The 288,358-nt window shown below is 43.4% G+C and overlaps 2 protein-coding genes and 1 long non-coding RNA gene across 11 annotated transcripts; 1 reads left to right on the forward strand and 2 right to left on the reverse strand.

Moving 5' to 3' along the window:
- Positions 1 to 20,819: 20,819 nt before the first annotated feature.
- Positions 20,820 to 178,500, reverse strand: LOC114839439. Of its 2 annotated transcripts, XR_003781894.1 has the most exons (5): positions 178,248 to 178,500; positions 170,963 to 171,050; positions 168,121 to 168,218; positions 146,744 to 146,847; positions 20,820 to 20,870 (listed from the first exon to the last, which is right to left on the reverse strand). It is a non-coding gene; the product is annotated as an uncharacterized LOC114839439 (long non-coding RNA). The 2 variants fall into 2 exon arrangements; XR_003781895.1 differs by lacking the exon at positions 168,121 to 168,218.
- A 1,157-nt stretch (positions 178,501 to 179,657) lies between these two features.
- fancl (FA complementation group L) lies at positions 179,658 to 212,724 on the forward strand. 4 transcript variants are annotated; one of them, XM_010904167.4, is made up of 14 exons: positions 179,658 to 179,966; positions 180,169 to 180,227; positions 181,657 to 181,717; positions 182,213 to 182,269; positions 182,395 to 182,492; positions 194,669 to 194,765; positions 195,621 to 195,689; positions 202,459 to 202,609; positions 204,690 to 204,773; positions 210,242 to 210,287; positions 211,082 to 211,163; positions 211,987 to 212,103; positions 212,253 to 212,324; positions 212,633 to 212,724. In XM_010904167.4, exons 1-14 carry the CDS (start codon positions 179,880 to 179,882, stop codon positions 212,672 to 212,674), a joined length of 1,122 nt encoding a protein of 373 aa, XP_010902469.2. In that variant the 5' UTR covers positions 179,658 to 179,879; the 3' UTR covers positions 212,675 to 212,724. The 4 variants fall into 4 exon arrangements, with proteins under 4 accessions (XP_010902469.2, XP_010902468.2, XP_010902470.2 ...); XM_010904166.4 differs by lacking the exon at positions 212,633 to 212,724 and having other exon boundaries at positions 212,253 to 212,392; XM_010904168.4 differs by lacking the exon at positions 212,633 to 212,724 and having other exon boundaries at positions 204,711 to 204,773; positions 212,253 to 212,392.
- Positions 212,191 to 230,029, reverse strand: vrk2 (VRK serine/threonine kinase 2). 5 transcript variants are annotated; one of them, XM_010904169.5, is made up of 14 exons: positions 229,923 to 230,029; positions 229,134 to 229,264; positions 228,845 to 228,900; positions 227,478 to 227,547; positions 226,608 to 226,695; positions 221,554 to 221,662; positions 221,357 to 221,449; positions 221,073 to 221,205; positions 217,447 to 217,567; positions 217,298 to 217,356; positions 216,771 to 216,931; positions 214,666 to 214,815; positions 214,278 to 214,433; positions 212,191 to 214,026 (listed from the first exon to the last, which is right to left on the reverse strand). In XM_010904169.5, the coding sequence occupies exons 2-14, from the start codon at positions 229,258 to 229,260 to the stop codon at positions 213,634 to 213,636; spliced, it is 1,716 nt and encodes a 571-aa protein (XP_010902471.2). In that variant the 5' UTR covers positions 229,261 to 229,264; positions 229,923 to 230,029; the 3' UTR covers positions 212,191 to 213,633. The 5 variants fall into 5 exon arrangements, with proteins under 5 accessions (XP_010902471.2, XP_019903058.2, XP_019903057.2 ...); XM_020047499.3 differs by having other exon boundaries at positions 214,281 to 214,433; positions 226,608 to 226,690; positions 228,813 to 228,900; XM_020047498.3 differs by having other exon boundaries at positions 226,608 to 226,690; positions 228,813 to 228,900.
- Positions 230,030 to 288,358: the final 58,329 nt, after the last annotated feature.

Below are 288,358 nucleotides of genomic sequence, written 5' to 3' on the forward strand. Positions count from 1 at the left end.
ACATGACTCTATTCAGTACCGGTATGTTGTAAGGCTGGGAAAACTTTCTGAAGAGCTGACTTAAAGGTCAGTTACGGGAGCTAGCAGGAATAGGGAAAATGCTAGTGATGTGAGTGTAGTCGAGTGTAATTGAAATGAAATCAGTTAAATTGTGTAGAGCTAGGAACCTTTGTCTTCATCAGGCTAGGTGAGAGACGAAGAGACACACTGTGTGAAACATAAAGATACCAAAAACACACTAGTTAAGGTGTTACTTCGACCCTCTCACTTACCATAAATATGCTAACAAGAGTCCTCTCTTTTCACAGTTCCATGTAAATAATCAGCGGATTTGAAAAAGAAAAAAAGCGAGAGAGGATAGGGAAAGAGGAATAGAGAAAGAGTGTGAGAGACAGGGGGAAGGAGACAGGGAGAGAGGCAGGCGGAGAGAAAGATGGAGGGGGATTCAGAGTGCGATAATAACTTTGGTGGCTAAAACGGGGAAATGGTTAGGGAGAGACGAAAACACAAACGTGTACATACACACGCACGTACACACACGACCGCACACGCACCACACCCTATCCAGACACGGTTGAGCCATGCAGCCCCCCCTCCGCCCCCTGCAGAGTCAGCTGGCGATTGGGATGGCAGCGCCCAGAGAGGGTTAGTAATAGGCCTGTTGGAGCAGGGATTGTGGGCCCAGGTAGACACCCCTCCACCGAGTCTCTGTGGGCAGCGCCAGGACAGCCAAGGTGGTAATGGTGTAAATAAGTCAAATGAAACGGAGTGTGAATTACTTCTCCATGATGTCTGATGGGCTAGAGGGGACCGCTGTGAGGCTGACCGGGGGTCCCGTCTGATAGCTGCGGTGGGGGGCTCGTCTGAGAGGGTGTTTAATACAGGTGCCGAAGAAAGGGAGTTTTGGGGGAGAGTTATGGCTCTCATGCAGCATGAGATGGCCACATTACCTTGAAACACGCACACGTACACACAGAATCACACGTATTAATAAATGATAATGACTCAGATCTGAATCCTCCCAAATCTCCTTTAACCAAAGAAAAGGTGCTAATGGGTGCTAATGTCAATGGGTTCAATTGGGTTTGGGCCCATTTGGGCTGTACATTTCAGGTACTCTTTGTTGAACAGTAGCTTTGTAGAAAAGCTGTGCCTGGTAACATAATTGTTGGTTGGAGAAAGAAGAACCTGGCGATTGGGTTAAATTTCTGTTTTAGCTAAGCAGCTGAATTAATAAGATGGGGAGTTATTATTTGCTATTTGATGTGATTGGGAGACTTAAGAATATAGCTTTGCTTTGTATGGGTTCTTTGTACAGGGAGTCCTCTTCCTGCAGTCTTTGTAGCTACAATCTAGCCTTTTAAAAGTTGATATGAGGGAATTCCCCACTATCTTTGGATTATAATTTAGCGGCTCATCTGAATGTCCTGCTTAACGTAATGGGTGCGTCGTTATCTCAAACAAACTGCATTAAACTGAATAACTTACACACTGGAATCCTTACACAGCAAAACACAACTAGTTGCTAGCTACCTACTGTAGCACGGCCGCCATGGTTAGTTGCTAGAGAGTGATAAGGGAGGACATAACCGAATACTAACCCCACAAACACTGTGCAGGCAAATTCCATCGCCTTTCAGGTGACCCCTGAGCTAAACTGTGAGAAGAATTTGAACCCTGATATCGTAATGACACAGCTAACTGTGAGACTGGGACTTGAACGCTGCACCATTCAGACACGTTTTGGCATAAGAACGTGAATAAGAAAATGTGTTCGTTTAAATTTGTCAGTCACATACGACACATGCAGAACCCCACCAACTAAGGTACATTTGAAGAAACTTGGGTAAGTAATAGATCCGGCCATAGAGGTCTTGCATTTACTAAATTACACAGATTGGACTAAGGGGGCGCTATAGTAATCAACTGAAATTTACCGTAAGTTATCAAGTTTTGATTCCCAGTGAGGAGGAAGAAGTGATACTTTTTCCATGTTCTTTGTTTATTATTTTCTTGCTCATCAATCCATGCAACATCAGTTGTGATAATTGTCACTAACTGCCTCACGGTCTTTGTGTGGTGGACCCATCATTTGCGAGGGACGACGTTTTTACTGTTGCATGTATAGAAAATGTGTGTGTTTCTGGTTTGATTGTCACCAACCTGTCTCTACTTACTGTTCTTGTGTGGCCAACTGGCACAGTGCCAGGGAAGTTCATGACTTGGCAAGGGATGCATGCCTCGGCAGCCTATTTGTTCCATCCTTTTTATGAGGGGTGTTCATAGTTTTTTTTTGGAAATGCTAATGTTCATGCAAATGATGTGGTCATTTTGACAAACCTGTTAATTGCAGGCAATTATTTTCTAGAATTGCTTTACAAATGATTTGAGAATGTTTCTAGGCTTTGGTGCTAGGTTACGGGTCTTTCTGAGATGCCCTACTCCATATTCATATTAATGTAGAATATAGCTCCACCTTTTTGATACACACATGTCAGTTATTTCCTGGCAACTGTTTTCATATATGTATTATTTTGTATTAAAAAATCTCCCCATTTAACACAGAAAAATCAATATGTTGCAGTGTATCTGAATTCACTTCTTATACCACCTTGTATGTACATCGTCAGCAGAAGCAGTCTTATACTGTAGATCATAGAACTGCAATCTCTATAACAACCACTACAACAATGTCAATGCAGAGCCCTGGTTGAAAACACACTAAACTCAGGCTGCCAAGCTTCAAAGACAAAGACTTGGTCATTCCCATTCAGCAGGAATGCTCCTGTTCAGTCGACTCCCGGGTGAACCTCTGGAACGCTCCCATTCAGTCGACTCCCAGGTGAACCTCTGGAACGCTCCCGTTCAGTCGACTCCCGGGTGAACCACTGGAACGCTCCCATTCAGTCGACTCCCAGGTGAACCTCTGGAACGCTCCCGTTCAGTCGACTCCCGGGTGAACCACTGTAACGCTCCCGTTCAGTCGACTCCCAGGTGAACCACTGGAATGCTCACGTTCAGTCAACTCCAGGGTGAACAACAGGAACGCTCTCGTTCAGTCTAATCCAGGGTGAACAACTGGAACGCTCCTGTTCAGTCGACTCCAGGGTGAATCAAGGTGATTTTAAGGTTCTACTCTTAACCTATAAATCAATACATGGACATGCTCCTACTTACCTTGCTGAAATGATCCAGCCATACATACCTACACGTAACCTACGATCGCAAGATGCAGGCCTTTTAATTGTACCTACAATTTCTAAACAAACAGCTGGCGGCAGGGCCTTTTCTCATAGAGCTCCACTACTGTGGAATGATCTGCCAATTAAGGTTAGAAATGCAAACTCAGTGCAAACTTTCAAGTGTCTACTAAAAACTCATCTCTACAGCACGGTTTATAATTAGGTGTAGCCTGGCCCAAGGGCGTGAAGGTGACCAGTAGGCTTGATACTGTCCAACCTTGCTGTCTTGCCAGGTGGGCTCTCGTCACCACTGGGATGCCCTCCCTCCAATGCCTTTCGGGGGAAGAGTCACTGACTTGTTGTTGACTCTCTGTTGCGCACTTGTGCAATTGGGCTGTACGCTGCTGGCAATACTCTGCCCTCATTCAGGGGGGTTGCGGTTGGTGGGTGTCCCTTTGGTTGATGCCTGGCATTGTGGGTGGATTGATTTACTGCCGGTTGGGCCCTGTCCGGGTCCTCCCCCAGGTAGGGCCACAGTGTCGCCGGACCCCCCGTCTCAGTTCCAAGGTGTTACGCTGCTATATTATTGTGCTGGGGGATATGAGGAATGCACTTCTAACTTTTCTCAGTTTCCTCCAGTTTTAAATTTTAGGAGGAGGTGAGGTCCTGGTCCACACCTGCGGATTACCTGGTTTGGGGGGCCCGTTGCTGTCCCTGTCCTTGTCCACCTGGTCATACTTCTAAAATCAAATAGCCTCTGGATTTAGCCCAGAGAAAAGTATTAATTATTCCAATCGGACTCTTAATATCTCATCCGGCACAGCCAGAAGAGGACTGGTCACCCCTCTGAGCCTGGGTCCTCTCTAGGTTTCTTCCTAAAATTCAGCCTTCTTAGGGAGTTTTTCCTAGCCACTGAAATTCAACACTACTGTTGTTTGCTTCTGGGGTTTAAGGCTGGGTGTCTCTGTAAAGCACTTTGTGACAACTGCTGTTGTAAAAAGGGCTTTATAAATGAATTTGATTGATTGATTGAACAACTGGAACGCTCCTGTTCAGTCTAATCCAGGGTGAACCACTGGAACGCTCCCGTTCAGTCTAATCCAAGGTGAACCACTGGAACGCTTCCGTTCAGTCGAATCCCGGGTGAACCACTGGAACGCTCCCGTTCAGTCGACTCCCGGGTGAACCACTGGAGCAATCTCCCATTCAGTCTAATCCACGGTGAAGCACTGGAACGCTCCCATTCAGTCTAATCCAAGGTGAACCACTGGAACGCTCCCGTTCAGTCGACTCCCGGGTGAACCACTGCAACGCTCCCGTTCAGTCTAATCCAAGGTGAACCACTGGAACGCTCCCGTTCAGGTGACACCCGGGTGAACCACTGGAAAGCTCCCATTCAGTCGTCTCCCAGGTGAACCACTGGAACGTTCCCGTTCAGTCGACTCCAGGGTGAACAACAGAAACGCTCCCGTTCACTCTAATCCAAGGGGGAACCACAGGAACACTCCCGTTCAGTTGACTCCCAGGTGAACCACTGGAACGTTCCCGTTCAGTCGACTCCAGGGTGAACAACAGAAACGCTCCCGTTCACTCTAATCCAGGGGGAACCACAGGAACAGTCCCATTCAGTTGACTCCCAGGTGAACCACTGGAACGTTCCCGTTCAGTCGACTCCAGGGTGAACAACAGAAACGCTCCCGTTCACTCTAATCCAGGGGGAACCACAGGAACACTCCCGTTCAGTTGACTCCCGGGTGAACCACTGGAGCAATCTCCCGTTCAGTCTAATCCACGGTGAAGCACTGGAACGCTCCCATTCAGTCTAATCCAAGGTGAACCACTGGAACGCTCCCGTTCAGTCGACTCCCGGGTGAACCACTGCAACGCTCCCGTTCAGTCTAATCCAAGGTGAACCACTGGAACGCTCCCGTTCAGGTGACACCCGGGTGAACCACTGGAAAGCTCCCATTCAGTCGTCTCCCAGGTGAACCACTGGAACGTTCCCGTTCAGTCGACTCCAGGGTGAACAACAGAAACGCTCCCGTTCACTCTAATCCAAGGGGGAACCACAGGAACACTCCCGTTCAGTTGACTCCCAGGTGAACCACTGGAACGTTCCCGTTCAGTCGACTCCAGGGTGAACAACAGAAACGCTCCCGTTCACTCTAATCCAGGGGGAACCACAGGAACAGTCCCGTTCAGTTGACTCCCAGGTGAACCACTGGAACGTTCCCGTTCAGTCGACTCCAGGGTGAACAACAGAAACGCTCCCGTTCACTCTAATCCAGGGGGAACCACAGGAACACTCCCGTTCAGTTGACTCCCAGGTGAACCACTGGAACGCTCCCATTCAGTCGACTCCAGGGTGAACCACTGGATGCTGAACAAAGACTTCAGTGACAGTCATAGTCCCTGGTGTGAATAGACTCCACTTATCATTTCAAAGGCGCAAAACATCCTTTGCTTGCTGACTCATACCTATGGACAGGGTTTGTGCACTTGCAAAACAAAACTGAAAAAGTTGCTAAAATCCTAACAGCTAAAATACAGGCTGTTATCCGTATGCACTGTTTTCTGATGGCTAAAGAGTGGGTTTGGAGTTTGTGATCTTGTCCTGACCTTCTTCTTCATCCATAATGCACTGCCAGTATATAAACTGCTATGAAAGTTTAATAGAGAAAAACTCCTCTGCTTGTCTTGCTGTGGCAATGCTGTGACAGGCTAATCTTTAATCACGACTCTGGCGGAGGGAAAAGATGTCAGTGAACGTTTCTGGAAACGATGCTGTGATCTTCTAAAAAGCCTGCACCTGGACGATGAGCTGGCAACTCTCTCCATATCCCACCCACCTCTATCTCCCTTTCTCTGTCTGTCTGTCTTCAAATAGGAATTATTCTAAGCTATTTCTCTCTCACGCGCTCTCACTCTCTCTCTCAAAAAAGTGGCTAGACTGAATCCCAGAGGTGACAAAAAAGATGTTGTGCTGCTCTTGAGCAAGACAGTTAACTCTAATTGCTCACAGGGAGCCCAATTTGGCTGCCCCCTGCACCTCTCTAATTCAGAGTGCTAAACTTAAAGGCAGAAATGTTATTACATTGACCTTTTGTAGAACAACTAAAATAATTCTAGTGTCTCTATATGTTCAAAAGTTTGGGGTCACTTAAAAATGTCATTTATTTTTAAAAAGCAATTTTTTTGTCCATCAGAATAACATACAATTGATCAGAAATACAATGTAGACATTGTTAATGTTGTAAATTACTATTGTAACTGGAAATTGCAGATTATACCGTACAAAGGTGTACAGAGGCGCATTTTCAGCAACCATCACTTTTGTGTTCCAATGGCATGTTATGTTTGCTAATACAAGTTCATTATTTTAAAAGGCTAATTCATCATTAGAAAAACCTTTTGCGATTATGTTAGCACAGCCGAAAACGTTTGTGCTGATTAAAGAAGAAATACAACTTGCCTTCTTAAGATTAGTTCAGAATCAAATAACGCTCTTATAATGTTCATGAAGGCTATTTCGTGTGAGAAATTGCCAAGAAACTGAAAATCTCATACAACGCTGTGTACTACTCCCTTCACAGAACAGCGCAAACTAGTTCTAACCAGAACAGAAAGAGGAGTGGGAGGCCCCAGTACACTACTGAGCAAGAGGACATATATTTTTGAGAAACAGGTCCTCAACTGGCAGCTTCATAAAATAGTACCCATAAAACACCAGACTCAATGTCAAAATTGAAGGGGTGACTCCGATATGCTGGCCGAAAACAAGGACATTTCTAAGTGACCCAAACTTACACTACAGTTCAAAAGTTAGGGGTCACCTAGAAATGATAAATATATATAAATATGTATACCATCCCACTTCTCTCAGTCATCTAAGACGAGAAAGGCCCCGGTCCGTATGGGAGTCATTCCCTGTCTCCACAACACGACTGACCTTGTTAGCCGAGTCAGCTTCCCCTACCTGACTGCCTAAGTAGCTTATAGTTGTTCCATGCTGATGGACTCCACAGTACAGCACAGCTGGAAGAGACAGCAGAGAAACATATGCAAGAACAGGACACAGTACCTCTGAGCAGCTGGATATATATATATATATATATACGTAGCACACAGATATTCTAATATGGCAGTATATCACTATATCAGTTATATACCCCACCAACTCTATCAGCATGTCTTTCACCCTGTCTTTACGGCCACGGAACACCCTGGAAGTTTCACAACTTCTAAATACACCTCGGCAGCGGAGCTTTCTGAACGCTAAATATGTTTCTTTGTTTGGGGGGGGCGGGTTTGCTTGGATTGCAAATAAGTCTTGTTGCATGCAGGTACATCCTGAAGATATGAGTGCCACAGATCCCCAATGACATGAGTCTGGTCTCTGTGTCTGGGGATGTCTATTGAATGCAGATGAATGAAGACGGGACACAGCGCCAAGAGAAGACAGGCCTGCAGACATGCATCCATTTACCGCTGAGATTAAAAAATTCCTATAGCATAGGTGACTCCTATTATACCTACACACAATCACATCAATCACTTGCACTAAAACTGTCAATGCCACAGTTGACTGGAAAAGTCGAAAACACCAGCCAGGCCACACATACTAGTGGAAAAGCATTGCTTTTTGTCGCTAATGTTTCCACCACCACTGAAGTTGCCATTCAGTCTCATCTGAAATTACACTTGTCTGGCATTGTATCAGTGTGTGTCACTTCAGCTTTTACCACCAAAATACTGTGCAATATCTCTGCTTAATGGTGATTGAAATATGGGTAACGTCTGTCAAGGCAACCACTTAATGTCAACATGTCAGAGGTAGCAGGGGGGAACTAAGTCCAAAACTACTGGACTGTCAAATCACACGCCGTGGGGAACCGATTTCTGTGGATCTGCTTGCAATAAAAAGAATCGGGGTGGTTTTGACAGGGATTTCATATGGCATCGCTCATGTCTCCGAAATTAATCCCGCCGCAAAATTATGGCTTCTTTTCATCCCAAAGTCCCATTTCCATGGTTACACTATCGAAGCTTGTGAGAGGAGAGAGAGAGAGTGAAGCACAAGAGAAAGGATGGACAGGCTGGCTTTGATTCTCTTAACGTTTCAACTTGGATGAAAAAAGCGGAATCTAATCTTAACAAAGAGCAAATTACATTTTACTGGGTTTCTATTGTTGTTTGAAACAGAGGGTGAAAAAAGCTGAACCGACAAAGAGACTCATAATTGTTAAGGCATTTTAATTAACTATGTTTTTCCTTTCTGAGACTGTGGGTGGTGGTGGAGTCAGCAAGAAAGATGACCAGCTTGGCTGAACAAGAGCAGCATCCCGAAGGTACTGAGCACTAGATGGTTTGAGCTGCTTGTAAAACATTTTTAAAAATGAAAACCTGGCTACATCTGGCTATACTGTTCAAGACTAAAACTGGACTGATCCTAAACTGAAGACTTGTCTCCCTCCCACCACATAGTCACTGTTGGTTTTAGCCTGAGGTCTGGTAAAGCTAACCATCTTCATATACCTTATGCAGTAATGCCTGAAGAGAAAAACCACAGCGATCCTATGTGTTGGGACTTTTCCAAAATTCCCTTGAATGTGAGGTTTTACAGTCTTACCATAAGAACACAGTTGAAAAACCACTGACGGTTGGTAGGTCAGTAAAGTTTTTGTTTGACCGCTGGCTGAACGCCTGAACGTTGGGTTTTCCAGTGGATGCTGACCTCTCACACCACAGACATCCCTGGCCACCAGACCGCGGGACATTCCAGCCACCCAGGAGAGAGTGACCAGGGGACCAGACAATTTAACGTATGGAACAACGTTACTTTGTGAGAAAAGCAAAAGTGCATCCCATCCTTAAATGACCTTGAACAAGGCACTGGCGTTGATGTGTGCCCTCTGAAATGAGTTGGATTGTGTGTAAGAGTGCAGCAATAACATGGATCCCACTGTAGATCCAGGTCCAAATCTCCAGTCTGCAGCTTATCAATGTTGGGCTCAGTTGTACTCTGGTGACCCACGAGGTGGCTGTGGAAGAGAGGGGAAACAGGAAGAATGGAAGGCCAGGAGGGAGGGGGGACTAATCTCTGAAAGAGCACATGCAAATGCAATCCAACCTTGACCCCTCCCCCCATAAAGCATGCGTGCACATGTACAAAGACACGCAGCACACACACACACACACACACACGCACACACACACATTCACACATATACACGCAATCCCAGTCCTACATGCATGTGTGAATATGTAGCTCGGATTTCAAATGAGGTCTAGGTAATGGGAGGTTGAAGAGCTGCGAACAATTTGATTTATTTCCTCTGTCTGTCTCCCTGTCCGTCTCTCTGTCTTTCTCTCTGGGGCAGCTGTGGTGGTTTTGCGGTAGCCTTCTTCCTATATGCATGCCCCATTGTGCTCGGGCTGCTTTGTTGTGCCTCTGGCCGATGCCGTCCCTCTTCGGCTCGGACAATGGCTGCGCGCTGACGCTGGACACGGCGGTCGTGTTCCATTTGCTCACGTGCATTATCTCCCAATCCCCCAACCCTTTGGTCCCCACAGCCAGCCCTGTCACCTCGCCTTGAATAGAGTGTAAAACCATTATGAAGGGGAAACACTGACAGGGGAGGAGGCCGGGAGGAAGGGGGAGACAGGGGTGAGAGAGAGGCACAGCTGAATGTTGGGGGGGGTGATAGAGAGGAAGAAGAGGGGGAGACACGTTCCTCCATCCTGGGTTGGGGACCGGGTGTGATGCATACTAATGACATCATTACAACCGCACGCTCTCCCAGATCATGTTTACTCTGTTGTGGTTCTCACCTTCCACCTCCCCTCGCCCAATCTCCAACCTTCGTTTTCTCCCCTCCTTTTTTCACCCCTTCAAGTTCTCCCCTTTGGAGAAGTATGTAAATAGCAGAAGGGGGCTAATTTCTGTGTATTTGGCCTAAACGCCGGCCTCTGTAGTTGTTGGTGAGACTCCCAATGCCGGCGCTGTGTGTGTGGGTGGCGCTCCTCTCTGCAAAGCCTCTTTTTTTTTTCCATGGCATTGAACTTGACCTGGAGTGAACCTTCTATAATGACTGAATTGAAAACATCTCCCATTGGAATGCAGTGAGGAGATACCAGCTACGCCCGTTGCTGCTGTTTTTTTTTCTTATATATATTTTTTTTGTTGTTGATGAATTAAAGGGCCAGCATCAATATTTCCCTAAAATGCAAACATATACAGGCACAGGCCCACTCATGCACACACGCACTACACACACACACACACACACACACACACACACACACACACACACACACACACACACACACACACACACACACACACACACACACACACACACACACACACACACACACACACATTCAGTGATTTAATGGGAAGGAGAAGCCAATAAGAAACACTAAGTAGTGATGAAGCCATGGAGTGGGAGCTGTTACTCAGTCTGCTTGATCCATTATCAATGTACTGTATGTCCAACGCAAACACCACACAAAATCCTAATATAGGTTAGCAAGGTTTATTACATTTCTGGGCTTGGGTCTGTTCCAATTACTTATGTAATGTATAAAAAATACATTGAAGTATGCGTTGGTAATTTTTTATGTTTGTGTGGTTAAAGAATGTCACTATAGAAGTTGTTTAAAAAAGTTTCTATTGGGATTCTACGATTTGCTGACCAAAATAGCAGACGCCATTAACAGCAGCTTTCCAAATCATAAAACAATGGGGGTTAGGATTTTTTGGGTGCTCATTATCACCATGGATATGCTTTTGAAGAGTTTATTAAAACACACTGGTCTTGAGTGGTTGGTTTTGGTGTTTTCATGGGTTTGAATGGATAGAAGTGAATTGCATTGGTGTTTTTGTTGAGGTGGTGTGTGTGTGACTTGGAAGACTGTCTGGAAGCTCGGCGCTGTGTGGCGTGAAGCCCTATTTGATCTTAATCCTGATCTAGCATCCCTTGACGGTGTCACAATTCATCACTTACAGCAATGACACACACACACGCACACACACACACACACACACACAGAGTAGGGGGAGGGGCCAGCAACATAACCCCTGAGGGAGCTCATGAATAATAAGCAGGGTTGGAGAGTGGTCCAGCCTGAGTTCTTCCCTCCCCCCTGCCCATTCCCCTTGTAACCTGGGTCCTCCGTTGCCCTGAAGCCCCTCCTTCTCCAACCCTCCCATGTTTATGCATGGCCCTGTTTCATACATCTCCTCCACATCATTCCTCCTGTTGTCCCGGGAACTGATGACACGGGCTGCATTAAGAATGATGACCCACACACAGATTACAGTGCCGTCTAAACAGCACACACACACACACACGCACACACATAGAGAACAACACACACACACATCCGGATACACACACACACACAAACACACACTCGTATGAATAGGTCCTGTCTGTAAACTATACCCCAGGGTGTCAGTCCTACCCCCTTGTTACCCCACCACCAGACACGGCTGGCCACTCAAAACAACCCGCTAAGCGACCGGCTCGGACTAAAACACCCATTTAATACATGGAGTTGAAACAATGGAACGGATGAATCCATGTTGCAGCGTGTGGCATTATGCACACAATCAGATGGGAGGTAATGGAATGTGATGGCATGTTGGGGTAGTGTGTTTGGCGTAGGAACTGGGGGCAGGAGACGTGTGTGAAACTGTACGTGTGGTCTCGAACGGAGACGATTTGTTTGTGTCTTATCATAAATATCAAACGATTTCTCCTCCTTCCGCCCTCTTTTCCTTCTCTCCCTCCCTCTCTCACACTTTCTCTTTTACTCTCTTACTCTCTCTCGGTCTCTCTCTTATTCTGTCACTCAACTTTATTATAAAGCTCTCCTGTCGTTTGTAGTTGGAGAGAGAGAACTATGTGAGACTACTTTTTAATGTCTTTCGTCTTCTTTTTCAAAGATCTGACTGCTCAAAAAAAAGAATCCATAATGTATATCATGGACAAGTGAAAAACAAAACATTCTGAATAATTAATTGCCAACAATGCATATGTATAAACATTTCCATTTCAAATAGATATCAAGTTTTAAGATACAATTTCTCCCTTCAAATATTCAATTATTTATAACACTGTCTGATCAACAACTTCAGAGAAATGTCTCATGTCACGATCAAATCTTAATGTGAATATATATATATATATATATATATATATATATATATATAAACTTTAGTCCTCCAATACGTCCTAGTTTACAAAAGGTATAGGAAGTCATCATGAGCAGGTGACATTAAAAGAGTTTCCATGGAATTAAAATGATGGGTGCCAGCAATATTTACCAGACACTGTCTTTCCAACTACCACCAAAGTTACTGTGACACTGTCTTTCCAACTACCACCAACACAGTTACTGTGACACTGTCTTTCCAACTACCACCAACACAGTTACTTTAACATTGTCTTTCCAACTTCCACCAACACAGTAACTGTAACACGGTTTTTCCAAATACTACCAACACAGTTACTGTAACACTCTCTTTCCATCTACCACCAACACAGTAACTGTAACACTGTTTTTCCAAATACTACCAACACCGTTACTGTAACACTGTCTTTCCTACTTCATCCTTCTCTACCAACCTTGATACTTTAATCTTAACATTTGTCTCTACTAATTGTATCTCTGATTCCCTCTCTTTCACTGTAAACTCTCCTTTTTCAGCTCTCTTGCCTATTACCTCCGTATTTGTATTCACTCGCTGGTCTCTTGCTCCGACTTTGTTTACCCTCTACCTGCCTGTATCTACTCTCCTTTATCTGGGAAAGTTCTTGTCCGACCCCCAAACCCAGCACTAACATACACACACCCACATACACACACACACACACACAAAACAGAGCTGGCCAGCATTTGGGCTGCAAAAATTATTGTGTCTGGGCCTTTCGGATCTGGTTTTGTCTGGACTTGCCAGTTCTATTTCTGTGTCTGGGGCTGCTTGGTACTGGTTCTGGACCTGTTTGGTTCTGAACCTGTGAATGTGTTAAAAAAAATTGCTTTGGCAGAACCAGACACACTCTTCAGAGCACAATGACCCACACAGAGGTTTGGTTATCATATTCCCCAACCACTGCCAGACACACACGTCTGTTGGCACACACACACACACACACACACACACACACACACACAAACTGGCATAGAGTATATACACACACAAACACTGGAGCTGGACACAGACACACACACACATTTTAGGGGTTCTACACAGGCCTAGGGATATAATATTTCACCCAGAAAGGCTTGGGCTGTGGAGAACACATTTTAAGTGGGTTTAGTCAGTGTGAATGTGGGATGGGGGAAAGGCCCTGACTTGGCACAGTGCTCAGTGCTACAACTGTGCCTTCTACTGGCCGCTGACTAGAACTATATCCCAGGTCATGGGAGGGAGGGGGGTCCCGACCTAAACACCCCGACCCCTGTCTACCCACCAGGGATCCAACACACAGGATAAAAGCAGGACATGGATACCTATTACACAAATTCATGACAGGAAAAAAATCTAATGGAATAATACAGAATGTGCATAGACGACTGACCCAAATAAGTGTAGGATGTTTGGGTTGAATTCCATAGATATGTCCTTCAGGTGAAAGAGGTTTGGCATACCTTAGATTCGTTTTTTTGTTTGATCAAATAATTGTGTTAATGTGGCCGTAACCCAGTCACCAAGAAAAATGGGTTGCAACAGGTCTAAAAAAGCCTAAAAACATTTTGGGCAATTTCACCAAATAACCTCTGGAAATCAACAAAGCACAGCTGCAATACATCTTAAAAGATCTCTGGAAAAAAATGTAAATGCTTCACTCTTCTCTGCTCTCATTGCCCAACGATAATAATAATAATAATATTCATTGTTATAATGTGAGAATAACAGAGGGAGAGATACAGGGATACAGTTGTGTTCATAAGTTTGCATACCCTGGCAGAAATTGTGACATTTTGGCATTGATTTAGAAAATATGACTGATCACGCAAAAAAAAACAACTGTCTTTTATTTAAGGATAGTGATCATATTAACCCATTTAATATCACATAGTTGTTTGGCTTCTTTTAAAATCAAAATGATAACAGAAATCACCCAAATGGCTCTGATCAAAAGTTGACATACCCTTGAATGTTTGGCCTTGTTACAGACACACAAGGAGACACACACAGGTAAAAATGGCAATTTACAGTGAATTTCCCACACCTGTGGCTTTTTAAATTGCGATTAGTGTCTGTGTATAAATAGTCAATGAGTTTGTTAGCTCTCATGTGGATGCACTGAGCAGGCTAGATACTGAGCCATGGGGAGCAGAAAATAACTGTCAAAAGACCTGCGTAACAAGGAAATGGAACTTTATAAAGGAACTTTATGAAAAGATATCCAAATACTTGCAAATGCCAGTTCAATCACTTATTAAAAAGTGGAAAATTCAGGGATCTATTCAGCCAAAACTGCCAGAAGAATTGTTGGGATACAAAGAAAACCCCACAAGTAACCTCAGGAGAAATACAGGCTGCTCTGGAAAAACACAGTGTGGTTGTTTCAAGGGGCACAATACGATGATACTTGAACAAAAATTTGATGTATGGTCGAGTTGACAGAAAGAAGCCTTTACTGCAAAAACGCCAAAACAAAGCCTGGTTACAAACTGCAAAAATGCCACAACAAAGCTTGGTTACAATATGCCCAACAACACCTTGACACACCTCACAGTTTCTGGCACACTGTCATTTGAAATGATAAGACCACAATAGAGATTTATGGTCAAAACCATAAGCACTATGTTTGGAGAGGGGTCAACAAGGCCAATAGTGAACAGAATACCATCCTCACTGGGAAGCATGGTGGTGGCTCACTGATGTTTTGGAGGTGTGTGAGCTCTAAAGGCATGGGGAATCATGTGAACATTGATGGCAAGATGAATGTGGCATGTTATCAGAAAATACTTGTAGACACTTTGCATTCTTCTGCACGAAAGCTGCGCATGGGACACACTTGGACTTTTCAGCACGACAATGACCCAAAGCACAAGGCCAGGTTGACCCTCCAGTGGCCACAGAAGAAAAAGTTGAAGGTTCTGGAGTGGCCACCACAGGCTCCTGACCTTAATGATCATCGAACCACTCTTGGGAGATCTCAAACATGCGGTTCATGCAAGACAACCAAAGACTTTGCATGACCTGGACGCATTTTGCCAAGACGAATGGGCAGCTATACCACCTGCAAGAATTCAGGGCCTCATAGACAACTTTACAAAAGACTGCATGCTGTCATAGATGCTAAAGGGGGAAATACACAGTATTAAGAACTAAGTGTATGCAGAATTTTGGACAGGGGTCAGTTGACCTACAGCTGAATGTGATTCACCTAAGAAATACAATACTTGTGCTTTCCCTGCTCACTCATGTTTTCTTTACAAATGGTACATATATTACCAATATTACCAAGGGTATGCAAACTTTTGAGCATACCTGTGTGTATATATATATATATATATATATATATATATATATATATATATATTTGAGAGAACAACAGTGGTATAAATAGAGCATGAGAGAGAGGATTGCAAGTGATTATACCCTGCTTCTAATATGTCACTATTAATTACCACCTCCCTCCTACCACCTGTAACACACACACAAATCTCTGTCAGCCTGTAGTGTATCCAATCTTGTTAGCCACATTAGCTAACCCCCATGCTAGTTCAGCAGCCCCATTCAAAAGCATTTGGGTCTTGGTTCTCCTCACGCTGTGACTGGAATAGCTTAGCAATTTGCCCTGGCAAAAAACAGCATTTTGATCTTAATGAATGGCAAATGGCTGTCATTAAAAGTGGTAGGGATTATGTGGGGGTGCTGTGGGTGTAGTGGGGGCAGTTTGGGTTCTTTGGCTGTCTTGGAGGGCCTGGCTCTGATCCTTCATTAAAGCCCTCACAGCAGGCCACCTTCACAGGACCCTCAACGAGATGGCCCACGTTTAAAAGCCATTTTCATAAATCTACACACATATTTTCAGACTGTGTAATGACAGTTATATGAGGCGACTGGCCGCTGTGTGTGTGTGTGTGTGTGTGTGTGTAAGAAAGAGACAGCAAGCAAGAAAGAGATGTTTTTATCTGTGGTTTATGTGGCGGTCCTCCTCGTTAGAAACCAGACACGTCCTGCAAGCCTCATTCTGATGGCAAGCTACCTAATCTGTGAGCGCATGTGTGTATGTGTATGTGTGTGTGTAGGTGTGTGCGTTTGCTAATGACCAGCATGTGCTAATTACTGTCTCTGTATATTGAAGTCTCTCTCTGTGCTCGTAGTCTGTCTATTCTACCCACCCAATCAGCAAGCTCCATTGACATCCTTAATGCCATTAAATTGGGCCTGGTGATTGGCTACACTGAGAGAAGAACAGAGATGGAGAGATCCCCATCCAGTGACAGCTGGCCACACAACTAATGGACCTTTGGTGTGTGTGTGTGTGTGTGTGTGTTCCTGATTTACTATCTTAGTGAGGCTATGTCAGTAAAACAAGTACAATCATGCATTTGGCTGATCCTCACTTTGAAAAGAAGCTTAATCTGACTTGAGGTTAAGTTTAGAGTTAGTATTTGAATTAGAGTTAGATTTTGGAGGATGTATGTGCGTCCAGCTTGTTTTGATATTGACATGCCACCAACACATATGAACTCATCCCAGAGTCCATGCCAACATGCATGAACTCATCCCTGAGTATAACTAGGCCCTGCCAAGAACAGCAAACAATGTCAGGCACCAACGGAATCACTGAATGAAAAGTGATTACTTCTGTATCCATATATGATTATTAAGATATCATGTGCTAGTGTAGGTTTCTGATAAGAGATTGCATCTCTGTGAGAAAAACCTTGATCTTTATAAGTTATCATTGTAGATTAACTTCCCCTTTACACAGAGTGCATTTTTTGATTATTACTATTAAGTAAGTAAATGTAGGGCATAGATGCTGTGCAGAACTGATCACGTTTGACCTGGCCCAATGTAAGATTGCTCCTTAAATATATGCTTTGCCTTGGTATATTACAACACTAAGAAATTAGGATACAAATAAATGTATTGAAATCACTCCTCAATATTATGGAGTTAGCATCATCCTATCCCCAGAAAATTTGTATGAAATGCTTTCATATCTAGAAGCACGCTGTGAGCATGGATTTAGACATATGGCTCGTCTCTTTCTTGTTTTCATTCAACGTTGATGAAAGTCAGCCATGTTGTTGTTTGTACAGGAATCAGTCCTCCTGTTGGGCTTATATTGAATTCCAAACTGAAGAAGAAGAAGACAAAACATCCTCTATCTACTTTTCTCCTTTTCATCATGAAACATATTTATCTGCATGAGAGAATGACAATATGCAATGTACACACTCAACAAATAGACATCGACACAGACTGAAAGATAATATATATTGGGTGAATAAGGAAGCAGGGGATGACATTTCTTACATCCACATGCATAAACACATCCACACAAACACACATGCATGCATAAATGTGTCCCCCCAATCTGAGCCCAGACCCCCAGCCGGTGAGAGGTGCTGTGGCTAAAGCTATCCGAAGGGAAATTAGCCAGCACTTAGCTCCACACATGCACAGCAGCCTCAGCTGGGAGTCCAGGCCATGAGATCCAAGCATGGAGACATGAAAGACACAGTACTGCCTCAGAGCATACAGAGAGAGAGAACTGCACAGCACCGCATCCTCGCTAAGGGAGATATTAAGTGTGTGTGTTTGTGTGTGGGAGAGTAGGTTTCATTGAGTGTGTGTGTGTGTGTGTGTGTGTGTGTGTGCGTGCGCGCGGGTGTTCTCTATAGAAGGCCGTTCCTTTTTCTTCCATTTTTGACTATTATTATTTTTTTTTTACAAAATGTCCAACAACAACATCAAATATCTGGAGGAATGGGAGACGTGGAAAACCCACAACATGGTGAACAGATGCTTCAAAGAGCCCACTTCTCACCCTTTGACTAACGTCCCGAGGACATGCACACACTCACCCAGCACATGTCCCCTAGGAGTCAGGAGGTCACCACTAACACAAGCTCTGGGTGTGCCGGCAACATGGCCTCTCTGCCCAGGAGAGGAGGCAGCCACGGAGAAGATGAGGGCTGCTGCCTGGCTGTAGAACGGCCAGTATTTCACAACTTATATGTAGCACCTCGGAATGTTCAGTGTTTGCGTGTGTGTGCGGAAGTGTGCGCGCGTTTGTTCCTCTAGCTGTACACGCTGCGTATGCGTATGTGTTCTCATCCTTGTGGCCGTGCACTAATTCTGTGTTTATCAACTCTTTATTACGGCCGCATCATCATTTACAATGGAACCATCTGTTCATTACCTAACCTGTACATGTGGCAAATTGCTTTTACAGGGAGCCAGCCAGCACAGGGACACTGAAAACCAGAGCACAGAACAGACACCCGCAACGGACCTTTTACGAAGGCTGTTACTCCAAAATCAGATTCAGAGAATGAAATATTTTAGGGGGGATCCAATAATTAGCCAGGGCTTGTTTGAGTACGTGCAAGGCGAATGGTGAATTGAAAACACAGGGCTTTGTAGAAATCCTATTGAGTGGAAGCGTTTAATGGCTACCTACAGCTGTGGAGTAAAAAAGAAATATCACATCTGGCTACAGATTTTCATTTATCTGCTTTGGTTCTAAATTAACGGCCCAGCACTCTGCAATAGGGAAACCAGTGTGAAGCAAAAAGAAGGAGAATTCCTATCTTGTTTCTCACATTTAGCATATTACCTTCTGTAGCGCACAAAAAGGGGGGGGGGGGGGGGGGGGGGGGGGCGGGAGTCCAAGATGCCAGACAAAACACTTGATTCAAGACAATAAAGACAGCCTGCTGCTTAGAAGCAATGTGTCACACGGCCATGAATCATGTGACGGCGACGGACGTCTGAAAGGTACGTATACAATTAGACTAAAGGGAAGCCGTGCAAACAGGCCAATCAGAGGGGTACAGAGGGGCTGCGGGGAGGTACGCCGGAACCCGTCCCGTATACTCCCCGATCGGTCTGATAGGACACTGCGACGGGCGGCGTGACACGTCGGCACTGATCTGAGGCTGTCAGGACACATCGAGACGCCCGGTGCCATCCCTCAACCTGAAGGCTGACATTATTCTCCATCTTTCCGGGGGGGAAGCGGGTTGTGGGGGTGGGGGGGGGGGCATAAGATCTTTGACATTCATGGATGCGCGGCCCTCCCGGGGCTCTACGTGACAGCGCGGCGAGGAGCGGTGCCATCACCACCAGCCCCCCTGAATCAGTGGTCACCAGCGTGCCCGGGGGGGGCCGACGGGGCGCCAGCGTGAGGGGGGGGGGGGGCGAGATGTGATGGCTGCGCGTCATAATCTTCGTCGGAGAGACGTTTCACGCGCACACACACACACACACATACACGCAACAGCGTGTTCCTAGGGACAAACACGAATACGGACACAAACACTGGCAAGCGACACACCTGCATCTGAGGAGATCTGAAACCCAAATCACATATCCATGCTCCCAACAGAGCGACATACATACGAGCGCTATTGTTTTAAAATATACATAACGACCCCTGGCCCTGCATTAGAGTGCTCTCCCTGTATATGGTGGATTTACCGTAGTCTGATCCCGCCTACAACTCTCAAGTGGGTGAACTCGATATACCCCTGGCCAATAACATGCTGCGCAACTCGCCTCAGCCACATGCACTGAGCGGTGATTGACGACCGCGGCTTTCCATATGCCGTTTCAGCCCTCGTGTTTAGACGCCGGGCTCCGACGAGGCCTTATTAGGTCTGGGAGACCCTCTGTAGCGAGAGTGTGTCCCACGGGGACTGCCAGGCTCTGCGTCTGTCTGAGGCCCTGTCTTTGTATGCTAAGGAGCCCGCCTCACGTCTCCGTATGCACAAGGCGTCGCCGAGCGCCACTACTCTTTAACGCTGGGCTGTGAACTCGCAGGCCTCTCTCTGGGGGCGCGGGGGGGCAGTCGCCAGGGACCGGGCGGTGTGGGGAGGAGGTTGTAAGGTGTATGGGGTGTTCTGTGATTCGGTGCGCCTGTAGAGTTGGTGGTGTGTGGTGACGACAGCTTTGACTCTAGTGGGGAGAACACAAACAAGGTCCCTGTGGATCAGGGAGAGAGAGAGGGGAGATGAGACACACTACCCCTTCATCACCCCGTCTGTCTTTCACACACACACACACACAGTCCCACACACACACAAACATACACACACAAACATACAGACACATGCACCCACACAGACAAACATACACACACACACAAACACACGCACACACACAATCATACACACACACATACACAAACACGCCCACCCACATACACACGCAAGCATACACACAAACATACACACTTACACACACTCTTCTTAGCTGTTGCATATATCTTTCTGGCTACTGCTAGCCAGTCATAGCCATCTGGTTCATGTAACCTGCTCAAGACTTGTTGGTGTGTGTGGTGTGTGTTTGTGAGTGAGAGATAGATCGAGAGATAAGGGGAAAGAGAGCAAGGGAGGTAGGATTCCAGTGCACATTCGACCTCAGATGCTTTATTATACCTGTACTCTCTCTCTCCAGGGATTGTCCTCCAGTATCATCATCTGAAACAGACGGACAGAAAAGGGAAGATAGAAAAAGAAAGAGAGGGGAGAGATATTGACAGAGAGAGAGAGAGAGAGAGAGAGGTTAATAACTAGAGAGGAGGACTGGACTCCTACACTATGTGACTGAACATGTTTTCATGGGGGACCATAAACATAACTGTCCCTGTGCTGTAAGGAACATCCAATGATCCAGACATATATAGTATGTAAAATACATTTATTAGTACATTTATTTTGATTATTGATAGACCGATTGGTCCATATTTCACTATCACGGTAATAAAAAATAAAAAACTATAACCTACATGGTTTATTTGTGGATTTATTAAAGTAAAAAAGATACAAAAGCGTTTGTGGTGAATAGTGGTTGGAATAGGAATGTGGGATTGTGGGTTAAGAGCCGAACGTTAAAACAGAGTTGTGTTTATGTTCATGACACAACTCTATGTCCACATAGAGTAATGAAATATGGGCATCAGCTGGAGCTAAAGAAACCCAATATGTGTTTTCCCTTCCTTCCAAAATGGCTGTTGACCCAGATGAAATAAAACTTTGACTCAGAAGCTAATCAAAAAGTTGGCCCGGTCAGATACTGGGGAAAGGGGATATTCATCTCAGCATTAGCATGAGAAAGGGGATATGGTGGATGGACAAGAGAGGAAAGGAGAGGTCGTTTTTCTGCCATCTTAACTGAGCTGGCCTACCCAAGCCAAGGGAAAAATAAACCCAGGAGAATGAGGCTTATTTCTGACTGGTGGCCAGTCAGGGGATAAGAATGTAAAGTAGCTGTGTGTGTTTGCCTCTCATTTGAATACTGTATGCATGTGAGGAAAGCGATTGCAACCTAAACCTGTTTACGTTCCTCCTGTCTCAGGTGTGTGTGTGTGTGTGTTGAAAAAATATGTGTGGGGGCTGACTTTGTTCCAATCAGGCAGGGAGAGAGAGACAGACCGGGCTGTTATTCTGAAGAGGCTGATACACGGACAAGGCACAAATCCTGTTAGCCCAAAACTGCACTGGCTTTTGGGTTGCAGCTTAAGGCAGCCATTGTGGCTCGTCTTAAAGATTTTCTCTGATGCTTTTCTGCTGGGCTCTAATGTAAATAAATGACCCCACCGGACCAATGATGCAGAAAGTGAGGGAGGGGATTAGACCGCAGGGTTTGGCACTTTATACACAAGGCCAGTCTGAAACGCAAGAATACATTTCAAGCAGAGGACAGGAATAAGAGAATTCAGAACAGGAAGGATTGTTTGTGTCTGCAAGTACGATATCCACAATGATTCCAGCCCAGGCAGATAAGTCATATGGAGACGCAGTGAAGAGAGGAAGAGGAAGGTGGACAGGCGAGGCAGAACTGTGCCTCCATCAAGGGCAGCTGCAGTCACTTCCTCAGCTCGCTGGGAGAAGACAGACATGAACGTCAAACATGAGGGTGTCACCAAGCTGTCGCCATACGAAAGATTATTCATAACAGAAATTAGCATAAACCTGTATGTATGCCTATTAAAATTCAGCAAGAAACTCAACGTCCATATGTATATATTTTCATGGATTCCGTAGGTTGGATGAAACTGTATAGATATATTTAATGCACACAGTTAGCGATAAAGAACAACAACAAGAATTTCAAGATAAGGAGAGAATTTGGTCAAGAGTTTTCGGTTAAACAACTTGATGAGATAAAGGGTGTACTATTTGGGTTGTTGTCTCACTACATAATTATGAGTGACTGGAGGTGTTTTCAGACACAAGAATGTATCACAGCAGTATTTTTTACATTTTGAGCCGGGAAAGTTCAACCGATGACGTTACTGGTTGACTGAGCCTGCTGTGTGATCAAAAAATAAGTCATGTTTTGTAGCAATTATTGTGGCCTGTGTTTTCTGATTACTCTAGTACCCTAGTGGAGGGAGATATGGTTATCCTTGTTCAATAGAAATTGGACCTTCAACAATGCTCCTATTGGCCACCAACGTGGTTTCAGGACACACAAGGATGGAATTAAAGGTTTTACAGTTTCAGAAGCCTGCTAGGTAGCTTCCCTTTTTGAGACTGAGAAAAAATTACTGCTTCTGATGATCAGTATAAATCGCAGTAAAACCACTATGGGGTCACTATACATTTGGGAAATTGTGGTTTGCTTCCAACAAGGAAATGTAGATGGCTGTTTCTACAAGTGAAATGGGAAATTAACAGGAAAGGGTTAAAGTTTAGAAAAGGACAACATAGCTGATGTAATAACTGATTTGCCTTTTGTCCAACATGTTTTAGAATGTTTTAGAATGTATTACAACTTTCATACATTGGACTTTTGTCCAGTGGAATGGGATTCGGTGGTTCGGTTTTTTCTCATAATCCTGGAATATTGGACCACCGTCCTATTTAGTTTACACATCACACCAAGTAACCCCTTTAATCCCGTTTTGCTCGACATGTTCATTGAAATGGTAATGATCTCTAAACCCATCAGCTGTCTACTGGACCCTGTTCCAACTAAACTACTTAAGAAACTACTTCCTGTGCTTGGTCCACCTACAGAATGTTGAACATAATAATTGCTCCCTGTCTTCCACTAAAAGTGGTAGAAATAAAGGCTTGAAAGGCAGAAAGAAAGAAAATCTTAAACAATTATAGGCAAATATTGAATGCTCTAAAAAATTACATTAGGAAAAGATGTTTCCCACTATCTCAAAGACATCCTAAGACAAATACTACTTAGGAAATATCAGACCCCATCATAGAACTGAGACTGCACTCAAGAAGTTGGAAGTTATCTTTCAATGGTATCAGACAAAGGTTCTGCATCCATCCTATTGTTTATGGACCTTAGTGCTGGCTTCATCTACAGCACCGGAAAAAATGAAGAGACCACTGCACCATTTTGTTTCATTTCCAAAATAGTAGAAAAGTAAGATTTTGAGTGAGGAACAGAAGGGTTAAAATCAAGAGACCACTGCAAATTGAACACTTCTGTTCCTCACTCAAAACTTTCGTTTTCTACTTTTTTGGAAAGGAAAGAAAAAGGTGCAGTGGTCTCATCATTTTTCCAGAGCTGTAAACTGATCAGTGCCTTCTTTTGGAGAGATTGGAAACCCATGTTGGGCTTCGCAGGCATGTTCTTGCCTGATTTAGATCCTATTAATCCGAATCAGCTGGTATGTGTGGATGAACTGTCCTCTGAAACATCTAAGGTATGTTTTGGTGTTCCTCAATACTCTTTTGGGACCACTATTGTTTAAACTATTTAGGCTGTCTTAGTGATGTTATCCGGAATCACAATGTCAATTTTCACTGCTATGTAGATGAAACAGTTGTATATTTTGATCGAACCCGGATAAGCCCAAAGATTATCGGCCTGGAAAGCTTAGGTATTTGGAAGTGTATGGCAGAAAATATTTTGCTTTAAAAAAATGAAATACACATTTTTAGACCAAAGAAACAAAGAGATTTGTTGTCAGATTTCACAGTGGATCTTGACGGTTGTATGGTCCCATCCCAAAAAAGTGTGTAAGACCTCAGTGTTACCCTCGACCCTGCACTCAGTTTTGATGAAGATATAAAATACATTTTAAGAGAGGCTTTTTCCATCTTCGAAACATTGCTAATTCTTTAGTTACAGCAAGATAAGAGTATTGCAATGCTCTTCTCTACGGTTCCCCTGATAAGTGAATAAATCAACTTCAGTAAGTGCCAAACAGAGCTGCTACAATCTTAACTATATACACACACACTCACCTAAAGGATTACTAGGAACACCTGTTCAATTTCTCATTAATGCAATTATCTAATCAACCAATCACATGGCAGTTGCTTCAATGCATTTAGGGGTGTGGTCCTGGTCAAGACAATCTCCTGAACTCCAAACTGAATGTCAGAATGGGAAAGAAAGGTGATTTAAGCAATTTTGAGCGTGGCATGGTTGTTGGTGCCAGACGGGCCGGTCTGAGTATTTCACAATCTGCTCAGTTACTGGGATTTTCACGCACAACCATTTCTAGGGTTTACAAAGAATGGTGTGAAAAGGGAAAAACATCCAGTATGCGGCAGTCCTGTGGGCGAAAATGCCTTGTTGATGCTAGAGGTCAGAGGAGAAAGGGCCAACTGATTCAAGCTGATAGAAGAGCAACTTTGACTGAAATAACCACTCGTTACAACCGAGGTATGCAGCAAAGTATTTGTGAAGCCACAACACGCACAACCTTGAGGCGGATGGGCTACAACAGCAGAAGACCCCACCGGGTACCACTCATCTCCACTACAAATAGGAAAAAGAGGCTACAATTTGCACGAGCTCACCTAAATTGGACAGCTGAAGACTGGAAGAATGTTGCCTGGTCTGATGAGTCTCGATTTCTGTTGAGACATTCAGATGGTATAGTCAGAATTTGGCGTAAACACAATGAGAACATGCATCCATCATGCCTTGTTACCACTGTGCAGGCTGGTGGTGGTGGTGGTGTAATGGTGTGGGGGATGTTTTCTTGGCACACTTTAGGCCCCTTAGTGCAAATTGGGCATCATTTAAATGCCACGGCCTACCTGAGCATTGTTTCTGACCATGTCCATCCCTTTATGACCACCATGTACCCATCCTCTGATGGCTACTTCCAGCAGGATAATGCACCATGTCACAAAGCTCTAATAATTTCAAATTGGTTTCTTGAACATGACAATGAGTTCACTGTACTGAAATGGCCCTCACAGTCACCAGATCTCAACCCAATAGAGCATCTTTGGGATGTGGTGGAACGGGAGCTTCGTGCCCTGGATGTGCATCCCACAAATCTCCATCAACTGCAAGATGCTATCCTATCAATATGGGCCAACATTTCTAAAGAATGCTTTCAGCACCTTGTTGAATCAATGCCACGTAGAAATAAGGCAGTTCTGAAGGCATAAGGGGGTCAAACACAGTATTAGTATGGTGTTCCTAATAATCCTTTAGGTGAGTGTATATATACATATATACCTATATGTACGCTAAGATCACAAGATGCATGCCTCCTTATTGTACCTCAAATTTCTAAACAAAGGGATTTTCCCCATAGAGCTTCACTACTGTGGAATGATTTACCATTTAAAGTGAGAGACAAAGACTCAGTCTCAACCTTTAAGTGTCTCCTGAAGACTTCTCTTTAGGAAGGTCTATGATTAAGTTTAGTATGGCCCAGGGGTGTAAAGGTGAACAGAAAGGCACTGAGGTCTTTGCCTGGTGGGCTCTCATCTCCACTGGGATGTCCCCTCTCCAATGCCATTCGGAGTCGAATTGTCTGGCTTACCCTTGTACCCCCTTGCTGTGTGATGGGAGTAAACTTCATGGGCTATAATCAGCCCTGTCTCAGGGTGATTTGCAGTTGGTTTGGTGGTCTGGTGCTTGGCAAAGATTGGCGAAATGCATGGCATTATTTCCGGCCTGGCTGGCCACGTCCAGGGTAATATTCGGACAAGGCTACAGTGTCTCCAGATCCACTCCTGTCTCCATCCCTACTTTGACGCTGCAATAGTTTATGGCAGTGGACTAGGGCCTTTCTATCCTGTCTCAGTCCCAATTTATTACGTTGCATTTGTTTTGTTTGCACAGCCAGACGAGGGAAGACACCCCCTTGTCCAGCATTTTTCTGGGTTTCTTCCTAGGTTCCAACCCTACTAGGGAGTTCTTCCAAGCCACGGTGCATCAATTTTTTGTTGTGGTTTACTCTGTGGGGTTTTAGGCTGGGTCTCTGTATAAGCACTTAAACAACTGCTCATGTAAAAAGGGCTATAAAAACAGTTTTTGGTTGATATGAAATGTTAATACCATATTATATATGCGTCTTTATATATATATATATATATATATATATATATACATGCAGTACAGTATATACAAGTAAACAGAACAGCGGAAACATTTCCCTTTAAGTCAAGATTAAAAGTATCTCATTGCATTTGTACAGGTATATTTGATTTGTTTAAAATCTAAGCCAGTTATTATGAATTTATGAATCAAGACTTTAGAAAGGCAGACCTTGATAAGTAGATTTTCCTGTAATTACATAGCTAAGTTTGTGAAATGTCTGGAACATGGGCTAATCATCGTGCCCAAGACACCAGTGGGATGTCAGTGATATGAAACAAAGCTGGACATGATTGAACATTAGTGATAAAACCCTAAGGCTTTACTGGCAGAATCAAGCCATGATAGGTAAGATGTCCCTTCTTTTTTTCAATAGCTAATTTGAATATGTATGACACTACGAATGCAGGGGTTTTTTTTTAAAGAAAAAAGGAAAATACCCTTGCCTCAAAGATGACTTGTATCCTGGAAGAAAGAAGGTACAGTAATAACCAAACTGTCAAAGCCACTCAAAAAGAACAAAAGACTGGATGGCAATAAGTATCTATCATATCTAGTGCTCCACAATAAAAAGTCACAGATGAGAAGGCAACACATGCCTAATGATGGGAGGTGTCATCAGCCACTTTCTTCAAAGTGTTTCCTTCACAATGGCAAAAAACAAACGAGGCAGAAGGAGATAAAGCATTGATGAGGCCTCCGCAGCTCCATAAAGGTAAACATGTATGTTGTCTCCTCTCTGGTGAGGAGGGAACGCTAATAGTGATAATTTAATATACTGTTTGTGTGTATGCGAGTGTGTGAGTGAGACAGAGAAAGAGAAAAGCATATAGAGTATTTATTTGACATCAATATCCACTGAATTGCCTCTGCTTTTAAAGAAATGAATCTTCAACGGCATCCTACACATTAGTAGCACTATGGGGGCAGACGTAATGACATCATATTGTGCCTAAAGACTCCCTGTGATTGCTGGGGTTGTGGTCTTCCCTAAGTCAAATATGTAAACAGATAAATCCTGGTCTGGGGATTCCATGGATATAAAGGAAATGGCTCAGCTAACACAGAGTTGGTCAAATTGTAACCAAAGCATATTCATATTACAGTTGATATGGGATGATGTGCTCGAAGCCACCAACAGAGTGAATTTCTGAGTCAAATAGGGAGTGACATAAAATAATACCAGATGGCCAATCAGTAGACAGCTACGTCTGATGTTACCGTGGGAACCAACGGGCACCCTGTCAGAACTGTGGTGTTATATGTTCTGTTGAATGGCTCTTCCAAAGACCTGCAAAGCCGCGCTAGATCCCCTGACCTGTGAATGAAATGTGTTGGCTCCAGCAGCCTGTCAGGTCTTCATCCCCCCTCCGCAACATTCAAATTAGTTTCACACGACCCTCCCCTTGCACTTGAAAAACATTGTGTTTATAAACATGGATATTAACTTTACTACTTCAGCATGGTTTTGTGGCACAGTCGGTGCCACTTAGAGCTACGGATTGAAAGTGAGTGTTTGTCATCCACCATGGACAAGCTCAGTCTCCTGTCAACCTTATTAAGATTTGCTGGTGGGAAATATTAATGCTATGGTACAGTGGATATAAAAAGTATACACACCCCTGTGAAAATACCAGATTTTTGTGATGTAAAAGAATGAGACAAAAATAAAAACCTTACAATAACCTTAAGTGTGCACACACTCTTATAACTGGGGGTGTGGCTGAGTTCAGAATTAACCAATCACATTAAACTCATGTTAAATAGAAGTCATTACACACTTGCCATCATTTAAAGTGACTCTGATTAATCACAAATAAAGTTCAGCTGTCCTAGTAGGATTTTCCTGACATTTTCTTAGTTTCATCTCAGAGCAAAAGCATTAGATATACCATGGGACACAGTGAAGACAGTCATAATCAAGTGGAGAAAATATGGCACAACAGAGACATTACCTAGAACTGGACGTCCCTCCTAAATTTATGAAAAGATGAGAAGAAAACTGGTCAGTGACGCTTCCAAGAGGCCTACAGCAACATTTAAGGAACTGCAGGAATTTATGGCAAGTATTGGAATTCTTCATATGAATGGGCTATGGGCTATGGGTTAGGGTCTTACAAACACAGCATCATGTTTTTGGGATGTTTTTCAGCTGGAACTGGGGCCTTAGTCAGGGTGGAGGGAATTATAAACAGTTCCAAATATCAGGCAATTTTGGCACAAAACCTTCAGGTCCGTTAGAAAGCTGAAGATGAAGTTCACCTTTCAGCACGACAACGACCCAAAGCACACATCCAAATCCACAAAAGCATTGCTTCACCAGAAGAAGATTAACGTTTTGGAAAGGCCCAGCCAGAGCCCAGACCTGAATACAATTGAACATCTGTGAGGTGATCTGAAGAGGGCTGTGCACAGGAGATGTCATCGCAATCTGACAGATTTGGAAGAGAAGAGTAGGGCAAATATTGCCACGTCAAGATGTGCCATGCTAATAGACATGGTCAGAAACAATGCTCAGGTAGGCCGTGGCATTTAAACGATGCCCAGTTGGCACTAAGGGGCCTAAAGTGTGCCAAGAAAACATCCCCCACACCATTACACCACCACCACCAGCCTGCACAGTGGTAACAAGGCATGATGGATCCATGTTCTCATTCTGTTTACGCCAAATTCTGACTCTACCATCTGAATGTCTCAACAGAAATCCAGACTCATCAGACCAGGCAACATTCTTCCAGTCTTCAACTGTCCTATTTTGGTGAGCTTGTGCAAATTGTAGCCTCTTTTTCCTATTTGTAGTGGAGATGAGTGGTACCCGGTGGGGTCTTCTGCTGTTGTAGCCCATCCGCCTCAAGGTTGTGCGTGTTGTGGCTTCACAAATGCTTTGCTGCATACCTCGGTTGTAACGAGTGGTTATTTCAGTCAAACAACCATGCCACACTCAAAATTGCTTAAATCACCTTTCTTTCCCATTCTGACATTCAGTTTGGAGTTCAGGAGATTGTCTTGACCAGGACCACACCCCTAAATGCATTGAAGCAACTGCCATGTGATTGGTTGATTAGATAATTGCATTAATGAGAAATTGAACAGGTGTTCCTGATAATCCTTTAGGTGAGTGTATATTCCAAATGCTATTAAATAAATTCAACGCATTCCAACATCTGTGTCAACGCACCAACCAAATAAGCTACACATAACTGAATAACAATGATTAACTTCAGTTTCGTAGTATGCATTTACAGCTCCACAATGTAATGAATATATACAGAACATACATTGGTGGATTCAGACTAAGTGTAACTTTAACAACCCCAAACGGGCGATTGAAAAAAAAAAACATTTGATACAGTAAATAGCCAATAATGTTTGACAAATATAATGTTGGATAATTAACATCTAAAGAATCTGTGGACATACTCGATGCACAGCCTGTCCCAATCAAATGGCCAGTGCCTGTTTCACATCGCAATCCATGCAGAGGCAGAAAGCTTTTTAAAATATGTATTCAGAAACCTATTTAAAACCTGATAATGTCATCTGCTTTTATGAGGCATGGTTTGTTTTAGTACACTGCTAATATCCAACCAGAAATTAGGGAGTTAGAGTCAAGTATTGTCACCATTTATGAAATTGAGCAAAAGTGAATGCAAAATTAAACAACAGAAACAATTAGTTATATTTTGGGCTCAAACATAAGGCATGCATTTTTATTTCAACACACTAATCTCTCAAACACAAAACATTGTATTAAGCAGTACGATTTTCCTGCAAAACATATGGTTCAAAAGGGTTGGCACCCTTGAAGAATATTTAAAAAATAAATCCAAACAAAGAGATGTCCGGTACAAAATGTTACGCTTTAGAATTGGTCTCAGTCTCTACAGAATCCGTATTGATTCCATTCAGTTGTTCCTGTTTCCCTGGGGTATAAGCAGGGTTGAAAATGAGAGGGGACTGGAGGGGTCCGAGACCCTCTATAAGCCTATTTAGAACCCTCATAATATATATTATATTTATATTTTGTGGGGGCCACAAAAATGTATTTCGACACTCATTAAAATCATCAATAATGATTGTGAAAGTTATCGGTCTTCAAGGACACTATATAATTTGCAGCAATAATTTATTTATTCGCTGGCCTGAGGCAGCGGTCTTGGTAGCCTGGATAAGTGAGTCCGGTTGCCCAGCAATTCCTATTCAGCTTTACAGGTGGTTGTCATGCTTCACACACACACAGAGCTAAAGGTGGAAAACCGCACATACAGTTAACCTGACAGCTTTCTGACTGAAAATGACTACAATCAATGAAAGAAAATCCTGTAAGTACATGAAGTGATTGATATTAGCAATATTAGCTGATCCTCTATCAAATGTTGCATTTACTAGATACCCAACATTATGTTTAGAAGAGTAATTTGCCAATGTTACCTGCTAGCTATAATAGCTGGGCGGTATTGAAGCCAAATTAGCTGCTGCTAGCATGAGGATATACAGTTCTGTTCAAAAGTTTGCATGCTCTTGGAGAATTGGTAATATATGTACCATTTGTAAAGAAAACATGAGTGAGCAGGCAAAACATGTTTATGATTTCTTATGGGATTAAAACAAAACATGGCAACAAAGTTTTTTACTGACCCCTGTTCAAAAGTCTGCATACCTTTAGTTCTTAATACTGTGTGTTGCCCCCTTTATCATCAATGACAGCGTGTAGTCTTTTGTAATAGTTGTCTATGAGGCCCTGAATTCTTGCAGGTGGTATAGCTGCCCATTTGACTTGGCAAAATGCCTCCAGGTCATGCAAAGTCTTTGGTCGTCTTGCATGGACCGTACTTATGAGATCTCCCAAGAGTGGCTCGATGATATTAAGGTCAGGAGACTGTGATGGCCACTCCAGAACCTTCACCTTTTTCTGCTGTAACCACTGGAGGGTTAACTTGGCCTTGTGCTTAGGGTCATTGTCATGCTGAAAAGTCAAAGTGTGTCCCATGCGCAGCTTTCGTGCAGAAGAATGCAAATTGGCAAGAATTGCATTCATCTTGCCATCAATTTTCACAAGATTCTCTGTTCCTTTTGTCACGTCCTCCCTCCCTTGAGGTGCCGTGTTTTGGTTTCTCTAGGTTGTCGGGGCAACGCATTAGGGGGCGTGGCGTCACTCCTTGGAGTAGAGCCGGTGCCAGCTGTTCCCTAATACCTATTATACACCTGTTCCCGCTTGGCTCATCACCGGCTGTAAATCTGAGGAGCCCTGACGACCCGTCCCTACCGGATCGTTGATCCACATTCGTATGTGTTACGGCTCATTACGAAATCCTGAAATACGCCTTGCTATTCGATCTAAACTATCTTGTCTCCCTGTGACTATAGGAATCTTCCTGACGACCATCATCAACTTGTGTACCGTCCTCCTGCCCGTCCACTACTACTCTGCCTACTCCCTGCCTGTACCTCTGCCGCCAGCCCGTGTACCGACCTCCTGCCCGCCCACTACTACTCTGCCTACTCCCTGCCTGTACCTCTGCCGTCAGCCCGTGTTATCACCTCCTGCCCGCCCACTACTACTCTGGCTACTCCCTGCCTGTACCTCTGCCGTCAGCCCGTGTACCAACCTCCTGCCCGCCCACTACTACTCTGCCTACTACCTGCCTGTGCCTCCGCCACCAGCCCGTGTACCGAACCCTCTGCTTGCCCACAACTATCCTGCACCTGCTCCTGCCCTCGAACCTACCCCTTTCCTTCCCCAATCTTCCCCTCTCATATTAAACTCATTTTTGCACTTCACTCATCCGGTCTGCATTTGGGTTCATTGCTGACAGAACGATCCGGCCATCATGAACCCAGCGGATCTGGATGCCGTCCGTCAGGCCGTGTCGATGCAGGGCACCTTGTTAGGACATCACAGCACCTCGCTTCAGGAGATAATGACTGGACTGCAAAACCTGTCTAACAGCGTGACGGCCATCCAGGAGCGACTCAACACACCCGCCGAGCCCCAGGCTTCTGCTTCAGCGCCCGCACCAGAACCCCTGGCACCAGAGGCTGTTCCATACCCTGAGAGATATGACGGGGATATGGAACTCTGTCGTTTCTTCCTCTTGCAATGCAGCCTCGTATTCGACCAACAACCCTGCACCTATTCCACAGAGAAGTCCAAGATCGCCTATGTGATAGGCTTACTCCGAGGCGACGCACTGAAATGGGCGTCAGCCATCTGGGAACGACAGAGCCCGTACACCCAGACCTAAAGCGACTTCACAAACGAGATTAGGAAAGTGTTTGACCACCCAGTCCGTGACTGGGATGCATCCAAACGGTTGTTCGCTCTCCACCAGGGTGTCCGCAGCGTGGCGGAGTACGTGGTTGAATTCCGTATGCTGGCGGAGGAAAGCGGATGGAATGGAGAAGCACTACAAGCGGGGTTCTACAACGGCCTCAGCGAACAACTGAAGGATGAACTCCTCTCATATCCCGAGACCATGGGATTAGATGACACCATTTCCCTGGCCATGCAGGTGGACAATCGGATCAGGGAACGGAGGAGAGAAAGAAAGCGGGGCGGTCGTCCCATGCAACCACCCTCCAGACACCCCGAAGGGGAGGGGCGTTATTGCCCACCAGCAGTCCCGGGCACGGAGAGGGAGGCGAAGCCGGCTGAACCCAAACCAAAGCAGGTGGGGCACTACCATATCGACAAAGAAGAACAACAGCAAAGGAGAGACAGCAAAAGCTGCCTGTACTGCAGTCGTTTGGGACATTATCTCGCCACCAAACTGATGGGCTCGCTAGACATAGGAGGCGTCCAAGCGAGCCACAAGACCAACGACCTCCCAGACCCCCAACCACGCACACTGTTCCACACAACCCTTACTGTCGGTGGCCACACGTGCCAATACCAGGCCCTGATCGATTTCGGTGCTGACGACAGCTTCATCGACGCCACATTGGTGGAACAGCTGGGGTTATCGACTGTCCGTTTGGAGGAGGCCATCGACGCAATCACCTTGGATGGCTGGTTGTTGGCACGGGTTACGCACAGGACCAGGCCTGTGCGTCTCTGGTTATCTGGTAACCATCATGAAGACATTGGGTTCCTCGTCATCCGCTCACCCCGGTTCCCCATAATCCTGGGGCACAACTGGCTGGTTCGGCAAAACCCGACTATCAATTGGAGGGCAGGGAAGGTGACCTCCTGGGGCACGGCGTGCTACTCCGAATGCCTCTGGTTGGCTTGTTCCCCGTCAAAGCGTCCGCCGGTGAAAGACGCACAGCCCCCTGACCTGTCCCGGGTTCCCACGGAGTACCACAACTTAAGCAAAGTATTCAGCAAACAGGCTCTCTCTCTTCCCCCTCACCGACCCTATGATTGTGCTATTGAGCTACTGCCTGGCGTCACCTACCCTCGGGGGCTTCTGTACAGAATTTCCAAGGCTGAAAGGGAGGCGCAGGAAAAATACATCAGGGAGTCCCTGGAGGCCGGGCTCATCGGTCCCTCCTCATCCCCCTTGGGCGCAGGGTTCTTTTTCGTGGGCAAGAAGGATGAGGGCCTCAGGCCTTGCATTGACTACAGAGGGCTGAATAACATCACTCTTAGGAACAAATACCCCTTGCCTCTTATGAACACTGCCTACGACCTGCTCCAAGAGGCAGTATTCACCAAATTGGACCTGCGTAACGCCTACCATTTGGTCAGGATCAGGGAGGGGAATGAATGGTTGACCCGTCCTGGCAATTCGTGGTTCAGGTAGACGCTTCGGACGTGGGGGCGGGAGCTGTCCTATCCCAACTAACAGCTGAGGCCGGTAAGCTTCACCCCTGTGCCTTTTTGTCTCGTCGGCTATCCCCTGCAGAAGCTAATTACGACGTGGGCAATCGGGAGCTGCTCGCCGTTAAGCTCGCCTTGGAGGAGTGGCGGCACTGGTTGGAGGGGGCGGAACACCCGTTTGTGGTATGGACGGACCACAAAAACCTGGAATACGTGAGAACGGCAAAACGCCTCAATTCCCGTCAAGCCAGGTGGGCTTTGTTCTTTGAACATTTTAATTTCACACTGTCCTACAGGCCCGGCTCCTGGAATGTGAAGCCTGACGCTCTGTCTCGCGCATTCGCTGAAGAGAGGGAGGACGCCGGTGTTCCGATCGACACCATTGTGCCCGAGGAACGCTTCATCGGGGCCGTGCTTTGGAAGGTGGAGGAGGAGGTGCTGGTTGCTCTCCGAAACGACCCGGGTCCGGGCAAGCAGTCCTCCTGACCGTCTTTTTGTCCCTGAAGCCGTATGTCCGACGGTGCTGCAATGGGCACACGCCTCTTGGCTGACCTGTCACCCCGGTATGGCACGGACCATGTCCTTCCTTAGACGGAGATTCTGGTGGCCCTCGATGGGAAAGGACACTCAGCAGTACGTTGCCGCATGTTCCACGTGTTCACGGAATAAGGGCTCCAACAGGTCCAGCGCGGGCCTCCTGCGTCCCCTGCCCACTCCTCGTCATCCCTGGTCACACCTGGCGCTGGACTTTGTCACTGGCCTTCTGGCCTCTGAGGGTAATACAGTCATGCTCACTGTCGTTGACCGTTTCAGTAAGTTCACCCACTTCCTTCCTCTGCCTAAACTCCCCACAGCCAAGGAGACCGCGGCCCTGCTCGTCCAGGAGGTCTTCCGCGTCCACGGGTTGCCATGCGATGTCGTCTCCGATCGGGGTCCCCAGTTCACCTCTGCCATTTGGAAAGCCTTCTGCACCGCAATCGGAGCCACGGTCAGCCTGTCTTCCGGGTTCCACCCCCAGACCAACGGTCAAGCCGAACGGGCGAACCAGAAGCTGGAAACTGCGTTGCGTTGTCTGGTCTCATCCAACCCGACCACCTGGGCAGCCCAGTTGCCGTGGGTGGAATATGCCCACAACACTCTTCCTACGGTCGCCACAGGTATGTCCCCCTTCCAGTGTCTTTATGGGTATCAGCCGCCCCTGTTTCCCTCCGAAGAGAAGGACCTGGCCGTTCCATCCGTCCAGCACCACATACGCCGCTGCCACCGGACCTGGCATAGGGCCCCGGCGGCGCTTCTTCGTGCGGCAGGTCAGTACCAACGGAATGCCAACCGCCATCGCGTCCCAGCACCCGCCTACACCGTGGGCGATAAGGTATAGCTCTCCACCAAGAACCTGCCTCTGAAGACTGACTTCCTAGAAATTGTCCCCCAGATACAATGGCCCCTTCGTGGTTGGCAAGGTCATCAACCCCGTGGTGGTTAGGCTCAAGTTGCCTCGGTCCCTCAGGGTCCATCCTGCGTTTCACGTGTCCTGATTGAAGCCGCTCCTCCTCAGCCCTCTGCTGCCTCCTCCTCCTGGTCCCCCCCCCCCCCCTCGGTGGGTCGGTGGGGGTCCTGTCTACACGGTGCGCCGGATCCTGGATGCCCGCCGGCAGGGGCGGGGCTACCAGTACCTCGTTGACTGGGAGGGGTATGGGCTGGAGGAACGGTGTTGGTTGCCTCGGAGCCAGATCCTGGACCCCAGGTTGCTGCGTGCCTTTTACCTGCGCCACACTTGTGCGCCAGGTGGTCCGCCCGGGGGCGTCTGTCGGCGTGGGGTACGGTCACGTCCTCCCTCCCTTGAGGTGCCGTGTTTTGGTTTCTCTAGGTTGTCGGGGCAACGCATTAGGGGGCGTGGCGTCACTCCTTAGAGTAGAGCCGGTGCCAGCTGTTCCCTATTACCTATCACACACCTGTTCCCGCTTGGCTCATCACCAGCTGTATATCTGAGGAGCCCTGACGACCCGTCCCTGCCGGATCGTTGATCCACATTCGTATGTGTTACGGCTCATTACGAAATCCTGAAATACGCCTTGCTATTCGATCTAAACTATCTTGTCTCTCTGTGACTATAGGAATCTTCTTGACGACCCTCATCAGCTCGTGTACCGACCTCCTGCCCGTCCACTACTACTCTGCCTACTCCCTGCCTGTACCTCTGCCACCAGCCCGTGTACCGACCTCCTGCCTGCCCACTACTACTCTGCCTACTCCCTGCCTGTACCTCTGCCGCCAGCCCGTGTACCGACCTTCTGCCCGTCCACTACTACTCTGCCTACTACCTGCCTGTGCCTCCGCCACCAGCCCGTGTACCGAACCCTCTGCTTGCCCACGACTATCCTGCACCTGCTTCTGCCCTCAAACCTACCCCTCTCCTTCCCCTCTCCTATTAAACTAATTTTTGCACTTCACTCATCTGGTCTGCATTTGGGTTCCTTTCAGTGCTAACACCATTAGAGCTCACGCACCCCCAAAACATTAGTGAGCCACCACAATGCTTCACAGTGAGGATGGTATTCTGTTCACTATAGGCCTTGTTGACCCCTCTCCAAACATAGCACTTATGGTTGTGACCATAAAGCTATGTTTTGGTCTCGAATTACAGTGTGCCAGAAGCTGTGAGGCGTGTCAAGGTGTTGTCGGGCATACTGTAACCAGGCTTTTTTGTGGCACTGCCTCAGTAAAGGCTTCTTTCTGGCAACTCGATCATGCAGCTCATTTTTGTTCAAGTATCGTCGTATTGTGCTCCTTGAAACAACCACACCATGTTTTTCCAGAGCATCCTATATTTCTCCTGAGGTTACCTGTGGGTTTCTCTTTGTATCCCGAACAATTCATCTGGCAGTTTTGGCTGCAATCTTTCTTGGTCTACCTGACCTTGATCAAGAGATCCCTGAATCCACTTCTTAATAAGTGATTGAGCAGTACTAACTGGCATTTGCAAGGCTTTGGATATCTTTTTATTTCCTTTAACATCTTTAAGAAGTTCCATTGCCTTGTCAAGCAGGTCTTTTGACAGTTCATTTCTGCTCCCCATGGCTCAGTATCTAGTCTGCTCAGTACATCCACAATCTCATTGACTGTTCATACACAGACATAAATTGCAATTTAAAAAGCCACAGGTGTTTGAAATTCACCTTTCACTGCCATTTTTACCTGTGTATGTCACCTTGTGTGTCTGTAACAAGGCCATAAATTCAAGAGTATGTAAACTTTCAGGGCCATTTGGGTGATTTCTGTTATCATTATGATTTAAAAAGGAGCCAAACAACTATGTGATAATAAATGGGTTCATATGATCACTATCCTTAATTTGTTTTGCATGATCAGTCATATTTTCAAAATCAATGCCAAAATGTCACAATTTCTGCCAGGGTACGCAAACGTACTGTAATAAGTCAAAACCTGGTTACCTCTGGAGATTGAGACTTGGCCATGTAAAGACCTTTCAACAAGACAATGACACCAAACATATATCAAAATAAACATTGAAATGGTTGCTGAACCATAAAATAAGGGGTTTGACAATGGCCAGCTCAGTCTTCAGATGTCAATCCGATTGAAAACCTGTGGTCTGAATTTGAAGAGGGCAATCCACAAGGGCAAACCTAAGACTATCAAGGAACTTGAAATGTGCTACATGGAGGATTGGTCCAAGATCCCTCCAAAAGTGTGAGCCAACCTTGTCAAAGTTTGCCGGAAGAGACTCAGTGCTATTAGCCACTCCAAGGGAGGCTTCTTGAAATATTTATTGTAGGGGTGTCAATAATATTAAAATCTATACTTTTGGAAAAAGATCATACTACTCATTGAAATGTTTTGTGTTTGAGAAATAACTTCATTGTAATGAAAGTACACTCACCTAAAGGATTATTAGGAACACCTGTTCAATTTCTCATTAATGCAATTATCTAATCAACCAATCACATGGCAGTTGCTTCAATGCATTTAGGGGTGTGGTCCTGGTCAAGACAATCTCCTGAACTCCAAACTGAATGTCAGAATGGGAAAGAAAGGTGATTTAAGCAATTTTGAGCGTGGCATGGTTGTTGGTGCCAGGCGGGCCGGTCTGAGTATTTCACAATCTGCTCAGTTACTGGGATTTTCACGCACAACCTTTTCTAGGGTTTACAAAGAATGGTTTGAAAAGGGAAAAACATCCAGTATGCGGCAGTCCTGTGGGCGAAAATGCCTTGTTGATGCTAGAGGTCAGAGGAGAATGGGCCAACTGATTCAAGCTGATAGAAGAGCAACTTTGACTGAAATAACCACTCGTTACAACCGAAGTATGCAGCAAAGCATTTGTGAAGCCACAACACGCACAACCTTGAGGCGGATGGGCTACAACAGCAGAAGACCCCACCAGGTACCACTCATCTCCACTACAAATAGGAAAAAGAGGCTACAATTTGCACGAGCTCACCAAAACTGGACAGTTGAAGACTGGAAGAATGTTGCCTGGTCTGATGAGTCTGGATTTCTGTTGAGACATTCAGATGGTAGAGTCAGAATTTGGTGTGAACACAATGAGAACATGGATCCATCATGCCTCGTTACCACTGTGCAGGCTGGTGGTGGTGGTGTAATGGTGTGGGGGATGTTTTCTTGGCACACTTTAGGCTCCTTAGTGCCAATTGGGCATTGTTTAAATGCCACGGCCTACCTGAGCATTGTTTCTGACCATGTCCATCCCTTTATGACCACCATGTACCCATCCCCTGATGGCTACTTCCAGCAGGATAATGCACCATGTCATGGTGTCATTTCAAATTGGTTTCTTGAACATGACAATGAGTTCACTGTACTGAAATGGCCCCCACAGTCACCAGATCTCAACCCAATAGAGCATCTTTGGGATGTGACGGAACGGGAGCTTCGTGCCCTGGATGTGCATCCCACAAATCTCCATCAACTGCAAGATGCCATCCTATCAATATGGGCCAACATTTCTAAAGGATGCTTTCAGCACCTTGTTGAATCAATGCCATGTAGAATTAAGGCAATTCTGAAGGCAAAAGGGGGTCAAACACAGTATTAGTATGGTGTTCCTATTATACAGAGTTTATAAAGTGAAGAAAACGAAACGCCCATTTGCCCCCACATTTCAAACCCGCCCCATGCTAAAGAATGGCTCAAATGTGGCTGAAAGTAGACGCTGCTTCTCCCTAATCCTTTAGGTGAGTGTATGTTTGAGAACAAAATATGACAAAATCTGAGGGTCAACCTTTTAAAGTGTTTTTTTAAACTTCTAAAATACATTTTCTGCTATTTCAATCCTGCAATCCACACACTTTCTCTCTGCCTGCCTGTAGCAGATTGGGAAGAGTGTGTCTGGCAGAATGTATCCCAAAAAGACCTCAGTAATTTACTTTAAAATCCTGTTTACCCACAGGTAAAACTGCTGATAATGGGCTGATAAATGTTAGTATTTGACACAAACATCATGGGTGAAGTAATCATTTGAACAATTATCATAATGTTTTTAACTTGAAACCAAAACAAAACTATTAAAGCAGCACTGAGATTTAAACAAACAACTCAGTTCTGAGCTCTTCGCTGTGTCCAGTGATCCTGCCGAAACCAATTAATTTCAATCAATCCTATACATAAAGAATGAATCAGTTGCATGTCCAGAAGGTCAGAGGGAACAACAGAGGAAAGATAAAATAGGCTATGTGGACATACTGTAGTATTGTTGAACTGTTGTGGTTAGAGTGAAGAAAGTAAACTATTGAAATCAAATAAATCAACAATATAGCACAGTCTGAACCATTTTTTTCCAGCTAAATCAGAATTCGGATAGCTAAGCGACCCTGTGCTTAAATAAGATTAAGCTGATGAACAACATTTCTCTTTTACAAGGGTGTCCAAAATGTCAGGGTCAATGTATCTCTACATATCCGTATGTCCGACCCTTTTGTGAAAAACACTGTCCGACTAAAAGACTCCCTTCATACACCAAGGGACAGGTCGACACACGTGTGCTCGTTTTTGTTCTTCTCCTAGGGTATCAAAATGTTGAGTGTTGTGTGTATCATAGTGAAGATCTTGACATATAGGTCGCTGGTAGCACCGTTCCAGTCACAATCTAGTTCACAGTGTTTCCAGTAGACTAAAGCTTCCCACTATATATTTTTCTGTAAGCTGACCACGCACCCACAGACCGACACAGACAGACACACAGGCCGACCCACAGACCGACACAGACAGACACACAGACGGACACACAGACGGACACACAGACGGACACACAGACCGACACAGACGGACACACAGACGGAGACACGGACGGACACACAGACGGAGACACAGGCCGACACACAGACCGACACACAGACAGACACACAGACCGACACACAGACCGACACAGACGGAGACAACAGACGGAGACACAGACCGACACACAGACCGACACAGACGGACACAGACGGAGACACAGACGGAGACACAGGCCGACACACAGACCGACACACAGACCGACACACAGACCGACACAGACTGACACACAGACGGAGACAACAGACCGACACACAGACCGACACACAGACCGACACACAGACCGACACAGACGGACACAGACGGAGACACAGGCCGACACACAGACAGACACACAGACCGACACATACTGACACACAGACGGAGACACAGACGGACACACAGACGGAGACACAGGCCGACACACAGACCGACACACAGACAGACACACAGACCGACACACAGACCGACACACAGACCGACACACAGACACACAGACCGACACAGACGGACACACAGACGGAGACACAGACGGAGACACAGGCCGACACACAGACGGAGACACAGACCGACACACAGACCGACACACACAGACCGACACAGATGGACACACAGGCCGACACACAAACAGACACACAGACCGACACACAGACCGACACACAGACCGACACACAGACACACATACCGACACAGACGGACACACAGACGGAGACACAGACAGACACACAGACAGACACACAGACCCGACACACAGACAGACACACAGACCAACACACAGACCGACACACAGACCGACACACAGACCAACACACAGACCGACACACAGACCGACACACAGACTGACACACAGATGGAAACACAGACGGAGACACAGACGGAGACACACAGACCGACACACAGACCGAGACACACAGACCGACACACAGACAGACACACATACCGACACACAGACGGAGACACAGACGGAGACACAGACAGACACACAGACCGACACACAGACCGACACACAGACCGACACACAGACGGAGACACAGAAGGAGACACACAGACAGACACACAGGCCGACACACAGACGGACACACAGACCGACACACAGACCTGACACACAGACAGACACACAGACCAACACACAGACCGACACACAGACCGACACACAGACCGACACACAGATGGAAACACAGACGGAGACACAGACGGAGACACACAGACCGACACACAGACCGAGACACACAGACCGACACACAGACAGACACACATACCGACACACAGACGGAGACACAGACGGAGACACAGACAGACACACAGACCGACACACAGACAGACACACAGACGGACACACAGACCGACACACAGACCGACACACAGACCGACACACAGAAGGAGACACACAGACAGACACACAGAACGACACACAGACGGACACACAGACGGACACACAGACCGACACACAGACAGACAGAGACCGACACACAGACACACACTAGAAATAAGGATCCTCCTCACTTTTTAAACAAATTCCTGTAGTTGACTTTAAGTTGATAACATTGGACATCCCCTGGTAGCAAGTAGAACTGCATATACTACGTTCACATTGTCAGGAATGTCCCCTAAATGACCTGTAAATAGTTGTTCTGAAGTCAGAATGGTTACATGGTTATATGTTATGTTGTTACATGATTACTTGTTACATGTTACACGCTACATGTTTTATGGGTATTGGCAAATATTCTGCTTCTAACAGTTACTATGAACCCCCCCCCCCTCTCTCTCTCACACACACACACACACACACACACACACGAACACAGAGGAAATTGCTCTACACACAGAGATATTGCCAGTCTGTGTTTGCTCATGATTCTGAAATGACAAAACTTACACTAGAGGGTTCCATTAGCAGTAATTGGACAGAGTTCAGATTAATATATGCCCTGCCATTAAGCCAATGGACTGCTTTAACCTCCGCCGGCTGCTGGTTCCCAGGTAGAATCATACACATCATGCCGATTTCACTGATCCACTCATTAGAATGCATTACCTGTTATCTGACTTAGACTATTACTATGTGGGAACTATAAAACATTTGCATTGCGACGGTTATCTTAGCCTTAGACTATTTCCTTTAACCCTTTGAGTATAGGATGCTGTCCTTTGTTAAGCAATCTGAATAATTCTACTTGGTGTCATAAAAAAAAAAAAGGTCTACTAATTCAATCCTATGGGACTATGTCATTCTGAAATAAAACACAGAGAGCAGTTGTCAAAAAAACTCCCACCTCAAAGGTTGAATATGCCAAAAGGTTGTTCTCAGAACATTAAAGCAGCTCAGCAGTCCTTCTATCTGGTTTTATTCATTCAGCCCTCATCGGGATTCTCCACATATTACATGACGCTCTAATACCTGCTGCTCTTCCCAGTAGGATTATACAGAGTTTATAAAGTGAAGAAAACGAAACGCCCACTTGCCCCCACATTTCAAACCCGCCCCATGCTAAAGAATGGCTCAAATGTGGCTGAAAGTAGACGCTGCTTCTCCCTAAATTGGGGGGTCATGGGAGGGCACGTCAGTAATGCGAAGAACCACTTCAAAACCTTCGCCTCTCCTTTCTCTGGGCTCCCGTCTCCTTCCTCCTTCTTTTTCATTGGAGAGAAATCTCTTTCAACTAGAGAGGGCTTAGGACAACTGCAGAGTTTGACATAATTATCTGTCGCTTGGCTTTAATCACTCTTCCCTCGAACTCCTCAGTGCACATTATCTGACACCAAACACAGACGCTCTCCTGCCTGAAACAGGCCAATTTACCCTCCAAAGCCTGCTCCGAGAGCCAAGCATCAGACAGCCAGGGGGAGGGGGGTGAAATAGTGAGAGAGAAAGAGAGATAGATGGATTAAGTTAGAGAGAGAGGACAGTGTGCCCAGTAGTTGTTTTTTTTTTCTTTCACATTTTGACAGGAAGTAGATTCCTTATTTAGACACTTACAAACAGGCTGTTTTCAAGCTAAGAAAGCAAGCCAAAAGGCTATACTAAAGAACATTTAAAAAAGATCCTGTCAAGATACAGGATGAGTGATTGTTTTACCGAAAACATTCAAAGAGACCTCATTTTAATTAGTGTCTAAAGCTTTAAAAGACAGTACACGAAAGGAGGTTTTGAATTTGAGATGATACTTCCTTGCTGCCTTTTTGTTATTTTCATTTGAATGAGTTTCAAAGATGAAAATGGGAAATGATCATAGTTATAACAGGTGCATTGCATGTCATATACTTTTAAAAATGCGTTGAGTGTTGTTTTAAAGCAGCTCTTCATCTCGTTGCGGGTGAATTTGATTCAGTGCCAATGCAATCAACCCAGCAAATGAAAAAAAAAGGAGGATTAAGGTTCTGCATTATATGTGTGGTCACCCCACGTCCGTCCCCCCCGCCCCCCCCCCCCCCCCCCCCCACCCCGCCTCCTCTTATGGATCGGAGCGGGAGAGAGACGTGGCACTTCAAAGCGGAGAGACACCATGCACACACTTACTAATGCGGTCCCAAGATGCAGCCACTCCAACCCAGGATCTTTGATGCTGCCACTGACGGCCCGTTGTTAAAAAGGAGCCATCAGCAGATATGAGAGGATGATAGTCTCTCAGGGTAATAAACTGCGAGCTTGGGCCAGCAATACCGCACCAGCAGGCACACAGGATCAAATCACTTCCAAAACAACCCATCCCTACCACAGTATCATATCACTAAGGTAACATCACGTTGCTACCATTGATCATTGATACCAAAACATCAAATCATTACATAATATCACATCAATACTATAACATCATATCACTAGTTTGGCATTTCGGTCCTACCGTAACATCACATCACTAACATAATACCGCATTGCTACCATGGCATCACATCCATCCCATGACATCACATTACTGACTTCAAATCATTACCATAACATCACATCATTACCATATCATCAACTTTATACCTTGACTTGTTAACTAAGCCTTTGCAGTGTGTTATGTATTAGCCCAGTTGACTATTGAAATACACTCACCTAAAGGATTATTAAGAACACCTGTTCAACTTCTCATTAATGCAATTATCTAATCAACCAATCACATGGCAGTTGCTTCAATGCATTTAGGGGTGTGGTCCTGGTCAAGACAATCTCCTGAACTCCAAACTGAATGTCAGAATGGGAAAGAAAGGTGATTTAAGCAATTTTGACCGTGGCATGGTTGTTGGTGCCAGACGGGCCGGTCTGAGTATTTCACAATCTGCTCAGTTACTGGGATTTTCACACACAACCATTTCTAGGGTTTACAAAGAATGGTGTGAAAAGGGAAAAACATCCAGTATGCGGCAGTCCTGTGGGCGAAAATGCCTTGTTGATGCTAGAGGTCAGAGGAGAATGGGCCGACTGATTCAAGCTGATAGAAGAGCAACTTTGACTGAAATAACCACTCGTTACAACCGAGGTATGCAGCAAAGCATTTGTGAAGCCACAACACGCACAACCTTGAGGCGGATGGGCTACAACAGCAGAAGACCCCACCGGGTACCATTCATCTCCACTACAAATAGGAAAAAGAGGCTACAATTTGCACAAGCTCACCAAAATTGGACAGTTGAAGACTGGAAAAATGTTGCCTGGTCTGATGACTCTCGATTTCTGTTGAGACATTCAGATGGTATAGTCAGAATTTGGCATAAACACAATGAGAACATGGATCCATCATGCCTCGTTACTACTGTGCAGGCTGGTGGTGGTGGTGTAATGGTGTGGGGGATGTTTTCTTGGCACACTTTAGGCCCCTTGGTGCCGATTGGGCATCGTTTAAATGCCACAGCCTACCTGAGCATTGTTTCTGACCATGTCCATCCCTTTATGACCACCATGTACTCATCATCTGATGGCTACTTCCAGCAGGATAATGCACCATGTCATGTTGTCATTTCAAATTGGTTTCTTGAACATGACAATGAGTTCACTCTACTGAAATGGCCCCCACAGTCACCAGATCTCAACCCAATAGAGCATCTTTGGGATGTGGTGGAACGGGAGCTTCGTGCCCTGGATGTGCATCCCACAAATCTCCATCAACTGCAAGATGCTATCCTATCAATAAGGGCCAATATTTCTAAAGAATGCTTTCAGCACCTTGTTGAATCAATGCCACATAGAATTAAGGCAGTTCTGAAGGCGAAAGGGGGTCAAACACAGTATTAGTATGGTGTTCCTAATAATCCTTTAGGTGAGTGTGAAATCATACCCTAGCCAAAATGTTGTTACATTCTTACTTCACCACCTGTTTTTCTTTCTTTACAATGGAAGGCATATCAAAGCAATAGTTTTGTTAAATTGAAAACATTATAATGACATTTCTGGGGAGGGGGGTAGCAGTCCAAAACAAAGACAAAGAAGTAGAACAAGTGAGAAAGGGAGAGGTGACTGAGTGTGACAAATGCAGGACTCACAGCAGCAGTGACCGCTCTGCTCCTCGTCCACTCCTCACTCTGAGTGTTTCAAGGCAGGCCTGGCACACAGCGTCTCGCATGGTCTAAAATGAGTAGGCCAGGGGTACCTTCAGGCCAGCACCCCTCTCCCACCAGAGCAGCCTGGCCCTCCCCACACTTCACTCCTACTTTCTGGGCAAGTCAGGGAGCCACTGGGGCGTAGGCTCTGGAACTCCAGAGTTGTACCCACACACCCCTGGGAGGTGAGGGGAGGTGACCCCTCCTGGCTCCAACTGTCAGCTAGCAGCAGAGGAGAGGAGAGGGGGATGACACAGCCAGAGAGAGAGGGGAGACAGAGAGCCAGCGAGGAGCAGAAAAGGAGAGATAGATGACAAGGGGTTAGGTGTGAAGTGTCCAGGGACACATTTGTCCAGCAGCTTGGTGTGGAGATTCTTCACTGAGTGGAGAGTGGTTCTACTAAGATCACACTTAGCAGACTCTGACTTTTTTGTATCTTCTTCTGCATGGTAATTACACACAGACTTAATTTCACAGCCACACAAGCGCACACACACACACACACACACACACACAACGCACACACACATACAACACACACAACACACACAATCTTTCTCTCTCTCTTTGAATATAGACAGACTAATCCAGTTGAACAAATGCTGTGATATTCTTACACTGCCAAACTTTCTTCCCAATCATATGAGATCCATCGCAAGTATCAGAAGCATTTGTTTCCCAGTTGGACATTTCAGTTTAATTACACTAGAAGTTTAAATCAAAAGTGGGAGAGTTGTTTAACCTTCTGAAACCGGAGATCACTACAGTCTGTTTTTGACATCAACAACCATATCAAAAATGTCTAAGGTAGATAGTCTGACCATTCAGATGAAGCATTACCAATGTAGCTAACTTTTAACTTCATCAATGTTAGCAAACCTACTATAAAATTTTTATGAAGCCCTTTTCACAGCCGTTTGACAGGTCCTGGTTAGGGTGCCTCTAGGCATCTCTATGTGCACTATTGTTGCATTATCCCCAGTCAGAGGAAGCTGCTCCCTTTTGCTTCTGATTGGGGATCCTATTTACTGTAGGTTGCCATGTTTTCCCTTAGTTATTGGTCATTGTCTTGAGTTGGCTGTCTATCTTGCTTCTCTTCAGTTCGTGGTCGTACTCTCCTTGTTGTTTTTCTGTTAATTTACTTGGGGGATAAACATTAAAAGGATGTTCCCTAACTCTGTGCCTCATGTCCTGCCTCACCTGCACTGTGACATAGATGTCACAAAGTGCCTGTACAGATACCCAGTCTGAAACCCCAAAGAGCAATCAACAACAAGAAACTGATGCACAATGGCTTGGAAAAAATCCCTGTTAGGGTCAGAACCCCTGAAAAAAGCTAGAGCCAGACTCTGAGGGGTGGCCATCCTTGGATATTATACCGGTATATTACCTTTTTGGGCCACATCAATTATTGTCCATATTCAGATGTGGGTAGGCTGTGTGCAGAGTCTTTAGGCATAATCTAGATTTGCAGCACAACCAGGTGGACAAGGACAGGGATAACCAGGTAGTCTGTGATCAGGGACAACCAGGTGGTCTATGGGCAGGGACAACTAGGTGGACAAGGACAGGGACAACCAGGTGGTCTATGAGACGGGACAACCAGGTGATCCCTGATCAGGGACAACCAGGTGATCTATGGGCAGGGACAACCAGGTGGTCTATGGGCAGGGACAACCAGGTGATCCCTGATCAGGGACAACCAGGTGATCTATGGGCAGGGACAACCAGGTGGTCTATGGGCAGGGACAACCAGGTGGTCTATGGGCAGGGACAACCAGGTGATCCCTGGGCAGGGACAACCAGGTGATCCCTGGGCAGGGATAACCAGGTGATTCCTGTGCAGGGACAACCAGGTGATCCCTGATCAGGGACAACCAGGTGATCTATGGGCAGGGACAACCAGGTGGTCTATGGGCAGGGACAACCAGGTGGTCTATGGGCAGGGACAACCAGGTGATCCCTGGGCAGGGACAACCAGGTGATCCCTGGGCAGGGACAACCAGGTGATCCCTGGGCAGGGATAACCAGGTGATTCCTGGGCAGGGACAACCAGGTGGTCTATGGGCAGGTACAACCAGGTGGTCTATGGGCAGGTACAACCAGGTGGTCTATGGGCAGGGACAACTAGGTGGTCTATGGGCAGGGACAACCAGGTGATCCCTGGGCAGGGACAACCAGGTGATCCCTGGGCAGGGACAACCAGGTGATCCCTGGGCAGGGATAACCAGGTGATTCCTGGGCAGGGACAACCAGGTGGTCTATGGGCAGGTACAACCAGGTGGTCTATGGGCAGGTACAACCAGGTGGTCTATGGGCAGGGACAACTAGGTGGTCTATGGGCAGGGACAGCAGGAATTATCAGGCAGAAACACAACCGGACATAATATAATATTATACTGGAAATGTAATACATCAAGCTAGCTTCAAGCTAATATTGGTTTAAGAACTGCTTCAACACCAAAAGCACTTGAGCACAATTCATGTTGAACTTAGCACTTCCCAGATCATATTTAGAGAGTAAAGCATGTGAAGTCAAACAAAGAACTTGAAACCCAAACTGCCACCATAGAGACATTTTGGCAAACGTCACAATCTACAGGTCAAAGCCACCAAAGAAAACAACATTACTGATATTGTCAAGAGAAGTCACTATTCATTTCACAAAGTCTTAACACACTTCACTTTGAAAATGTAAGTTAATGAAAGAACAAAATGTGACATTCACTGGAGACATTTAATAGCAATAATTACACTCACATGTCCTTCAACATAAGGCAAGGCAAAGTTAAACACCTATCTCTAATCCATTCCACATATCCCAAATAATACATCCACTATCAAGCTATGACTTTTAGCTATGCCTTTTGGTCATTTTCAGCCCCTAACACTATAGAGTGAGAGAAAAACACACCCCAACACACAGGATGCATGCTCCAATCAACACTGGGCAAGTCAACACTTAAAACGACAACTGCCGTCTTATACGACATACGTACCCTTTCAGATAAAGGAAAGAGCAGCGGTTTGAGAGTGACTGAGTGTGTTTTAACATTTTATCGGGTGTGTGATTGTGTGTACGTGTGTGTGTGTGTGTGTGTGTGGGTATGTGTGTGTGGCAGCCACGCTGGCCAGCGGCGAGGCCCATTATTGAGCTGTTGAGAACCTCAGCGGCTGATAAATTCAAACTCTTTGTGTAATTGTCTCTCGCATCTGAATACAAATCCCAGCCCTTATGATTCATCATATTTATTTTTTTATTTCCTCTGGCAACATCTTTTATTAGTTGTGCACTCAGCGGCGAGATTTAATTTCTGCGGGAGGGAACAACAGCGGTGGTTGATGATTATTATTGAGAATGTGATACTACAGTGGCAGAAATAAAATCTATAGTGCATTAAAGTGACAGATTAGGAGGGGCGGAGGGTTCATTTACAAGTGTTAAGACATCACAGCTAATGCCCTAGAACAACCCTTTTCTTTTCTCTCAGTGCATGGCTGCGTGTGTGTGTGTGTGTGTGTGTGTGTATGTGTGTGTGATCACAGTGGGGGCCTCTGTCTGAGGCATTTAGGCTGCAAGCATATCTGTAGGTTTGTTTGTGTGAATGTGTTTGTGTGTGCGTGCGTGTGCTTAGGCTTTTGAGGTTGGATGCGTGAAAGAGGGGTTTACACTTAGCTTAGAACGCAAGCCCTGTCCACTCACTAAAATGCATACAGCTCCATCCTAAACTTCAGAAGCATCAAATGTGCAAGACAAGGGGAATAATAGACAACAATTAAGGTATTATGATACATTATTCAGACATGTTATGTTTTCATTGAACACATTTGGGGTGAATGGAATTGGCACCCTTGTACTTTATTCAAAATACGCACCATTTCTTGAAAACTTTTGGTATCCACATGTGTGTTTCTTTGGTTTGCAGTTGCATAACACCAAAACAAATATGAATAATTCATTAATCTTAGCTTATTCCACATATAAATCCTAAAATGGTCAGGACAATATTATCGGCACCTATTAGAAGTAGTTAGAAATAATTGCAATTCACTTAGACTCTTACATTTGTGGTGCCATGAAAAACAACCCAGTTTGAATACAGAAAAGGTTTGAGTCACTGTGCGTGAGAGTATTCTTAGGCTATCCAAGCATGGACAATCTCAAGGTTACAAGTCCAGACCGAGATGTTCCTGTTTCCACCGTACACATTGTTATGAATAGGTTTAAGGCCCATGTCACTGTAGACAACCCACCAGGACGTGGCCACAGGACAACAACCTGATCACAGCGGAGGACCGTTCTCATGGTGGAGGAAGCAACTTTGATCAACAGACGCACAGGTTTAAGCTGTTGCTGAGAGACACAATTTTTTTTTGCAATTTGCCAAAACCCGCCTGAACATGCAACAGCTCATGTCTGGTCAAAGACCTTCCAGCAGGGCAATGATAATAGACACACTTCAAAAAGCACCCAGGAATAATTCAGCTGCCAGAAAAGAGGTACAGGAATCAAACCCATATGAAGCACTTGAATGCAGCTATTTTAGCCAAAGGTTGTGCTACCAAATAGTCTAAGGTTTTAATAATTTAGTCAACGCCATTTCTGTTTATTTTCTGATTTAAAAGGATATATAAAAGACCAAAGACTTATTTTCAGAGACGGAGAAGAACAGGGGTACAAATCTTTTTTGACAATTTCTGTAATATATTGTTAACATTAATATTAGTAACATGATTAGTAGTGGTATTAGTAGGAGGAACAGGAGCAGCTGTTGTAGGTAAGTAAATAGCAGAAATAGTATAATAAATCAGAGGTAATGAAGGCGTACATATTTCATGATTTTGTACTGACCGTTGATGGGAATTGAACACTGTCATTAGAGCTGTGATCATAAGTTTGCATACCCTCTCATAAATTGTGACATTTTGGCATTCATTTTGATAGTATGACTGATCAGGCAAAACAAATTAAGGACAGTGATCATATGAAGCCATTTATTATCACAAAGTTGTTTGGCCCCTTTTTAAATCATAATGATAACAGAAATCACCCAAATGGCCCTGAAAGTTTACATAATCTTGAATGTTTGGCCTTGTTACAGACACACAAGGTGACACACATAGGTGAATTAAAGGAGAATTTCTGTGGCTTTTCAAATTGCAATTAGTGTCTGTGTATAAATAGTCAATGAGTTTGTTAGCTCTCACGTGGATGCACTGAGCAGGCTAGATACTGAGCCATGGGGAGCAGAAAAGAACTGTCAAAAGACCTGCGTAACTAGGTAATGGAACTTGATGGAACTAGGTATGAAAATCCAAAGCCTTGCAAATGCCAGTCAGTACTGTTCAATCATGTATTAAGAAGTGGAAACTTCAGGGATCTCTTGATACCAAGCCAAGGTCAAGTAGACCAAGAAATAATTGTTCGGGATACAAAGAAAAACCCACAGATAACCTCAGGAGAAATACAGGCTGCGTGGTTGACGGTGTGGAAAAGACGGTGTGGTTGTTTCAAGGAGCACAATATGACAAAACTTGAACAAAAATGAGCTGCATGGTCGAGTTGCCAGAAAGAAGCCTTTACAGTGCCAATGCCACAAAAAAGCCTGGTTACAATATGCCTGTCAACACCTTGACACGCCTCACAGCTTCTGGCACACTGTAATTTGGAGTGACGAGACCAAAATAGAGCTTTATGGTCACAACCATAAGCACTATTTTTGGAGAGGGGTCAACAAGGCCTATAGTGAACAGAATACCATCCTCACTGTGAAGTATGGTGGTTGCTCACTGATGTTTTGAACAGGGGTCAGTTAATTTTTTTCTTTGTTGCCATGTCTTGTTTTATGATTGTGCCATTCTGTTATGACCTACAGTTGAATGTTAATAAAAGACATGCGTTTTGCCTGCTCACTCATGCACTCAAACTTAACATATATTAACAATACTCAAAGGATATGAAAACTTTTGAGCACAACTTTACATCAGTATGGCCTAACCAGGTAAGCTACATGGTCTCTATGGCCTGTCTAACATGGTATACATGTGAGACCTGCAACAATCACACACAGAAAAAAATGTTTTACAGAATTACAGAATTGCATTAATTGTTTATGATCCATTTTCATTAATTAGTTTAGAATCTCTGTGGGCCGGAACCGAACTGTCATAAAACGTTACTAATGTTTGAGTTTGTATTACCTTTATTTTTGTATGCTTGTCCACTCTCCAAATGATCCAGGCATCCAAACAGTACACTAAGCACTTGCAATTCAATTAATGGAATGAGTTATGTGTTCCAAAAAAACATATTTATTATTAGGGCAATCCCTTAGAGCTTTGAATGGGACATTGAAATGTGTAGGGTTCTGTCTTTTGGATGGAATGTTAAACGTGTGTCCTGACACTCAGTGGTCACTAAAGATCCTTATCATAAGAGTAGTGGTGTTACCCAATCATGGCTACATTTCCAATCAGGCCCTCATACCAACATGGCCACTTTATCATCCCCATCTTCAAAGTGGCCTTTTCATCCCCTCTCATCATCCCACATAAATACATACACATACATACATACATATATGTTCTTCCGCTTCATCCGGGGCCGGGTCGCGGGGGCAGCAGTCTAAGCAGAGATGCCCAGACTTCCCTCTCCACAGACACTTCCTCCAGCTCTTCCGGGGGGACACCGAGGCATTCCCAGGCCAGCCGGGAGACATAGTCCCTCCAGCGTGTCCTAGGTCTTCCCCGGGGTCTCCTCCCGGTGGGATGGGACCGGAACACCTTCCCAGGAAGGCGTTCCGGAGGCATCCGAAACAGATGCCCAAGCCACCTCAGCTGACCCCTCTCGATGTGGAGGAGCAGCGGCTCTACTCTGAGCTCCTCCCGGGTGATCGCCCAGTCACCCTGCGGAGAAAGCTCATTTTGGCCGCCTGTATCCAGGATTTTGTCCTTTCGGTCATGACCCAAAGCTCATGAACATAGGTGAGAGTAGGAACGTAGATTGACTGGTAAATTGAGAGCTTCCTCTTGCGGCTCAGCTCTTTCTTCACCACGACAGACCGATACATCGACCGCATTACTGCAGAAGCTGCACCGATCTGTCTGTCAATCTCCCGTTCCATCCTTCCCTCACTCGTGAACAAGGCATCCCAGTGCATGCTGAAGGTCCTGGTTTGAAGGGGCCAACACGACAACATCATCCACAAAGAGCAGAGACGAAATTGTGTGGTCCCCAAACCTGACACCCTCCGGCCCCTGGCTGCGCCTAGAAATTCTGTCCAAAACATTTACGAACAGAACCGGCGACAAAGGGCAGCCCTGCCGGAGTACAACATGCACAGGGAACAAGTCTGACATACAGCTGGCAATGTGGACCAAGCTCCTGCTTCGGTCGTACAGGGACCTAACAGCCCTTAGCAAAGGACCCAGGACCCCATATTCCCGAAGCACCCTCCACAGGATGCCGTGAGGGACACAGTCGAATGCCTTTTCCAAATCCACAAAACACATGTGGACTGGTTGGGCAAACTCCCATGAACCCTCCAGCACCCCATAGAGGGTATAGAGCTGGTCCAGTGTTCCACGGCCCGGACGAAAACCACACTGTTCCTCCTGAATCCGAGGTTCTACTATCGGCCGTATTCTCCTCTCCAGTACCCTGGCATAGACTTTCCCGGGGAGGCTGAGAAGTGTGAACCCCTGTAGTTGGAAGACACCCTCTGGTCCCCCTTCTTAAAAAGAGGGATCACCACCCCGGTCTGCCATCCCAGAGGCATCTGATGTTGCACAGGCGTGTCAACCAAGACAGCCCCACAACATCCAGAGACTTGAGGTACTCAGGGCGGATCTCATCCACCCCCGGTGCCTTGCCACCGAGGAGTTTCTTGACCACCTCTGTGACTTCAGCCCGGGTGATGGACGAGTCCACCTCTGAGCCCTCATCCTCTGCTTCCTTAATGGAAGACGTGACGGCGGGATTGAGGAGATCCTCAAAGTACTCCTTCCACCGCCCGACGACATCCCCAGTTGAGGTCAACAGCTGTCCACCTCTACTGTAAACAGCGTTGGTATGGCACTGTTTCCCTCTCCTGAGGCGCCGGACGGTTTGCCAGAATCTCTTCAAGGCCAGCCGATAGTCCTTCTCCATGGCCTCACCGAACTCCTCCCAGGCCCGAGTTTTTGCCTCCACAACCACCCGGGCTGCAGTCCGCTTGGCCTGCCGGTACACGTAAGCTGCCTCAGGTGTCCCACAAGCCAACCAGGCCTGATAGGACTCCTTCTTCAGCTTGACGGCACCCCTTACTTTCGGTGTCCACCACCGGGTTCGGGGGTTTCCGCCTCGACAGGCACCGGACAGCCACAGCTCCGAGCGGCCGCTTCGACAATGGCGGTGGAGAACATGGTCCACTCGGACTCAATATCTCCAGCCTCGCTCGGGATCCAGTCGAAGCTCTGCCGGAGGTGGGAGTTAAAGATCTCTCTGACAGGAGACTCGGCCAGACGTTCCCAGCAGACCCTTACAGTACGCTTGGGTCTGCCAAGTCTGTCCAGCTTCCTCCCCCACCATCGGATCGAACTCACCACCAGCTGGTGATCAGTTGACAGCTCCGCCCCTCTCTTCACCCGAGTGTCCAAGACATACGGCCGCAGGTCAGATGAAACGACAACAAAGTCGATCATCGACCTACGGCCTAAGGTGTCCTGGTGCCACGTGCACTGATGGACACCCTTATGCTTGAACATGGTGTTCGTTATGGACAAACTGTGACTAGCACAGAAGTCCAATAACTGAACACCGCTCGGGTTCAGATCAGGGGGGGCGTTCCTCCCAATCACGCCCCTCCAGGTGTCACTGTCGTTGCCCATGTGGGCGTTGAAGTCCCCCAGTAGAACGATAGAGTCCCCAGTCAGAGCACTTTCCAGCACCCCTCCCAGAGACTCCAAGAAGGTTGGGTACTCTGCACTGCGGTTTGGCCCGTAGGCACAAACAACAGTGAGAGACCTATCCCTGACCCGTAGGCGCAGGGAAACGACCCTCTCGTTCACCGGGGTAAACTCCAGCACATGGCGGCAGAGCTGGGGAGCAATAAGCAAACCCACACCAGCCCGCCGCCTCTCACCATGGGCAACTCCAGAGTGGTGAAGAGTCCATCCCCTCTCAAGGAGTGTGGTTCCAGAGCCCAAGCGGTGCGTAGAGGTGATCCCGACTATCCCAAACCCCGCCAACGAGGTGACGTTCCACGTCCCTAGAGCTAGTTTCCGTGTCCAGGGATCGGGTTGTCGAGGCCCCTGCCTTCGACTGCTGCCCGATCCTCTCCGCACCGACCCCTTATGGTCCCTCCTGTAGGTGGTGATCCCACAGGAAGGCGGCCCCAAGTCGCTTGTTCGGGCTGAGCCCGGCCGGGCCCCATGGGGAAAGGCCCGGCCACCAGGCGCTCGCATACGAGCCCCAACCCTGGGCCTGGCTCCAGGGTGGGGCCCCGGCTGCGCCATACCGGGCGACGTCACGGTGCTCGAAATGTAACTCATCATTAAAGGGTTTTGAACCGCTCTTAGTCTGACCCGTCGCCTAGGACCTGTTTGCCTTGGGAGACCCGACCAGGGGCATATAGCCCCAGACAACATAGCTCCTAGGGTCACGCGGATACTCAAACCCCCCCACCACGTTAAGGTGGCAGTTCATGGAAGGGCATCCCACATAAAGTTACATGAATAATAATAATCATATTTGTAAAGCACAGAAGGCGCTAAATGTATGCAATCAATGATAAGTTAACTGTATATTTAAATAAGACCAGAACAGTTGAAGCCTTAACTGACGATCACACAGTTGGAGCAGTGTGACCATCAGTTTCTATTTCTCTGTTTCTCGACCGGTTATTTCCCACCTCAGCAAAATGCTTGTGTTCTCCTTAACTCACACTGCATTTGATGGCATACCGCATGATTCAATCAAAATAAATTGGCCATATATTTGCAGTGGTAACACTGGTTGTATCTACCACGAAATATCGTGCCTTACTGCTTAAGTACACCACAATATTCAATAGTAATCACTATGATTGAGTGACAACAACATGTAGTGTAGCATTCTACAGTATACTACAACATCCTCCAGTTTTACACATCAAGAAGAGATACTACAAAAAAAGAATATTATTCTACAGTAACTACACTCTACCACAGTATACTTAAATCTCCTGACACCCTGTGTCCGCATATGTTATAGGCTTCCTGCACCATGTACTTCATTCTGCTTAATGTAAACCTATTGTCCTTATTAGAGGACAGTTGTCTGCGCCTTGCTTATATATTATACTTATAAGGTCCTACTAATCCCAAATTGCTAAGATAAATTAAAAATGCATACATTATCAAAGCTCAGGTCTTAGGAGGATAGAACACTAATGTATCACACAGTAACCTATAGTACTTTTTCTCCCAGAGATAGTATTCTACCATAGTGGTAGTGGTAGAGTAACTTGTAGCAGTAAATGCCCAAAAACTAAATGGTAATTTGAAGTCTCCTGCTGTTTAGTCTGACCTACATTGAAAATGATGACAATGGACAGAAATGAATCATTTACATGTCCATCTTCTAGAATGAATGACTAACAATAGGGATACAAGCAGAAAAGATCAAATTAACTCTAATGATATAATGGCTCATCTCTTTATAGCTGACATGTTGAGTCATTTTCCAACCAGTCACATTGCATTGATTTTCATCAAGAGAGAAACTTGATCCCCGTTCTATCCTTTTTAACCCGCTCCCTTCTGCATGATGCCCACAGATATGGATGTCTGCTGTGTGATTTCAAAGAGTTTGGAGCTAATCAGAACCATGCAGACGAACAATCACTATCCAAAATGGCCGCTTGAAAGGACGGATGAGAGAGAGGAAGAGTAGAGAAAGGGAACGAAGGGAAAAGTGGGGGAGAGAGAAAGACATAGAGAGAGTTCATTTGACAAAGTATACCACCACCAGAACAGTCAATATGAAACATTGAGAAATGTCTATACAACAATGCAAGAGAATACACACTTCGGTTGATTTAAATCATTATATCCTAATTTCTCTATTGGCGAATCTTACGGGGAAGCAACCATTAAAACATTGCCTGAGATTGAGAGCAGTGGTCAGGAGAAATGACCAGGAGTGTAAGAATTACAGAGGAACGTGCCCTCAACATACAGATCTGTTTCTATCTACAGTAATGGATCCAATAATAATGGATGTTTACATTTTAAACAATGTCAATAAGAAAGCTTCCATGTTTGACATTATTGGGTTGAAATGCTAGGACACACAAGAATTCTATGTAACTGCCTTGGAGATGTCAGATATACAGGGAACTTAATATTTTAGGCCGGTAGACTCCCTGTGCCCGTTCCGTTCTTCATTTTCACTCCTCTGTGAGAACCGTCAGCATATATCAGTGGCACAATGACACCGTATCTGCAATCATCCCAGATATAATTGTGCAATCTGAGATTATATTTCTTTAACAGCGCTGGAGCCCCGCTCCTCGACAGACACATCCAGAACCAAATCAAATCCCAGGGTCAGCACGGCTTTTGGAGAACTCCCTTAGATAAAGTCTTGTTCCGCAAATCTGCTCAATATATTAGAGTTGATTCAGTGGGGACAGTGTAGAAGATATGATACATTAATCCAGGCTATTTCAATCTCAGAGGCTAGGACTGTAAAATTGGTATGCTGCATATCTAATTTCCTCTCCTTTTTTGGTCCACCTGATTCATGCTCCCCTCGGAGGTGCGGCGCAGTGCTATTGTGGACCCCATGGTGCATTAACAACAGCCTGCATCGCCTCTCACATCTGATCTCACTAAATCACACAATATGGCGGAGGGGGGAAGAGAGGGGGGAGCTTGGAGGGAGGGGGGTGGGGGGTGGCAACCTGGAAGAAAGGGGGGAGTCTGAGCGAGTCTGAGCTGACTGCCAATGTCTGAGGGATGACTCGCGAACACTCACGCACTCACACACACACACACACACACACACAACACACAACACGGACTCTCATTTCTGTTAATGTCCGTTCCATGTCGACCGAGGTTTAGTTGACCGATGTCACAGAACTGAAGGGGCATCCATTTCACATATCTCTGCAGCCAACACCTCGTTTCAATTACATTCACCAGGAGAAATATATAAATAAAGAGCTGCTATAATCAGAAATCAGTATGTGAGCCCCACTGTCCCCAAAGAGCGTGGCACACATAGTCCTTTGTGCAATTGTCATTTCTGTCACTAGAAAGCCATGCAGGCTCCGAGGTCACAGAGCTCAGGCCTCATCAGTGGGGCTAATTTGATTGTGGCGGAACAATGGTAGCGTAGCCTAGCCTAGCCCTGCCCCATAGAGGAGCATACTAATGCTAGCCTATCCTAGCGTAGCCCTGCCCCATGGAGGAGCATACTAATGTCAGTGTAGCCTTGTGCAGCCCCGCTGCACCAAAGTGCATACTAATTATAGCCGCTGCCCTTCATCCTGACCTTGGCGGGTCACTTAGCAGTGTGATCAGTCCCTGACTTCTAATAAAGCCACTTTAACAGGGTGGGCCCCAGGGGCACACAGTCTTCTCTCTCTATCTTCCTCTATCTCTAGCTCGCCTTTTCCGTCTCCCTCTCTTACTCAGCCTTAGAATATGCAGTAGACTTCCAACTAGCAGGACAAATAGCCTGGTGGCTTGCAGACATATCCAGAACTGTTTATGTTGCAAACCCACGGTGTAAACTCATGGGACAGTTCCAGAGCTAACAACTTGCTCACTTAACCATTGGAGTACCAATAACGTCTAAATAACTAGTATATACATCTAGCAACAAATTATTATTTTACATTAAGCAAGTTTTCCTTCTCTTTGCATCACCTTTACCTAGGGACCAGATCTTTCTTGTGTTCTGTGATGACCAACAAAGACTGTCCTAATTTGAAATGCAGCCTTTTGGTCATGCAGTCTCTACAAACCAATACCATGTTTTAATATGATATTCTAAATTGTTTAAAGGTAGAACAGCCGGTTTATAAATAAGTGATAAGGCAAAAGCGGGTGATGCCATACTTGTGTTATTCACTCTCTCATACACCTGGTGGCTTGCATCCTGAATGCTGATTGGCTGACAGACGTGGTATATGAGACCACGGGTATAACATCGCATTGATTCTTACTGCTCTAACTGCGTTGCTAACTGCTTTATAAGCGCAATAAGAAATCTCAGGGTTTGTGATATATTGCACATGTACCACAGTTAAGCACTGTGTCCAGGCACTCTGTGACAAATCGTGCATAAGAACAGCGATATTGGCCAGCTAGGTACCACACCGCCTTATGCCTTATAGCATACAGCTGTCAGCCAATCAGCATTCAGGATTCAAACCACCCAGTTTATAAGAGACTGTATACCACAAGAATTACAAACGATTCATCAACATGTACTTAGTTTGTTAGTTTATATTAGCAACAAGGCACCTTAGGGTTTTGTGGCATGTGGCCAATTTACCACAGCTAATGGTACCATGTACTCCGCGTTGCGTTATGTCTACGAGCAAGCCATAGTCATGGCTTATTGATGAAATGTACTTCCAGGCAGTACATTACCAAACAATCCAGCATTTGGCTTATGTTACTTCTAGAGGGGGATGAAAACACACAAAAAAACATTATATTTCCATACCTCTTTCAAGCTTTCGTATCATCAGTTGGCTGTAGTTCAGACTCAACCGAAACCAGATGTGGCCCATTATGGGGTAATATAAAGCATAATGGCCATCTTGGTGATTGCTAAGGCAAACGTATTTTGGTCAGATCTAATTTATTGGATGTATATGGGACTGAAATACAATCATGTGGTGAAAATATGGATTTTATGATCAGGTGGCTGAAATTATACTGGACAATGGAGCCAAAGACTCACTAAAACATACTCAAGGAAACCCGTCATCTCACATATGTAATTAGTATTTTTTTTTTATTACTTAAAAGAACTTTGCTCAGACATTGCTGGGAACAATGTTCATTCAGATTTGGGTGAGGCTTGTTTTTGTATGCGAGATGAGTATCTCTCTCTCTTTCTCTCTCCCTCTCTCTCAGGTACAGTAGCGGCAGGGGGTGGGAGGGATAATTCCCTGCTGTTTGTGTCCCTCCAGGGGGCTGGGGAGATGAAGAGGCAGAAAGAGAGCTGTCTCTTTATGCTAGACTCTTTGGCTCTAACGACCACTGGAAGTACAGTAACGAGGCAGATTTCTGAATGATGCCTCTTTTCCCTCCCTGTCTCTGCTCTTGAATGGGGCCAGGGGTGAACCGTCACTGTCAGTAAATGTGTCCTGATGAATTCACTGTGATTGGAGGTACCTTTGACATGGTTTGATTGCGGCTACTATATGAGTTATAATTGTGCAGGAGGTTGGAGGTTCATTAAGATGGCAACTCCGTTTCAGCTTGTCACTTATTGAGTTGATGTGTATTCATGACATAAGCCATGCGGCATAAGATGCCAGAATTTACCAATGACGCCATGAAAACACGCATGTGCACCCACAGACACACACACACACCCACACACACACAGCACTGTGGTACTTTCCTAGACTGAACCTCACTGTACCAGCCCATTCGAAATCTGAGACATTTTCACGGCTAGCATAACTGGAGCACATCCCTTCAGCTTAATATTGTGTCCATTCTAATCGGTTAAAGTCATTTATAATAGCCGATGCCCCCTTGCAACAGGTGTGTTAGTGAACCATTCCAGCAGCCTTTAACGATTCACGACACTGTTCACCAGTCTTGATGCTCTGACCAAGACCACGGCGGATTGGCTGGACCTGCCTCACAGTGCAGCCCCATTAGTCCACAAGAGTCATCAACAGCTGGATTAAACTGCCTTTCACGCCTCGTCCAGGGCACATCCATAGCAGCCCCCCCCTCTCTCTTCAGCTCTCTGAGCCTGCGCCAAGCCCTCCTCTCTGGGCCACAGCAAGCTAGCCAGGCAGCCTCTCCGGAGGGAGCTCCGGAGCTCGGCATTAGCAGCCCCTCAGCCTCAGCTGTTGTAGATGTTATTCAAATTAACAGGGGATTAAGCCATCATCTCGCCTTGTAATACAGCCTGAATGGGAATTCCAATATGGACGCCGGGAAGAAAAAAAACCCAGCTATGGCGTTTAGCTGCTCAGTAAATTACTCTTGACCCACAGGACGGGGGAGTCTATCGGCACGGCAACCGCCTGCCAATTACAACAGCTCAGGCCTGCCAAAACTTTTATTGGGAGGGAGGAGGGGTGGTGGGGTGTGGGGGTGGATGAGGGGAAGGTTGTCTCGGAGAAGGATGGGGGTCTCCATTTTTAACCACATTACACATATTACATTTAGTGGGAAATGGAATGTGTTTGCGTTAGCCTGAATATTGACATAATTATGATGGGAGTTTGGTGGAGCTTGAAAACGAAAATAGAGCCTACGCTTTCTGGTGAACCGTATCCTCCCTGGTTATGTATTGTTACAAATACTGCATTAATTTCCATTATTAGCTCATTTTGGAGTATACTTTTTTTTTTAATAGGAAATTTGTCGAAATATGTATAGGTTTAATTCACCCAGAAAAGCACCAGGAAATATTTGTATATGTTTGATGTGTTTCTCAATTAAATAAATAAAATAAAAAATAAGCATATCCCTCAGTCTACAGAAGCCAATAACAGTAGTTATTGCATCAATATCAAATGTTTAGTGGAGTGCCATGTGGAAAACATTGACACATACTGTATGTTTTACAGTTACCACATGGTCAACTACTTAAAACAGTCTGCCTGGCAATACTTCCATTGTCTAGCAGCACTCTTTCTTGAAATATGTCATTCCTTTGTTGAGGCATTTGGCACCCATTAAAACCTTGATTCATTAGCCTATGAATGTCCAACCCCCTCTTGGCATACCCTACTGTAGATGTAATCCTCATAGTTGTGGCATCTTGGCACACTCCTGTCTGGCATAGAAGATGAGTGTTTGCACCAAGCCCCTCGCCCATAGCCAGGCACCAAGATTGACGCAACCTGACGAAACTAACAGAAAACACGAAGCAAGTCCAGAAAATAAGATGGCGATCCACTTCCTGTACTATATATGGTGTTCCGCCGTGACCTGGAATGCGCTCATGATAAACAGTGTGATTGTGTGCTGGTTCAGAGCGCCACAGCTTCGTCCAGCTGCTGCAGTGTAAACATGTGATGCACAGCGAAGGACGTCATCCTGTGAGACGTCGAAAACACTGAGATGCTGCCTTGGAGTTTAGACCAGTTTTGACCGCAAACACCAGTGATGAGAACGCAGCCTTTAGGTTTTATGCAAACAGACAGAGAAAGAGAGAGAGAGAGAGAGAGAGAGATTGTTGTAGGGTGGTGGCAGGTGCTGGGTTTATGCAGTGAAGGATGTGCTGATGAGCACAGGGACTGTACTCAGCTGATCACCTGGCATTGGACAGCAGGAAGACACAAGCAGAGACCCACACTGTGCCAGTGGGCCATACTGTATATGTAAAACCATCGTTTTCTGCTCAGTGAAGCAGCAGGAGATTGATATGAACATTAAACAGTAGGAAACCTATGATTCCTACTCATTGTCTTCCATACTCTCTTTATCGCTTATTGTGCTGTATACATTGCGATGTGTGTTTGTGTGTGTACTGATTGTACTGTATATTTTACAGTGTGTGCGTATACTGATTGTACTGTATACTTGCAGTGTGTGTGTGTACTGATTGTACTGTATACTAGCAGTATGTGTGTGTGTACTGATTGTACTGTATACTTGCAGTGTGTGTGTGTACTGATTGTACTGTATACTTGCAGTGTATGTGTGTGTGTGTGTGTGTTTTGTACTGACTGTACTGTATATGTTACAGTCTGTGCGTGTGAATGTGTTTTGTACTGACTGTACTGTATATGTTACAGTGTGTGCATGTGTATGTATGCATTTTGTACTGACTGTACTATATATGTTACAGTGAGTGCGTGTGTATGTGTTTTGTACTGACTGTACTGTATATGTTACAGTGTGTGCATGTGTATGTATGCATTTTGTACTGACTGTACTATATATGTTACAGTGAGTGCGTGTGTATGTGTTTTGTACTGACTGTACTGTATATGTTACAGTGTGTGCATGTGTAGTGTGTGCGTGTGTATGTATGTGTTTTGTACTGACAGGGATGGTGGGCCAGTGGAAACAACCCTTACTCCAAATGTTCAAAGGTCGAATCCAGGGAGACGCTTTAATCCTAACCATAACCATGATTTATGCAGTATGATGCCTAACCTAATTCCAAACCTTAACCCTGACCTCTGTACTGTGATGCCTAAACTAATTCCGAACCTTAACCCTGACCTCTGTACTGTGATGCCTAACCTAATTCCAAACCCTAACCCTGACCTCTGTACTGTGATGCTTAACCTAATTCCGAACCTTAACCCTGACCTCTGTACTGTGATGCCTAACCTAATTCCAAACCCTAACCCTGACCTCTGTACTGTGATGCTTAACCTAATTCCGAACCTTAACCCTGACCTCTGTACTGTGATGCCTAACCTAATTCCGAACCTTAACCCTGACCTCTGTACTGTGATGCCTAACCTAATTCCGAACCTTAACCCTGACCTCTGTACTGTGATGGCTAACCTTAATCCTAATCCTGAACTCAGTACTATGATGCCTAACCTTGACCCTGACCTCAGCATTGTGTAGCCTAACCTTAATCCTAATCCTGAACTCAGTCTTGTGATGCTTAACCTTAAACCTGACCTCTGTACTATGACGCCTAACATTAAACTTAAATCAAATGTATAACATATGTTGTTGTAAATTCGTAACATATTATCAATTTTAGTAGTACATTGTAATGTAGCCTAAAATAACATAAAATACAATATGAATTTGTTTACCATAGATTTACATACATACTATGTTATGTATTTCCAAGAAACCATGTAGTTTAAGGTTCAAGCACAGGCCTACCTACATGTCTACCTACTGTTTATATCCATGTATCTATATTTTTATCTATCCATACCATATCTATTTCTCTCTCTATCTCTGCACACACAAACATCCACATGTTCCTAGAATACCCACCACATATTCATTTGCATAACAATCTCCAGTTGTTTTTCTGGCTAGATGGAATTCACAGCATGGCGTCAGAGCAGTGAGAGAGAGGTCATTGCGATGTATACCAGAGGAGAAAGGCTGCAGCCACACACACACACACACACACACACACACATAAACACACAAACACACACACTTGCTTTCTCAGTGCAACACCCATACCCCTGTTACATTTACTAGAACTCTCTAAATCAAATTATTCTAGTATTAATAATACCGTCAATAACAATATGAAGCATTTCTCACCATGCAATCATAATAACAACAGACTTATCCCATGCACCTCTGTTCAGTTAGGATGTAGTCAGTAGTGCTGTGTGTGTGTGTGTGAGTGTGGTGTGTGTGTGGCGTGTGCTATCATTACTATGTAAATGGGTCCCTGCCGTTGTGGAGTGTGATGGCTGGAGTCTGTTTCTCTAATGAGAGAATGAGAGGAGCAGAAGCTCTGCCAAGCCTCACAGTGACTCCATGTGGCTGTCGCCTAACCAGGCACACACACCAGCACACGCAAACACACAAACCTACACAATCCCACAAACACGAACGCTAGCATACACCCTAAAACATACACCCTAAAACAGACACACATAAAAGAGACAGGGATGTATGCAGACATTAACAGATGGACTTACCGACAAACACTCGGAAACCAGATGCAGATTGCATTAAAACTGAAAATACATCTGTAAACCCCAATTTGCTAAAATTACTAAAAACCTTTAATAACACCTATATAAACAGTACTGTGCAAAAGTCTTAGGCACCTGAAAGAACTAAAGTAAGTGTTTATTTGTAAAATATACATATATTATTCATGCATTCATATATGTATGTATAGACTCACCTAAAGGATTATTAGGAACACCATACTAACATTGTGTTTGACCCCCTTTTGCCTTCAGAAATGCCTTAATTCTACGTGGCATTCATTCAACAAGGTGCTGAAAGCATTCTTTAGAAATGTTGGCCCATATTTATAGGATAGCATCTTGCAGTTGATGCAGATTTGTGGGATGCACATCCAGGGCACGAAGCTCCCGTTCCACCACATCCCAAAGATGCTCTATTGGGTTGAGATCTGGTGACTGTGGGGGCCATTTCAGTACAGTGAACTCATTGTCATGTTCAAGAAACCAATTTGAAATGATTAGAGCTTTGTGACATGGTGCATTATCCTGCTGGAAGTAGCCATCAGAGGATGGGTACATGATGGTCATAAAGGGTCAGAAACAATGCTCAGGTAGGCCGTGGCATTTAAACAATGCCCAATTGGCACTAAGGGGCCTAAAGTGTGCCAAGAAAACATCCCCCACACCATTACACCACCACCACCAGCCTGCACAGTGGTAACAAGGCATGATGGATCCATGTTCTCATTGTGTTTACGCCAAATTCTGACTCTACCATCTGAATGTCTCAACAGAAATCCAGACTCATCAGACCAGGCAACATTCTACCAGCCTTCAACTGTCCAATGGTGAGCTCGTGCAAATTGTAGCCTCTTTTTCTTATTTGTAGTGGAGATGAGTGGTACCCGGTGGGGTCTTCTGCTGTTGTAGCCCAACCGCCTCAAGGTTGTGCGTGTTGTGGCTAGAAAAAAGCCCTTCATCAATGAGAAGCAAAGAAGAGCCAGGCTGAAGTTTGGAAAAGACCATAAGGATTGGACCGTAGAGGAATGGAGTAAGGTCATCTTCTCTGACGAGTCAAATTTTCAGCTTTGCCCAACACCTGGTCGTCTAATGGTTAGACGGAGACCTGGAGAGGCCTATAAGCCACATTGACTCGCACCCACTGTGAAATTTTGTGGAGGATAGGTGATGATCTGAGGATGCTTCAGCAAGGCTGGAGTCGGGCAGATTTGTCTTAGTGAAGGACGCATGAATCAAGCCAAGTACAAGGTTATCCTGGAAGAACACCTGCTTCCTTCTGCTCTGACAATGTTCCCCAACTATGTTTTTCCAGCAGAACAATGCTCCATGCTACACAGCCTGGTCAATCAAGGTGTGGATGGAGGACCACCAGATCAAGACCCTGTCATGGCCAGCCCAATCTCCAGACCTGAACCCCATTGAAAACCTCAGGAATAAAAGTCAAGAGGAAGATGGATGGTAACACACCAACAAACAAAGCATACTTGCATTTTGGTGCCAGGTGTGGCATAAAGTCACCGAACAGCAATGTGACATTCTGGTGGAGAGCATGCCTAATAACGCATGACAATTATGATAAAAAATCTGGGTAATTCCACTAAATATTGATTTCTGAACTCTTCCTAAGTAAAAACATTAGCATTTTGTTGTTGAAAAATGAATAAGAATTTGTTTTCTTTGCATTATTTGAGGTCTGAAAACAATGCATATTTTTAGGTTATTTTGACCAGTTATTTTCTACAAATAAATATTCTAAATGACAAAAAATGTATTTGGAATTTGTGGTAATGTTGTCAGTAGTTTATAGAACAAAACCAAACTGTTCATTTTACACAAACACATACCTATGAATAGTAAAACCAGAGAAACCAGAGAAACTGAAACTCAACAAACTTTCAACAATCTTTAAATAAACTATCGGTTGATGAACAACTGCTTGCTAAGGTTAAGGTTATGTTTAGAATAAGGTGTACTGTAAGGGTTACGGTAAGGGATAGAATAAATGTTAGGGTTAGGATATAGGTATGGGTTAGGGTAGTGGTTCCCAACCACAGTCCTCAAGTACCCCCAACAGTACACATTTTCCATGTAGCCCCAGACAAGCACAGCTGATTCAACTTGTCAACTAATTATCAGGCTCTCATTGAGTTGTATTGGGTGTGCTTCTCCGGGGCTACAACAAAAAGGTGTGCTGTTGGGGGTACTCGAGGACCGGAGTTGGAAACCACTGGTTTAGGGTTAGATAGTTACTTAAAATGTTATAGATCTGTAGAGCATCTACAGGCACACTTTCAAGACACTAAAAATAAAGTTACTACTCAATATAAATGGCCTTATTTCAACTTTCAGGTGCCTATAACTTTTGCACAGTACTGTTTATAAGGAAAACGGACAAAAAAATGACATTATATATATAAGGCAAATTTAGTGTGGGGGGGGGGTGTCTGGCTATACCCTAGGACAGTATCCTAAAAGTCATGGTTAACAGGCCACATCAGACCTCCTAGTAGGGTAGAAAAATGCTGGTAACTTTGCCAAAATGTCCTCCTATTTTTGAAAATTTTCAAAAAATACGCAAATACGAGCAATTTACTAGAATTTTGCAACCTTAACTAAACGTCACATTATGTTGTTTAAAGAGTAATTAGAATTTTATTGAGAGGATGCAGCCTATATCTAAATGGCAGAAATAATAGCCTGCAGCTATCTATGTCTAACAGTAGGAACACAAACTGACCGTCCATTTATGCAAGCCTTTTATACAGAAAATTAAACACATGTAAGACAACGACATTTGATGTAAATAATGATTTAGTGCTCTTTTTCTTGTAATGCATACATAGGCTAAGGAATCATACATCAAAATGAACATAACTACATAATGTCATTGAAACGCAACTTGTTTTGCCCCAGTGCCATGTTTGTAGAATGTGCCATTTCTGATACCACTACAGGCTCACCCGTACTGAAATTTCTTTTCAATATGTACAACAATTTAATTAAATGTACAATATAGAGAAAGTTAACCATTGTTTTGTAACTTTTTCTGTAGTAAAAAAAAAATATATTTTGATGTTGCTGGGTTATATATTTTTATAAAACTATTCATCATTTAGAAGCAAAATAAAATGTATAACGTGACCTGTATAACCTGCCTTCCCAAAACGTGAATCTCGGAATTAGTCTGCAAAGTGTGTAAGCCATATAACGATAACCTTAGTTAAAATGGATAACTGTTTAACTGGATAAACATGATCAACATGATACAGATGTTTAATCATTATCCATATAAATAAATGCATTTAGTGGTGACAGGAACATTTTATTTCAGAGGCATTTAGAATTAGATTAATATTTAGAAAAATATTAACTAGACATAATAGGTTAGTGGTAGGAGAAATTCTGTTCTGTTTGGTTTGTGCATTCTTGAACGTAGCCTGTTCTGTTTGTTTTTCTTTCCTTTGTTCTTGCACACAGCCTGTCCTTGTCATTACTGCTTTCACCTGTGTCTTGATTGCCCCCTCGTTATGTCTCTATATAAGTTCGTTCTGCCCTAGTGTGTTTTGACAGTCATTGTTGCGTGTTATGGTTGTCATGTAGCGTCAAGCTGATTTTGGAAATAAATACCCGTTTTTTCCACCAGCCCGTGTCCTGCAACCTCCTCGGATCGTGACAGAATGACTGACCCTCAACAAAGGAGACAGCAGAGGTGGACGGCAGGGGAACTCCCCAGATGGCTGGATTCTGACTGAGGAGGAGGACCCCAACCGTCACCCACTGGAGGGCTGGCTCCAACGCCAGCTGTCTACCTAGAGTCCTGTCCAGCCGGTCTGCTGCTGCAAGCCCTGTTCCACAGCCTCTTCCCTATCGTATGGACAGGTCAGGCAGTGAGCTGGCCATCCGTCGAACCCAACCCACTCTGTGTCCTTTTGCCGCTCCCAGCCTTGCTCCGCGGCTGTCCGCCACCCAGAGTCCAGTGTCCACCCCAAATAATTTCCTGGGTGAGGCTAGGGGGCTCCCAGAGGACTCACTGCCGCCCCCACCACATCAGTGGTTGGAGGAGGGGTTCCTGCTACCGGCCCTGGAGGGGTGGGACTAGGAGCCCCTGTCCCTGCTTCTAGTTGCAGTGCAGAGGCAGGGCTGCTGCCTCTTCCTGGTTCTGAGGCAGGGTCGCCGCCTCTTCCTGGTTCCGAGGCGGGGATGCAGTCTCCTCCTCCGGGGGCAGGGGCAAAATATGTATGTACAGTTGAGATGAAGAAACACAAAGCAACGAGGCTCTGAACATAACTTCAGAAGTGAATGCAATCACTGTTCCTCGTTCATGCACAGCTAGGTAGTTAAGGTAATACTTAAGACCCAATGTTATAGTAATAAATGCTTTTAGCAAGCCAGTGAATGTTAGCCATTACGAGCCCCCACCATCGGGCTACCTACCTGAATGGAAGGTGGTAAATTCACCTCTCTGATTTCCTGTCTACCATGATATCTGTATAAAACAGTCCTGGTCCTATCAATGGAGTAAGCATTTCTATGTATGAACCACAAAAGTTCATCCGGCCCGCAATTAGAAGGGATGAATGTTGTTGTCCGTGGCTGATTTCGATCTGTGGTTTTCTATGTGTCAGAGTGTCTTTAAACTTTACACTATTTAAAAAGTGTGAATGCAACTTCAACTTCAGCTATTACATTTTTGCTGAAATAACATGGGCAACAGAACATTTAATACAGAACGTATTAAGAGTACTTTTATACAAAGATTACTGTAGATGGCTAGCTAATATCTGTACTGTACCTATAATGAAAACAATGACTCCAATCACTCCATGGCTGGTTTGTTTCTTTAGAAAATAATAACAATATACTTATACACATAATGCAATTATTATTTTAAATACATGAGATTCATGTTATAACAGAGTGGATATATAGTTGTGTGATGGCTGAAAAATAGTGGATCAATATTTCTGAGAGACTAAAATTGGAACGTGTGAGAGGGAAATTGAACTGGGGTCAAAATACTGAAGCAAGGGGATGTTCCCACAAAAACACAGGGCTTGCTGGAAGTCAGTCCATCTCTGTATAGTCTCCAAATGTAACTTGTATCACAAACATTACATTTTTGCTAAAATAACATGGGCAATAGAACATTTATTAAAAGAACTAAAGTGTACTTTTGTACAAAGATCACTGTAGATGGTTGTCCATACAATAACAGTTGAATAGCTAACCACTACACTATGTGAAGTATGAGGAAATCGAAAACATTGGTTGAATTCCAAATCGCATACTACAAGTACGCACTTCGTGGATGCTGGTGAAGTACGTACTGTCTTGTACATGGTAAGCTAGTATGCCAGTATTGGGGCCGGTTGAAACATACTAACTCATCAGAAAAAGAATCTCGTATTAACAAACATTTTGTCACGCATAAACAATGTCATCTTCCGACAACTACTAAAGGCACGCGACACTGCTTTCAGATCCGGCGATGCGGAGGCCTATAGCTCATCCAGGGCCAACCTGAAAAGGGGCATCAAGATGGCTAAAAATAACCACAAAATGCAAATTGAGGAGCACTTCAATAATTACTCCGAACCCTGACGCATGTGGCAGGGCTTCCAAGTCATCACAGACTAACCACCAAAGAACCCTACCCCCACAGCCAGCGACGTCTCCTTCACCGACGAGTTAAACAAGTTCTACGCCCGCTTCGACAGGGACAACAAAGAGCCAGCCATTAAAGCTGAACTCCCCCCAGATGACCCCCCAGACTATCTACCGCAGATGTGTGGTCTGCACTGAGCAGGGTGAATGCACGCAAGGCTGCTGGTCCTGATGGCATCCCCGGGGGTGTACTCAGAGCATGTGCTGGGCAGCTGGCCAAGGTCTTTACTTGTAAGGATCTAGTAAGGATCCAATACTGGATCCTTACTAGTTTGCCTACCGGTCAAAGAGGTCTAAAGAGGGCGTTATCTACACAGCTTTTCACTCTGCCTTGACCCACCTGGACAAAACCAACACCTATGTGAGAATGCTATTCATAGACTTTAGCTCAGCATTCAACAAAGTCCATCTTTCTGCAACTGGACTTTGGACCCCAGTCTGTCAGGTTAGACAACTTCACCTCCTCCACCTTGATCCTGAACACTGGTGTTCTACAAGGCTATGTGGCGGGCCCCCTCCTGTACTCCTTCTTCACTCACGACTGAGTTCCTGTACACAGTTCCAACACCATATTCAAGTTCGCTGACGACACCATGGTGGTAGGGCTGATCAGTGACAATGTCGAGCCTACTGGGAGGAGGTCAAGTGCCTGGCAGTATGTTGCGCTGACAACAACTTGGCCCTCAATGCAAAGAGAATTAAAGAGCTCATTGTGGATTACAGAAGTCTAAAGGCTGCAGTCACACCCCAGTTCTCATCGATGGTACTAAGGTAGAGCGTGTGTCCAGCTTCAAATTCCTGGGTGTCCACATCTCCGAGGACCTCTCCTAGACCCTAAATACCTCAACCCTAGTCCAAAAGGCGCAGCAGAACCTGTCCTTTTTGAGAAGGCTGTCTTGACTTGTCTTCCCAGATCCTTGTGAACTCCTACCGCTGAGAAATTCAGAGCACATTGACGAAAAGTGGCACAGTGGGGTTTGGTGCTTCGTGGTCGACCGGAGGGGCCCTACAAAGGGTGAAAACCGCCCAGAACATCACTGGTGCCCAGGTGGCAGCCACCTTCAGCGCAACATCATCAGAGACCCTTCACACCCATGCCACAAACTGTTTGCCCTCCTACCATCAGGCAGGCGTTACAGATCTCTTCATTCCCTCACCCGCAGGCTCGGGAACAGCTTCTTCCCATCTACTGTAAACATGCTGAAATCTGTGACCCATCACCAACCATACCCACCCACTACTTAGTAGTGCCTCTCTGGGACCTGGTTGCGCTACTCCCTTGTACTACTTGTCTACCGGGGAACCCCATTGTTGCTATTCATACAGTTCAGTTGCACATGACACCTTGCACCTTAAATGTGCCTGTACTGCAAATTTAGAATTGCCATTGTACTTGATTTAATGTTTTGTAATAATGTTACATGCACATCTCTCCCTCAGAACCTCATTGCTGCTTTCTCCGCATTTCAGCGTACAGACTACCTTACACTACCAACTTGCCTGATTGCACAGTCAGAATTGTCATTTGTACATGCATTTGCCTCATCACACAACTATTCATTCCCACTTGCACACACATACAGTTAGGTCTGGAAATATTTGGACATTGACACAAGTGTCTCTCTGTTGTGTCTCTGTATGCCACCACAATGGATTTTTAAATAAAATGTGATGCAATGCAGACTTTGCAGACTTTCAGCTTTAATTCAAGGGGTTGAACAATAATAATGTATGACATTTTTAGGAATTGCAACCATTTTCATGCACAGTCCCCTTATTTCAGGGACTCAAATGTTTTTTTATTATATTTTGTCGAGAATTCTTTGTAGGCAATGATTGCCTGAAGTCTGGAACGCATGGACATCACCAAACGCTGGGTTTCCTCCTATGTGATTCTTTGCCAGGCCTTTACTGCAGCTTTCTTCAGTTATTGTTTGTTCATGGGTATTTCTGCCATATGTTTTGTCTTCAGCAAGTGAAATGCATGCTCGATCGGGTTGACATCAGGCGATTGACTCGGCCATTGCAGAATATTCCACTTCTTTGCCTTACAAAACACCTGGGCTGCTTTTGCAGTATGTTTTGGGTCATTGTCCATCTGTAAAGTGAAGCACCATCCAATCAACTTTGCTGAATTTGGGAGAATCTGAGCAGACAATATATCCCTATACACTTCAGAATTCATCCGGCTGCTTCTGTCTTCTGTCATATCATCAATAAACACGAGTGACCCAGTGCCATTCAGCCATGCATGGCCATGCCATCACATTGTCTGCATCGTGTTTTACAGATGATGTGGTATGCTTCAGATCATGAGCCGTCCAAGCCTTCTCAATACTATTTTTCTTCCCATCATTCTGGTACAGGTTGAACTTAGTTTCATCTGTCTAAAGAATGCTGTTCCAGAACGGGGCTGGGTATTTTAGATGGTTTTTTTGGCAAAGTCTATCTGGCCTATCTATTCTATTCTTCTTATGAATGGTTTGCTCCTGAACCCTCTGTTTTTGCTCTTGTGAAGTCTTCTCTTTATGGTAGACTTGGATAATGATATGCCTACCTCCTGGAGAGTGTTTTTCACTGGGCTGGATGTTGTGAATTTTTCTTCACCATGGAAAGGATCCTATGATCATCCACCACTGTTGTCCTCTGTGGACGTCCAAACCTTTTTGTGTTGCAGAGCTCACCAGTGCGTTCTCAGAATGTACCAAAATGTTAATGGCCACTCCAAATGTTCCTGCTATCCCTTTGATGGATTTTTCTTTGCAGCCTAAGGATGGCCTGTTATACTTGCATTGAGAGTTCCTTTAACTGCATATTGTGGGTTCACAGCAACAGGTTCCAAATGCAAATGCCACACCTGGAATCAACAGATCATCAACATTTATCAGAACTTTTAACTGCTTAATTGATGGAGAAATAACGAAGGAATAGCCCACACCTGTCGTTGAAACAACTATTTAGTCAATTATCAAATTGCTTTTGGTCCCTTAAAAGAGGGGGCAACATATTCAAGAGATGTAATTCCTGAACCCTTCCTCCAATTTGGTCCACATTAATTATCTAAGTGTCACTTGAATATATTTTGGTGTACAGCCAAAATAACAAAACTTTAGTCAGTGTCCAATTATTTCCGGATCTATCTGAATACTTAATATGCACATACATATACTTAACATATACTCACATTTGTAAATTTTCTCCCCTATTTCCTTCATTGCTCATTCAGAATTGTAATTTTGCACTGTATTTGCCTTCGTTACACATCTATACATTCCACTTCGAAAATCCATCAGAATTTGTCGCAATATAACCATAAACAGTTTTACTTTAGGCTTACAATAATGCAGCTACTGAAGCCAGCCAAGTTGTAGGCATAATTTTTTTTTTCTATCCAGAACAAATCCTAATGCATTTATTTGTTTTGTGATATTTCATCTTGTTGGTTAGTTCCTTTCATGGCACAAAAACACTTGTTTTTCTTTAATTTGTGAATGACATTGATACATCAATATATCAATATAGGTGAAGATAACTGACTTTTTTATCAAGTGAAAAGACGAGAGAATCGTGGAAACCTCTCCTCTATTACTGCACAAGGGGTTTGTGGTCTATATTACCCCAAAAAGCACACACAGATGCGTACTTCAAAAATCCACCAGAAACAGTCGGAATATAACCATAAACCATACATTTTAGGACTGAAACTTGTAGCTAGCCTAGTCTTTGTCTATCCTGAACAAATCTAATGCATGCTTTGTTCTGTCTGTGGCAAGGATCGAACACCGGTCGCCTACATGGCAGTCAAAGTCTCTAACCCAATACGCTATTTAACAACTGTGGTCAGTCAGTCAATTAGTTAACCTATGTCCTTCCCTCCCTCTCTCTCCCGGACCTCCTCTGTCTCTCTCTCACTCTCCATGACCCTCGCTGTCTCTCTCTGTCTCCCCATGACCTTCACTCACTCTCTCCATGACCCTGTCTGTCTGTCTCTCTCTCACTCTCCATGACCCTCGCTGTCTCTCTGTCCATGATCCTCTCTGTCTCTCTCCCTGACCATTCTCTCTCTTTTTCCCTCTCAATGGGATGTATCCAGATGTATCATTTCCATTACAATTGAATGAAATCCAGCAGACAGAGGGGCGACCCAGAGGTGGCAGAGACACACAGGAGATTCAAACCTTCTCCTCGTTGCTCCTCCAAAACCCCCAGTGGGACATATGAAAGACGCATGCAGCCTCCAGAGAACAAGCAGAGAATGTGTTTTCCTCCATCTCTCTCCTTCCTGGGTTTCCAATATCTCCCATCTTTTCAGTTCTGTCGCTTCTTCACTTGTGTCCTTTTTCCACTCTCTTTCTCCCTCAGCGTGTCTGTCCCTGTGCATTGTATCAATGCCTCAAAAGGAAATATTGATCTTATGGGGGCAGAAGAGCTACAGCCATGCAAGTTTCCACAGAACCATGTAAGTTCCTACATAGTCTTCTACTAGGGCTCTATCATGGGAATGGTGAATGGCGTTGTCTAACAAGGCCAAGTACATAGGTTTGGCCAGTTGTCAGAAATCCTACAGTACATTAAATCAAAATCGATGTACTTGTCCTTGATCAACGCCATTCAACGTGCCTACGACACAGACCCAAAGGTTGAAGTGAATAGAGGAACTTGCGTGGCTTTGTGGAAACTTCCACGGCTCCAGCTCTGGGGATTCACTTTACCACATCATCAACATGTCCCTTTAAGGCTGTGATCACAGAGAGAGCCTTGACATAGCTTGCCTCTGATTGTACACATTCTTGTATACATTATATACATGCAATTGTGTACATACGTTTGTGTTCTCCTGGCGGTGCCATTGTAGGTAAATGGGTCCGGGGAAGGCACTCAGCAGTCAGTTCACAGACGTGTGTGAGACAGATAATTGGCAACATGACCTTCCCTCGCTTGGTTAAACTGTTGCTACTAAATAAAAAATATTGATTAGGACCGCATTCTGGCAGTAAGAGAAAAGTGTTTCAGATTGAATAAAATGGCATTTAATAATAATGTGGGCCGTGAAGGTGTGCGCGTGTGTGTGTGTTTGCATTATGTTTAAAGAATGTATGTGTAGTGCATTTTAATGTCTCAGTGTGTGGGCTCAATAGACATTTAAAAGTTTTCCAAACCACTGGCATTGAACCATATTAAGTATATATTACAACAGTTCCTTATCCTAAGGCTAGTTTGGAACAATACAAACGTAAGCTTTGTCTACCAAGAACAGAAATGGTCATTGTCATGTAAATCTGAAATGAAGACGTTCATTGTCAGTATGTTGAATCTCATGTACAGCGTAGCCTAGAGACTCAACATATAGTACACCCAACTGTATCTACAGCTGAGGACAGCAACTCATCTCTTCACTTGCTTTGCATTCTGCCAGAGCATCCAAAGCCCGCTCCACAGGAACAAACTATAATTATTATTTAATCAGCTGAGCTGCTGCCCACAAAGCATTAAATTGTTAGTTAACATTCCTTATAAATAGGCCTTATTAATCTGAGCAGGGACAGCCTTGTCCAGGGCTAATAGGCAGTGGTGGTATAGTACATTTAAACAGCAGGATTAGTGTACCTACTGTATAATGGCTAAGATATATCTCCTTGTGCGCTGTCCAGGGAGCCAACATTAGGGGGACACTTTAAACTAAATTACAAAGAGGTTATTATACAGCAACTACAAGGGAATTACTATTGTACAATACATGAAGACATATTGTACATTCCAAGGCCTTCGTGGGCAGGGCATGAAAAACCAACACTGACACCTCTATTTTAACAACACAAGCAGTGGGAAGTCGTTCAACCGGCAGTTGCCCTATAAGTTTGACGGAGTGTCCAAAATAATTTTGCTATCATTTGTAGTGGTGGTGTTTCACAACCAGAGACAGTGGTGCTGACGTTGACCTGAAAGGGCTGGCTTTTGATGCATGAATAAAATGTAAGTGTCCAAGGCTTTATCATTGGTCCATCTTATTATAGCCACACCTATGGATACATCACTACCGTTCTATCAAGACAATTTACAGATGGCCTGTAGTTAAGTCCACAATGGCAACACATTTGTTTTATTCCAAGTTGCGCATTTCACATTTGGATGATATGTTCATAATACAAATTCATGTTTACAATAAGAATTACATGCACCTGTTATCCCATTTGCAGACTTTCGTACAAGAACAAATTATTCTTATATAAATTAGTAGGCCTGATTGGGTAGCATCCAGCATTTAGGTATTATAACTCAATCCCTCCCTATTCCCTACCTCAGCTCTTCGTTCAGCCAGGTAGGTTTCGAGCATTGCCTGAAGCAGCGTGGCCTTGTAGCGAATGCGAGTTTCATCTGTAAGCTAGTGGAGTGAGAGGAGGGTGTGACTGAGATACAGCAAGTGCAGGCACAAAGACTGGATCAGATCTCCAACCAGTTAAAACCACTGTCTGAGTTGAGTCTCACTGCAGTCCCTCCCTCAGGTGAGATTTTTGGGGGATTTACTATGCTAGAGGTTTTTATACAGTAAACATACCTAGCCAGTATAGCATATATTATTATGTAGTTGTTCATCCAAAAAGTACACCAAGTTTAGCCTTTAGGACTACATCAACTGTGCCTCAAAAACACAGTAGTTAAAAGGGGCACTGTGTAGATTCCTCCGTCATTTCCTCTTGTCCTTCTGTTATGAAATGAGACTGAAATAGTATTAGTGGGTCCACATAGAAAATGAGCATGTTTATGGTGGAAGGGGGGGGGGGGGGGTAGCAGTATGGGTGTCTGAAGTGAGTTTTTGCCTGTCTAGGATAGACAATTCAATGAGGAATATCTGAGGCACTTAGAAGATTTTTTATATTGTAATATTTCAAATATTAAAGTAAAACATTCCGGCTGATGTCTTCTGATAATGTATTCTTGTAGATTATACATCAATCTTACAAAATAACATTTTAATTATGTAACTGACCAAATTACACCAATACATGTGTTTTCCTTGGTATTACTTTAATTTCAGCAAAATGACATAATCAAAAAGCATATAGTAAAATATGTTATAATTAGACAGGACATAACTACAGGCCATCTGTAAACAGTCCTGAAAGAATTGTAGTGATTTGTCTGTAGGTGGCATTATAATAAGCACTTCATTTTTACAAATAGAGCTTTGATATTTGAGTTTACAAAGAAAGACGAGGCAACTAACAGAGTTCCAAAGAGGCCAAACAGTCAGTGCCCAAATTGCAGGTCCATCGGTCAAAATCACTGCAAAAGGATTCAATATGTCAAGGGAACTGTCTCAGAAATCATAACAACACATTTTTAACATGGACAAATCACATCAGCAAAGAGGAACAGTGGTCGCAAGTCGAAAATGACCAGCAAGTATATAGGGACACTTAACAGGACAGTGGCTCAATGCCCCAAAAGTACTGAATCAGGACCTCTGTGACCCAGTCTCAACAAAACAATTACGTTGTGAGTGTCACAAAGCTGGAATTTATGGCAATGGGAAACTGCTTGTATGCAAGGCCAACACATAAAGACATGACTTTGTCGAAGGTGCAAAAAACCTGGAACCCTGAGCAATTGAAAATAATAATATGGTCAAATGAGTAATCTTTCATTGTATTTCCTACAATCGAACAGGTTTACGTTTGGGGAAAGAAAGCAACACTGTGCCCTCATGATGTTCCAATATTCCAGGATGCCCCATATACACTGCCAAACATTTCAATTCAAGAGTGATTTTATTAACTCCAGGATGACGTCCAAAAACATTTCAAGGCTCTCGTTTCCGGTGTGACCACCTGGTGGCGGATGGCTAGCCTCATGACCGCTGTTTGGCAGATCTGAGTACCCACCACACTATTGAGGTGCTCAGCGACGCTCCAGGTTGCATCACCTGTGCCTCCCTCCCCATGGAGACAAGGTGTCATCGTTGGTGCTTCTATCTGGACGTCACCTGCCCCGACGGCGCTGTCTCCATCAGAGCCTCGGATTCCAACGCCTCGACAGGCGACCAGTCTGAGGGTGGCGACTCTGAAGTCAGCGATTACAGTGGGATCGTGTGGCGGGCAGCGACTTGTTTTGAGGAATCCTCTTCCCTGCACTCCTCTGGTGCGTGGGTTGAGTCTGCGACATTTACACCCAACCTCAGATGGTGACGGAACCTCCAGCCCCTGCTGCGCCTTGGTTGGAGAGCAATGTAGAGGGCTTTGGGACGCCCCCGTTCAGCTGCAGACCCCAGTGAAAGGGTTCCTCCATTTCACACATGTGGATTGCAGGCAGAGGGTGTCTGTGTCTGTGGGTATCCCTCGGCTGGAAGCCCCCCTAGCAGCAGTAGGCGACCAAGAAGTAATCTCAGCGGGGACTGGGGAATCTCTCAATTTGCCGCAAAGGCTTCCTCTCTGGGCGCCCGAGTTTCGCTTTCCAGGCTGTCCGCTGACCACTCCTCCATGTTCCCAGACGAGGTTGAGGAGGCGGCGAAGACGGCGGGGGCCATTTTGCGGCTCACTCAAGCCTCCACGGTCTGTGCCGTGAGACACCCTGAGACACCCTGAAGGACACGGAGAACGGAGGCTTTTTTTGAAGCGGCTGTATCGAAGGTAGTCGCTCACCACGGGAAAGAGGAGGAGAGGAAAACTCTCCCCCTAGTGCAGCATGGGTTAACCACGAGCAGAGCTCAACTCACAGAACTGTTACATAACTCCAGTAACTACCGTTTCTGAACCACAATGTGTAATTGACAACATGACCTGGTGGCGTCGGTTAACATCACAAGCCTCATTCCTAGTGCTCCTCTGTCCAGCCAAAGCCAACTCCCTCAATATCAGTGCTACTTTAGGCCATGTTATTCTCCACAGTACAATAAGCATATAATTGCATTAATATTGTAGTCCGATAATCCACACAGTTCTTGTTTGTTATATTTTACCAGTTAATAATGACAACATTGTCAATATTACAACATTCAGTAATATTATAAGACTCTTACGGCAGATGATATGTGATATGGTGTGGAATCAGTCATGATTCTTATGAGTTCTTACTGTCTGATTTGAAGGCTGCAAAAGTGAAGAATCCTAAATCGACTCCTAACCAAAGCCTTACACACTATGCACTTGTGTAACAGATTGAGAGGTGTTAGACATACAGCACTAACTCCACCTTACCTTCCCATAAGCCAGATTTCAATTACAAAACAAATCCCCAGTGCATAGTGAGTAGGTCTGAAAAGAAGAGAGTGGAGAGTAGAAAGTAAGAAGCGATTAGGTCGCTTCTTCTAATGGCGTGATTAAAGAGCAATGGATTTGTGCAATTGGTTGCTGTAGTTCAGTGTTTGTTTTTTTTGCTGAAATTGCAGAAATGTCCAGATTGTCATCCATACCTATAGTATAACACCTTATTAAAAATCTAATTAAGACCACACTCGACTAAATTGATTAATACATTTTCATACTGGAGAAAAGGAGAGCATACAGCTATTGTGAACAATCAATAACAGTATTGCATGTTATTGGTACTGGGACTACTTATCAGCAGCTGCTCATTGATAATCTTTAGGTTTTCATCTATTCATATTCATGCAGAAAAAAGACATATTGTCCCAAACTATATAATCGTAATATTTCTATGTTTATTGATAAGGAAGAGAAAGGCAGACATAAAGTCCAATGTCACATTCTTACCAACAATACCACCCCAAATAAATATCTAATTAGATATGTACTACAGGTCACCGATAATACAGTAAAGTTCATCCTTAATAAAATACTGATTCTTTACATGACCAATTCAGTGCTTGTCTGATAGCGACCTGTCCTCTTTTGTGATTTTTGTTTGTTTTGCCTAAACCTCCCTAAATTAGTGTTGGGCTGTCTGTCAAAGTGTGTACCTCTTTCACTTATGGACAGTCACATAGATCAAAACAGGGATAAATACAAAGGACTTGAACAACAGGTCCTTGAGAAGCTTCACCGACACTCAACCTGACACATGCCTCACCTGAACCCGGAAAAACAACAGCACAAAAACAACCACTCCCATATGTCCAGCACCCCAAAATAAATAAAGAAATTGATGAGGTCTCGTTATAAGTCTATAGATCCATAATAACGGGAGAGAAGACGACCTCCCATGTGTATTAATTTGGCTTTAAGAGTGTTCCCCCAGTGCTAGGCCCGGGGCTTTTAATAGAGATTCTCTTGGCGGTGATTGTCGGTCATTACCCTGCCATAGGGAGAGAGGCAGTACGGAGAGGAGACTTAATGGCCGACGGAGAGGGGAGACGTAAACGATAGGGACGGTTTCCTCCACTCCCTCCCCCGTTCTCACTAGGCTTTTATGATTATTCCATTTGCGCTGCGTTTGTTTAAACTCCCATCAGAATCAAAAGGGTGGCAATCTTCTTAATCAAGCCTACTTTATTAAAACATTAGCTGGCTCTATTAACAGGTCACAGCGCGACAGCAAAGACGGGGGAGCGTGTGTGACGGGTGCCGGAGCCCTCAAAAGAAAAACGTGCCCTTGTCGTTTGAGAAAAAATATGAAGCTAATGCGGCGTCCTGTTCATCCCCTCTCCTGCCACCTTCCTCTTATCATGGTTTCTCTGCGACTGGTGACAAGAGTCACGAGGCCTCTATTTACTTCACTGTCAACTAACGCCGGCTGGTAGCTAACAAAGACGACTAAGCACCCAAGCTACTTATTCCTATTGATGTACAACGCTGACAAGTAAATTAAATTTACCTTTGGAAATGGTTCTATTAGTGCTTTTATTAGGTTAATTAGAGAACCTCAGGGGACTCGTTGAATGGGGGAGATGGGAGATTAATTCAGGGTTCTCCTGTGATAGCCAAGGACTAACAGACTGACAGAGAATACCCAGTACAGCTATTCTCATGCACACGTACCACACGGGCACACACACACACACACACACACACGTCTGCCCACCGGGGGAGTGTGTTACGGACTGTGGCCAGCCAGGGAGGAGTCCCCAGTTAAAAGCCTTATTGATTGGGATGAAGGTATTTTCAAAGAGGCAGATTGCTCATCAGGCTGGAATAGCATGCTCCTCAGATGTGACGCCTTTCCAGACCGGCCCAGGGGCCCATCGACCAAGGCAGCATTGGGGAGGGTTTGTTGGCGTGTCATTCTTCTCCTCCGTGATCACACTTAAGTCCAGACCATTGATTGGTTAGGGGGCACACACCTGTACAAGCCCGGGTAACTGTGAACTCCTGTCACCACGACTCATGATGCACAGACGCAGAATCACAGTACGTTCATGACACACCCTCTGAGATCGGCATTTCCTTCCCGGGTATTTCAGGGGATAAATTATCACATTGGTTAACGTGTTGTTTTATCATGACTGCCTTCGTTTTTCTAGTTCAGGTCAATCTGTTACCTTCTCATCGTCCCTGTCCTCTCTCTCAAACCAGTCTCTCTCATCACTGCCTGACTCTCTCCAGCCAAGGTCTCTCACTTCCCTGTCCTCTTCCTTTCAATTCATTCCTATCTTCATCTCATTCCCCTCTTTCCTTGCCTATCTCTCTGTCCACAAACTCCTCCGGAGCCCAGACGAAGTTATTCCAGAGGCCAAGGAAGCTGAGATAACACGATAACCCAGACAAGACAATCAGAACACTCACACATGCACAAATCAAATATATTGATGTAGCAGGCCTCTGTGAAGAGTAACACTGGGATAGAGTTTGAAGGTTAAGAGTTGTCCAAGGTAGGCAGTAATAAAATAAATAAAAGTGGACTTTATCAGTGAGCGATGCACTCCAGCACCCACCGGCTCTGCTTTCGCCTCACAGAGATACCAGCACTCTTAATAATTGATTATAATTGATTTCAACCCGGCCCTGACCCAGGCCAGGACACAAAGGCAGTGTCGTCCGAGCCTGTTTGTGTTTCGACAGTGTGTGTGTGTGTGTGAGTCAGGGAGAAAAGAGGGCAGTGCACATCTTTAAAAGCTCCAGACGTGTTCCTGAGATAAAATATTTAGGCAGCTGAAGCCTTGACCTCCCCATGCTTGCCGGCTCCCAGTTAGAATTGATTTCTGACAAGGCAACTGGGACGCCATTACAACAAAATGCACTAAAGCCGGCCGTGTGTACCCTCTGACACTCTCGCCAGCTTAACCCCCTCGCCACAGCCCTGTGTGTGTGTGTGTGTGTGAGTGTGTGAACGTGTGTATTGGTGTCTGTGGGTCCAGTGACATGGACAAATCCCCAAATCCTCCTCTCTAGGCGACAACTCCCTCTTTCCCTGGCTTTCCTCTCCAGCTTCTTAAACAGGAAATAAAACCAAAGACGGTAAGCTCACGTACATTCCGAACATCAGGCCAAAACTCCAATCACGTTTACACACAGGGACCTGGACAGTAACCAATGGTACAGCTAACAGCTGGTCTACGAAGGCGTGCACCATCAACAGGACAAACAGGACGGGCGTTTCGGATTGACGCACCACTGCACTCTCCGCTCACGTCAATGAAGGTCCCATATTTTACTGTTAGCATAACAGGAATCACCGCAAGACAAAGGGCTGAACAATAGGCTTAACACGGCCTTGAAATGTACAGCAAAATCGTTGAAACGCTGTCTCCAGGAAGGGCCACTCGGCGCTGCTGCATAGTATCAAGGGCCGTGCGCACACGCAGAGAGAAGCCGAGACCAAAAGACAGACACGAACACAGACGGAAGCACGGAGAGACAGACAGGTTAGGTAAACTGCTTGATAGCACTATTGATCGACCAAAATGCACTCCGGGTAAACAGTTGAATAAATGTCCCCCGAAGCACAGAGTGTTGTACAGATGTAGTTGTACTGTCCTGTACCATATCTATCAGTGTCATCCTCTACCGTATATGTTTGAAGACCGATGTCAGAGCAAGCTATCACTGCAACGCCAAGACCAGGGAGAAAAGGTAGACAAACAAAATGCACACAGCATTTTTCATGAATCTTTTTTATCCACATTAAAAGGGAACTGGTAATGATTTCAAACAACAACAACAAGACCTGTCGTTAACTAAACTGAATACCATAGCATGACGCGGACGACCGCGCCGTTTAGCCTGCGCAGACTGTGTCCTGTACAGGAGGTTAATCACAGTGTGCTTAATGTGAGAGGGGATGACTTGTTCTCTGCTGACAGTGACACAAATAACAATAAGAGCATTTTAATCCCAAGAGAGCAGGCCTGGCTGCTGCGGTTTCCATGGCGCCCCAGACGGGCTTAACCTGGTTGGGGGGGGTCTGACCCGGTCCATTCTGGTCAGTGAACATGAGAACAGCGGCGTTTCTAATGGTCAGCCGTTTCAGGTCGATTAAAGTACATTTCAAATAAATTGTGGCCACTGTTCACCTGAACCTATGAATCAGCAATGATTATCCATGTCGTTGGATCACAGGGTAGATATGCCATTAATTCAAAACCATAGTCTGAGGCCAAACTTTTGCACACCAATTACTTGTAAGATGCGCTCTACAAATGTCAGCCACGATCTCCATCGTGAACTAGTTCCACTACGCCAATTCGACATTCCATTATACAGACGATTTTTGCCAGAATATTCTCAAACCATAGGAGGCGACATAGAGACTACCTGATGTTTTAAAGCACAGCTGGCCTCCCCTTTACGTAACATATGAGGCAAGGTGTGTGTGTCTGTGTGTTTCTGTGTGTGTGTGTGTGTGTGGGGGGGGGGTCGGCCCAGCAGGCTGGATGCACTGTGGTGATGTCAGCACGTCTATAACCCTGTAATTAATCACAGTACCACGGTACACCTCCACGTGTCTGGGCTGGGTCAAACTGGCCCGTTTAAAGAAGCTAGGGACCAGGAATACAGCCGGGGGGAGTCCTGCGAGGGGGGGCCTTAGTGAGTTTGTTGTGTTAGACTAACCCCCTGATCCAAATGGGGCTAAAGCTGGGGGCCACAGCTGTACCACACACACAAAGACACACACACACACACACAGACACCCACGGCCACATCAGATCCTGGCAGAACTGTCCCAGGAGAAGGGGTAGGAGTTGTTCAGGGGTGGAGAATTAGGACACAGGAAGGTGTGAGTAGTAGTGGTGGTAGTTGTCAAATAAAGTGACAGTAGAATGTTCATAAGCATGTGACCACGGTGACCTTGATCCTGACATACAGTGACCCCAGTGGTGGAGAGTGGGGAAAGCCCCGAACTGAGGGACCAGTTAACAACTTAAAGCCACACTGTGCTGTTTTGACCATCATTTTGTTTAATAATCCTAAACCATCTACCGACTGTGGGTTTGAAAGAACATTTGAAATGTCGAAAAAAAAGTCTGCCTGTTCTGGGCAGCACTCTCTTGCCTTTTCTCTTTTTTCTTTTTATCTTCCTTGCATAAGTACTTTTCTATATCTGTCTATCTCTCTCTGTCTGTCTCCCCTGTCTCCCTCTGTGTCCCTCCGTCTCCCTCTGTGTCCCTCCGTCTCCCTCTGTGTCCCTCCGTCTCCCTCTGTGTCCCTCCGTCTCCCTCTGTGTCCCTATGTCTCCCTCTGTGTCCCTCCGTCTCCCTCTGTGTCCCTCCGTCTCCCTCTGTGTCCCTCTGTGTCCCTATGTCTCCCTCTGTGTCCCTCCATCTCCCTCTGTGTCCCTATGTCTCCCTCTGTGTCCCTCCATCTCCCTCTGTGTCCCTATGTCTCCCTCTGTGTCCCTCCGTCTCCCTCTGTGTCCCTCCGTCTCCCTCTGTGTCCCTCTGTGTCCCTATGTCTCCCTCTGTGTCCCTCCATCTCCCTCCGTCTCCCTCTGTGTCCCTCCATCTCCCTCTGTGTCCCTCCGTCTCCCTCTGTGTCCCTCCATCTCCCTCTGTGTCCCTATGTCTCCCTCTGTGTCCCTCCATCTCCCTCTGTGTCCCTCTATGTCCCTCTGTGTCCCTCTGTGTCCCTATGTCTCCCTCTATGTCCCTCTGTGTCCCTCTGTGTCCCTCTATGTCCCTATGTCTCCCTCTATGTCCCTCTGTGTCCCTCTGTGTCCCTCCATCTCCCTCTGTGTCCCTATGTCTCCCTCTGTGTCCCTCCATCTCCCTCTGTGTCCCTCCATCTCCCTCCGTCTCCCTCTATGTCCCTCTGTGTCCCTCTGTGTCCCTATGTCTCCCTCTATGTCCCTCTGTGTCCCTCTGTGTCCCTCTATGTCCCGATGTCTCCCTCTATGTCCCTCTGTGTCCCTCTGCGTCCCTCCGTCTCCCTCTGCGTCCCTCCGTCTCCCTACGTCTCCCTCTCTGTCCCTCTGTGTCCCTCTATGTCCCTCTGTCTCCCTATGTGTCCCTATTTCTCCCTCTATGTCCCTCTATGTCCCTCTGTCTCCCTCTGTGTCCCTCCATCTCACTCTGTGTCCCTCCATCTCCCTCCGTCTCCCTCCATCTCCCTCTGTGTCCCTTTGTGTCCTTCCGTCTCCCTCTGTGTCCCTCCATCTCCCTCTAAGTCCCTCCATCTCCCTCTGTGTCCCTATGTCTCCCTCTGTGTCCCTCTGTGTCCCTCCGTCTCCCTCTGTGTCCTTTTGTCTCCCTCTGTGTCCCTCTGTCTCCCTCCGTCTCTCTGCCTCCCTCTGCCTCCCTTTGCCTCGCTCTGTCTCTCTGACTCCATGCCTCCTGCCTGCATTCCCTCAGCTAATCTCAAATGGTTCAATGTTGTTCAATTAGATTCCAGTTGACATGCATTGGAAGTAGGCAGTCCTCTCCGTAATTCAGCCCTCTTTATAGCCAATCTATTTTTTAATAAAGGTTCTGAAGAAAACATTAAAGTATTGATCTTTATTTATCGATCTGGCAGAAAGCATAGTTAAAGCTGACACAAATCAATCAAAATAAATTTAAAATGATGATAGGCGAATAGTAGGAGCAAGGGAGGTGCTGGGAGCGTAATTAGAGATCTGGCGAGTGGCAACCCAAGGCAATATGAGACAGTAATAAACAGGTTGAAACTCTGTTTAGCGGACCCAGATTAGAAATTTGTTTTGTATTAAATGAAGCGACTGGGAGCCAAGGTTAATGAAAGGGCATAGCACTTTAGGCCATGAGTAATCCACAGAAACCTTGCTGTACAACGAATAAGACTAATGGCCAGCCCTGCCCCGCCTACATGGTCACACACGGCGTAGACACTACACGCACATCACCAGGGACAAACCCGGCTCACCAAAAAACAATGGCTATTCATTTGAGAGGGTGAGACAGAGATAGAGATGGATAGAGAATATTATGAGGTCCATTCTGGCCTCTCCCAGGTCTTTAAACAATGCAGAGTGCATTAGAGGATTTTAATCTTAGTAATGATGTCCACCCTGGGGATCGGACAGAGGGCAGTGATTGTGCAGGTGTAGCGGGGCTTAACTCCGTCTGGAGGTCTGCGCTGGTCTGGTGTGTACAGTACGCCGACACTGTCCTTGGCCGGCATCCATATCCACAGTCACATGCTCTGCTTTTATCTCATAAGAGATGCTGTTTCAAAAACCGGCACCATGTTGACACAGAGGATGACGGCTGGTTAAGGGCGAAGGTGATATGAGGCCATGTTGCTGACAGTTGGTATGGTTTTAAATCTGTTGTCCAGATTCGGCCGGGAAGCTACACTTGCCAAAAGTACAGATTGAAGCCTGGTATCACGATCAATGGAATGTAGAGTTTGTACTAATACAAGTCGTACCAGACAGTACAGCACAGAGGACTGTGCGTAACAAAGCAGTCTCTGATTGGACAAGACACTTCTATGAGAAAAGCAATGTTTCAGCACAACCTTTGTGTTTTAAAAAGCAGTCTGTGTGGAGTTCTAGGCATTGAACGGAATTAACAAATACAAGCTCATCAAGATTCTTGATAGATAACACAAGAAGGCAATCTCCCCAAACATCAAAGTGGACAGAAATAAACTGAGCATTTAATTATGACACATACAAACTGACCATACCCAACAACCATCCTGTCCAACTCAACGACCACACTAACATACCCAACAACCATGCAGTCAAACTCAACTACCACACCAACATACCCAATAACCATGCAGTCAAACTCAAATACCACACTAACACCCAACAACCATCCTGTCCAACTCAAATATCACAGTAACATACCTGTCACGGCTGGGTGTAGTGGAGTGTGTCAAGAACTTGGAGCCAAACGCAGGGAGGCGATAAACAAAACTGTATTCTCAAAAATATAATAATACAACAAAGGCACGCTATACACGGCGATAAAACGCTCAAACGAACGTGCCTCTCTCCACAATATAAAGACATAGAACAATACCACACAAAGACACCCAGAAACACAGGAACTAATATAGGCAACCTAATGAGGGAATGGACACCAGGTGTGTGCAATAACAAGACAGGACAGTGCCGTGGGAGGAGGAGCGGCGTGGCTAGAGGACCGGCGACGACGCGCGCCGAATACCACGTCGGGGGGGATGGCGCGCGTCCTCCACGCGCGTCCTCGTTACAGTACCCCCCCCTCGACGCGCGGCTCCCGCAGCGCGCCCCCGCCGGCCCCGAGGCCGACCCGGAGGACGCCGCGCAGGACGATCAGGGCGCCGACGATGGAAGTCAGTGAGGAGCTCAGGATCAAGAATGTCCACCGCCGGCACCCAGCAACGCTCCTCCGGGCCGTACCCCTCCCACTCCACCAGGTACTGCAGGCCCCTCCCCCGGCGCCTCGAGTCGATGATGGAACGGACAGAGTACGCCGGGCCCCCCTCGATGTCCAGAGGGGGCGGAGGGACCTCCCGCACCTCAGACTGCTGGAGGGGACCAGCCACCACCGGCCTGAGGAGAGACACATGGAACGAGGCATTAATCCTGTAATCAGGGGGAAGTTGTAATTTATAAGTTACCTCGTTCACTCTCCCCAGGACTTTGAACGGCCCTACAAACCGCGGGCCCAGCTTCCGGCAGGGCAGGCGGAGAGGGAGGTTCCGGGTCGAGAGCCAGACCCGGTTGCCCACAGCGTAGACCGGGGTGTCGTTACGCCGGCGGTCAGCAGCGGACTTCTGGCGAACCCCGGCGCGCCGGATGTGTCGATGGGCCACGGACCAGGTGTCCTCGGCGCGCCGGAACCAGTCGTCCACCGCCGGAACCCCAGACTCGGGCTGGCTCTGCCAGGGTACCAAGACCGGCTGGTACCCCAGGACACACTGAAAGGGAGTCAAGGACGTGGAGGAGTGGCGGAGTGAATTCTGAGCATACTCTGCCCAGGGCAGGAACTCCGCCCACTCCCCCGGCCGATCCTGGCAATAGGACCGCAGGAACCTCCCCAGGTCTTGGTTCACACGCTCCACCTGCCCATTGGCTTCGGGGTGGAACCCGGAGGTGAGGCTGACCGAGACCCCCAACCGGCCCATAAAGGCCTTCCAGACCCGGGACGTGAACTGAGGGCCCCGGTCAGAAACAATGTCCTCCGGCACCCCGTAGTGCCGGAAGACATGGGTGAATAGAGCCTCTGCGGTCTGCAGAGCCGTAGGGAGACCAGGGAGGGGAAGGAACCGGCAGGCCTTTGAAAACCGATCCACAACAACCAGGACCGTGGTATTGCCTAGAGAGGGGGGAAGATCGGTCAGAAAATCAATGGACAAGTGAGACCATGGTCGTTGTGGAACGGGCAAAGGATGTAACTTACCCGCCGGAAGGTGTCTAGGTGCCTTACACTGAGCGCACACCGAACAGGAGGACACGTACGCCCTCACATCCTTAGCCAGACCGGGCCACCAGTACTTATCGGTAAGGCAGCGCACAGTACGGTCTATGCCTGGGTGACCCGTGGAAGGGGACGTGTGGGCCCAGTAAATGAGACGGTCACGGACGTCCAGCGGGACGTACTGACGACCCGCAGGACACCCAGGAGGCCCAGGATCGCCACGCAACGCTCGCTGAATGTCCGCGTCCACGTCCCACACAACCGGCGCCACAATGCACGAGGCGGGCAGAATCGGTGTATCATCTACCCGCCTTTCACCCGCGTCGCACAACCGAGACAGCGCGTCTGCCTTGGCGTTTTTTGTACCCGGAACGTATGAAAGAGTGAAATCGAACCGGGCAAAAAACAACGCCCACCTGGCCTGGCGAGGGTTCAGTCTCCTCGCCGCCCGGATGTACTCCAGGTTACGGTGGTCGGTCCAGACTACAAACGGGTGTCTCGCTCCCTCGAGCCAATGTCTCCAAACAGTCAAGGCGTTAAACACAGCCAACAGCTCCCTGTCACCGACGCCATAGTTGCGCTCTGCCTCACTGAGCTTTCGCGAGTAAAAAGCACAGGGGCGACGCTTAGGAGGGGTACCTGATAGTTGGGACAACACAGCACCTATCCCAACCTCAGAGGCATCCACCTCCACTATGAACGGCAGTGACGGATCGGGGTGAGCCAGAACCGGGGCAGAGGTGAACATTCTCTTAAGGGTGCGAAATGCGACGTCTGCCTCGGTCGTCCAGGTGATCCGGCTCGGCCCACCCTTCAACAAGGAAGTAATAGGAGCTGCCACCTTGCCGAAGCCCCGTATAAACCTACGGTAGAAATTGGCAAACCCAATAAATCGCTGCACCGCCTTAACCGTGGTGGGAACGGGCCAATTACGCACGGCTGACACGCGATCGACCTCCATTTCCACCCCACCGGCGGAAATCCGAAACCCGAGGAAGGAGACGGCTCGCTGGAAAAACGCGCACTTCTCTGCTTTAGCGTACAGGCCATGCTCCAACAGCCGCTTCAGCACCCTGCGAACGAGAGACACATGCTCAGCACGCGTAGTGGAATACACGAGGATGTCGTCAATGTAAACCACAACTCCGCGCCCCAGCATGTCCCTAAACACGTCGTTCACAAAGGACTGAAACACTGCCGGGGCATTCATCAACCCATACGGCATCACCAGGTATTCGTAGTGACCCGTGGTGGTGCTGAAGGCAGTTTTCCACTCGTCTCCCTCTCGGATTCTCACCAAATTGTACGCACTCCGGAGGTCCAGTTTCGTGAAGAAGCGCGCCCCATGCATTGACTCAATATATTGGGAAATCAGGGGGATAGGATATGAGTACCGGATCGTCAGTTTGTTTAACGCCCTGTAGTCAATGCAGGGACGCAAACCCCCATCCTTCTTCCTCACAAAAAAGAAACTCGAGGAGGCGGGCGAGGTGGAACGGCGGATCTGCCCCTGCCGCAGGGATTCGGCCACATAGGTCTCCATCGCTGCGGTTTCTGCCTGCGACAGGGGATACACATGACAATAAGGCGGCACAGCATCTCCCTTTAGGTCTATAGCACAATCCCCGGACCGATGTGGTGGCAAACGACTAGCCATGGTCTTCGAAAAGACCAGCGCTAAATCGGCATATTCCGGGGGAATGTGCACTGCGGAGACACTGTCTGGACTTTCCACCGAGGTCGCACCAACGGAAACACCTAGACACCTCTCCTGACACCCCTGAGACCACCCTGTCAACACTCTCTGCGACCAGGAAATAGTTGGGTTGTGTCCCGACAACCATGGAAGACCCAGCACCACAGGGAAAGCAGGAGAGTGAATAACATGAAACTCAATCTGTTCGGTATGGGCGTGCTGTACGGTCATCGTGATAGGGACTGTGACGTGCTCAACGAGACCAGTGCCGGTGTAGTGGTGTCAGGCTTCCTCCGCTCGACCCTCTCTCGCTGGAAACAGTGGGAGGCAGAGTGTCCCTTCCTCCCACAAAAGGAACACTCCCTAGACCGCGCCGTCTCCCTTCGTGCGGCGCCTCCCACTTCCATGGGTTCAGGTCCGGCGACGGGGTGTACCGGAGGGGGCTGATCATTCCCGGTGCGTCCGCGGGTGGCTAGCAGATTGTCCAGCCGGATCGCCATGTCGACGAGCTGGTCGAAGGTCAACATGGCGTCCCGGCAAGCCAGCTCCCTACGGACGTCGGACCGTAAGTGGCACCGGAAATGATCAATAAGTGCCCTGTCGTTCCAGCCCGACCCCGCCGCCAGGGTCCTGAACTCCAGGGCGAAGGCCTGTACGCTCCTTGTCCCCTGCCTCAGGTGCACGAGACGCTCGCCGACCTCCCTGCCGTCGGGCGGGTGATCGAACACGGCCCGGAAGAGGCCGACGAACGCCCCGTAATGGGCCAACTCCGGCCCGTTAGTGGACCAAACGGAGTTGGCCCAGTCTAACGCCTTGCCCCTCAGGCAGGAGACAAGGGCCGAGACCTTCTCCCTATCCCCCGGGTGAGGGCTGAGGGAGGCGAAATATAGCTCCAACTGGAGCAAAAACCCAGAGCACTGGGCTGCGTCTCCGCTGAATCCCTGAGGAAGGCTCAGCTGAATGGTCCTTCTCTGCGACGGTGGAGACGATGGCAGGGACACTTCGGCCGGGTTGAGTGTTGGTGGTGGTTGCTGCTCAGGTGGCAGCCTCGCCTCCAACCGCCGCATAGCCTGGACCATCTCGGTCATGGCCTCCCCCAGGGACGCAATCATGCTGCCATGGTGGTGGAGCAGGTCACTCCCCGCTGACTCCATGGTGGTGTGGTATTCTGTCACGGCTGGGTGTAGTGGAGTGTGTCAAGAACTTGGAGCCAAACGCAGGGAGGCGATAAACAAAACTGTATTCTCAAAAATATAATAATACAACAAAGGCACGCTATACACGGCGATAAAACGCTCAAACGAACGTGCCTCTCTCCACAATATAAAGACATAGAACAATACCACACAAAGACACCCAGAAACACAGGAACTAATATAGGCAACCTAATGAGGGAATGGACACCAGGTGTGTGCAATAACAAGACAGGACAGTGCCGTGGGAGGAGGAGCGGCGTGGCTAGAGGACCGGCGACGACGCACGCCGAATACCACGTCGGGGGGGATGGCGCGCGTCCTCCACGCGCGTCCTCGTTACAATACCCAATAACCATGCAGTCAAATTCAAATACCACACTAACATACCCAACAACCATCATGTCCAACTCAAATACCACAGTAACAGTAACAACTACCACTCCATAATATCATACCTAACAATCATACTAGTATACTCAACTACCGTATTATTATATTCAACTATCATACAACTGTTTCCCAAAACGTTTGGACCCTGCCAAAAATGCAAAATAACAGAATGCAATGATGTGCAATGATATTATGTGCGTGATCCCAAAGCAGGCAGCGGCGTTTCTGGATCTTGTTTACATATGGTTTCTTTGCATGGTAGAGTTTAAACTTGACGATGGTTTTCGGAAGTGTTCCTGAGCCCATGCAGTGATTTCCACTACAGAATTGTGTCTGTTTTTAATGCAGTGAGGGCCCAAAGATCACGCCTATCCAATATTGGTTTTCGGCCTTGTCCCTTGCATTCAGAGATTCTCTGAATCTTTTAATGATATTATACTATGTAGATTATGAGATGCCCAAACCCCAAGCCATTTGTCATTGAGAAACGCCTTAAATTGTTGCAATATTTTCTTTCACAGAGTGGTGAACCCCTCCCAATATTTACTTCTAAAAGACCCATCCTCTATGGGATGCTCTTTCTATACACAATCATGTTATTGACCTATTGTCAATTAACCAAATTAGTTGTGAGATGTTCCACCAGGTTGTTTTTTTACCATTACACAACTGTTCCAGTCTTTTGTTGCCCCTGTCCCAGATTTTTCAAAATGTGTTGCTGGCTAATTCAAAGTGGGCATATCTTTTTCAAGGAACAATAACATTACTCAATTTCAACAGATGATAGGATGTGTCTGTACAATTTTCTATTGAATACAGGGTTTCAATGATTTGCACATAATTGCATTCAGTTTTTTTTACATTTTACACAGCGTCCCAATATTTTTTGTAACGGGTTGTCCTATACTAACATACTCAACTATCATACTACCATACAAACAATGTACATCTACCATACTAACATAACCAACTACCATACCAAACTAACATAATACTACACTCATCTTCCACACTATTGTACTATTGAACTTTTATACCCACCTAAAGTATTATCAAACCTAACTACTCTCTATTGTAGGTCAATGTCTCTTCCTGTGGTTGTTTACTTCAACCCCTTGTACCCAAACTTAAAAGTGAAGTATGTCCACATCTATGTCTTTAAAAAATCTGTTTCTATGCCAAGAACAAGTGCTGAGCCATTTTAGACCAGCCGAGATATTAATGAGTTTACAAGGACCTTCCCGGTCTAATTATGTCGAGCAACTGCAGTATCTTACTGGGGCATAGTTCCCAGGGGAGTACACAAATCTACCAGGCAAGCAAAACTACTCCCCTACTTTTGACAAAACACTACATGCAGATACAAATAACACCAAGCATCCTTCATTACCATAGCCGTGAGGAGATTCATTTACCACCCCAAGTTTAACCTGACAAACCCTTGGCTTGTGAGTTCAGATGATCCCTGTTAGCATGAATGAACACAGAGAGACGAGAACATATAGGGCTCATAAAAACGGAACACTTCCTACAAACTTTAAGTGATATTTCCATGGCAGACTTACATTAATTTACTTTTAGAGACAAAGAGTGTAAGAGATTACTATTGTAATGAACTGTTCTTTATTATACTCATTGCGTTGTTATGTATTTACCGAAAAATACTATAAAACCACACTATGGCAATATCCGCATTGTTCATGCCTATAAGACAATCTGAATTAAAATTTCTGGCAGCCAATAAACTAAATGAAGATGAATAGAGACTCAGTTTCAGCTCTTTACCAATGTCAATACTAGTCCATTCCACTGAAGTTGTCCTCTGGATGATCAAAATGGCTGTTCCTCCACCTCCAAAATGTATGCAAATAAGCTGGGATCCATTACACATCCAGAGATTAGTATGGCCAGAGAAGAGCAAGGCCCACTCACACTCAAAGCAAGCCTCTAACTGGATGTACGCGCAGATGCACAGACAAACACACACACATACACACAGTCCCCACTCACTAATATAAAAATAAGGCACTTGACTCTGCAGTGGTGGCAGTGACACATCACTTTGTAGAGGTGATGGAGTATAATGGCCTTTTAAATTTTTATTCACAGAGAGAAAGAGAGAGGGAGAGATTAGCTTGGCCTTGTATCTCTTAATATCTCCAATGCTACGGCAATGCTTCGGCAACACCAAACAAACCATCCAAGAGAACATCACTCAGCCTTGGGCCAGCACATAACTCCTCCATTTTAAATATTTGATCGTGTCGGAAATGCAGAAAACCAGACCAAGGGACAGAGGGAGGGGCAGATAGGAAGATGGAGGGATAAGGGGATGAAGACAGAGGAAAGCAACAGTGTGAAGCGCCTGTGAGGTCAGCACTGGCCGTTGCAGTGTTTTCACTGGGACTCAATAATAGATGTTTTAAAGCTGAAGTGCAGCCTCAGGGTCTAACCCTGCGTTTCATTAGAAGCCCCAGACTAGCATCACAGCCAGGACTCAGCTAGTGACAGCATTTACATACAGTATTAAACAAAGGACACAGGGCAAGGATAACATAATTGCAAAGAGACATCATTGTAATCTAATGGTATAATAAAATAGATTATAAACCGGGGTGGTTCCAATTCTGAAAGCTGATTGGCTGATAGCCATGGTGTATGAATCTGTATAACACGGGTTTGACATCACATCACTTTTTACTGCTCTAATTATGTTTGTAACTGGTTTATAAGAGGTTCATGGTATATCACCCTTTTACCACAGCTAAGAGCTGTGTCCAGGCACTCCATTATGTGTGGTGCATAAGAATAACTTTTAACCATGTTATAGTGGCCATATAACACACCCTCTTGTGCCTTATTGCCTGAATAAAACACAGTATAGTGTTCAAGAGGGAGTACAGTAGAGGGGATTTTGTAGTAGATTGTAGACTAGATTGTGGAGTAGAGTAGATCGTAAAGTCGTTTGTGAAGTGGATTATAGAGCAGAATAGATTGGAGTGGATTGTAAAGTAGACTGTAGAGTACATTTCAGATTAGCGTGTAGAATAGATTGTAGATTGTAAAGTAGATTGTAGAATACATTGTAAAGTAGATCGTAGAGTAGTTTGCTAAGTAGATTGTAGATAAGATCCTAGAGTAGGACCTGAATGAGATACCACAGTTCAGATGATAGATCTGCTGAGATTAGTCCTGTAGGACAATGTTGTTTCCGGTTTTAAGGAGCTGGAGTCAGAAGGAGGGTTCTCGTGTAGGACAGACCATCCAACGCATAATGTCTCAAAGGTCTGTGCCATATCCCAACCCCCCTTCTATGCATATGGGTCAGAGTAAAAACCTCAGGTACACTAGATTTATATTATTTTTAAACTGAAATAAGCAATTTTCCAGTGTAAATGACAAAAGTCCACATTTGGATTTATAACAAATAATTGCTTCTCTCTATGTCTAATAGTTGTAATTTGGCGGTTACCTTTCATAATCCCAGTCTAGCTAGTTGAGTCTTCCAACCAATGCAGGGAGTGTTGGGCCCAAAAAATGAATGCATTGAGCCTAAAGATCAAAATACCAAAACGACTTCAGTAGGCAAGCTCTCAGTTACACCCAACAGACACCAGTCAATTGTGTTTTCTAAATATGGCAAACACAGTAACCGAGCAATCAATCAATCAAATGTATTTATAAAGCCCTTTTTACAACAGCAGTTGTCACAAAGTGCTTTACAGAGACACCCGGCCTTAAACCCCAAGGAGCAAACAACAGTAGTGTTGGATTTCAGCAAGCAGTTGGATCTTGTGGGGTGGTTCCCAATCACACCGGCATGATCAGAAGTTTAACAGACAGCGGAGTAGCAAGATGAACCAACCAAACAAGGCCACTACTGGCATCAGCCTCCAGTAGGAAGAAATCCCAGTCCCACCAGTTGATCAGGTACAGACATGCTGGCAAAATAAATAAAGGGCAGGAGGTCCTTACTAAAACGATCAGTAAATTAAAGATTGGGAAAAACTTTTAAATCAGTATGGTGTCAACTCCAGATTTAGCCCACATACTACTTTCATCATGCACTATAGTAAGTCACCAGAACTCAGCATGGAAGTGAGTCTTTTCTGATTTATTTTCCTATTACTAGCCACATAGTGCCTTTTGTATTTCAGTTTAAGGGGAGATAACATAAACAACTAAAGACATCCATGTTACAATGATGCAACACCTACCCACACCCTCAACTTGGTGAGGGTTAAATATGGTTAACTGTCACCTTGAGACTAAGGAATCCTTCACCTTCCCGACGAATAGTTATTGCAGGGTTACAGATAAATGTGAATAAGCATATTGAGACTCTTTCAAACACAAGGTGGTTAGCCCAAGCAACTAGGGTGCTGTGTCTGAACTATTCCAAGGAGTGTCTGAAGAAAACAGCTGATGACCATAATCAGCATTTAAGTCTTCGGAATGAAGTCAGGGTGCTAAACAAGAAAATGCAGAAACTCAAGATTGCTGAAATAACATACAGAACACAAGCAATACACTGCAGGCAGTTGAACTGGACTTATGCAGCGCTGTTCATTTGGTTAGATCATTGAGTGATTATGTGGCAGGCTTATGGGATCAATATGACAGCTTTGAGACAGTAGCTAAAAGCATGACCTGAGCTGTCTAACAACTTTACCAAGTGGACATTGCAACAGGAAAAAAAATACAGAAAAAAGCAAGACAGAGTGTCAGCTGGCAGGCCCTGATATGTTTACTATTGTGATTGACATGCTGCTGGCCGAACCGGATCGGAGAAATCACTTTTACAAGACTGTTCAGAAAAGTATTTTATTTTATTTTTTTACATCTTTCCTCCATCATTCCTCAAGGGCTATTTTCATCTGCGGAGGGGGCGGAGGGGCTTTGTGGATGAACTAGTTCAATTTAGGGACTTATCCGTAACGGGGAATGTAACTCATCCGTCAGGGCACTACTGAAACGGATAAATATTTGAAGTACTAAGAATTTCCCAATGTTCACACTACGCATATTCTTATTTTTGCCGGTGGGCAACGCTAGCGCAGAGTGGGCTTTTGTTAACCGACAATGCATCAGGAAAGAATGAGGCACTTAACCTAGACGTCCCTCGGAAGCGACAGACTTCATGGATTAGATTAGCAATGTAATCAAAGACTTCTCAGCTAAAATACATTTATTTAAATGTGCGCTCTGTTTGATGGATGGTTGTGCTGTCTGGCTGTCCACAGTGCTGAAAAGACAGTACACACTGCACCGGCTAATGGCCTAGATATAGTCTGTGTCCACTCTCCCACAGACGATACGACTGTTGCTTGCTCTGTTGGTCAGATGAGTGTAAATGGACCTGATCCTGACAGATACCATGGGTAATAGACCTCCGTTTATCTAGGTGTGGGAGTTAACTTAGCGGCTACCCATGCTGTTGGGATGAAAAAACTTTTGAAGAGAAATCTGATTTTACTTAGTGTTGGTGGTCGGCGTGGGGGGACCTGTAGCCCAGTGGACTGTAACTAGGCTGAATCACAACTGTTTATTCATATGAACCGGAGAGTAGAGGTCAGAAATTGACACGTGTAGAAAGTTTCATGCAGAGACACCAACTTGGACGTGGTTACACACTCACACAGACTGTTTATGGCAACATTAAAGGGACATGAATACCAGTCGCCACCAAACAGAATTCATCATGCACAAACACACAGACTTAGCTGTCTGTTCACAACAGGGAAGCCAAAGGATAGCCCATGGCCACAAACTTGTCATCTTGACAGTGTCAAAACACCATATTCCCAAGACCACTATAATGTACCACCAAAATCCTATAAGGCACCAACTGCTACCAGAATGCCAACACGACTATCCTGTATTTTACAAAAGCATGAAAAACATGGATAATCAGCACATTTAGTGAATTACAACTTTGGAAAAGAGGGGTATATTCTGTACAACATGATAGCAATACGGCATCCAGGCTTTGTTCTGTCTGATTGACCCCGTGCTGTATAGTGTGGTACAGTCAGCATTTGGTTGTTGAATGCCAGTGATAGACATCACACTCCTATTCATCCCTTGCTCCATCTGGCTCCTGCAGTAGTCTCAGTCAAGGTAGCATCTGCCAAGTATCAGTAGTGACTAGCGACAAGGGCTGTATACTGTACTGTCCTACTGCACTGGCTTCTGTAGATATATGGACAAACGGTAATACTGTTCTCAACTTAAAGCTATACAAGAGGGGTGAGGTGAATGACTATCCAGTGTCATGCTCCAGAAATCCTCCTAGAACTTTTCGTGTAGCAAATGCACTTCGTTACAGTTGTCAACTAGTACCATGTCAGGTTTTTCAGTTAGCACCCAACCGTGCTAGAAATCCCATTTTGTACAATTCTTTTGCTGATAACGTAACACCCTATATGTTTCTTAAAGTAATTCTCTGCTTACGAGGCATTCCTACAACGCGATTTGTAAAAGTTTGTTGTCGCTAACGTAATGTCATGCAAAACTCATTTAGATAGTTTGTCTCTGCTAGCGTAGCGTCATGCTAAAGACTCCATTTAGCCAGGACGGCCACCCTATAACCCACTCTGCAGGGGGGCCCACATTAAAGGTAATAGCTCCCACATTTTAGCTCTCCTTCGTTTCATTCTCCCATCTCTCGCTAATGAACTTGCAGGGAATTACCACATCTCAATACGCCACATTTTTTATGATTCTATTTGTTTATCCGTCTCCGCCTTCCTCCTCTTTCTCTTCACCGGGCGTGGGTCTTTAATTTTATTGGCCAGCGTTAGTGGCGGACGGGTATTAGGCATTCGTGAGCGGAGCCCGTTTTGAGATTAGCCGATTAGGTTGTTCATCACTCAGAGACCCCCGCCGAGCCCACACTATCAGGGTGCTGGCCAAATCACAACATCTCTGGAAGGCATTCCACTATAATTGAATGCACAATAATTTCCCCATTAATACATCCCTCATATCACAGCTTATGCATGAAATGTCCACATTATCTGTTGCGTTTCGTTAATGTCATGGCTCCTCTCAAGTAAATGTAGTAGACAGTTGAATGGGGGAGAGAGTCAGCGAGTGACTGAGCCAGGCGGTGTGGGAGTAGGGAAGAGGTTACCAGTAGCCTTTCCGTTTCTTGTATAACTCTTTCGTGTATTGGGGAATGCCGGAGAAAATTAAAGGAAATCGATCACGTGGAGCGTTGCCGGGGCGGGTTGCGGTGACAGTTGCCAGGCCAACAGTAACTCATGTAAATGGCTGATGGCTGACTGGCACTCTGAGGAGATCATGTGTTATTTTCTTTTGTGGGAGAGATTTATATATTCCTTGCGAGAGATGTATTTATTTACTGAAGTGTTAATTAATGTAGTACATCTTGGGACACAAGGATACATTTCATTAGAAGAGACCCCTCTGATGTACTGGGCCATGACAGCTGTACAGCCAACCTGGGCGTCCCGTTTTCTCTCACCTAAGGTGTGTTATATATTCATATACATACACACACGCATGCGCTTGTGCATATGCACATACAGTATGCGTGCACACACACACAAGCCCTTGCAAGCGCACACCTTCAGCCTCAAGCGTGTAAACTGATAGTGTCTTCAGGTTGGATGGATTGCCATTATGACTGGGATGTGCTCACACTCATCAGACTGCTACTGACGCTCTGTGATAATTGCTCTGAGTAATGTTCCAAGAATAGACTTCCCGTCAGGTGAAATAGCCAAGCCAAGTGAGTGTGTGTGTGCGTGTGTGTTTGTGTGTGTGTTATTGCAAAAGTGGTGTGCACATGCATTTGTGTGCGAGTGTGTGTGTGTGTATACAGCACAGTGCACGGAAGTGTGTGAATACAAAGCCAGTCTAAAGCTGTGCAGGATTGAGCTGAGGATATTAAAAGCTTTTGTTAAGTGTATTAAGAAAGATCTCTGCTACGGAGGAGGCATAACAATTTGTTTTAATCGCTTTGGTGCTATTTTCGCAAGTATGTGGTACATCTTCATAACTCTTAGTACAAAACTCAAAACAGATCATCAAAAAGGGCATTGTTTCAAAACTCTAAGCAAATGTTGGACCTGATTAAGTAAAATAGTGAACAAATTGCGCTCGAAAATCTACTTCTGTGTACGCACAGTTGTCCTTGCTTTATCTATATGATTTTATAGAGTTATGTCGTATTGTGACGCAACGGCATGTGGGCAATGTGACGGTAATCCGACACCCAAGTCAATACCTTTGATTCCGTTTCCCGGACCATTTCGTAGTTATGCTGACACAACAAGGAATTTGTCAGTACATCCGACGCTCAAATCAATACATTTGATTCCGTTTGCCAGACCTCTTCATAGTTATTCTGACTAAACAAGGAATTCGTCCACTTGATTATATACTGTAGGCCTACGATGTTATTTAACACATTCATTTATTAGTATTCATTCACATTCATTAAAAAGCACAATATTTTCTTTGTCATTCTTGAAACATATCCCAATGAGGAAACAGTAAATGTACGCTGCTATAGGAACGTATAGTAACCTCTTTTTCAAACGCAAACGTCACGTAGACAAGGTGGATTTGTTCACGCTTACAAAATGTTTTGACTTATGTGTTCACTGGATAACTTTCAGTGATGTTCCCATCAGCATATATGGTGATAAATGCGCAAGATGTCAAAACATTTTCATAATCTAAAAGGCTACAATTCTGGAGCTGTGGTACTTCCTGCTCGTAAATTTCCTCTTTTTTGTTTATTTGATTTTAACATCAGCAGATAGCTAACTAACCAACTTACTTTATTTATTGCTCATCGTTGAAACAAACAAATCACTCAATCATTTAAAAGTCGTTTTAACTCAAGCAGAGCCTCTGTGTGTAGGTTATATAAAGCTATCAATCAATAATCAATACATGGAATTAACTACCGCATCCTGCATCCAGGATTGATATATTTATCATTTGATCACACATACAACAAATCTTTCCTTTTGTCACCAAACTTGCAGATGATGAGTGCCGCCAATAATTTCACTTTACAGTATCTCTCCTGACTACAACACACAATTCCAATAATCATTGGCAAAGTTAAGGCACTTCAATTTCTGAGTTGGGCTCAGTAAAGGTTTCTTTTGGGCAACCCTTCCAAAGAGCTTGGTGACAGGGAGTTGGTGTCGAACAGTTTATTTTAAGACATCATATCCCGTATTTGATACACTGCTGATTTTCCAGTTTTTCCTACCTACAAAGCATGTAGAGGTCTGTCATTTTTATCATAGGTACACTTCAACTGTCAGAGACAGAATCTGAAACAAAAATCCAGAAAATCACATTGTATGATTTTTAAATAATTAATTTGCATTTTATTGCATGACATAAGTATTTGATACATCAGAAAAGCAGAAATTAATATTTAGCTATATTTTTGTTTTAGATTTTGTTTTAGACAGTTGAAGTATGATAAAAATGACAGACTTCTACATGCTTTGTAAGTGGGAAAACCTGCAAAATCAGCAGTGTATCAAATACTTGTTCTCCCCACTGTAACCATGACGAAAAAGGTTTTCTCAGGTAGCATGAACAATAACGTTTCAATGGCAACCTCTGGGCAAAGTCTCAAGACAAGGGCTTGTTGCAAACTAGAGTCTGCTAGCATGGTGTCTTTATTAAAATTGATTACATCACACCTGGGTTGTGATATCTGAACAATGCATTTATTTATTGTGAAATTTACATAATTAATGATCACTGATCATTGATGTGTCACCAAAAATGGAAACAAACTGGAAATGTGATGTTCACTTAATTTTAACGGGTATTGAAAGTGTACTGCCTAGCAAAAAAACTGTCCGGGTTACTGTTAACAAATAAATAAATATTGCACGTTCAGGCGGAAATTTTAAAACATGTATGTTGAATAGTTTTGCTATTAATTAGTAAAACAGATCAATGTAAACTATCCATTGATATTGTGTTTGGATATTAAACCAGTGTATTGACAGGTTTTGAGGGTAAGACTGGTTGCGTTAACAAGTCCACTTCAGAGTTTTGTACAAAGGGTTCTGAACATGAATCACACGTAGTACCAAAGTACAAGCAAAGAAGTCTATTTATATAGAAAAAGTCATACAATATAGAACTGTGGATTCGCTGATGCTCTCTGACATAGTGTGTGTGTGTGTGTATATACTTGCATGCATATTATTAAAACAAGGTAGTTGTGTGTTCAGAAATGAGCTCCTTTGATGACAGACCTATTCAATGGAATCTAAGATACACAGACTGAAGGCCAATGCCTACTAAAACACAGGTTTATCAAATCATTACTGGCTGATGCTCTTTGAAAATATTGATTTGTAATGAAAAATATTAAAAGTGTGTGTGCGTGCGCGTGTGTGTGTGTGATTCTGAACAATGTGTAATGACAATGACATTATGTGCTTGGCTTCTCAGTCAGTTTCTCTGATGAGTGTCTTCACCTAACTGTAAATGCAGTTCCCTACAACCATATAAAAAAGGAAAGAAAATTATGTCCCAACGGTTGCTAATTATTGTTGCAATTCTGAAAGCATTTTGTTCCTGTTGCCTTCTTATCTCTGTCCCTGGGACATTGAGAAATATGTATCTAAATATAAACAAATCAAAGTAGCATGGCCTATTCTCCATTGCTGTAAAGCATCATTTCCAATTCTAGATATTAATGGGTCAATTAAAAAATATGTAAAATCAGTACATTGATTTCCACTTGCATAAAAGAATGATGAAAAGGACAGGGGAAACATGATGCATAGTGCCAGTGTGTGTATGTGAGTGTGTGTGTTTGGGTAGGGGAGCATGTGTGTATGCGTGCATGCATGTGTGTATCCATGTTCAGGCCAGTCCTCTTCATCGATGAAAACACCAGCCCCTTCTACGGATGACACTCGGAATGCATTATAACCATTAATGAAAAAGTTAATGGGGCATTTTCTTACATATCAATTTACATTTTTACAATTTGGGTCCACAAATGATGTCTGCCGAGCCAGTCCAGTCTTTTTTTTTTTTGCTCTGGGAAATAGTTCTAATGTGTTTTATGGACATCAAATGTTGTGAACAATGATGCGTCGGTGGAATGCAAATCAGATGACAGTTGATAGGCGCTGATCAACAGTGCCTGCAGAAGAGCTTTTTCACACACAGAATTGTGTGAAACGGCGAGATAGCACATCTCCACCGCCACGGCCCTGCACACATAAAGTAGGTTTACACACACACACACACACACATATACAAACACACATACAACGCATAAGCACACAGTTGTGTTTCATTACTACGCATAAGGCCACCCCCTGCTTTACAATGGGTTCTCTGATCTGAGTACCTTCCTGCTCATCACTGTGATCTCACACTCTCAGCTAGAACAGACTCTTTATCTCCATAGCTTTGTTTTTCTCACATTACTCTAAGTCCTTTCTCAAACCTCAGTCTGGCAGTGAACCAAGCTACTAGACAACCAGTTTGTATGAAGAGGTCTTGGTAGCTCAGTGTCTGTAAGTATCGAATTTGCTTTATGATCAGTACTCCCGTTATATTGGAGTGTGCTAATCAAACACACACACACACACACCTGATGTCTTTCAAATCAACCACACACCTCTCACAACCTGATCTAGTGATGCCCACACGACAGCATTATTTTCTTATACACTAAAAAGGAAATATAATAATTTTCACAGTGGGACGTCCATTTCCAAGCACGGCTGAGAATCAGTGATGGTGAAGCCATTTTGTCCTCCCCCCACCCCCTCCCCTGGATAGAGGGCAGAGATATTCAGCTTTCAGGGTGTCAGTTTAAATGGAGCAACCATTTGCATGAGACGCATAAACACATTGATACACACACGCTGAGTACGTTTAATCAGATGCTCCTCTCACCCGGGGCTTTGCGTGATGGTGTCGGTACTTCCATAGGAGAGATGGGTTCTGACCGATTCTGAATGAGGACTAATAAGGCTGAATAAGTTTAGTCCAAAACTTGAGTCCAAATAGAATAATCCATTCTAAATGTTTTCATTATTGCAGATCCTCCAAGGATATCGGCTGATTTAATTTGCAGTGGATCTGAGGACTGGAAAGTAACAACTTCTTCACATCTCTGATAGTATATCAAGGCAGCATAAGTTACTCGATGAGAGTGTGATACTTGGAACGCCAGGGTTGTGTGTTCAATTCCCATGGGAGGTGTTGGTGGGGGTGGGGCAGTTCGAAAAACGACGGAAATGCATGCTCTCACTGCTGTAAGTCACTCTGGATAAGAGCATCTCCTAATTTACTTAAATGTAAATGTATTGTGACATTCTCACTTTCATTACTTCAAATCGCTACCTGTTCTCTACTGTGGTCCTGGGAACCACATACATCATTATACTCAACAACGGCTAACAAAATCACTCACAGTTTTCACTCCTGTTTTCCTTTTTTTCTCCCTTTCTCACCCTTTTCACGATCTCATTAACCCGCTCTCTTTAAGCCATCCTCTCTACTCCTCTCTTCCTTTTTTCCCTCTCTTCCCCGCTACCAGTGAGTGCTAAGTGCAATGGGCAATAACACAGCAAGGTGTTAGCGAGTTAGCGCTGCTCACTATGTTAATATCATTAATCAATAGAGCCCAGATTGGGCAGTGATTCGGAGGATCCAAGGGTCCCAGTGGTGCACAGGAATTGTTTTCGTCTCCACTAAGAACCTCATCTGCCCCAAGATGTCCAATCTAATGATGGACAGAGACGTTTTTCCAGCAAATTTCATGGGGCATGATGATCCAAAGATAATAGGTTTTCAGCCCCAATGACAATCCAATTACCATGCCAATCAAAGCCGACGGCATGCCGTGTAATTGTTAGATCTGGCTGTCAGTTTAAAACACTAACATGGCTTTAGTCCAATTAATTGTTTTTTAAAGAAGGGTCAATCTACACTTAGCTTTGATCGTGAGGTAAGTCCACCAATCTAACTATACATACTGGCTCTCAAACAGAAATAGTGTCAATCTAATCATTTGATGGTGTCTCCAGTTGTATCACATAATAGTAGAACAATTTAAATATTTAATCAGTTTATTATGATTTTAGTATTATTAGTATTATTTTTAGAATGGGTATATGTTGCTCTAACATTCAGAAAAATTTCTTTCAATAACAGAGCACCCCCTGCCAATGTCTGTCCTGTCCTTGTATGAGATGAATATAAAGTGTCATAGAGCGCTATAGAGATCTCACGCTGAAACACACATGCATTAAAGTATTTACAAAAACACATACGTACACTGGTGCACACACACACACACACACACACAGAAACCAACAAACAAAATGCAGCATCAATAACACAAATGATTAAACATTCATGGCCTTTTCAGAGGAACATCTGGTCTATGTGGAGCGGTAGCCTGAGGGACTGGGCCAATCAAGAGGATTTCTCCCAGAGAAGCTCAAGAAAGCAATAAGACAGTGAAAAGACAGCAGGAGATTCACACACACACACACACATACACAGACTCACACAGACAACCAACTATGGTAAACACAATCAGAGAAGCTACGCACAACCATTAACGGATACAGACACAAACACAGAGTTGGAACACGTCTGAGTGGTACGTGACTTTCCCCACTGCAGCCACGCTAAGCCCCTCATCTCAGGTGGGGTCAGTGTGTAGTTTCTTTGGTGTCCTTCATAATTGGAGACTAGTTCTACAATTTGGAGTCTAATTTGATTCCTAGAGAGGCAAATAATTGGCTAATGTTGAACGTGAATCAATCAAATAATAGAGGGAAGATAAAAAAAAAACAGCAGAGCTGTGCACCACAAGGCCTGGATTTCATTAGCCCTGATCTAGAGAGACTAGGTATTCTGGGTTGGAGCAAGGAAGTCAAGCATACTCTTTCAGGGCACCCTCTACACACCTTTCCCCACGACACTAACACACAAACACACACACACACACACGCACATACACACACACACACAAACACACTGGACCAAAAGGACCTCCCCTTCTGCTGAGATAACATCTGTCTCCACATTAAGAAGGAATATCATACATGTGATTATAAGGTTTGCGATATGCAGCTCTAGAGGACTAAGCCCAACTCACCAGAGACGGCCCACAATGTACTACTCAGTTCAAACCTCTACGCCAAGGCCAAATTCCAACACCAGTCCTGGTCTCATAGTAGCTCAATGGTTGATTAGAACTAGATGCTGGTTAACTTTGCTACATAACATAGGCTATTTCAAAACAACACTGATATCATAATTGATCACTACCATGATTTTATTTGTAAATGTTTCCCCGCATCCTCATCTCTAAACCCTGAATGATTGAGTTAGGCCCTCAAGGAGCCACACAGCTCGGTGGCACAGTCCTATGAATTATATCAATTCGTAAAGTTGCTCGTGTCCAGATTTCATTAGCTGCACATTAGCAGCCTTTTATGTTTATTGCCGACGTGACATAATCTATAAATAACGGCTTAGCGAGCTCGGACGCTCGGCTGGACATTGGGCTTTAATGGCTGGGAGATTCATCATCAATACTGACAATGGGTAATAGCAAGCCCTGGGTCAATGGCTGCAAATTATAGCAGCGCAATTACATCCCATAATTCCTGTGGGTCCAGGGCACAGGGCGGTACTGGGGACGTTCGTAACGGTGGTGTAAATTATTCAAATTTGAATGTTCCTAAAATACGTTCAAACAACCGTTTTGCAGTACCTCGCAGATCACATTCACCTTGCAATTTGCCAGCTACAGGATGTGAACACCCTTATTCTCACGTTAACACCATGTCGGATGACCAACCTGAGAAGCCATTTCCAATCATTTCTCAGCTTAAATTGTATTGTCATGTAGGCAATAATGCGTCAAATCAATCATGCCGCTTTATTTGGGCTTGGCACAATGAAGCCCTCTGAATAAATGGCTTTGGAGAGGATCATGTGACATCCATGTTGTGTTTGTGTTTTTTCTGACGCTTACAGAAGAGCTCAAGGATTGTGTCATAGAAGATAAGTGAGGAGGGCCAAATCACCCACCCCCCCCACAACACACACACACAAATACACACACACGCACATAGTGAGGAACAGGACACGAGGGGCCAGCATTGATGTGATTAACTCCATATCGTTGAGCGGTTGCCCAAGAATTAACAGCTTTGCAGGGAGATTCACCCACACCCCAAGCTCCTGTCCCTTGCTTTCTAAATATTAGTCTAATCGCAAATACCTAGGCCTTGTGGAGCTTCCAGGGAGAGATGGAGAGAGAGAGACAGATAGAGAGAGAGAGGAAAAGAGAGAGAGGGGAAGAGAGGAGGGAGAGATAAGCCAAGAGGCTAAGCTAACAGAAATTAATAACCTTGATGGAGATCTGCCTGTTTAACATAATTTCACTGGAAAAGTACCCAGACCCTCAAATTATACTCTTTATCTTGATTATTTCCAACAATGGGAAATAACATTGTTCTATTTACTACTTAACCTTTGGCGGCTCAGTCTGTCGCCATCCAAATAAACCAGTCGCATTACCACAACTGTGTGTGTGTGTGAATGTGTGTGTTTCAAAATCCACTGAAGTGAAAAGGTAGAAGCGTACAAACACACATGTGCGCGTGCTTGCACTCACACAGGCGCGCGCGCGCACACACACACACACACACACACTTTCATATAAAATAGCTCATCAGAGGCATTTGCACCCAGAAGCCTTTCCCAGAGTTCCAGGTAGAGGATCGAGGGAGTGTTAACTGGCATGGTAACCAACGGTAACCAACCACATGGGACTTGGCATTCCGCCGGGCTCACCTCAAGAACAGCTGGCTGTTAAACGGCCAGGCACGGAGACATAAATAAAGGAAGGAATTAAAACAAGAGCACTAATGACCGTGTTGGAGTTTAGCTTCCCCCATCCATGCACCTCTGATAGATAAGATACACACACACCTGCCGAAGTTCATTCAAGAAGGAACATTTACCCTGATTGCGGAGTGTTTAAGTGTACACGTTTGTGTGTGTGTGTGGTGTGGTGTGTGAGTCGGTTTGTGATTCTCTGCCACTGGTTCCCCATGGCACACAGTGTCCAAACTGATTCAACATGGGGGAAAGGAGACCGGAGGAAAGAGAGCGGAAGAGGTCAAGAGGAAAAGATTATCTAAAAGTTAATGACTGCCGTGAATAGAGGGGATCTACCTGTGTCCATTTCCACTGTGAAATTACTATGATTTTCCCCTAATCTACATCAGCTTCTTCTTCCTCGTGTTGCTTCATTTATTTCTCACTGGAATATGAACATGAACTGGGGCAAGGCAGCCTAACTTAGTAATTGTCCAATTGCACAGTCCTGTCTACCATGGGAAAAAGGCATTTACAGGGCATACTAACTGATTTGTACGAAATATTATGAGTATTTGTACTGTAGGGTACCTAACAGAAAAGACATGAGAAATAATGTCATGTGAATGTGTTTAACCATGCCGGTGCTTTTTGAACATCCACCATTGTTTTGGTTCTTTATTATACAGACGGAATGCAAAAGATTCATGTAATTATGTTCTTGTGCTTCTGTTAATCCCTTCTAAATTGTCCCCATGTGGATAAACAGCATTGTGGTGTAATGTATCGAATATCAGTTACACCATTCACCATGACTACACGATCCATCTCCAAATCATCATTTTTCTTTCTTTGTGATTGGCTGGAGGATCGCCTAGGGAATACATAGCAATTCCTTTGCAAATTTCTCTATATTTCACACTAATGTCCATATGTTTCCATTTAGGCCATATTTCTGGCTCTGTTTGATAAAAGAGAGTTGATGTAATTACATCTGCATTACGATGTGGATGAATTAGTCACTGATTAAAAGAACAACCGACTTTTCTACTAATTTTTATTTAATTAAGAAATAAGTTGCTGCAGTTACAATATAATTTTCTAAACTACTAAAAAGTGCTTTAAAGAAAGTTTCAGTATCTATCAGACAAAACAACACTATGGTTGTAACGTATATCTGCCTAAATCAACGGAATGTAACTCCATCATCACTTAATATAAACCAAGACCAACTGATTAATAGGGTACATCTCCATCTAAAAGCTATTGTCCTTCTTTCTAAGACAAGCAAAGCTATTAAGAGAGACATGAATTAACACTAATGTTATTTATTCTTTATCAAACCGAGAAGTATTGGAGTGAGAAACACCCAGGTGAAAATGACCTAAAATGTCAATTAACAAACTATCATTAGGTTTGCTATTCAAATTACCATTAGTTACCATTCAAATTATCGTTGGTCTCACAGTTGAATTATTATTATTTTTTTTCTTTTTCTTTTTGTGTGATAGTCTGACATCTCTCCCTTTAGACTAGTACGGAGTGATTTTTGAGGTATTATATTCATGAGGGGTTTCAGTAATTGGATTAAATTGGTTCCAGAATGTAGCAATTTATATTATAATATCCCATTACTTCTAATACTGTTCTTAATTAATTAGGCTTTTTTTTTTTCTCCTGATGTGTGTAAGTTGGTTCGTGAGGAGACCAGTTGGAGTTGTTATAGTGCTTCTGGTGTACTGGTATCTGGTGTACTCATGTCACAGTAACATTACAAGTGCACACTTTCAGTTGTCCCTACTCGTTAATGAACACTGGTATTGGTCTGCATGTGGAGCTAAGTCAGGGTTGGAAAGTTCTTAAAGCATACAGTCAAATTTCAGTTCAGGTCCATGTCATCTCATACCACGCCAGAAACACGTGGGAAAGATTGTGTATATCACTGGAGCTGTGTGAGCATGTGTGTTTCATTGGAAATGGTTGGTAGAAGTAGCGAGTGGGTGGGTGGGCGGAATGAGCAGACCCAAATAAGGTAGGTTCACTACAAATACTATCATCATCCTCACCTGTCATCCCTCATCTCCTTTGAATAATTTGCTTTTAATATGTGAAAATAATAATCCTTTGTCCATAACAAATTAATAACATTTCATTACAATTTTCATATGCAAATATTTTAATCAAGTAAACGAAAAAAAAAAAAAGCGACGGTGCTATTTGAAGCCTGCAGGCTAAAAGTGGATGCTTTGTGTGGGTGGGTGTAGGAGAGTGTGTGTTCGCAGTCCGCAGCTGTATGGCACATCCAAAGTGAACTGGATGCGGAAGTTGGTGTGTGTGTGTGTGCATGTTTAGCATGCAGAGAAAATATTGACGGATCAAAGAGCAACAAAGGTAAGATTCTCCAACCAACATTCTTGGAAGGAAACATAGTCGCTAAATATAAAAATAAGTTGGACAATGTGTGACTGTATACAGTAATTATTTTGTTTTCAGACGTGGCTCCCATGAATAATTACCTATAGCTGTTACCCTACAGCCATCTAACAAGCTGTCACCTCAAACACACTCTCAATATTTAATAAAGCTGCACAACGATGCTGCCGCTGATGTAAGAAGAATGGAGGATGACACCAGAACAAAGGCTGCATCTCTTTTATCCCTGGTGACTGGCTGTCTAATGACACATGATCCTGCATTGCAAAAAGTAAGGTGTTAAGGCTTGACCCGGAGCTCACCATTGCAAACACAATACATCGATCTTGACTCAGTTAATCGAAGCAGCCAATTTAAATTCCAATACAGAAATTGAAAACTGAATGAAAAAGGGGAATACACCTAAACACCCAGTGTCTTCAAGTGGCGTCATGTCTACACGTCCTTCCAACGGCCCAGAACATCAGACATAACGCATTAAGCTCGGTTCAGCATACAGTGGGGAGAACAAGTATTTGATACACTGACGATTTTGCAGGTTTTCCTACTTAAAAAGCATGTAGAGGTCTGTAATTTTTATCATAGTTACACTTCAACTGTGAGAGACAGAATCTAAAAATAAATCCATAATTGTATGATAAAGTATTTGATCACCTACCAACCAGTAAGAATTCCGGCTCTCACAGACCTGTTAGTTTTTCTTTAAGAAGCCCTCCTGTTCTCCACTCATTACCTGTATTAACCTGCACCTGTTTGTACTTGTTATCCTGTATAAAAGACACCTGTCCACACACTCAATCAAACAGACTCCAATCTCTCCACAATGGCCAAGACCAGAGAGCTGTGTAAGGACATCAGGGATAAAATTGTAGACCTGCACAAGGCTGGGATGGGCTACAGGTCTGGGGCTCCATGCAAGATCTCACCTCGTGGGGCATCAATGATCATGAAGAAAGTGAGGGATCAGCCCAGAACTACACGGCAGGACCTGGTCAATGACCTGAAGAGAGCTGGGACCACAGTCTCAAAGAAAACCATTAGTAAAACACTATGCCGTCATGGATAAAATCCTGCAGCGCGCGCAAGGTCCCCCTGCGCATGTCCAGGCCTGTCTGACGTTGGCCAATGACCATCTGGATGATCCAGAGGAGGAATGGGAGAAGGTCATGTGGTCTGATGAGACAAAAATAGAGCTTTTTGGTATTTTTGGTTCCGCCATGTTTGGAGGAAGAAGAAGGATGAGTACAACCCCAAGAACACCATCCCAACCGTGAAGCATGGAGGTGGAAACATCATTCTTTGGGGATGCTTTTCTGCAAAGGGGACAGGACGACTGCACTGTATTGAGGGGAGGATGGATGGAGCCATGTATCACGAGATCTTGGCCAACAACCTCTTTCCCTCAGTAAGAGCATTGAAGATGGGTCATGGCTGGGTCTTCCAGCATTACAACCACCCAAAATGCACAGCCAGAGCAACTAAAGAGTGGCTCCGTAAGAAGCATCTCAAGGTCCTGGAGTGGCCTAGCCAGTCTATAGACCTGAACTGAATAGAAAATCTTTGGAGGGAGCTGAAAGTCTGTATTGCCCAGCGAGAGCCCCGAAAACTGAAAGATCTGGAGAAGGTCTGTATGGATGAGTGGGAAAAAATCCCTGCTGTAGTGTGTGCAAACCTGGTCAAGAACTACAGGAAACATATGATCTCTGTAATTGCAGACAAAGGTTTCTGTACCAAATATTAAGTTCTGCGTTTCTGATGTATCAAATAATTATGTCATGCAATAAAATGCAAATTAATTATTTTAAAATCATACAATGTGATTTTCTGGATTTTTGTTTTAGATTCCGTCACTCACAGTGGAAGAGTACCTATGATAAAAATGACAGTCTCCTACATGCTTTGTAAGTGGGAAAACCTGCAAAATCGGCAGTGTATCAAATACTTGTTCTCCCCACTGTAGGTGGACATACAGTAGCTCCTCCATCGCTGGGTTTTTAAGCCACCAGGGGGACTCTGACTGTCCGGTCGTCCACAATCCACGTGGCATAACTGTGTGAATGTGTTCTGGAACAATATGCGACACGCAAAGCCACAGCAGCAGACGTCAACTGCAGTCAATAGAGTAAGCATATGAGAAGAATAAACCAACGATCGAGTCGCAATGTTTTCAGAATGTTAGCAGTGTTAATGCCAGATAACGCCAGATAACATGTTCAACGTACAGAACATGTCCCTCCGCAGTTAGCTGTGGTCTGAGAAAAGGTTCAATATTCACAGAGACTTGTCATGTTTCGCCATGAATAATTCGCGCCTGTTGTCTGGGCTTTGTGTGATCGCTCGTCCACCAGATCTAGTGGTGTGAGGTTTTCACAGCGGAGTTGACTAGCCACTCAGGAACATGACACAAAGATTCTGAAAGCATGGCCGGCGGCAACGAGACAACACATTGGAGGCAGAGGGGACAATAACATTAAAACTTCAATATTTCTTATTTTTTCTTTCTCTTTATCCATATTTAGCTCTCATCTTCACGCTCCCTCTGTCTCTCTCTCTCTCTCTCTCCTCACCTGTTCATCAACTCTGTCGTTTGCCATATGGACCAGAGTCAGTGAGACTAAACATTGCCATATCCATCAGCGATGGGTCATTATGGGATGATTTTTTTGTCCGCCCGGGTCGCGATAGCAGCTGTAACCTGTGTTTATTTCTAAAGGTACAGTTAAACATCTGCCATATCTATTACAATAATCTAAAGAGAACTCGCTCCTAGCTATACAGGGCAGAAGGAATTACTTCCTGTACATTTGACATCTTAGACCATTTTTGGGGTGGGGAAAATAACCTAGCGTTGCCTTAACAAAGCTTTATCTGTGATAGCAATGGAGAGGGAGAAATGTAATTCAACATTACATGAGGTCAGACACTCACACTTATTGCCATGACATAACCGAGACGTGGTAGGAATTAAAATTCCATCATGTCAATTAAATAGCATGAAATGCACCAGACCCAAAGAACATGAGTGGAAATGGATGAGACAGTTTATTTACCATGGAATACTGTATAAAACAATAGATCAGTGTGGTGTATGAAAGGAAGACTTCAGCATCGCTGTTTGGCAAGGCATTATGGTCCGAATTATAATTATTAGGTGTGTTCCATATACGGTTAAAAGCAAAAAAAAGCAAATGGATAATCACTTCCCTATCTTGATCCTCCATGTATTACCCATGACCACCTAGCAATTTATCAGTCTCCGAATTCGGGAGTAACATGGTTTTACGTAGGATTTTTCACTTTAGAGGATTTCGTTTTTTAGTTTTCATCCACAGACATTACGACATTACGCAGACATACAGTGTTGTCTTCTGACTCTACGTTTGGGCACAGTTAAGATTTACACATACTGTAGGAAAATGAGTCTCAGCTTGACGCGCTCCTGCAAAACACGACGTAAAGACAATGAGTAAAGAGCCCAAGATGCTTAATGAGAAAGAGGCACCCCTCATGGTGCCAGCCTCATATGCTTTCAACTTCTGCTGCTCAATAGTAGAGTCATAAAAAAATGTCTTATTCCATCTTCAGCTGCCTTGGCTCCCACCCTCCCCTCCACATTCATCACATTCATTTGATATTCAGAAATAAATGTACCAGAAAAAGAATAATGTGCCTCCTGTACGAGAATGTTCATTACCGATACATTTACATGGCGTTTGGGTTTAAAAATGGACAAATCATAAGCTTTTTCTTTCTTCCACAATTGTGAAGAAAGTGGCATTCCTCATAATACAGCAACTATCAGTCAAAAAAGATTAATAGTAGTGTCTTCTCTCTCTCTGTCACCCATCAATCGACAAAGAGAATTTGGTCATCAGCTACTGGCTATAGTATTCACAAGAGGTAGGCCTATCTTTCTAACATTGCACCATAATACTGTCTATGACACATCGTAACTCCATCATCCAAGAGACATAAAAAAAGGGAATACCTTGGAAAAAAAAGTCCTTTGTATATCACGTTGAAGTATTACATAACTGTATTCTAATTCTTGGCTTAGCAATTACATTTAATATAATATCAATAAATCCACCTCCGCAGTAAAACGCCTCCTTCTTCTGTATGTATGAAAGTACAGAGAGGTAGCAGGATGATCAGATTCAATCTGGAGGCTATCATGTAAATAGCCACCCATCTTGGGAAGGCGGTATGCAAAACAGCCCTCTCCCCTGTGTCAGGAACCGTGGAACAACGAGATTAATGGAATCCTAAAAGTGGGAATTACTGCCCTTATCCGGCACGGCCTTCAGAGGAGAGGCGGTACGAGCCCTGGGGGAATCTGCATACAAAGCCATTGGGCTGGTTGAAAACATGCTAAGCTCTGCGTACTGAGGTGAGAGGTAATTTCCTTTGATTTTCAGGGATGTATTACCACATGTATCTATTACCCCACTGGATTGAGCCACATGTGTGAATTATGCGCACACACGCATGCGCACACACACACACACACACACAGACACACACACACATACAACGAACATGCATGCAAATACATGAAATGTGCTGACTATTTCCGTAGTTGTAAGGCAGCGGAGACAAGATCATTTGAATTTAGTTCTATTCATCTAAGAGGGATTCAACGTTAGCTCGCCAGTTAGCCGATGGCCCACTTTACAGCACAGACACAAGGAACGCTTATGCTAAGGATAACCTGCCCACAACACTACTGCTAACGATAATATGCCCACAGTACTGATGCTAACGATAACCTGCCCTCAGCACTACTTGTAACAATAATATGCCCACAGTACTGATGCTAATGATAACCTGCCCTCAGCACTACTTGTAACGATAATATGCCCACAGTACTGATGCTAACGATAACCTGCCCTCAGCACTACTTGTAACAATAATATGCCCACAGTACTGATGCTAATGATAACCTGCCCTCAGCACTACTTGTAACGATAACCTGCCCACAGTACTGATGCTAACGATAACCTGCACACAGCACTACAGTTAACAATAAACTGCCCACAGTACTGATGCTAACGATAACCTGCCCACAGTACTGATGCTAACGATAACTTGCCCACAGTACCGATGCTAACGATAACCTTCCCACAGTACCGATGCTAATGATAAACTGCCCACAGTACCGATGGTAATGATAACTTGCCCACAGTACTGGTGCTAATGATAACCTGCCCACAGTACCGATGCTAATGATAACCTGCCCACAGTACCGATGCTAATGATAACCTGCCCACAGTACCGATGCTAATGATAACCTGCCCACAAAACAAGCAAGTGAACACAATGAACAAGAGCAAACTTTGTAAGAACGACACCGCCACAATGACGTAGGAATAGAAACAATGTCTTCCCAATCCTTCCCGATACTAGCAAATGAACTGCCATATTATGTATAGCATATGTCATGATTACACAGAGAAATCTTTGAGACCACTCTTGGAAAGGTGAGCTGTTTGATATTGATCGGCTTCTTTGTGCCAGTGTCTGTCTGTGTACCATAGCAAACATAAAGGTACAGCTTGTCTTGTGAACACTTCCCGGGTAAAAGGTCTGTCCACTTCTTTCAAAGTGAGGTAAGGCAAATGAATCATCCCACCCTACACAAGCCTGCAAACACACCACGCACATGTACGCAAGGACACAGACAAACACTCTCACACGGCCGTAACCTAAAAGCAACATGCGACAGGTAAGAGACAGGTCCAGACTCAGACGCACCATTTCAAATGCCATGTAATAGTTTTGTTCAAATAGAATCCCCCCAACCCCCCCACCCCCCCCACTAGCACCACCGCCACCTCTTTACTATTCATTGAGATCCAATCATGTGCTTGGCACTCCTCCAGTCCCGCTCGCCGAAATTTGAATAATACATGACCTGCCCTCTCGGTGACATCACAATGGTGAAGCAGTCCGACAAGGGATGAATCTCTTCATATATACACTCAGCTGCTCACAATCGACACCGTCAACAATTTATCAGCGGGACCCAGCTAGCAACTGTTGCCAGCCTCTGAGAAGTACACCGCCGGTGTGCACGTCTTTTTGTAGCGTGTGTGCGAGAAAGTGCGCATGTTTACGTGCGAGTCTGTTTGTGCGAGTGCGCGCGTGATCCAGTCCGAGCATCTGGCTCTTCACTGCTCCCCGACATTAGTGCAGACAGGAGAATCAGTGGACTACTGAATGCAATTATAGCGTGCAGGACAGACAATAAAGATTGATAGCGCTTTTGCCTTTTATCACACACCAAACATAGCGCGGGTTAGGGCCCAGAGCCTTGAGCTGCCTGCATTCTAATAATGATTGAAACTATTCAGCCACGAGAGACGTACTGTAGGTACACGTGAATAAAGGGGCTAAAAAGGAGGAGGGGGGTTATTTCACATACGACGGGGCGTGCCGTACAGCATCATGACGCTGGGAGGGTTACAGGCCAACGAGAGAGAGAGAGAGAAAGAGAGAGAGAGAAAGAGAGAGAGAGAGAGAGAGAGAGAGAGAGAGAGGGGCCATAGCTCAGCTGGCACCTGTTCCTTGATAATGATAAATGTTTACACTACATCGATCATGTTTTTCCACCTCTGTTTTTATTTTGGGGGGGGGGGGGGGGTGGGGGGGGCAGTATGAATGATTAAGAGATGTGGGAGTCAGCATGCATATTTAAAAGAGCCATAAGATAATGAATGTCTCAGTCAACAAGGCCCCAAGCAAATGTGTAGACCTACTGAACACAACTTTTAACTGGCCACCACTAAAGGGATATTTTATCCAAAAGTCATATTTCGGTGACAGTCTCCTTACCCCGAGTAGGTCCTTCAGGCACATACACTCACCTAAAGGATTATTATGAACACAATATTAATACTGTGTTTGACCCCCTTTCGCCTTCAGAACTGCCTTAATTCTACGTGGCATTGATTCAACAAGGTGCTGAAAGCATTCTTTAGAAATGTTGGCCCATATTGATAGGATAGCATCTTGCAGTTGATGGAGATTTGTGGGATGCACATCCAGGGCACGAAGCTCCCGTTCCACCACATCCCAAAAATGCTCTATTGGGTTTAGATCTGGTGACTGTGGGGGCCATTTCTGTACAGTGAACTCATTGTCATGTTTAAGAAACCAATTTGAAATGATTCAAGCTTTGTGACATGGTGCAGTTTCCTGCTGGAAGTAGCCATCAGAGGATGCGTACATGGTGGTCATAAAGGGATGGACATGGTCAGAAACAATGCTCAGGTAGGCCGTGGCATTTAAACAATGCCCAATTGGCACTAAGGGGCCTAAATTGTGCCAAGAAAACATCCCCCACACCATTACACCACCACCACCAGCCTGCACAGTGGTAACAAAGCATGATGGATCCATGTTCTAATTGTGTTTACGCCAAATTCTGACTCTGGAGACTACCATCTGAATGTCTCAACAGAAATCGAGACTCATCAGACCAGGCAACATTCTTCCAGTCTTCAACCGTCCAATTTTGGTGAGCTCGTGCTAATTGTATCCCCTTTTTCCTATTTGTAGTGGAGATGAGTGGTACCCGGTGGGGTCTTCAGCTGTTGTAGCTCATCCGCCTCAAGGTTGTGCGTGTTGTGGCTTCACAAATGCTTTGCTGCATACCTCGGTTGTAACGAGTGGTTATTTCAGTCAAAGTTGCTCTTCTATCAGCTTGAATCAGTCGGCCCATTCTCCTCTGACCTCTAGCATCAACAAGGCATTTTCGCCCACAGGACTGCCGCATACTGGATGTTTTTCCCTTTTCACACCATTCTTTGTAAACCCTAGAAATGGTTGTATGTGAAAACCCCAGTAACTGAGCAGATTGTGAAATAATCAGACCGGCCCGTCTGGCACCAACAACATGCCACACTCAAAATTGCTTAAATCACCTTTCTTTCCCATTCTGACATTCAGTTTGGAGTTCAGGAGATTGTCTTGACCAGGACCACACCCCTAAATGCATTGAAGCAACTGCCATGTGATTGGTTGATTAGATAATGGCATTAATGAGAAATTGAACAGGTGTTCCTAATAATCCTTTAGGTGAGTGTAGATCAATCCATTATTCAGTTCTGTCTCAGTCAGTAATTAGCGTTATTAGCATCGTACAAATTAATGAATGTAAAATGTACGTACCCCTATCGCAAAGCTACATTGCAAGTGGAAAACTGCTCTAAAACAAACCAGACTAAAACAAGTAGTGTTGTTTACCTCAAAGGACATGCCAATTTTGTAAATAAAGTATACATTTTCATGGTATAATTCTCATTTCCAATAAACGGGGTACTTTTGTAGTACTTCAGTTTTGTTCACAATTGTATCAATCCATGTGTTTGTTCGAGAAGAGCAAGTGTATACACAGTAAACAAAAGTTACTAGAAAGCAAGTTACCTATTTCGTCTTTGATATTCACCTCGGACAGTCAAAACTATATTTGCTTGAGAGAAAAACGAAAATACCTATAGAATATGTTTGACTCTGAATATGAGCAGAAAGAAAACGTTTTGGGGCGATATAGCCTTACTTGATTTAACCATAATACACAGATAATGAATTTACCAAATAGAAGCTTGGAGAGCAGCTAAAGGGGGGCAATTGTGAACATGTTAATCCGCAACCCTTGCCCAGTATATCTGTAAGCAATGTGTATATGTGTATTATATAGTACTTGTGTATTATAACATAGCAATCGGAAGTATTAATTACAATCTATCTTGTCTCCACGGGTTGAACTGGGTAACTTGATGGAATTGCATTTACCTTTAGTGATCTTCTAAGTAAACGTGGGTTAGGATCCTCATTATTAAAATATTTCTGCAAAAATGTTATGTCTCGTTGGCGAATTTGCTCCATTGGTTCTCCAACAATACGACTCGGGAGAGGCAGGGGTATTGTCCCAATTGCAGAGCGGGTAGCATTTAATTAACTCAACATCCACAAGCAGGCAAACAAGCAGGCAGAAGTCAACATCGATACTTACAAAGGAAATCCAGAAGTTCATCAAATGCACCGAATAACACAGCGTCATCCTGCACAATTAAATTATTGTGACATTACACATGGCATCTATGTGGTAAGAATTAAGAAATATATGAAGCAAATATATACCAAAAAATATAGTAATAATATACATAAGTTTAAACTAGCAGCAATTTTGAAAAGCTAGGCGAAGCAATCTATCTTTACATAGTTTGCTCAGGTTAAAGTTCACTCTCATCAGTGTATAGTTTAAAAAAATCTATGATACAGTGACAGATTAGTGAATCTAGTGTTTTGGAGTTATTTTCTGCTTGCAATGCAGCTTTGCAATAAAGGTACGAAACGTATCTATTAATCAATTTGGGCAATGCTAGTAACGATAATTACAGACTGACAGAGCTGAATGTCGGATTATTTGAAATAAATACTCTATGGGCCTTCTGGAATATCTTTTGGTGAGTGAACTTTGAGAAAAACATACATTTTGGACAAAATATCCCTTTAAGACACTGTGTAGAATGGCTATAGAGAAGTAAATCAAGTATGCTTAGTGAGTTAACAATGGAAAGGAAATAAAGGCTTACATGTACAATACTTCCATTCATTGTGCTAATGCTTGTAGCAATTGCCTTTGCAAACTCTAAACTCTTTGTCTTTTTAGGACTTAAAAATGGTCACCATTAAAAAGATATCTACGAGTTCAACTGAAAAAGGAAATTTTTTGCCAAAATCTCCCAGTATGTTTCTGAAGTTATCCAAAAGGACTTTCACAAGGTGACAATACCTTACAGTGTATCAGAGAGAGCCCATCACAGCACTGCAGTAAGGTATGGTGTCAAGAGAGGAGAGGATAGGGGAAAAGATGAGTGGAGGGGAGTTGAGAAGAGGAGAACTGAAGAAGAGAGGAGGTGAGGGGAGAGGAGCACAGAGGAGAGGATTAAAGGAGGAGAGAGGACTGGAGAGGAGACAGAAGTGAAGAGGAGGGACGATGAGGTGAGAGAACAGGAGGGGGGAGAGGAGGGGACACAACATGAGCGGAGGACAGACGGAGTGGAGGAGAGAGCAGAGGAAAAGGGAAGAGGATGGGATGAGTGACAGGATGATTGTTGTATTATGTGGTTGACTGGTCCCAGCCCTATAAGACATGGACATACATGGAAAGCTTTCTCCGGATTGTTCTGCATGGTGATTACTGCATTCCCATTATGTTATGTTATTTAAATCCTGTATTCCAGAGCTGTCACGTCACTGGGTCAGTTTGGATACCTGTTGTTCTTTGACAGCATCTCATTCATCTTTATTTAATCACCACATTTTCACATTGGAAACAAATAATGATACTGGAAAAAACGGGAACAACACAAAATACAGTAAATGCATGCTAAATATGCAGAAGTTCGGCCTGTGTGTCCCTCACTACTACAGGCAGACAAATGGAGTGTGTGTGACAAATGTGAGGATATTTGCATGCATGCCACAGACACACACGGTAACCCACGCCCACATCCTTCACACAAATCCTTCACACACATCCTTCCCCCTTCAGCCAACAGGGTGGTGAGATCATCGTGTTCACAGCTTTTACCTTTCTCTCCCTCTTTTTTCTCTTTCTCTCTCCCCTTGGGTGAGGGACTGTTACCCCTACAATGAATCAGGTTCACCCTCATTTCACTCACTGAGCATCAGGTTTACCTGAGTCCTATTCTCCTTGAAGTGCAGACTTGCTCAAACTCCCTCCTTACCGTATTGTAATTGTCTCTGAATGGTGTACCACCAAAATTCGACACGTATGGCTCCAATACAAATATTGATACACTGTGTTATCGCCTGTTCCACTTTCTCCAGCAGTAGGTTTGGCTTTTAGACTGATGGTAAGCCCTTCCTCTGATAGCTGGGCTATTTTCATCCTCTTACACCAATGATAAAAGGTTGGTCATAATCCAATGATAATTTGTTTGCCATGTTTACTCCCAGGCACAACCCACCAGAAACAGTTAATGACAGAAACCTAATCTGTCCGATAAGGCAAACCGGCGGTCACTTTTCTGTTTACCTTGCATACAAGGTATTAGCATATGGAAGGGTCCCAAGTTAATTCTTCGGAAAATATTGACATATCAAAAAGGACAGAGTTGGTAAATCATTTTACAGTACACTGTACCACACACTTTTCGGCGCGCACACACACATAGACACATGAACGAAACCCAGCCTGCGTGTCCCTAACCCCTTCCACCTAAGACACACTCGCAAAAGTAGCTAGCGAGGGGCATCGATGGACTGATAAGGATTCCAGACAGCCATATAAATGGAGGGAGGGGGGGGGGGTATTTTAGTAGCAAACATGTAAAATTCCTTCATTATTTGACAAACCCTGTCTGCTGCGGTTGTGAGCTTCCGTTCAGATGCTTATCTGAAATGTCAAAAAGAATTAGGTAGATAGCTGTCTTTGTGAACAGGGACCAGCAGCCCTGGCGCATTGTGCCAGGGCGTGTGGAGATAACAGCGGACACTCACACTTTCTCCCCACACTGGATTTGCTCCACATCTAAAGGAGCTAATTCCCAGCTAATATGAATATGCCATTTTCGGGCTGAAAGAATTACGGCTCCCTGAACTGTGCGTCACTTTTTACCTTCGCCACGACAAAAATGCCACATTAATGTCAGACGAGATGTAACGATTTAGATTGGGGAGATTGTCCCATGTCAGTGGCACATCCATCGTCTGGACTGGTTGATTACAGTTGGAACATCAGAGGCCCTAACTGAAGATAAGGAGTGTAGTGTTAAAAAGGGTGGCCCATTAGGAATTAAGGGACGAGACAGTTATGGCAAAGTGGTCTCCCCTGTTATCTAAAGGGAGTCAGCTCAGCCAGTTTGCATAGGGCAGAGATAATCTGAGTCCATTTAGATGAATCAATGGAAAGATAGCAAGTACAGTAAATAAAATAAGACTGGTTGAACTCCAGACATCGGAGTTTGTGTGTGCGTGTGTGTGTGTGTGTGTGTAGTTTTCACATGCATCGTGCACATTCTTCATTCCCCTTAAATGCAGCACACCGTATTTCTATCGAACACAACATCCAGCCGAGGTCAAAGACACATGATAGCACCAGCTGTCCATCCTAAAGAGGACAAAAAAGAAGGAAAAAGTCCTCGCTCCATTCTAAGGGTCATTAATTATACAGCAGGGTTATTTAGCATACTTCCTGCCCCCTTCACACCATTGTCAGCAGTTAACAGGTTCAAGCGAGGGCTGCATCAAACTCCTGATAAAATCTCCAATAACAATTAAGCTGGAAACATGTAATTTGCTGAGGGGAAACAAATCTGTCGATAAGTCGTATTGCTTGTGCATACTAAACAAAGTCTTAAGAGAGGTGTTACAAACTTAAGACCGTCCTTAAAGAGGTGTAATAAACTAAAAAAAAATCCTTAGGGAGTTGTTATAAACCAAACACTGTCCTTAGAGAGGAGTTATAAACTAAACATGGTCCTTATTAATGTTATGACTAATTATAGTTCTTAGGTGTTATAATGTAAACACAGTCTTTTTATTGGTGTAATAGACCAAACCCCGTCCTGAAAGATCTGTTAGAAACTAAACATGGTCCTTAGATAAGTGTTATAAACTAAACAAGGTCCTTAGAGAAGTGTAAAAAGAATAAACACAGTCTTTTTAGAGGTGTTATAAATTAACAAAGCCTTTAGAAAATAGTTAGAAATTAAACAAAGTCCACAGAGAGGTGTTATACACTAAACATGGTCATTAGAGAAGTGTAATAATCCAAACACGGTCATTACAGTCTTGTTATAAACTTTACAAGGTCTTTAGAGAAGTGTTAAAACTAAATAAACTTGTTAGAAAGGTGTTACAAACTAAATACTGTCCTTATAGAGGTATTATAAATTAAACACAGTCTTTAGAGAGGTGTTATAAACACAGCTGTTCAACTGAAAGCTTTGGATGTGAGCTTGACTTCTGTCACCTGGTCACCTTGATCCATCTGAACACATACAACACAAAGTAGCCCATTGCTCTTTAATTGGTTCGACACCTATGTTTACTTCCAATCATATTTCTGCTAGAAGTAGATGTTGAAGAAAAGCCAATGGAAAGCTGAATGGAATCAACTAATGTTGCGAAAACAAGGCAGGCAAATATGAATAATATCTATCTATGTACAAAATCGATATAATGTGATGAATGGCAGTGGAAACACTTCTGTAGTCTTGTGTTGATACATACCACATTACTATAAACTAGCAGTCACATGATGCATTGTTGTATGATTCGTACAGGATAAACTGGGAAACCAAGTATATGAGGCTTCTGATAAAACATTATGATGAACTTTACAGGACAGACAATATGACTGGTGATGAGCATTGAGACTCTTTTCCAATAAATACTGAGGTTCATTATTTGTTGGCTGGTATTTATATATATATATATATATATATATATATATATATATATATATATATATATATACACACACACACACACACACACATATATGCACAGTATACAGTATACATCCTTGTTTGCAAGTTGACAAATCAAAATGACATTGCACTTCTCCAGTGAATATACAATCTGTCAATTGTAGTCCAAGAACAGAGAGAGCACACGTTGCTTTTTATCACATCTGTTCTGAGTTATAAACATGACGCAAACAACCAATTGCATGACGGCCAATATGTGATTTTACCACAGCAATTCACAGTGTGCAAGGAAGAGCCAATCAGGGAAACATTACTTAAAAATTCCATTGTATTTTGTGTTACCTGTGTGTGTGTATGTATGTGTGTGTGAGTGTGACATAATTATGATTCCATATCCTACATATGAGCTCCTGCTTGCAGGGTAAAGAAAAAAAAAACAGTTCCATATCATCTCCTCATGAATACTGGGGGAGAATGGCTAACAAGGCTCCAGTGACACCTGCCTACCTAGCTGCAGTAATCCCAGTCTAACTTACACGTCTTAATCAAATATGGAAATGTGTGTGCGGCTCCACAAAGCCGGGGCTGACCTATATCCCAGCTAATGATGGGCCACAGTGTCGGAGGAGATACGAAATGAAAGAGAATTGGAATGAAGCTGACCCAAATACAATCCCACGACCACAAGGAATCATGTTGCACTAAGTAGGCCATAAAGGCCCTTTCAAGATTATGTTACGAAATCTCTTTGAACGGATAGAACGGGAAGAGAGAGAATTCCTGACAGCTTGGAAGAAGAAAGGTTTTGTGATAGTATTTGTGTCGGTGGTTGGGAATTTGAATGGGAATAAGAGATTGGGACAGTTGAAATTGAAATCAGACTGTTCCAAGATGTAGATGGGAATTCTGATTTAATGATTTTGAAAATTATATTTGATTACCGAATTCAATCTTCATTGGAGAAATGGAATTGACCCATACCTTTTGAAGCCTGAATGGGGTTGCTTACTGACTGGATAAAATGAGAATGAACAGGTTATTATTGTTGAAAGTATAATGGAAAAAGCAAAGGCTTATGGTAAACATAATCATATACTCACACACATAGGGACATGCACGCACACAAAATAATATGCATCACCGATAAAACAAACGAATGGTGCCATTCAATCAAGGTCGTCATTCAGATCCTTCTAAGCTAAGGCCTACGTTGTTCAGATTTGCTCCGGAAACCTCTAAATAGCCATTTCGATTGAACAGGGCCCCAGTGGTTTAACGAATGCTTCCCATTGTACCACCTAGGCGTGCACACACCCCTTCTTCCCCTTAACCAATGGGCTTATTCGCGGACGTAGTGGAGACTAGGTTTTATTACTTCATTATTTTCCTTCCCTGCGACGCTCATTTTCATTTGTGAGAGCAGCACGTTGGCATAATGACTGCGCTATAAAAACGGCTGCTTTAACGTTTGCATACCATCTCCATTTTCCCTCCTCAACCCTTCAGCTAGCATATGGCAGGTAATCAGGTCTGCAATCAGGGCTATGCATTACACAGGGCCTGCTTTCAGCGTGGGGCTATTACCCATCTGTCTCCGGACACACACACACACACACACACACACAACTACACACACAGACATTCGTACACGCGCTCACACCTAAACCTCTAAGGGAGAGGTCACCACTTTCAAGGTTCTGGTGCAGTATGTCACCCTTCCAATCCGAGTTTGCGTGTGTCCGTGTGAGCACGCCCGTGCAACGAACAACGAACAAGCGACTGCACAGTTTGACATTCACATGATAGACTGTTTAAAAAGCAGCCTATAGTTTAATGTATAAAATATGTGCAGAGGTCTGGTGGGTCCTGCGTGTGGGCTTTAGAAGACATAGCTAATCATCTCATCTAGAAGCCATGCCTCTGCACTGCCACTGCAGCCACTGATCATTTAATACACATTTAATACAATCCCATGCATTTACAATGACTCTGCTACCATCAGAAGCCAAGCCTGTAAAATAGGTGGGAATTGCACGACCCATAATCAACTCGGGAGGTTTCTGTTTGCAGATATGGAATATGTTGTTTTGAAATGTAAGAGGGGAACATGCTATTAAATTGACTAACTTCACTTTTATGAAAGAAAACCTTAGGCGGAACTTTACAAAATGCGCAATACTGTATATAGGAACATTTCTTAAACAGTAATGAGTAATGAAATTAAATTTTGAACAATTCATTAAATTTGTTTTAGTGAAATCACATAAGCTAATCATCCGCAAGTGCATTGCCATTCACAATATCGCGGTTGCAGCAAATTAAAGCAAAATAATTACAGTGAATTAGAAATAATTATGGAAACAATATGAGAGAAATGAATGAAACTAACTTGTAGATATTCTAACCCAACTTCTTGTACAATACCCTGTTTTTATAAGAATGAAAGAGAACACAACTGCCGATCTTAGCATTAACACTGGTGTGGCGTGAAGATAAAACACAGTGAGGTCATGGGTCAAAAGGAGTGTCGTACTGGAAAACCATTTTCAAATGAGTACAAAACAATGGAGTGTAGCCTATGTGCAGGCCAATAAACAGTAAATCAACACAACCCTAATGGATTCATACTCCAATGGTAAAAACCATGGAGATGTATTTGGGACCAAGATGAAGCCAGCAAATATCAATGAAAGCCATGGCACTGATGACAACTCTACCCTCAATCTGGCAACCCTCTACCCCCTTCAATCTGGCAACCATGATGGAAAGAATTACCTCCAGCTCTACCAGGGCTTTGAAGTGTCCAGCTCTCTTCTACATTCTTGTGGTGGGGTACCCTCATCCCCGCACCCCCCCTCCCCCATTCCTCAACCAGCTGCCCAGCTTTACAGCCAAACTCTTAGGCTATGTTGTGTGTGCGCACTCTCTTCACTCATTCCTTTTCGTTTCCTCTCTCCTCTCTACCAGTGAGAGAGTTCTGTTTGTTTAGCTCTCAGCCCAAATCCATTATTACCTCCTAAAACTGACAAATCATTCCCTGAGATATGATCCCCTCCTCTCTCTACTGTGTGAGGTGATAAGAGGAACAGAAGAGTGCAGCGAGACCCAGAAAGGCAACGGTTCATATTTCAATTTGCAAGAGGTCCTTTTTCAGAATCGTAATTCCAAAACAAACCAAAAATATATATAAGGGCAGAAAAAATATATAAATAACTCTGGTAAATTGACTTAATAATCAAGCTACATTCATTTAATTTTACTTAGGAATGGTGAAAAGAAATGACGCACCTTACATAAATGTGTGTACAGTAGGAGCGGTACAGTATGGTAAAAAGCCTAAGTGGATGTGTACAGCCTGTTATACATTGAAAGTTGTAGTGAGAGATAGCAGAGGTCTTGTAGCAGACTAATAAGACAGAGAAACACTCAGTTACCATTCTGACTTTACATAAAGGCTAGAAGATCTTCACTTATCTGGTCACACAATGGCACACTGCGCAGTCACAATTTACATCACAGGAAAACATGTTTTCCTCCATATTTATTACATATTTATTACGTACACATTAACATATATACAAAAACAAACAGCAAAAAATACAGGCAACCCTAGTTCAGCCTGCCCGTGGGTAGAAGTGATTGTGGCGAGCCAGGGAAGGGGCTTGAAGAGCAGCTATTTATGGGCCAAACCCATCTTTATTGTGAGAAGTGGTCAAGACTTGGTTGTTTTAGGTGTTGTTGCACGTGATATCAGCATGTGTGAATGGGCCTGCATCTCATTCTATAACATGCTGATAATCCAGGAAACTGTGCATGGGACCTATTTGTGGATTTAGCTCTGCATTTAACACCATCACACCAGAACAGCTGGGAACCATTAAGCCATGACTTTCTGTTCATTTCTGGAACATGATTTTATTTCATAGCTACAATGAAATTTTCAATATGGCATTACAATATCATTTAAATGGTTGGCTGTGTGTTATAAAGCCAAAAGGGTAATTACATCAGCAAGCCAGGGGTTCTAACCTAGAAAATTGCACACAGGAGTCCACGGAATGTACCAGAAAGCGGGAGGACGGGGATTCCAATCTAAGACGTTGTACACACTTGTCCATGTCTCTAACAACTATGCTGATGGATAATGAATAGTTATTAGGCCACATTTCAGAATTATTACGTACATAGAGTACTGTGTAGAACAGGAAACTCATTTTATTCAACTAGCTAACCTGCAGATCCAGCATAGCCTGTTTGGAATTAAACCTTTAAGCCATGCCTTTCTGTTCATAAATTCTGCAGTTAAGGCAGATTGGAACATGAATTGAACTATTCTGGGCACACTGGAACATAAATGCATTTCATAGCTAGAATGAGTGTGAGATCATAAGACAGCATAAAACAGTAATGTGTATATGTTAGTTATATCATTTGAAAGAATATATATTTGTCTTTGGAAGCTATATTTGTTTGGGCTTGGTTTACTGATATAACTTGTTTCAGACAGCAAGCAGTGGACGATGTGGCTCAATGCAATGGAATCTTGCCGGTGAGAGGAATTCTACCTGTAACAGGTCCGGCAAAAATTGTGGAAATGCTAATCCCTGTTAGCTACTGTATGTTTTGTCAGTGAGAACAGCGTTTCCATTCATCATCAGTTAGGATTTCTCTGGCCAGTTGTCCCTGATTTTGTGTTGACAGCTATATGTTTGTTAGGAGAAAACATTGTTTGCTTCTACCAGCTTGCTTTTGCTAAAGTTTTTTGCAGGCCAGCCATTCTAGCTATCTTGAGGAAGGGATTGGGAGTTTTATCCCATCCTTCTAGCGACAACCATGTACTTTAGCCTGCCTTTCCTGCAAAGAAAACTGTCCCAGCATCATTGCATAAATACAGATGAATCACTGTGACATACGCATTACGAATAATAGTATTATCCCTACCAGTAAAAAATATGTAACGTCAAGAATTAAGTCACAAAAAGAATTAAGTCGCAAAAAAAAGGAGTGCTGATTGGTCAATACAATACGTAAAAAATGTTAGCTCTAGAAGTCAAAGGCCTTTTAACAGGACTGCATTTGTGGTGAATGAGTACTAAACATGATGCAAACATCGCAAACAGTTCAGCTGATTGGTTTACTGTATGTAGCTACTGCTTGTAGCTATTTTCCTGCTTGACCTAGCTAACCTTCTTTAGATAATTATCTAACCTATATAACCTACATTAGATAATTTAATATTTTTGTTCATAACTATATTCAAATCCCTTTGTTTCCAACACAGGTAATTAATTATGTCAAATATTTTCTATTCATAACCTGCTCAGTCCCAATCAGCCATTACTTAACTGCTACACACATTTAGTTGTTCTATTTTAGATGTGTCCTTCATTTCTGTGCTCCTAGTTTTGGTTGCATGGTAGCAATGTTTTAGCCAGATAGCTAAAGTACTGTAGTTAGACAAATGTTGGTTGGTTAAATAAAAAAATACAGTATTTTGCAATTAATCACCAGTCAGAAAGCAGCACCTCACCAATGCCCAAAAGAGAATGACGTTCCAAATAAAAATATGAAAAATGGAATTACCAGTTCCAAAAAAAGCACTAACTCAGAGTTTGACGTTATTCTTAGCCTTGCTATCATTAGCTTAGAGTTCCTTTTAGCTAGCTATAGAGAGTAGATCTAAGTCTTCTTTGTCTTCTTGGCCATTTTCGGAGTGTATGCTGTAGTAGACAAGGGAGGAATGGATTGTTTGTCGTCCTGGTCTCTAACTGCCATTATAGTTTCTTACAGTAATTGAACTTTGCTCCCTATGGCATACTTCTGCTATATAGATCATCCAGGTAAAACACGTGTTCACAAAATAAGCCAAGGAGGAAAACTCGCCTTGCAGAAGGCAATTGGCTGGAACAGAGTAGGCCTAAGTTTTTTTACTGAAGAAATCCAGATTGGCTGTTAGTATAAACAAACTATTTATACAGAAAAAGGTTTAAAAAAACAGCAAAGAGAAAAAATTGGAATCCCTTCATCCATGCAATTATTTTGTTTAATAACTGTGTAACTTTCTCGATAGCGCTGAATACTATCATTGACTGACTAATTAATAACTATATTTAAGCACACCAAATGGGCTCTGTTGGCATCATTCGGTGCAGTTGCCTGTTACTTCAAAATGTTTATTTGGGCTTTATTTTATTTTTTTTCTTCCAAGGGGTTTACACCAGCTACTGTGTTCTCTGCTCTAGCATGGTGTATGAAAACAAGTACAGTAATCAACCAAGAAAACAATTGTTTAATAGTTGTTCAAACATTACGATGAATACTGCAACAACACACCTCTAGAAATAAGCTCTGATGCATACTTTGTCTCAAACACGTTAAAGTACATGGATACTTTAACAATCAGAATCACTCAAAAGAAGCTGCATGGTCTAATGATGAAGCCACAACACAAGATCTTTGTCCCTCAGAGGCCCAGGGTTCACCAAAGCTCCTGTTACCTTGGAGCCCTTGAAGTGACGTATATATTTTAATTACATTACATTTAAGCAAATTTAGCAGACACTCCAGAGCAACACAGTCAGTGGATATGTACATTTGCATAATTTCTTTTTTACTTGCCACCGCGGGAATCAAACCCCCAACCCAACTGTCATGTTAATTTGTTTAATTATACAAGTTGTACTCTTGGTTATGTTCCCAAGTATTATATAAGCAGACCTTGTGGATCTGAGAATATACTGTATATCTAAAACTGTTACACTGATTCAGTTAGCAAATTCTGATGGGTGTATTCAGTTTCAAGTTCTCGTTGGTCCCACCCTGGCTTTTGCGGGACAAGACCCAATACATGAGACAAACATTTGGTGTAAGAACGAATTGGAGTCTTTAACTTGTGATTCATGTACAGTCAATGTCATTACTGCTGCCTATATATTTTCCCGGAAAGAGGAAACACTGCATGCGCATCCAGCGTGTACTTGTACTTCATGAGGGAGACCGTGATGCTGTGTGACTAGAGACACTTGAAACCCAGCGTTTGAAGTCAGAAGAAACACCTCCATCCACGACATGAAGATGAGGCAGCAGCCTGTGCTGCAGAGATGGCCAAGCAAATTAGCAGGATGAGAAGCTAAATCAGGTTCATCACAACCGGGGTAAGAGAGAGAACCTACAGAGCAGTAACTCTCCAAGAATAGGGTCGGGATCACAGCTTGCAGAGTTTTTGGGTATGCCTTTAAAAGCTTTGTTCACTTGGTTTTGGGCAGTTTCTCCCATGCTTTCTTGCATATCCTCTCAAGCTCAGATTGGATGGGAGTGTTGGTTATTTGTGATCGTCAGGTCTCCCCAAAGATGTTCAATGGAAATCAAGTAACGTTATTTACCATATGAACATACACTAACCTGTTTACATTATTCTGAAAAGAGAAACACCTTAGGCCTACAGTAGGTATATGCAATGTTAAAATGCTATACATATCACAAAGATGGATACATATTACACAGCTACTGTACTGTATCTAGTTAAATCGGTTAGCTATTTAGCTTACACACATCCCACACCATCAAGGCCTAGGGCTAATTGAAAGTAAGTACAAACAGAAAACGTACAAAGACAGTGTGCCAGTAACATATTGGCTCACCAGTATCTTTCCTCTAAACTTCGCATGCTTGTCACAAAATATATCAACAAAAAATGTAAAATCAACACTTGAATCGTAGCCCTCTTTAATGTTCACTGTAGTGTAATGTTGTAATGTTCCAATTTAAAGGTAACTAATTTAAAAAAAAAATCTATTGGACAAATCTGTCAAGTCGTACGTACACCTTTTACCCAGCTGTATAGACATCTAAATACAGAAGTAAATATGTTATATTCATATTATACTGCAGTGCTAACTTGGTTCTCAATCGGCTTACCTGGTTAAATAAAGGTGAAATAAATTAAATAAAACTGTTGATTTAACAGTATAATAAATCCAAAGAGAGAGAGCATCATTAAACTACTTAGAATGTATTCATTGCCAGTTAAGATGAATGTTCTACTCATTAAGCAAATGTATTATTAATTATTAATAATAATTGTATTACTAAAAAAATAAGTAATCTTCAATTACCATAAAACAATATTGCGATATCGCCAAGCACTAGTAACAACATGAAATAAGCCTTGTCAAAATTGTAAGAAACTACTTTTAAAACGTCCTCTGTGCCCCATCTGCAAAATATGCTAAATGAAGTCTGGTTGAAGACCATGGCATTGTCCGCTCCTACTACAGATTACTCCAGCTTTGCCACTGCTGCTGAAGAAATGGGGAAACACTGAAAGGCCCACACACAGAGAGACAAACACACACAAACTAACATCACTCTAGCCAATCTGACATTGTCACTTTACAACTGACTAGTTTAATCATGGCCAAACGTAAAAGGTCATAATTAATACTGCAACACAGACACTAATAAACAAGTTTAAATTGCCACCATAATCAAATGATGCAAACATCCACGAGATACAAAAGTTCACAGCGCCATTGACAATGTCTTAATTGTATTCAGTCATTCATGGCAATTTTATTAACATAGAGCTGATGTCTCCTGCCCTGCCACTGTCACAGCACCAGGGATCTAATTTCATTATTTTCCACAAGATTTGCTTGACTACTGCAGCACCAGTCCAGATGTTTATGCTATTTAAATTAGGAAGCAAAGCCTGTTGGGTAAACATAATTAAAGAAAGTCATTTTTTTTCCCTTTCTCCTTTGCCCTCCCTTTGTCTTCACCCCCTTCTTTCTTCTTGTTCCTCCTCTCCTCCTCTCTCTCCCTCCTTCATAAGTTTACTTCGTTAAACAACTTTCAATTAACACCAGAGCCACATGTTCCCTCAGCCAGCAGCACAACAGGCCTCCACAGCTCTGTGGCTACGCACAGGGCCATGAAGTGAAGAAGTGGTCTCCTGACTCAAAGGTGCACACACACCTAAACACATGAACATCTACAGATATGGGCAAGCGCACATTGGCCCTACCTTTCCCGGAGACAATTACAATAGCGCACATACACACCCTCCTCCTATAACCACTTCAAACCTGGCAATTTAGGAGAGTCTTTCAAAATGTGTGTGTGTGTGTGTATGCGTGCATGCTCAAGTGTATTTGTTCACCCAAGACACACTTGCACACAGGCAGTGGTCTGTGTTCTGTATTCTGTCATCCTCCTGACTCCTGTTGAGCTGATGAATTCAAACATAGTTGACCTGTGACTCCGTAGCGTGCATGTGTTTAACAGCATCCAGCACAGGCCAATCACGGACACATTATTTTAAATGCCGGATGAATACTGAATAAGCAAAAGAGAGATACAGAGAGAGAGAGACAGAGAGAAAGAGAGAGAGAGAGAGACACACACAGAGAGTGGGAGAGAGAGACACAAAGAGGGAGAAATACAGAGAGAGAGAGAGTGAGAGAGGGAGGGGGGGGATTAAATCACTCATGTCAGCGTGCTAATAGGCCCTGCCTCACTCAAAATGTAATTTCTGAGGCCAGTGTTACACGAAAAAAAATGCCCAGAAAAACTAGACCAAGAACAATCTATTAGAGGCACTATCACAGACAGTGTAACACAAGGGGTCATTAGAAAATGATGTAAACTAAGGGAGCGATGCAGCCCTGCTCTGGTCATTTCCATGTGATTATTGCATAAGAGTTACGCTGTTATTAAACGTTTTGCACACTCCACCCTGGCCCAACACACACACAGACACAGAAAAAAACATTTTATGACCTTAACCCTAAAACACTACTACCCTCTAACCTTAAAACTAACCCCAATTGTAACCTAAAACCAAATATAGCTTTTACCTGAAACCTAAACCTTGGAATTAACGTGCCCTTTTCCTCAGGGGCACCGTCAAAAGGTCACCACAAGATCAAATGTTCCTTGTTTTACTACACGATATGAACAGACACATATAGAGAGACACACACTGGCAAACACACACACAACCTGTGTCAGTGCAGGCTGGTCATTTAGGGGGAGGACTCAGAAGCTGATACACACATTTGTTTTGGTGTTTTGCGATTTGTGGAACGCCTTGCTCGTAAAAGCGCTCGTTCCAGTGCCAGCCCCCGTAGTGACAGAAACATCCATTTAGCCCATTTGATAGAAACAGCTATTATCTCCTAGCATTAGCGCTAGCCAGCCGGTAAGCAGAGTGAGATATGTTTGTGGAAACGTTATGCTAAGACCATACGTCCGTTTATAAGTATGCATCATGCGCTGCCTTCGATACCCTTTAGTGCACATGAACTGAGTAGCTGTCAAAATTACAACAGGCATCTCAAGTAATTATGCAGATTTATGCAAAACATTAACAAGAAGAATTAAAGGCACAAATGAGGTGGCTACACTTGAATTGTTAAGATTATGAATAATTACCATGAATCTTTTGCTCTTAATATAACTTGTTTTTGATAAACAAAGCCTTAATTATCAAAATACTTCTGAGGATTCCAGTGACCTTCATTAATCTTAGAAAACAAGTCTCCAGTGAGACACAGAGGGGAATGAGGCACACCCACGTACACACTCTCTCACACACACACACACACACACACACACACACACACACACACACACGTTCTGAGAAAGGGTAAACACACACAGCTATGCATATGCTAACCAGCCTCTTCAGCCTGGAGCGAGGAGACAGGTACATCTCATAGTGAAGAGGCCCCATTCCCTGGTGGTTTTAGGTAAGCTAGGCCAGGAGCACAGATGCACACACACACACACACACACACAAAATTGCACACTCAGACACACTCAGCAGGTGACTCAGCTGTTCCTTCGGGACTCTCAAATACCAGGTCCTCTTCTAATTACTGTTACATCTCACTAGCATCCCCCTTTCCACTTGCCTCAAACTTTGGACATTAATATTCTGTTGGAATGGTTTTAAACTCCAGGCCGACTCACACAATGCTCCCCAATTAAATACAAGCTCTGTGTGGTGCACCGTGTTGAAATACAGCACTGATTAATATTTAGGCCTATTGTCTGCCATCATCAGGGCTCAGCTTCTCCAAGCTATCTGCCTGGATATATCCTATGTAATAAATGCATAGAAATAGAAGAAACAGAAAGGGACAATAACGGAAAATAACTGACTTGACTTGAAATAAGTGATTACCTTTCTGATCATTCTATGTTCATGCGTGTAATCCTTTCCGTCGGCCAAAATCCTCATTACCTTTTGGCCAGTTTCTGTGATCAGTCCATATGTGAAGGAAGGAACAGCCCCGGGATGATCAGCGTTGCACCTGCTAAGAGCTGGTTTGGCTGCGTTTGGTTTCCTCACAAGAGGAGTGGTAGTGGCAGTACTTTGTGGGGGGCTCAGATACAACTTTCCATAAAGAATCGTATGTTATCTGGACGTTTTTTGGAAGAGAATTTGGTGCACAACAGCAGTAAGCAGTGTAGTTGCTCAGTGAAACTTCTTATTTTGTTAAGTGCAAAACATACTTTGACACGTGGAGAGATGAAGCCAAAAATATCGAATTGAGGATCTTTCCAGGTAAGACATTTTTTGAAAGATTATAATACGGTATGTATAATCTATCGAGAAATGTCATGCCTGGAAAGTTTCTCAATTGGATATTTTTCGCTTCATCTCTCCACGTCTCCTTCTGAAACCCGTTGGAGGAGGAGGTCAGAATCGAGGGACCTATTGCTTTCTCCTCCAATGCGTTTTAAGAAGGAAAGATGGACAGATGAAGCGAGAAATATCCAATTGAGAATCTTTCCAGGCAAGACATGAAGAAAAGTAGTATCAATACTGCCCTCTACCGCTGAGGTCCTGAGACAGGGTCAGGTGCGATTTACTACCTGAGCAGGAAAAATCTGTGTCAGCACCACTGTTCAGAAACAAATCATTCAGAATACCATTTTCCAGCCAAGAAAATATTACAGTGGCAAGATATGTTGGGCACTGATCCTAACATGGAGTTTCATTAAGCAAGTATCTAATGTACTGCAGTTATGCCCAGAAAGTAAAAACCAAGTGAGACATTTGCAAAGGTGCCCAATGAAAATGAGCTTTCATTGGTTGTTACATTCCCCATGAAACGGCAGTACACCAAACAGAAACTCAGCAGGGTGTCTAGAGGTTAATAAATCATTTAACCTGGAAACGAAAGGTTGTGAGATCAAATCAGAAAGCCAATAAGAAGAGAAATCTGCTGATCTGCCCCTGAGCAAGGCAGTTTCTCCTATTTCATTATTGTAAATCAGAATGTGTTCTTACTAAAGTTATCTGGTTACTGTAAAATAAATAGCCCAAGGTATTTTGATATTATAACATTTTGCTAATCGTATTATGAATGGATTGTTTGTTAACGGTAAAACCCACCCATAAAATGCATTGCCGGGATTGAGTTTTATTGGATATGTCTTGTGTCCTCTCTTCGCGTTTGAAAAGACAATTGGCACTTACCAAAGTATGCAGTTTAGCTGAACAACTACTACAATTATTGTATCTACTGCACTTACACACCAAATGTACTTCCAAAAAATATAATGTTCAGTCTTCACTGACTGCCCCATTCCTTCACTTTAGATACAGACAGATTAAAGGTTTTAAAAAACGGTGCCCAAATGTGATCTGCACATGGGTGATATACTTATGTATTTTTGTGTGGGTTAGAGTAGTCTTGTTGTTTATGAAAGGAATATGCAGATATTATGGATGGGGAGGGGCGGGTTGTGGTTGGTTGGTTGGGGTGGGATGGGTTGGGGTGTGTTGGGATAGGTTGGGGTGGGTTGGGGTCGGGTCGGGTCAGGTGGGATGTGTTGGGGATTGGGTTTGGGTGGAGTGATTTGGGATAGGTTGGGGTGGGTTGGGGTGGGTTGGGGTCGGGTCGGGTTGGGGTGTGGGGGGTTAGGTTTGGCTGGGGTGTGAAAATGAATGAGACTTTAAACACTCTAAATCCTCCGCCACAGTAGAATAAAGGTAATACAGATTTTTCTCCAAAACAAAACTATGTTACAAAAACTAAACTAAACAAAAAACAACATGAAATCTTACATAAAGCTTACGCTGTTTTGGCTTACTCTTACCCTAATCTGAAACGGGTAGAACCACAATTGTTAAGTATATAAAAAATATGCAATCCAATCCGTACATCGGATCAGGTAACCTTTGAAAACTAGGCCCTGACAACTAAACTGTAATCTTAAGGAAACAGATCAATCGCAAAATTGTCTCAATCCTCATTTGTCTCATCCTCTACTGTCCTCCCCACTCCACCCTCCCCCTCTCTCTCCCTCTCTCTCCCCTCCCTCTCCCCCCCCTCTCTGAGCACCTTGCTCATGACTCACTAATATCATATTATACATCAGATGACTATCTCTTCCACACACCTCTCCTTTAAATGTTGTCGTCCTCTACCCCTATGCCTGCTCAACCATTCAGATCCCACACCCATCCTCAAGCTCTTGCCCCTCTTCCTACCCCAAAGCCCCCTTTGCCCTTGTCCATACGTCCCTGTAGGGGGGCACGGGGAGCTGGAGGGGCGATGTAAACCATGTGACCTTTCATCAATTAGTTCTATTCCCAGGTGGGACAGCCCTCAGGGGTCCTGCCAATCAAACCAGGCCTGATTGTTTTTGTTTTGCTGTCATGTCCCTGTGTGTTTTTCCATTCCTTTAATATTCCTCTTACTACCCCCGAGGTATGTCTCACAGGAGAGCAAAGTGTCAGTCTCTTCACCTCTTCTCTCCCCCACCTCTGGCTCTGTCTCCCTCCCCCCCATCTCCACCCCTCTCTCCTTCTTCTGTCTCTACCTTCTCCCATCGCTTCTTTTCTGAGCCCTGCATGCAGATTTACAGGCAGGGTCACGTCGCGTACACACTCTCAGAACATCAATGGCTGCATTGAGATGAGAGCACGGAAGGTGTGCTGTATCTCAATGATAGAGCAAGTCCATGGGTGGGGCAGCCGCAACACACACACACACAAATACACACCCAGATGCAAACAAACACATTGACAGGCACTGACCAGGACACATACAGTAGGTTATGGTTATGGTAATATCACAACTAGTCACACATCTCTGAGGTCTTGCACTGGCAAAGACCAGACAACTGGACTGGACAAAGACCAGCCCTAACAGCGTAAACCACTGTCACAAGCTGTGGTGTAGTACTCAAGTCCAGGACTTAGATTTTTATAATTTTTTTCCTCAATTTGGACTTCAACATTGGTGACTCTGACTTTGGATATGCTCTGTTAATATTATGACAAGGCAAATTATATTAGCAGCACTACATGCTTAGAGCAGTTTTAGTAAGTAGTGTTAATTAGCCTGATTCAGAAACACAAACTGCTTTACGAAATTAAAGTGAATAGCAGTGAGTATGTCATTGCCAGCTTCTGACTAGACTATTTCTTTCCCACCTTTACCAACCATATTACTTTTTCTTTCTATCATGCATTTGATGACCGAATTTTACAATCATAATCCATAAGAATCGAACGGGCAGTTCTATAGCCTTCATGTGCACAAGAAAGTTAAGCATTTCTTAGACAACGCCTCGTTCCCTCATGTAACGACCTGGGCCCGCGGTGTATTGATTCTGACAAACAAAACGCTGAAGTGGCAAAATACAGTTCCTATTGGGCAAATTGAGATTCAGATCCTTCCCAGTTTGGTTTTTGCTTGACAAAATGTTATAAAACTAAAGACTTGGATAAACACTTGTGCATCAACACTCAGACTTCAACCCTGGAGAATCGCAACTTGATTTGTGTCTTGAACACCGCTGGCGCACCCTCGGATTCAGACTCAATTTGGAACTAGCCATTTGGACTCATAAATCGAATCAGACATTCGAGCACAGGGGATTTTGGACTCGACTCTGACTCGGGGTGTATTGACTCGACTACACTGACAACAAGCAACAAGTCACAAGTCAAACTCTAATGACTACTCTTCTAGCATTACTAGGGCTGCTCAAGGTACCATCACCATACAGGGTACTATTACTAACATCATCAGCAGGAATAAAAACTCAGCTGGGAGAATCGATACACAAAAAACACTGTCTCTCATCCAGATAGAAAATAACAAAACAAGCCGATAACTCTGAAATGCTTTAATGCCCTCAATAAAACAGAATTATGGGACTATTGGCCCAGTTTACATTATAAAAAGAACCTGCTAGACAGGTGAGGATACACAAACACAGCTGGTGAAAAAAGTGATGACGCGCAAGTTTTGTCTCACCGCTGAGAGTCAAATGGGGACAAATGGATTTATTTAATTTAGTCAGTCTCAATAAGTCCTGCTAGCTTTGCTTGTGGCTAGAAATCTTTGCAATAATTGTAAACTTGTCTGCCCGGATGTGGGAGCATGTTTGGAATCATTGCATTTTAGAGTCATTGCTATTGTAAGCCATATAAACTAAACATGAATGCATGTTATTCCCGGACAAATCCCTACAGCCAGGGTCCTGAATGGCGCAGTGGTCTAAATCACTGCCCTACCGTACAGCTGTTCCACTGGGAACAGGCATTTGAAACCAAATGTAAAGTGCCTTGGACTCGCATAGGGGTGGTGCGAATTGACTCAGCACCTTCTGAAGTGGGTGGCAGGGATGTTGGACAAGGGTCCCTAAACTAGTCATACTGTAGCATTGCCTTGTGGTGGATCGGGAGCCAGCAAGTTTAAATCTGGTCATGGCCATGGAGTTCCAACTTCCCCAAGCAAATAGACTTCGGTTGAGACACAAGCATTACGATAGGAAGCAGAGCGGCTCGGGAGAAGGCGCTCCCGATCAAATGTCCCAAATTCACTGAGAGTGGCTGTAACAAGGTATTCGCATAATCACTAATTGGGCATCGCAGATTTGGAAAGGGGAGAAGGAAGAGAGGGCAGTTCACCAGAAACCAAAAACATGCTTCAGCTTTCACGCTGGCCGCCTCTTTGCTATGCCTTTTAGCTAACACCCTCTCCTTACTCCAGCACAGCGGTACTCCGCCAACCAGAGCCAATAGTGCCCTGCGCGGTCGTGTTGTGCTTTCAGCGCCATCTCTTCACAAGGGCACACAGTATGGCGCTGACATGAAGATCGTCATTGCACTACTACAATATCAATCGTTTTTTTCTTGTTTAAGCTGCTATCACAACTCAAATACATCCATGTGGGACGGAGCGAATTGTCCATGTTAACCATCACCAAGTGAGTACGCTGTGCCTAGTAGGAGGCAAGCCGATGGCAGTCACCTCAACACAACACCGTTGCGCTGGGAATTCACATCTACGATGCTAACTGACACCAGGGTATTTCTTCCTCGCCCCGTTGAAATAATCATCCCTTCCTTTCAGAAGTTCTAACTTGCGCCGCGGCTCACCATGACAACCCACGTCATCTATGTGTCCGTACAGCCAGATTTACTCCGTCTCTCGCTACATCTCCCCGGGTTGGATCGATGGCGGAGTCGGGGCGCATACTCGTGCTAAATGAGCTCATTTTCTTCAACATCAATACGGCAAGCCCGTACAGGTCAAACCCTTTCCCCGTCTTCACCGCCGTTCATCCTGACCACAGTGGGCTGGCGCTCGAGGTAGGCGTTGCCCTTTAACCACAGGCCTGGAATCAGATTAGCACACCCCCAATCCAAGCCATAACCAGAGGAGATGAAAAACTCTGTAACCCTGGATCAGTGGTTTGGGGGCAACTACACTACGGAGGGTTAGCAACAGTTTGAAGGCCCATTCGCTCCCCGTCTTTGCACAGGGCGCCTCCCTGCTGTTCTCTACCCTAGTGACTAAACCCGGAGGTGTTGAGCAGAGGGAGGGCAAGAAAGTCACCCTTAGCCCCAGACTTGGGATCCGGAACTTGGCTCAGCATTTTGGAAGGGTGTTCCAAGGTGCTCATAGTATAACATGCCCGCGGTTACAAGACTAGACTATTATTTCCCCTCACTGAAGTTTTAAGGGAAGGGGAGGGATGGTTTGTGAACTCTTTGCACTGTGTAGGCAATTCGTTTCTCTGTGAGCTGTCTGTTCAAAGCTCGCAGCCAATGAAACAGAACGTCAACGCTTTTCTTCTCGACTTGAGCGCTGTGAAGGCCAAACATCCCATATTGTAGCGTGAGTAACCGTGGTAACTTATGGACAACATATTGCACAGCCATTGACCCCACCACCTCTCTAATTAGGCCTCATTGAGGTGGTGTTGTTTTTCTTTGTGGCGTGTCTGGATGCCCCGGCCTATAGTTTCCTGCTTCAACATGGGGCCTGGAGGAAACCCAGTCTGCCTGGGCTGCCATTAGGGCTCTGGTGTGCTTGTGGCCTTCTATGCGTTACCCAGCAGCCCTTACACCCCCAGCCTCTGAGAGCATGACACCCCCCTCCAAGGCAAACAGATGTCCCCTTCAGCCATTGAGAGCAGACCCACCATTCGCATCAAAGAGCTCTTTAATTATCTGTGAGCTTTTCTCTCTATAAAACATTGAAGAATCTAATCAAATCTGATGCAGCTGACTGACGCGTCTTAACAAACCTACACCCGGTGAGAGGACAACGGCTGCAGTGACACACACATTCAAACACTGATTTTGTTGGAGAATATGTTTAAATTGTAGCCTTTGTGCTATTTAATTAGCATAAGTTTAAATAGTAGCCTTCATGCAATTTAATCACTTAAAAATATATTGTATGGAGGCGCATGTTTGAGGCCAAAATACACTAAACAGTGGTTGCTACCATTATTAATAAATCCTTCTATCAAGTTGTCTCTCTTTTCGGCTTTCAACCATCTTGTTATTCACTTTTGATGTGTGCAGATTTGACCGTGGCAGCTATGCAGAGCGTTCATGAAAGAAAAGATGGGGGCTTGGGCAAACCGACCTAGCAAATGTATTCCACTCTCAATAGCGGCCCGGAACTGGAATTCATGCAAAACGTCGGTAAATCCCGATGCTTTTAAAAAAGGACGTCTGATACAAGATAATGACATAGATTTCAGGCCCATTATGTGAGGCTATCAAATATTCCATTTATTTTTTTATTTTTTTTTATTTCAGTTGATAAAATCTGCGCACTCATTCACTGCCTACATGGAACAGAGAGGTAGTATCCAGTCTGGAGAATCAATAGAACACACTGTTCAGACAGATAAGCAGAAAGGGAGAGGCAGAAGAGCTCCTAACGTTGGATGGAGAGGGAGGAAATGTTGTTTAAGATAATTGGTGGATAACGCTGGCCTTACAAGACTTAAAGGAGGGAAAACTGACAGGCAGTGGCACTGAAAAGAATATATACATAAAATCATCAAAATAAATAAAATATGTGTGTGTCAGAAAGGAAAAGAGAGAGAAAGACAGAGAAAAAGAGGGAGAGAGAAACATAAGCATGACCCTGTATTTTCTCCACTGCAATTTATGGCAACATGAACGTTAGCTACTGAACTTATTAGTTTTATGTCGATAACCTTCCAAGATAAAAAAAATCCCTCTGACCAGAGTGAAAATGAAGACAAAAAGGAGAGAAGTTGAGGTGCAACAGGCACACATCAGAGACTTGCTGGTAATGGGCAAGCATTCACCCATTGGACCAACATCTTTCACTTTATTAGCATGACAAAGAACACAATCATTTTTGATATGCCTGAATGCCGTTTTCATTAACTTTGCAATGATTTATTAACAAAAGTGTCAGGAATGCTATGAAAGCAGCAGGACTCCACCAAATGCAAAAAAGAAAAAAAAATAACTGAAAAATTTAACTGAATGAAATAAATAAAGAAATGTAATCTCAATCAAGAAGAAAATGTACTGAGAGTGCGAAAGAGAAAGGTAAGAGAGAGAGGAGGAGAAAGAAAAAAGAGAGTATAAAAGGGAGAGAGAACGAGAGTGGTGGAGGGAGAGGGTGAGGGAAGAGAGAGAGTGTGAGGGAAGAGAGAGAGGGTGAGGGAAGAGGGACAGGGTGAGGGAAGAGGGACAGGGTGAGGGAAGAGAGAGAGGGTGAGGGAAGAGAGAGAGGGTGAGGGAAGAGAGAGAAGGTGAGGGAAGAGAGAGAGGGTGAGGGAAGAGAGAGAGGGTGAGGAAAGAGAGAGAGGGTGAGGGAAGAGAGAGAGGGTGAGGGAAGAGAGAGAAGGTGAGGGAAGAGAGAGAGGGTGAGGGAAGAGAGAGAGGGTGAGGAAAGAGAGAGAGGGTGAGGGAAGAGAGAGAGGGTGAGGGAAGAGAGAGAAGGTGAGGGAAGAGAGAGAAGGTGAGGGAAGAGAGAGAGGGTGAGGGAAGAGAGAGAAGGTGAGGGAAGAGAGAGAGGGTGAGGGAAGAGAGAGAGGGTGAGGGAAGAGAGAGAGGGTGAGGGAAGAGAGAGAGTGAGAAGCCTTGGAAGCGTGAGGTCAACAGGGTTTTCTGATTCCATCACAGACATCATGGTGACTGAACTGCACAATTAACAAAGAAAATACCCAAAATGCTAATGTCTAATTTCAATGTAATTATACAGGGGCCGACACATGCAAGTTCATGGAAGCAGACGCGCACACGGACACACACACGCGTGCGCACACAAACACACACATTCAACTAACTCCCCACTGTTCCCCTGTATCATTAAGATTGTATCAGTTAATAACCCCACCAGTGTAATAAATGAAACAGCTTGATGAGTGACATCCAGATAGGCCCGGGCTCTCCCAGATGAGAGGGTTCTTCAGGCATTATAACCGCCAACTAATCACTCAGAAATACGGTGCAAAGCCAATGACCCCAAAGTAACAAAGCCAATAATCCCCAAAACAACACCTGTGTGTTAGGTACTGTGGCTTTTTTGTTCCTTCCTGAATGCAGAGAAGAAATCCTTGTCCAAATATTTGATTTAACAAATTTGACATATGCTGTATGTGTGTGGGATAAGAGTACAGCCGTTCTTTAGAACAGTGACCTAAAGATGTCACGAGGCGGACAGTTTCCATTTGCACCGCCTTACCTAGCCAACCTTTGGTGGACCGGCCAAGGCCGTTACTGACATTTACCAGGACATCATACAGTAGATGGAAAAACTCCAGACCGGGCCAAGTTTCAGAGGAGCTTTTCTCTGGCCAAGACCTCTGATAAATGGCTTTCCCTTTTAGCCCTTTAAGAGGCAAACGAAAATAAGCTCAACATTGCAATTTAGGGAGCCTTATAAATCAATGGTTGACCACAAATAATTCAGCATGGGAAGAATTTTTATGTTTAATTACAGTGTGCAGGTGCTGGGCTTTGCTTTACTCATTACTGTAAGATATATGAGAGGCGAGTCGGGATAACATGCACAGCGGCAGGACAAAAGGGAGGACAAAGCAATTAGCTGGCTGTTATTTAATGGGAACCTTCGTGAAGTCATTTCAGCTCCGCCGTGGATTTCATACGTTTCAATTCGCACCAGAAGTCATTTGAAAAGACCAGTGGCGGTGTGGTGCTACAGTGGCAATTAGGACTCGCCGAGAACTGAAAGGCTGGCGATTGAAAAGGAAGTGTTAAGGACTGAGTAATATTTGATTGTCCAACTTGTTTTTCCTAATGGATTTTCCAGGGAGATTGGGGCCAAATAGCCCCCAAATCAGTGTTGTACCGCTATGCCTCTGGCTTCACGGTGGTACAGCGAATGTGCTTGGCTATACTCTCTGTTTGGACCCAAAGTACGTATGTATTTATCCTCACATGGCCTATGAGTGTATTTGGCTGTAGCTTATGTTTGGCCTGGATCGGGCCTGAGTGTGTGTGTGTATGTGTGCCTGTCTAAGAATGTGTGACCTAGCCCCTGGACACAGCACCTGGGTGTTCCGAGTGGTTAGCCGCAGCTTCTGCCATCTTACCTCAGGGCCCCTGGATTGGCACCAACATGGAACAGTGGTGTGCCAGGGTTGTTGGCATGCTTGACAATAGCCATGGGGTCAAAGGGGAGGTCAGTGGATCAGAGAAGGAATTCCACTGGGAAGGGATAACCAACAGTCAATGGCTGTTAACGAAACGCTAGCTAGCCAACGGACAAGTGGGCCAGCTAAAAACCCATGGACTCCTGGGTAAACGAATCCAGGCCATTTCTTTACTCACACAAATGCATATGCAGACACGTGCGCGGGAACACGCTCACAAGCAGTCGGCCTCCGTCCAGTTAACCTCAGCCTGAGGATGTTTGGGCACAGTCCTGCCAAGCCTACCCTCACCGGACAGCGTTTGGCCACCACGCCAGGGCTGACCTCTTCGCGTCTGGCTACCGTCTGACATGTTGCACTTGGCGAGTCCTGCCTCGGCCAGCTGTGTGTGGGGCCAGGTCGGCTATTTGGCCGGTCTCTTCCTGGCGTCCTTTGACCTCCGGTCCACAGAAACAGCTTGGGGAGGCTGGGCCATACAAACACTAGCCTGTAGCCAAAGGGCTGTTTGGCCAGGCAGCCATGCTCAACAGGATGACATTAGTTCCATTACTGTAAACACATCCCCTTAGTCCCACGGCCAGCTACTGTAGCTATGTTTCTTACAATGCCTGTCCTCACATTTTCTCCCAGCCAGAAAGAAGGCCTGACCATTGTTTTCAGTCGGTCCTTCAGGCCTGCTACTACCTGGCCCTCTCAGTGTCCTTGCTAGGTATCCTGTTCTTTTCTCCTCTTCCCACCTCTTCTGAGAATATAGTCTACATACATGATGTGATCTACAGATTGTAACCTCCAGAGTTTGGGAGCTCTTGTAATTTCAGTCTAAACTCCTGCTTGGATGTGTACATTCACACCTAAATTCATTTGTACCCGAGACCAAATAAAATCAGAGATCCATTATTGTATCACGATTCAATTACCAGAGAGATGGGAATAAGCACAGCGCATACACACAGTAACATTTTAAGTGAATCACAGCCGGGTGCATCTGCGATGTGAATCAACTGCGACCACTCACTACCCGCTCGCGCCGCCCCAAATTCACTCCCGGCCGCCCCGACCGACCGAAGCTCTGACGGGCATTTCTCATCAAGGTAATGACTTTGCATAGGGCTGCCCAGCCTTTACAAGGGGCCCAATCAAATCATCTCCGTTTCGGATCAGAGAGAAAGAGAAGCCCTGATGGAAGCAGGCAGACGATGAATGTCAGCGGGCACCACGGACGCTGGCACAGCAACTTGGCGCGGCTCTCTACCTGTCTGAGACCAGCTGGCATTCCTCCAGTCAGCGAGGCTGCCTTCTCCCGTCTCTTCTCCCAGTCCTTCCCAGCTACAGTTCTGTGGCCCAGTTCAGCCGACACTGGGGAGAGGCAGAGAAAGAATGGGGTGGAAATGAGTTCCTAGGTCTGGATCAAAAAATAGTTTAAAGGACTTCATTTGCATGACTGAACGTAGCCGAACGTTGAAAACGGTTCGCCCTGTGAGGGGGGGGGGGGGGGGGGGCATTAGCGGACAGGAATAACGAGGCTGTCAAGCAGAATGTTGTGACGCTGCACCAGCACCCTGTCTACGTTAGTGGTGATTAAACAGCATGGTAGGAGCAGAGGACTGGGAAGTAAAGAGGAGAGGAGGGGTGGGAGAGAGAGAGCAGATGGGGCGAGGGGCTGAATTCCCACTCCCAATTGGAGTGTAATCAGGGCACTGCCCCGATGTCATCTCCTCCTCCACACCCCGCCGTGTACCCATAACCCCCTGCGTGGGGCGATGGGGCTCCCCTGACCCACTTAAACACATCTGGGTCAGCTTCACTTACCTCCTCAAACACACACACACACACACACACTTTTATGAAGGCGAATGCTTAGGCATGAACGACTTACAAAAACAGTCTTACAAATACCGCTAAACACGTACAAGAAACCGAAAAATGCATTTCAAGGAGATTCTACACATATGGCAGAAACTCCCACATACTGAAATGCATTTGAAGACAAAAAGAAAGAGCATTTTCCTTCAATTTCACTCCACTTTCAATTCAGACTTGGGATTTTTTTTATATTCTTATTCAGGTTGAAGACATTTGCAGATGTGACTGATTACTTATGTGGACCTTGACCATGTAGCATTTTTTTCAAAAGCTTCTATTAGATGGCAGAGCTCCAGAAGAAGCCTAAATACACAGCATATATAAAGAGTATTGTGTGAAGTAGACACCTTTGAGAGCCAAAGGTTGTTTTGGTAGTTTTGTGCTAGATGTAAACTGGTGGGTTTGAAGTGCGGAGGGGCCTACGCAAAGGCAGGAGGCATGAAAGGGCATATAAAGAGAACGATTAGGCCCTTGAAACAGGGGAATACTATTGCCCGTATCGCATCCAAAAATAAGAAACTTTTGAAGTGTGTTTGTGTTTGAGGTGAGGGAGCAAAGGTGTGTGTTTTTGTTGGAGGGAAGAGGTAATAGTGAGTTGGCTTGTCGGTTCGCCTGTGCATGTGTGCGTGTGTGTGCGCCTGTGTGTATGTGTGCGTGTGCGGGTGTGTGTGTTCGCCTGAGTCAATGTCCCTCTGGATGAACATACACATGCCGGGTAAATGACATGGCGTCCTCTGCACATGCCCAGTGGCTCTCTTCCCTCTTCACAGAGACAGTTCAGAGGGCCAGTTAGCACCACATATGCTGGGCATGTGCCACGCACACACACAGTGTGAGCCTGTGGCTACGGCGTTCAAACAGGCGTGGTATTGAAATCCGGAGGCAGATGGAACAGTGGGGTTTGCAGGGTCCATAGCAGTGTATTGATCAAGGTTAGTTTACTGGAAAAACGTATTTTTCCCAACTGGCCTGTGTCTGGGGGGCATAAAGGCAACACTCCACTAGGTAGGGATGTGTGTGTGAGTGTGTGTGTGTGTGAGTATGTGAGTGAGTGAGTGTGTGTGAGTGTGTGAATGTGAGTGAGTGTGTGTGTATGTGAGTGAGTGTGTGTGTGTGTGAGTATGTGAGTGAGTGAGTGAGTGAGTGAGTGTGTGTGTGTGTGTGTGTGTGTGAGTGTATTTTCCTATGTCAATGTAACTGTTACATGCAGGGAGGTCAGAGGTTCAGGCTGCTGTACAGTCACTGTAGATGCTCTGGTCTAGAGCACCTGGTTAAATGGTGCTTAGGAGCATTTTTACACTCTCACCCTGGTCAAAATAGTAAGGACTATATGTAATTCTTGTGAACACACTCATTTAATATTATCCTAAATGTACGGATATGTTTTTAACCGTTCGGACGTAACTGATCATTTTCTATATAATATCAACTTCCGCAGTGTGAAGCTTACGGTACTACAAAAATGTGTATTTTCTTCCCACACACAATTTAAAGGAAACACACATCTATTCTGTTTTAGATGTGTATATTATGTTAATTTTAAAGTCTTCAGTCAAAGTGAACACACTAAAATACAGGACATTTGGTTTAGGATCATTGATCATCTTTGTAAAACATGCGTCTTTCCATGCCTGGACTGTTTCAAATTTAAAATGCAAGGGAAAATATGGGTGCTGTCTATAAAAAACAATGACCACAAAGTAATATCCAGATTTGAGAGTCAAGCCATCACTCAAATAAAAGCCAAAACTTGTCAATATACCACTAGCGGTAAGGTTACTATTTTCTGATATATCCAATCAAAAATAGTTGTTCCCTTTTTTGTAATGGTCATCTATGGCAGAATGGCAGAGGTAGCAGCATTGTCCCATTGTTCAATTGATTTCCATACAGTATTGATGTGAATTATTAATCTTTGTTCAAAGGTGATTACAAAAGAACCAGCAAATACAGTAATTGGCGGTGTGGAGTGACAGTTTGGTAGATGTTGATGTGTGGGCAGTTTTTAAGGCATTAATGAGCAGAGTTTAAGGTGCTAATTTAGTACCTTTTTAAACTGTGACAGATGCGTATAGGGAGTACTTTTTATGTTGTGGTTTTCAAAATATCATTAATTATTTCAGCATATTCATTACGAATTTAGGCATTTGTAAACCAGTGGCCTATGCCATGAATAAAAAAGAAATGACCACAGGAAGCAGCCACAGTATTACTTTGAATCCTATTTTCAGAATAACAAAGGTACATTTAAAATAATTTTCCAACACAATGCAGCTGAATCCAGTTAAAACTAATGAATCAAGGAGCGCAGAATAGTGCGAAGATTAACATTTGAGCTTAAGTAGGTGTTTGTAAGGACGGGTTTGTGTTGGTGTGGCTGCGTGGTGTGTGGAAGCGTGGATGCACTTCTGTCTTAAGGACATCCAGTAAATGTCTACTAGACTGAAATAACACATCTGATAAAAAGGAGATCTTCTAGTCTGAGCCAGGTAGATAGGAGGAGTTTAAAAAGCTGTAATAGAATGGTACTGAGCCAGCAGAGGGTACAAGAGGAAAGAAGGATTTATAAGACTATAGGATTCCCGCCGGAGGTGATAAATATTAATCTCCTTGGACTGTAGCACAGTACAGCTAACTTTTTTGGTCAGGTGTGAGTTTTAAAGGGAGAGAGGGGAAATTTACACCCTCGTTCATTGAGGAAGTGAGACCACTCAGGGGTTTCATGTGCTGTGTAAAACTCAACTCAGCCCTGCCAAATCTGTCTGCTATGTAAATCCATCTCACTCAATCTTTCTCGTACAAAGAATCATAATTTTCTCGCACGAACACAAGGGCCAAACAGACGGACACATTGACAGACACTCAGATGGACAGACGAAGAGACGAGACACACACACATATACCCAGCAGAAACACAGATGTGTAAAACTGTCTGCTATTCCACTCAGAGCTCAGGGGCCAGGAAGACAACGACCTTCACATGGAAAGAGTTCCAGCACACACAGGAATACTATTCTTCTATCAATGAGGTGAGGGAAAGAGGATTGAAGAGGCCTCAAATACAAACTCATACACATACAGCAGGTCTCATAAATCATAAATATTTCTGTGGTGTGTTTTGTGTGTGAATAACATGGTGTAGAGGTCTGTCAAGGCAAGCAGGACGCTCTCTCTCTCTCTCTTCTTTACTCAGTGCATCTCTCTCTTTATCTTCCTCCTTTTCTCTGTATATCTCTCTTTCTCTCTTAACTCAGGACATGTCTCTCAGCCTCTCTTTCCCTCTCTCTCCGGTCAGTCTGGTGGATGGTGAATTCCCTGCTTGTTCATGCATACGGCTGGCAAATTGTTCCTCTCAGATCGAGTCCCTGCTGCCGTGTGATTTGTGCAAGGCGGAGCGCATCAGAGCGACAGGGAGAGTCGCCTGCTCATATTGGAAAAGGGCACAGAGGATACAGACAAACTAGTCCGAAAGGCGCATTTGAAGAAAATTATAGATTTGAGGGCTCATAGGCTGGAATGGGCTGAAGAGCGTTCATGTATGTGTGTGTGTGCATACGTGTGTACGCGTGTGAGAGAGATACTGTATATTAGAGAATAGTGAAAGCTGTGACCTTGTTGAAGGTGTGCCATGAGATGCCCTTCTATGGTTGTTTCCTGCATGTGTGTCAGTCAGCGTTTATGTCCTCATATACCAACAGGGTGGAAAAAGAAATCCCAGAATAGTTTCACTATAGACGCACAACTCCACACCAGATGAACAACAAACACTCCCGGGTTTGTGTGTGGCTTCCGCGATCCTGTGTCTCCCACCTTGTAGCATTCTGGCTCCCTGCAGCTCGAATGGGTCAGTTATAAGATCCTTAACACAGCAAAAATGAAGGCACTGAGACGGGATCCCGGCTATGATATCAAACATTGTAGAATTCAATCTCAGGTCACAGACTCAGTTCTGTAGTCTACATCTGGAGCAGAACACCAGTTATTCAAGTTGATAACAGCTAAGAGCGCCCTCCGTTGGTTGCGTGATGCCTTCATAGTGTTAGACCGCAGGGTCAATTATTAATGCCTGGCCCCCATAATCAGTCATTATAGACGAGCCCTCAGATAGTTTACTGAGAGCAATTAGACAGTGGTCTTAAGAGAGCTTCTGGAGCTCCAGTAAGAGGGAGAACACCTCTCTGCTGCCAGTCAGGAATAACAATAGGACAGGTATCCACGGCAGAATGCAATCTGGCATAAAGATATCAGCTTTCCAACCTGTTGAATGATGGAAGAAAATGGGTAATAGTGGCAGTGACAGTACGTACACACCGACAGAACACACCGACAGAACTCAAATACAAACCGCTCCCCACAAACGTGACGTATTACAACCTGTGTGTGGGTTTCAATGCGTCGGACAACACACTTCCACAGTAGCACGAACGTGCACACACGCGGAGAAACTGGGCCGCACGGCAGAGCTTTCGACTAGCCGTGAGCTACTTCTAAGGAGGCTAATTCAGAACACTAGCTAGGTGCAGAACGTGCCAAGCCCAACTGCCTTGCCCTTTCAAAGGAACGACCGCCGCAGCTTTCCAGCCATAAACATCTAGCGGGGAGGTCTGCTTAGGGACTAGCCACATTAGACAGGCTTATTTATAAAGGAATTTTGGCACAAAGTCTCCAACTTTTACTCTCTCGCTCTCCCTGCCTCCTTCAAATCTCCTGATCTTTAATCCGGGGTCCAGGGTCTGCTAGACAGATTAGGACAGCAGCTACTGACAAGGCAGCTAAATCTCTGCTGGCTGACAAACCTGGCATCGGAAATGTTTAGGAGGGATCCTCCAAAGGGCTGCACACAGGAAGAGTAATGGGGTGAGAATAGAGTGAGAAGTCATAGGATCTACCGCAGGAGGCCAGCCTCGGGACGTTTTAATGGGCCCAATCATGGAAAAGGCCTGAGGAAAATCATTGGATCCACTACGGACCCAGAGTGTGGAATGCCATGTCATCCACGGGGAAGCTGTGCGTGTGTGTGAGTGTGTGCGGGAGTGTGTGTGTATGTGCACGTTTGTTTTGGTTTAACAGATTGAACTGGGACCAGAGGTCCTAAAAAGGAAAGAAATTTGAAAAAAGCTGCACTTGTTTCGACCTTTTGCCAGTCCCCATGAGGATGAAGTCAATTTCAAGCTTAGGAGTTCGATTTAGGGTCAAAGTTACAATTAGGGCTTGTATTACAATTTAGGTTACTTAAAGGTTTAAGCATTACAGTTTAGGGTTATGGTTAGACAATGGGGCTAGGTTAAGTTTAGGTATACACTCACCTAAAGGATTATTAGGAACACCATACTTTCGCCTTCAGAACTGCCTTAATTCTATGTGGCATTGATTCAACAAGGTGCTGAAAGCATTCTTTAGAAATGTTGGCCCATATTGATAGGATAGCATCTTGCAGTTGATGGATATTTGTGGGATGTACATCCAGGGCACGAAGCTCCCGTTCCACCACATCCCAATGATGCTCTATTGGGTTGAGATCTGGTGACTGTGGGGGCCATTTCAGTACAGTGAAACCAATTTGAAATGATTCGAGCTTTGTGACATGGTGCATTATCCTGCTGGAAGTAGTACTTGGTGGTCATAAAGGGATGGACATGGTCAGAAACAATGCTCAGGTAGGCCGTGGCATTTAAACGATGCCCAATTGGCACTAAGGGGCCTAAAGTGTGCCAAGAAAACATCCCCCACACCATTACACCACCACCACCAGCCTGCACAGTGGTAACAAGGCATGATGGATCCATGTTCTCATTCTGTTTACGCCAAATTCTGACTCTACCATCTGAATGTCTCAACAGAAATCGAGACTCATCAGACCAGGCAACATTCTTCCAGTCTTCAACCGTCCAATTTTGGTGAGCTCGTGCAAATTGTAGCCTCTTTTTCCTATTTGTAGTGGAGATGAGTGGTACCCGGTGGGGTCTTCTGCTGTTGTAGCCCAACTGCCTCAAGGTTGTGCGTGTTGTGGCTTCACAAATGCTTTGCTGCATACCTTGGTTGTAACGAGTGGTTATTTCAGTCAAAGTTGCTCTTCTATCAGCTTGAATCAGTCGGCCCATTCTCCTCTGACCTCTAGCATCAACAAGGTATTTTCGCCCACAGGACTGCCGCATACTGGATGTTTTTCCTTTTTCACACCATTCTTTGTAAACCCTAGAAATGGTTGTGCGTAAAAATCCCAGTAACTGAGAAGATTGTGAAATACTCAGACCGGCCCGTCTGGCACCAACAACCATGCCACGCTCAAAATTGCTTAAATCACCTTTCTTTCCCATTCTGACATTCAGTTTGGAGTTCAGGAGATTGTCGTGACCGGGACCACACCCATAAATGCATTGAAGCAACTGCCATGTGTTTGGTGGATTAGATAATTGCATTAATGAGAAATTAAACAGGTGTTCCTAATAATCCTTTAGGTGAGTGTACATGTTAGGTTACTGAGGCTAAGGTCAAGGTTAAGGTTAGGGAACAAGTTTTTTGTATTCTGGTCCCCACAAAGACAGAAATGCACAGCTGACATGTGTGTGTGTTTGCGTGTGTGTTTGAGATGGTGCAACAGTGTGCGCTCCAGAGGAAGTCTCCGAGGCGAGGGTCTCTCAGCATGAATGTGCTGATTTCTGGACACTTCAGAGCCCCGGCTCTAACACCACACAGCACCAGCCATAATAGACACAGTACATACACAATATGGTGCCCATATGCTTGTGATGACATTCAGACAACTGGCATTCAGAGCAACTACTAGAACTGCGATGAGGATCCATTTTGGATCAGCCACTGACAGAACTGTATCTGTGGAGGATCCATTTTGGAGTTCAGACAGCACAGCATGGACTGACAGAGAAACTGAAACAAAGAGCAGGTCTGTGAGCATCCTCTTTCCAGGTTCCAGTAGTAGATTAGACTGACTGCTTAGTGCTCTCTGCAGGCTAGCTAATCACCAGGGGGTGGGCGGTGGGGGCACGCAATAGCCCCCCCCCACACACACACACTTCCCCCCAACCACCAATTCCACCCCCACAATGCCCACAGGGCATCGTCACGGTGACAGCGGTGACAGTAATCTCGTGGTGACAGTTTGGACGCGTTGTCATTAAGCCGCCACCGTGACACTGAGACGATTGCCCTGAAGAAGCCGGCCACAATGCAGGATCGAGCCAGCCAGGAGGAGAGGAACCGTCCTGGGCTAAAAATACTATCACACAATGCATCTCATAATTGGTTTATGCAGTGCATTGCTAAAGCCGCTACTGCCCCTATCGCAAAAACAGCCAAATGATAGACAATGGGCTGCGATGGGTGGAGAGGTGAAGGATGGTGCTGCGCCATTCCAGAACAGTGTTCCAAGCACGGGGAGCCACGACTGAACAACCCCCCTAACACACCATGAGTTATTGTCACCTCCTGATTAAATAGGTTCATGCGCTGGATGTACATCTCTGCTGAAGACAATAAAGAGCAATGCCTCTGTGCGTGAGTCAGTAACAATAGGTATAGATCTGGACAAAAGCAATGAGCTAAATTTAAGACGACTGTCACTAGGTCCTGTGGCCCTACGTCTCTATAAATCCTAATACAGAGTCATTCTGCATGAAAAAGAAAAAAGAAAGAAAGAAAGAATAAATGCCTTTCTCTCCCTTTTCTCACTCTCTCTCCTTCCCCTGAGTATGTCAGTGTGGCCTGACAGGAGAGCAGATGGTGGTTTAAGCAGAGAATTTATGAGCGCCACAATCTTAATGTTGCAGAAAGAAAAGAAAAGGACTTGCATCAAACCAACTGACAAATGCACTTGCTAATATTAATGCACTCCTCATTCATCCAATATGCTTCCTAATTGCTTTTCTGTACACAGTAATATGGCACCTGCTGCTCAACTCTGGCTCACGCGTCAGGAGGGAAGGGAGAGTGGCAAAGGGGTAGATGGAGGGAGGGAGAGAGGCTACAGAGAGCATCAAACAGCGGTCTCCAAAAGCCTGTCTTCTCTCTCTTCTATGTCTCTTCTCTCTTCCTCTCTCTTCTCATCTCTCGCTCTTCTCTTTTTCTTTTCCTTTCTCTTCTCTCCCTCTCTCTCTGGTGATGGATGCTGGGCTGTGAATCATGCACCAGGCATGTCAACATTCCTAATTAAAATGTTATACTTAAAAAAGGGGACGCCACGGGGAAAGAGGAAAGCAGTGAGTAAACAGTCAGCGATAGGAGCCAGACTCGGGAGGAGAGGATAAGGAGAGGCGAGGAGGAGGAGGCCTCTTCAGAATCAGCAGCATCTTATACCAGGTGTGTCGGTGCATCTTAGAGATGGACAGGGGAACAGGACCGGCATGTGTGTCATGGATGTTAGGTGGGTATAAACAAGGACTCAGAATTAGTAAGATAATCTGTATAGCGGAGTACTACTGACAAGGTACTGTAACTACAAAAGATCTGACAGCAGCATTGCTGTTTGGAGATATGACCTTCCATGCCCAAACTAAAAACTAAAATGTCCTTTATAGTAGTCTCCGAACACCAAATAGATGAAAAACACTTTCATGTATTTCCTGTAGCCAAGGTGCTGCTGTGAAGAAAAAAGTAACATGCTTAGCCAAATGTCATAAAAGCACAAAGGCCATTATGTGGCGCTAGTGAATGGTTATACCACCTTCAAAGCATTACTCCTTGACGGTTACAAGTGATTTTGCAGAAACTTTGGACTGCACTATACAACTGGCATTCATTTACAGCCAATTTTCCTTTCTTAGTGTTGGCATGAATATCAATGTCAGTTATGTTGTTCATGTAAGGTTTTATCACAAATTCTGAATGACTGACCTTGATATCAGTTTGGTCAAAAAATTTACACATCTGAGGGAAACAAGTCCACCAGAAAACAGGCAAATTCATTGCACTTATTTGTCTCTATTTCCTAATTAATTCTTTATTTTCTATTTGTTATGAATCTAAATACTGAGGGAACTTTTTAATCGATCACAGAAAAACATAATTGTTTGTAGAGTTCCACCTTGAGAGGACACGTTTGGGACCAGTGGTAAACCCAATAGCCCCACCATTATCTGCAAACCAGCTGCTGTTAAATGCACTAAATTGTAATATAATGAGTATGTGAATTGCAAGCAATTACAGAGTCAAATTGAATAAATCCTTAGAGCAATAAATTGTCCTTTCTCTTTACATCATACTTAATTGATGCATATTTTATGGAGAGTAGCACATATTACCTTCAATTTGTTGTTTGATACATGGAAGTCTCAAAATATGCTTTGTACTTTAGACAGGTATAATGTTAACCAACTGATCACACTGCTTGTAAAAAAAAAAAGTGAAGTAATCACAGGTGATTTGAATCATTTCGTTATAGAGCAAAGATGTTTCCAGCAGCCAAAACACAAGTGATTAATAAAATAGGATCAACTATGTAGTTGTCTTAATATATACATATGTTTAAATTACTTTAGTATTTATATAAAAAAAAAACATATGTAGTTATTTTTTAACTCTTAATACAAAAATTACATTTGACATTAACTGAGTACAACAAATTAGAGCAAACACCAGTACTTCATCTAGAGAGTCATTTTTCACATGGAAATAAATGATTGCATGGCTTCTGATAGGATTGTCTTTTCTCATGTAAAAAAACCTTTTACAATGATTCATTCCAATTCTCATAACTGATCATCAATTAACCATTCGGTCTGTATTTAACATAGTTTTACCTGCTATGTTCAGATGTAAAAGTACAGAATCACCAGTCTAAGGCCATAGATGTTTAAGCGACCTCAGTGGGATTCAAACCCTCAAAACTGGTAAACATAACAGGAGACGTGAACATTATTAAAGTCTTTCAAAATGGAGCAGGACAGACAGCAAGGCAGAGGAACAAAATCAGAGAGCCACAAAACAGGGTCAAGGTAATAAGTCCAAACTGACCTGCTGTTAACCATCACAAAAACATCTTTCATGATGAAGCAGAATATTAACAAGCAACTGTCCAAGTGCCTGGACACCGTGGTGAAAACACACTCATCTGTGCATGTCCAATGATAGGGAAGTAGGAGGTAGGCCGCTTTTGGGCCCTACAATAGTTTCGGCAAGCCAAAAGACTTATCTGGCATTGCATGAAAAACAAAGACTTGCATTGTGATGTGAACTCATGGCCAAATGCCAAAGACAAAATAGACGCAAATTACTGTAGCATGTGTCGGCAAAAGAAAATCATGTTTATTTTTAGAAAAGCAATGTTGTTTTTTGTATCAACGATTGTAGATGCCATTGACTCCATTTGGTGGGATAGATATTATGGAGGTTTCCTTCAGCACCTCAAAGGGAAATTTTGAAACACGCATCTTGCATTGTTTGGTCTTGGATTCATTGGTTGTTAAAATTACTAAACTGAGAGGATTGTCTTTGTATATTGCATTAAACAGCAGAAATCAAGACAGCACACCCTCATGAAAAACACAGCATTGGTTGATTTAGCTGACATCAAGACAAATCATGTTATACCTTTTTTCAACTCTAATAAGACCATACATCCAACAGTAATTATTTGAAAAACAAAATTAATAATTTCTCAAATTAATACAATTCTAAAAATATCTAAAACTGTCAATGCCTTAGTTGTCTACAATAGATCTGCACCCTCTTTAAAGTGAGGATTGTAACTGTTTGGATTCAACCAATCACATTCCCAATTGACTGAGCTTGAACTCTTTTACAAAAAAAGAGTGATATTAAATGACAAGATCCCGATGATCTACATCGAATGAGACTTATCAAAACGGACTTACAGATGTAATTCAAGCAGGTCCTTCCAGCAAGTACAAAATGGTGGGTTGCGCACACGTATGCAACAAAAGGATTGACATTTGTTCATTACTTACTTTCAGAGAAATTATGTGTCTGTTGTTAAAATAAAAATGCTTGGTTACAAGACAGAATGAGTGTGGTATTGTTGCAAACACGACTCTCACACAAATAAAGACTGTAGCTCTGCCAACTAGCAGATTTCTTTGTGGAAGAACAAAGAGGAAAGCTCCAAGCCATCTCTTCCATATTTAAAATGTTTCTTTCTTTTGTCTCCTCTTCCACTTTGACCACACTCCCTATGATTCTCACGGTCCCCTCCCCCCTGGCTGGCTCGGCCCTCCCCCTCCCACAGTCCCCTCCTCTGTGGCTAAGGGTCACGCTGTGAGCTCACAGACAGGTCAGCGAAAATGAAGGAAAACGAAACCTCCGGGTGACCTATCATCCTCTCACTCTTTCGTTCATTTCTCTTCCTCTGCTGGTAAAGCCACATTCCACCACTACAAGTGAAACCCCGGTATCTCGTAGCCTTCTCTTCACCCCTCAATCGAACAAACCCTTCCCCTGAATCTTGCATCTCTGCGGATGACTTCATCAACAACTTTCAGAGGAAGGTTGATGACATCCACACCTCATTTACTCAGCCTAATGGGTGCACTGATCCATTATACACTGTCTTATTCCAGGCGCTCTCCAAATTGAATCCTGTATCTATTCATGTCCAGTGGCCCGACACTCTGCCACCTCAACCTTATTCACTTCTGCCTTTTCCAGGACATCTCTGGGGTCCTTCTTCCATTCCTCACTTTCCTCATGACCTCATCCTTGACCACTGGCTGTGTCCCCTTCTGACTTCGGGATGGTGAAAAAAACCAACACTATCTGACTACTTGGTATCTCTTTGGACTTTCTTTTCCAAAACACTAGAGCGTGCTGTCTCTGACCCTAACCAGTCACGTTTCAAGGCAGGTCAACCAGGAATGCTCTCATTTGTGTCACCGAGACTATTTGCATTGCCAAAGCAGTCTATCATTCACTCTGTTGTAAACCTCATAGATCTATCTAACGAATTTCAGTCTCTGAACTATCAATCAATCGATCAAATGTATTTATAAAGCAGATGTCACAAAGTGCTTTTACAAAACACCTGGCCTTAAACCCCAAGGAGCAAACAACAGTAGTGTTGAATTTCAGTGGGTAAGAAAAACTCCCTAAGAATGCCAACATTTAGGAAGAAACCTAGAGAGGACCCAGGCTCAGGGGGGTGACCAGTCCTCTTCTGGCTGTGCCAGATGACCATATTAAGATTACAATTGTAGTAATTAATAAATGTGTGTGGGCTGAGTGTAGAGTCTATTTAAAATTAGTCCAGGTCAGAAACTATCACATCCTCCTCTCCACCCTCTCGGGGCTGGGCATCTCATGCTCTGTGCACTCTTGGATTGCATCCTATCTGGCAGGCCTCTCCTACCAGGTGACACGGCGAGGATATTTGTCTGCTCCGCAGGCTCTCACTGATGTTGTCCTCCAGGGATCACTTCTATGCACTGTCCTGTTCTCTCTAAACTCACATGGTCTATCCTATCATTGCTATGCAGTTGACACAACTACTTTTCCACTTAGCCATTTTAACATCCGGATAGTGAAACAAATGTTGGTGAGTCTGGCAGACATTTCTGTTTAAATGTTGGCACCTCAAGCACAATATCAACAAGACGGAGCTCCTCTTTGTCCAGGGGAAGGCCTGTACGCTCCAAGAAGTTCACAATGACAAATCCACAATGGCCACCAACAAGAGTGCAAAAAATCTTACTGTGTCGCAGGACAACATCCTCCTGTTCTCCGGCAACATGAAGGTGAATCGATCATAGAGTTTCATATTCCCCAATAAAGTACAACCTGAAAAAAACTAAAAACTGAAATGCTAATTTTAGGACCCAAGAAACAAAGAGTTTTGTTGGTAGATCTCACTGTGAACCTCGAAGGCTGTATGGTCGTATCCCAAAAAACTGTAAGAAACCTCTGCTTTACCCTCGACCCTGATCGCTCTTTTGATTTACATATAAAATATGTAAACAGCAGCTTTTTTCCATCTTCAAAACATTGCAAAAATCTGAAACTTTTTATCAAAACATTTGGTAGAAAAACAAATCCATGCTTTTGTCACTTCATAATTAGATTACTGCAATGCTCTTCTCTCCGGTTACCCTAATGAATCAATCCAGAAAACCACATTGTATGATTTTTAAGTAATTAATTTGCATTGTATTGCATGACATAAGTATTTGATAGACCAGAAAAGCAGCACCTAATATTTGGTACAGAAACCTTTGTTTGCAATTACAGAGATCATACGTTTCCTGTAGATCTTCACCAGATTTGCACACACTGCAGCAGGGATTTTGGCCCACTCCTCCATACGGACTTTCAGCTCCCTCCAAAGATTTTCTATTGGGTTCAGGTATGGAGACTGGCTAGGCAACTCCAAGACCTTAAGATGCTTCTTACGGAGCCACTCCTTAGTTGCCCAGGCTGTGTGTTTAGGGTCAGCCACGACCCATATTCAATGCTCTTCAATGCTCACCTCAATATGGTGCAGTCGTCCTGTCCCCTTTGCAGATGATGTTTCCACCTCCATGCTTCATGGTTGGGATGGTGTTCTTGGGGTTGAACTCCTGTATACTTCCTCCAAACACGGCAAGTGGAGTTTAGACCAAAAAGCTCTACTTTTGTCTCATCAGACCACATGACCTTCTCCCATTACTCCTCTGGATCATCCAGATGGTCATTGGCAAACTTGAGACGGGCCTGGACACGCGCTGGCTTGAGCAGGGGGACCTTGCGTGCACTGCAGGATTTTAATCCATGACGGCGTAGTGTGTTACTAATGGTTTTCTTTGAGACTGTGGTCCCAGCTCTCTTCAGGTCATTGACCAGGTCCTGCCATGTAGTTCTGGGCTGATCCCTCACCTTCCTCATGATCATTGATGCCCCACAACGTGAGATCTAGCATGGAGCCCCAGACTGAGGGAGATTGACCGTCATCTTGAACTCCTTCCATTTTCTAATAATTGCGCCAACAGTTGTTGCCTTCTCACCAAGCTGCTTGCCTATTGTCCTGTAGCCCATCCCAGCCTTGCGCAGGTCTACAATATTATCCCTGATGTCCTTACACAGCTCTCTGGTCTTGGCCATTGTGGAGAGGTTGGAGTCTGTTTGATTGAATGTGTGGACAGGTGTATTTTATACAGGTAATGAGTTCAAACAGGTGCAGTTAATACAGGCAATGAGTGGAATTCTTACTGGTTGGTAGGTGATCAAATACTTATGTCATGCAATAAAATGCTAATTAATTATAAAAAAATATACAATGTGATTTTCTGGATTTTTGTTTTAGTTGAAGTTGAAGCGTACCTATGATAAAAATTACAGACCTCTACATGCTTTGTAAGTAGGAAAACCTGCAAAATCGGCAGTGTATCAAATACTTGTTCTCCCCACTGTAACCTAAGATTACAAGATGCAGGCCTTCTAATTAAACCTAGAATTTCTAAACAGCTGGAGGCAGGTCTTTCTTCCAGAGAGCACCACTACTGTGGAATTATTTGCCGATTAAGGTTAGAGACGCAGACTCAGTGCAAACCAGTAAGGGCTGGTTTGGCAGACACAGATTAGGCCAGAACTATAAAAAACAAGCTTAACAGAAATGCTGGGATACAATCTGCCCCTGCTGCCTTTGCCAGGTGGGCTCTCAACTCCACTGGGATGTCCTCTCTCCAATGCCATTCAGGGGTGTAGTCACAGGCTTACTGTTGTTCTACATTGCTGCCCTCGTGCAATGGGAGTGCAACTCAGTGGTTGATATTAGGCCCTCTTTCAGGGTGGTTGCGGTTGGTAAAGTGGGTGGAATGACTTCCTAGGGCCTTCGTTCCTTTGTAAATGTAAGGAATCGACTCTCAAAATGTTCCTTGTGTCCTGCTCCGTTTAAACATAGGAAGACATGAGCCCTTGGATCACACCTCAGGACAACCAGGCCCGAATGACTCGTAGCTGTCATTCCTGATGATTACGGCCCCCCGACTTTATATACAGCCCAGCACTCACTAATTATTGCAGATTGTACTCTTAAAATGTTCACCCGGAAGAGGACTGGCCACCTCTCAGAGCCTAGTTCCTCTCTAGGTTTCTTCCTAAGATTTGCCCCTTTTAGGGAGTTTTTCCTAGCCACTGTGCATCACTGTGCTTGCTCTTTGTGGTTTTCTAAAAGTGCTTTGTGAAAACTGCTGATGTAAAAAGGGCTTTATAAAATACATTTGATTGATTGACCCTTACCTCACGCAGGAAGCAACACCGGTCACCTTTAGTCTAGCCTACTTCTCACCTGTCCTGGAATTCCAACGGTAGAAGCAGCTCTCCCTTAAAGAAGGCAGCGGAGTCCCTTAAAAACCTTCTGGGATCCTACCACATGTATGGGATGGCTGATTCATGCCTGGATAACAAAAAAAACTCTAAACTTAATCTAGAGCAAAAACAGAAGAAACTTCTCTTTCAAAAAGACTAACCACCTAGACCTACAAACCACTCCTCTTCTCTGGCAGGCAAGGGACAAGAATAGAAGTGCAAACAGTAGGTGTAATTTAGAATAATCTATAGAGAAATGATAGAAAGATTTATGGTGGCGGGGTTCCTGTTGATGTGCAGAGACATTCTGGCCAAACAAGGCAATGACTAAATGCTAATTACATTACAGGCTATGTGAGCACAGGTGAATTTACTACATTGGAAACCTACTGCATAGTAGTTGGATGCTGTCTCAGACTTCCTAATGCCAATGGGAAATAGCTTGAAGTTTCTGTTGTTTGGTGATTACAGTATTGCTAGGTTTACCATACCATGCCACTCCATAAAAGTTGAACACAAACATTCAGAAAATCCTCAATAAAATATTTTAATCCACCAGATATTTTAGAACTCTGACAGTTAGATTTAAGGCCTCCTTCAGGGAGAGGAAACATATTTCCAAATTGTTGGGCAACAAATTCAAACCAGTGAACATGTGGTTACTGGCTCAATGCTCTAACCATTATTTTGTCTATTATTTAGTTCACTTATGTTGTTTTTCTGCCCACTCAGTCCAGCATGTCATTCACTCATTACTTAGTAATGTTAAACAACATCAACTTTAGATTAAAGAAGCAGACATTTGTAAATTTTTTTATGTAAAATGTCACTATTGAGCCAAATAGCATCCCAAAAATGTTTATCCTATGTCACACAGTTGCTAATTTGTGACCCATATCATCAAAACCATTCGCTTGAAAACCCAGAATCTCATGGGACATTTAGGTATATAAGTAATTCTACTTACAGATTATACATAAAAAACATATTACATATCTAGCCCAAAATGGGAGGATAAAAAAATGTATTGTTTAACAGTTAATTAAAATGTATTTAGTTGATTAATAAAATCAACATCGCCAATCAAAACCATAGAATCTTGTGCTTGCTCCAGAACTGTACATATTTTATGAAGTAATAGAGAAATACATAAGTCTGTCACTAGATGTTTATGGACACATTTCAATGTAAGTCAGTCCCAAACCACACAGAACGTTGTCCTCTTCTCCTGTTTTGTGTAGTTAGGTCATGGTGGGCCAGTGCTTTATGGTTTGTGTATTTTGAGATCAGAGGAAAATGGCTTCCCTGAATAAATCATCAGCACATTTGCGAGCCATCATCATCACCAGCACACACAGGGAGATGAGAGCCACATCGCCCCAGATATATTACCCAGAATGCTTTTCAACTAGGCAACTAATTAGCAGAAGAAAGGTCAAGTAAAAGCAGAGTGTGATTAGAGAGAAAAAGAGAAAGAGTGGAAAAAAAGAAATTCTCACATATATTTAGTCGCTTTTGGACTGATGCCAAAAATGCTTTTTTTTCCCCCTTTCACCACTAGAGTTGCTAGTAGCCTGGAAACGGTGGCTTTAATATTTAATGAAATGCTTATGTTGCAGCACCTGGACACATCCGCCCAGCTGCCCAACCAGAGTCCTCCCAGGAGGGTCATTACCGTAGCCATTTGCAGAGAGGGCAGAGCCCTGGCCTGGGTAGCGTGCATGATGCCAGGCCTCTGGAAGCTACGCTCACAAAAAAACAGCAGGGGAGGGGGCGGGGAAAGAACTGCTGCTGAGACCAGTGTAAAATAGGTGTGTGTGTGTGTGAGTGTGTGTGAGAGTGTGAGAGAGAGAGAGAGAGAGAGTGCGTAAGTGAGTGAAAGACAGTGAGTCAGAAGTGAGAAAAAGATTGAGAGGGTGTAGGACATGAGGGTGCAGCACAGGGCCAGTGTATTCCCAGAAAGCTCAGTTGCTAGTAAAGCCCGAGGCTTCTCTCCTGGCATCTAAACACCACAGTGGACCTGCAGGGGGACATTTAGTTTGCTTTCCTGCCAACACAAGAAAACATGTGTGATGTTGCCTCGGCTGTAACCTAACACACAGTAAAACGCGCACACACACACACACACACACACACACACACACATATAACCCAGCTGTTTCGGGGTTGAAACGCGAGAGTACAAATCCTTAGAGGTCATGGAGACGCTTGCACTCATGAGCCCTGCCTTGGTAGACACACACACACGCACCCACAGACAGACAGACAGGCAGACAGACAGGCAGACAGACAGGCAGACAGGCAGACAGACAGACAGACAGGCAGACAGACAGGCAGACAGACAGGTCCCAGGATAAGTGAACCCTCAGTCTAATGGAGCTTAATTACTCCCACCACATCCACCACCACATCCATCACGGCTCCAGTAGGAGCCCACAGTATTTTATCACCACTTTTAGGGGTTATTAGTACAAATACACTGTCACACTGCATTACCAGAGGAGCGCTTTAGGTGCCATCCCTCTCGAACATTCATTAAAATCTCTATCAATATCTATCAGTGGCCGCTTTCCCTTCGCCCTCTCCACCACTCCCATTAGAGAAGGCAGAGCAACTCTTTCCCCTTGCCCGGCCGGCTGCCGACGCACCGCACACCTCTGAAAGTTTTCACTCCATTTATGGCCCCTCTCTTCCGCCCATCGCCTGGCGATTGATGGAGACGGAGGCTGGCAAGGACACTGGCTGCAGAGGCTTTAAGAGACCACGTCCTAAGGAACATGAAGCAGATGACGACTTTTAGGGGAAGCAGAGCACATTATTCACTCAGCACCATTACCAACTGGACAAAGGTGAGAGGATTAAGAAAGACTCTGCTTTTCGCAAAAGTTTCCAGAGAAAGGGACAGTTTGAAGTTCTGGAGACTGAACTAAGTGGGACATCCATCACATATCGTTGTACACCGACTCACAGGCATTACAGTATCAGAAGTGACATTCTGACAGAGTCTAATGGATCGTTATGGTTAAGGCTTTCGGACAATGTTGGCAGTGTAGCTACTTCCCATATCTAAATGGTTGAATGTATAGCAGTTGTGCCCTAATAGCTTTCAATGGATAGACAGAGAGGTTGAAAAAGCCTGACACCCCTGAAGTGGCAGCTGTTGAGAATGGGGGGGGGGGCAGGTTGATGCCTCTGAATGTTATTTCCAGGTAAATGCACACAGCTTGGGGCCCTAAGTGGCACAACTAGTGTCCTTACATTTCTGTTTACATATAGGACCAAACACACAGCTGGTGCTGTTGGCATTCGGATGTTCTCCTACCCTCCACATACAAGTCAAACTATACACAGTCAGCGCAAGCTTTCCGTTGGTGCCCATTCCCCGATCGAGACCACCATCAGATCGAGTTCCTTCATGTTTGAGAAGATAAAACTGCAGGACTCCCCCTCTGACCAGGTGCCTGTTTATTCTACTTTAATTATTTTCTTCTTTTTTTTCTTCCAGCCGTGAAATAAAAATCTATAAGCGTAATCCCCCGAGCTCTCGTTATTCTGTTGAACATATTTTATAGTGAAATAAAAAGGCGGCGTAATGAACGCTGGAATTTGACCCCTGCTGCTACGGCGATGCAGAGGTCAAGGAAATTAATTTTACTGACTGTTGAGTAGGAATGATGGAGAAAAGGAGACCAAGAAAAAGATAGACGGAGAGATTGCAAACAATAAAAATCATGTAACGCAATGAACCTCTTTTTACAAGTTTCACTAGGCGATGCATACCAACATTTCAAATATTCATTACCACGCTAGATCTTTCTTTGCCCGTATAGTAGAAATAGAATCCGCTGTGCATATATTATTATAAGTAAATATGATTGTATTTCATCAATCAACATGCTGGACCTAATATAGAACAGAGTTTATTTAAGGAGTAGACCTACTTATCTGCTACAAAGATGTACATATACATCTTTGTAGCAGATGTCAACCGAAATAGGTTATTTTGATGTTTTTTTTTACATTAAAAATAAATATGGATTAAAAAGATCATGCCAAGAAGACGAAAAAGTAGGTTTCACTTCACACCAGTCAGATAGGTCAAAAGACAAACCAATCAATGGCTTTTCTGGATGATAATAAACAATATGCTTTCTGAGGGCCCAACAGCAACATGTGTATAGCACATGAATACAATACCAACTTATGTCTTCAACTACAAAGGACTTCAAACATATGCTTGAAGACACTTCTAGAGCGGGCGCATCGGGGGAGAAAAGGAAATCTATTTCTGTGTTTTTGGGCGATTTTAAATACCCTGCTCTGATCTGCGGCACACTGCTGAACTCAGCTGAACAACGGGCCAATGTGGGGTTATGGGTAATAAAACGAGCAACTAAAACACAACCGTGACTAAAACACAGACAAAGCAAAATAGTGCTATAATGGGAATACGTTCACCAAGCAATGATATAGGAGAGCTTTTGATTCAAAATAACTGTCTGCTTTAAAATGAGATACGATGCTGATGATAAAAAAATAAAAAAAAACCTTTGTGATCAATTAAACCAACCAGCCAAAACAATCAAATAATATACAGGATAAATGGTGCCATCCTACAAATCTAAGGCTTACTGCCTGGGCGCGGTGCCAGTGTACAAACCGCTACACTTGTTATGCAAAATAGTTTAAATAAGTCTATATACTTTTGGTAACGAAAACAACACCCTAGAAGCTAACGACACATTTTGTGCTGCGCGAGGGTGCTAGTGTGTGTGTTTACATGTCCTCTCAGGTAGTGTCAAGCAGCTGGGCCGCATCGCAGCTGAGCATTCGGCGTGTGAAAAAGACGCGCAAGGAGAGGAAGAGGAGGAGGAGGATGAGGAGGAGTGGCGAGGAAGAAGAGAGAGAACCTCTGGCCGCCTGCCACTCAATCTAGGCACCTTCCTAAGCAGGGCAGAAAATCAAACACGCAGGGAAAGAATTAAATAAAAGAGAGAAAGAAAAATGATTTCTTATAAATAGCAGGGCTAGCCAGAAGGCAGGGGAAATGAGAGCAGCGAGCGCTGGAGAGGAGCTTGAGCTTGACACGGGGCTTAAAATTGAGAGGGGGCGGAAAGAGGGACCTACTGCGCGAAAATGTCTCCAACCAAAGCACGGATTAGTGTTCCAGCCTTCTCGACTGCCAAGATCCGACAGAACAACTAATCACCTTCCACGGCTTTTTTTTTCTCGTCTCCTGCTTCCCTTCTTTCTCCCCTGCTCTTTAAAGTATCATTTCTCCCTCACCGTCATTATGCTTAAAATTAAGCAGAGAATGTTCTGCCAGGGCCGATTAGACACATCAGACTATCTGGGCACTGTGAGGTACTGCCACTGTAGCTACTGCTGGGTGTTAGTCACCGTCTGTCTGTCTGTCCTTTTCTCTGTCTCTCTGTCTGTCTGTCTGTTGTGTTAGAAGGCAAAGGGGACTGCAACTCCAAAGGGATCTACATAGAGGTGTAGCAGATAAATGATCTCTACCTCCATCCCTTTCCTTGTTTCCAATCCATCCTTCTCGCGATCAATCCCTTCCTCATCAGCTACTTCCCCTAAAAAGATGGCGGAGGCGACAAGAAACCCTGCAAAAACCACAGAAACAAGACTTAGTGATCACACAAAGATCAGTCGGCAGATCAGAAGGACAGAAGCGATTAAGCTGAGTTCTCCCCCTGGTTGGTGTGGAACGTTTCAGAGCACAGCGAGTAAAAGAACCACTTCATAAACAGATGCCAAGCATACGATCTCATCAGGGGAGTGTGAATACATTTCAGTTATAAATACTCCTGTATGCATAGGTGCAAGCAAATGTAATTAGACACTGCAACAGAAAACCGACTTGTGTTACTCTCTCTGCATATTTTGTTCACAAATAATGTGTACTACAAAGGCAGATTGTGCCTGCATATTCATTTACAAAATAACAGTTTGCTGATATGGCTGAGGCATGTGATAATCAATTAGCGAAATGTTAGACAAAAACCAAGCTGCTTTTTTGGGCGTTCTGTCTTTGAGAAGACGCTAAATGTTGACTTCAGCAAAACTCTTTCGGCCCTGAATATGCATTCCACATTAGCCCAGATAATAAGAAATACAAAGAGAAAACAGGAGTTAGATTGGTAATGAGTTAGTTTCGAGGGTTGTTCGGCAGTAAAAAAGATTTGTTTTACAGAATAAAAAAATGGGTTTCTAAATGCTCCTTCTATTGTTTGTGCTGTTTCTAAACAGACAATCGTAAACAAGTTGTTGCCTCAAACGTGTAACAGAATTCAAAAGGCTTTATTGACAATCAAAAACATTTAAGTAAAAAAATTTGGAGACACTGATGACCAATACAGTACACTAGATTTGTAGACTTTGACATTCTGTGTTAGGTAAATTTTTTGCATGCCATCTCTTTTTGATACAGAATGCTAAATTGTTTTCAATACATATCACTAGAGCCAAAGAAAGTGATGCATACATTTTTTTCCACCTATGTGTTCTTACAAGGCAGGAACTGACAGACAAATGAAATGATCACTTGCATACATTACAGAAATATGCAAGTAATTTACCGTTAAATTCCATAACAAGAAAGTCTAATTGTACAGCATGTTCAATGTAATTGAAATGTTCTACATGTACAACACTGTTACACATTTCCACTACATTATCCATTTGCTCTGTGGTAATACAGTAGGTATCTATTGAACTGTAATTAATAGCATTAGCTAGAGTACTAACATTATTAATAATACTATTGATTACATACATTATGAATTACTGATTTCCATAAATCAACAATAGAATTGTTATTATTATTATCATCATCATCATTATTTACATTAAAATAATATTAAAAATATCGTACAGTGTTGCCTGATGCTTGAGTCCAGATAACCTAGTGGTTTGCAAAATACCAATCCACTGAACATTCTCTCAGTGCCAGGGCACCTTGCCCTCTGCTGGCCATATATTGAACTAACACTGACCCTGGCACTGTGTTTCCAATAGGCAGCCGCTGGCAGGGAACAAAGGCAGAGCACCGTGCCAAAGAGGGCTATCACTCCACCCAGGGGGAGGGGCGGTGGAGGGGACAGGCCCTGGGGGTTAGGGGCTTCATGGCGCAGTGTGTACCGAAGGTCTCTCTCATCTGAATGGAATATGGAAACTATGTCCCCGGGACGACTGAGGGGGCATGATGGACATCCATAAAATAGTTCTCACCTTTATGTTCTGCCATTCAATAACACGATACACAACGGTATCAAAGGTAACTGCTCTGACCTGATTGCGCTGTGGTTTGTATACCGAGATGTTTGGAGATATCTGACATTTCTCAGAGCTCCCGTTAACAACAATAGTGCAGATAATGACATCAAAATAATGAAATCTAAATATGAATACCACTAAACTGAAAACCACAAACTCGGAATTGTAAGTAAAGCAATTTAAGGGGGTTAGTTTCACATCCAGACGTCCTTGGCAAAGTCCCAGCCAGGCAGCCGAGACGGTTTCAGGAGGAAGAGAGTGGCACATTTAATTTCCCTTTTGTTTTGATTCGGCTTCCACGCCAAGGCAAGGTCTTTCATAATGACACCTTGACTGTGAAGAACTTCATCCCAAGCCTCGCTATCTCCGCCATGTGACAAGGCGCTGCTTTGTTGCCAGGAGAGTGGAAGGCGCTTTGAACTGCAGACTGACAGCGCGGGGGAAGCAGTTCCAAGCGTAAATGTAAATTATTGTTACTTACACGTTTAACCCGACACCTACAATCCCATTCAGGACCCTGAACAGGAATTCTGACATCATGTTGCCCTCTTTTGGTCGGCATGTGCAACTGCAACTTCTCAATGCAACATGCCCCTTACCTCAACATTCAGAATGCCGCTATGAGATGCCCATACCAATAAATGATTTAATTAAAGAAAGCAAGTGATGACAGATCAAGCTGAACATTTCAACCCAAGTAGATTGAAATTCAAATAAAAGAGAAATATTCCACGCTCACTGATTAATAAAACACAAATTATTCAATTTTGGTACACCTGAAATAAGACAATTAACACAATAGGAAGCTTTATGTTCCACCAGTCACAACTAATGAAAGTATTACCTTTCTGTTCTACTATTCATACATGTATTCATCTCTTCAACTTAAGGAGAGACAGGGTGTTAATAAACTAACAACCAACAACAGTTTCCCAGCAGCAGTGACATTAGATTACAATACAGTCAAAAGCCCCCATCTCTTCACTTATTCCTTCTCTCGCTCAGACTTTCTGTATCTCTAATTTCTTAACCCCACCCACTTCACTCCCTTCACATCACTATCCCAACTCACCTCCCTCTCTCCTCCCAGCAGATCCATGCGTCCAGGATTCACCTCGACTCCTTCAGTCCCAGTCTAGAATCCATCTCCTCTCCACCTTCTGCAAAGAGAAAACATGAAGGCGGACTGTAAGTCTCTTTGTATTCTTTCCCACCGTAGCCACAGTCTGTTTACCTCCCTGGTTCTATCCTCGCCTTCCCCAGTGAGAAGTGGGTCGTTTATTTATTGAGTAGTCTCCCCAACTGCAGATCTAAATAAAGGTGCTCTTCAAATTACATTACATGTCAGATAGACTGGTGCAATGGAAGGTTTGTATGTGTGATTTGAGCACGGCACAATAGTCAGAGATGGGGAAAAAAAGTGTGCGTTTGATGACGGGTTTCCCTTTTGAGTATTACAGTGTTGTTCAATTCCATAAATCCGTGAGGAAGACACCTTCAATTATTACGACGGAACTCATACAGCAGCTGACTTCTGCCTCAGAAATTAGACAATGTTTAAAAGGACTTGGACATTTTCTTTTTTGGGTGGGGCATTTTAACATGCTAACACTGAATCAAAATGAGCTGCAGAGATTGCCAATAGGCAAACCTCCAAGTAATTTAGCCCAGATGCATCACAAGCTGAATCGATAAGCCTCTCGCAGTATATAATTATTGGAATAAGTATTATAATTACTTAGGTTATACATTTTGTCTTAATATGAGGGTAATATTATATGTAATCCAATTCTTATTGAAGAGACATAAAATAAGATTGCAAATACATCTCTTATGAAAATCTATTCCAGGTGGATATTCCAATATCGCCCAAGTAACGTCCTGTGTTTTTTCTTTCATTCTTAACAACCAATCATTTACTGCATTCATCTGGAAAAAATATATAAATATATCAACATATTTCACAGTGCCCCTGTCTGACGAAAAACAATATGGATTTGTATTTCCTTGCAAACAATTTTAATAAAAAGCTATTGATCAGCAATCGAGCGGCTAGCCTGTGGACCCGGAGCACAGACCCCAGTGAGTCTAGATCATTATGTCCTCAACTGCTGGGTTCATTCACACAAATTTGGTCAATAATCTTCTGGCACGCTTCGGGCTCCGTTACTGCCATGTCTCCACACTGTTCCCAGTTCTGATGGAGGGCCCCTGTTCAACAAAAACGACATACATCTAAACTTTATAAGTCTAATAGCAAAACCTCAGCATACCACAGAGAGCAAACTCAATCAATCCACAAAACAGACACACAAAATAACTGAACTCACATTCCTATTCAGAAAGAATAGCCTCTTATTTAATATAGACTCTGCAAGCTTTTGGATCGTGTGCACACACCTGCACACACACCACTTGCCGGAGTGCGCACATACACACACAGACACACAAAAGACACACACACGCACACACAAAGCACACAGACACACACAAACGTTTGAGTAGGTATCAAAGCCTTGGCGCACCAAGACAGTTTTAATTATCAGGTACCGTCCTTATGCTATGATTTCAATTTTAGCAAAATGTGGTAATGATATTCAAAATGCCTGCTGGCAACTCCAGCTCTTTCTCTCCCGTCTTTTCTCTTCTTTCCATGAAAATGAATACTTCAGTACAGTTTATAGGCTTATTTATCCTCCAGTCACTTTGTAAAATCTTTATTCTAGTGAACATATCTTTTAAATGCGAGACTCGCTGGAGAAATGGCAATAAAGGTTTGGAGGGGGATCAATGCAGAATGTATTAGTCTGCACTACAGAAACAGACTTTAATAATAAAAGAATTGATCCATTGAAGTGAACCTTACTCTGTTCCAGAATAGGACAGGTTGGTCCACTCTTCACTTGACTTGTGCCTATTTGTGGACAATCTCTATATTTCATTTTTAGAAAAAATGTAATGAAGCAGACATTCATTTTTGGAGAAAAAAAAAATGACAGGACCTTGTAGTATCACGGCATCTTTGTGATCAGTGGTGTCATTTCCTTTTTTTGCCCTATAACATTCAACAGAATACTTTAATAGTAGATTTTGGAGGGTATGTTTCACATTTAAAAGCCTTGTCTCGCCAGTGCAGCTATTTACAAACTGTGGAGAATTAAGTTGCAAATTAATACATTTGATGAATGTATTAGACGGCACAATATAGTTCATATTTATATGGGTTAAAAGCATCATATTTGCATTGAGATATTTCAAAAGAGAAGCCTAAAAGCTGTATTTAATAGCCAGTAGTGCTGTTGAAGAGCAGTGAGCACAGAAAAATAAATGATAATAATATGACAATAGTAACAATGGCCATGGTAACAAACCTGGATGTCGTAAACCTACGCAGCTCAATGGATCCATCACACACACTGGAACAATCTAAAGTCCAAATGACAATGCCTACTTCCCTAATCAAGGGGACCTTCTATATCCATATGGATTTATCATCTTACCACCTGGGCACCTCATTATTACTGAAGGATTGATATTAAATCCCTCATGTGTTTCAGGGGATGCATACATGTTAGCTTCCAGAGAGGTCTCCAATGTTCCAAATGCAAGCAACAGATTTAGTTCAGCGTTCAACTATCTCCAGTCCCCTGCAACTTTCCCCCAGGTCCTGAGTAACGCACTGCAATGTTTTCTGTCAATATTTGAGTATACACTAAAACGGAACAGAAAACATCCACATCATTTTCAGTTTCAGAAAAATGAAGAACAACACAAAATAGAATGTTCTGGATACATGTTAACGATTCAACCAAATCAGAAGACCATTATTCAAGGACTGGAAGAAATCATGTATGTGCGTAGTACCTTTAATTGCTCATCGAGTCCAGAGATACAGGGATGTGCATGTCTAGTTTTGGTTCCATAAAGCTGCCTGCTGCTCACTTCAAAACAAAGTTGGCAATAAAAAGTTTATGAAGACAAATGACAACTTTTTTAAATACTTTTTCCAGGTAAGCCTACTTTGCCGAAGGTTTTGGAGAAAGTTGAAAGTATATATGTCACTCCTCAATATGGTTATCATTAGACAATAACAACACACAAGGTGACAGACAAATGCTCATGCATCACCAAGAGACAGGGCCAATCCACAGGAAATTAATTGCCAGATAATGTGTTAGGCTCTGCTTTTTAAGCCAAAAGCGGCTAAATAGGGGCGGGGTAATGTCGATGTTAGGGTTTATTAGATAGTATTTTATCTGGGTGCTGGTGGTGTCTGATCCTTGTTAGATTTGTTTATGACAGTTTCGCGGTAGAACGTGTGACAATTGCATTTTCTCTCTGAATTGTTTGGTGAGCTATTCTTAAGTGGGATGTGAGCTGCTGGTGTGCTGGTGGCTGGCGATCGACCGGTTGGAGACCCCTGGTTTAGAGCAAATAATGAGGGTGAGAAATGCTGACTGCTGAGATTCAGAAAAAATAGATTTTTACCGTAGACTGGATGTCATTTCACTCAGTCCATAATCATAATGTTGGCAGTGTACCACCTGTACACTTCTTAGAGATGTTATCCTCCATGATTCACGACAGATAAGCACCCAGTTAGTGGTGAACACTGGGTCTTAAAGAACAATACTGTACTGACCAATGAAGAGAAAAAAAGCAACAAGCAAAGCGACAACACAAAACCAGAACCGTTCACACTCAGGGGTGCAGGTTGATTGATAAAACAGATTGGAGAATCACACAAACATAACTTTCCGCGGTTAGGTTCCCTGTTTCAACTCAACAGGTATCGAAATGTTCCTAAGCCTCTATCAGTCCAATCAAGCCCTCTCCTATTCCACCCCAGGTTTGAATACCTCTACCCTCTTCTAACCCCCCGGGATAACCATTACCTTCTTCTAATCCCCCCAGGGATAACACTTACCCTCTGCTGTATCCCCCTCCCCCCCCAGGGATAACACTTACCCTCTGCTGTATCCCCCTCCCCCCCCGGGATAACACTTACCCTCTGCTGTATCCCCCTCCCCCCCCGGGATAACACTTACCCTCTGCTGTATCCCCCTCCCCCCCCGGGATAACACTTACCCTCTGCTGTATCCCCCTCCCCCCCCGGGATAACACTTACCCTCTGCTGTATCCCCCTCCCCCCCAGGGATAACACTTACCCTCTGCTGTATCCCCTCCCAGGGATAACCCTTACCCTCTAATATATCCCCTCCCAGGGATAACCCTTACCCTCTGCTATATCCCCTCCCAGGGATAACCCTTACCCTCTGATATATCCCCTCCCAGGGATAACCCTTACCCTCTGATATATCCCCTCCCAGGGATAACCCTTACCCTCTGATATATCCCCTCCCAGGGATAACCCTTACCCTCTGCTATATCCCCTCCCAGGGATAACCCTTACCCTCTGATATATCCCCTCCCAGGGATAACCCTTACCCTCTGATATATCCCCTCCCAGGGATAACCCTTACCCTCTGCTATATCCCCCTCCCAGGAATAACCACTCCTAGCGAATCACAAGCCAGGCAGGCCTCCCTAGTGCACAAGACATCCGTTGAGAGAAGTCAATTAAACTCAACCTGCTTGGTGTCCCTGTGGGGGAACGGAAGCAACCCTTTCTAATCCGATCAATTCATGTCTGAGAACTGGCCGGATTCATCCCCATCTGTGATCCTTGTAATCCAGGCTAAGACTCCAAACTCTGCAGCGCTCCACCTCAGCTCACCACACATCTGGGACACAGCAAATTAGAGTAAACACACATACATGCACTGTAATAAACACATGTGTAAACGTGTAACTTAACACACAAGCAAAAGCTTATATGCCCACGCCACAAAGAAGGTTTATTATGAAGAGACGCCAAACGTGCCCCATGAATTGAAATCACACTGTTAGAAAAGGCCACAGTGATGTTTGCTAGCACAGCTTGCATGCAGGAACTAGTTATGGTGCCTAGTGGAGTAGCCTCAGGTACGCTGAGGTTGAGGGACAAGCATCGCGGAGGGGTGACGCCATCTAACCTATCAAACCACTTCTCAGGAAGCCGTCACTGTTCCATGGATTTGGAATATTCCAGAGCCGACTGAATAAGATGGTAAACTCGTCATCAATGATCAGTGAATTATGTGTACTAATTTAGGGCCGTCACAAAACTGAAACATCTGAGTCCCCAGGTCAAGGTATAACAAGCAGTTCTTAAGAGAGTTACAGTGCACTCTGGGTATCCATTTCTAAAATCAGTGTTTCACTTTCAGACATTCACACATAATGGACACTGTGCTCAATCAGTAGAGTCAAGTTTTCCATCCTTTCAACAGCAGTCAAGCACCCAATCTAACTGGCAAGCATTCCCCAAAATGACAGAAAACCTCAATCTGACCATTAGATTTTAACTAGCAAAACTGTATGTGCTGTATTCTCAAGAGTTGACGACAGTGATTTTAAAACAGGAAACAATATTGATTCTGCTTTTTAGACAATGTTTGCTGACACCTACCATTACAGCCAAGTGTTAAGTTGTTTATAAATTCACAAATTATCCTTGTGGAGGCACTCTCAACCCAGAGTGTTTTCAAGTTTTCATGTGATTCTGTGTCAGAGTTGGAAGTAGTCCTGTTCAAAAAATCTCCAACTGTTCCCCTGTCAGTGCTCAGTGTAAATCAAGAGGAACATGTGCTGAGTATGGATGAGTATGGGCTCATGTTTCATTAACCTGGTGGGAAAGGGAAATCCCCATAAAGACAGTAGAACAAGAGTTGACCTTGTGGAGAGGGGTTTGGTTTAGGGCAAAAGTTATACTTGAAATGAGGGTTAGGGGAGAGGGGTTATGTTTAGCAAAAGGTGTAAGGGATAGATTTTGGGTTATGTTTTTGGAATTGTGTTTAAATTGAGGTTAGGGAAGATACTGAATGGTAATAAGGAGCCGCCACAAGAATTGAGGTCCTTAAAACACAGCGTTAGAGGTTATGTGTAACTGTATGTGTCTAGCTTCATGCCTTATCAAGGGGGCTAAATAAGACTCCCCAATGAGGGCCTGGGCAACTGGGTTACAAAGGTTCTTTCACCCCATCTTGTTTGGCTGGTCAGACCTTCAGGACTCTGCTAAGGTCGATTTGTTAGGACCTTTGAACACTCAAGCAAACCTTGGACCGCCAGGAAAGGTGGTTCTTTGTCCAATACCATTGATAAGCTGGTGTGCATCCCCACAGGAGAGAGCACAAGTCTGGATCAGAGAAGCGCAGTGTTTTTAGGTTGTTTGGCTGTGAGCAGCCAATGAAATACACACAGCAACATAACTTGATATCCCTGAAGCCTGTGAGTAACATTGCATTTATCAGTGGATTGATTCATCATTGGATTCATGTAAGGAATCACTGGGGTTAGAACAGAGATACAGGCTACTGAATACAGTCAATACAGATTGCAGGAGAGCAGCAGTTGGAATGTTTCCTCCTGCATGTTGTTGGAAGACAAAAGCCATTCGTGATAAAATAAGGTTTGGGACAATCAAATTATTCCTGTAGATAATCACAGATAGATTTTTTTCCCCATTATCCAAATTACTTTGATCGGTTTTTCTTAAGGCATTTCAGTTCATTTGAAATATGACAATGTGAAACCAACTGGACCACTAAATAAATATAACAAATAATCAAAGTGAATGAAATATAGCTCAGAACATAAGTGTAAAAACAACCAGGGTCTTGCTAATTTAATGATTTGGAATATATATGTAATACCAACAATCACACCAGCATCAAAACAATCTCAAATAGAGTAAAATAAATGCAACCTACATTTGTATGTCATTCGCAGGCATGCAGAACACAGAAAAGAGAGAGAGAGAAAAGGTGTACTGGATAATTTCTTGCCTCAAACCAGTATGAGTGAGTAATAGAGAGAGAGAGAGAGAGAGAGAGGCTGGGTGCAGGACCCACTTGCTGTAGTTCCAGCCAATTGTGTTTTAGAGAAGTGACCATGGCCAGCCATAAACAAAGCACAATAGATGATTTCTCTCAGAGCTGGAGCCAGGCGCTTGAGGCTGTAGAAGACAGGAGAGAGACAGAGAGCACCTTCTACGCACCAACTTCAGCTATTTTTCAACGCTCAATTGTTTAAGCCTTTTTTGTTTTTAAATGCTATTAAGCCAGCCGTGTTGCATGACTGCTGCACTTTGCACATGATGAAGAGGGAGAGACAGAGGGAGAGAGAGAGAGAGGAGAATATTGCTTCCTTCTGTACCAAGGGTGTATGCCAGGGCTTCTCCTGAAAGCCTCTCCGCTCAAATCGCCTTAAATTGTTCCCTTGCATTCCCCCAAAACAAAAAGACATTTAACACTCACCCGTTTCGCTGGGAAAGGAACCATTCAGTCATTTGAGCGTGGCGTCAAAACATACAAGCCCAGATAGTCCTCCACACAGATGTACAAACAGCACCAGTAAGGTCTCTCTTTGTTTGGGTTTTCCAGTCTGGGTTGGTTTCTTCGTTTGTTACTGCCTGCCGGGTTTCACAGCATTGAAGCAGGTGGATGACAAAACATAAATCTCTCCAGGCACCTTGTGTAGCATGCACGGTTCACACACTCTTCTCACAAGCCCATATATAATCACAAACTGCAATACAGTCATCCTGGCTGGAGGGAGAAATATTTGCTTAAAGGGAGCTAAGCCGTAAACCTGCACGTAGGAAGGAATAAGGTAGCTTTTGTGGTAATCATAGTTTTATTGTATTTAAATAGGGAGATGCTGGAACAATGCTTATGTAAATAGATACAGCAACATGTTTTATTGGCTGACGGATTCCATATTATATGGAATATGGATGATACTGCCAGGATAATATGTGAGGGTGGTTATTTAGATGTTTAATGGTAACCTAGTCTAGAATCTGATGTAGGTGTCATGTCAAAACCGACCTCAAAGGAAAACACTATCTGAGGTCGCCAGTGGGTGCATGGAGGAGCAACTCCAGAGGTAATCTGTGGAATAGTGGAATATACAATAAACTGACATTACAGTACATTTACAAAAAGATCAGCAATACCTTTTTTCTTACCACATCGCTGTCCCTTGCATATTGTCTTTTTAATGAACAAAAAAGGAATATCTACTGTAAATGTCTCCACACATTTTGCCAACCCTACATCCTAAAACATAGTTAACTAGATCTATGCCTTCCAGAGACCCTTCAGCAACTGCTTTGATACATTATTGGACCATGAAATGTCCATTCTTCATACATCAAAAGCTGCGCATTACCTGTGGGCTATTCATATAAAGGACCAGTTAGCAAAATACTAGCAGTGAGGTTTAGTCTATTTTCAATAATTTAATAATGTATTAGCCTCATACTATACCAGCATATTTCACATACATGGAATACCAACTCAGATCATTTTCACCCCAAAAGGTAACGGATTAAAAAAGCAAAAATAGCAAAGTAAAAAATACGTCTTATTAGGAAAAAACATTAGCCATTCAATGTTATCCAAACAATCTTACAGAAATAATAGATGCCTATTGACATGGAGAACGCAGGTAGAATTGGTAATACTAACCCGCAGTCAAAGTTCCTAAAACGCTTAAAATAACACTATAAACACAGAAAAATGTGTATATTTGTATTAGTTGGATTTCTTATCCATTACAATTAATGTAAATACATGGAGTTTCGAAACAATCTTTGCTAGCTAATAAAGTTGAGTTATTCAAAACAGGGACGTGTGACGTATTTGTTTTTCTTCGCGGGAAAAACAGGCAGCTGGATAACTACTCGAACATAAACGAAGGAAGTGCATGTATTTTGGAAATAGATTTTTCTCCCACTGAGAGTATTTTCAGTTAATATCGGTTAATGTCCTTGAGGTGTAGGCTCGTTACAGTGGTAGAAATTTTTAAGCTCAAAGTAGAACGTTGTTTAAATGCCAACGCCGGCATGGTAAGCTAACTCACTAAGTCTTGGAGTTGCAACAAGGATGGAGAGATTACTTGTGAAAGAGAGTCCGCTGCTTTTACCACTCAACAAAGAGAAAACTATTTATGATGGATTTATCACGGTTCAGGTGGGGCTCATATGTTGTGATTTCTCAGCTATTGTCGCTACTTCTGTTAAAATAAAGTAAACGGTTTGTATGTCACTTCATACTTGACAGTCAGCTGTTGTTTTGTAGGCTGCGAATGCGCATGCGCTGTTAAAATGTGGCAATGTTTGTGTTTGCAACATTATTTGATAGCCTACATTAACTACCATTGTTTCTATTTCAGGAGAGAGACTTCAGAATACGCATACTGCTTCCACCAGATCATCAAGTTAAACTAGCCAAGTAAATGTTCTCTGCATTGTGTGTTGTCTCAGAGAGTTTTGTCTGTGGTATATGGTAGATTTATTTTGGGGGAATAAAAATCTCTGATCTGTGGGAAATGTGACAAACAGTTGGCAGGAGATCGGGAAGCATGGCTTCATTTCCACCTCATTCTGTCTCTTAAATCTCTACATGCACAATTTTTCTTACATTTTGGACAGTCACAATGTTCTGACACTTTTTACTCTCAGTTTAGGGCAAGGCATAATTCCAGTTTCCACTGTTTTTCTGTGATTCCTCATAGGTATCAAAAAATACTCTGTTTCCTATGATTTGATTGGATCTAAGAGTCAATTCACACTGAGGGTTTCACTAATGTGATAATCCTTTCCCGGTAACATAAGTAGTGTTTTGCTATGCAGTTGGTGAAAGCCATAAGTTATATGGATAAAACAATTTTTGTTACAGAGATTTGACTTCTAAGTGGTCAATCGGTACATTTTTAAAAGCGTGGGATTGAGATCGCAACATACTGTCACATTTCATAATGCTTCGGAAGCAATGACCTACACTCCAGATTGCCAACTCAGCCAGTAGATGGTATGGGCATACTTATCTAGATCACACCAATCTGTCTACGTCATGAGAAATTATGCATTCATTTTCACAGATTTCCTCACGTACAGACTGTACTATCAGATGAATATACTTTGTTCCTTCAATTACCTCAAAGTAGTTTGCATTTTCCTCATGTCTCCCTGTTTTCAGACTGAGGTTACCTTGGACACATGGGAAACATCACAGAAATCTTTTTTTAAGCAATTGTGAGAAACAAAAATAGTATTTTTTTTAAACCTATAAAGAGTCAAAGGAAAACAGAGGAAATTGTACAGTGTTGCCACTTTATTTGGGTGTTATTTGTTTTGTGTCGCAGTACGAAAACCTGAACATTATTGGTCAACTGTCTGATGAATGACCCAATTGTTTTGCGATGCTTTGTGCATCTTGACCTTTAAATATTGTGGATTATTTTGCTCTTTAATGGCCTGCTATGTTAAAGAGCACAATTTAGCAACAGGATTTTCTTTTTATGATGCTGAATGTGTTATGTTAGATCGTGAGCACATACAGAATTGATTATGTAAAATTGTGGTAAGTCCACCATTGTCCAGCACGCATGACATATAGAAAAACCCTTGGTCTTGAGGGCTGAGTCAGAATTTTCTACTGGAGACGCCCCCTAGTGTGAATCTCTGTCCGGAGTGTGTAGTTCCCTGTCATTTTACTGTATGTATCTTTCAACACAGACATTGACACAGATGAATGGGAGTGTCAAACTTAATGATATATATTACTTGTCCTCTTTGATTTCCTGAATGAATTATATTGTACTCCAGCCCTCTGGATCAAATGGAGTCAATTATGTATTACTTATAATTCTGCATTGCAGGCTTCACTGTTGCTGGCAGCTGAAACAGTTACTGCGTGGCTATGTGCATATAGTGAAACGAGTGAGTCACCAAAATGGGCAGTCTACACCAACACACTTGACTTGACTAATAGAGAGGCAGAGTACTTTCTGGTACAGACATTTGATAACCTACTGGGGGATTCTTCTAATGTTTTCACGATAGGTGAACAGAGCTGCTTTGGTGGACTGTACATTCTCTTGTGCATTCCATCATTTGCTGTGTTTGACTCACTTGTTTAATAAATATATTTTCCACTGCTTAATTAACATTGCCTTGGAAATGTCCCTATTTGTTATGTGGTCCCCTCTGGGTTATTGGGATTAGATTGATATTTCACCCCAGGCTGTAAAGTTCATTATTTTCACAGGCTTTAAGCTATCATTAATTATTAAACCTGGTGGCAGGCTCCATGAATCAAGACATTGGCATTGATTTGAACAGCTATTTCAAGTTGGTTTAAAAGAAGACCACAGTATCACTTCATTTTCTAGCTATTCAGGAATCTCTCATCTCGTTGTTTCTGTCTTTTGCCAGAGATTACATCACTCCCCTGACCTAGTGAGTTTTGTTCTGGAGCTGAAGACTGTCCTGGTAGGAGCATCCCCTTTAGCCTCTGATATTGCCATTCATTCTTGCATGAATAATAAATACAGTACAATAATACATTACAAAAACGCTGGTAATTGAATATAAACAGGAAACGTTCTGTGTTCCAGGAAGTAGCTCTGAAGAGCAGGACAGAGTGTCGTTCGATTCCTCCTCCAAAGTACTACTCTCAGCTCATCACTGAGATGGAAGACCTTGGATGGGATAAGTATGCCCCTGCCTAGGAAAAACTCTGGGCCCTTCATAGTGTAGAAATATACTATACAGTCGTGACCAGGAGCATTTCCATTTTAGGTCTATTAGAAAAGCCAGTGATTATTACTGTTGCTTCCCTACCATCAGACTAAACCTATAAAAGAAAAGCTTAAGACAATATTATACTGTATTAATAGCTGGCTGTAATGGCTTCCTTATTTTTAGTTATTGAGTAATAGCTAAAGCCAGATCCCATTTAATAACTCTGTCATGCTGGGTGTCAGCCAGAGCTAATACCATCTTCTCTTTGTCACCAGGGATGTATCTCCAGGTACCATTTATCCCGGGTCCTCATTTTCCACTTTCCCTATTAATGACCACAGTTACAATTATGATATTAGCTAATGCAAATTGATCTAATTGAAGATCCTACTCTTAGTTTTAATGGGGATGTTGAAGTTGTGTGGAAACGAGGTGAAAGTCATTTCAACGCGGTATTACCATTTCAGGCATTCCGCAGTGGCTATCTCAATATACTCAAGATTCATTTTGCGTCTTAATTAGCAGTGGCTTTTAATAACCCAGGGTTTTTCCACTCGTTCACTCATTCTGCCCGCTGATTGGTGCAAGTCAGGCTTGTGTTGTGCTTGGTCATTGGAATGGCATAGGGAAGGTGTGTCATGAGTTAATGAACGGGAATATGGAGGGAAGTATATCTACCTCAGGCCCTATTTGCCCTAAACACCGATTTCATGAGGTTAAGGCATTATTAAATAGACACAACTTTATTATACACTATATGGTCAAAAGTATGCAGACAGTCATACTAATTATTGAGTTCAGGTGTTTCAGCCACACCCATTGCTCACACGTGCATAAAATTCAGCACATCGCCATGAAATCTCCATGGACAAACATTGGCAAGACAATATGTTGTACTGAAGAACTCAGTGACTTGAATGTGGCACTGTCATTGGATGCCACCTTTTGCCACAAGTCAGTTTGTGAAATTTCTGCCCTACTAGATCGGCCCTGGGTCAACTGTACGTGCTATGATTGTTTAGTGGAAGTGTCTAGAAGCAACAAAGTAGACCACGCAAACTCACAGAGTTTGAGCTGAGAGCATGTACCTTGTAAAAATCGCCTATCGTCTCCTGCATCACTCACCACGGTGTTCCAAACTGCTTCTGGAAGCAGCATCAGCACGAGAACAAGTGTGTCGGGGAGCTTCACAAAACGTTTCCATGGCCGAGCAGCTGTACACCAGCCTCACTTCACCCCCAATGCCAAGTGTCAACCGGAGGTGTGTAAATCACGCCGCTACTGGACTCTGGAGCAGTGGAAACATGTTCTCTGGATTGATGAATCACGCTTCACTATCTGGCAGTCAGATGGACGTGGGTGTGGCGGATGCCAGGAGAACACTAGTGTAGGAACCGATGGAATGCATAGTGCCTACTGTACCATACATTTTGGTGGAGGATGGATAATGGTCTGGGGCTGTGTTTCAGAGTTTGGGATGGCCCCCTTAGTTCCAGTGAAGTTAGTTAATGCTACAGGATGCAAAGACATTTTAGACAATTGGGTGCTTTCAACTTTGTGGCAACAGTTTGGAGAATGCCCTTTCCTGTTCCAGCATGACTGTGCCACTGTGTACAAAGCGATGTCCATAAAGACATTGTTTGACGAGTTAGGTGTGGAGAAACTTTAGTGGCCTGCACACAGCCGAGACCTCAACCCCATTGAACATCTTTTTAATTGGAACGGCGATTGCGAGTCAGTTCTTCTCCTCCAACATCAGTGCCTGACCTCACAAATGCTCTTTTGGCTGAATGGGAAGAAATTCCCACAGAGACATTCCAAAATCTTATAGAAAGCCTTTCCAGAAAAGTGGCGGCTGTTATATCTGCAAGGGGCTGGAGCTTCTTCATATTAATGCCGATGGTTTTGAAATGGCATGACCATTCCAGCGCATATACAGTGGGGAGAACAAGTATTTGATACACTGCCAATTTAGTAGGTTTTCCTACTTACAAAGCATGTAGAGTTTTTTTTTTTTAATCATAGGTACTCTTCAACTGAGACAGACGGAATCTAAAAACAAATCCAGAAAATCACATTGCATGATTTTTAAATAATTAATTTGCATTTTATTGCATTACATATGTATTTGATACATTTGAAAAGCAGAACTTTTGCCTGTATAAAAGACACCTGTCCACACACTCAATCAAACAGACTCCAACTTATCCACAATGGCCAAGACCAGAGAGCTGTGTAAGGACATCAGGGATAAAATTGTAGACCTGCACAAGGCTGAGATGGGCTACAGGACAATAGGCAAGCAGCTTGGTGAGAAGGCAAAGAAAACCATTAGTAACACACTACGCCGTCATGGATAATATCCTGCAGTGCACGCAAGGTCCCCCTGCTCAAGCCAGTGCATGTCCAGGCCCGTCAGAAGTTTGCCAATGACCATCTGGATGATCCAGAGGAGGAATGGGAGAAGGTCATGTGGTCTGATGAGACAAAAATAGAGCTTTTTGGTCTAAACTCAACTCGCCGTGTTTGGAGGAAGAAGAAGGATGAGTACAACCCCAAGAACACCATCCCAACCGTGAAGCATGGAGGTGGAAACATCTTTCTTTGGGGATGTTTTTCTGCAAAGGGGACAGGACGACTGCACCATATTGAGGGGAAGAGCATCAGTAAGAGCAATGAAGATGGGTCATGGCTGGGTCTTCCAGCATGACAACGACCTGAAACACACAGCCAGGGCAACTAAGGAGTGGCTCCGTAAGAAGCATCTCAAGGTCCTGGAGTGGCCTAGCCAGTCTCCAGACCTGAACCCAATAGAAAATCTTTGGAGGGAGGTGAAAGTCCATATTGCCCAGCGACAACCCTGAAACCTAAAGGATCTGGAGAAGGTCTGTATGGAGGAATGGGCCAAAATCCCTGCTGCAGTGTGTGCAAACCTGGTCAAGAGCTACAGGAAACGTATGATCTCTGTAATTGCAAACAAAGGTTTCTGTACCAAGTTCTGCTTTTCTGATGTATCAAATACTTATGACATGCAATAAAATGCAAATTAATTACTTACAAATCATACAATGAGATTTTCTGGGTTTTTGTTTTAGATTCCGTCTCTCACAGTTGAAGTGTACCTATGATAAAAATTACTACATGCTTTGTAAGTGGGAAAACCGGCAAAATCGGCAGTGTATCAAATACTTGTTCTCCCCACTGTAGGTGTGGTGATCGGGTGTTCACATACTTTTTAGTGTATATTCACCATTATTTGTGGCATTTCAGTTTTTATCATGTGAATGTGTGTTTATGGCCGTGCACCTTTATCTTGCTCCTCCGTCTGTTAATGTTTCCCTATGACCGCGTTGCAGGTTCTCTCAATGGCCATGCATCTAATTGGCTTTTATTGGAATCAATTTAGGTGTCACATCTTCCCAAGATGGAGGGGTCTGCTTTGTTTTCCCCTCAATCTCCAGCCTCCCTCCTGGATAGCTTGGGTATCCTATTCTGAACATAGTCTGTGAACAGAAATGTGCCTCTACTTACTGGTTAAATAGCATGCAAGGGGACTAGCTTGTGTGGGCAGCAGAGCTCCACAGTGCAACTATCAGACTCTCATATGGAAATACTGGAAATGTATGTTTAATGTTTGTAATAGATGGTAGTAAAAAAATCCAACTTTATAGGGACCCTTTATTAACCCTTATTTGACCGAGCACAGTGACAGAAAAATGTATTGCAGTACTCTTATACAATAATTACCTAAGGAAAAGTTACAGAGGAGCTAAAAGTGCCTTGTTGAAAGCCAAAAAAAGACGAGCTAGCAGCATGGTTCATTTTTTAAAAGAAGCTCTTGTACCCAGAAAGGTTGGAATCCCCTGCGAATAGACATTTATCTTCAGCATGTTCTTGTCTCTTATTTTCACTAATTGTTGTTGTTAATTAACAGAACTCGCGCCAATTAAAACTACCTCGATAAGTTAATTGTGCTCCTAAATTTCTTTGCGTGTGTCTCCGTTTTTCAATTTCAGGAGCAAACATGCTCCTTATAAAAAATAAAAAATAAATGCTTCTGTAGAGCCCTGAGTGGAATTGCTCGTGACTGTCTCTGGCTTTCTGTGCAGCTCTTTGACACTTTTACACCATAGCCGGAACGCCACAGTTTTCATCATTACTTTAACAAATGACTATTCCACCACCACGTATCGCTAGCCCCGTCCACACACTGCTCACTCAGACACGTGCATGTCATCTCTTCCTAAGCAGCTCCGCTCCTGTAGTTGCAATTGTGCAGCTATCATCAGTCTTCACAGTGGGGCCCCACACTGTCACGCTGTGTCTATCACACCAAGTGCCAGCCAGCCCTGACTACTGTGGGGCGGGAGGCCCTGGGTGAATGCAGAGCCGAGGAGATGGGAGTGTGGAGCAACAATAGAACCACGATGTTGATATGCAGATGCCATTCGATAGATCGTCACTGTAATGAAAGAGAGGGCGATTGATTGAGTGCGAGCGATCTGAAGCGGGCGTGAGTGTAAAAGTGTTTGTTGCGAGATGAAATGAGAGCTGTGCTGTGTTCATTCACAGCTTGTCTATCTTAAAGCATGTGTTGCCACCCACCGACCTGTGTGTGTGTGTGTGTGTGCCCACGTTTGTCAGTTTTATGAGCGTCCTAGTTGCGTCCCGTCAGAAATGCTGTTCTGCGCCATGCCTTCAGAAGTGCGTTGCAATGAACACACTGACTACCACATAAATCCCCAGCAGAAATGTGGCCATGACAGCCACAGCAGAGTGCCATTAATGCACTGTAAATCTAGGATGAAATCTAGACACGAGACACAGATCTAGGGTCAGTTTGACATTTCTCAGGGGATAGAATTGGGGAAAGTTAAGCTGGTCCTAGATCTATCCTTCCAAGTCACCTGTACCTGGTGCTGTATATTAGAGGGTGTCTGAGGCAGAACAGCGACATTCTATTGTGGATTTCTCATTGCCTCTATGGGAGGATTAATGGGCTATAGTGGGAGAAACGTGCCTTTCCTCTACTAAACCAAACCCTCTAAATGTGTTTAGCAATGCAGTGTGTAACCGACTCTTACTCTGTACTAATGCAGTGTGTGACTGACTCTGTAATAATGCAGTTTGTGACTGACTCTCCGTGTTTAATAATGCAGTGTGTGACTGACTCTGTCCATGTTTAATAATGCAGTGTGTGACTGACTCTCTGTTTTTAATAATGCGGTGTGTGACTGACTCTGTCCGTGTTTAATAATGCGGTGTGTGACTGACTCTGTCCGTGTTTAATAATGCGGTGTGTGACTGACTCTCCGTGTTTAATAATGCGGTGTGTGACTGACTCTCCGTGTTTAATAATGCGGTGTGTGACTGACTCTCCGTGTTTAATAATGCGGTGTGTGACTGACTCTCCGTGTTTAATAATGCGGTGTGTGACCGACTCTGTTCGTGTTTAATAATGCGGTGTGTGACCGACTCTGTTCGTGTTTAATAATGCGGTGTGTGACCGACTCTGTCCGTGTTTAATAATGCGGTGTGTGACCGACTCTGTCCGTGTTTAATAATGCGGTGTGTGACCGACTCTGTCCGTGTTTAATAATGCGGTGTGTGACCGACTCTGTTCGTGTTTAATAATGCGGTGTGTGACTGACTCTGTCCGTGTTTAATAATGCGGTGTGTGACTGACTCTGTCCGTGTTTAATAATGCGGTGTGTGACTGACTCTGTCCGTGTTTAATAATGCGGTGTGAGACTGACTCTGTCCGTGTTTAATAATGCGGTGTGTGACTGACTCTGTCCGTGTTTAATAATCCGGTGTGTGACTGACTCTGTCCGTGTTTAATAATGCGGTGTGTGACCGACTCTGTTCGTGTTTAATAATGCGGTGTGTGACCGACTCTGTCCGTGTTTAATAATGCGGTGTGTGACCGACTCTGTCCGTGTTTAATAATGCGGTGTGTGACTGACTCTGTCCGTGTTTAATAATGCGGTGTGTGACCGACTCTGTTCGTGTTTAATAATGCGGTGTGTGACTGACTCTGTCCGTGTTTAATAATGCGGTGTGTGACTGACTCTGTCCGTGTTTAATAATGCGGTGTGTGACTGACTCTGTCCGTGTTTAATAATGCGGTGTGTGACTGACTCTGTCCGTGTTTAATAATGCGGTGTGAGACTGACTCTGTCCGTGTTTAATAATGCGGTGTGTGACTGACTCTGTCCGTGTTTAATAATCCGGTGTGTGACTGACTCTGTCCGTGTTTAATAATCCGGTGTGTGACTGACTCTGTCCGTGTTTAATAATGCGGTGTGTGACTGACTCTGTCCGTGTTTAATAATGCGGTGTGTGACTGACTCTGTTTGTGTTTAATAATGCGGTGTGTGACTGACTCTCCGTGTTTAATAATGCGGTGTGTGACTGACTCTCCGTGTTTAATAATGCGTTGTGTGACTGACTCTGTCCGTGTTTAATAATGCGGTGTGTGACTGACTCTGTCCGTGTTTAATAATGCGGTGTGTGACTGACTCTGTCCGTGTTTAATAATGCGGTGTGTGACCGACTCTGTCCGTGTTTAATAATGCGGTGTGTGACTGACTCTGTCCGTGTTTAATAATGCGGTGTGTGACTGACTCTGTCCGTGTTTAATAATGCGGTGTGTGACTGACTCTGTTCGTGTTTAATTATGCGGTGTGTGACTGACTCTCCGTGTTTAATAATGCGGTGTGTGACTGACTCTCCGTGTTTAATAATGCGGTGTGTGACTGACTCTGTCCGTGTTTAATAATGCGGTGTGTGACTGACTCTCCGTGTTTAATAATGCGGTGTGTGACTGACTCTCCGTGTTTAATAATGCGTTGTGTGACTGACTCTCCGTGTTTAATAATGCGTTGTGTGACTGACTCTGTCCGTGTTTAATAATGCGTTGTGTGACTGACTCTCCGTGTTTAATAATGCGTTGTGTGACTGACTCTGTCCGTGTTTAATAATGCGGTGTGTGACTGACTCTGTCCGTGTTTAATAATGCGGTGTGTGACTGACTCTGTCCGTGTTTAATAATCCGGTGTGTGACTGACTCTGTCCGTGTTTAATAATCCGGTGTGTGACTGACTCTCCGTGTTTAATAATGCGGTGTGTGACTGACTCTCCGTGTTTAATAATGCGGTGTGTGACTGACTCTCCGTGTTTAATAATGCGTTGTGTGACTGACTCTCCGTGTTTAATAATGCGTTGTGTGACTGACTCTGTCCGTGTTTAATAATGCGTTGTGTGACTGACTCTCCGTGTTTAATAATGCGTTGTGTGACTGACTCTGTCCGTGTTTAATAATGCGGTGTGTGACTGACTCTGTCCGTGTTTAATAATCCGGTGTGTGACCGACTCTGTCCGTGTTTAATAATGCGGTGTGTGACCGACTCTGTTCGTGTTTAATAATGCGGTGTGTGACCGACTCTGTCCGTGTTTAATAATCCGGTGTGTGACTGACTCTGTCCGTGTTTAATAATCCGGTGTGTAACTGACTCTGTCCGTGTTTAATAATGCGGTGTGTGACTGACTCTGTCCGTGTTTAATAATCCGGTGTGTGACTGACTCTGTCCGTGTTTAATAATCCTGTGTGTGACTGACTCTGTCCGTGTTTAATAATCCGGTGTGTGACTGACTCTCCGTGTTTAATAATGCGGTGTGTGACTGACTCTCCGTGTTTAATAATGCGGTGTGTGACTGACTCTCCGTGTTTAATAATGCGGTGTGTGACTGACTCTCCGTGTTTAATAATGCGTTGTGTGACTGACTCTGTCCGTGTTTAATAATGCGTTGTGTGACTGACTCTCCGTGTTTAATAATGCGTTGTGTGACTGACTCTGTCCGTGTTTAATAATGCGGTGTGTGACTGACTCTGTCCGTGTTTAATAATCCGGTGTGTGACCGACTCTGTCCGTGTTTAATAATGCGGTGTGTGACCGACTCTGTTCGTGTTTAATAATGCGGTGTGTGACCGACTCTGTCCGTGTTTAATAATCCGGTGTGTGACTGACTCTGTCCGTGTTTAATAATCCGGTGTGTAACTGACTCTGTCCGTGTTTAATAATGCGGTGTGTGACTGACTCTGTTCGTGTTTAATAATGCGGTGTGTGACTGACTCTGTCCGTGTTTAATAATGCGGTGTGTGACCGACTCTGTTCGTGTTTAATAATGCGGTGTGTGACTGACTCTGTCCGTGTTTAATAATGCGGTGTGTGACTGACTCTGTCCGTGTTTAATAATCCGGTGTGTGACTGACTCTGTCCGTGTTTAATAATCCGGTGTGTGACTGACTCTGTCCGTGTTTAATAATGCGGTGTGTGACCGACTCTGTTCGTGTTTAATAATGCGGTGTGTGACCGACTCTGTCCGTGTTTAATAATGCGGTGTGTGACCGACTCTGTCCGTGTTTAATAATGCGGTGTGTGACTGACTCTGTCCGTGTTTAATAATGCGGTGTGTGACCGACTCTGTTCGTGTTTAATAATGCGGTGTGTGACTGACTCTGTCCGTGTTTAATAATGCGGTGTGTGACTGACTCTGTCCGTGTTTAATAATGCGGTGTGTGACTGACTCTGTCCGTGTTTAATAATGCGGTGTGTGACTGACTCTGTCCGTGTTTAATAATGCGGTGTGAGACTGACTCTGTCCGTGTTTAATAATGCGGTGTGTGACTGACTCTGTCCGTGTTTAATAATCCGGTGTGTGACTGACTCTGTCCGTGTTTAATAATCCGGTGTGTGACTGACTCTGTCCGTGTTTAATAATGCGGTGTGTGACTGACTCTGTCCGTGTTTAATAATGCGGTGTGTGACTGACTCTGTTTGTGTTTAATAATGCGGTGTGTGACTGACTCTCCGTGTTTAATAATGCGGTGTGTGACTGACTCTCCGTGTTTAATAATGCGTTGTGTGACTGACTCTGTCCGTGTTTAATAATGCGGTGTGTGACTGACTCTGTCCGTGTTTAATAATGCGGTGTGTGACTGACTCTGTCCGTGTTTAATAATGCGGTGTGTGACCGACTCTGTCCGTGTTTAATAATGCGGTGTGTGACTGACTCTGTCCGTGTTTAATAATCCGGTGTGTGACTGACTCTGTCCGTGTTTAATAATGCGGTGTGTGACTGACTCTGTTCGTGTTTAATTATGCGGTGTGTGACTGACTCTCCGTGTTTAATAATGCGGTGTGTGACTGACTCTCCGTGTTTAATAATGCGGTGTGTGACTGACTCTCCGTGTTTAATAATGCGGTGTGTGACTGACTCTGTCCGTGTTTAATAATGCGGTGTGTGACTGACTCTGTCCGTGTTTAATATTGCGGTGTGTGACTGACTCTGTCCGTGTTTAATAATGCGGTGTGTGACCGACTCTGTTCGTGTTTAATAATGCGGTGTGTGACTGACTCTGTCCCTGTTTAATAATGCGGTGTGTGACTGACTCTGTCCGTGTTTAATAATGCGGTGTGTGACTGACTCTGTCCGTGTTTAATAATGCGGTGTGTGACTGACTCTGTCCGTGTTTAATAATGCGGTGTGAGACTGACTCTGTCCGTGTTTAATAATGCGGTGTGTGACTGACTCTGTCCGTGTTTAATAATCCGGTGTGTGACTGACTCTGTCCGTGTTTAATAATCCGGTGTGTGACTGACTCTGTCCGTGTTTAATAATCCGGTGTGTGACTGACTCTCCGTGTTTAATAATCCGGTGTGTGACTGACTCTCCGTGTTTAATAATGCGGTGTGTGACTGACTCTCCGTGTTTAATAATGCGGTGTGTGACTGACTCTCCGTGTTTAATAATGCGTTGTGTGACTGACTCTCCGTGTTTAATAATGCGTTGTGTGACTGACTCTGTCCGTGTTTAATAATGCGGTGTGTGACTGACTCTGTCCGTGTTTAATAATCCGGTGTGTGACCGACTCTGTCCGTGTTTAATAATGCGGTGTGTGACCGACTCTGTTCGTGTTTAATAATGCGGTGTTTGACCGACTCTGTCCGTGTTTAATAATGCGGTGTGTGACTGACTCTGTCCGTGTTTAATAATCCGGTGTGTAACTGACTCTGTCCGTGTTTAATAATGCGGTGTGTGACTGACTCTGTCCGTGTTTAATAATCCGGTGTGTGACTGACTCTGTCCGTGTTTAATAATCCGGTGTGTGACTGACTCTCCGTGTTTAATAATGCGGTGTGTGACTGACTCTCCGTGTTTAATAATGCGGTGTGTGACTGACTCTCCGTGTTTAATAATGCGTTGTGTGACTGACTCTCCGTGTTTAATAATGCGTTGTGTGACTGACTCTGTCCGTGTTTAATAATGCGTTGTGTGACTGACTCTCCGTGTTTAATAATGCGTTTGTATGACTGACTCTGTCCGTGTTTAATAATGCGGTGTGTGACTGACTCTGTCCGTGTTTAATAATCCGGTGTGTGACCGACTCTGTCCGTGTTTAATAATGCGGTGTGTGACCGACTCTGTTCGTGTTTAATAATGCGGTGTGTGACCGACTCTGTCCGTGTTTAATAATGCGGTGTGAGACTGACTCTGTCCGTGTTTAATAATGCGGTGTGTGACTGACTCTGTCCGTGTTTAATAATGCGGTGTGTGACTGACTCTGTCCGTGTTTAATAATCCGGTGTGTGACTGACTCTGTCCGTGTTTAATAATCCTGTGTGTGACTGACTCTGTCCGTGTTTAATAATCCGGTGTGTGACTGACTCTCCGTGTTTAATAATGCGGTGTGTGACTGACTCTCCGTGTTTAATAATGCGGTGTGTGACTGACTCTCCGTGTTTAATAATGCGGTGTGTGACTGACTCTCCGTGTTTAATAATGCGTTGTGTGACTGACTCTGTCCGTGTTTAATAATGCGTTGTGTGACTGACTCTCCGTGTTTAATAATGCGTTGTGTGACTGACTCTGTCCGTGTTTAATAATGCGGTGTGTGACCGACTCTGTCCGTGTTTAATAATCCGGTGTGTGACCGACTCTGTCCGTGTTTAATAATGCGGTGTGTGACCGACTCTGTTCGTGTTTAATAATGCGGTGTGTGACCGACTCTGTCCGTGTTTAATAATCCGGTGTGTGACTGACTCTGTCCGTGTTTAATAATCCGGTGTGTAACTGACTCTGTCCGTGTTTAATAATGCGGTGTGTGACTGACTCTGTTCGTGTTTAATAATGCGGTGTGTGACCGACTCTGTCCGTGTTTAATAATGCGGTGTGTGACCGACTCTGTTCGTGTTTAATAATGCGGTGTGTGACCGACTCTGTCCGTGTTTAATAATGCGGTGTGTGACTGACTCTGTTCGTGTTTAATAATGCGGTGTGTGACTGACTCTGTCCGTGTTTAATAATGCGGTGTGTGACCGACTCTGTTCGTGTTTAATAATGCGGTGTGTGACCGACTCTGTCCGTGTTTAATAATGCGGTGTGTGACTGACTCTGTCCGTGTTTAATAATGCGGTGTGTGACCGACTCTGTCCGTGTTTAATAATGCGGTGTGTGACCGACTCTGTCCGTGTTTAATAATGCGGTGTGTGACTGACTCTGTCCGTGTTTAATAATGCGGTGTGTGACTGACTCTGTCCGTGTTTAATAATGCGGTGTGTGACTGACTCTCTGTGTTTAATAATGTGGTGTGTGACTGATTCTGTCCGTGTTTAATAATGCGGTGTGTGACTGACTCTGTCTGAGTTTAATAAAGCGGTGTGTGACCGACTCTGTTCGTGTTTAATAATGCGGTGTGTGACTGACTCTCTCCGTGTTTAATAATGTGGTGTGTGACTGACTCTCCGTGTTTAATAATGCGGTGTGTGACTGACTCTCCGTGTTTAATAATGCGGTGTGTGACTGACTCTCCGTGCTTAATAATGCGGTGTGTAACTGACTCTCCGTGTTTAATAATGCGGTGTGTGACTGACTCTGTCCGTGTTCAATAATGCGGTGTGTGACTGACTCTTCGTGTTTAATAATGCGGTGTGTGACTGACTCTCCGTGTTTAATAATGCGGTGTGTGACTGACTCTCCGTGTTTAATAATGCGGTGTGTGACTGACTCTCCGTTTTTAATAATGCGGTGTGTGACTGACTCTCTCCGTGTTTAATAATTCGTTGTGGGGTTGTGTATTTGCAGATTGGTGTTCATTGACACAGAGTTCCGTACATTGAGACTGAAGGCAGAGGACTCCTCAGGACGCCAGCATGTTGTTACAGTCAAACTGAAGCCCAAGGTAAGCGAACACGGCACATTCTGTTGCAGTCTACAATTCTTCATATGTACAGCTAAACTAAAGCCCAGAAGTAAATGCACATTTGGTAAAAATCCAAAAAAGAAAAGACTTAAACAGTACTTTTTAAATATAAATGCTGTGGTTGAAGACTTACATCCAGGGCAAGCATGTTTGGTGAAGTCAGTGTGAGCGGTGTCTACACACTGTGACGTGACACTGTAGAGACATCCTCTTTAGATTGAGTTTCATGATATCATCTCCCAGGACCGGAGTAGAGTGAGATAAGGCCATGTCTACTACCAGTACATATCTGCTGTCTTCTTCAAACTACTAAGAAGGCCATGGAGGGACTAGTACATCTTGATCAGTTGAGCGCAGATATCTTGTCTACATAGTGGGCTTCTTCTGGGCGTAGCAGGGTGACAGTGCCGGGTTAGATATTGCTGAGCAGGGTGGCAGCATGGCAGGTCAGCGGTAGCTGGCACAGATGATTTCCGTAGGAGGTAGTCGGTTTCACCCTGTGCTCACATGCCTGTTTGCCCACATGCCCGCCCCGTCACTGGGTAAAAATAGCCTTGATTCTCCCTGTGGCCCAGCTGCCTCGTCGGCTGTTCTTCCCCAACCAGGTCACCCCGGACAGGGGCCCAGTCAAAGAGGGGAAGGTAGGACTTGGCGGGGTGATCTGACGAAAAGGGAGATGTGGAAAGAGACTTTAAGGGGAAATTGTTGTTTAACTTAAGGGTAAAAGAAAACGTCACCAGTACGTATGGTGCTGTGAACAGGTACCCAGAGAAAACCATATGTAGCTACGTTGGCTAACCAGGATGTTAAGGTGTGTTTCCTTTCTATTCACAGCACCCTCTAGAGGCCCCAGTGTGCACTGCAGACCTGCCTGTTCCTCTGGCCATGACCTGGACTGCACAGGTAGTGTGAGCAAACTTTGTTTTATCACTTCACACATTGATTCCCATGGTTTCCACCATAGCAAAAAATTATCATTACATTTTCACACCAGTGTGTATCCACCAAACAGACTTTTTTTGCTGATTAAAAGGGTGAACATGATGACATAGTACCAGGTATTTGATCCTGAGTCAACAACCTTTTTTTTCCTATTTTTACTAAAATGTCAACACATTTTGGCATTGGGCTAAGAGAGAAAGTTGTGTTTCAAATGTAACTACAGTAGGCTAAAAAGATAATGAATTGAGGTGTAAAATGTTATAGACTAAATATTTGGTATGTATAATTCCAGGTTTTACTGTTTAAAATGTTATACTTCAATATTTTCTTTTTTAACCCAGTTATATTTGATCCAGTTGTGTTAGGGAGTTACATTTAAACTGAAATCTGACAGGGTTTGGTTACCGATTTTTATTGATGTCCCATGACTGAGAGTCATGGGACATTTGAATAGAATAGATAAGGGTTTCAATGGAACTTGACCAAAACACTGAAAATGCTGTGAAAACACATGGGGGATATATGCTCTGGGGGAAAGATCTAGAATCTCCTTAAAAATGTAGGTTCAATTAGCAGAGGCTATAGTTAGCTTGTAAAGTGGGGAGAACAAGTATTTGATACACTGCCGATTTTGCAGGTTTTCCCACGTACAAAGCATGTAGAAGTCTTTCATTTTTATCATCGATACTTCAACTGTGACTGACGGAATCTAAAACAAAAATTTTATGATTTTTAAGTAATTAATTAGCATTTTATTGCATGACATAAGTATCTGATACATCAGAAAAGCAGAACTTAATATTTGGTTCAGAAACTTTTGATTGCAATTAAAAAGATAATACATTTCCTGTAGTTCTTGACCAGGTTTGCACACACTGCAGCAGGGATTTTGGCCAACTCCTCCATACAGACCTTCTCCAGATCCTTCAGGTTTCAGGGCTGTCGCTGGGCAATACAGACTTTCAGCTCCCTCCAAAGATTTTTTGTTGGATTCAGGTCTGGAGACTGGCTAGGCCACTCCAGGACTTTGAGATGCTTCATACGGAGCCACTCCTTAGTTGCCCTGGCTATGTGTTTCGCGTCATTGTCATGCTTGAAGACCCAGCCACGACCCATCTTCAATGCTCTTACTGATCTTGCGATACATGGCCCCAACCATTCTCCTCTCAATACGGTGCAGTCGTCCTGTCCCCTTTTGCAGAAAAACATCCCCAAAGAATGATGTTTCCACCTTCATGCTTCACGGTTGGGATGGTGTTCTTGGGGTTGTACTCATCCTTCTTCTTCCTCCAAACATGGCGAGTGGAGTTTAGACCAAAAAGCTTGATTTCTGTCTCCTCAGACCATATGACCTTCTCCCATTCCTCCTCTGGATCATCCAGATGGTCATTGGCAAACTTCAGACGGGCCTGGACATGCGCTGGCTTGAGCAGGGGGACCTTGCGTGCGCTGCAGGATTTTTATCCATGACGGCGTAGTGTCTTACTAATGGTTTTCTTTGAGACTGTGGTCCCAGCACTCTTCAGGTCATTGACCAGGTCCTGCCGTGTAGTTCTGGGCTGATCCCTCACCTTCCTCATGATCATTGATGCCCCACGAGGTGATATATTGCATGGAGCCCCAGACAGAGGGAGATTGACCGTCATCTTGAACTTCTTCCATTTTCTAGTAATTGCACCAACAGTTGTTGCCTTCTCACCAAGCTGCTTGCCTATTGTCCTGTAGCCCATTCCAGCCTTGTGCACATCTACAATTTTATCCCTGATGTCCTTACAAAGCTCTCTGGTCTTGGCCATTGTGGAAAAGTTGGACTTTGTTTGATTGAGTGTGTGGACAGTTGTCTTTTATACAGGTAACGAGTTCAATCAGGTGCAGTTAATACAGGTGAGTGGAGAACAGGAGGGCTTCTTAAAGAAAAACGAACAGGTCTGTGAAAGCTGGAATTCTTACTGGTTGGTAGGTGATCAAATACTTATGTCATGCAATAAAATGCAAATTAATTATAAAAAAAATCTTACAATGTGACTTTCTGGATTTTTGTTCTCTCACAGTTGAATTACCTATGATAAAAATTACAGACCTCTACATGCTTTGTAAGTAGGAAAACCTGCAAAATTGGCAGTGTATCAAATACTTGTTCCCCACTGTATGCATAATTCCAGGTTTCAAATTTCGCTTTTCTGTAGGTGTTTTTTTTTACCATGAGAAACATTTTGAAAAAGAATGTCCTAGTAATGTACACAGATCTCCCAGGAGCCCCAACCACCAAAACAAACCCTGGAGGTTGGGGGCCCGTGCCCTGCTTGCTGGTTCAGTAGTCCGGCCATGCGTAGGGCACATTAAAGGTACTTTTCTCTGTTTGCTTTCGTGTTCCAAATAAAAGTTTAAACGGACGTTTGTGTTTAAGTCGCATTTGAATTCCACTGATAGCTTTGTCAAAAAACTCGCAACAGCTAGCTAATTCAGTCCTTGTAGCTACCCTAGGCTGCAGAATGAAACCATTTAATATTCAGCTTCATACACTGACAGCTTTTCTCTTTCTTTGTACGCCGTGTTATCCCTGTGCTGTGTGTCTCTACATGGGTGTCAGTGTGTGTTGATGTGGTACATTGCAGCCTTACAGAGAACACCAGCTCAGTACAGCATTGCCGTACGGATTCTGTCTGTCTGCTGGGCAGCTGATGGATTCCTCCTGCACTGTTAGAGGAGTGTGTGGGGGGTGGTGTGTGTGTGCGCGCGTGCGTGAGTGTGTTGTTGGGGGAAGGGCTTGTCTGTCGGCTGTCCTGACATGTTCATTTGAATGAGTAATTATTGCCTGCTCTGTCGCGCGGCCAAGAAGTGGCACATAGCATTGGCGTGAAAAGACCGAGAGGGACGGCGAGGGACACTGCGGTCGGCGTGCACAGCGGAGGGGCTGAGCAGGAGGCAGACAACGCTTGCAAATGCTACGTCCAGGACGTACACCATACAGGACCCGTCTGATGCCGCTTTAAAGCACCATGTCTGGATCCGTCATTCTGGGCACCTCCATCGGGGGCACCCGACCGTCCGCTGCAGGTGTGACACAGCAGGAACAGCCTCCGCCAGGCACGATGCCCGCGTGTGAGTCCGTGCGTGCACTGATGCATTCGCCCAGACCTACCGGTCAGAAATAAGGCGAGCACAGCTATATCTGTCCATCAGCCAGGCGAAGAAACCCCTGGCCAGATTCGTCGCGGCTTCCTCAATGTCTACACAAGTTGTCATTAGGAAGATTAGGAATTAATTCATAGTGAATCAGTCCATTTGAACCATGCCACGTCATTGCTTTTATTCACAATGTTTTGCTATGTAAGTTAGACACCCGTTTACTTTGTAGTTGAGCACGTAGCGAGAATGGATCTGTGTCTTTACTCGGTGCAACATGAAGAGGCCTAATTGAGGCACTCAAGGAGCACTGAGCAGATCTTAGTCCTCCACAGACACACTCTTATATTCTGCCACTCAAATCCAGCAGGAATTCAATTAACAAGCCCCCTTTTACTGGGTCCACTGTATTTCTATGGATGCGTAACCATAATCACGCCACTGGCATTAATTGGCCAGTAATTGCAGAGTCTCTGCACCTGTGTGATGCTAAATTGTGTGCACTGTGCTGGCACAATGACCTGTAATTTTTGGTTCATTTTTCTCTGGTTTATTTTTCTTCTCTTTTTTCTGTCCCCACCTCTCTCCCTCTCTCACTTGTGTGGGTCCCTCTGTGGTGTGTTTTGGTGGGGAGGGGGTGGGCTAATATAATAACCTGATTTTGTTTGAGGGAAATAGATTTTTTTGAGTCTGTGACTGCATCTCAATCTTATAAATATTAAAAGGTACAATCACTGTGTAAGTCTTGTTTGTACAGTTTTCACCAACCGTTCCACTGCACAACTTTGGTGGTTGAAATAGCTTGTATGTAATGTTGCGGTCAATATTAATACAGAGAGAATAATTAGGTTACATGTCATTCTCTCCAAGGTCAGACCATAGGCTATGATTTGCAGAAAGATCGTATTTCTATCTACTTACATCTGGTAACACTTAAGGTATTTATAACGTGTATAAAGTACTGCATTCAGGAATATCACTCCCACATTCCAACTATTTACTCATCATTAGAGAAGTATTTTTGCAGCCACTAATCTTAACTGAGTGTCATGAGTAAGCCCTTAAAATGAAGTGGTTACCGCTTTGAACTCTAGTTGTCCCCATGATGATTTGAAGAGTGATTATGGCTTTGTCTTTCAGACATGCTTGGCCCAATTTTGACAAAACCAAATGAATGAGTGATAAGCATTTGCTATAGTCCCAAAGGGGGGGCTAATGTAACCAATTGAAATGTTACATATGTCCAACTCTACATGGGAAAATAAAAAATTAAGGGAACACGTAATCATCACAGTATAACACAAAGTCAGTTAACTCCATATATTTTTCTATCCAGATAGAAAGCACAAGCATTTGTGAATCAGTGTCACCTGTTTTGGTGCAAATGAAAGTGGGAACAGGTGCACTGGAAAGGCAACAGCAAGACAACCCCTAAAAAGGTTTTGCAGGTGGTGGCCACAAGCACTTGCTCCTTATCCTTCCTGACTGATTCTTCTCTAGTTTTGCGTTTTGCTTTTCTCTTGTCACTACTGGTAGCATGAGGCGGTACCTGCAGCCCATTCAGGTTGCACAGGTAGTCCAGCTCCTCCAGGATGGCACATCCATAGGTGCTGTCCCAAGAAGGTTTGTTGTGTCTCCCAGTACGGTCTCAACAGCATGGAGGATATACCAGGAGACGGGTCATTGCATGAGGAGAGCTGGACAGGGCCATAGAAGGGCATCAACCCACCAGCATGACCGGTATCTGCTCCTGTGTGTGAGGATGAACAGGAGGAGCACTGCCAGGTTCCCTACAAAATTACCTCTAGCGGGCTACGGCTGTGCATGTTTCTGACCAAACTGTCAGAAACTGACTCCTTGAGGGACTGACGTCCTCTAATGGGACCTGTGCTCACAGCCCAGCATTGTGCAACTTGTTTGGCATTCACCGGAGAAGAATCAGTGATGGTCTTGGGAGGCATATCCTTGGAGGGTTGCACAGACCTCCAAGTGCTAGCCAACGGTACCCTGACTGCTGTTAGGTACCAGGATGAAATCCTCAGACCCATCGTCAGACATTACGATGGTGCAGTGGGCCCTGGGTTCCTCCTGGTGCAGGACAATACCCGGCCTCATGTGGCCAGAGTGTGTAGGCAGTTCCTGGATGATGAAGGCATTGATGCCACTGACTGGTCCTCACGTTCCCCAGACCTGAATCCAATTAATAACGTCTGGGACGTTATGTATCTGTGCATTTGTCTGTTGCACCACAGACTGTCCAGAAGCTCACTGATCCAGGTCAGAAGAGATCCCCCAGGATACCATCCAGGTTCTCATCAGGAGCATGCCCAGACGTTGTCGAGAGTGCATACAGGCACATGGGGGCCATGCGCACTACTGAGTCACATTATGAGTTGCCGTGATGAAATTCACACACGTTGGAACAGCCTGTGATTTCCATTGGTTACTTTGATTTGTGTTGTGAGTTTGATTCCAGCCCTCAATCATTTGGTGATTTTGGTATCCATTGACCATTGCTACATAATTTAGTTCTCAATGAATTACACAATGTACAGTAAAGATTTCGATCTTTAATATATTTCGTTTATCGAGACCCATGGATGTAGCACAAAATTCTGGGCCCTGTACATAGGCGGTCTCTGAGGGCCCCTCCCCACTTTATTCAAGATTCAAACATTTTTTGAGGGCCCCTCTACACATTAGGGCCCTATATACTTAGTACCCCTTTTCCCCCCAGTCCAACGCCCCTGTCGAGACCCGATGTGTGGTTTATGTGTTCCCTTATTTTTTCTGAGCAGTGTATAGGGAACCCAAGATAGCAATGTAAAAATGCATTAACATAAGAGTAATTCTTTTTTTTATCATGGCTCGTAATGGCCAAATGTGTACAATTGCAGAATATGTGATTGAATACAGCCACATTCTCTCTGCTGTGAAGATAAGGGTGTCAAATACAGGATATACCCCGTCAGTAAGCCCTCTAATAGAAATATTCCTACATAATTCCTTCATTACCGTCAATGTCTTTAAATTGGTTACAAAAAGCTGGACACACGTCTACATGCAGTTACATGTTTTGAAGATAGTATTATTATTACATTTCTTATTCTTTGTCTTGTGTGTTACACCACTCGACACTTATTGCCACTCAAAAGACAATTGGTGCATCATAATGTATAAACGTTTTACAATCCCTCGCCTAAACGACTGCAGTGGAATGAGTCTCCGGAAATATGTAGCAGATGATGGGGCAGAAGATGATTTCAGCTAGTGTCGTCAGGCAACCAACTATGATGAAATGTTGATGATGTCTTGCCACAGACATCCTGCATTTACAAAATTACACTGATTGGCCCAAGGGGGCCATGCAGTAATCAACTGAAATCTCAGACACCACTGGCCCAATTTTAACCAAACTTGGGTGAATGATGTGTCTTGCAATAACAATCTGGCATTTACAAAACTATGGTAATCAGTTGTGCATACATAGGTCAAACAATACCTCAGCCACTGATTGGCCCAACGGGGGCGCTGCTTTATTAGTGGGGGACGACATGTTTACTGTTGAGGTTGTCATACTTGTTCTGTTCTGTGTCCCATACAGAGTTCTCTTACCCATGTTCACACTCAGTTCCTGCTGCTTCTAGAATCTCTGGCCGAGTTCTGGGCGGTTCTAGATGAGATTGATCAAAAGACCTGGGTTTTAGAGCCAGAGAAACCCAGCAGAGCAGACACCATGAGGAGAATTGTCATCGGTAAAATCACAGCCATCTCACACACACGCACACACACTAACTACCTACAGACCTCTATAGACCATAATGAATGTCATGTACATTGAACTAAATAACAGAACTCTTGAGCATAATGAATGGTCATGTATACTAAACTAAACAACAGAACCATACCATGTACAATACACTAAATAAAAGAACCCTTGCACATAATGAATGGTCATGTACACTTATCAAGTAACCTCTATTTCTATTATCTATATATTGATAAACTGGGTGGTTTGACACCTGAAAGCTGATTGGCTGAAAGCTATGGTATAACAGTGTATTCATTGTTGTTGGTAACAATTTTCTAAAGGAACCTTAGGTGTTTTTGGTATATCCCCGATGTTCATAGTTAAGCACTATATGTCAATAAGACGTCTTTCATTATTGTTTGATAATTATCAACCAGGTGATTTGAGTCTTGAATGCTGATTGGCTAAAAGCCATTGGAATTTGTTAGCAATAAGGCGCAAGGATGTGTGGTATATTGAATCCTGATTGGCTGATAGGCATGGTATATGAAACAATATTACACATGTATGACATAACTTTTTGCTGCTCTAATTATGTTGGAAAATGGTTTACAAGCGCAGTAAGGGATCTCAGGGTTTTGTGATATGGCTAATCGCTGTGTCCATGCATTCCACAATGCGTTGTGCCTAAGAACTCAACTCATAGCCATGGTACAACCCCGTTTCCAAAAAAATTGGGACGCTGTGTAAAATGGAAATAAATACAAAATGCAATGATGTACAAAAAATGTAAACCCTATATTTAATAGAAAATTGTACAAAGACAACATATTCAATGTTGAAACTGGGAAATGTTATAATTTCTTGAAAAATAAATGCCCCCTTTGAATTTGATGCCAGGACCAGTTTAAAAAAAGATGGGACAGGGGCAACAGAAGACTAGAAAAGTTGTATAATGATAAAAAAAATAACCTGGTGGAACATTATCAACTAATTAGGTTAATTGGCAACAGGTCAGTAACATGATTGGGTATAAAAAGAGCATTCGAGAGAGAATGAGTCTTTCAGAAGTAAAGATGTGGAGGGGTTCACCATGTGAAAGACTAGGCAGGCAAATAGTGCAACAATTTAAGCATAACGTTTTATAACATAAAATTACAAGGGGTTTGGGGATCTCATCATCTACAGCACATAATATCATTAAAAGATTCAGAGAATCCAGAGAAATCTCTGTACGAATGCAACATGGCTGAAAAACAATATTGGATGGCCTTGTTCTTCGGGCACTCAGGCAGTACTGCATTTAAAACAGACATGATTCTGTAGTGGAAATCACTGCTTCGGCTCAGAAACACTTCCGAAAAACACTGTCCTGTGGTCTGATGAAATTATTTTTGGGAATCATAGACGCCGTGGCCTCCAGACTAAAGAGGAGAGGGACCATCCGGCATCTTATCAGTGCACAGTTCAAAAGCCAGCCTCCGTGATGGTATGGGGGTGCATTAGCGCACATGGCATGGATGACTTGCACATCTGTGAGGGCACAATTAATGCTGAACAATATATACAGGCCATCCAGACAATGTATTTTTCAGCAATGCCTTTTGCATTGCTTATTTCAGCAAGACCATGCCAAAACACATCCTGCATGTATTACAACAGCATGGCTCCATATTAAAAGAGTCCGGGTGCTAAACTGTCCTGCCTGCAGTCCAGTCCTATCCCCCATTGAAAACATTTGGCGCATTATGAAATGAAAAATACAACAAAGGAGACCCCAAACTGTTGAGCAGCTGAAATCCTATATCAAGCAAGAATGGGAATACATTTCACTTACAAAACTACAATTGGTCTCCTCAGTTCCTTACAGAGTACTGTGATGCAATACAATGGAAAACATGCCACTGTCCCAATGTTTTTGAAATGTGTTGGCATCAAATTCAAAATGGGCATCACAGTTCTAAGCCATGGTACACTGGCCACATACCACACACCCTTGTTCCTTATTGCTTCACTGTACACTAACGTCTGTCATTGTTCCCTTTGTGTTATGGTCAACAAATCCTTGATCTGCAATGCTGAAGGAAATAATGTTTCCATAAAAGTGGAGGTTAACACACGACATCCGAACATGCTACCAGAATGTTGCCTGCTCGGAGCAGATCATGGTACGTCATGTATAGAAATGCATCCTTCCTCCCACCTTGACTTTTTACTGTTCTCGCTCAATTTGATAAGCAAATGCAATGTTGAGGAAATGTGGCTTACACCGACCCTAGCCAACTGTTAGGCATTGAGAGATTACTTCAACTTGAAGTCAAGGAAAGCTGCTGTATTGTCTGCTTTGCATCTCATTCGTTGCTTCCAAGCTTAACGATGGCCATCGTTTGATTTTCAACGGCTATTGTGTTGAATCTTGTGTGGGGATTTTTGGTGGATTTAAATACAACAATAAATGTGTCGCGTAGCTGAATGCTATACTGTCATACATTTGATCACTAAGAAAATAGATAGGGGGCATCATAGTAAAAATTTATTAATTTGGGCAATGCATTCTGGGTCCTGGGGAATGCGGATTACATCACACTTTCACAACATAATTACAAGTTTTTGATTTGGTTGGAGATGACCAACCTAGTTTGAGATTGTTCTGTTTAAGTGCAGCAGCGTATATATTAGGAGAGAAATCCCACTGATCATCCTCCCAAACTTCAGGCGATTTTCGGGGGACAAAAAGCTTTATTGGGGTCCGCTCTACTCATAGAACTGTAGTTACATAACTCTGGTAACTATCGTTCCATGTCGTGGAGCTCCGCCCCATAGGAGCTACATACTGTCAAGATATTCTCCCTGACAGACCCAAATATACCCAAAGGTAATCAAGTCAAGTCCGACTAAAACCAAGCATGGCCATATCCCACCACAAAAATGCACTCACTGTGGCATCAATCGTGTCCATGGCGCCTTCACGCCTGTCAACAGACAAGCAGGCAGCCAAACATGAACGCTGTAACCAGCTACGAGCACTAACAGACAATTCATATGAATAGTCTCCCAGACAAAGAGACGACTGGAAAAAATTATACCCCTTCGAAGTACCATATGTCACCTGTCTCACCTCTCAACACGTCCCCTTGGCAACACCAAGCACAGTCTGGGCAAGAGAATCCAAGGACATGTCCACAAGATAGTAGTGGATAAAAGGGGAAGGTTTCGATGACAACGCTGCCTCACAAATGCCCTCTACCCCAACATCTCTTAAAAGAGCAGCAGAAGCAGACATGCCACGAGTGTAATGCGCTCAGACTCCAAAAGTCAAAAGATGCCCCCTTCACCTCAAGCCAACTCAATCGCTTCCTGAAGCCAGTGAGCCAGCCACTGTGTAGACAGGGCCGTGCCCAACGCCAAAGCGCCATGTAACACGAACAGCTGAGGTGTCACTCGACTCTGCCATGCGGACCAGGCACAACCGATGGAGACACTCCCGCTCTCCCTCAAATGCAGGAGGAGAGAGAGCCCAGAACTTGAATGAGCTCTTCACAATCTTCGGCAAGAAAGACGGATTGGGCCAATCCCCAGAGATTGAGGGACAGTCCATGCACATCGACAGAGCACACAAATCACTCACTCGCAAGTAGGTGAGACGTTTTTAGTGACATTTACCACAAGATCTCTTCAATAGACTCGAAAGGTGCCACACATGGCGTATCAAACACTTAAGACAAATCCCATTGGGGAACTCTGGCATGAACCACAGATCTCAGCCGATGAGTTCCTAAGAGGAAACGCTGTCCCAAGCCAGCTCCATAACACGTTAACAATGTCCAGGTACAGCATCCACAATTCCTCCGCCAACCAATGGAGTGCAGGAGATCTGACTCCTCCTTGGCGATAGATATAGGCCACCGCTGTTCTGTTGTCCGACCACACCAACACATCGCCGTCCCGACTCATTGGCGCGAAGTGGCGCATGACCAACAGAACTGGTTTCAGCACTAGGCCATTTATGTGTGTCCCTGACTGGGACCACACCACGCCCCCCCCCCCCCAACCAGTCAGAGATACATCTGTATACACAGGAATGTAAGAGGACACTCTGCCCAATGGAACTCTTCAATGGGTAATATTGTGTTCTGCGGAGGCCGGGGCCGATAACTGCTTTTGAAGAAGATGGACCAAGTCCAGGCGAAGCTAAGTGAGCTACCTCTGCGTCCTGTGCATGTGCAGGAGCCCCAGAGGAACAATGGGTTTGGAGCCAACATGAGACCCAGCAGGGACATGACCGAATGTGCTGTCACTGTACGTGGAGCCAGAGCATACCTGAACGGGATTCTCTTGAACTCTTAGGCAGTCGTTTAAAGGAAAAGCGGAGAAACTTTCTGTGACGCGTGACTACTGGAACAAGAAATGATGCATCCTTTAGATCCACTCTTCTGCGGAAATGGTTTGGATGAACGCATGCCAACAAGCGTTTCGTAGTGAGCATTTGGTTGGGCCATTTGGCTATGCCCTGTTGAGGATGCGTAGACCCAAAATCGGCCTCTCTCCCCCCGTCTTTTTGGCATCAAGAAGTAAGGAGAATATGGCCCCTCCTCCCACCCGTGGGGCACCACTGTCACAGCATCCTTCGCCAGCAGCTTTCTAATGACATAGCAGCTGCCTTCTTCGAGGAAGCCAACATCATCATCACCACCACCCCCAAGAAGGGGGGCGGGGATAGATGAAACTGTGTTGCATAACCCACCGTCAACGTTTGATCTAGCCAACTGGACTGAGAGAGCATCTTCATTTCCCCTCTTGACAATGCAGAGAGATCGGGAGCTAATTCAGCTGTGGCACGGGAGACAAACCCTGTGTGCTTCAACAGCCCTCGCCACCGTTGCAACCCAGCGTTAAAATCACAAATGCCTGGAAGAGTCGGCCGTAACCCTTGGTTACCGGCGACACTAACAACATGGTGCTTTTGTCAAAAAAAGTGGGCAGGCCAAAGCGAGTCGGCCGTAACCCTTGGTTTCCAATGGGCCCTATGCCGGGCAGTAGAGGAACAGGTGCAGTAATGACGTCATCCACTCTGACACCGAGAACCTCTGGCACCAGGAGTCAGACTGAGGTGGTCATGTGACCGAGGTCCTCAGACCCAGACATCACATGACAAGCAACCTTTCAGAAATCAGAAAGGCACAGCACTCGCCATTTCGTAGGTTTTACCCATTTCGCAGGTTTTACCCCGCCACACGATCCCACTGAAATCACAGCAAGAACAAGACCGTTCCTGAGGAGAGAACAGAGGAGAGTCCTCGTCACCCATGGACACAGAGGAGAACACGCCCTCCACCGTCTCCAAGGGAGGGGGTCCGTCAACCTGGGTCAGAGGAAGAGAAAATCAAGGTCGGCCCTCTTCCGCGTATTTGGAGGAAAAAGAAGGATGAGTACAATCCCAAGAACACCATCCCAACCGTGAAGCATTGAGGTGGAAACGTCATTCTTTGGGGATGCTTTTCTACAAAGGGGACAGGATGACTGCACCGTATTCAGGGGAGGATGGATGGGGCCATGTATCGCGAGATCTTTGTCAACAACCTCCTTCCCTCAGTAAGAGCATTGAAGATGGATCATGGCTGGGTCTTCCAGCATGACAACGACCCGAAACACACAGCCATGGCAACTAAGGAGTGGCTCCATATGAAGCACCTCAAGGTCCTGGAGTGGCCTAGCCAGTCTCCAGACCTGAACCCAATAGAAAATCTTTGGAGGGAGCTGAAAGTCCGTATTTGCCCAGCTACAGCCCCGAAACCTGAAGGATCTGGAGAAGGTCTGTATGGAGGAGTGGGCCAAAATCCCTGCTGCAGTGTGTGCAAACCTGGTCAAGAACTACAGGAAATGTATGATCTCTGTAATTGCACTAAGATTTCTGTACCAAATATTAAGTTCTGCTTTTCTGATGTATTAAATACTTATGTCATGCAATAAAATGCAAATTAATTACTTACAAATCATACAATGTGATTTTCTGGATTTTCATTTTTCATTCCATTACTCACAGTTGAAGAGTACCTATGATACAAATTACAGACTTCTACCTGCTTTGTAAGTGGGAAAACCTGCAAAATCGGCAGTGTATAAAATACTTGTTCTCCCCACAGTATATAACTCGTTGGCTGAGTTTGTACATTCAGATTCTCAGGGTAGCTGTCCCTAGTGCAGCAAGGGTAAACCACTAGGAGCAGAGCTCCCCCTATGGGGTGGCTCTCCACAAAATAGAACAGGCTTTTGACAAGACTGTCACTCCATTCACTGCTCATCATTTGAATCTTCCGGACTCTTGTGTAATCACAATGTAAATGTACAATAAGATATGGGTAGATAAAAGAAATAAAACCAATGCAGCAAAGTGACATACCTGTAGCAGAAATATGTCACAGTAAATAACAGGCTTTTGACAAGACGGTCATGGCGTCCACTAATGGGACAGAATACATGAAATCTTTCAGCGAAGTTCAAAACACTTCCAGGTTACACACAATATTTCAAAGGCGCAATAAAACCTGCATAGCATTCAACTATATTGTTCTTTTATGTTAAGTATATTTGAAAATAAAACTAGTGAAACTTAAAATCCATATTTAAACAACATTCAATAGTCAGTCTGTCCTACAAACCCAGCTACACGTATCAGTTTATGAACTATGTAAAACTCAAACAGATGTCTTACTTTTGGGAAGTAATACAGTACAATAATCCCTTGACATAACTGAATCATGCATTCATTTATTTTGAGCTTAAACAAACCTGCTCATCAGTTGTATACTTTGGGCTGAAGAGCATACTGCACAAATATGCAAATAGGGAAGATCACAATGTACAAAATGTTATTGGATGAAACGATTGTATCCACCGTCACAGAAAGGTACATTTACATTTTAACGCAACTGCCATCTTATTTTGCAAGAAAGATTTATTTAATCAAATAATAAAAGTTTGATAAAGTTTTGACTGCCCACCCCTCTAATGGAATGGTACTGCCCTCCTACAGCACCATTCTTTTTTTTTAACTTAGTGACAACCGAAACGCATAACATGGGTGGATAGGATGCTTTACCATTTCACCCCGTTACACAATTGTTTCTTTAAATCCAAGGTCATGCTTGGCCAACGGTGCCATACAGCACTCATTGTTGGTTGCCTAGCAATGCTACTAAAAGTTATTAAACACACACACTCCTGTCGCCTAGACTGAGGCAGGCACCGACCCTCAAATAGAAGAGGTCATGCTGAAATATTGCTTTTTGCATTTAAGAATAACAAACAACACAATGCAATGATGGCTGTGCAGAGGGAAAAAGGCTCATGAGGTGGAACAGACAAGAGCAGAGCGCTTATGTCCAAGTTATTGGAATATTTCCTCTGCCTGGCTCTCCGTTGTCAAATATGAAGAGCCGCTTGTAAGAGCTGCTGTTCTGTATCCTGGAAAATACTTGACACACTAAAAACTAAAATTAGATTTTGCGGTGATGTTTTCTAAAATGTACAAAATCACATATTACAATGAAAATGTGGACCTACATGTATTTGTAAACCTTTTATTTTGGCAATTTGTCAGTACATCAAATGATTGTGTGGTTATTTCTCTCTGCAGTGGTAACTCCTTTGAGGAACAAGCTCAACTCCAACATGCATTTATGGTAAGTTTGGTATGATTAAACAATTGTATTTATTGGTATTATTGGTGTCTTTTTGTGGCCAATATGCCACTGCTTTAGCAGTTTTTAAGCACAATGAATTATGGTTTGCCTGGACAAAGCTATACTATACCATGGTATATTAGCCATATACAACAGACCCCAGAGGTGCCGTATCAGCATTCATGATTCAAAGCACCCAGCTTATGAAGTCTGATAAACCATGGATTTAACCCAGTCAGCATCCAACAATTAACCAGTTAAGAATCCTCTTCCTGATTGGCGTAAAGTTATTCCTCCAGTAAGAAAATAAAATTGAACTAACCTAATCATGTAGTTTACCAGATTATCATAGCTATGAGGCGCCTCAGAGGTTTCTGGTATGTGGTCTGTTCTTTCTGCATCTTCAGCCTTTGGCCAGGACGAAACATTGATTTTATCTGTACTTAGTTGTACATTGGTGGACAGAGATGACACATCCCTATCCAGAAAAGGGCCATCCGTTGGACAGACAGACACACTGGCCAGTTAGCACCCACATCTGACCAGTAACCAAAATGCATCTGTTCTCATCAGTTGGATTCTGCTTTCATTTGTTCAGTCTGTGACCTCATTCCAGTATGATGTTCAATGAAGAAATTGGGAGAAACATGGCTTACAGTTAACCATCTTCTAGCAGCCAGAGAAATGCAGGACATATTAGTAGTAGTTGTAAACCCCCCCCCCCCCCCCCCCCATCTCTCCCTAATTTGCATGTGTGTAATTAGTGTGTGAATTAACTGTTTCACATCTTTCAGGAATCCAGAGTGCAGTGTCTTGCAGAACCTCCGGGATGTTTTGGAAATAGAATTCCCGTCACCTGCCACCCACGAAAAATCTGTATGTTGCATTTCACTGTTTCATGTACCAAGCCCTCACATCTCCTCTATCGGGCGAGTGAGCGTGTTTGTGGTGGGGGCTCTGACTGTTATTCTTTTTTATGCTGGCTGGAGGTGGGTGTGCATCCCCTTTAATTGGGTTGTTTACAGATAGGATAATTAGAATAACAAAGATGGCCACTATTAAGATCGCTTTAATCACACACCCGTTTATCTTTTTTTTTTTAATTTACTGTCGAATGGGTTGAAAGGGCACTGTGTTTAACTGCTGTTGCCACGGTGATTAATGCTTCAGCATTATTAGCGTTCTGAAAAGTGAAAAGTTTACTTGACCAGATGTTTACATTTTACCTGCCGTCTTTTCAATGGAAAGCTTAGAGAGAATAGGGCTTTCCATTACACAAAAAGCAATATGCAAACGGAGAGAATTAGAACAGGGGAAAGACTGGTATTAGGAGTGAGAGGGTTATGTGTTAAAGGAGTAGAGTGAGTGAAGGTGACAGAGGGACAGGGTAGTGGGTTAAAAAGGAACATGTGGTTTTACCAAATATCCATACTTAAAGTATACTAAAACATACAATGTAACCTTGTTTTGCTATTTTTGGCATTATCTTTAGCATTTTTGGATTTATAGAAAATAGGACTTTTAATATCAGGATGGTGAAAGTGTGTGTGTGTGTGTGTGTGTGTGTGTGTGTGTGTGTGTGTGTGTGTGTGTGTGTGTGTGTGTGTGTGTGTGTGTGTGTGTGTGTGTGTGTGTGTGTGTGTGTGTGTGTGTGTGTGTGTGTGTGTGTGTGTGTGTGTGTGTGTGTGTGTGTGTGAAGAGTTTCAGTGTGGAGTGTGGGATCTGTTACTCCTACCGTCTCAACTCGGACATTCCTGATCAAGTGTGCAATGACTCTCGCTGCGGTCAGCCCTTCCACCAGGCCTGTCTTTACGAGGTGAGGGACACATTACTACTTCAAATCAAACTTCTGACATTTCTTTAATATTTTCTTTATCATAACAAAACGCTAAAATCACTGTCATATTGTTTTAAACAACTTTAATCCGGTTTGAAAACCATACGTTTGTCCTGTTCTGTCCCCAGTGGCTGCGAGGAATTCCATCGAGTCGCCAGAGCTTCAGCATTGTGTTTGGGGAGTGTCCTTACTGCAGCAAGGTGTTCTACAGGCTGCCCTCTATACACACCTACAGGACTCATTTTATAATCATATATCAATAACTGTTCATATACACTCATATTTATACACAGAGCATAATACAGAAGGTCACATTGCATTGTTAAGACACCAGGTCATTTGTTAGTGTAGTATCAAACAACAGTCATACTGTAGGCCTATGGAATATCATCACCATCATCATCAAGCTACAGTGTAGTTGTACAGTAAATGTAAGTTCTCAATAATAAATCTTATTAACTATTGCAAACAATGCATTTTAAAAAGTAACATTTCTTTTTGTTTGCAGCCCATCACAGTGAAGTGTCCACCCAGAAACCCTGAAAACTGACTGGAGTCAAAGCCCTGTGCATGCACCCCTATGGTTTCATATGAACCTTAGAAAATCTACTCTCTGCTGTTTCTCTGTCATGTTATGAACCAATTGGTGTAGGAGCTGGACAGCAAAGAAAGGAAACTATAAAACACATTTGGAAAAGTAAATGTAGTGTGCTTGCCAGGTTATTTATGTTTAAAAAGTTGTTGTTAGAAGATTAACCATGTTTTTTTTGCAAATAGTTAATTTGCAGTCAGTCAATACACTTAACTTTTTTAAATCAGCATAGCCTAAACATTTCAAATATTTGGTTTGGTCTTTCTAGCTTGAACAATTCAAGAAATACTAGTTAAATTAATGCAAATCATGCAAATTACATTCCTTAATATAAGAATTTTAAGTTGGGTTTGTCTAAACATTTGGGAAATGGTGGTGTGGTGTCTCTAGCTTGAATGATTTAGGACGTACTGTTGGTGTTATCCTAATTATGCAATTTGACTTTAGTTTATAAAAAACTGAATTTCAATTTAGGATAGCCTTAAAGCTTAAAAGTTGTAATTATAGCTTAATAAACCTAGAAGCAAGATCACATTTAAATGTGTAGTTCTCATTCAAACCCATGTTAACTTATGCAGATTTTCAAAGATTTACAATACTAAACCAGAATATCTGAATATAAGCAACTGAAATTAGTCCAGTCTGAACACATCAACATTGGGTTTGTTCCTATTCAAGCAAAGGTACCTTTTCCCCCACTGAAATCCATCGAGAGCTCATTTAAATACTGTTATAATTATAAATTCTATCAAAACCACCTTTTCAAGCAACATGAGTTGGGGTAGTCTGGACATTTAAACATTGGTTTCATGTTGACAGCTTTTATCATTTAGGCTCCAGAGCAAGTGAAAGAAAAATCAAGTCTTGCTTCACTTTTAGCAAGCACACCGAACACGTCAGAGTGACAGGGAAAGGGTTCAGTCAGAACCATCAATCAGAGTAAAGATAAAGGCCAGGAACAGGAATATGAACACCACTAAGCCACTAAAGCACAGTGGGTAACCCCAGTCAGGCTTCAGTTTAGAAGGATCTGCTTGATGGCGGGGGTCTATACTGCCATTTCCCTCCCACTCAGCATGGTCAGTCTGGTCATGGTTGAATTTCTCCCAACCATCAGCCTCCATGTAACAATGTTCTTCTCCAGGTGTCCAACGGAAGTCCTCCTCTCCAAAGTAATTCTGCATTTGACCCAATTTGCTCTTTGTAAGGGTTATACCACCCCTGGGGTATGACTGTCCATGGTTGACCTGTGGTCTTGAGGTCACAAGAACTGTTTCCTTCACACGCCGTTTGGTTTGTGTTGATGTTTTCTGTTAGGGGATAATTCACATATTTGCTCTGTTTTCTGCCATTGATATTAACTCTTGTAACAGCTGTTGAATGTTTTTAGTGTGACTTTTATATGCCAATAAAACAATCTCATGATATTTCTTTGGAGTTTGACCTTTTTTTGAACTATACCATTTTCCAATATTCATTACCACTTGGGAGTCACAGTACAATTGCTGGTAAAATGAAGTGAATACTGTTAATCTTGCAGGAGTTATTGCCTTGGCCTCACCACCTGTTCAGACTGAGGTTTGGATATGGGAGGTCCTCTGATGTACTGAGAAAGCACAGGTCTGGATCTACGCGTGTTGCCCTTGTCTTCCTCACACTCCTCATCCTCTACGTACACAGGCTTTGATTTAGTCTGGCCTTTAGCTGCACCTGCCTTCTGTGGGGAAAAGGTACAGCAGGCCAAGGTTGTCACTGCAAAATAACAATGTGACTGGATAACTCGAGTAAGAGTTAAACTTGGTGTATAAAACACTAATACATTCACTAACACCTTACACCCCATTTCTGACTTGTGGGTCACTCTGTTGAATACCATCATAGCTAAAACCTCTAGAAGTAAACCGGAGTGGATGAATCCTGTTTAGTCACCCCCATATCGTGTGGCTTGCCTGGGACTTGGATATGGGCGGTCCTCTTATGTAGCGAGATGATATAGTTTTAGGCCTCGTATCATGTTCCATTTCCTCATCGTCTTCCTCCTCAGTCTTCTTTACTAATACAGACGCTGGCATAGATGACCCTTTAGTTCGCTCCATGTTCTGTGGGGAGAAGAATAAAGCAAGAGAGTGTGGAGACTTAAGAGGAAGTTGTACATTGGTTTGTGATAGTACAAACTTGCTCTAATAAAACCTGCCCTTTTCTCCATTGAACATAGTTCTAGACCAGCAGACTGAATCTAGGTCAGAGTAAGCCACCTACTACGCAATATTCACTGAATTATTAATTTCAGGCTTTGAGTTAGGAAAAATTATGATACAGAGGAGTAGTACTAATATACTTTAAGCAGCCTTTCCATGAACAATATTACTTTGACTGACATTTACTCTCCCTGTTTCCAAACTGATTAAAGGGGTAGTTAACCAGTTTGTTTTCATGTTGCCTTTTCTTTTACTTTTTACTTTTTCTGGTGTTTGAAGAGAAAATAATATTTTGCAGTCATCACTGACTACAATGCAATATGAAAATGTGTGTGATGGGGTTAAACCCGTTATGTATTGAAGTTCATGGTTTGGACAACAGGCTGCTGGTTTGGATGCACTAGCCACTGGGGTAGGCCAGCCAATGGGGTAGGCCAGTGACAAAATACATTTTCCAAATGTTTATATTTCTAATAAACCTGCTCCTATTACCTGAAACGTCTCATCCATCATCCAAAGCACATTCTCTCTGCATATCTGTGGCAGTGCCAGAAGGGTGTGTGTGATGTGAGCTAGTCTAATTGTCTCTCAGAAATGGACATCACAATACATTGATCCTCAGGTGAATGGGTGAAGAGAACCATTGGTTTTGTTTGACTGATGGCGTTTATGGATAGTGTCTAATGTTACCTTTTTCAGTATAATAGAACAAAACTTAAGTTCTAAGCAAGGCCTATTTTCCCAACAAATACATAACTTAGTATACATAAATCTGTAACAGCCTAAAATCTATGAAATGTTACAAATTACATTTATGGTAAGGGTTAAGTTTAGGCATCAGTGTACTAAGGTAAAGGTTAGAAAATAAAAATCCCCTTTCCATGGGTTCAAGCTACATACACTGTGCAAACCTGTTATACATAATAGTTTGGGGGATCACTCATAAGCACAGAAAAAGTGAATTTTCCCTTTATAAACTGACACTTGTGTTTGACTAAGATCAAACTGCATAGCAGTTCAGTATGGAGATGAGTGAAAGAGGGAGGGGAGAAGAAGTGTAATTGTGGCTGCTGATCCTCTGCCCTGTAAAGTGTGTATCATCAACCGCCTCAAATTGGTCTGTTTTGGGCTTCGGCAGGTCAAGTTAGCCATCATTGGGGGCTCAAGTGATTCCGGTATATTTCAGAAGATCACGAGCCTCTCCACTCCTGTCCCTCTCTAAGAAGACACCATGGGGGACAGGGGCAAGTTGACCCTCTTTACTGCGGTCAAGATTCCCTGCCAGGCATTTAGAGATTTTTTTTTCTCTCAACATAGCTACAAAAATGACCAGAGCGAGAGATATGACCGATTTTGTACATGGAGACAACCATTTAAAATGCACATATTTCATATAAAATACTTTCTGCAGTGTGTATATTTGACGTAAATAAAGACCTGACATTGTAAGGAGGCTGTGGCTGAGGCTGTCATTAGTGTGTAAATCTCCCACACGGCACTGGCGCTCAACAGACGAGTCCTCCCTTCTCTCCCAGACAGATGTAAATCGCAGCATAAACGAGAAATAGTCTGGCCATCTGGTCTACATTACACACCCCTGACCTGCACTCTACCCTCTCCAGAAACACTGGAATACATCCACCTCATTACATCTTACAAGTCCTAATACTTCACTCTATACAAGTATTTAACAACCTGTTGTTTTTATGGGTTTTTTTGTCTAATGACTGTTACTACTTAACCTACATCTGAGAATAGAACTGGTTGTGTGACTGACTGACAGGACTACATGAATAACTTCAATGATAGTTACTGACTGGCCCGTCAAACCCTCTGGTAGAAGAACCTTCCATCACCTTCCATCTTTCCATCGGCTGTGGCCCAGAGAGATCCAGCCTTCCCTGGCCTCTGTTCACCCTCTGTCCCGACTCTGACAGCAGCTCTCTCAGCTTCTTGTAGTCTGGACGCTCCTTATAACCCAGTGTTTTGACACAAAGCAAAAAACTGGCCAATTCATCTGAGAGGGACGAAGAGAAAGTCAGCAATATGTTCAACAGATACACTCAGTGTCTCTTTAGTTTTGATGTTTTATAAACTCTGGCAATAACTACGCCCCCCCCCCGCCCCCCATAAGGTGGATGTATGCCCTGGTTGTTATCTGTGGTGGTCGGCCAGTTCCTGAAGGTGCAGAGAATCAGGCCTGTCAGTCAGCTCTCAGACCCGACCTCTCCTTACAGAATGCGGGATAACAAACCCTGGTAGTCTCTCCCTGGATGCTGGAGTTGGGGGGGGGAGAAATCTTTTTCTGGGAGGGGATACTGAATGGATGATCAAGGGTCTCTTTTCCACCCGGGACACCAGCTCAACCAGAGGTGTCACTCACCTGCGGAAGCTCCGCCCACAGACAGCTGCTGCACCGAGCCAGGTAGATTTTCCATGAGTCTGGAAAGAGACATAGAAACAGAAATGCTAATGGAGACAAACAAGGCTTAGATGTGGAGATGGGAGAGTGGGCTACGGACAGAATATTACCTGGTTTTGGACTCCAGGACCTTCAATGGTTGCCTGAGCACAGAGGTCCAGGGCAGGGAACCACAAAGCCAGTGGAGTAGACAGAAGCCCAACACCTCCAGGTCCCCACGTCTAGATGGAGCTACAGTCGGGGTGAAAAAGCTTTGATTGAGAGGCTTTGAGGTAAAGAAGAAGAGAGAGTGAAGGAAGGATGACAGAATTCTAGGCCGGTTTGGTTCTATTTTCTCAGCTGGTGTTCATCTCTCTACCATTTCTACACTCCAGCCTGCAGAAAGGCCGGGCTTTCGAAGGGGAGACAGAGGTGGACATTTTGGGTCAGTTTCCTCCTCCTCTTGTCCTGTTCCAGGAAACTGAATACTCATGGCCTCTGACACTATCCAGACACCCACTGCATGGCATAAACACACTTGATCTCTCTGAAACTCTTCCTCTCAAGCAGTAAAACACACAATGACGTCAGAGCCCAAATCACTACCACATGTTACAGATGTCAACAGGGTCCTATGCACCGAGGAGATATCTTTTACCCAAGACTGATGGCTAGGCAAGACATTAATCTCTCGACTCCCTCAGTGTATACAATGCCTTCCATCTAGTTTGAATAGAAGGATCCAAAGAAACCCAGCACTGAGCCAGTGTCTTTATGAAAAACTGTGGTGAGCTTATCAATACATCTGGATTGAGTCCATGTGAGGGGGGGGGTGGGGGTCGAGCCTGAGGAGTTTTAGCAGCTCAATACTGTAACAGCCGCGCGTCTCTGGAGAAATTACCTATCGACTGGCTTCATCAGAGGCAGAAATCTCAAGCCAGATCCATGCCTAGCATTGATCCTAGCCAGAGGTCCCATTTAAACGGGCTGCTGCTATGGGCCGCCAGGCAGCAGCACCCAGCAGGACAGAACTACTACCTGGTCACGAGACGGCCAAGACAGGGGTTTGGGAGACGGCTGTTTTGGTCGCTGTTGGTTACTGATTGTTCTTGGCTCATTAGTGGGTTTTGTTGGTTTGTCTGTGGTTGCTGTTTATTGGTCATGGTTGTTTTTGGTTGATCAGTGATTGTTCTTTGTTGGTCAGTTTATTTTTTCCTGTGACTGTTTTTGGGTTTGTCAGTCCTTGATTTTGAACAGTATGTGGTTGTTCTTGGCTGGTCAGCGATAGTTCATGGCTGGCCAGTGGTTGATATTTGTAGTTAGTGTTTGCCTCTACAACAATTTTTGCCTCCAGCATTTTCGTGATTAAAACGGCTTGTTTAAATCATTTACTGAAAATGTTTCCCCTCAAGAGTGAAAGGTGTAAAACACTTCAATGCATGTCAGCAACACAGTACATTTGTTGCTGCAACATCTAATTAAGCCATTGTTAAAAATAATGATTTAAGCCTCATTGGCATGGCGAGGCCGACAAGACAGAGTAGATGAAAGCACTTTCAAACCGCTCCAACTCCCACTGCCACATAATAGATTAACAATTAAAAAGATCACCAACTACGTTAAGCGCCAGTGGACGTATACTGTCCCGGTCCACAACAACATTTCCTTAGGCGTTTGGTTGCGTATTTATTAGTTTTTCACTAAGGAAAGTCTGGAGGGCAGGACCCATCTCTTACACACACAGGCATACCAACTGTTGGGAAGGGGAAGCGCAGACCCCGATCGGAACAGTCCAGGTTGATCACAGAGGAGTTAGGTGACCTTTTTGTGGATAATTGTCTGCTATTGTTCTACAAATCTCCAACGATGTGGGGTGACACTCTAAACCCTCTCTCTAAGAATGGGATTCAAAGCATCCTGCTCCAGCAGGTGACCATTAGAGTTCAATGGTTCATCAGGGTTCAGAGCAAGATCTCCAACAGAAAGTACTCTCAAATTCTTCATGCCCTCCTACTCAAAGAGATAAATCCCAGACAAATGCAATACAGAGGTCAAGCAGAAGCAATCATCATATCCAATTTATCCATCTGGAATAACATTCCTGGTGTCTTATAAACTTTAGAAAACAGAACCTTTCCCAAATGTAGGTCTTGATTCAAACAATGGAGTACTGTAAACCTAACAAAAGCTGTGATTATATAAACAGTGTGATGGATGTCAATGGTTTAAAAAAAAGGTCAGTAGAGTACATGAGCACATTCTCGACTAAAATCTACCTACTTTTGTTTGCAGACGATTCATGACCAACAGGCTTTAAAAGCAAAGGAATAATTTACTTTACAACAGATACAGTTCAGGTATGACTAAAGGGGGAGAATGAAGACCATATGCAACAGCTTGTATGTACATGCGAACAAATTGCACATGAGAACAAAGTGCGAGGGCAGGCAAGGGACTTTCAACAGACATGTGTTTGAACCAGTTCAGTGATTTAAACTTCATTCCTATCTAACCTCTTAAGTCAAATACACAAAGAGAACAGCCATAGAATAACCACTCAGAAAATGTTTAAGCATGTTTGACAGCCTGCAACATATGGGCTGAACTGTGCATTTCAATTCACCGGGCCAACATAATCCTCTTGATTTAAAGAACAACCCCAACAAAAAACACAAGTACAGCATTTTTATCCACTCCCTTCTCCTTAAAACATATTAAAATTGATGCGTTTTCCTTTATTAATGTTGCTGACTGAGCATCTTGTCTGTTTTGGTCCATATCGACAGAAACAGTGGCACGGCGATTAGGGAGTCTAAGCCACACTGGTTCAGCGTATCGAACCCAGCACTGTCCCCTGCTCTGAGCAGGCAGAGAGGTTATCAGTGGCCAGTCCCTCTCTAACCAAACATCAAAGCCTTAATTAATGGGGGATGAATACACCATGCAGGTTATGACTTCAGCTAATTAGGGAATTGTTAAATGGAGTCTGCTTCTGGGAATACGGGGGGGGCGGGAAAAATCGATGTCCAATAAAAAAAGGACCATGTACGCAATTTGCCAGCTAATGTGTTCCTGATAGCTACTGTGGGTGGACCGGGAGGGGGGGGGGGTCATTTTACATTATGCACAAACAAGTACGCTGCCAACTGAAAGATACAGCTAGAGGACTATACAGCAAGACACATCCCTGTGAGACCATTGGCCATACAGTCAAGTACTCTAACATCCACAAATTACTGCATGTTCAGCCTCAGCAGTGGCGCAGCAGTTCGGGGTGTTCTTTCGTAGCACCAAGCTCACCACCACAGTCTAAGTTTGAGTTGATGAGTGGCTGAGAAGCCGTCTGTGTGATGTGAATTGAGTCATCTACAATGAAGGGGGAGGCAGGGTCAGTGAGGATTTCCTGGTTTCACTGCAGTCTAGCAACTCCTTTAGGTGGCTCAGGTACCTGCAATGCTGACTGAGTGTGCCCTCACAAACTGACCCATGTGATTTCCTGGTAGGAACAGCAATGTGGGGGAAAAGCAGAATTGCATGGCACACGTGCCTATAAGGAAAGCTTGACACAATCTTCCAAGTCTTTCAAACCCGCTGGGAGTTTTTGCCACAAGATAAAGCGGTGGATACAATTGGATAAAACAAAGGATGAAAAACATGGTAAGAACTAGTATAGCAAAGTATACAAAAAATACATACAATATAAATTGCAGATTGTGGCAGCTAAGACTATAAATAAGTGAATAACATCTCAATTTACCAACTCCCTTGTGGGCATCTATGCTGGTGTACTCAATGGTTCCATTGTGTCCCTTCTTTGGATTCTCCTTGTACTCCTTGTGCACACCGTCTGGGCTGTACCTATAGGACAGGCCATAGTCAGCTAGATACACCTGCAGGACAGGGAAGAAATGTACACCACATGCAAGTCAACCCACATTCAAGTGAAAGCTTATGGAACCATGCTAAATGCTAATATATAAATGCTAATTTTGTGCTAGAAATGGCATCAGCAACCCTTTGCCCGACAGTGGCAGTGCAGACCTTGTCAGTGTCTGTGTGACCAAGCATCAGGTTGGCTGCCTTTATGTCTGCATGGACATACTCATTGTCATGGATATACTCCAGCACATCCAGCTGCAAGAGAACAGGGCAACAGTGTTGGAGGGGATTCAGTTACTCAATACTGGGAATGGAATATGAAGCAAAATGGAAGATGAAGAGGATGGAGAAAGACTTACTAGGCCTCGCCCAAGCTGAAGCACGGTGTGTTTCTTTAACCTGCCACCGTTGAGGTCACACACCTTCTGCAGGTCACTGCCCAGACGGTCCATCACCATGAACCTATAACTGGACAGGTCAAAGGGCAAAGCTTATATGGAAAACCAACCGACCGACCATTGTCAGACCGTTTGTCAGACCGTTTGTTAAAACATGGTGGTTAACCCTGGGAATCCTATGGAGCTAGAGCATGAGCCAGTCAAATGTGCTACTCTTACAGCCCATGAGTGTTTAGATCACCTCACAAACCATGAAAAACAAAATGTACGCAAGCACACTGCAAGTCTTACGGACTTGTCACCCATATACAGCACCCGCTGCGTTATTTGCATCGTTAAAAACAGAGACATCCCTGCCCGAGCTGAATGTACAGCTGTCTGTGCATTCAATGTGGGTTGGTCAATAATGCAATTGTTTGGGAGGTGAAGGAGAAGAAATTCTTCATTGTCAAAGCGAAGTGGAGTGCTAATTTACCATAATTACCGTTGGTTCTATGGGTGGTCAGTGTAACGTAGTGCAGCCAGTATAACACAGAATTTTGTGACAAATGTGCCGGAAATAAAATGAGGATTTTTCCAACGTCAGGTAAAACATTCCTACTGTTTAAATGACCCACCATTGAAAGCCTGGGTTGCTGTGGAGAAGGTTGGATTGGTGCAATCTTCTTCTGTATTAACTTTGTTATTCATTTAGCTAACGCTATAGGTTTATCACTAGAACCGCATGTGTTTTTATTGAAGGTATCAAGGTATTTGAAAAAAATCTATTAAGAAAATAATACAAATAACAATTATTTCTACAAAAACAGGCAATAGTATTTTCAATTGTTTAACTGGCCCTACAAATGTACAAAATCAAAATTACAGGTGACTTGAATAGCTTTTCAAAAAACTGGTCTGAAATGATTTCAACACCAATGCATAGCTATAGTCTCCTAAATTATTGGCATATAAAATGTGTCTATAGGTGACATGAACAAGTTATTGAAAAACCGAGAGGAGTTATTAGAAAAAGAAACCAGGCAAGCCTAGTTCAGCCAGCCCGCAACAGAAAGATTCGAACCCAGGTCACCCACGCAAATGGCTGTGTCGTTAACCACTACACCATGGAGCTGTACATTTGCTGGGTGTCAGTATAGCCTCTAATCTATCCTGAACAAATACTCTTCTGTCACTAGCTATTTTAACAGTTCATTGGCCATTCGTGAATGACATTGATACAGTTAAACTGCCTAACGTTTCTTATTAAGTTTACCTCCACCACAAATAGCATCTATGCAATGTATGTGGCATTTGCCACTGGCCGTTTTAACAGTGTATTAGCCAGTAATAAGCTTTACCGGTCTCTACTAACTGACTGGAATAATCATAAGAATTGAACAATTGCTAGCAAGTCAGCCAGAGCTATTTCATTTCAAGAATGTATTTTTTTCATTCGTGAATGACACTGATACCATAACTATCAATAAAGGTGACGATAACTAACTTTTTCACCAAGTGAAATGACGAGACAATCATGGAATCTACCAGAAATAATTAATAAATATTGTTGCTCTCAACAGATTCGAACTTAGGTCTTCCACGTGAGAAGCACTGTCTTTAACACCTACGCCACGGCATGCACGTTTCAGCAGTCGCTAGATACCATTGAGTATTGTGTTAAACTGACTAACGTTTCTTATTAAGTTTACCTCCACCACAAATAGCATCTATGCAATGTATGTGGCTTTTGCCACTGGCCGTTTTAACATCTTATTAGCCATTAATAGGCTTACTAGTATCTACTAACTTCCTAGGAATAATCATACGAATTGAGCAATTGCTAGCAAGCCTGAAGATTAACGTTTCCATGCCAAAAACAGTCGCAAACAGTAAACTGTTTTATTTCAGGCTTACTATAATGTAGATATTAAAGGTTTTAGCCAGCAAAGTTTTCATCTATACGGAATAATTCATAACTCGTACTTCGCTTCGCCTGCGAGGAGATACAAACTCGAGACCTATAGTTTACAGGTCCGCTTCTCTAACCGCTACGCTATTTAACAAGTGGTACTCAGTCAGTTACTCACTCACTCACTAAGACATTCGCTCTTCTTGGCTGGCTCTACTTATTCGGACCGGCAAAAAGAAGAGGCCCATTTCTACAAATGAATAGACTATGTGAATGGCACGTCTTTGCAGGTCTCTCCCAGGGGTTGTAGAGGGGCTACCACTAGAGCTATGCATTTTAACACCAATGCATAGCTCTAGTGTTCAAGAATATTGTTGGTATTTCGTTTTGTGAATAATTATTTAGCCTAATACATTTGTAGAATATTAATCTTCAGTGAACTAAGCAGAGAAAATTCAAAGAGAGCCAATAGGATGTGTGTGTGATTTAGTTCATCTTTATCTCCAAAAGTAAAACAGTTACTTGTAATACGTTTGTTGAATTGGTAATTGGTGACTGGTAAACAATATCCTTGGTGTTTCGTGAATAATAATTTAACATAATACATTTGCAGATTTACATTTGATTAATTAGCCTACACAATAAGTTGAATCTCCTCTGGTAACGTGTGATAAGTAACCTGTTACTTTTGGTATTATGTTTCAATAATAGCCTAATTAAGTTTTTGAATGGACATTGAAATAATCTATTTCATTTGTAAGTTCATTCAAATTCAACCAAGATGATCCTTCATCTGGGAGTATCGCACATTCATCCATTGACGTCATGCATTCAGTGAGGGGTGATTAGCGCTTGGGTACCAACGCTAAGTGGCGTGGACTGTTGGCGGAAAACTGGGTAAAAAATAATTTTTTCTGTTTGTCAGTGTAGAATTCTGAGAACAGAACAATGTAATACACACCTATTTAGGAAAAGTCATGGAAGGAGGGTGTAGCTTTCAAAATGGCAAACTCAAACGGCAATAGGCGTAGGCATTTGGCGTTTACAGTGTTAACAAGAGAGGTTTAGCTAGTCTCACTAACGTTAGCTACACCATTGGAGTTGGTGGCATCTTTTCACTGTTCAAATGTAGATACAGTGGATATAAAGTCTACACACCCCTGTTAAAATGCCAGGTTCTTGTGATGTAAAAGAATGAGAAAAAGATAAATCATGTCAGAACATTTTCCACTTTAAATGTGACATATAATGTGAACAATTCAATTGAAAAATAAACGGATATCTTCAAAGGGGAACATTTTTAAATAAAAACCTTACAATAAACTGGTTGCATAAGTGTGCAATAACTGGGGATGTGGCTGTGTTCAGAATTAACCAATCACATTCAAACTCATATTAAATAGAAGTTATTACACACCTGCCATCATTTAAAGTTACTCTGATTAATCACAAATAAAGTTCACAAATAAAGTTCAGCTGTTCTAGTAGGATATTCCCAACATTTTCTTGGTCCGCAGAGAGCTTCCAAAGCATCAGAGGGATCTCATTGTTGAAAAATATCAGTCAGGAGAAGGGTACAAAAGAATTTCCAAAGCATTAGATATACCATGAAACACAGTGAAGACAGACATCATCAAGTGGAGAAAAAATATGGCACAACAGAGACATTACCAAGAACTGGACGTCCCTCCAAAATCTATGAAAAGATGTGAAGAAAACTGGTCAGGGAGGCTTCCAAGAGGCCTACAGCAACATTAAAGGAACTGCATTTCTGGCAAGTACTGGCTGTGTGCTACATGTGACAACAGTCCCCGTATTCTTCATATGAATGGGCTATGGGGTAGGGTGGCAAGATGGAAGCCTTTTCTTACAAAGAAAATCATCCAAGCTGAAGTTTGCAAAAACATGGTCTGATGAAACCAAGGCTGAACTTTATGGCCATAATTCCAAAAGGTATGTTTGGCGCAAAAACGACAATGCACATCACACAAAGAACACTATAACCACAGTGAAGCATGGTGGTGGCAGCATCATGCTTTGGGGCTGTTTTTCTTCAGCTGGAACCGGGGCCTTAGTCAGGGTGGAGGGAATTATGAACAGTTCCAAATACCAGGCAATTTTGGCACAAAACCTTCAGGCGTCTGTTAGAAAGCCGAAGATGAAGAGGAACAACCCAAAGCACACATCCAAATCCACAAAAGCATGGCTTCACAAGAAGATTAACGTTTTGGAATTGCCCAGCCAGAGCCCGGACCTGAATCCAATTGAACATCTGTGGGGTGATCTGAAGAGGGCTGTGCACAGGAGATGTCCTCGCAATCTGACAGATATGGAGTGCTTTAGCAAAGAAGAGTGGGAAAATATTGCCACGTCAAGATGTGCCATGCTAATAGACTCCTACCCAAAAAGACTGAGTGCTGTAATAAAATGAAAAGGTGCTTCAACAAAGTATTAGTTTAAGGGTGTGCACACTTATGCAACCAGGTTATTGTGAGTTTTCAATTTTTTCCCTAAAAGATTTCAGTTTGTTTTTCAATTGAAATGTTCATGTTCACATTATAGGTCACATTAAAGGTGGAACATTTCTGACATTATTTATCTTTGTCTCATTCTTTTACATCACAAGGACCTGGCATTTTAACAGGGGTGTGTAGACTTTATATCCACTGTATCTACATTTAAACAGTGATACATTTAAATACAATATATATGCGGTTAGCGCATCCAATGGAACTGCAACTATCTGGCATTTAGTATGATAAGTGTAACTGTGATACTGTTTAGACCGCCAAGCGGGCGTTCCCATATGCCGTGGCAACACGTGACAACTATCAATATAGCTCTGGAATTGGTCAACCCCCAGAGTCTTAGAGCTCTGGGCTGACCAATGACTGAAACCTATTTCAAACTGATTTTATTCCAGAATTATTTTTATTGTGGCATGATGTCACTAGAGTTGGTGTACTGAAAACGTCACTGGCATCCTAAGCACTCAGATAGCTGACCCCAATTATGTTTCTATCCGATTGGGGTGAGTTCAATGAGAGAATTCAACATCCAAACTGCCAAAATGCAGAGTCAAACAGTGGGCTTATGTTGTGATAGCACTGTAGATGGTCAGTACCTGGTCCCACAATGTTCTGACTGTCCTGAACCCCAGTATGTAGGGATTCCCAGGAAATCCAGCTTGTTGGTTCTCTTCCACCTCTGTACTGAAACCACAAGGCCGCAAGTTACCAAACCCATTGTATCTTACATATACTATATTTACATGTTCTTTTTCTACAGGAATCCCTGACGCAAAGCACAAAAACAGTACCCTAGTCTATTTCAACTGTGGATTTGCCCTTTGCTTCATTTTGGTCACTAGTTGCTTTTGGGATTTACCTTTGTTATCTTGTCTTATTCCCTCTGAGAAGTAATTGGTGCATAACTGGTATAAGGGCTTAGCAAATGTGGTGGTACAATCCTTGGAGACCTGAATATATGCTCTAAAAAGTGATGCAAAAAATTAGGTGATGTGATTTTAATTACTATGGATTCAGGTTGACTGTCTGAACTGATTGCATAAAGACAGGAAAATGAAGTGAGACATGCCAGATACATAGGCAGGCTTTTCTAATTGGTCACACACACACGAACAGGAGGCCTGCTTTGGATCGCAGTGGCTGGCCTGACTGGCTCTCCACCAGACTGGCAGGTGGTCAGGGGCCCAGTGGAGGAGCAGGCATCATTATGTGTGATTGGGTCCCTCTCTATGAATTAGAGCTCAAACAAGCAGAGAAGGGGGTAACTGCCACTGAGGTCCATGTTTGCTTTGGCTTATTAATCACACCAGGCAGCAGTCTTCATGTCTATGGCCACTTCATCAGCCAAGCAGACTCTCGCTGCGCTGGGCCTGTCCGCTCACATAAGGTAGCCTACCTCAGGTAGCCTAAAACAGCTTTGGAAAACATATTGTTGATGTTGATTGACTGAAGTTGTTGATACTCACTGTTCTCTGGTTTAGTTGCCCTCTGATAGAACTTGAGCTCAGAAAACAAAGGCCCATTCTCATGGTACTCCTGCAGACACAATATTATTAGACGGGTCAATAAGACGAAATGTGGAAGGCTATTGTAGGTCCACACAATATCAAAAGGTATGGAATTTTGATTAAATAACTTCAAACGCACTGGGTCTAGACTTAAGAATTGACACAGTGTTAATCCTACACAGCTAACAGCACTGTATCCAAGACAGGACTCTCCAAATCTGTTCTGGGGAAGCAGCCGTCCAATAGGTGCCTCTAACTTCTTTCCAACCCTAAACCAGCTCAGCTTTAAATAATTAGCTGAATCAGCCAAGTTACAACATGGGCTGTAGGCTATGACCTAACATGTGGGTAGCTCTCAAAGAACAGGGTTAGAAATTGCTCTATCCAAGAAAGTTCTGTCAAAAGGGGGACTGAAGAGCGATAGTGGCCACAGAATCACACATGCACGCACACACACACACACACACACACACACACACACACACACACACACACACACGCACGCACACACACACGCACGCACACACACACGCACGCACACGCACGCACACGCACACACGCACACGCACACACAGACACACAGACACAGACACACAGACACACAGACACACAGACACACAGACACACAGACACACAGACACACACACACACACACAGACACAGACACACACACAGACACACACACACAGACACACACACACAGACACACACACACACACAGACACACACACACACAGACACACACACACACAGACACACACACACACAGACACACACACACACACACACAGACACACCTTCATTCTTACTGCATAGATGCCAGGTGTAATGTCACAAGAACTTCATTGTTCTGAATGACGCTGTGTTATTCGGTGCATTTGATAAATAAAAGACTTGGACTTAACATTAGTGATTGAAGATTTGTATTGTTTTCCTATATTCAGTTATTGCTCATCTGTTAAGTACGTACTTCTTGCAAGAAAAACCCTATGAAAGCTAGTACTGCAACCAGTAGCCATTTTAAAATGACAAGGCTCATCGTTAACTAATTGCATGGCATTCGTTGATGGCTTCTGATGTGCTGATGTCCCATTCCTAATGGTCCTTGCCCTTTACCACCAGTAGTTCCATTAGAGTGCATCTCCACACCACTCGGACCAGAATCGGCAAAGTAAGAGAGTAAGACATTCTGACATTGTGATTGAGTTAAACTGTAATTGAAAATTACAGTTTATATCCAAAACAAGTGAAAAACATTAGCCCCAATACAGTGGCAGAAATGCCATGACTCACAACAAAATCAGCCATTGGCCTACTGTCCTCACCACTTTAATCACATAATTAGAGTCCTCTACAACCGGCATGTCCAGGTCCTGTGAAGCTGAAGTAACAGGAAGAGAGGCAATTGAAAGAGTGTGGAGAAAAGGATGGAAATACATAAGAGGCATATAGAAAGATGGGGAGAGAATAGGAGAGAGAAAAAACAAATGAGCAATAAATGGTGATAGAAATCCTTACTTTGAATTAAACCCCAAATCATTACCTGTAGGTTGAGGTGTTTACAGTTATGATTAAGTAAGATTTGATTGCCACAGTCTCGTTAACAATACTAACCCAAGTAGATTAATCCAAAGCCTCCTTGGCCAATGACTTGGCCCAGTCTCCATTGCTTCTTCCCGGTGTCGGTCAGTATAAAACCGCTTGGAAGGGGATTAGGCAGTGGTCTTTTCCTAGGAGCCATGAGCCTATATTGCAATAACAACCCATTACAGGAGTTAGAGAACACAGCTGCGAAAACTTAAGTAATGTGTGCAGATATGTTCATTGTCATCAAAACGACTCGGTTCAAACATGGAATGTCATGGCTAAGATGATAGTGAATTTACTTATAGATTCATTCGTATAATCACTAGAATAAAGTCCCAGACTGCATGTCTAACTAGTGTCCTAAAGAATGCAGCAATTTAGTAACGTATACTGTAAACACGGGCCACACACAGTAATATTAAGAAACAAAACTGAAAGTTAACTGGAAAATGGCTATTCGCTAGCTAGAAATCTAGCTTAATGCATTATTAACAATTTTCAATGACGCTACAGCTAGCTAAATATTTGAGGAAGGTTACATGTACCAAACTGTTAATTACATTTATTACTACGATAGCTATAACGTCATCTATGAATCATAGCTAGCTACGTAATGTACAGTACATATAAATAACCGATGGTGTTTCATTAGTAAGCTAGCTAGACACAACACCGCATTAGCATTGCACATTTGTCAGTTTTTTTCAAGTTGACAGAAGTGACATACATTATCAATAGAAGCCGCGTACAGTAATATTCCACAAATCTACATACTGTCAGAAATACTAGCTTTAACTCAATCTGGTGAACACTTACTGTCAAACTTCCAAAAACTTCGTTCATCCCGCTGTGGTAAATGTCTAAAAGTCAACCAGAGATGACTGTGTATTTTCAGCCGACAATGAGTGCAACTACAGGCGGGACGTTGCAATAGCATGTGCCATATTACAGGTATACATTGCTGTCAGTCAGCCTCGAACATGTAAAATGGCTATGTGGTGCAATGTGAAACTATGTAGGTTGGCTGTGGGAGCAGAGGCGGTTTTAGAGATTTGGGGGCCCAAGGCAGAGACTGGTTGAGGCCCCAACATCATCTATTTTTTACCTTATTTCCCTTTATCAAAGACAAACATTTTTAACATACCTTCTAACTTGTTGAATCGAAATGCCACTTCCAAAGTCACTAGCATGGCTGCCCCCTTCAGTAGAGTATATCAATTACTTTAAAACTAATTATCTGAAGTGTACATACTGCCTTATAAGCTATGACCACAGTGAAGCACAAAGCATTTAGCCATTTTCTTCAAGTGTACAGTTTCTTAATCTTGATCAAGTGCATTTATATACCTTCCTTTTCTCACTATCCTGCACCTTTCCTTATCTGTCAGCTGGGAGGGCCACATATACTTGGTATAAACATTATATTCTGTGTCACTGCACTGTCAGAGCTTTCTTGGGGAACCACAATGTCATTGTTAAGTTGTGATCAGTAGCACTGTCGCTATTACCATCATAATCATCATTTGCGTCATTATTATCAACATGCGTGATGTTAGAAAAACGAAATGATGGAATTGAATCAGTGTCTGCTTAACCTCTGTCGTGTGGCTGTTTGTGATTGTCCAGGTTAGGGATAGCGCCTTCTTATGTGACTGACAAACCTTCATATATTCAGTAATAGCCGCCGCTAAGCTGTTCATCTTTATTACACAAGTAGCAGCTGCTAAGCTACTACTGATATGGACACTCATGCCATTTTTGTGGGATCATTCTATGCATCTCCTGAACCATTAGAGGTAGTGGATTTTAGGATCCTCTCCTATAAAACTGCATTACCTCTAGATCTAGCCTCAGGATACTGTTTGAACAGTGTCTGTCTCACTGAGTTGTGGAGTCACATGGAAGCAAATTAGGCTGAAAGTTTCATGGCAGGGTGCATGCTTACACCACTAGCGCTGTAGATGAATCCTGGACACTGTTTAATTGGTTACTATGGGGGACATCTGCACATTTGTGACATTTACTGTCTCAATATCATGGCTCATAGCCTAGCACACATTGAACAGTCCACTGGAGAATTAAAGACTGAATAGGTAGACTGTGGGACCGGACTATTCATCTACTGTTCTGGAGGGTCAAAACCCTTATGGTTTTCATCTTCTCTTTGTAATAACGTAATGATTCCGATCTGGGACACCAGGAGAGTGCATTTAACCAAAAACAGAAGTGTCCAGGACCGGAGTGGTGCCCTGCCATAGTGGCTACATTTTAAACACTAAGTAGACAGTCCGAGTCTGACACTCAAATCTAGTGACTACAGTTTGCATTGAAATATGGGTGATGGGCAAGTGAGCAAAGATGTTCACTTGCCCTCTTAAACTAAATTAAGGACTGAGGGGGCAGCTTTTGTGAATTGTACTAGCATTTAAGATAAGGGATTGCCCTGAGGGAGTGGCTTGGCCAGAGCTTAGGGTGTAAAACTATTTGATACACTGCAGATAGTATTTGATACACTGCCGATTTTGCAGGTTTTCAAAGCATGTAGAGGTGTGTACTTTTTATCATAGGTACACTTCAACTGTGAGAGACAGAATAAAAAAAAAAATATATATATAGAAATTCTAAAAATCCAGAAAATCACATTGTATGACTTTTAAATAATTAATTTACCTTTTTATTGCATGACATAAGTATTTAATCACCTACCAACCAGTAAGAATTCCGGCTCTCACAGACCTATTAGTTTTTCTTTAAGAAGCCCACCTGTTCTCCACTCATTACTTGTATTAACTGCACCTGTTTGAACTCGTTACCTGTATAAAAGACACCTATCAACACACTCAATCAAACAAAATTAAACAAACTCCAACCTCCAACCTCTCCACAATGGCCAAGACCAGAGAGCTGTGTAAGGACATCAGGGATAAAATTGTAGATCTGCACAAGCCTGGGATGGGCTACATGACAATAGGCAAGCAGCTTGGTGAGAAGGCAACATCTGTTGGCGCAATTATTAGAAAATGGAAGAAGTTCAAGATGATGGTCAATCTCCTTCGGTCTGGGACTCCATGCAAGATCTCACGTTGTGGGGCATCAATGATCATGAGGAAGGTGAGGGATCAGCCCAGAACTACACGGCAGGACCTGGTCAATGACCTGAAGAGAGCTGGGACCACAGTCTCAAAGAAAACCATTAGTAACACATTACGCCGTCATGGATTAAAATCCTGCAGCGCATGTCCAGGCCTGTCTGAAGTTTGCCAATGACAATCTTGATGATCCAGAGGAGAAGGTCATGTGGTCTGATGAGACAAAAATAGAGCTTTTTGGTCTAACCTCCACTCGCCGTGTTTGGAGGAAGAAGAAAGATGAACCCCAAGAACACCATCCCAACTGTGAAGCATGGAGGTGGAAACATAATTCTTTGGGGATGCTTTTCTGCAAAGGGGACAGGACGACTGCACCGTATTGAGGGGAGGATGGATGGGGCCATATATCACAAGTTCTTGGCCAACAACCTCCTTCCCTCAGTAAAAGCATTGAAGATGGGTTGTGGCTGGGTCTTCCAGCATGACAACCACCCAAAACACACAGCCAGGGCAACTAAAGAGTGGCTCCGTATGAAGCATCTCAAGGTCCTGGAGTGGCCTAGCCAGTCTCAATATCTGAACCCAATAGAAAACATTTGGAGGGAGCTGACAGTCCATATTGCCACTGCGACAGCCCCGAAACCTGAAGGATCTGGAGAAGGTCTGTATGGAGGAGTGGGCCAAAATCTCTGCTGCAGTGTGTGCAAACCTGGTCAAGAACTACAGGAAACATATGATCTCTGTAATTGCAAACAAAGATTTCTGTACCAAATATTAAGTTCTGCTTTCCTGATTTATCAAATACTTATGTCATAAAATAAAATGCAAACTAATTACTTAATAATCATACAATGTGATTTTCTGGATTTTTGTTTTATATTCTGTCACTCACAGTTGAAGAGTACCTATGATAAAAATTATATACTTCTACATGCTTTTTAAGTGGGAAAACCTGCAAAATCAGCAGTGTATCAAATACCTGTTCTCCTTCAATGCAATCCAAGTGCATAATGACTTTATTGGGAGCATGGTAAGTGCAACACGCGCCTCTCCCCCCTGGTGCTTGCTCACTCTTTCTCTTTCTTTTGGGGAAAGGGGTGACATGGATAGACTTCGCATTGGTTGTTTTACTGTAGTTTGTGATTGGTTTATGTATTGTAGACTTCTAATCAACAGAAAAAGATCATGTATAATTAGTTTGGGCTGCTGCTGAAATCCTATAGACTATAGGTGATCGATATTTGTGATCACGATTGCGGGGCTTCTGGTTTACGAAAGTACACAAACGAGCCATTATTGTTTGCAGCGGAATATCGTTGTTCCAGTGGAAAAGAAATTAAGCCTCTAACTTCTACCATTCCAGAGCAATGAATAAACATGTGTGAACTGGACACACCGGCGCGTCAACTAGAGGTTTTGTGATTGCGATTGTGGGGCTCCTGGTTGACGAAGGTACACAAATGAAACGTTGTAATTTGCAGCAGAATATCCATATTAACGTGGAAGGAGAATGAAGCATCTATATTCTACGGTTACAGAGCAGTGAATTCACTTAACTTCTCACTGGCGCGCCTGCGCGTCAACCAACCTTCATTGTTGCAGTATTGAATGTTCCTGTACTTGAGGTTGTTTGTTGGTTTCTTCTGTTAGTTGGACTACTGCAAACATCATGATTGACAGTTTTGAAGCTTTTGGAAAAGCTAACATAATATTTGCATGTGGCACATGGGAGTAAGAATATATTTTGTATGAATATTTAGTTGGCCAAGTATTGAATGGATTCAAGGAAATTATAATATGAAAACAATCTCTGTCAAAGATTGTAAAATTTAAGATGTTGGAAGATCTATAGAATATACAACCCCATTTCCAAAAATGTTGGATCACTGCTCACAGTAAAATGCAAATAAAAACAGAATACAATGGTGTGCAAATAATGTATCCCTGTATTTAATTGAAAATAGTACTAAGTCCACATATCAAATGTTGAAACTGAGAAATTTTATTATTTATGGAAAAATACATGCCCATTTTGAATTTGATGCCAACAACACCTTTCAAAAAAGTTGGGACAGGGGCATGTTTACCACTAGGTTGTGTTCTTTTAGCAATAATCTGCAAGCATTTGGGAACTGAGACCAATTGCTTTAGTTTTGAAAGTGAAATGTATTCCCACTCTTGCTTGATGTAAGATTTCAGCTGCTCAACAGTTCCGGGTCTCCTTTGTCGTATTCTAAGTATCATAATGTGCCAAATGTTTTCAGTGGGTCAGGACTGCAGGCAGGCCAGTTTAGCACCCAGACTCTTTTACTACGGAGCCATGAAAAAGACATTGTATCTCTGTATGGCAGCATATGTTGCTCCAAAACCAAAAATGTTGTTCAGGCTTAATGGTGCCCTCACAGATGTGCAAGTCACCAATGCTATGTGCACTAATGCACCCCATACTATCCGTGATTTACAAAAATAATTTCACATTTTTATTTGTCAAACCACAGGACAGTTTCCCACTTCTCCTCAGTCCATCTTAAATGACCTTGGGCCCAGAGAAGGTGACGGTGGTTCTGGATCGTTTTTCTGTATGATTTCTTCTTTGCATGGTAAAGTTTTAACATGCATTTGTGGATGCAGTCTTGACTGTGTTCACAGACAATGGTTTTCTGAAGATTTTCTGAGCCCATGGAATGATTTCCACTACAGAGTACTGTCTGTTTTTAATACAAGGCCTGAAGATTATGGCCACCCAATTGTGATTTTTGGCCTCGTCCCTTGCATACAAAGATTTCTCTGGATTCTCTGAATCTTTTAATGATATTATGTACCGTAGCTGATGATATCCCCAAAGTTTTAGCAATTTTATGTTGAGAAATCTTATTCTTAAATTGTTGCACTATATGCCTATTGCTCACAGAGTGGTGAATTTCTACCCATCCTCACTTCTGACAGACCCATCCTCTCTGGAATTATCTTTTCAATACCCAATCATGTTACTGACCTGTTGCAAATTTACCTAATTAGTTAGTGTGATATTCCACCAGGTTTGTTTTTTTCAGCATTACACAACATTTCCAGTCTTTTGTTGCCTCTGCCCCAACTTTCTTAAAATGCATTGCTGGCATCAAATTCAAAGCATTTTTCAAAAAACAATCAAATGTTTCAACATTTGATTGGTTGTCTTTGTACTACTTTCTATTGAATTTAGGGTTTAAATGATTTGCACATCATTGCATTCTGTTTTTATTTACATTTTACACAGTGTCAAAACTTCTTTGGAAATTGGGTTTTAGATCAGCCAGTTTTCTTTGTTATAGTCAAACTGATACAGTGGAAAAATAATAAGTATAATCAGTTTTTGTCGACTAAAACGTTTCTGTTGACTGGCTTTAATTTTGCTTCAAATTTCCTGTCTCCAATAATGCTCCAGATTTTATCTTAGACTGCATTGAGACAGGTTCTTTTTCAGAGCTCATTTTACTGGACAAATGACCAATTACTGAAAATAAATCTGAATTGTGCTGCCTGTGTGAACACAGCCATATATTTCTCCCAGCATGGTTAGAGCACAGAATCATGATAGTAGGGCTTTACATCTTTGATTTCAATCTATTTATAAAAAGATTGAAGAAACCACAGCAGAGAGACACTCGCCACGATTATTTACCATGATAACGACCCCCAGTTTTCTGCTTGTTTAGTTTACACACGGATCAATAGGCGGTTGTTTTTTGGAAGGCGGTCTCTGAGATAGCACAGCTTGATCCCAGTTTTTGCTTTACAGCATGTCTTGGTCAATAATATGCTTCCAGAGTGGTTTAACGAATGGAGTGCACCAATGGTGGCTTCGGCGCGCCCCACTCTCAACCTAGTTTGTTTTATTCAGAGCAGAGGAAAACTGATTTTTTCGGGGGGTTTTCTGTCTGCATATACCTGCAGCGAGGCTATCGATTTGTAGGCACCAGGCTTAATTTAAGACTCAAGGACTCTGCTAAAGAACATTAAGGGCTGAGCACCGAGAGCGAGGTATGAAGAAGGAGGATGAATATTACTGTAGAGAAAAAAGGGAATTCTGACCAATGCTTGTGCTGCATATAAAAGATCAATGGACGGAAGGGTTTATATCCAAACAACACTGAGTTTGACCTAATTGCTTGAGTGTAATCCTAACCTGTATGCGGATGTCTGGTTAACAATTACATTTTATATAATTTCCACAATACCCTTGGTATTGAATGATCGCTCACATCTTTGTGTTCATGTTGGGCTCTGTGTTTGCGATTTTGCAAAGTAAGTTCCGTTTTGACTATATGTCAAATATGAAACTACAGAAAGCCTCCACAGCCTGCTCACTGGCACTCTCATCTATGACGGCCTGCTGTTTCTGTAATATGATGTATCTCGGCTGTCTTTCTCATGCAGACCAGTGCAGTTCATGGCAACATCACTTCAGTTCTGACTTTCCAGAGGTGGAAAAGGGGATTGGTCTCTAAATGTCACCTACATTAACACAGAGGATTCCCTAATCTCTGGCTAGCCTGGTTTAGCTGTCCCCCTCCTCTGCCCTCTCTCCGTCTTCTCTCCCCTCACCCAGGGTAATTGCTCTGTGAGCTCCAAGGGGCCTGCCGAGTGCCACCGGGCACCTCTCTCAGGCTCTCATAGTCTGGGCACGGTGACACCAATCTTGGGAAGGCCGTGACACCATTTTGTGTAACTGGCCCTCGTGATGGAGATGGCATAATTGTTATAATTAGGCAGAGCAGTGCAGGGTGGTTCGGTGGTGACCCACCCCTGCCCAAGTCCATATGGTGGGAAATAGATAATGAGCCAGTTAATGTGCTGTGTCCATCAGGAAGAAATACTCAATATGGACGCACGGACATCAGGCTGGCTGGAGTTTCCTGTTCCTTTTCTCAGTCAGTCCTGATTTGAGTTTGTACTGCTGTCCCCATGTGACAGGAATGTTTGAATCGTAGTCATCTAGCTAAAACTCATTAGCACTCCAGTAATCTAACAATATCTTGTGAACATACGTGTGAGTCCATGCACGTGCACGTTTTTTGAAAATCCTGTGATGCGTCAGGTGTCATTTCTCTGCTTCGTAGCTCTCTCCATTTTGTGAATATGAGATGTATTGCCATTTCAAATGAACATAATACAAATCTAATGGCCAGTAATGAGAAGCAGTTTCTCCATTATGGAGAGAAGCTCTGTGTACGTGTGGGTGTGATGTGATGCTAATACTGCCTGCTTTTTCTGCACTTACCAGGATTCAGATTAAGCATTAATGGCTCTCAGGCCTAAGGCTAAATTGAAATGTAAAACCCCAAACCAAACATAATTTAGTCCTATACTTCTGCCCCGCTGATGTGCTAGAGCAAGGGGTTCCTAACCTTTTTCTGACAGGGCCCACTATTTTACACTTGATAAACCTCCTCCAAAACAAAAACAATCACCAAGCCACCCAACAAAGAACATAATACTTTTATGAGTTATATCGTATTATATACATCTTGGTGGTGGTGGGGTGGGGGTGACTTTCAATATTATAGTCAGCTGGCTATACTCAATAGCTAAGTGATGGTAAAGCTCAGTTGTGTTAGTAGGAAATCTATGGTGACAGAGTGAAATTGTATTTAGTGTTTGCGTCAAAGGGGCATTTCTTCCAGTTTTTGCTCTGCAATATCAGAAAATGTCCAAGTCTGTAGTGATAATGGAGTGGTAGTGTTTCACAAAGCTTTTGCACCAGAACTTATCTGGGGTGCATACAAAAGCACATCCTAGAATGCAGAATTTCTATTGGTCAAATGGAAGCGCTGCACCCTCCTTCCTGGTCTCATGATAACACAGACATGTGATCATCTCTCTTCAAAAAAAATAAAATGCAGACATGGGTAAGTGAAATCCCTTCGTAATTTCCTGGTTACTGCTTATTCAGTTGACAAAATGTCTGTTCAAGCAAGAAAACAAGCACTGAATAGCGTAGGGAATAATTGTGCAATTTAAATAGCTTTTTACGTTATTTTAAAGATCACTCCGGTTCTTAAATCTTTGCACTGGCTTCCAGTCAGTTACTGAATAGATTTTAAAGTGGTGCTTTTAGTTTATAAATCACTGAATGGTTTAGGCCCAGAATACATTTCTGATATGTTTGAAGAATATAAAACGAGCAGGGCTCATGGATCCATGAACACAGGTCTGCTTGTAGAGCCCAGAGTCCAAACTAAACATGGTCAAGATGTGTTTAGCAGGTATGCTGCACACAACTGGAATAAACTACCAGAATGCCCCAAACCATTTTTAAATCCAGGTTAAAAACACTTCTCTTTTCACGCGCCTATGACTGAGCACTTAAACTTAACCACACTGTTTAGCCTTACAGCTTTTATAGCCTCCTATGCTTTTATCCCATTTTTATTCTATTTCTATTTTCTTATTCTATGTTCTCTTATTATGATGGTGTTTTTGATGTTTTCATTTGAGTATTTGTTTTTTATTCTATTGTATTTTTTATTAAAGCACATTGAATTGCTTCTATGTATGAATTGTGCTATATAAATAAACTTGCTTTTGTAAAGTAATCAACCAAAAGTGAAAGTGAGTATAGCAAATGCGCTGTAAAGGTAGAGCTGGTGTTGCTATTTCATTCAGTTAACTTCCTCAAGGTGGTAGAAAATTAGGGATATATTCTTGAATTTTGCATTATTAGTGAGGTTCTTATAACCAGGCTTATTGATGTAAAATAATCAATATATTGAACTCAAATCAGGTAAGGCCCAGGGACCCCCAGGAAGCTCAGGCATTACATTTTCTGTGGTCCTGGTCAAGACAATCTCCTGAACTCCAAACTGAATGTCAGAATGGGAAAGAAAGGTGATTTAAGCAATTTTCAGCGTGGCATGGTTGTTGGTGCCAGACGGGCCGGTCTGAGTATTTCACAATCTGCTCAGTTACTGGGGTTTTCACGCACAACCATTTCTATGGTTTACAAAGAATGGTGTGAAAAGGGAAAAACATCCAGTATGCGGCAGTCCTGTGGGCGAAAATGCCTTGTTGATGCTAGAGGTCAGAGGAGAATGGGCCGATTGATTCAAGCTGATAGAAGTGCAACTTTGACTGAAATAACCACTCGTTACAACCGAGGTATGCAGCAAAGCATTTGTGAAGCCACAACATGCACAACCTTGAGGCGGATGGGCTACAACAGCAGAAGACCCCACCGGGTACCACTCATCTCCACTACAAATAGGAAAAAGAGGCTCGATTTGCACAAGCTCACCAAAATTGGACAGTTGAAGACTGGAAGAATGTTGCCTGGTCTGATGAGTCTCGATTTCTGTTGAGACATTCAGATGGTAGTCTCCAGAGTCAGAATTTGGCGTAAACACAATGAGAACATGGATCCATCATGCCTTGTTACCACTGTGCAGGCTGGTGGTGGTGGTGTAATGGTGTGGGGGATGTTTTCTTGGCACACTTTAGGCCCCTTAATGCCAATTGGGCATCGTTTAAATGCCATGGCCTACCTGAGCATTGTTTCTGATCATGTCCATCCCTTTATGACCACCATGTACCCATTCTACTTCCAGCAGGATAATGCACCATGTCATAATGCACCATGTCACAAAGCTAGAATCATTTCAAATTGGTTTCTTGAACATGACAATGAGTTCACTGTACTGAAATGGCCCCCACAGTCACCAGATCTCAACCCAATAGAGCATCTTTGGGATGTGGTGGAACGGGAGCTTCGTGCCCTGGATGTGCATCCCACAAATCTCCATCAACTGCAAGATGCTATCCTATCTATATGGGCCAACATTTCTAAAGAATGCTTTCAACACCTTGTTGAATCAATGCCACGTAGAATTAAGGCAGTTCTGAAGGCAAAAGGGGGTCAAACACAGTATTAGTATGGAGTTCCTAATAATCCTTTAGGTGAGTGTATACTGTACAGTATTGGTATAAGAAACTTTAGGGAAAAAATGCTTCAAACAAGAGAATTCTGAAAACAAACTGCATAGTCTAATTCAGACCCAACTTGATTCTTAGAGACAATATGATTTTTAGGTATGCAAACAGGAAAACCAGACTTGTTCAGATTTTTCATGGTGTTAGCCGTTTTTGTAATAATCTCTTCTGTCTTGTTACAAGCCAAATATTTTCACTCCATTTGGCAATAGTTTTTTTAGCTTGATTAATTTATTTTGCTTATTTTTGATGTTACATATATGCACATCAATTAATTATGCTTAAGACCCTACTCGAGTGCAGCAAAAATCGTAGGCAAGTTATAGCTTCCATACCAATATTATTTCTAATTGTATAACCTTACATTACAGTCCTGAATATAATTCCATGAGAATTCATGACTATGGGGCATGAAATTAACTACTGTACCTCTATATGTTTTAGAATTATCATTCAGAGTCAGTTTCTGTCATCAAATGCTGATCAATTAAATAATATTGAAATCTTTTAAAATTGAAAATAGTTCAAGAAAGTAAAATATTCATGATTTTGATGTTGCATAGAGCATAAGAAATCCATGTCTCAGAGAACCTGATAAAGTGAATATAAATTGTCTAATCGACAAAGCAGGGAAGGTCATGGGCTGATTTTTTTTCTCTGACTTCATCCACACACACACACACAATTCAACTACATTTTCAGTGCAATTCTCTGTTCTATGTAGCATAGGTTTCCGGTCTATATTTTCAGGAAAATGATTCAAGGAGAAAGCAAAGTCTTGAAATGAGATTTCATGAAAACAGAAGACACAACACCTTTTGTTGTCATTGTTGATTCCAGGGTCAGTGCAAGGAGGCCAGTTGAACAGACTGAGTATTCAGTGTGTGGTTGGGCTCTGCAGTATGACGGGCGCAGACAAAGCCAGACCAAGTGCTCTGTCCTCACACTCACACACACACTCACACACACAAACATGCACCAACAAACCACACACCGTGGCACTTTACCTGGCCCCATAGGAAAACCAATTAGAGAGTTGCTCAGCACCGGAGACGAGAACCACCAGGACAAGTATTCCCAGTACTCCCAGGCAGTCCCCCATAAAGACTCAACCGGACCCTCTGATCAGAGACCACTACACCCTCAGACAAGCCAGGCCGACCTCCGAGGTCTGACCCCAACTTTGACCTGTTGTAATATGAACACGAGGAAAGCGAATTGTCTGCCGCGTGTCTTTGAAGGAGGGACTGCAGAGTGTTAAGGGCTGTACAGTACGGTGGCTAGGGGATGTACTTTTTGAAGGCATTCTGACAAATGTGGAACAACCCGTGGTCTAACCTTGCAGAGATCATACAGTACAGGAGAGGAAAGATGAGAGGCGGGGAGGGCTGGAGACAGAGAACTTCGAATAGGGTGAAAGGCAGGGATAAATTGATGGTCTGGCTGTCAGGTTTGAGCAGCGAGACAGTCCTACACCTGGTGGATCTCAGCGCTGTCCCCAGAGGGAGAGGATGGGGGAGTGGGCGGAGAGGGCCAGGGGACAACCGTGGAAAAGTGTAGTCATGACGAAATACACGGTGGAAGAGTTGAAAAATGGGGGTAGCGACAGAGCCATATTAAACAGGTGAAGAGAGGTTTATGGTACCACTTGGTGATGGATGTTTAGTTTATTGGGTTAAAGTTGTTTGACGAGGCCATGGAAGTTAATAAACGCTTTTGAAGTCGAATCTGAAAAAACAAGCTCTTGACGCAACTTCTTGAGTGCTTTTCTTTTCATCCCAAATCCTTCCCCCAAAATCACTCTGACCTCGATAAACAATGGATACTTGAAATGCAAAAGCACTTCAGATGTTGATTTGGAAGTTCCTCAATCTAATTTGTCTGTTTGTCTGTTCTCGTGCTTGTTTAATGTGGTGTGAGGAGAGACGGGGGGATGCCGGAGAGCCAACCCCACTGTTCTCTTCTGTGGTCTCACCTGGGGCGCCTAACTAGCTCAGAGAATATCTCCTCAACACTCTCAGGTATGGCAATTACAGGTCTATCATTTGCTCAAGATTACCTTTTTCTTTCATGTTGTTCCTAAACAACAATGGATTCATATTCTTATCCCCGAAGTGCACTCTGGTATTGTTAATTACAGAGGCTATTATCATCTGAATCTAAATAATCCCTATTCACACACACACACACACACACAAAGAAACACACATATCAGTGTGTACACACACAGGCACAAACATGGCCATATGCAAACAAAAAAAAACTGTGCTTAGTTCCTTCATCTTTGTCCATATGCTCGACTGTCCAGTACACATAAACACAAAAACATTGGAACAAACAGACATAATGAGTGAAACTGTACATGCTAAATACAATGCATGGTAAACAAAAAAACTCTCTCACGGGGACAAACAAACTTTTGCCTTGTACTAAAATTGAACTAAGGTATTAGTTAGCAATAGTTGGGGAATCTTATGTTTTGGGATGTCTTCCAATATTGGCTAACGTTACCAATTGTACACCCATGCCGTGTAAGCATGCTAGTTGACATTGAAATGTGTGCCTATTTCCACAGAAACAGGATAATATCAAGCCTTTAGGCTAGGTTGACTCATTCAGAGGATAGTTTATTATGCATAAGCATCTTTTTTTTATTAGTTTATTATTCTTCTCAGATGATTATGGCACAATCATCCGTAAAGTTAGGTGTTGAAAAACGTTATTCAGGTGCACCTTTGTATTCATGATGTTTCCCTGCACCAAAAATCAATCTCAATCAAAGGTTCTGTGAGTTTATCATAAATTATCATGAAAAGGGTTCCCACTCAGTAGATGCTTAATTACAATCTCATTTGAATAAGTTTGCATATTAATGAATTTGGAATGAAAATGGTTTGTGAGGATTCTGACGGGGGCCAGAGTAACCCACGGCGATAATGACAGCGCTTTAAAATGTATGTGATCTTATTACCAGCAGTGGCTCAGCCATACACACACACACACACGCACATGCACACAAAGTCTCCCTCACACACAGGGGTGTTATAACATGATTAATCGCAGAGTGTCTCTGACATTAATAAACTATAACCAAATTAAAGACTTCATTAGTTTCAACTTGGATGGCATGTTTGGTCACATTGTGAATAAACGCGGTGTGATATTTGCTTGTGACTTTTCTTTTTTAACTTAGTGATGTCTGCTTTAAAGTTATGCTTTAACATATTGAACAGGTTGTTACTTTTACTAAATTGTGACTTTGATAGTTTTCTCTAAATATAGTGTATAACTCAAAGTACAAATGAAGAAAACAATAAATGTTAATTTGAGTCAGTTTATTTAAAGGCACAGTGCTGTCAATAACTTGACCTTCCAATTTCTCTAATAACATCCTCACATTATAATGTCAAAATACAAGTCTGAAATAGTTCAAATTGTGAGAATAACCCTTCTGTGTTTTTTTGTGTGAAAAAAACACCTGGAATTTCATTGTTTGGAAGATTTGTATGGTGATGGTACTTTGGTTCTGATGACACAAGGCTGATTTGATTACAACAGACCGATTACTTTTCAGCTGGTTAAGGAAGTAGGCTCTAGATCATCGTATTAGCCAATCAAGTCTGTGTACTAATAAATCTTCTAATGGTTTTCCTAACGCCCACATAATCAGACTCTGAATTTCAAGAGCCAAAGGATGCTCAGGGAAATGTGTTATAAAAAAAACATTGATTTATAAATGTTGATTTAAATAATTCAATAGTCTTCATTAGGAGTTTTCATTATATAATTTTTACAAGTACCTCACAGACAATGACACCTTATAACGTTTGATGATTTAATGCAGTAACGGTTTTGTGTCCAGACTCCATCAATCCTAGAGGATGCTACTTGTGACCCTCCGGGGCCTTGCAATGCTGTGAAATGCTTAGTCACTTATGAGCAAAGCCTTTTGTTACAGCGGCGGAGTGACATTGCGGTGGCTGTTTTCCGTGACGCTACGTACAAGGGGAGACATAAGTGATCCAACAGCATAGACTTGTGGTGAGTGGGAGCTGTGTGAAAGCCTTTTGTTACCTCTCTGTCTCTCTCTCGCTTTTTGTCATTTTATCTCTCTCACACCATCTATATCTGCCTCACTTTCACTTGCTCTCTGTCTGTCTCATGTCCTTGACCTGTTTCTCTTTGTCTCTTGCTCTCCCTGTCCTGTGTCTCTTTCTCTGTCTCTCACTCTCGCTGTCTCTCTCTCTCTCTCGCTTGCTTTCTCTGTCTCTCCCATTATCTCTTTCTTTGTTTCTCTTGCTTCCTCTCTGTCTCTCGCTCTCTCTTTCTCTCACCTCCCAATGTCCTCTCAATGCCCTGACCTTTTCCTCTGTTTGCAGGATTATTACAGCTACAATTATCACAGATTACACGAAGGAGCACTCCAGCACTGAATTGAGAAACAGCATTATTAAAGTGTTCTAATAGATCTTATTGATTTGATATCATAAAGGGCAATTATACACCCTGCAATACAGAAGGCTTTAAATATCACTGTCAGATAGAAATATTCAAATGCATATTCATGAACTATCTTATACTCATATCAATCTTAAGCAGTATGTGCATTGGTCTATGTAAAAGCTGTCTCCTCCCAGGTGCTTGATGTTGTAAGTCATAACTGCTTCTACTTGTACCTGTTTATCCTGATTGTGCCGATGAGCTGAGGCCTGAAGAAGACCTGTAGTTATTGTGAAGGAGGAGCAGGAGTCGTCACAAATACAAAATGCACACATGAAAACACTGGGCATCCTTTAGCAATCTGCACCCACCATCACCAGCACATCACCAGCACATTCAAACATCTTCTGTGCATACACACACACACAACAGAAAGACGATGGGCCAAAGACACTGGCAGTTCCAGCTAGTAAAGGCAGCTTGCTAATGAGGAAACAGAGGCCGTAAAAAGAGAAGCGGGCTGGATAATTCATAAAGTATATTGATCTTCCAGTAAAGACGTTAAGCCTCGATTAAGGGCAACAAAAAGAAAGGCATCGCACTTCATCAAGTGGTGGAGCTGAAGGGAGAAATGGGAGAGCGCAGACAGATTGTCATTAGGGAAGTCACGTGCCACACGCACACACACACACACACACAGACACCACAAAACTGCCACATACGTTTTCCACACACCGCAACAAAAGGGGGGGTGGGTGAGAAGCAATAATAAAGAGAGCGAGAGTTAGGAGTTTTGTTTGTTTGGTGACGGACTCTTAACAAGACTTCATGGCTGTCGCATGGTCCAGTTCTAAGCGTCTTGCTTGACAAATAATGTGGCTTTTAAATCAGTTCATTCCTTCAGTGTACAAAATAATATAATGGTATCGTCTTAGTTAGACCACTTTTGGATTTAGCGGTGTTGCGATCAATCCTGTTTCAATAGATGTGGAAGAGAGGTCAATGGAATCCAGACTGTGGAAGATAGAAGAACGATGCCATCATTGTTGCACAGAAAAACAAATCTATTGGCCGTTTTGGAAAATTGAATGTTTACTGAAATATGTTACTCAAGTTGAAATCCAGTAAAAAGTTGGTAATTGAAATCAGTAAAATGTATAATTACAAAATTTTCATTTTAATTAGTAGCTTGAGTTACTAACCTAAAAGGTTATCATTAACATGTATTAACAGCAATTTTTGCCATTGCAAATTCTAACATTAGCATTGTCATACGTTTGAGTGACGCATCGGCGAGTCAGACGTATACATTTTTATAGAGCACAGCAAGAAATGCCATTTATATTTCTAAGAAATATTTGAGTACCTACAGGGGGTACTAAAGCTACAAATTAAATTGCAATATTATCCATTGTATGATCAGTGTAAAACAATTGTATATAACACGTTAGGGGTGTGTGTTTGGGTATGTCTGTGTTTATATTTCTATCTGTGTACACATTTGTGTGTGTATGTGTGTGTATATAGTGCTGTGTGTGTGAGGAGCTTGATAAACATGTCGTTGATAAATATGCAATTATAGGAATTATAGCTTTTAGGTTGGGATAAGGTTTAGGGTTGAGAATACAATTAGGGTTGGGTTTGGTTATTTGTTAACCATTTAAATCAGATTTGAATGGGAATCAATACTGTTATTCTGAAAGAAGTCCTCAACTATTATCCTGAAAGTGTATGTGTGTGTGTGTGTCCCACACTGTGTTCAGTACCCACACTTCAGTAACTTCAGAAAAACGTTTCACACAATATAACAGGTTCACTCTGGTTCTGTGTTCAAGATGCGTCGAGCTCTGATGACGTGATCACTAGTGGCTAATCGAAAAAGACACCGAAGAGAGTGAATATTACAGCTGAAACACAGCATAAATAATCGCCCAGACTGCAGTCTGTGATTATGAGGCAGAGGCGCCCAAATTATGCTGACAACTGTGTGCTGCATATCTGGTGTATGAAAGAGCAATTGAGCTGGCGGCAGTCCAAACGAAGGCTGTGCTTTTGTGTTTTCCCACGCTGGGGAGAGTGCTGGCGAGATGCTTCATCTTGACTCTCGTCTAGTAACATGGCAGCACACTTAAAACTGCAATTTGTTTCCTTGCATCCAATAAGATGCTCATTCCCTCCCCAATCAGTCACCTCGGGCACAGAGATTAAAAGCAGGAGGGAGGGCGAAGAATGGAGAGATGAGCCGTTTTCCGGGAGAAACGGCGCTTGGTGTTGACAGAGAGAAAGGGGGAGAGAGGGACAGACGGAGAGATCTGCATTGGATTGTATTTGAGAAAGACTCAGGGAGAGAAGTTTAAGAAACTTAAGCGTTTATGGACAATACGGGTTCTGTTCTCAGCATCAATCATCCTCTCCTCAACCGCTGCCTGGTTTAGGTCTGTCACAGCCAACTCCAAGGGCAAACTGTAGCGCATTGTCTTGTTGGCACAGAAGGATATTTAGCAGTCACCTGCCTGTCATCGTTGAGCTGCATGCCTTCAGGTTAAGGAAGCGTTCAGGTAGGATTGTCACCAAACCCTGCTCACTCTGGACAACCGATCTTTCCAAGACTGGCAGGTGGTTTAAGGAACTCTGTACCAAAATCAGCCAGCTCCTGTACGGCTTCTGTCACTTTGCTGTGGCCCTCACTGAACAGACACTGGGCTCATACTGTAGTTTCTAACAAGCATTGCAATTCTGCGAAACACTCCTTGTTACAAATAACTGCACTTTACCGCCTTTTCGCCAAATGTGTACAGTACAACTGGATGACCATTGGAAGACATTCTTCTCTCCAATCATTTGGAGAAATCCAAATTACTTTTATGGGCTGGTTTGGCAGAGTGGGATACTTAAATGCTCTGGATGAGAGTGTCTTATCTGCTAAATGACTAAAGGTTGATGATCTGTGATCTTGTCTGATCCTGTGTGGTGATACAAGCCCAACAGTGGTAAAAGTGTATCAGAGATCTGCCCAGCGTTTGTTTTATTAGTGAGCATCAGTTTGCTTTGATAATACTTCTCCATATGTTGACAACCAAAACTGCCTCATAAATTTGCAGGAATGTTGAACATGGCCTGAAACTAGACCTTTCGTTGAAACACTGCTGAACCAACATCCATGGCCCAGTCATAACTGAATCTTTAGCAAAACGGCATGTTTTCTACAGCAGTTGATGGAGGATAACAGAACATAATAGTGTGACTCAAAGTTTAAGTCAACAGGCTGGTTATTACATTTAGAAATGCACTTAGAAGTATTTCTACCACCATTCATTAAATTCAAATCTAATTTACCATTCCAAATGTACTTCAAATAGGAGATCCAGGGGTACTGCCTCCTCCACACCCAACACTTGTCATGACCTGCTTTCTGACTAACTTGGAAAAATGGAAATGGAAAAAAAGGTGAAATAAAATTAACCCAAAAAAACAACCAACATTTATTTAAAATGGAATCCGTGCAATTTCAATGATATGTTTATTTCATTTTACTAAACACAAATCTGCTTAAAATTTGGTACAGATGTATGCCCAGTTTCGGATTATTTGAAGTGCAAATAGTTTAGCTAGAGAACCCAAGCGGTCATTGGCTACCTACCACAGTGTCAAGATTCCTAATCTAATATGACGGTCAATTTAAGTCGGCCAGGGAACTCAGCAGCTGCTCTGCTGGTCGTCTTGCATGCGATTGCTAAACCCACCCACCACCCCAGCCTCAACCTGTTTGGTTCCTTCTGCGGCGGGGGTGGTATTTCGGTACTAATGTTGTTATTGGTAGTATTATTTACACAATTATGTGATGGCGGTGAGTTACCCCAAAGGGACAGAACATTACACCAAGACATCATATCTATAATGTTGTGCATTGCTTCTCTATTAAATGGTTCCACCAAGACGTGGCACTTACCTTAACCATTCAGAATGCATACCTGACCCTAACGGTATTATCTAACCCTAAACTTTCATACCTAACCATAACACTCAATAGCATTGTACTCAACCGTAAGCCTAACCATCCTTCACTTGACATATATATTAGATGGTTGCATTAACTTCACATATAGAAAGTCTCCCCTTCACTTAACATATGTGTTTGCTTTCACCTCTCCCATAGACCTTTGCCCAGTGAAGTTCATCACCCCCAGACATGGCGTGAAACGGACTCCATGTTGCAGTATTTCCTTCCAACCTCACCTGTTTTTTCCAAATATTATTTCTTATCACCACGATATTTCAGTTTCTACCCCTCACCCTTTCTCTCAAACAAGTCCTCCTCCCTCTCTCTCTACCTCCTTCTCGTCTCTCTTCATCCCTCTCTCCCTCCCTCTCTCATTATCTTAATTAGATCCGGCAGATGAACATCCTCTTGTCTGTAGGAGAGAAGAGAGGGGCTTCATGATGCACTACACCTCATTTGCATATCCAAAGTTAATTGCAGGAGCAGAGCAGGTGTACAGTAATAATAATCATCACACATGACACTCACCTGTGACCACGGCCTTGCGCGCACGCGCAACACACCCGCAGGCGTAAGCGCGCCCAAGCCCTCGTTTCCTTTTCACCCGTGCACCCTACCGCCCACACACCACGCTCCCCCACGTGACCCGCAATCGAGCCGTTCGTGACATGCGCCGCGCAGCCAAAGCCGCGACTGAAATCATCCGTCTCAAGTGTTGCTCCTGTTAAAGAAACGTCATATATTTCAGGTAGGTGGCCTTCTTCGGTTCTTGTTAAACACAGTGTCTATTTGAACCCGCTGGCTAACACATCGCCTTAACACGCGGCTTCTCGGTGTGTTTCAGTGGCTCTAATTGCCGTGGCTAATTCTGTACTCTCCTCTCACATCCCTGCCGTTGTTCTTGATGAGGCGAGGATCGCACCTTTATATGGCCTGGCGCTGGCGATGAGTCACCTGCTGGTGAGGTGGGTTTTGCAGTCAAAACACTGTTTGAATAAGCACACCTTTAAAGACCCACACACAGCCACACTGACAGCCGCACATTCACAGCCACCGTCAGTGGTGTGACACGGGGGCACGTGGTCTTACTGATTCTCTGTCACCATTTCCGTTTTTTCCTTCGGACTTTAAGGGAGATATGTAGGCCCAAGACGATTGATTTACTAACAGGCCCACCATTAATCTGTCGTCCCATCTGAACGCAAAGAGTTTCTCACATCTCACAGACGGAGGCCTGTAACAGGACGTCAAGACAACTGGTCAGCTGGCCCGGGTTGAAGCGTTGATGAAGTCATGGATCAAGTAACGATGTACTCCATTCAGAATCTGAAACAAATGTTGCTCATGGTATCTGCCAGGGTGGCGTAGATCATTTCATCTTTTCAGACTCACATCAAACTCTTTCTGACGCAACAGCCAGTACAGAACCGTTATTCAATTTGAAGCACGGTAAGAGAAAGGGACTGTACCTCCAGTTCTTTCTTTGCCTTTACAGCATGTTGACCTACCAGTCAATCCTGAGGAATAATTTTCCTGTGAAGAATCACACAAAAGTCACGGATAAACAAGTTTTCCTGCTTTTTAATGCATTATTTATCTTTCAAAGCGAGTGAAGCTCTCCTGCTTTGCCTGTGATGTCCTTTGTGTATTATTTATGATTTGTCTTGTGTCACTCATTAGTGTCGTTTACATATTTATATGTATTTACAACACGGAGGGTCCCTTTCATGGTCGTTGAGAGGTTGCGGAGGGGGAGAGGCAGGGTCATGGGAGAGGGAGCATTTTGGGAGATAAAAAAGAAGACTGTGACAGGAGCTGTCTAGTGTTAGGACGGGACTAGTTGTCGTGAAGTAGTAAGACTTAAAAAGGGAGGTAGTTATTGGAGGGCATTTATGTTTAGAATTTTTCAAACACCTCTCCCCTGGTTTTAAATCCTTATCAGCTCATTTGTCTAATTCATGACTCAATATAGGAGAATAGAGGAATCCATAATTTATCTCTGTTTAACTCAGGGCTTTAGGAGAAGCAGAGGGAGGTGTGATATTAGCTGTGTGTGGACTTGCAGGGCCCAGCAGAAGCTGGAATTAGTGCTGTTTGCACAGCTGCTAAAGAAATGCTACCTCATACCCTGCTTCCTGCTGCTGGGCCTGTGTGATATCTCTCTCACTCTCTCCCTTCCTCTCTGTTAATCACTTCGCTAATCACTTTACTTTGCTTCTTCTCACCTTTTCTCTCAACTTTTCACTGTTGTGTCTTCTCTTTCTCTTCAACTTTCTCCTACTCCTGTCTTATTTTACCTTTTATTGTTGTCTCTTTCAAAATCCTTTGCTCGTTCCTTCTCTCTACTTCTTTCTTTTTGCGGTTTTTCAGTAGTACCAACGTCTTGATCTCCTCTCCCATCCAAATTATTCTAGTCTTGTACAACAGACGCTGAGATAAATAATTTTTCACGTCACCCGGCATGGTCCAGACATTTTCATGGGGAACAGTGGTGTGGACGCAGTTTTTTTGAATGTGCACTAGTCTAGAGAGAAAAAAGGCCCTTCCTGAGCGATGATATGGGTATCAGTCCAGTGTTAGCCAGTGACTGTTGTACATTAACATGGAGGTCCTCTTCTGTTATCAGTTCGGCCACGCGTCTGTTCGCCAAAGTTACAGAACTGAATGTTGGGACTTGAGCAGCCTAAGCTCCATTTTAAATGCTAACATTGGAGGACAGCCAGGGAGAAAGCCATTGACACAAGCAAACAAGTGCGAAAACCAAAATAACAACAGACCCTGGCGTTAATTCTGCCCACTCCTTCCTGGATAAACAGGAAGCGTCTTGTAAATTCCTCCTGAAAAGTCTGATTGGTGACAGGCCTGACCTCGGCAGTCCTGCCATGTTTACCCATAACTCACAATTAACGTCGACATTAGAGCGTCCCCGTGAGGATCCACGGCTTTATATCCCGCTAACTGGGTAGAACCAGGCCTGGACTGAAGCCCAGTTCTGTGATTTCTGTGAGAGAGAAGGGTGGGGGTCTTGTGAGGGGGGGGGGGGGGCAGCTAGGGGTGCAGAGCACACTTTGGGGGTTTAGGGCTGTTATGGATATATCTGTGGTAATTACTCAGAGCTTGTTATTGCCCACATCACCACACCTGCGCCCAAAACGCGCCGGCGGATATTAGAATATCTGAAGAGCGCCACGAACCGGTGACAGGGAGCCAGAGCTGCACAAAGAGTGTGCACGTAGAGACAGATAAACCCTCAAAAAAAAGGCACGTTTTCTTCATTAACTTGCTTTAAATCAGACAAATATATATATATGTATGTTTGTGTTTACTTTGTTTTACACTGTCGTGACAGCGGGCAAAATGTTGCCTGGTCCTTTTGTACGTGAAATAAACAAGCACCTGTTCTCTAACGTGTCAGACTCAATCTCATGCCTCGTTAGTGGGGCCTCTGCCCGATAACCGGCTTTAGAGCTGCTTTGGGTCCTAATTCCCGTCTCCCTCTGTCACTGGGTGTCATGGCCACAGTCATTCATGTTTTTATTCATTTCAGATTCCATCATTTATTTATTGACTAACCAGACTGGCACAACCAGAGATTCAAGACAGAGGGGTGTGGATACTGAGCAGATTAAACTGGTTTCGAAGGACTGCTGGCCAGTGAATGCCTTTGAAGATTACTTAGTAAAATACAGCGTTCAAGCCTTATCTCCTATGTTTAAAATCTGTGTTTGCTGTGTTCATTTTACACAGTTTGTTTGTATATATTAAACACTTTGTTGTGAATAGTTTTGACATCACCCTTGAAGTGTTATATGCCATTGAAAATCAGTGGTTAGTTGTGGGGCCCCAGTAGAAACTGTTCATTTTAAGAACTTCCCTAAGCACATTCCTTCACTTCAAATGGCACTTCTCCCCATGGCAGACTGTGTGAAACTGTCAGAGCGCCTGTCCACGAAAGGGAGTCTGAATCCTGTTATATTTTCCATATGTGTTTGTTAACACAGAGAGCTTATGTACACACGTATGCAGGACCCATGCATACACATCAGTGAGTGCCGGACCTCAACAAAAACACGCTGCCCTGGCTTCCTTCCTCTCCAGTGTCCCCCTCCTGTCTTCTCCCCTCGCCTCCTCCTCTGTCCCCCACCGGTAACAGAGCTGTCAACGTGCTCTTAACTGGATCTGAAGGTATTAACACCCTGGCCCCGGTCACTCTCGCTGGGGACCCTGTGACAGCAGCGGTGCCCCCCCCCGACTACAGAGAAACCTCAACAGCCAGAGCAGCAGTCTGCCAGGCGACACGGCCAGGCGAGGAAGAGGACCGCTGGGGGACTGGCACAGGGGCTGGCACGGGCACAACCCGTTGGAAGCCAGGCCCAAAGTCACTCTCCGGGACCTGGCTCTCGTCCAGTCAGTTGATTCCAGGCCAAGAAACAGGCAGCAATGTGAGGAGTGAGGGATGGGAGGAGTAGAGGGAGTGCGGAAGGGAGAGCAGCTCTCTCATTTAATACTCCCAACTGTTTCCCTCCTCGCGTTTTAATTGACAGAATAAATGCACCTGCCATTGTGTAATATGGGAGCGATTATGGCTGGCTTCGATGTAAGATGTGTCATCGGACTGGGGAAGGATTTGAAGGATGGACCGGGGGATGACAGCATCCTGAAGTCACTCACCGTTGAATGGCATTTTGAGGTGCTGGGAGAAGAATATGCCCATGCAGGTCTGTCAGTCTATCAAGTGATAGATGATTAGCCAATTGCATACATATGAATGGGCTGCTTTGTAGGCTTTGGATTGATCAAATCAAATCACTGAATGGCTTCACAAATAGAGGGTTTCTGTTATCATATACAATTTAAACCTAAATTCACAAACATGACCTGTGTGTGTACGTGTGTGCATGCGTATGTGTGTGTGTGTGAGTTTGTGTGTGTGTGTGTGAGATGATAACTGTCCTGTGCTTGTACTGCTCTATTTTATATATTAGTATGTGTGTGTAAATAACTTGACTAACTGAATACCCTCCCTCTTACACAATGTTCATCCTAAAACAATTACATCTGAGCATGTGACAAGATTTTTGGTGACTGGGGGTTGGATAGAGGGGAGCCGGTGTGGTGGGGCGGGGGACTGGACAGATTTCTGAAGCATAATTTAAATTTAATTGGACCAGGCCCGACTGTCTGGGGTCAATACGAAGAGAAAATCAGTCACATTAATCAAGATAAAATTATCAGCTGATTAATCAGTGTTCTAATTATGGTGCTGTGCTTCTCTCTTTGTTCTGTTTTAATTACTCTACTTCATTGTCTTTTCCATATGGCCAGCATGTAGCCGCATAATGCCTGACACACACTCACACACACACACACACACACACACATAAACATATGCATGCATGTGCATTGTACACCATAAAATGTTAGCACGCATCCTTCTGTTGCTGCAAATCTACCTGACGTCAGTTCTATCATGTCACCACTTGTCCTTCTGCATTCCAGTCAGATTCCTTTCCCCTGCCTGACAAGTTTGACCACTCTCCGTGTACTGCTTGTGCTTGTAGAAGGATCTGTCTGTCTGCCATACGGAGCAGAAGGTTCTGTCTGTCTGCCATAGGGAGCAGAAGGATCTGTCTGTCTACCATAGGGAGTAGAAGGACATGTCTGTCTGCCATAGGGAGCAGAAGGATCTGTCTGTCTGCCATAGGGAGCAGAAGGACATGTCTGTCTGACACAGGGAGCAGAAGGATCTGTCTGTCTACCATAGGGAGCAGAAGGATATGTCTGTCTGCCATAGGGAGTAGAAGGATATGTCTGTCTGCCATAGGGAGTAGAAGGATCTGTCTGTCTGCCATAGGGGGTAGAAGGACCTGTCTGTCTGCCATAGGGAATAGGAGGACATGTCTGTCTGCCATAGGGATTAGAAGGAGCTGTCTGTCTGATGCTAGTGAAGGCCTACTATGGTGTAACTGTAATGCACCTTTATCATTTTCTATAAACACTTATTCAGTTATTGGTGGAGATTGGTTTAGCCCATTTGGTAATTAATTATTTCCAGACGATACATTTGTTTTTGTAATCAGTTATTGTGTAAGACATCTTCACTGATCACACCGTTGATTACACATGGGATACGTAAATAATAGAAATTCGATTTTCTTTTTTGTATCGGAAGGAAGTAGTGCAGTGTGTTTTTACTACGGTAAAATATGTGTAGGCTTATAGAAAGGCTAATAATACAGTATCTTGCCTTTCTTTCTCTATTGGATTAACTGGTTGTCAAAACAGCAAAATTACAAATATATTGTTATCTCATGTTTAGTGATTAAATCAATGTTCTCATGATATTTCACAGTACACTTACACACAGAATTTTATAGGAAGGGTTGTGTCGTGTATGACGTTTCCAGACAAAATAAAATACTCAATAAAAGGTTCAGAGCATATGCAGTGTTACAAGTTTGTTCATGTTGGAGTTCTTTACAGAGAGTTTTGAAAATTCACCACATGCTGTACTTGCTGAAAACAACACCAACCTGATTGAAAAAACAACTGCGTGGGATGTTTAGCATGCTATAATGTTAACTGCCTATGGGTGAGCTAATTCTAGCAGTGCTAACTGCTAAGTATCAGTCTTCAACTGAAATGTAATAAGTCTCTGAATAAAACATGTTCTGTTGCCACAGGGGCTCCACATTAGCCGGGCAAAGTGGTGATTAACCAGCCTATCATATTTGCCTCTCTTGCTCTCCATCTTTCTCTCATTCTATCTTCATCCCCTTCTCGTTCTTTCTCCTTCTTAGAATGCCTCTTTAGAATACAATGGGCAACAGAATGGCGGGTCCTACATGACACAGTAAGGCTCATGCTGGACTACCTTAATTACCCAGTTACTAAGTGGAGAGTACAGAGCAAGCAGTCATAAGCAGCTTACATAGGAATTCTATCCTCACATTCATGTACTTCATTTGATAACGTGAACAAGCGCAAGCATAGCCTCCTCTAGCCAATCAGCCGCCAGATAGTTCACCATTTCTGTCTTTAAAAACGTTTTCGCTTTTAAGCCCTTTGACCAGGAATGTCCCAAGCACCGCTTTTGTGGTACTGTTGATGCTTCTTGCTACCGAGGTGTTGTGGTTTTATTGAGATGTCCTGACTCCCCGTGTCTCTCTGTCAGCACGCAGGGCTGAGTTAGACATCAGTGAGGACCACTCACGCCACCGCCTCGCGCTGCCTCTGACAATCCTCTCCGAATATGTAATTAGTGTGAGCAGTACAAGTGTCTCATGCATATTCATGCAGTTTTTAATTAGGCGACTCTTCACAGCTAGCGCCTAGCGCCGCGGCCCTCCTGTTAAAAAGTTCCCTCACCGTCACTGCGCAGGCTTCACACATCCTTATGGAGAGAGAGATGAGAGAGAGGGGAAAGCAAGACAGGGGGAGAGGGGGGGGGTAGTTAGATAGAAGGGGGGCGGTTGGGGGGATGTTATGGTTATAACAGATTCAGGCTATTTTTTGTGTAGGTCTTGCTACATTAAATTGGATGTATTGAGATGTTGAAGTGGCCTACTGTAAAAAAAAAAAAGAAATACAGTGGCTATTGGTTTGCTTAAGGGTAGTGTTGGATGAGCCTTTCTGTCAGTCTTCAACGCTGTGAATAGGTACTCTTGCAGTTGTATGCCTTTGGCCAGGTAGTCCTTGAAGAAAAAAAAAATAGTTTCACAGTTGACTTGATGAAATAAAGGTGAAATAAAAAATACAATATGGACTAAGACATCACATCACATTCCAAGGCACCTCCATCCAAATGTGCAAGAACTCTGGTGGACAAATGTCTCCTACTTGGCCTTCTTTAGCCAATAGAAAGACGGCGAGAAACCCTTACACACAGAATTCTACATTTCTACATTTCTTCATCTGTCAAACAAGTGTTGTTCACCACATATTCCTTTCTAAGTCTTGCCTTCAGGGATCCATAGAATTCCATGATTACTTCAACAAGGGCCAACTGTGAACAGTTGATATCACATATCATATGGTTATGATATACAAGAGAATAATCGCATACAAGCCAATCTGATGTGACGGAAACATTTTTTATAATATCTTATCACTCTTTTAATATAAACATATTATAGCCCTGAGTGTTTTTGTCAGTAATGGAGGAAGACATTTGAATTCCTTCGTGATGCCCAGTAAATATCTAGCATGTGGGACATATTGTGATACTAGTAGTGTTTAGAGTGACAGTTAGCAACTATATGAACCAATGAAAAAAAGACATGTCTTCGCTTTATGTTTATATAGAAGGGATCATTGTAAAGTGATTTTTCAACATAGAGTCTGTCATGAAAATCTAACAACACAGTTTAATGACAGCATGATGACGGTAAACAGATTGTCACTGGTCTCAAGTGTCAACTGTGTGTAAGATTTCAATCTTGAAAGTCATCCACACTAGTACTGTTCTGGCAGGTAAGGAAGAGATAAATGCATTGTGAAATGTTTAACTGTTTAACATGAAATATTTAATATATATATATATATATTTGTACTGCATTTGCCTTCATTGCACATCTATACATTTAACTTGTAATATACATATACTTAATACTTGTAAATACCTTCTATTTGCACTTTTGGTTAGATGCTAACTGCATTTCGTTGTATCATACTTGTCCTTGTTGAATGACAATTAAGTTTAATCTAATTTAATATGTCCTTCGAATGATACACATCTTTTCATCCTATACCCCCCCCCTTACTTTTCTGATAGTCTAACCCATTTAAAAGATAATCAAGTTAGTAATTCAGTATTTGGAAAAGTGCATTTTTTTGGGAGGATCTAGTGATAAATAGAAATATGTCACCAAAAATCACTCAATCTAGCTAAAACAGTATTTCCAAGAAGTCAAAATGAAAGATAGATTATTTTTCATTTTGTATCTCTTTGTCACTCGTCCGTATTAAAAAGTAATTTTAATTGTCTGCTTAAATACGAGCAATGGTGCACACAGAGATGTGTTGTGGTTGAAACAATCAAATGTTTACAGGACGACAACTGATAGTCCAGGATCTCAAGGCCTGCTCAGAGACAAACGTGCACACGTATACACACACACACACACACACACACACACACATTCACACACAACAATGCTAACCCTTGCAGCTAATCACTGATCTTTGAAGACATCCAGTGACGAGAGTAGGGTAACAGTGCTCTCTACTGACCATGGCAGGTAACTACAAAATAACATATTTCTATATGAGAATAGAAGGGAATTGGAAGAGAGGGGAGAGGGAATGAAAAGGGGGACTTGGACCTGCACCAGCTCAGTAGGAACTCTCTACTCATAATCAGCTTCTCTGGGCTTGTGTGAAACTGGCTCATTAGTCTGGGCCTTCTTAACTGGAGATGCGGGGAGCGTTTAGGCCCCAGTGCTGGCCCACGTGGACACAAGATGGCTGCCCTCTGGCCACCCGTGGTTCGGAGCTGTCTGGCGGCGGGCTGGAGCGTGCGGCGTGATGTCTTCACCGGGCCGGCAGCAGATCCATCAGCTGCCTGTTTATCTCCCTTCCGCTGGCACAGCCATCCATCAGGCCTAAACTGTCACCCCGCCACCGCATTCTGAGAGCTAGTAAATAAGGGAAAACATTGCAGGATGGGCTGGTAGGGGGAGGGGTTTTGGTGGGAAACCTGCAGATAATAGTGTTCCAAAAGAGTTTGTTGCCGAGGGAAGAAAGCGTTCGTATGAGGGAAGATGGTGCTGTGTGAGGCATAGGGTTGTCCTTCAAATGTTTATGGTTCTTAATGGCATATAGGGTCAAAGAGGATTCTAGGTAGGCTGGAGGTCTTTGTACCTAGCACCATATTTCTACTAGAAGTTGGTCATTTACGCAAGTTTCTTTGAAATTCTCGACCACGGGGCTTTGCTGGTCTGCTTTAAACCAGTTGGTATTACGGACAGTGGGGATGACATAAATTGGTGTTCAATTGTAGGCAGGCAGATTGTAAAATATTAAACTGTTTACATTTTGGCTATGGAAAGCAAAATAACATAATCATAACAGTGTTACTTCAAAATGAAACTAGGCATTTTGCATATCTACCGTAGCAACCATAAATCGCTGGGCAGGTCACAGTTAGGTATCCCTTTTATAGCATGTGATAGTTTGCGAGCGTTGCTACATCCAACAAACATTAGAGCCAATGTAGCAAGATCTCAATCCTATAATGGTGCTTTGCCTGTTTTCATGACTCTTCAGAGGTGGCAGCTGGATTTCTGTCAGATTTGTGTCATGCTGCTTGGGAGTGCTAGATCCGACCTTCAGTGCAGGGCAGATGTAACTTACAGCATCCTGTTGAGGTATTATTGTCACTTGTATGGTCACTTTTGGATGTGACATCATCAATGCCTTAATTAATAAAGCCAGTGATTGTTGTGGTAGACTTGTCAAGGTCTGCAGATCTTGGAATATAATCCAGTCTGCGTTCACAACAGTTCTGTAGTTTTGTATTTGTATTGCCTGATTTTGATCCATCTTGTTTGAGTTTTTTTGCTTGTAGGCAGAAAGCAGGAGAATGATGTTACTTATAATGGCCTATGCTCAATTGTTACGAATGAACCTGCATGTGTAACATCACTACAGATCATTGTGTGAGGCCTTAGTGCCAGCAATGGTTTGTGATTATATGGTTTGTTGCCATCTACGGGGTATTGTAACTCAGGCATGCCAAAATCAGAGACAAATTTCACACCCATTTTCTATTACTGAAAAGACAAACTCAAGCTCTCATTTTTGACCTGTCTCAATCTTCCGACCAGTCATGACGACGCAGAGGCACATGGGGATGTTTTTAACATCGTTATAGTTCTTCAGGGCCAGTTGGTAGGGTAGCCTCAGGCAGAACTTGCCAAGTTGTTTTTTTTCTATGGCGAAGACACACTTCAGTCAAAAAAAATATAGAAGGTAATGGTGGTCTAATTGCTTGTCACTGTCTAGCCAGGATGCCGCTTCAACTGTGTCTCTTTCGCCACCTCACCTGCATTTTTAGGGATCAAGGTCCAGAGAATACAACGCATCTTAGGCTGACAAGTCTTCAAAATAGCAGACATAGTTCGGATCCAGGTGAATGATTTCCAGAAGTTCATCTTGGATGAATGAAATGAAAGGTGAGACATTAGGTAGGAAAATAAAGTGGTGCGGAAAAAGTGTGGGGAATGAAAGCCAGATCTGGTCAGCAGTGAGTCTTAAACACGGGTTTGTTTGATAGGAATCCTGAACACAACAATGATCATTTTGAAGGGAGAATTTAAGGGATTTTTTTTTAAGGGATTTTCTTTCCTCAGGGGGATGGCATTTCATTTTTATTTCAACAAGCTCCACTTATCTAGGGAAATCCCCCATTACGAATAATGTATCTTTACACATTTTTGTTTCATGAAGTGAAAAGGCCCATCTGAATGTACACAATCCATATACAAACCTTTTGGTCAAATAGGAGTTTCTTCAAGCTTATAAAATAACACATGTAACAAGCAAATGTCTATTTGAATGGCGTTATCTCACATTCAATAGTATATGATTATGATTGTATCAGATGTGATGAATTCAGCCACAACCTAAACAGCATACAGTGACAGATAGTGGGACCAGCTGTGGGGTGACAGGGAGAAATGACTGCAGTCAGTGTGCAGTGCCTTGGGGGGTCAGATTGTATTGTTCAGGTTGGGTAAGGTGTGTGTGAGTGGGCTTGTGTGTGCTTGGCAGACGGTCAGCTACGTGTGTGTGTGTCACTTGGCAGCAGGTTGCTCTCTGGCCCCGCTAGCCCGCCGTCGGTTCATACTGTGTGTTGTGTGTGTGTACGTCGTTCCCTGACGTTTTTATCATCAGTCAGTATGGATATTAATCTGCCCTTCCAGTGGTCCTGGAGGCCTTTGGCAGCCTCCTGCTATCTACTCACATTCCTGTGTGTGTGTGTGTACAGGTGCTAGCCAAACAGGGCTGGGTTGGGAGAGGAACATGGCCAGGTAATCCATTACAGTTGAGAGGCCCTGTCTGTGAGCACACAGCTTTAATAACTCCGTTCAGACAGCTCATGGGTCTACAGTGACTGGATACACATAGACAGCTGGTCTTCTGGGACCGCAGGCTGCTTTTATTTCCTGCCATGATCTTTACTAACGTCCCACCCTCCTTTAACCATTTGACCTCTTTCTCCTTGCCTTTCCACCTTTTTCCCCATCCTCCGCTCCTCTCCGCTCCTCTGCGCTCCTCTGCGCTCCTCTGCGCTTTGTTCGCCATCTCCAGCTGTCTCTGCGGTAGATGAGGTTGGATGGTATTCCAGATGGGTGCAGAGGTATTCCCATCTTGACCCAATTCTACTAGAGCGCCAAGGTGACCCGAATGTGACACAAACAGACACACCGTTTACCACCGCTGCCACACACACACATACACACATTGGCCTTCTCAATCACTTGTGCCCTGAAAGTTCACAACCCCCGCCTTCGCTGTCAGGAGCAGACGAAGCCATTCCTGACAGGGGCCATTTATGGAATCCTTCTAAATGTCAGTGTGTAATGTCAGGACTTGAACCCGGCCAAGGGCTAGCCAACGTAGCCACAAAGTGCTCTCCCTCAGAGTAATTAGAATTCTAAAGAAACCCTGTTAGATCTTTTGCAATGTGATAACAACACCTAAAAAATACAAAATCACCACTGAAACAAACTTAATGTACTAGCAACAAGGTGCATTAACAGGACACGTTCTACTACCCAGCAATATGATTTGTTAGTTGGGTAACTGGCCATCAGCGTCCTGGTTTTATAGATTGTGGCAGACATGTGTCCTAACATTTCTAGTGACATTTGTCTCCTTTTTGGACATCCAGTACCGTATGGCATGAGTCATTATTTGTTTACTCAGAACAACTGGTAAAATAACTGACATGTTAAAGCTCAGTCTATTTTTGACTCTCCTGTGACTCTTCCTTTCCATTCCCCATCTCTCTCTTGGTCTTTTCTTCTTTCACCTCTCTAACTTTCTCCTGGATAAAGGGAAAGAAAATATAGAAACTCCTGAGTAAGCGCTGCCTGCTGGGAGAAGTTGCTCTCCTCCATCAATCCTTGGCTCGTGTCTGGCTTCTTCGCCTCGTTAGCTAATTGAATAAATGAAACATTGCTCTCATGCCACTTGGACATTGTCTCTCCTGGTACTCCGGTAACTAATGTTTTTAGCTTATGACGCCGAAACCTTGTTAAAACAGCATCGTAGTAATGATGAGAGAGTGAGACCCAGTAAGAGAGGAGGGGGCCTTGTAGAGTCTGTCACCTGTCCTGACGTGAGGGCTGACAGGGCTCTGCTGTCAGCACAGGATGGCACATTCACATTAGAACTGTGATGGAGAGAGGAAAAAAGACGGAAGAGAAAGAGAGGAACCCTCACTTGCTCCAAACCCTGAGGGATCATTAGGTAGGGGCTAACGGCTGCTGCACCGAGGGGGGATTCTAGTCTGCATATGGGACTGTGGTTAATAATGGATAGGTGCAGTGCTACTGGGGTTGTGACTGTCGTTAAATGTTGACGTGTTCGGCGGCGAGGGCTGTTAAAGTGCCTGCCTCACCTCAGAACACTATTTATGACCAGAATCCATAATGCACCACAGCTATTAATTATGATCAAGAGCCACTTCAACATTAGCCTGGCTGACACGACCCACGTCAATAAGATGAAGAGGGCTGGTGTCAGCCGCACTACTTCAACACATCCCTTCTTTTAACTCCTTCCTCTTGGATACCCATGGCTCTCTCCATCTCTCACTCTCTCACACTTTATGAATAGGTCTGGGGTGTTCACATATTTGACTTCAAATATCATCACTTTATCATCTCCACAATAGAACCCTCTAGTTCAAACAGCAGCCGTACAACTATACCAAGTAAGAAACGCACTGTATTCACCAGTAAAATGTACTTGTAGTATAAGCAGTGTAGTTGTTATTTAAAATGCACTAGTAAAGGCTGTGTTGTTGTGATTTGATAATAACCTTTATAAGCTGGGTAGTTTGAATCCTGCATGCTGATTGGCTGAAAGCCGAGGTTTATAAGATCGTTTATACCACGGATATGCCGTCTCAACATTTTACTGTTTTAGTTATGTTGATTACCAGTTCATACTGCCAAATAGCATCTCAGGGTCTGTGGTATATTGCCACAGCAGGGATATGTGCCGTGTGTAAGTACAGCTCTCAGCTGTGGAATATCGACCATATACACACCCACTCATGTATTACTGCCTAAGTATAGGGCATGTAGTTGTTAGTGTTCATTAATAAAGGCAGTGTAGTAATATAAGATTTACTAATAAATGCAGTGTAGTTATTTAGTATTCACTTGTAAAGGCAATGCAGTTGTGATTTAGTATTAACTGATAAAGGCAGTGTAGTTGTGATTTGGTAGTCAATAGTAAAGGCAGTGTAGTTGTGATTTGGTATTCAATTGTTAAGGCAATGTAGTTGTGATTTGGTATTCAAAAGTAAAGGCAATGTAGTTGTGATTTGGTATTCAATAGTAAAGGCAGTGTAGTTGTGATTTGGTATTCAATAGTAAAGGCAGTGTAGTTGTGATTTGGTATTCACCAGTATAGACAGGGTTGTTTCTATTTGGTATCCACGTGTATAGTCAGTGTAGTTGTGATTTGGTATTCAATAGTAAAGGCAGTGTAGTAGTGATTTGGTATTCACCAGTATAGACAGGGTTGTTTCTATTTGGTATCCACGTGTATAGTCAGTGTAGTTGTGATTTGGTATTCACGAGCGTAGGCAGTATTGTTATTTGGTGAGAGTTAAGGGAAATCAGAGAACTAAACATAGATTAGATTGACCAAATGATAGAGACAGTTGTTTAAGGGAGCGAAAAGAGGAGTGTTACATGGAGTAAAGGAAATAAAAAGAGTATTGAAAAGAGAAAGTGAGGTGTAGAGGGCTATTAGGGTGCCCTTGTCTGCAGAGAAGGGGTGAAGGGTCAGAGGTTAGAGGAGTGACTTGGCAGAGGTTAGATGAATGACTTGGCAGAGGTCAGAGGAGTGACTTTGCAGAGGTCAGAGGAGTGACTTGGCAGTTAACAGCTTATAGAAGATTCATGACTCTCTGAATATGTAGATCACTTCCCCATGATTAGCCATACCCAGACTTCTCTCTGCCCTTGTGTCCATCTCTGCAAAGACAGGAAAGGGAGAAAGAGGCGAGAGGGAGGGAGAGAGGAGCGGTGGAGAGGGGGATTAAGGGGAGAGAGGGGGAGAGATGGGCGGTATAAAGAGGGGGGAAGAGAGAGATGGAAGGGAAAGAAAAAGGGAGGGAGGGAGAGAAGATGGACAAACAGATTGAAGGAGACGGGGTGAGATGAAGCTAAGTGGAGGAAGATATGGGGGAGAATTAAAGGGGATATGGGGGGTAGCGCTGGAAAACACAGCGTTTAGAAGGGGACTGTGAGAGGACTACACAACGGGGATAAAATGCACTACCATATTAGGCAGCCTCTTCTTTTGAATAGTTTGACAAGATTGCACAGGGCTTCAGCAGAAATAGCTATTAGTCATTTTCTCTGGGGAAGAAATTCTCCATATTTCCTTTTCTCTCGTTCCTCGCTTCTTTCCTCCCTCTTTTTCCTCCTTCGCTCATTTCAGGCAATTTGAACTCCATTTAGATTCAGGCAGCGGTATCTGTCATACCAGATGTGTTTTCTTTTCTTTATACATACAAGCATAATGACTCTAAGAGTGCATGGGAATATAGGAATTAGGTACTTTCTCTATCTTTTCCTTTTTCTCTCTTTTCACCCTTTTTCTCTCTTGCCCTTTTTCCTTTACTTTCATTGACGTTGATAAACACACACGCTCACACAAAGGAGCGAGATGGAGAAATGATAGCGCGCGGCCTCTCCTACCCAATGAATAGTCATGCTGACAAATTGAATTGAGCTGCTTCACCAGGCCTCCATTAAATGTTCCTAGTCTTTCTGTCCATTACCAGAGACACTCTGGAGACATCACCTGCCCACAGCCCCCTCACACCTGGACAGATGTTTTACTAACACTTTCACCCATCCTTGTGTCAGTCTATGAGCATGCGCACTGTGTCTCGTTCCCCTAAAAGGGGGAACAACATACAGTAGAGGGTTATATGTTTAAGGTCTAACTTGTGATTGGAGTCCACTCGGTCTGGGGAATCACTGAGCTACAAGACTAGCAACAAAACGTATAGGTTTAGTCAATCAAACTAGAAACAGACGTTATCAGGGTACACAAAACTCCAGTAGTATCCATTTTAAATTAATTTTATCAACACAAAGCAGATACATAATACCACATATACTAACTGACAGGACTTAATATTCGTATATGTAATAGATTACATAATCTTTCATTTAAACTCTGTATAAGTGTGTTTCCGAAACACTTTTGACATTCATTGAGCTAATATTCTTTTTATCTCTTTTGTCTTACCTTAAATTACTAATTTAAATTTTCAACAAATCTTTATTAATTCATACAATTTATTAATTTAGTTCAGTAGTTTTTGTATATATATTTCTTAATACATAAGAAACATTTCCTCCCTCAAAGCATTAAAAAAAAAATGACACTGGAGTTGATATAAATTCACAAGCCGTAATTAGCTCTTTTCTAAATACACCAGCCTTATGTTTCTCAACCTTAGGTCCATGAAGAATTTCATTTGATTGTCACACTACAGTCTATTTCTGTAATGTCCATTACAATCTGAAGACATAAAGAGAATCTGGTCACGACATTAGTGTAAAGGGGGTCAGAAATTGTACAAATACCGGCAACTGAATGCGGAACTTGTGCTTTGCTCCTTGTTTAATAACCAACTGTATGTGATGCATCGGCAAATGCAAAAACACCTCTTGGCAAAAGATTTCTAAAAATGAGTACCCTTTTGAATTATTAGATGATCCACTTACATATGTAGGTCTGCAATCTAAAAGTAATGTAGTGTCAGCCTATGAACATCGCACAGACTCCCAAATATCAGTTTTTCCTTGAGGCTGACGTATTGTAGCTAAATCTACCTGATTTCAAGAGGTGATTTCCTTGTTGTTGACTGAGATGTTCCATCATGGGTGACAGAAGATTTCACAACCACACCGAGATCTGCCACAAAAACATATGGTGTTTCAGTGCCCCCTATTGAAAAAGAAAGATTTGTTCTTTGTCAATGAACTGTAAACCTACACTTTTCTTGGGTGTCAGAAATCCAAGCTATCTACTTTACCTTGTGTACTGACCATGTTTTTCAGAACAGGACAGATGAAAGGAAAAAAACACCTCATTACCATGATTTATTCTGTCAAGTATAATCCTGACGTGAAGAGTTTTCATCAACAAATTTTCTAAAATAACCTTTATAACTCAACAACCACTTTTCTGCTAATAAATGCCCCCTCTGGCCTTTTAACACCAAGCCCATCTTGAGTTAGTAAGAGTGAAAGCAACTTGAGTTAGAGAAGGGAGTTCATTTAAAAAATCCACCACTAATTCCCTCCTTCTTTACCTACCACTCAGCCCTTGAATCCTTTCAAACCTTAATGCTCAAGAGGTAAATGAGAGACCTTTCAACTAATTCAAAAAGTGACTTTTAAACTTAAACATAATTTTCCCTTTTGAGACGAAGTAGTATGTGTGTCTAAGGGGTTCTGAGTATGTGCTGTGACTGATTTGTGCATTTTAGACTCATTCTTCTCCTCTCTGAGAGCATCAGTGTTTCACATGGGCTGTGCCACTATCTGGGGACTGGATGTGACCGTGTTCTGATAGCGTGTCAGAGTGAATTAGCCTCTGAGTGGCGTCCGCTTGGCACACACAGCCGCCTGCCCTCTGCCCATCACCCCACATATGTGCCCAAGATTAGAATTAATAACCAACGCCGTCAATCACACTCTAATCACAATAATTCTGCGTTTAGGGGGCAGAGGGAGGTTACGGGCATCTGGGCGGAAGATGGCCAATCTGGGGTGAGTAATAAGGAGGTTGTATGCGAGTGTGTGTGTGTGTGTGTGTGTGTGTATGTGTGTTTCTGTGTGTGAGTGTGTGTGTCCAGGAGAGTGGGGGTGGTGCCCAGAGGATTCATTTTCATGCCCACTGGCAGCAGCTGGTCAGGTGAGCTGGAGGGGATTCTGGGAAAAGGACACACCTGGTGAAAGGGCAAATTTCTCCTGCGTGGAACAAACGTCCAGAAACTGTGGTAAAGAGCTAAGAACCTCTCCCAGAGCAGTAGGTAGTGTGTTGTTACCCAGCAAACCAGAGACCACAGCACAATGTCCTCACAGTCCGTAGATTTCCTAGCTGCGTACATGTCCAGGAGACATTGAGTATAGAGGTAACATTGCAATTTGTGAGCGTGAATGCGTTGTGGAGGCAGGTAGAGTTTTGGCTCCTTTGCCTCAATGTCTCCTCTTTTACTCTTTACTCTCTGTTTCTCTGTCTGTCTCTCTGTTTTACTCTCGCTGCCTCTTTCTCTCTCTGTCTTTCTCCCCCTCTTCTTTCTGTCACCCTCCCAGTCTTTCGGTTAGATGGCCATATTGCCATGGCCCCGTTCCACCATTTCATATTACGCAGACACATCCGCTAATTGCAATCAAAATAACAAAACAACATATGTCAAGGCCCCAGAGACCTGCGTGTGTGTATCCTGCAGGCACCCAAATGAAGAGTGATGGTTGACAAATGAACGCTAGATTGGCTACATAAATTACCTTCCATAGTCAGAGACACACAACAGGCCTGGCAATCAAAGTCCCATCAGGAGAGCAGGAGGGATGTGGGGTGGGGGTAGTGGGGTGGGGAGACAGAAGGGAGGGTGTAGTTTCTAACCAGTTTTGTGACACAAAAGTAAAATGCTACATTACAATATTAGTTGTAATGGAAAGTTGTAACATGTATTTATGCAATGAGGCACAAGGGGGTGTGGTAGCATGGCTACTGTAAGCAAAGTAAAGCGGTGCCACATGTGCAATGCAGAGCCCCTGGATACAATCCTTAACTATGGCGAAGGCAAAATAACACAAACCTCACAAAAACACTGCAAATGACACATTCTGGTATTGCATTTACTGTAATGGCTCATATTGCCTGGTTCGCAAGATTCTGCTGGTCAAAGTTCAAATTGTGGCTAGCACAAACAAATTAAACAAATCAGTTAACTGTGATCTTCAGGTCAGCGCCCCGATGATCAAATCAGGCCTTTGGCTGGTCCACTCAAGGATATTCTTAGACTTGTCCTGAAGCCACTCCAGGTTCTCCCATCTCTGCATGGAACCTCTGAAGTGCGATTTGAGTGTCCATTGGGTTCTTTAGTAAACACACTGACCAAGGCCTGTCCTGTCCAGTTACTTAGCTCTAGGAAGAGTATTACTGGTTCCAAACACTTCCATGCTTCTGTCAGTGCACAATTCTATCTTGGAGGTCTAGAGAAAGATTCTTGGCTTCATGGCTTGGTTTTATGCATTGTGAAGTGTACAGTAGGACCCTACATAGAACCGTGTGTTTTTCTAAATCACGTACATACAATATTTCAGTTTGTCATTTTAAATAAATTGTCTCTTTCTGAAAGCAAGGTATTACTTTGGGCCTCATATTTCTCTCCTCTCAATTTGTTTTTCATGTTCAGTTTGTGGTTCTGGCTATGTCTAATCGGTTCTGGAGAGTTGAAGAGCAGAACATTTCTCCTCCAAAAGTTACCTCTCCAAGCCAATCTGCTTCTCATCACATTGCTCGTTTACCTGAAAGTGTTTAGTCACAGACAGGCTAGAGTAATACATTCCCCGTTAAGCAACCACAATTGAGCTCACAGAAGCCTGGCCTACAATAAGGAGGCGCTAGAACCCATTAAGACAAGGTAGCCCGGTGCAACATTCACCTGTCCACTCCGGCAGCACTGAGCCCATCTAGCCGGTCCCTCTGCTGGGCCTCCGGGTATACTTGGCATGTCGTGACCAAGATTCAAACACCTGACCGCAATGACGCAACTGTATGACCACTGTGCCGCAAAGCAGTCACTGCACCGTAATATTTTCCCAGTAATGCACACTTCAGAGGAGCTGTTCAAACGTAGGCCTGTCCACAAATTTTACAGTAAAATGTGCCTAAAGAACTTTTTTGATTTATTTTTATTTTTTTCAGCTATAGGACAAACAGTTCATCGACTTGATCATTTAAGACTTTTTTGTCTTTATGTTTTTCAACACTTACAAATACTTTTTTTTATATCTAAATGTGTAGGAATAAGCATTTCAAGCCAATACAAGTATTTTATATATCTATTTAAACAATATATATAACATATAATATTAGTTAAATTGTAACAGCTTTCTATTTTAGCTTAGTGCAAATCATAAATGAAGGGCATATGTTCATGAGGAAACCACCATAAAATATTTTGGCATGTGCCATTCTTTGTACTTCTGCTTAACAATCAGTTTTGTTGTTTGCGCTGATCCATTGACCCTCTGCCTTCCAATCAAGTTATCTATTAGGCGTCCTGAACAAGATTTTGACGATGGAAGACAGAAACCCTGTCCCAGTTTCAATGAAAGAAAATCTACACCATATATTTTTTGAGACAGCTCAACTGTGTACCTCAGTTTGCTTCTAATGCCATTGTTTGCGTGTCTGAATCCCGCAAGGGTAATTTTAATTATTAAGTTTAATTATTTTTTGATATTTTCTTTTCGATAAACAAGAGGGTGCAGATTTTGCCAGTGGCTGACAGAAATGGTGTCCCTTTTTGTATTGAATTAAACGCTGAGATAGAGACACAAAACAGTACAAGTTTAGTAACTCTGTTAACTTGCAATCACTGTTGATTGATGGGGGGCACGGATTTCAGCGGTAGCTGGCAGAAACCGTGTCCACTTGTTTTTTGAATGAATATCTACTCCAGAATGAAATCCACCTATAGAATGTGTTGAGGAGAGAGAGACACAATAACAGTAGAAGTAACATTATTTTTGGAACTATCCCTCTCTATTGACGGGGTCACAGATTTTGACAATGATTGACAGAAACAGTGTCGGAGGGACACAATAACAGTAGAAGTTCACTCATTTTTGGAACTACCCCTCCCGATTGACATTGATTGAGAGACCGTGTCCCCAGTTTCATTTCATGAAATCTACCCTATACATTTCTTGGAAATTCAAAATGTACTGTGTAGCTCACTATGTAGAACACTGTGCTTCTGCCAGTGGTTGAGTTTGAGTCCTGCAGGGTTCATTATACGTTTTTGGAAATATACCTTAGTAGGAGGGCACCGTTTTTGCCAGTGGCTGACAGAAATGGTGTCCCCCCATTTTTAAAATCACTGTTGATTGACAGGGGATATGGGCAGAAATGGTGCCCCATTGTTTATTGAAGGAAAATCTACTCCAGAATGAAATCTACCTATAGAATGTGATAGCGAGAGACAGACACAACAGTAAAAGTTAAATAATATTAGGGACCAACTCTGTTGACAGTGTTTTGATAGTGGATGACAGAAACCGTGTCCTCAGTTTAATTGAATGAAAATAAAGTAGGATAAAAATAAATAGGCAATAAAAACATAAAATAGACAAAACAGTATAAGTTAAGTAATTTTTGGATAAATCACTGTTGATTTAACCGGGATCACAGATTTTGCCGGCTGGCTGAATCTACTTCATATATTTCATGGGCAATAACTATTGACTGTCTAATAAAGGCAACATTCTTCCAGTCTTCAACTGTCCAATTTTGGTGAGCTTGTGCAAATTGTAGCCTATTTTTCCTATTTGTAGTGGAGATGAGTGGTACCCGGTGGGGTCTTCTGCTGTTGTAGCCCATCCGCCTCAAGGTTGTGCGTGTTGTGGCTTCACAAATGCTTTGCTGCATACCTCGGTTGTAACGAGTGGTTATTTCAGTCAAAGTTGCTCTTCTATCAGCTTGAATCAGTCGGCCCATTCTCCTCTGACCTCTAGCATCAACAAGGCATTTTCGCTCACAGGACTCCTGCATACTGGATGTTTTTCCCTTTTCACACCATTCTTTGTAAACCCTAGAAATGGTTGTGTGTGAAAATCCCAGTAACTGAGCAGATTGTGAAATACTCAGACCGGCCCGCCTGGCACCAACAACCATGCCACGCTCAAAATTACTTAAATCACCTTTCTTTCCAATTCTGACATTCAGTTTGGAGTTCAGGAGATTGTCTTGACCAGGACCACACCCCTAAATGCATTGAAGCAACTGCCATGTGATCGGTTGATTAGATAATTGCATTAATGAGAAATTGAACAGGTGTTCCTAATAATCCTTTAAGTGAGTGTATATCAGTTGGTTATATTGAAGAAAGTTATTTTGTTTCAGAGCTATTGAAGTTTTTCATTAATAGGCAACAGTTGAAGGTGCAATTGTAGGACAGTTCCTTAAACTTTGCATCCGGAGAGAGTAGGGTTTTACCTGGTTTTCACCTCCAGAACATAAATATGACAACGACAGAAAAATTAGGCTTGCTGCTTGTTCATTATCGAGGCTTGTTGCTTAATTGTTCTTGTAACTGGCCAATTCCTGCTGAACTCTGGTATTCCCATCACAGAGCAGTGTCCTTGAATAATGCTGAAATATGGTTCTGTTAGCATTATAGCTTTACCCTTTTGAGAAAGTCCCCACGAGTATAAACCAGATTGATGGGCACACTTACAATACTCCGATATTACACTTAGCTAAAGAAATCAATATAGAGACAGGTGTTGACATTATATTTGCCTAGTCTAGACCAGACCTGGGCAAGATAAGGCCCCCGGGCCAGATCCGTGCCGATTAGTCATTCTATCCGGCCCGCTATACATCCAAACCTTTTAAAATAATAAAAAATACCTGAGGTACGCAGACGACGTTACTTTATTTAATGACGTTACTTTATTTTAACGTGGCACTCCCAGTAATAAGTACAGAAGTATCATAGTGTCTGTTTAAAATCCCTTTAAGTTGAAACAAGGTAATTGCGTTTCTATGATACGTAGGGACCAGCACCACAATCCAAGTTATCATTTGTACGTACTATACGCAATTGATGGCTAGGGATCTCTGGAAATGAGCCTAAGAAAAGTTTATAACGAAAGCAGGGTATTTAAAAAAACTATTGACAGGAAAATATTTATTTGCAGATGTCGCAGGTAAAGCAACTTGCTTAATATGTTAAGCTAACGTAACACTTTTTAAAGAGTACAATTTGCAGAGGCACTTCCTGAGCAAGCATGCAGCGAAATACAAAAACTGTCACCGATGCTACAATTCAACAAGTCGAACAAGATGAACATCTTGCAGCAGTACCGCACACTGCTTCAACAGAAATGACTCCTGGCTTCACCTCACCTTTCAACGCACATACGAGGCTCTCCTGTTGAGTTAGTAGCACTAAAAGTTGATTTCTTGGGCCTGGGCTGCTGAAATCGGTGTCGTTAAAAGCACGTAGTACAAAAAATATACTGTATGAAGTTAGATGACGGCAATTATACCAACATTTGCTTTGAGTGAAAATCTTCAGAAGTGATTTCCTAGACTTATGGGGGGCTGCACTGAAAATGCCAGAGAGCATCGTGGGCCAGATCACTTTTTTAACCAACATGCCTAAAAAACACACAACAAAGCTAACTCTGTTAACTTGCATATTATATTTATGCATATTCAGCGGCGTCAGTTTGTGTTGAAAAGTGTTGGGAACAAAAAATCTGATGAAAAAAGCATTACAGCAGGACGGGAAAAATATTGAATAACGGCGCCGCGCATCAAAAAAGGGCATAGCGTAGGCCAGTCAACAACAAGAAAATACTCAGCATAAAAAATGACCGTTATGGTCGCATATATGGGATTTTTACTTCTGTGCCCCTGAGAGTACGGTCCCACATTGTATTTAGAATGTTCAGCGACGTCGCTTAACTGCCAGATTCAAACTGTGCTTTCGCACGTGGGCTGGCCAGAGTCGGACGCGTTCAGCGCTGTCATATATCACAACTATGCAGTGTTTTCAACCTCATAATGTTTATTTTAGGTTTCAGACATTTCAATACACATAAGCACGAGTAAAATAATACATTTGGAGTTTGTTAAATACACACTGATGGCCGTGGAAGCAGCAATAACAATCTATTCAAATATAATTTGCCGAAGTGTTATTCATATCAGACAAACATAGGTCTAAGTAACTATTAAGTTTACTCTATTCTTCTCACAGTTCACCGGCCACTTTCTTGTATGTATTTCGGGAGAAACTGATTAATGACGTGCTCTAAATCCGATTGACAGGACAACATTGTGGCACCCATCTCACGTTAGATCAATATTATTTATAAAGGTTTTTAAAAGACCAAACACACTCACTTACATGTATTTAAGAATCGGAATATCAGATAGTTGATGACATGGTAAGCAAGTTTGTGAATATTTTGAATAAAAAAGGAAAAAGGAAATAAAAGCGATATCTGTCATACTTGTTATTGTGGCTGCGGTGTCACGTGACAAATATGACGCGTCGCCATGGAAACATTAAGGGGGAACGTTCAAAAATAAAAGTCGCTTTGAAAAACCTCACTCTGGAAGTCAGTTAGAATATTAAAATTAGATGTGAAAGGGTTAATATATGCATAATAAATTACGCTGGCTTATCTTTTTATGAAGCGAGTTATCAGTGTGTATTGTTAATTGATGGTATAAAGTTAAGCCCCCTTAACAATTTCAAATGCCCCCTCAGTAATTTCATTCTGCAGTTTGTTGCTCATTGTTCCTGCCTCATCTGCTGAAGCAGAGAGAAGCTTCAGTGCCTTGAGACGCCTGAAGACCTGGCTGGCTGGACAAAATCTGCCATTTCAAAAAGTGGTGGGGACATGTCCCCAGCGTCCCCAGTGTGAATGACACCTATGTGCATATTTATTTTCCATGAGGCACTATTTTCAAAATTGAACTTAATTTACTTTTATTAAAAACATTTCTGTTAACAACTGTTATTATAGCAGGCAAAGGCCTGCTATTACTCAACAGAAATGTTGCAAAACATATTTGCCTTAAAACTTAACTTTCAACTCAACAGAGTAAGCTACATTACATAAGGAATAGTGTATAACACTTATACAGTGGGGTGAACAAGTATTTGATACACTGCCGATTTTGCAGGTTTTCCTACTTAAAAAGCATGTAGAAGTCTGTCATTTTTATCATAGGTACACTTCAACTGTGAGAGACGGAATCTAAAACAAAAATCCAGAAAATCACGTTGTATTTTTAAATAATTAATTTGCATTTTATTGCAAGACATAAGTATTTGATCACCTACCAACCAGTAAGAATTCCGGCTCTCACAGACCTGTTAGTTTTTCTTTCATGGAGCGCATATCAAGCCAGCGCATATCCAGGCCTGTTTGAAGTTTACCAATGACCCTCTGGATGATCCAGAGGAGGAATGGGAGAAGGTCATGTGGTCTGATGAGACAAAAATAGAGCTTTTTGGTCTAAACTCCACTTGCTGTGTTTGGTGGAAGAAGAAGGATGAGTACAACCCCAAGAACACCATCCCAACCGTGAAGCATGGAGGTGGAAACATCATTCTTTGGGGATGCTTTTCTGCAAAGGGGACAGGACGACTGCACCATATTGAGGGGAGGATGGATGGGGCCATGTATCGCAAGTTCTTGGCCAACAACCTCCTTCCCTCAGTAAGAGCATTGTAGATGGGTCGTGGCTGGGTCTTCCAGCATGACAACGACCCGAAACACACAGCCAGGGCAACTAAGGAGTGGCTCCATATGAAGCATCTCAAGGTCCTGGAGTGGCCTAGCCAGTCTCCAGACCTGAACCCAATAGAAAATCTTTGGAGGGAGCTGAAAGTCTGTATTGCCCAGCGACAGCCCCGAAACCTGAAGGATCTTGAAGGTCTGTATGGAGGAGTGGGCCAAAATCCCTGCTGCAGTGTGTGCAAACCTGGTCAAGAACTACAGGAAACATATGATCTCTGTAATTGCAAACAAAGGTTTCTGTACCAAATAGTAAGTTCTGATGTATCAAATACTTATGTCATGCAATAAAATGCTAATAAATTGCTTAAAAGTCATGCAATGTGATTTTCTGGATTTTTGTTGAAGTTGAAGTGTACCTATGATAAGAATTACAGACCCCTACATGCTTTGTAAGTTGCAAAATCGGCAGTATATCAAATACTTGTTCACCCCACTGTATAAGTGTTATACACTATTCCTTGTGTAATGTAGCTTACTCTGTTGAGTTGTAAGTTAAGTTTTAAGGCAAATATGTTTTGCAACATTTCTGTTGAGTAATAACCCTAAAAAGGGATTTTTTTAGGCCTTTGCCTGCCATAATAATAGTTGTTAACAGAATTTTTTTTTTATAAAACATTGTTAAATAAATTAAGTTCAATTATGAAAACAGTGTTGCATGGAAAATAAATATGCATAAATATAATATGCAAGTTAACAGAGTTAGCTTTGTTCTGTGTTTTTTAGGCATGTTGGTTAAAAAAGTAATCTGGCCCACGATGCTCTCTGGCATTTTCAGTGTGGACCCCCAGTGAAAAATATTGCCCACCCCTGTTCTAGACTGTATATCATGCCAATCTAATACATCACCACCAGAGGGCACTGTGTGAGCAGTGACAGCTTGTGTTCAAATGCTCTTTTGTAATATTTAGTGGCTTCCTTTAATATTGTTTTTCTACAATTGTATAGGCAATTGAGTCATTTTTACCCAAACCAATGTGTATTGTTTTGTATCTGTTAGTAGCTTATTTCAACTACTCTTTCCTCAAAGTAGAATGAATAATTAATTTGAGAAAACATATTTGTGTGTCTGCATGTGTTAGCAATCTTTTACCAGTAGATGGCAGAAGGACTTTAAATATAAAACTCATCTCCTATCGTGATTTTTCTTATGTTGTATCGCCATTGTGAGTGGTGTGATTCCCTGGTTTTCATTCCATGACATCATCTTAATACATCATGAAAATGGTTTTATTTCTCATCATCATATCTCCCATATCCATTCCTTTCTCTCTCCCCCATCAGTCCCTAACTGTCCCATGTTTCATTTCCACTAAAGGGCGAGTCAGTCTCAGAAGGCTTTGTGAGAGACACATAGAGATGGATGGGCACCACTGTTCTGACAGCTCTCCAAAAGAGAAGGGAAAAGGTTTTGTAGTGTAGAGGAATCTATATAACGGAGAACGGTACCGCACACAGGCAATAACCAAGACGAATACTGCATGTAGGCATGCTCAGATTAAAGCATGCAAGCAATGCACAGGCATTCACACCATTTCCCTCCAACCACATGACTCCCATCCAAGAACCAACTTTGAATCCATGTCGGCACCTGCGAATTCAGCTGTCAGAGGGCAGTGTGTGCTATGAAGACACTGTGGAGTGGTGGTTCTGAGTCTTTGTCACCTCAGGGTACTTACACAGTACTACACAGTATCTCTGAGCCTAATGGAGTGGTGATCGTTAAGGTGGTCTTGAAGTGATTTCTAAACCTCATGTTCAGGGAGAAGAAAAATCAATGCTGTTTGTCATTGCTCTCAGCGCCTTGCACAAACAGCACTGGGCATTGAATCCCCCCAGTCCCTCATCCCCCTCAGTGGACACACCTCCACCGTTTGTAGATTGGGAGAGTGGTAAATGAACAGCTTAGGGTAAGGTCATAGGGAAAGCAAAAAATGTTTGGGTCCCCACAAGGATAGAAAAGCAACCGTGTGTGTGTGTGTGTGTGTGAGACGTGTGTGTGTGTGTGTGTGTTTGATGAGTTTGTGTGATGTTAGTGTGTGTGTGTGTTTGGAGGAGCATCCCTGTTTATAATTAGACAGCTCTGTTATGGCTCTAGATTCGTGATACATCATCCTGTCAAGGCTGTGGGGCCTTATTCCACACTAAGTAATGGATGAGAGTCTTTGGCTCTTCACAAACAGAGCACTGGATTGGCATGGTAATGTCCTATTGCACACCATTAAAAACTCATTTCTGGAATGTGACATTTTGGCTGTGTTGAAACATAGGGCTATCCGCACGTTGATATTAACTCCGTCAACAGAAGGCAATTAGCTCCTCCATCTCAATGTCTGGGTATGCGTGTGTGCATGCATGTGTGTTTCTTTCTTTCTTTCTCTCTCTCTTTTGCTACCTCTCTCTTTCCTTCTCTCTGGTAAAACACTATTAGTCTGACTGTGTGATCTTCTCCACAGGAGCTCATCAAGGTCTGCCCTAAACATAACCGTATCCCTAGGCATTCACAGCAGGACAGCTTTCACACACACACACACACACACACACACAGGCAGTGAAATGGGTGTGTTTGACATAGAGGAAAAACTGAAGAGCCAAAACAGTAGCACACATGAAATTATTCAGATGAACTCATACAGAAACATTGTTTTAGGCCGTGCCTTTTAATCACTGATTAACACTGAGTCCACTGACTGTTTTGTTCCTCTTACGGCTGGAAGCACAATGCTCACTCATCCCAATGCACCCACAGGGCAGCGCCGCTCCGCGTTCACAGTGCATCGGTCCGACGGTTACGTGGAAACAGCTGCGTGTTGTTAAATTAACTCCAGAGGGCAAAACAAAATGGCCCCCGGCATCGAACACGCCCCTGATGTTGACACACCCTATCCATCCCAGTTGAGGACGCGCGTGCGACGTTTTTTTAGGGGACTCTCTCCACGTTATTGAAGGTGACTCCTTGTGTGAGCTGGGCTGTGTGATTGTGTTGGAAGTGGCGACGTCGACACGTTGCGTTGTGTGAGTCATGGTTCCTCGGGTGACAGGATATCATTGGGTCGTCCCCTGCCTCAGCCGCTATGCACACCTACGGTGTCAGTGTCAACATAATGCTCCGACAGCTTTAGGCCTGAATCCAAGGGCCGTGGGTTCACCCAGACCTCCCTGCTTTCGGCCACACACACACACAAACACACACACACACACAGTGTATACATACACACACACACATTTCACACAAACACACAAATACTCCACAGTGGACTAATCTCACTGGACTGCTAAACAGAAGGACACTTCAGAAGCAGGGCCAAGCAGATTGTGGTGAATATCTGTAGATAAATATTCACTAGCCATTCCAGTCACTCTAAAGGAGTATGGCACCCTACTGCAATATTGAACTACAGTGCATATTTATTCGGTCAGTGAAGTTTCTTGTTCTTCTGGTTGTACACTCCAACAATTTGGAAAGAACTAGAAATAAGAAAGAGTTTTATTGCCAAGTAAGTTTCACAACATACAAGGAATTAGTTCTGGCCATTTGTGCAGCAATTAATACAAAAGGAATAAAAACAAATAAGAACAGTGGACTGAGCATAAAAATAGTAGACTGTGCATTAATAAATTACTAATAAATAATTAAAAAGTATATGTAAGGTGCATGATTTTGTCCACTTGAAGGTTGTGTGTGTGTTGGGAGTGGGCTATAGTCAATTTGGTTCCGCTGTAGGAAAGAAACTCTTCTTGTGGTGGGAGGTTTTGGTCCTGATAGACCTCCACCTTCTGCCAGAGGGGAGAGTTCTGAATAGTCAATTTCCAGGGTGAGAGAGATCAGCCCCAATCATTGCCACTCGCCTCCGCGTCCTGGAGGTGTGTACAGTAGGTTGTGTTGAGAGGGCAGATTGCAGCCAATCACCCTCTCTGCCGAGCGGATGATGCGCTGCAGCCTACACTTGTCTTTGGCAGTGGCTGCAGCGTACCAGACGGTGATGGAGGAGGTCAGGATGGACTCTATGATGGCAGTGTAGAAATGCACAATCATAGTTGTTGGCAGGTTGAACTTTTTCAGCTGTCGCAGGAAGTACATCCACTGCTGTGCTTTCTTTGTAAGTGAGGTGATGTTCAGCTCCCACTTGAGATCCTGGGTGATGGTGGTGCCCAGAAAGCAAAAGGACTCTGCTGAGTTGACTGGGGAACCACCCAGGGCAATGGGGGAAGGGCAGCTGGGCTTCTCCCGAAGTCCACAATCATCTCCACTGTCTTTTGGGCGTTGAGCTCCAAGTTGTTCTAACTGCACCAGGATACCAGATGGTCAATCTCCCACCTGTAGGCGGACTCATCTGCATTAGAAAGAAGGCTGATGAGGGTGGTGTCATCTGCAAACTTCAGGAGCTTGACAGAGTGGTGACTGGAGGTACAGTTGTTGGTGTAAATGGAGAAGAGTAGGGGGGACAGGACACAGCTTTAAGGGGAGCCAATGCTGAGCCAGTTCTGTGTTTTTTCATCACCTATTATTGTATTCCGTGGTCATCCAATACAGTGGTCTTCCTTGGTCATTTGCCATTGCAGAGTTCTCCACTTTTCAGGTTTTGGAGTTCAGCCCCATAGTGGCTTCTTTGACTCTCACTAATACTTATTTGGTCCTCATGTTGACAGACATTCAATATGAGACTCCAAAGGCAAACACAAAGCTAGAATCTAAACTGAACATTGGCAACTCTTTTATGATTGCAAAGATAATGTGTAAAGGAACACAACTTTGACCAGAAACACATAAAACCAATCGTTGAGTTGCCTTGAATTATGGGTGTCCTGAAATAAGGACTACTGTGGCTCTCAGAGTCTGAGAGTAAGTAGTGTAAGTCTCCACTTAACAGAGCTCAAGCTCCGTCAAGTTGGATGGGAAGAAATGGTTCATCTCCTCAATATATAGTGTATGTACCTAAAGAAGCCTTTTATAAATGTATTTGCCTTCGTAACAGATCATCTTGCTGAGCATGGCAATGGCTAGTTCAACAATATTGATTTCTCACTTTAACAGTTTTGCTAAAATTATTAAATTAGCAGATATTTATTCGGGAAAAAAAACATCCAGTGAGCTTTTTTAATAATAAAGGAAAACATGTCTGTAACATTTACGTATGGTCCTAAAATATATCTGACATACACGTTCACTTTTCACTTCTAACTCAAGAGGTATACGTGGATAATTTTGATGAGAAACCGAAGTCCTGTCATGTGAACAACTGTAATAATTTCAATTTGCCACATAGGAGAAATACCTCAGTCTCAGTCATAAGAGAAGTACAATATGACATGTTGTCCAATGCTGACTAGGCTAAAACAGTCCCAATTAAAACCTCCCCTGCTTCTCCACTTCAGCATGAATTACCCATCATGCCCATCACAGGGTCACACCCTCAGGCAGAGGGGCAGATGGGAAGGGCATGTCAGCGCCTGATAGGTCAGTAGTTGGAGGAGGAAGGCACACACTGTGCACAATCGGCTGACGCATGTTCTTATTTATATGCAATGTACGGTTGGAATGAGACTTTGGGCAATTTGAGAGACATGCCATATGATAATAGGATGTTGTTCCCTGTACACTAATCACTGTTTCATAAGGGCTATGTTCTGGCATTTGATGAATGCAGCAGTCAGATGCAGCCTGCTGTCTTCAGAGGACCACCACTGATCCACTGCAATGCAGATACACCTAAGTGAAGTACACACACATGTTCAGCATAGCTATCTAAATAAAGGCGTCAAACTTAATTCCCCTTAAAAATCCTCTTGTACAAACCGTAACCACAATTCTTACAACCCAAACCCTAAACCTAATACTAAACCCATAACCCTAATTTGAACACTAATCCCGATTGTAACTTTTAACCCCAACCTACAGTAATACCTTAACTTCTAATAGACTTTTCCCACTTGGGGGCTGCTTGAAAGGTCTCCATGAGGTAAAACACTTATTTTACACGCACACATATACACAGACTCACACACTCAATCCAAGCATTAATAATCTGCTCTGTACGTAACTGATTTACTGCATTCTGCTGAGGTTTTACATTATGTCAACTGGATCCCAAAATAATATTCAGACGTTCCCAAACGAGCAGTAGATTTGTGCGCAGCCCAGGTAATCAGGCGTGCACTTACTTAACACAGAATACTCCAAACAAAAGACAGGAATATATTGACAAAACTCACAAATGAAATGAAATAAACCAGATATTGTTCCTCACAACGTAAGCACAAATGTTGGTTAGGAACATTGCAAACAATGTGCCCACTCTGATAGAGAGGACGGTAGATGACGTTACGCCGTGAAATAAATACTGAATGTGTTACCAGAAATCGCCATAACAAACGTTGTACATGTAGATTAGAAGCAATGGTAATTGCAAAACTAGTTATATACATAATGGGGAAATGATGAACACTAACAATTAAAGGGTAAATAATTCCTGCAACCATATGAAACCCATTGTATGAAGAGAGTCCATTCTGGAGATAGACACATGCTTTCTGCATCTTAGCCACCCTTCCTTTCTTTATGACTAAACATATACATATGAATTATTATAGCCTACTGCTGAATACATATTTTCTTTACACAGGCCTAAGGAATATTCTCACCAATGGTGCCAGGTCCAAAGCAATAGCCACTTCGAAGGACTGGATATCGAGATTGGGTTTTGTAATTCTTCTGATTTTCATAATTAATTTTTCATAATGATTTTCTAGTTCATAATTTGTCCACCATCCCTCCGTACCTCCACCTTTCCCTTTAAACTCAGAGGAGAGCAGTGCAAATTATCTCCCTGGGAGGATGAGGGAGCCCTAACATTTCAGGCCCTCCTTATATGATATCTTCGTGAAACTCTGGTAATCTTTGAGGACGACGCGTCTCATCCAATCCCTACTGACCTTTTAAGCTTTGAAGATATAATGTACCCATATACAGGTTTTTGTAACGTAAAAGAATGAGACAAAGATAAATCATGTTAGCACTTTTTCCTCTTTTAATGTGACCTATAATGTGAACAATTCAATTGACAAACAAACTGAAATCTTCGAGGGTGAAGAATGAAAAATAAAAACCTTACAATAACCTGGTTGCATAATTGTGCACACTCTCTTATAACTGGGGATGTGGCTGTGTTCAGAATTAACCAATCACGTTCAAACTCATGTTAAATAAAAGTAATTACACACCTGCCATCATTTAAAATCACAAATAAAGTTCCGCTGTTCTAGTAGGATTTTCATGACATTTTCTTAGTTGCATCTCAGAGCAAAAGCCATGGTCCGCAGAGAGCTTCCAAAGCATCAAAAGGGATCTCATTGTTGAAAGATATCAGTCAGGAGAAGGGTACAAAATATTTTCCAAAGCATTAGATATACCATGGAACACCGTGAAGACAGTCATCATCAAGAGGAGAAAATATGGCACAACAGAGACATTACCAAGAACTGGACGTCCCTCCGAAATTAATGAAAAGATGAGAAGAAAACTGGTCAGGGAGGCTTCCAAGAGGCCTACAGAAAACATTAAAGGAACTGCAGGGATTTCTGGCAAGTACTGGCTGTGTGCTACATGTTACAACAATCTCCTGTATTCTTCATATGAATGGGCTATGGGGTAGGTTGGCAAGATGGAAGCCTTTTCTTACAAAGAAAAACATCCAAGCCCAGCTGAAGTTTGCAAAAACAAACTCCCAAAAGCTTTATGGTCTGATGAAACCAAGGTTGAACTTTTTGGCCATAATTCCAAAAGGTATGTTTGGCGCAAAAACAACACTACACATCACCCTAAGAACACCAAACCCACAGTGATGCATGATGGTGGCTGTTTTTCTTCAGCTGGAAACGGGGACTTAGTCAGGGTGGTGGGAATTATGAACAGTTCCAAATACAAGGCAATTTTGGCACAAAACCTTCAGGCATCCGTTAGAAAGTTGAACGACCCAAAGCACACATCCAAATCCACAAAAGTATAGCTTCACCAGAATAAGATTAACGTTTTGGAATGGCCCAGCCAGAGCCCAGACCTGAATCCAATTGAGCATCTGTGGGGTGATCTGAAGAGGGCTGTGCACAGGAGATGTCCTCGCAATCTGACAGATTTGGAGCGCTTTTGCAAAGAAGAGTGGGCAAATATTGCCATGTCAAGATGTGCCATGCTGATAGACTCCTACCCAAAAAGACTGAATGCTGTAATAAAATCAAAAGGTGCTTCAACAAAGTATTAGTTTAAGGGTGTGTCCACTTATGCAACCAGGTTACTGTGAGTGTTTTTGTTGTTGTTTTTCCCCCCTCAAAGGTTTCATATTGTTTTTCAATTGAATTGTTCATGTTATAGGTCACATTAAAGGTGGAAAATGTTCTGACATGATTTATCTTTGTCTCATTCTTTTTGTCAAGGGATTAAAAATCACTTGACAACTGAATAACAACCTACTGTCCTAATATTTATTGTAGCTAACGTTTTTTACTTTGGAACATTAAGGATGATAATAGCCTATGAGATACCTGGAGATCAGAAAGATAGGAAGATTTATTTCCTCATTAGTCATTCGTCTTCATTCTCAGGTGATCCACAGTGCCTAAAGATCCATGGATTATTTTGTTCATCATTCCTTCCGGTGAACGAGATTTGAAGATCCATGGATCATCGTTCATTTCGTTCATGATTCCTTCCGGTGAAAGAGATTCGAAGATCCAAAAGAGTCATGGATAATCGTTCATCAGCCCTTCCGGTAAACGAGATTTGAAGATACATGGATCATCATTCATCGTTCCTTCTGGTGAATGAGATTTGGAGATCCGAAAGGGCCATGGACCACCATTCATTTGGTTAATCATTTCTTCCGGTAAATGAGATTCGAAAATCTGAAGATCCTTCTGCGATGAACTTATGAATCACGATTCCCCAAAGATTAGTTCAAAAATAACAAATCATTCACAAATGACCCATCACTATTATCAAGGAAAATCTCCTAGAAGTGTGCGTACGACGCTCGTACGAATGTTTGATAAATCGCACCTTAAACCATGTAAGAACAATTTCAATGCACGATTGATAAATGAGGCCCCAGGTTAAAAAATTGCAAACTTTTCCTTTAAGCATGTGGAAGCATTAGTTATGAAACAGCATTAATTCAGCTCAACTTGCCATTCCTCTAATTTATAGTTTCCTCGTCTATTAAATGAAATGGACATTAGGATATTACATTACATTCAAGCAACCATTTATATCGGAAGCACAGCATCCTTTATTTATTAAGACACAGAATAAACTACCTGTGGTTCTCTGTTGAGGCCATTCAGTGTGAACTGAAGTTTACAGAGAACAACTGAAATGACTATGAGGGGGCAGATCTCCAGAAGATGTTTGAGATTCATCTGCCCAACGCTGAGATGCAGCTGAATAGCAATCTTTTTTTTAAATGTATGTCCCAATTATGGGACTGAAAATGTGAAGCATTTAGCAAGTTCACTCAAACATTGCCTTTTAATACTAAGGCTAAACATGGCCTCTCATCTTTCCCATGAAGAGGAAGATGTTCTAATCTAAGTCCGCCTGTGCTACAAAAACATCCAAGGGGCCTACAGGAAAAACATCCAAGGGGCCACATCCTTTCTCCCAACACATCACCAGGCATCTGGGCCAGACACCCAGGGGAAGAGGTGTGAGGGAGCTGGATAAAAAGACATGACATTTCCTGCGCTGTGTTCTCCCAGAGCAGTCTGGGAAGTCTAGGAGAAGAGGTGACAGATGCTGTCATGTTCTTTCCCTCTGGCTTTAGCCAGCAGTAATAGCTTATACTTCCCTCTGGCTTTAGTTAACTGAAATAGCCTACTCTTTCCCTCTGGCTATGGCTAGCTGTAATAGCATATTCTTTCCCTCTGGCTATGGCTAGCTGTAATAGCATATTCTTTCCCTCTGGCTTTGGCTAGCTGAAATAGCCTACTCTTTCCCTCTGGCTTTGGCTAGCTGAAATAGCCTACTCTTTCCCTCTGGCTTTGGCTAGCTGTAATAGCCTACTCTTTCCCTCTAGCTTTGGCTAGCTGTAATAGGCTATCCCCTGTCCCGTCCTACTCTGTCCTGGATGGCCTGAACATAGCTCCCAGTACTAGTTGTATTGGTACTCTACTACTATCACTAATAGTACTACTGCTGTTACTGCTCTTACTGCTGTTACTGCTGTTACTGCTGTTATAACTTCTCCTCCCCCTCTACCTCCATCTCTGTCCTTTTCTTTCATCTTCACTTCTTTTTTCCTCCTCTCATGCATTAATGGTTGGAGAGCCTGTTCTGGATCTATCTAGAATCCAGTTGAAGGATGCATAGTACACTTTGTTTTTGTGTACTATGCATTTGGTAGGGGAATCGTATTAGTTTTTCATTTCAAGGAGAACCCTTTTTAATTCCACTTGGAACTTTTGGGGGTTTCCGTAGAAGCTGTCAGTTTGAGAGAGTTGAGACGACAAACCTCTTAACATTCACTAATAAAGTGGAAGCTACACAAAGCTCTCATTAAACTCTTAATTAGTTCGGTTGAATCCTTGAGTTAATACTGCTCTCCTGAGTCTGTTCTGTTTCGCCCTACCACTCTCGCTCTGTCCCCTGTCCATCTCTCTCTCTCTCTCTCATTCTCTCTCCCTCTCTTTCTCTCTCCCTCTCTCTTCATTCTGATCTGAAGCACTTTACACATGACCCCTTTGATGTCATTATCTCATGAATAGACTTCTCTCTGGATCCAAGTGTTTTCCTTCCTCACATGCAATTTCACATATGAAAACCCCAATATAACCAGATCATCATAACACACGACTTCACATGTACACCAAACCTAGGACACACACACTCCCTTTTTTCTCTCCTCTTAACAGGTTGGTACTCACACACATATTAAATCTCTCCATTAAGCAGGTGAGGAGATGTGTGCATTATCTACAGTGGATATAAAAGTCTACACACCCCTGTTAAAATGCCAGTTTCTTGTGATGTAAAAGAATTAGACAAAGATAAATCATATCAGAACATTTTCCATCTTTAATGTGACCTATAACGTAAACAATTCAATTGAAAAACAAACTGAAATCTTTGAGGGGGGAAAATAAAAAATAACTCACAATAACCTGGTTGCATAAGTGTGCACACCCTCTTATAACTGGGGATGTGGCTGTATTCAGAATAACCAATCACATAATGAACATGGTTTTGATGTTGGCTGTAAAGCATGATATGGTGTAGCATTTACTCTTAGTTAGAGTACTACAGTTCCTTCCTATTCACATCCTATTCCCAACAAGTGTAGCCTGACTTAGACAGTTATTTGAGGTAGTGCTAAACTTCCCTGTTCTTTTTACTGAACGATTCGAAAAGATCTGTATCAGTAAACTGAGTCGGACATCACTACTCCTCACAGACATTTATCCACACTGCAGGTGCTTATACATTTTCCAGAAAGAATAAACTGTCACATCCTCCCTCCCTTGAGGTACCTTGTTGTGCTTCTCCCGGTTGTTGGGGCAACGACTTAGGGGGCGTGGCTTCACTCCTTGGAGTGGAGCCGGCACCAGCTGTCCCCAATCACTCATCTGTTCCCGCTTGGCTTATCACTGGCTGTATTTCTGAGGAGCCCTGACGACCCATCCCTGCCAGATAGTTGATCCATTGTCGTACGTGTAGAGTTTGACCAGTCTATAGCTAAAATCCGCTCAGTTAACGCCCAGTTAGTGTTGTCTGTTGCTTACCTTGTTCCCCTGTGACCACAAGATTCCACCAGAACAACCACCGCCAGCTTGTGTACCGACCTCCTGCCCGTCTACAACTACCCTGCCTGCTACCTGCCTGTACCTCTGCCGCCAGCCTGTGTACCGACCCCCTGCCTGCCCACGACTACTCTGCACCTGCTCCTGCCCTCGAACCAACCCCACTACTTCCCCAGCCTTCCCTGCTCTCAATAAATATGTATCGTTGCACCTCACTCGTCCAGTCTGCGTTTGGATTCCTACCAGTTCTGACAGAATGATCCGGCCAACATGAACCCAGGGGATCTGGACGCCATCCGTCAGGCCGTCTCGATTCAGGGTGCCTTGCTGGGACACCACAGCACCTCGATTCAGGAAATCATAGCGGGACTGCAGAGCCTGTCTACCAGTATGAAGGCCATCCAGGAGCGACTCAATACCCCCGCCGAGTCCCCAGTCTCCGCTTCAGCGCCCGCACCAGAACCACTGGCACCAGCACCCCCGGCACCAGCATCTGTTCAATGCCCTGACAGGGAACCTTGGGTCCCCACGCCCGAGAGATACGATAGGGATTTGGGACTCTGTCGTTCGTTCCTGTTGCAATGCGGTCTCATATTCGACCAACAGTCCCGCACCTATTCCACTGACAAATCCAAGATTGCCTGTGTGATAGGCTTACTCCGAGGAGACGCACTGAAATGGGCGTCAACCATCTGGGAACGACAGAGCCCGTACACCCAGACGTACAGCTCCTTCACGACCGAGATGAAGAAGGTGTTTGACCACCCAGGCTGGGATGCCTCCAAACGGCTGTTCACGCTCCGCCAGGGTATCTGCAGCGTGGCGGAGTATGCGGTCTTATTCCACACGAGGAAAGCAGATGGAACGGAGTAGGCAGGGTTCTACAGCGGTCTCCGCGAACAGTTGAAGGATGAACTCTCTGTAGAGCTTTTCTTCTCCATATTCACTGAGTCTCTTCACAGTCTTTGCATTTAGACCACAAAAGTTTAACAAGAGTTGATTTTTGACTTGAATCTTGTTAAACAATTAGCGGTATTGGGAATTTGCTTTCTTTAATTGACTTTCTTAATTTTGTATAGGTTAAGAAGCAAACTATTGAGATCTAAAGCTGTCATTCTAATGTAAAATATCTAAAATAAAATAACAATTGCTTTGAGCCTTGCTTACTGAAAACCATGCCTTTGGGAATTAATTATTGAGATCTGTGGCTAGTGATCTACTGAAAAATGTATAGCTTACTCTTTCTACATATGGCTAGTTACTGCCATTACAATGGCAACGTTTAAGCCTTAAGCCTTGTTTATTGATAACAATGCCTGTGGAAATAAAGAGATGAAGAGATATTTGGCTTGCAGTCTAGCGTAAAATGGATAGCCTACTCTTTTTACATACTGTATGGCTAGTCATTGTTGTTATGAAGTCAATTGATATTAGCCTTGCTTATTGAAAACCCTACCTGTGGGAATTACATCTGAGAGCTCTGCACAGCAGTCTACTGTATAATGTATTAACAAATATAAATGCCCTTACAGTACTTCGGTGTTATTCAAGGTAATCTTCATCATTAATATCAGTACAACAAACGGTGGCGTCATTTATAGATTTTGTCGAATTCTGATTTCTACTGGTAAACTGTTAATGTTTGCGTTTTGCCAAGTAACCGTGAAGGAATAACCCACTCTAATTTTTATAAACAAATCAATGTGAAAATTAATTAGAATCTCCTGCACTATTCCAAAGGGAGCTCCGACAGTCTATGAATAGTATATGAGTAGTCAGGAGTTAACAGGAGAATCACAAACTGCTGACTCTCTTCATTTGGCATTGATCTCCAGCACCTGCTCAAAGCCACTGGGTCGATCTTTCTATCTTCGTTTGTGACAAATATAATTGATACAGAAATATCTTTACATTAAGAGTCTTCATTTCATTGACTAACCCCCCAACACACACACACACATATCCACATACCCACTCATCCACTCAATAGATCTCCTTGTGCTCTACAGAGCAGTATTCCTGTTCCTATGTTCTATAGAGCTGTATCCCCTGTCCCTGTGCTCTACAGAGCTGTATCCCCTGTCCCTGTGCTCTACAGAGCTGTATTCTCTGTCCCTGTGCTTTACAAAATGGTATTCCCTGTTC

The sequence above is a fragment of the Esox lucius genome, chromosome 6, assembly GCF_011004845.1.
Source record: "Esox lucius isolate fEsoLuc1 chromosome 6, fEsoLuc1.pri, whole genome shotgun sequence".
NCBI lineage: Eukaryota > Metazoa > Chordata > Actinopteri > Esociformes > Esocidae > Esox > Esox lucius.

What these genes read in the sequence shown, in the direction of transcription:
- fancl (XM_010904166.4), top strand. Translation starts at nt 179,880, where the DNA reads ATGGAGAGATTACTTGTGAAAGAGAGTCCGCTGCTTTTACCACTCAAC. An exon ending in ATGTGCATATAGTGAAACGA is followed by an intron (nt 181,718 to 182,212) that starts GTGAGTCACCAA and finishes GTCTTTTGCCAG; the next exon opens with AGATTACATCACTCCCCTGA. An exon ending in CATGAGGAGAATTGTCATCG is followed by an intron (nt 202,610 to 204,689) that starts GTAAAATCACAG and finishes GCAATGCTGAAG; the next exon opens with GAAATAATGTTTCCATAAAA.
- vrk2 (XM_020047498.3), bottom strand. Translation starts at nt 229,260, where the DNA reads ATGGCTCCTAGGAAAAGACCACTGCCTAATCCCCTTCCAAGCGGTTTT. An exon ending in TCAGAACATTGTGGGACCAG is followed by an intron (nt 221,663 to 226,607) that starts GTACTGACCATC and finishes TGACCTGTCCAG; the next exon opens with TTATAGGTTCATGGTGATGG. An exon ending in AACCTCAGTCTGAACAGGTG is followed by an intron (nt 214,027 to 214,277) that starts GTGAGGCCAAGG and finishes ATCCCCTAACAG; the next exon opens with AAAACATCAACACAAACCAA.